At 41.5% G+C, this 288,358-nt stretch overlaps 5 protein-coding genes, 1 long non-coding RNA gene and 1 pseudogene across 16 annotated transcripts; 3 read left to right on the forward strand and 4 right to left on the reverse strand.

Annotated features, from left to right (window-relative positions):
• Positions 1–13,416: 13,416 nt before the first annotated feature.
• On the reverse strand, positions 13,417–165,276 carry PLP1 (proteolipid protein 1). Of its 5 annotated transcripts, none has more exons than XM_084870504.1 (7): positions 164,967–165,276; positions 21,146–21,332; positions 19,889–20,045; positions 18,544–18,712; positions 18,003–18,076; positions 16,904–16,969; positions 13,417–15,544 (listed from the first exon to the last, which is right to left on the reverse strand). In XM_084870504.1, exons 1-7 carry the CDS (start codon positions 165,085–165,087, stop codon positions 15,473–15,475), a joined length of 846 nt encoding a protein of 281 aa, XP_084726630.1. In that variant the 5' UTR covers positions 165,088–165,276; the 3' UTR covers positions 13,417–15,472. The 5 variants fall into 5 exon arrangements, with proteins under 5 accessions (XP_084726630.1, XP_084726628.1, XP_084726631.1 ...); XM_084870502.1 differs by having other exon boundaries at positions 19,784–20,045; XM_084870505.1 differs by lacking the exon at positions 164,967–165,276 and adding an exon at positions 28,510–28,666 and having other exon boundaries at positions 19,784–20,045.
• Positions 49,891–51,383, forward strand: LOC311614986 (Y-box-binding protein 1-like; annotated as a pseudogene). Its single transcript has one exon. The product of its transcript is annotated as a Y-box-binding protein 1-like (transcript).
• Positions 119,642–138,838, forward strand: LOC311615436 (glycine receptor subunit alpha-4-like; the record flags this gene model as incomplete). Its single annotated transcript, XM_084870841.1, is given in 5 exon segments — positions 119,642–119,828; positions 123,721–123,935; positions 131,838–131,860; positions 131,862–131,979; positions 138,389–138,838. Coding segments are annotated over 5 exon segments (993 nt in total).
• Positions 165,277–165,350: 74 nt separating the features above from the next.
• MORF4L2 (mortality factor 4 like 2) lies at positions 165,351–177,541 on the forward strand. Of its 2 annotated transcripts, none has more exons than XM_084870517.1 (4): positions 165,351–165,659; positions 167,044–167,115; positions 174,242–174,342; positions 175,989–177,541. In XM_084870517.1, exon 4 carries the CDS (start codon positions 176,013–176,015, stop codon positions 176,877–176,879), a length of 867 nt encoding a protein of 288 aa, XP_084726643.1. In that variant the 5' UTR covers positions 165,351–165,659; positions 167,044–167,115; positions 174,242–174,342; positions 175,989–176,012; the 3' UTR covers positions 176,880–177,541. The 2 variants fall into 2 exon arrangements, with proteins under 2 accessions (XP_084726643.1, XP_084726644.1); XM_084870518.1 differs by having other exon boundaries at positions 165,569–165,667.
• LOC311615237 lies at positions 177,401–183,450 on the reverse strand. 2 transcript variants are annotated; one of them, XR_014793746.1, is made up of 3 exons: positions 183,381–183,450; positions 180,737–182,359; positions 177,401–179,536 (listed from the first exon to the last, which is right to left on the reverse strand). It is a non-coding gene; the product is annotated as an uncharacterized lncRNA (long non-coding RNA). The 2 variants fall into 2 exon arrangements; XR_014793747.1 differs by having other exon boundaries at positions 180,737–183,399.
• Positions 183,451–191,269: 7,819 nt separating this feature from the next.
• On the reverse strand, positions 191,270–196,555 carry LOC311615202 (endogenous retrovirus group K member 7 Env polyprotein-like). The gene is made up of 2 exons (XM_084870498.1): positions 196,496–196,555; positions 191,270–192,924 (listed from the first exon to the last, which is right to left on the reverse strand). The coding sequence occupies exon 2, from the start codon at positions 192,815–192,817 to the stop codon at positions 191,744–191,746; it is 1,074 nt and encodes a 357-aa protein (XP_084726624.1). The 5' UTR covers positions 192,818–192,924; positions 196,496–196,555; the 3' UTR covers positions 191,270–191,743.
• Positions 196,556–252,301: 55,746 nt separating this feature from the next.
• Positions 252,302–254,398, reverse strand: TCEAL1 (transcription elongation factor A like 1). Of its 4 annotated transcripts, none has more exons than XM_084870544.1 (3): positions 254,214–254,398; positions 253,710–253,759; positions 252,311–253,376 (listed from the first exon to the last, which is right to left on the reverse strand). In XM_084870544.1, exon 3 carries the CDS (start codon positions 253,362–253,364, stop codon positions 252,840–252,842), a length of 525 nt encoding a protein of 174 aa, XP_084726670.1. In that variant the 5' UTR covers positions 253,365–253,376; positions 253,710–253,759; positions 254,214–254,398; the 3' UTR covers positions 252,311–252,839. The 4 variants fall into 4 exon arrangements, with proteins under 4 accessions (XP_084726671.1, XP_084726668.1, XP_084726670.1 ...); XM_084870543.1 differs by having other exon boundaries at positions 254,187–254,398; XM_084870545.1 differs by lacking the exon at positions 253,710–253,759 and having other exon boundaries at positions 252,302–253,376.
• Positions 254,399–288,358: the final 33,960 nt, after the last annotated feature.

Below are 288,358 nucleotides of genomic sequence, written 5' to 3' on the forward strand. Positions count from 1 at the left end.
GTTAAGATAGCAAAGAGAGTGGTATGTATGCACTTGGAGCAGGGGGTTGGAAATTGGGTATATAAGTAGGGTGAAAATTTTAGCAGGGGGTATACAGAAAGAATAGGGAAAATCTAAAGCAGGAAAGGGTTAAGATAAGCAGGACACCAAAAGGGGAAAGGTTAGGAAGAGAGTGATGGCGTAAAGGTCGAGTTGAGATAGGGTTGAAAGATGCTATAGTAGAGATGAAAATAGAATGAAGAACACTAATCCCAATGTAAAATAAAGAGAAAATAAAATGGTACTTTAAAAAAAGAAGAAAAAAGAAAAGAAAAAGGAAACAAAAAATGCAAAATAGCAGTAGTAATAATGATGATTGAAACTAAAAAATGTAATAAATGAAAAGGTAAAATCAAGTGAGGAAAAAAGAAAAAATTCATTTCTTAAGCAAAAGATGTAAAAAATGAAAATAAAATAAAAGATGTAAAAAATGAAAATAAAATACAAAATAAAAAAATTAGCATAAAAAATGTGCAGTAGTGAAGGTCATTCACTTCCTCTGTTACCCTATTTGGCACGCCTGTTTCTCAGTCCAGACAGTATTGCAGTTCCCTGCGTTGCACTGCACCTCAATTTTGTAAGCTAGTCCTTAATTTTAAGAAGGCTATTTCTTAGTTACTTGTGTTCCTTTATTTTTGATTAATTAAAAGTAATAATAAAAAAGTCAGTTTGCAATTCAGCCCCTATGTGGCAGTGTTTCTGGATTGACTTCCCCTTCTTTTTGGCTGCTCTAGCCTTCTTTCTCTATGGCACTCTCTATAGTTTATGGAGGTGGGCTGCCTAGGTGCTGGCTCCCAGATGGTCTCTTCCCGCTCTAATCCCGTTTCCAGAAAGGCAATTTCCCCCTGCAGTCTCCCAGGATATGCCAAACTGGGTAGTCTTTGCTTAGTACTCAGAAGCAAGGGGATGAAGGGGAACAGGTGCAGGATGGGTTTGTGCTAAGGTGACCAGATGTTCTGCTTTTGGCGGGACAGTCCCAATTTTTAACAATTTGTCCCGCTCCCCTTGGCGTTTTAAAAAAAGTCCCGATTTTTGGAAAGATCAAGCCAGACCCAACAGTGGGTCTTGCAGCACGCAATTCTCTCTGCAGCTGCTGCCACCGCACAGCCGCCGCAGCCGCCACTCCTGCTGCCGGGACCCAGATCCCTCACATTATCCCTGGCAAACTCTGACCTTTCCGTGGGTGATTGAAGAACTCCCTTGAATCCATGTGTTTGTGCCAATTGGGGCATCACAGCTCTTTGGTGGTCTCCACTATTGTGGGTTTTTCAGGCCTCAGATAAGATCCTCTTTTCTTTGCAAGATGGAGTAGTTTTCCCTCTGAGCCCATAACTCTGTGAGAGGTCTGCACTGCAGTGTGGGCTGCTTGGTCAGGAAATCCTGTGCAGCAATACTCCACCTTCTCTTAGAGTTCTGCTACCCCTTAGCTTGCCAACTAACACTCCCCAAGCAACTCTCAGGCGCTCCTTCTATCTGCTCTGGGACTAGGCTCAGAACAGGTACAATACATCTGTTCGGCCGCCATTTTCCTAAAATAATTCTTGAACTCATTTGTAAAGATACTTTAATTTGCAAGAGCCACTGATTGACGTCAGGGAAAGTGCAATTGAATAACTGAATTTTAACAAAAACCTTTGTGTAACTGCAGAGTGAGAATGAAAAATTAGTGACATGATTTATACAGCACAACTAATGCCGTGCAGTAGCCATTTAGATATGTAATCTTGGCAAGGTATTGTTTTCAGCTATGATATCCATTGGAGCCAAGTGTTAGCTGCAACTGAATTCAGTAGTATTCCAAAATGTTAAATCATTTTAAAATTAATGAGGCATATTTAATTACATTGTTCTCCCTAACATATTAATAATATGTATAAGATAAAAATAAATCTATATATAAATCAAAATTTAAAATTTATTTAAAAACATGATTTCAGTTATCTCATACTTTTAAATGTTCTATTGTGCATGCTTTATAATGTATATAATATCTTAGTATAGTAGTACATGAATATAACATTAATATTTTAAACACAAGCTTATTATATATTTTAATACATTTTTACATAATTACATACAACAAATCTACTCAAATTTTAGTGTGTGCACACATCAACCTGCGATCTTGTTAAAATGCAGTGTCTGATTCAGTAGTTCTAGAACTAGGCCTGAGATTCTGCATTTCTAACTAGCTTTCCTGGGGAATCCTGATGCTGCTTGTTCTTAGACCACATGTTGAGCAGCAAGGTCATGGGGTAGGGAGGCAGGGCTCCAACATGGTATTTAACTGATAGGGCTGCACAGTGAAAATGTTTGGCTATGACTAGTGAATGAAAGGACTACACTCCATTCAGTTATCCTCCATATCCACTGCTTCTCTCAGGGAAGTTTCTGGTAAGGAGTGAGCTACAATGGCTGATGTTTTGCCCACCCTCCCTAACAAACATCTGGATTTAGCTCCTCTCTGCCACCTTAGCAGTCAGCTGAACTGAAACAGAATTGACATCTTTAAATTCAAACTGATGTAATCAACAATGGCATGTGTTCCAGCCTGGAACTGAAGGATAATAGTTGCTTCTACCTCAAAGAACTGACATGAGGGTTAAATGAAAAAATACATCTAAAGTACTTTGTAGAGGGCTCGATACGGTGTATCTATTATTGTTGGAGGTATGGCTGCCTGTGGACTGGGCCAAAATTTTATTTTTCTGACAGTTATTTTAGATCTTCTTTAACATTGAGACAAACAGATGATCAAAACCCCACATCCTAAACCATGGCTACTGGAAACCAAGATCAACAGTAATTAATATAAATGTGAGAAGTCTGTCAGAAGGATGACCTGAACTCCTTTAATATTCACAGAGTAAATTTGCATTTTATTACCTGCTGCTGACTTAATGGCCTAAAGCAAACTGCCCCCTAACCTGATAATCTTAGTTTACTAAACAATCACTTTTGATATGTCTGTCTGCATTCCTAAAAGGCAATTGTATATTCTAGTAAATAAAAGCAGAGGGGAACTGAGACTCAGTGGAACTTGACTACTACAGTTAAGTTTCCCCTGGATTCTCCCCATAATTTCTAAATTATTATTTCTTGCCTTGTGTTTTAATTTGCACGTCAGCTCTTTCTCCAAGCCTTTGAACCTGAAAGCCATGCTGGCTGTGGCTTTTCACACATGGCATTAAAATATTTTTAATCTGGAAATATTTCAAAGTAGCTATTACCATCTTAGCTACTAAAACAAACAAGATAAACAGATAATAATAGCAAAAACACATACACACACAAATTCAGTAAGCCCCATAAAAACCTGGCTTTGAGAGATGGAACTTACTTGTGTCTTCCTAGATACACTAGCTGCAGAATATATCTTGTTGTATGTGCCCTACAAAATAATTTCTGCTACTTACCAATAAGAAGCTGGGGACAGCTACTGAAAATTACAAATTTGTTTTTAGAAAATTTGACATGTAGGCATTTTTTCTAGCAATAATTAGTTGAGACATTGTTTACTAAGACCACTCCTACTTTGTTATAATATCATATACATAAGGAACAATGATTATGTTTCTGTTAACATTTTTTTTATTAATTGGGTTGATTTCAGCTTTTAAATCAAGTGACAGCCCATACAATTGATGTCTGGCACATTCGAGCACATGAAAGAGAGCTTTGATTGCAAGGGCCACATTTCCCTTCTGTATTTTAAGTATCTCTACATGCGAGCTCAAGTCATCACATAGAATTAGACCATCTACACATTTTCAAATATCAGCTGGCTTGTTTGGCTTTAACTTGTAACCCTCACAAAATGGATTAATTCCTGGAAATATACAATATTCCAAAACTGAATCAGGAAGAATCAGAAAACCTGAATAGACCTATAACAACTAATGAAATTGAAGCAATAATAATAATTTTTAAAACTCCCAGCAGCCCTGACAAGATGGCTCAGATAGTTAGAACATCATCCTGTACGCCAAAATGGTTGTAGGTTCAATTTCAGATCAGAGCACATACCTCGGCTTTGGGTTCAATGTACACGAGACAACTGATCCTTGTTTCTTTCTCACATTGATGTTTCTCCCTCTTTCCTCTCCCCTCTCTCTAAAATCAATAAGCATGTCCATGAGTGATAGTTAAAACAACAACAACAACAAAAAAACCTCCCAGCAAGCAAAAGCCCTGAACCAAATGGTTTCACAGGCAACTTTTACCAAACATTCAAAGAACTAACACCTATATTTCTAAAAGGATCCCAAAAAATTCAAGAGGAGGGAAGACTTCTAAGCTCTTTTTATGAGGCCAACATTATCCTAATTTCAAAACCAGATAGACACTAAAAAAGAAAGAGAAAATAATAGGCCAATATCCCCAAATGAACAAAGATGCTAAAATCTTCAACAAAATATTAGCATACTCAATCCAGCAATACATTAAAAAGATCATATTCCATTATCAAATTGGATTTATTCCAGGGATGCAAGGTTAGTACAATATTAACAAACCAATAAACATGATATATCACATAAAAATAAGGATAAAAATAGCATGATCATATAAATAGATGCTGGAAAGTATTTGATAAAATTCAGCACCTATTTATGCTGAAAACTCTCAGCAAAGTGGTAATAGAGGGATCATACCTCAACATAATAAAGGCCATATATGACAAACCCACAGTCAACATCATACTCAATGGGAAGACAGGGATGTCTGTTTCCACCACTCTTATTCAACATAGTGCTGTAAGACCTAGCCACAGCAATCAGATAAGAAGAAATAAAAGGCATCAAATCAGAAAAGAGAAAGTAAAACTGTCATTATTTACATGATGATGATATTGTACATAGAAACCCTAAAGACTCTACCAAAAAACTACTAGATCTAATAAATGAATTCAACAAAGGAGAAGTATACAAAATTAATATTCAAAAATTGGTGGGGAGAAACCAAGATGGCAGCCTAGGTAAGCAGCTAAGCTGTCACCTTGCACAACAATTTCAAAACAACAACTAAAAGAAAGAACAGACATCATCCAAAACCACAGGAAAGCTGTCTAAGTGGGAAATTTACAACTAAAAAGGAGAGAGACTCACGGATTAGAGGAGTTGCAAAGCGCTGACATAGGGAGATGTACATGCAGAGAGGAAAGGCAGCCAAGTGCCTGGCTGGAGGGAGGGGAAAGGAAGCCCCTGACAGCACTGAACCCCAATTCTGGCCGAAACCCCGTGGACCCAGGCTCATATGGGTGGAGTCTGGACTGTTGAGAAAGGCATCCGGAGACTCAGAGACTGGGATACTCGGGGGAGCTGGGAGCCACAGTGAGCAGGGTGCGAGTGAGTGCATGCAGAGAGGTCTGACTGTGGAGCTTGCCGAGGCCTCTCCATAGCTGAAGGAGTTGGAAGCTCCAGACTGTACTGAATAATAGTCCCAACTGCACTGGGATTAAAAATATTATACAGATACCCAACCCAGTTCCAGGCGAGCCCCTGGGGCACCCATGCTCTTACAAGGGGAATCTGGACTGTCAGGCAGAAACTAAGGGGATCCCTGGAAGGCAGAGATCTGAGGTGCATGCACAAGGGCAGGACTGACAGGAAGCCAAAACTGTCAGCTCAGCCCTGAGACTCCACCCCATTCAAGCTGAGCATAGAGGCTTTTGCAATTTTGCAAGTCTGATCCCTGTCTCCAATACAGAAGGTATCCTGGTATAGACACAGCTGATACTCACATCCAATTGGCCTGGAGGTCAATTCCTCCCAGTGATACCAACAACAATCAAGACAACTACAACAAGGCTGTACACACAGTCCACAAAGGGGAACACCAAGAGTGTCTACCTCAGGTAACTGGGGATGCTGACCCACTGGGCCATATAAGACACCAAGCACACAAAGCCACCCTACCAACTCAGGAAAGCAGTGAAAATGCTGAGACAAGGGATCAGATCTCAAACAAAAGTAATGGAGGAGAACAAAAGACTGGATATGAGTTCAAAACCACGGTAATAAGGTTTTTCAAGAATTTCCTAGAAAAGGCCAATAAATTTAACAAGACCTTCAAAGATATGAAAAAGGACCAACTACAAATTAAACATACACTGACTGAAATAAAAAATATTATACAGTGATCCAACAGCAGACTAGAGGAACACAAGAATCAAGTCAAAGATCTGGAATGCAAAGAGGCAAAGGACACTCCTCTGGAGAAGCAAGAAGAAAAGAGAATTCAGAAAGTTGAAGATAGTGTAAGGAGCCTCTGGGACAACTTCAAGTGTACCAACATCAGAATTATGGGGGTGCCAGAAGAAGAGAGAGAGCAAGAGACTGAAAACCTATTTGAAGAAATAATGTCAGGAAACTTCCCCCACCTGGTGAAAGAAATAGACTTACAAGTACAGGAAGCACACAGAACCCCAAACAAAAGGAATCCAAAGAGGACCACACCAAGACACATCATAATTAAAATGCCAAGGGCAAAAGACAAAGAGAGAATCTTACAAGCAGCAAGAGAAAAACAGTTACCTATAAGGGAGCAACCATACGATTATCAGCTGGTTTCTCAACAGAAACTATGCAGGCCAGACAGGAGTGGCAAGAAATATTCAAAGTGATGAACAGCAAGAACCTACAACCAAGATTACTCTACCCAGCAAAGTTATTATTCAGAATTGAAGGTCAGCTAAAGAGCTTCACATGTAAGAAAAAGCAGGAGTTCATCACCACCAAACCAGTATTATAAGAAATGCTGAAAGGTATTCTTTAAGAAGAGGAAGAAGAAGGAAAAAGTAAAGATAAAAATTATGATCAACAAACACATATATATCAACAAGTGAATCTAAAAATCAAGTGAATTTGAAATCTGAGGAACAGAATAAACTGATGAATATAATAGAATCAGGGGCAAAGAAAGAAAGTGGATTGATAATTATCAGGAGGAAAGGGCTGTGGGGGTGCAGGAAGAGATGGGATTAAAATCGTACACCTATGGATGAGAACAATGGGGGAGAGGTAAGGGCAGAAGGTGAGGTGGGAAGCAGGTGGAAGGGAGCTATGGGGGGGGGGGAGAGATAATTGTAATAATCTGAGCAATAAGATTTATTAAATTTTCAAAAAAGAAAAAAATGTTCTTAACTTTTCCTAAAAAAAAAAAAAAGTGACATTTTTATATACAATAATAAACTCTCAGAAAGAGAAACTGAAAAACACTCAATTCCGTTTACATTGCAACAACAACAAAAATAAGATACCTAAGGATAAACTTAGCCAAAGTGGTAAAAGACCTGTATTTGGAAAACTACATGACATTGAACAAAGAAAGAGTGGACAATACAAACAAGTAGAAGAATATACTGTGTTCATGGATTGGAAGAATTAACATAATTAAAATGTCCATATTACCTAATGCAATCTATAGAATCAACACAATTCACATTAAAATATCAATGGCATATTTCACAGATCTAGAACAAATACTCCAAAAATGTATATGGAACCACAAAAGACCCTAAATAGTCAAAGTAACCTTGAGAAAGAACAAAGTAGAAGCAAATTATATTATAGTTATTGTAATCAAAACAACTTGGTACTGGCACAAGAACAGGCATATAGATCAATTGAACAGAACAGAGAACCCCAGAAATTGGCCCAAGCCATTATGCTCAATTAATATTTGCCAAAGGAGGCAAGGGCATACAATGGAGTAAAGACAGTCTCTTCAATAAATGGTATTGGGGAAATTAGGTACATGCAAAAAAAATGAAACTAGACAAAAAAATAAAATTATACCATACATAAGAATAAATTCAAAATCAATAAAAGACTTGAATGCAAGTCATGAAACCATAAAAATTCTAGAAGAAACCATAGGCAGCAAAATCTCAAACATAACTTGTAGCAATATTTTTGCCAACATATCACCTCAAGCAAGGGAAACAAAGGAAAATATAAACAAATTGGACTACATCAAACTAAAAAAAAACATCAACAAAATGAGAAGAAAACCTACTGAATGCGAGAACATATTTGCCAATGATACATCTCATAAGGGTTAATTTTGAAAAAATATAAACAATATATATAACTCAATACCAGGAAGACAAACAACCCAATTAAAAAATAGGCAAAGGAGATGAATAGATATATCTTCAAAGAGGACATACAGATGGCCAATAGACATATGAAAACATGCTCAATGTCACTAGTCATCAGAGAGATGCAAATTAAAACCACAATGAGGTATCACCTTACAACTGCTAAAATGGCTATCATCAATAAATCAACAAACAAGTACTGGAGAGGATGCGGAGAAAAGGGAACCCTCATGCCCTGTTGATAGGAATGCAGACTGTGCAGCCACTGTGAAAAGCAGTATGAAGTTTTCTCAAAAATAAAAAATAGAGCTGCCTTTTGACTCAGCAATTCCACTTCTGGGAATATATTTTAAGAAACACAAAACACTAATTTGAAAGAATATTTGCACCCCTAAGTTTATAAGAGCATTATTTACACTAGCCAAGATCTAAAAACAGTTCAAATACCCATCAGTAGATGAGTGAATAAAAAGCTGTGGTACATTTACACAATGGCTGGGGAAAAAGAAGGGGAGAGGGTTTTGAGACTGGATGAAAAAAGGTGAAGGGATTATAGATATAGATATAGATATATATATAGATATAGATATATATAGAGATAGATATAGATATACAGTAGATACACACACACACACACACATACATAATGATAAGGGCAGAAATAGCATGTTGGGGAACCAGCTAAAATTGTAAAAAAAATATATATATATATATATTAATCATGCCCTGTTAACTATGATTGATTTATTCTGATTAAGAAGGCACATTCCAACCTGGCTGACAGCTGCACTGGGGACTTGGGAGCTGACCTGGAAATGTAGCCCATCCTCCTCATCAGGGAGCTATTATCACGGAAATATTAACAACTTGGTTGCAAAAATCAGATTTGCCAGCCCTTTGAAGATCCTCAGCCCTTGCATATCACTAGCCCTGTGAAGATCCCCAGCCCTCTGCCTACCTTTTAACTGCCCATTTGGCATACTCTTTGGCTACTTCCCATGTAATCTTTGTAATTACGGTGGGGTGCAGAGCAAATTTTTGTGGATGACCTGCTTCTCTCCCATATTGCTGGCAGTATTGGAATAAATACTCATATATGAGTCAATGCTGTCTCTGCTTAATTGGCTCAAGTAATGACAGGCAGCACGGACCCATTGATTGTCCATTTACAATAATACATAGATATAGACAACAGTGTGGTGATACCCAGAGGGAAAGGGGTAGAGGGGGAAGAAGGGGGACAGAAAGGTTTTGGGTGGGACACATGATGCAGTGTGCAGATGATATTTTATTGCGTTGTATACTTAAAACCTGAATGGTTTTGCAAACCAAAGTCACCCCAATAAATTCAATTTTTTTTAAAGTAAAACAAAAATTAAAATAAATTGTAGCCCTCTGATTCAGCTTTGTGGTTTTCCCTTTTCATGTTTGAAAGGTAGAGTTTCACATAGTACATGGACTATCAATAAAGCTCATTCTTTGAAGCCCAGAGTTGGCTTACTGTCCACACTGGTGAGCAAAAGAGTAAGAGGCCATTTTTAACATCTTTTGACCCTAAATACCATAGCATGTCAGACATCTTTCTCTGGATATAGAATTGCATCTTCTTTTACTTTACCCTTTGTTTTTCATGGAACTGTACAAGTTTCTCCCCAATTCTATCTTTTCTAACTTTTCAGTCAAAGGATGTTAGTCTCATTCTTCACCACACTTCCTATCTCCCTCCATGTCATAGTAATAGTAATAAGGATAAAATACAATATAGAATAAGTATTACAGTGTGGAATTGAAGTGTAATATCTGAAAGTATGGAATATATTGTAACCAAATTGATAAGCACCCTTGAGTGGCCTGTATGTAAAAAAATAGATAAAGTGATTTGTACCCTATATGTAAGATCAGATAGCAAGGCTCCTGGGACCCGCTTGATAACACATCTGAGCACTGAAGACACAGCTGAGCATATAAAAAGAGCAAGCCCCAGAGAAAATTAGAGACTTTTGTTCTGCTCCTCCACAGACGGTCGCTCTCCACTTTCCCTGCCTGCACCTGTCAAGCTCTGCCGGAGCCACGAGCCCCGAACCGTGAGCCGCAGACCGTGAGCCATCGCGAGAGGCCTCAACTGAAGCCGAGCCACAGCTGCAACGTCCTCCGTGAACCGTGTGCGTGTGCGTGTGTGTGTGCGTGCGTGTGTGTGTGTGTGTGTGTGTGTGTGAGAGTGCAGATGCCCGGGTGGCCTGCCGAGGTCTGGAATCCATCAGGACTCTGGTAAATAAACCATGTGTGATTCGTGAATTGCATGTTTGTCTCCTGTGTAATTTATGCTTGGTGGATTATTAAGTACCTTGGGTCATAGGTGTCAGATTACTGGCTGAGGCATCCTAGGTCACCTGCGCATAAGTCCCTTATGGAATAATTGGGACACTCCCTAACCTTTTTTTTGTGTGCGTCTAGTTGAGTTCTATGAGAACAGAGACTGTGTTTTGTTTTATTCACTGTTGTATTACTAGCACCTAACATTATACTTGACACAGAAAATTTATTAAATAAATATTTGTTGGAGGTTTGAATAAAATGTTACAGTTGGATTTCCTTTGGTTATCTCATAATCTGGAAAATATTTATTCCTTTATCTAATTTTTTTTTCCTTTGGAATAAAGTAAATCAGTTCAAGGAGTCTCAGAACAGGAACGCATACAACAAACTTTGCAGGACAACAAAAATTGTGAAAAGCATGGTTGCTTATTTCAATGCAAGTGAGTGAACAAGGAAAATCTTTCCCAATTTGTAGTTTTCATTTGATTTTGTTTATATAAGAATCAATTCTTGTTCCATTTGTTACTTAATATTCAAAAGTTAATGTCAAAATAGACACACTCTGTGTGCTCACAGTAAGGAAATTCAGAGAGAAGTACCTTGTATCATTATCACATACCTTTCCACAGCTTCTATATTAGCCTTGATGGAGAGAAAAAGCAATGATAAATAGCCCATGTTTGTGTAAGTCCTGATCCATGTGCCCTCTGACTCCACAAATGACTGAGTGGGTGGAAGCATGCGCATGGATTGTGACAGTGTGTGCATAAATACTGTCACGTGTAAGGCCAGAAGCAGGTTACATAGAGAAGGCAAGTTACAAGTTGTCAGGACTCTGAATTGAAGTTTTGTTTTTATCAGGTCCCAAGAGAACCAAACCCACGTGAAGTCATGGCCCTTAACCACCCCTCTCCCACATACTGAGAAGAGAATTCAGAAGCCCATTTTAGTCTGCTGGTCAGATTGTTTCTTGCCTCCACTTCGCTCTACCCTAGTAGACCTCTCTGTTCTTGTTAAGGCTGAATGAAATCCTTGAATGTAAGATCATATCTTTATCGTCTTTCTACCCACACCACCCCAAAACTTGAGACTCCCAGGATTTAGTACAAAATTTAGTACATGCTCCATAAATGTTTGTAGACTGAATTAATGAATGAACCAATGTTGCTCTGGCCAAACCTGCAGCTTCCACACCCTGCATAATTGCATGCAGTGCTGACCATGAAGATAGGAAAAGCAACATAACCAATGCTGTAAGAAAATGTTTCTTGTTTATAGGGCTGCATCTCGATCTTTGGCTGATCTAAGCACAAAGAAAGCTCTTTCAATTTAGAGAAAGGACGTTTATGATGTGTGGGAGAGCTAAGAACAATGGGCTCAATTGATACACTGGAGATGCTCTCAGCTTCTGAGAGCCTGTAAACTTCATCTATAGATCAGTCCCAGAGGGCAGAGCCAAATAAGGATAGACAAACACAGCTTTCTTGGGAACTGGCTTTCTGCTGTTCTGAGGCAAAAATATATTCACTCTATAACATTCTGAATCAATTCTTTAAAATACAGTGCTGTGTCTTTGCTAGTGTATAAAAATAAGTCCTTGTCATATTTTTATTCTTTTAGTCTTAAAGTCATCCAACCAGACTTGCTTGCAGAATATTAATTGTAGTGAAGCAGAAATCAGGAGATTAAATTGAAACTATTTTTGAACAGAGCTCCTTAGGTGATGATTGACTTGTTTCCCCCAGCTGAAGTCTCCTTGATCTCTAGTCATGTTCCGTGCCAGCTGCAACTATGAGACAATGAATCTATAATTAATTTTAAGCGAGTTTTCTTTTGGCTGGTCATTAGAGTACTACCCAAAAGTACCAAATGCTAGCTGGGCATTTAATGCTATGTCCCAATGACTAGTGGGTTGGCCAATCATAGTAGTATATGTCACTAATCATTTTAATTTTTAAGATATATTTTATTGATTTTTTATTGAGAGGAAGGCAGGATAGAGAATTAGAAACATCGATGAGAGAGAAACATCAATCAGCTGCACCCTGCACACCCCCTATTGGGGATGTACCTGCAACTAATGTACATGCCCTTGACCAGAATTGAACCTGGGACCCTTCAGTCCACAGGCCGACGCTCTATCCACTGAGCCAAACTGGTTAGGGCAGATGTTACTAATCATTTTAATACTGTCCTGCCGTGAACTAAATTTATATTGCTCTTACCATATTTACTCTGCTTTGACATTAAGCCTTTCATTCAGTACTTTCCAGATACATGAGAATTACTCATGTATGAAACATTAAGGGCTCATTATTGAAAAATTCAAAGAGCTAACAATAACATAATTCTAAAGACACTGGAGATGGGCACCATTATTCTATTAAAGAAACCAAGTTTGAGTTCAAATTATCAGACCACTCTAAAACCCAACTTAGGAGAAAAGAAATCCTATAATAGGCAATGAATTGGTATCAAGATCTGAATTCTAGTCCAAGCTCAGAAATGTATTTTTGAGGTTAATTTATTTTTCCTCTATTTCTTAGTGTCACCAGCTATAAAAACAGAAGTAATTTATCAACTCCATTTTATTTTTTAATATATTTTATTGATTTTTTTACAGACAGGAAGAGAGAGGGATAGAGAGTTAGAAACATCGATGAGAGAGAATCATTGATCAGCTGCCTCTTGCACAACCCCTACTGGGGATGTGCCCACAACCAAGATACATGCCGTTGACTGGAATCGAACCTGGGACCTTTCAGTCCGCAGGTCAATGCTCTATCCACTGAGCCAAACCGGTTTTTGGCTATCAACTTTATTTTAGAGAATTGTGAGAATGACTTGGCTGAACTGGAAAAAAAAAAATGAATGAAGTCCTTGAACACAGCACAATAATGATACAATTATTCAAATCAAATCATGGGTTAAACAGAACAATTCACTCAGAGGACACAATGTTTGATTGAGAATATTCTTAATTTTATTTTCTTTAATTTTATAAAATACATTTTGTAAGATAAGTTTCTAAAAGTTTATCCTTTATGTGTGTTAAAATTGAAATTCTATATCAGAAATGAAGGAAACTCTTGCAGTTGATTAACCCTCTTTGTGTGTGTGTATGTATGTATATATGCCTGGGAGGTTTTCAGGGAAGAGTTGGTTATTTGTTATGCTATTAAATCAAAACAAAACACAAGGTATGGATTATTTCACTTTCCTTGATCTTGATTGGTTTCTTACAGAACTTTTCCCATCTCCTCCCTCTATGCAGCCTAGAAGCTTATCTGGTATACTGGTCTAAAAACAAATATCAAGTGTCTTTTTTTAAAGACCTTACACCTCCTTAAACATTGCTGAAACCACTTTGGGAGAAAAATATGCAACTCTTTACAACAAAAGAGCTGTCTACTGTCATACCCATAAAACCTTTCCTTCAACAATGACCAATCAGCCTTTTATATTTTAACCCAAAGTTAATAAACAAGAAAGAGAAGACTGAAGCCTGGGAGATATTCAGGTTTCAAAATCTTTCCACCTTTCCTTTTCTGTGGAAGCTTGCCAGCTGAATAGCTAACAGCTGGTGTATTCCGTTTAGTGATCTATACCAGGAGAGAATAACCTGTATGTTAAATCTGACTCTTTAACACACCAAGGTAACATCATTAAATTAAATCATCCCTCACTAGCTAGAAAGAACAATCAATTAATTATTAAAATAAAAAGGTTATTCAAATTGAGATTAAAATTCACCAAATCTGTTTCTGCAAAAGGCAGAATAATTTACAGAAAATTCCAGTAGATGTATGGAACTAGCCAATTTTACATATCATTTGTGATGTTTAATGTCCAATTTTCATTAAAGAATCATATTCAAAGGGTCATTCTCCAGACCTTTCTGATACAGCCCTGACCAAGTGATAAAACTGGAAAATGTGAAATATACATCAATCTGAAACAAATCAAGATCTTCAAATCATCTACAATGACTGAATAGATAATACCATATGAGAAGAGCACCATTGTGAAGATATGACAGCGGCCAGAGTACACAAGTAATTAACAGAAAAGAAAAAACAAAAACGCATGCTATCCAAAGAGTTATCTATCTTGTGTATACCAGAGGGCTGGCTCCATTTACACCATTAGCCACTAACAACTGCTGTTACTTAAGCCAGTCTTTTTTCATCTGAGCTAGTTTTCCTCTATTCTCAGCTCCTTGGAAGTCACAGGGTTGTCATTGGTAGTTGTTCTCAAGTAGAAAGGAATGAGACAATGCTGACAACACCCTGTTTCTCTTCTTTAATGAGGTGTAAGGCAAGGTGCCCCCTCTGTCTACACAGAGACTATGCTCCCTTATGCTGTAAGTAAGGTTGGCTGAGTTAGGGCTTAAATAGTCCTTTGCCATTGGGGTCAGTGCTCTCTTTCTATGGGTGAAAGATCCTTGCTTTGACCCCCTTCTCCCAGCTGCAATAGGTAGATTTGGGCAAATGCTCTTATTGTTTTACTGGCATTCTTTTTCCCCCCTTCTATTTTCAGCGGTAATAGGGAGACAGGTCTGAGCTCTCTGTTTTGCACACCAAAAAGATATTTGGTCCCTATAGATGATAATGGGGCTAGGTACATTCCTTCTCTCTACTTGAGCATCTTTCTTTCCACTTTGTTTCCATCAGTGGAAGTGCCCATTGAGAAGAAAACACTCCTTGGTCCTCAGGAGATGCTTGTAAGTTGAAGTAGAGCCTCTGTTTCTTTGTGACTTTCAGTGGTGGACATCTTAAGCATTTCCCATTTCTAGCAGGAAACAGCTGTGAAGCAAAATGACTAAAAGAGGAATATAAGAGGGGAGAGTCCACAGAGAGACATCAATCACCACAAGATTCTCCTTTCTTGTTACACTCATCAAGTAAGAAGAGGGCCAGTCAGTGGTAAAGGCAAAGAGTTAACATGGGAGATGCAGCACTGTAGGCTGTGTGGTTAGAGCCTTGCTGTTAGAAAAAGGGAAGTTCCTACAGACGATCAGAACTTGGTGCCTCGGCCCATGAGTTTAAGGACAGCAAAGTTGTAAGTGGCAGCAATCATGAAGGTGAGCTGTAAGAAACAGAGAGAGAATATGAGTAAGAGTAGAAAAGGAAGCTTTCTCTCTCCTCCAGTCCTTTTGGGAATGAAGAAGTGATGAAATAGCACAGCCATAGTGGCTCAATGGTTGACTGTCAACATATAAACACACTGTCATGTGTTCAATTCCCGGTCAGGGCACATGTCCCGGTTGTGGGTTAGATCCCCAGTGGGAAGAGTACAGGAGGCAGCTGATCAGTGATTCTCTCTCATTATTGATGTTTCTATCTTTCTCTCCCTCTCCCTTCCTCTCTAAAATCAATTGAAATACATTTTAAAAAAAGAAGTGATGAAATAAAATCATAGCTATTTAAATAAAGGAAAAATCCCTGTTCTATAAAATGCAGCATGTCCCAGGTTTTTGTCCTATATACTTGACTAGAAGTACTTTCTGAAACATTTTCTTCCAATGTCGCAGGTCCAGAGAACAACTCAGCCTGATTTATTCCATACTACACTTGGCCTAGCACTGACTTTTCCTGAGGGAAATGTAAATAATACATAGGTTTGCCATCATCTTACTTTCATGTCTGAGTGGCCTGGAATCATAGAGTGCTTGCTGCAGACACACAGCCACACTGTGCAACACAGCCCTCCAGTGCATCAATTTATTTTACAAAACGAGAAACAATTAGACTTTATAAAAACCTCAGCAGTAAGGGCCCAGAATTCTGTGAGTTTATCCTTGCACATCCACCACTTATTCAATGACTTCAGATAAATTGTCTCACCCTTCATTGCACTAGGTTTTTAATGTGAACTGTGAATGTACTACATTGACACTGTGTTGTAGTAACACCAACAACGAACTTGGGACATAGAATCACATTATAGCAATAACAGTTCTCATACTGTTAGGGAGTCTTTCCCATCTTTTCAGGAGAGTAACTAAATCCCTTGGAAAGTGTACAAGATAGAGTCATATTTACAGTATATAGAATTTCAAGCTTTGGAATATTATGTTTAGTAATATTTCAATATTCTTGAAACTGATCTGACCAGGATGCGTTAGGAATTAACTGTAATGTAGATTGCAAAGCATTTGGCAATATTACATGCTCTATAAATGCCAAATATTTTCATTCTTGTCTGTGAATCTCTTACCTCCTCTTTCTTCATACCACTTTTCTTGTCCCTGCCTAATTTCTGAAGTTTTTATGCCCTGGCAACCAAAATAGAGGTATACAGTCTCTACACTTTGCTGTCTCTTCCCAGTAGCTTCTCTCCAGCATTTCAAGGTTAGAAGGAGTCTACCTTTTTGCCTTGCAGCATAGCTGAACACCAGCTATCCCAAGACCATTTATTGCCCGAGATAATTCAAAGGCAACTTACCAGTGAAACCAATGTGGCTGCAGCCCCCACAAATGCAGCAATAAACAGGTGGAAGGTCATTTGGAACTACAAGAAAATGCAAAAGGAAGAACTATTTCTTGCAACAGTAAAAATATGTTCTGCTGAATACACAAACACAGCTTTCTGAATAAATGCTGATATCTTTCTGCGTGCTAATTATGCATCTCTAAGTTGTCATTCCCTTAAGTGTAGGCCTTCCATTCCTAAGTGTACATCACAATACTCAGAACACAGAATAATCATAAAATACATATAAAATATTTTAATCAACTGGTTTTTTATAATTGTGCCCAGGGTCCCAAAATTTAAATTCAGCATCTTGTTTTCAAAGAAATTATTCACCGCCTTCTTCCTCAGGATTACTTTTAATCCTTTGATTCATTTGTGTACAAGATCCTGTCTCAATACAATGTTCTCATTCTTCAAATGTACTGTTTTTACTTCACATTGGAGATTGAGAAATTCCAAACTGAAAGTGTTTTTGTAAAAACCCATAAATATTTCTGTGCACAACCCATTTTCTTCATAAAGTTTTTAACTAAAAGAATAAAAATTTCCATTTGGGCCGAAGCTGGTTTGGCTCAGTGGTAGAGCGTCGGTCTGTGGACTGAAAGGTCCCAGGTTCGACTACGGTCGAGGGCATGTACGTTGGTTGCGGGCACATCCCCAGTAGGGGGTGTGCAAGAGGCAGCTGGTCGATGTTTCTCTCTCATCGATGTTTCTAGCTCTCTATCTCTCTCCCTTTCTCTCTGTTAAAAATCAATAAAATATATTTTTTTAAAAATTCCATTTGTGGGATTTTACCATTAAGCTCTGTCTATACTTAATGCTACAAATTTCTTTTTTAAGGCACAAAGTCTTAAAATGGAAAGCATTCTATGCAGCTCTAGGGAACATACATATTTTAATACCTATGCTCATTGGATCAGGCACACTGAATCAATATTTTTGTAGAAAACAATCTGCCAACTCAAAATCGAGCAAAGAGAAACTGTGGTCCTTAAAATTAAAGGCCATGGGGAGGAACTTGTATGGTACTAGCCATTCCACTGTAAAGTAACCCAAATGGCTCACTCACCTCAGCTGTTTTGCAGATGGACAGAAGGTTAGAGCCACACACCTTGCCAGGAAAAGCATTCCATGGGAGAACACCTAAGTAAAATGCCCAAATAAACTAAGGTGAGCTTCATGGACTTGTAGGGCTACATGGCTACTTTCCTTCAGAGTCTTTCTTCCAACTTTAATCATCCTGGCTGAAAATTTGATCCTACTAACAATCAGGATTCTCTTTTCTAAGGATTTACCAAAAAATAGAAAGTGGTATTGAACAGTTGTGAAATCTTATATTTGTTATTGAAATTTACTGCTTGGAACAGCAGTCAAATAGGGTAGAGCAGTGTAAACAGTCAAGAAATACCCCCCACACACACACACAAGAAGTTTCTTTCAAAGGGAAGAAATCTCTCCAGTTTGAGTGGCGAGGGTTTAATAAACGAAGGTCCCAAGCATCCCTCTTCTTTCCCCCCATAATTATCACCCCCCTTACCCCAAATAAATAACTAAATTAATATACTTCCATAAAAGGATTGAGAAGCCAAGACACCCATGCACTAACTCACCATACATTCTGGCATCAGCACAGAGACTGCCTATACTGGCAGAGGTCTTGCTGGGGAAGGCAATAGACTGGCAGGTGGTCCAAGTGTTGAAGTAAATGTACACAGGCACAGCAGAACAGGCAAACACCAGTAGCCACACAATGGTCAGGGCATAGGTGATGCCAACAAACTAAAACAATTGACATGGTGTGATTAGAAATGAGCATTAGCCTGTAGACATGGAAACACAAACCGGGAGATCCTGGAATGGTATGTGTCAGAAATTGAACCAAATTCCAGAGATCTCCACCACATGAAATTAGTAAGCAGGGCATCTCTGCCAAATGTCATTGGCAGTTTCTACTAGAGAGCTGGCCCTGGGTGTGACAGCGGGTGGCAGGAATGGGTGGGGATTGGAGTGAGAAGGATCCCTGGATTAGAGAGGTTTCAGGAGATTTGTTGGGCAGATAAAGTGTGAAAAAATCAAAACAGATCTTGAAAGAAAGTCGTGCCATTTCTTGCCTTAGGCTGAGCTTAGAAAATGTTTCTTGTCACAGAACTTTTGATCCCTAGTCATTAAACAAAGCCAATAGGAAATTTAAATTTCAGATTAAAAAACCAACACTTTTCTAAGCCAACTGCTGACCACAAAAGACATCACCACAACCCACAGATGTTTAGCCCCCAAAGGAACCTTTAACTCTAGAGGCTGAAAACCAATGTGTGCCTCAGTAGAAACATAAATAGCCCCAGTCAAAGATGAAGCATTAAATATGTAGATTTATCCTAGTTCCCCTGGGACCTTCAACAGTATAGAATCCCAGAATATTGTGAATTCCACCTTGGAGTCAATTATTTAATTTCCATGATCCATCTTCCCTCTAAGATTAGCTACCTACATTTCAGTCCTATGGGTAGCATTTTAGATTCTTGGGTAGTCATATCTCTTGTTTTGGTCCCTCCTAGAAGGGGAGTAAAGGGATCAACAGATGGCTTAGAAATGGTCTGATTGTACAAAGTATCCCACAAAACTCATGCTTTTCATTTTGAGATGAAATTTTCTAGGGAACTTTTCAAGGGTGAGGCTAAGCCTGCTGGGCACCACGTTCTTCCTGACCTCGTTCGGCTGTAGCCATCACTTCCTCACTAAAAGGCCAGGCACCTAGAAAGGGCCTAGTCTTGGGTGAGGGTGAGGCCACAGACTCACGCCCAATTGTCCCCCACCCCCTTGTTATTGCCACAAAATCCTGAGGATGATCACCTTGTCGGGATGTCCTAGCCATTTTCCCAAACAATGACACACCCGCTCCAAAGAATGAGCTTGATGTTGGCCTCTGGAACCCCTCCCCTTCTGGCCCCCTGTTACCGTTGCACTGAGGCCCTTGCCGCAGATGGTGGTCTTGTAGTCGCCAAAGATCTGCCTGACTGCGCCGGTGGTGTAGAAGCCCTCAGCCAGCAGGAGGGCCCCATAAAGGAAGAAGAAAGAGGCAGTTCCATAGATGACATACTGGAAGGCATGGATCCTGCATTAACAGATAAACAAATGAGACCAGAAAAATCTTATTAATTGAGGAACCAGTTCCCTTCCTGCGTAAGTGAGATGGACATTTAAGTGAGCACTTAAACAAGATTAGGAAGTCTTTAGAGGGATCACAAATCTCTATCTCCATGCTTCCACCTTGTCTGGATTGAAGTAAAAGAAGATAGGGAATGTGCAGCCAGAAACACATGCTCCTCAATCCACACCTTACTCACCCTATGACCTGAACAACCAGAGCCCTAGTCTCCTTCGCCTGACCTTTCAAAGATGCTCCTTCAGAGGAGAGAGGAGTTGGACAAGAAAAGTGATGAGGACTCTGGCTGGTTTGGCTCAGTGGACAGAGCATTAGCTTGAGGACTGAAGGGTCCCTGGTTCGGTTCCGGTCAGGGGTACATGCCCAGGTTGTGGGTCCCCAGTGGAGGGCATGCAGGAGGCAGCCAATCAAAGATTCTCTCTCATCACTGATGTTTTTATCTCTCTCTTTCTCTCTCTCTCTCTCTCTCTCTCTCTCTCTCTCTCTCTCTCTCTCTCTCTCTCTCTCCCATTCCCTTCCTCTCTGAAATTAATAAACAAACATATATATATATATATATATATATATATATATATATATATATATATATATATATATAAAGTGATGAGGAAACAGGAATCTAACTAGCACTACGAATAAGAGAAGCTAGGACTGGGTATGTGCAGACTCAAGTGGGGTATCAAACCAAGAACAGTGGCCCTACTTTGTCCAGGCATTTTACCTCCCCCAGAGTTCTCTAAATCTATCACTTTGGAGTCTCCAACTCAGTCAATATTAACCCTACTGAGCAAAATTTATAATGCATAGAAGAAAACAAAGGGTAAGAGATTGGCTAGCAGGTAGACCTCTACTTTCTGAACTTGGCACATTTCTCTTATTTGGGGGCTCAGATGTGGAGGTGTGGCATAGGTGGAATCTGCACACAGAGGAAAGACTCAGGAATCCTTTCCAGTGCCACATCAATCCCCTACTTGTCACTAAGTATGAGTTCTGTATCTCCAAGATGGAAAGAAAAAGAGAGGGATTTTTATGGGATGACAGGTACTTACACATTAATGAGATACTCATAGTCCTGGTAGTTTTTGGAGAAATAGGTTTCAATTAGTTTCTCTGTACCAGTGAGGGCTTCATGTCCACAGCCACAGAACAGTGCCACCCCAAAGAAACACAATCCAGTGGCCACCAGGGAGGCAAAGGGGGCCCCTACGAGACATCTTGCACAGCACTCTAACAAACCTGGGGAAGAAGAAGGGGAAACAATCAGGAATGCACAAAAGGAAGGTAATGCCACTCTTACCTCTCTGCCAGACTTGTGCTAGCATGCATGAATGAAGTCTCACCCCAGAGCCCAAAATCAGGAGAGTCTAGAACTTTAGGCTACTGCAATATGAGACTGACCCCAGAACCATACTTTGTTCTATTCTTGAAAATTAGTCCTTTCTTTTAATTCCCAGAATTTGTGTGTGTATGGGAGGGGGGGGGGATATTAATAATCAATAATTCAAGTAGCAAGCCAAAGAGAGTATGCAATCATTCCCTCATGTCTTATCATTCTTATTTGTTTATTTTAGTCATCCATCAACTCTTGTGGAGTACCTACTATGTGCCTAGCATTGTGCTAGGTGTTATATGAGATGTGAAGACATAAACAACAGATTCAGTCATATGGGAATCTTGTTTACTGAGAAGAATGAGTTTGGTAGAGGATAGCTCCCTCTGGTCTCTTGGCCTGATCCCCAAAAGGTACAAGAAATAAAAAGGTTAATCTCTTTAGAAGAGTTATTTGTATATATACATACACAATATACAAATATATACACAGATTATATATATATTCATATATCATATATGTGTATATGATATATGAATTATTTGTACATATATACTAGTACATACACACAAATAATCAGCAAGTGTGTTGAAAAGTGCTATTTTAGAAGAACATGTTGGGACTTCTTACAAAAGAAAGTAAATTGTGTTAATTTTTAGGTTTGGATTTTCATCCAAAGCTCACTTGTCTATACCAGGGTAGCGGGGACTAGAGGACTCCTTTGCCCAACCCTATTCATATCAGTACAGCTTCCTTTTATCTCTGAGTGCTTAACCTCTGGTGATTTTCATGTCAGAATTACATCAATGTGAACATTTTCTGAAGGACCAAATTATCTCTATCATGGAAAATTGAGACAGATGCATTTATTTGTTCTCAAAATGAGTGAGTCCTACACCCACCATCCCCTAAAATGACAGCCCTTCCTTAGTCCTCAAAGAGTCTCTTCCTCAAAGATTCTTATATATCACAGCAGAGATTAAGCATGGAAGCTCAAGCCAAGAAAAGTAAGTAGTTGACATTTGTAGCAGAACTGAATTTTTCCCCAAGAATTGTTGTCAGAAAACTTGGCCTCTATTGGAAGCAATATGTAGCTGTGATACAATAAGTGAATGCAGAGTTTGCTTAGCATGAATTTTACAACAGTTCCCAGTAAGAGTGTCTCATCAAAGTGAGATTGTGGCGCACACACATACACGCACACGCGCGTGCGCGCATACATGCAAATATGAATACATATGCATGTGTATACCAAAAGAAAACACATTTGAAATTGATCATTATTCTTAAGAAACATACTAAATACATATTGTAAGTCAAGAAAAGGAGCTTTGAAATAAATAGTGCTGCCATCTTCCTTCTCTGTCTCTCCAAGTCTTCCCCACCCCCAAACTCTTATACTCTCCTAGTAAAGAAGTTCTCTGAAGCCTGGGTTTAGGGGAGGGGAAGGTCAGTGACCCCACTGTTCCCTCTCTCCCTAGCACAGGGTCAGGGCTTGGACAGAGCCCTCCATAGCTCCCCCAAACAAAGAAGCCTTGTTTCTCCCAGAGATCTCAGGAGCCTCATTGGTATTCTGTAGGGGCCCACAGGCCTGGGGGTGGGGTGGGGTCATGCCCAGAGAACAATGGCAGAACTGTTTGTTTAGAGTAAGGAGAGCCATTCACCCTAGCAAGTGACTATCCTGTGCCCACTCACTCACCCCAGCTTTTTCACCCTGCGAATGGCTAAATGGTGGTGCAGGTGTAATCAGGGATGGAATAACTTGAACTCTTGCTAACCAGAGAATTCCACTCTAAGTTTTAGCTAATGCCCACTCCAGTGTTGTAAAGATGAAGGAAAATTCTCTTTAGTGTATCTGATCCCTTGATCATCTCCACCTAACCAGAGAGTATCATATGTATTGTTCTTACTGGGTTATAAAAGGCTAAATCTTGGGAGCAACTCTGAATCACCAACTGATACTCTTCCTTTTCATGTCCATTTTTCATCTATTTTCTTAGAGCTCAAATAATTTAGTAAGTTCCTTTCTGATCTACTGGCACTCAAAGCAAGGGACAAGAAGGACATAGGTTTTAATGATTCTCTAACATGAAGTCAAAAATATAAAATGACCCTGGATAAATCTATCATTGTTGAGCTATGAACAGTTCAACAATATTGGCATAAGCATCAGATGTTCATCTCTTCACAATTGAAATGAAGTGTTTGTTCTGGGGGCAGGTAAATTAATCAGAAGTGAAGAATTTGTCAATCCAATTGAAATAAAATCAAATTTGGGGTTCCAACTTGGAAAAACTCAGAACATGCAAGAAATTGTGTCTTAATCAAAGTAGTTGACAATCAAAATATTCTGAGAAGGTCCATTGGTACACTTTCATTTTTCCCAGCCCAAGAAATGTCCATGGGAATGTGGGAACAAGAGCCTAAAGCCATAGGCTCTCCATTTCAGAATCCTTCATGGCTGGAAGGGTACTAGTGTGATTCAGGAAGGCTATTTTGGAGGAATTTTGGAGAAGTTCCTTATCTCTCTCAAGAGACAGTCTTACATTTTCAAGGCTAAGTACAGTCTGCAACATAGTAGAGTTAGCATAAAAAAATATATAGTAATAATATTATCCAATGTAACTCAGTTCAATTAAACCAACCAAGTTTGACTAGAGGTCATAGAGAAAAATAATGACCCACATCCAGTGTTTTCCTTTCATTTCTGTTTATGTAGATTCAGTACAGTCATTAAAAGCACATTAGCAGTTACCTAGATCCTATAAGACACAAAAGGGAATTAATTATAAGGCCCAGTCATTTTCTTCAATTTTCTTTCAGTCTTGTTAGAGAAAACAAATTATGTCTGTGATTCAAAGACCAAAGCTACTTATCATCTTATGTTAAAATGTATATAACCAAACCCTGTGGGCAAAATGCAAGCAAAGGGGAAATATTCATTGTTGGCTAGATTTATCTGCAAACTCCCAAAACTAGTATAGTCGATCTGTGATAGGACTTTAAGCCCTTCTCACCAATGTTCTTCACAGGAGTCTGAAAAAGGTTGACAGCATTATTGTGACTCTTACTCAGGTCCATGTCCATCCAAGAGACTGTGTTGACCCTGATGCTGTCTCTTTAATCAGACAAGCCCTCTTTTCTTTCCCATGCACTGGGCATGTCTCAAGGACCAGCTCCATGATGGTAATTCTGTGTGAATCTGGGAACTCATCAAAGGGAGGAGAGGAAGGGCCTCATTGAAAGGGATGGTATAAAGAGACCAATTGTGCTTTGCACAGGCCCAGCCTGTCCCTTTAATCCAGCTGACAAAGGGAGAGATAGAACCCTATACAATTGAACTAAACAACAGGCAGACTTATTGAGTAAAAACTGGCCCTATCTCCCTAGGTCTCTAATCTGCACTTACCCTCCTCCCAGAACCCACCCCTTAACCTCACCCCATGAACAGAGGCCTCCTTGATCAGGGTCTATAACCAGTTGACAGGGCCAAGATGCTAGAGCAGCCGTGACTGGTACTGGGGATGGATGGGGATGGGGGGTGGGTACTAGGAATAAAGCAACAATCAACAGGAGGTACTAGTGGCAAAGACTTTTGCTTCTGGCCTTATCCTGGTCAGACAAGGCTCTGCCTATAATCTTGTCTTTCCTACGTGAAATCAGCACTTATACAACATTTAAAGGCTGGAAAAGGGCCCTACAGTCACGGGACATGACAATACAAGCCTGCTAAATAAACAAGTAATATTGATAGAGTTAAATCAAAAGGAATCTCAGCCTCCTCTTTGAACGGGTATTACTATTACCATGGCAACAGCAACTGGAGCACCTTGTTTCCTATACTCCCTGCTCCTTCCCAACACACACACACACACACACACACACACACACACACACACACACACACCATTTATATCCAAACTTTGGGAGGCTGGAGTAGAAGCTTTATTGTTAAACTCTATCCATGCACTCTCTTCAACTTGCCCACATATGGAAAGGTGAAAAGGAAGCAACTGACACTAAGCTAAGAGACTATAGTTTCCACACCTTATTCCTTAGGTCAGTCTCATACTAATTTCTCCTCTCTTATTGGTTGTATTGCAAATCTGATCTGGGGAACTCTGTTGTCTTCCTTGGGATATCACTGACTCTTTTTCAGTGTCAATCCTGGAAGAGAGCTCAGAGGCCAGCACAGAGTAAGAGATAACTTTTAGGACCATTTAAAATAGCCAAGGAGGAATTAATCCAGCAGTACTTGCTGAGCTTTTGATGTAAGTTTAGCACTGGTTAGGCCCTGACAGTGAAAAGGAAGGAAAAGCTGCTATGTTTGCCTGCCATTACTGATGTGACCTTTCCTGATCATGTCACTACCCTGACTAGATCTTCCCTGGACCTGAATATCTATGGGCAAGGACGGTGTTTTTACTGTTGCTTTCTGTCAAGATTAGAACTATACCCTGATGATAGTTTTCAGGGCTTCAGGATATTACACAAAAATGCAACAAGAGAAAAAAGATGCCTCTGTCTTGGGGGTCTGCCTTGATGGTTTTGAAGACTTTATTTCCCCTCCAATCCATCTCCCAGGGGTTTCTTGAGCTTTGTTACTAGTTAGATAGCTTTGAAAGAATAGGTCTAATTGTCAGACTGTTGAGTAAACTGGCTTTCATAGTGCAGAGCCAGGATGAAAGCCCCTTGAAGCAGAGCAGATTTTTACATCTGTCTGGCTCTCTAAGAGTTCCTCTGGGTCTGTAGGACCAAGATGAGGAGTGGGGTGTGTAAGGCTATCCGCGATCATTTCAGTAAGTGTCTCTAAGAAGAGTAAGTGAATATGCTGGTTTGGATCTGGTTTCTTTTTAGCTCCTGGCATTCTTGTAGCATTCTTGGAATCAGGGTGGGATTCAGTTAGTCTTCAGGCATTTTGTAAAACTGGACCACTGCTCTGCCTCCACTCTTTTTGCTTGAGCTACACCCACTCACTCTGAGCCAGCCAAAACTACACTGCTCAGCAAACAGCCACCTTTGGAGGGAAACATCACAGGCTGGTTACCAGGGTAACAGCCACTGTTCTCAGACAACAGATGTACAGTAGCCAATGTTTTGCTGTTCAGTAATGGCATTGTATTACTGAGCAGAGAATAATCAGCTACTGCTCTTCGACTCTTTTCTGGTTCCATTGTCATCCCAAAGATTCATTTGGAATATCCTCCTCCAAAATTGGGACAAGGTTTAAAGAACTACCATTTCCCCCATAAACCTTTTGTGCAGACACTACTGAATTCAGTGTTCCTCTTAAATCTTGAAAGAAAGCTTCCAATCCTACAGGATTCTATATGGTTGAGGTATTGAGGTCACTATTTTTGGAGGTAATTAAGTCAAAAGGCTGTGGGAATATTTAATCAGCTGTTGTAAAAGGGACTATTGCATTAAGATTTGGCTCAGACAGCTTCTAAAGTTCCTTCTAACCACAGATTTCATATAATTCATCTAATGGCACTGACAAAGTAAATTTAACAATTTACTTTCAAAATTGTTAAATAGCCACACACTTTCATCCCCAGAGGAAGTAATATTCAGTACCCTTCTTTGTTCCCTCTCCATTTTTAAATCACAACCTACCCAAACAGCTTCCATGATATCAGGTAGGTTTTCCAATATTACCTTGGGCAAGAATTGAGTTTCTTCAACATTCACCTTTTACCTGGCCACATTCAATTGATCAAATAATTCTTACTCAACTGCACTAAATACAGAAAAAGAAAAACCAACCACTTTAGAAAATACAAGTCATCCTGTATAATAATGGGTATCATCATGATTTATAATGGATATACAGCTTGACCATTTTCAAAGGACTTTCACATCAGTATTACATGATTTTCACAACCTTGAAAGTATACAAAAACAGTTATTGTGATCCCCATTTTCCAGATGAAAAAGTGATAATTCACAATGACCCACCCAAGGTCATGAAGTTTATACATGACAGATCTGGGATTTAAACTTGATTGTATTGTCTCTAACTCAGTGCTCTGCCCTCTTAATAATCTTACCTGAATACATGCTGAAAAGAGCATGTTTCAGGATAAAATAACCTAAAAGCTGACACAGCTTAATAGAGTTGAAAACCTATCTTCCTGGATGTTGCTGGAATCTTCTGGATACTACTACATTAGATGGTGAATACACAGAGAAATTGATTCTCATTTTATGTAGGCTGCATTCAAGCTTTTGCCACATATAAGCAATGTCTACATGTATCTGTGGCACCCTGTGTCACAACTTGCTCAGAGTGGACACTACTAGAGACAAGACCTCCTAGCTTATCTCTTTATTTATGAAACCTGTAGAAGCCCTTGGTACTTAACCAAGTCAATGAGAGTCCTAAGAACCCAGAAGCCTCCTTGTCATAGAGGAATTTAGAGTTTGGACTATGCCTTCAGGAAGGCTAACGCTGTTATATTTGCAAAACATGGGCAACCATACATGTTCATACATTCATACACACATACATACACACTTACTCATATCCATTCCCCATGGTAAAGCCATTGAAGACTTTATTTTCATTTTCTGAACTTAAGATTTACCTCCTTGGCCATGGCCAATCCTGAATCCATCTTGCCTTGTTCTCCAATTTCCCACTATAGCCAAATGTGGTTCAAATTTTGTATGAAGCAAGCAGTTATTTAGTACATCTGAGGGGTACCCAACAATCAGTTGCCTCCAGAAGAGCCAGGATGTCAGCTGACCTGGCCATTACCAGAGCCCAGAAACCAGGGGAAAAGAGAAGGTAGAAGGAAGTGGGAGGGTAAGAATACACATGATCACATCCAGCCCACTGGGCACTCTCTCTATGGATCTGTGGAACTGTCCACGTGCTGCTGGAATTATTTGGCAATAAAGCATCGATCTCAATACAGTAGAAACAGAGTTTATCAAATTGGGTACTAAGGAATTTTAGAAAAAAGTGCCAAAGCATAACTCATTTAAACCATTGAAAAACCCCAAAACCCAAACTCATAAATACTATTGCATATTCCTGTGCCTGCTTAAATCTTCCATGCTAAAGTTTTTTAAACTCACCCATGACTTTTGGACTCTGACTCCAACTGCAGCCGGCTGGCTAGTCTGCTTTGCGTCTTTGTTCAGTTGGAAGAATCCTGGTCTCTCCAGTCTCCTTCTTCGTTCCTTTACTTTTTCTCTCTGAGTATCTTTGTCCTCTTCTCCAGCAATGAAAAGGGCTTTCTGATTGACAGCCAACCCCCTTAAAGGGACAGGCCCACTTTCCTCCTCCTCTCCTCCTCCCCTTTTCCTCTTCTTGTCCCCACCTCCTCATGGATACTCCCTTCTTTAAGGATTCCATCTTCTCTTTTCTGCCTTTCACTTCCAATTTTTTCTTTCTCTTTTCTTTTTATTTTTCTAAGACTTGCCTATGTGGAATTTTACTTTGCTTCAGAGACATCTGGAAATGTGGCTTGGGGCTAGAAATTAAAAAAATAAAATAAAGAGGTCCTGGAAGCCTACAACTGATACTTGGATCTATTTACTATAGGATGTGGCAGCACCAGTGTCAGAAGTCATGAAAGTGGTAGCTTTGGTGAGGGGTCAAGGTAAAAAACTTAGATGCTATCTTCTAGAGTCCTTCCAACTCTAATCCCAACCGCAACCCTCACTCATAGCTTCCCTTGACCCTATCCACATTTCCCCTCTCCCCACTCCTTGGCAAATAAGCACCCTCTCCCCTCCACTCAGCTTTAGAAACACAATAGAGAAAAAAAAATTTTGTCTTTTAAATAATATCCTCCAAATCCTCCAGCTGAATGAGGACAAAATACAAGCTATTGATTCCATAAACAGACTGTGACCAAGCAGGGGGAGGCTAGGATTGTATAATTTTATTGAAGGGATAACGGAGACCCAGAGAGGGGACAAGACCAGTTCAGATTCACAGAATAGACTAAAAAAAAAAAGGTCAGAGTTAGATATGTGGGTGATTTCCAAGGAGGATAATTGATTTTGAAAAAAGTTAGGAATATGATCTGAGAACCAGATAGTCAATATCCCATCCTGAGAATATAGTATCATCAGAGAGCTGAGACTAGCCTGGTGAGAGACAGGGAGGGTGTGGGTTGGGTCGAAGCAGCGGATGCCAATGAGAATGAAGAGAAGGAGAAAGAAAATATCATGCTTGCCTCAGGGAAAGAAATACTAAGAAAAAATGGCAAAGCAGCAAAAATATGGGACTAATATATTAAATATGCCTTATAAAAATAGTTTTTAAAAAAAAGACTATCAGGATATTTGAGTGCCAAGTTAGATTAGCATAGGAAGGTTTTCTAAACAAGATGAATCTTAATCAGTGTCTATATAGGCTCTTTGTTATTGTTCTTTATCCTTTCAGGAGCCTCAGAAAGGCATAGTTCTCTTGTATTTGAGGCCTACATCCTCCCGTTGATGGCCTGTAAAGAAGATGGTTGACATATAACTGGAGGAGTACCTGTTGGAAGACTCCATGGAAAGAAGGTACAGGCTACCAGAATGTTTCCTATGGCTTTGCCTTGTAGTCAGAGAGGAGAGGAAGGAGGTGCAGAGCAGAGCCTAGACTCTTTTTCTGGAGAGAGCAAGGCAAGATTGTGTCTCACAGTTCTCTCTCTGAGCTGTGACCTTGGACTTGTTTCTGGCTTGGGCTTTGCTGTTAGGAGAAGGATGAGTCTTCTACAGATGCCCTTGTGGGTTCACCTGTGTCCTGTGTCCTGTAGTGTTTGAGGCTTGTTCAGAATTTTAGAACCATAGATCCTTTACTCTTATACCAGCCCCAATGAGAAAGGATCCCTTGTAAGTGCTGCTCCTACTATAGAACAGTATAAAAGTAGCTTTCCAAAACAGATGAGACTAAGGTAGAAGGTCCCAGGACCCCTGACCTTACACCAGCCCTGCTTTCCAGCCATAGACTCTGCCTGCTGAGGAAGCTGAGTCATACATAGCATTGTGACAAAGGTTACTTTCTGAATGGTTTTTGTCAAAATGACCCTGGAGGAGAGGGAGGACCAAGAGCAAGAAGTCCCCAAATGTGTGCCCTCAGCTCCTCAGATGACAGAAAGAAAGGAGTTCAAACTTTGGGGCTTCTGATTTAGGGATGAGAGAGATGGATTTTCACAGCTTGGATAGATGAGATAGCCCTGCATGCAAGAGAGATTGCTCAGGCTGAGCCTTCTCATAAATCTGCCCATGACTCTCAGCAGCAGCTCTTGGAACTACTCAGAAGAAAAAAATGTGTTCCAAATAAACCCAAAGATACCAAATTTTCAACCACATTCACCTAACACACATACTGTATCTCTTCCTTTCCTCCATCTCTATTGCCTTATTACACATTTTGTCTTCTTCCCAAGGATCAATCTCTTCATGTCTCTGTTTCTCCATCTCTGTCTATGTTTCTCTCTATGTATTTGTTTCTCTTTCTTTTTTTTTTTTTTTACTTTTTTTTTCTCTCTCTGCACTTCTTTACAGAGCATGTCTTCCTGTTCTTAAGCCCAGGGATGAGAAAGGGGCTCGGCCAGGTGATTGTGTCATGCTCACTTCCCCAATGCCTTAAGATTCCCAGCTCCCCAGAATGTAGTGTGTTGCAGTCACTCTGTAGTCCTAACACTCTGCCTCAGCACCACTAATAACCCCTTTCCTGATCCTTTCCCACAACCCTCATAGGGTTTCTTTCCAGGCCCACAAGGGTGTTTTAATCCACCCACCCCTACAATTTCTGTGATTCTGTTTCCAATGGTTTTGCTGGGTGTTGTTAGCAAAATGTTCTTGAGTCCAGCTGGGTCCCTGGCAGTGCCCAAGGATTCCTCAAGAGGGCACTACCAGCTTTCTTGGTGGCAGCCTCCTGCCTGCACTTTGTGCCTTTGGGAACAATGCAGGATTGTATGAAACCAGTAAACAGATTGATGTATGCAATTCTCAGGGTTCTCAGAGGATCTGGGCCCCCTTGATCATAACTTGCTTTAATTGTACAGTTTTCTTGCAAACAACTACAAAACACTTGGATATTACTTCCATTCTCTGCTCTGTTATCCCATAGTACCTGATTCGTAAAAGGCCCTAGGCAAGGAGACTCTCTTTGCTCCATATATACACTAAATTCTGAAACTCAAGGAATTCCAGTGAATTTCTCCTAGAAAACTAAATAAGGTCTCAAGTGACCAATTTGAGCACTTGAGGGCATAATCTATTTCTCTATGTCCACATAGATCATAAAGGTGAATGGAGAAGACATGGTATCAATAAAAGCCAGGGGTCACCTGCTAGCATTTGGGTTTCTAGAGCTGAGGCTTTGCTTCTCCTCCATAAGATAATGTCCTCTCAGAACAAACTTAAAACTTTTTGAGCCTGGGCACAGAAGGCTGGTTGGCTGGTAAGCAGGCAATATATTATGCCCTATGTACTTGCCGATAAAACTTTTCACACCCAACTTCATGCCAATAGGCTTGACCATGTCTTTCTGGACAAGAAAAGGGCTGAGGGCCAGAGATGTCACATACTTTAAGCTGGTACTAGCAGGGAAAGTGGAGGCTGCTCTTCTCCTCTACTGAAGATTCAGGGAGAAGTGCAAGGATAGATGGAGGCTAGTTATGAGTTGACTATTTATTTGAGATGGGGAGAAGCCCATGGCTTGTGGTAGAGTGAAGGGTAGAGAAGAAAGCAAAATAATCAGATTAATATACTCAGAAAAGAAGTGCCCGGGGGGCGGGGGGGGGGTAACCAAACAGCTATTAGCAATGTGAAGAAAACAGATGTCCACATAATCTACCTTCACTGACATGAAAGCATGGCTAGGTATGGCACAGTAGCCCATGAAGAAAGGTGACAAGTTTGATACAATCTCTGAGCACAGCAGAAATACTACTTAATAGATCCTCCCTTCCTCCAGTTGATGGACAGACATAAACCTCACCTGTGGCCAGACATTCCTGAGCTCTGAACCACCAATCAGCACCTGCCAAATATCCTAAGCCCCCGATTCCTAAATCCCTAGGTCCCTAATCACCAATCAGCGTGTGCTGAGTGCCCTAAGCCCAGTCCCCTTTCCTTAAAGGTGCTTGTACCCTGGCCCTCTCTCTCTTCCGCCCCTCTTTCTGGAAACAGCCAACAGGGGTACTCTTCCCTCCAATAAAGCCTGTGTCCTGCCATCCCGGTCTCCGGTCCCCTTCTTTATTTAATCCAGGGGTCCTCAAACTTTTTAAAGTGGGGGCCAGATCACGGTCCCTCAGAGAGCTGGAGGGCCGGACTATATGAACTACTAATTCCTACCCACACTGCACATATCTTATTTCGCAAAAAGGTAACAAATACAATATAAATAAAATGAAGAACATTTATAAATAAACAGATCACTTACCAGTATTTCAATGGGAACTGTGGGCCTGCTTTTGGCTAATGAGATGGTCAATGTCCGGTTCCCTATTTGTCACTGCTAGTCGTAACAAGTGATGCAAGTGGGCATCAGTTAATCTTGATCTGGTTGGAGATTTCAGATGTTTCATTCTTGAAAAAGTCTGTTCACAGACATAAGTGTTACCAAAGATGGTTACCATTTTGAGTGCATGATTCCTGATATTTGGATATGTCTCAGAGGGGAGAGATGCATAGAAATTCAGAAGGCTACTTGACTTGAATGCGTCTTTCAGAGAGTCACAATTCTGCAGTTCAGCCAGTTCCATTTGGTAAATTGTAAGGACATTTTCAATCTCAACAGAAAATGGGTTACGAAAAAGCTGTATGTCCTGTTCATGGAGATGAAGCTCTTTGAATCTAAATTGACACTCCTTTTGCAACAATTCCAGTGAATCCACACATGTTTTCTTTGGGAATGCAACCAATGGTTTGTCCGCTGACAGGTTTTGAATTGTTGGGAGATGGCTGAAGTTTTCCTCCTTTACTTGTTTGATGAGAAGGCCTAATTTTACTTCAAATGCTTTCACATGCGATGCCATATCACAGATGAGCTTCCCCTTTCCTTGAAGTTGCAGATTGAAACTGTTGAGTAGTTCTGTTATATCTGTCAGAAAGGCAAGGTGCCATTTCCATTCTGCATCATTGAGCTCTGGTACTTCTTTGTTTTTTGAAAGTAGAAAAGCTGTAATCTGCAGAAGTAAGTCATAGAAACATTTCAAAACTCTCCCTCTACTCAGCCAACGGACTTCTGTGTGGTACAGAACATCCTCATGGGCAACATTTAGCTCAGACAGAAATTCCTGAAATTGTCTGTGGTTTAGTGCATGAACTCTAATGAAATTAACACAAGATACCACAATTTTCATAACAGAGTCCCACTTCAGTGATTTAAAACACAGCGCTTGTTGGTGGATGAGGCAGTGTATGGCAATTGGATGAGGATGGTTATGTTTGTCCATCTCTTGTTTAATGTGAGCAATTACTCCTCTCTTAGACCCCACCATGCTAGGAGCACCATCAGTTGTCACACTGGCTAGTTTAGCCCAGTCCAGCTCCAAACCATTCACAGTTTGGCAAACCTTTTCATATATATCCACTCCTGTGGTTGTACCTTTGATACTTTGCAGTGCAGCAAGCTCTTCTGTGACTTCAAAATACTCATTTGTCCCATGCATAAAAATGAGAAGTTGGGCAGAATCACGAACATCATTGCTTTCGTCGAGTGCCAAGGGAAAATAGCAAAGTTTTTTTGCAGAGTTTTGCAAATGGTGCTGCAAATTGTCTCCCATTTCTTCAATCCTTCGTGTCATTGTAGCTCCTGAAAGACTCACTGTACTAAATAAATCGGCCTTCTCTGGACACATCTCTTTGGCAACAGAAAGAAGGCATTCTTTAACAAATTCTCCCTCCACAAATGGTCTGCCATTGTGCGCTATTAGCTTGGCAACTTGAAAACTTGCCCGCAGTGATGAAATATTTAGCTGCTTCTGCTCCACAAAAGTATTTTGCTGAGTTGTCAGTGTATGTTTCAGTTTTAATATTTTATCTTTTCTCACTTCTCCGACCAAACAATCATATTTATCTTTATGTTGAGTTTGATAGTGGCGTCACAAATTGTATTCTTTGAACACAGCAACTATATTCTGGCATATCAGACACACAGCTTTTTCTTTGTACCGCGTGAAAAAGTAATCATAAGTCCACTGTTCTTTGAATATCCTACACTCGGAGTCAATTATTCTTTTTCTTGACATCATTGTTTCCTAGGGATTCCAAATTGCTATTAGTAAAATACTAATGTGTGTGTGTGTGTATATATATATATATATATATATATATATATATACACACACACACACACACACACACACACACACACACAGTGTATGAACTCCCATTAGTAGGTCTCTGCCCCCGATGTGGACACTTACCTCTTGCAGGCTTTTCTAAGCAGACCAGCTCAGTCCCTGATGGGGTTCGGTTATATCTCCCTATATAACGGCCAAATTGATATGTTCGGAATCAGCATGTGAACACTGAAAAGGAAATGCAAAATGCATATAAAATTTTTAATGTAAACCCCTTTAAAAGGCTTTAATCGTCTTTTTACACTGGAGTTGACTTTCTGGTTTGGAATGGGCCTGGCTATATTAGTAGGAAGATGCGATCAGGGTTGCCTCATGGAAAAAAAAAAGGCTGTTGGCTAGGGCGGCATGCTGTCAGTCTCAATTCTTCCACAAAGAGACTTGGTCCAAGTCCCACCACCCCCCCACCCCCCACCTGGCAGAATTTTGATTTCTCATATCAGCACCGAACACCTTCCCCCCAGAACTGGCAGAATTTTCCATATGGGCAATTCAGCACCGAAGCCCTGACCTCCCAACCACCCCCCACCGCCCACCCCCCAACTGGCAGAATTTTGATTTCAGCACCGAATGCCCCACCCCCCCCAAAGGGGAATTTTCGTATGAGTCACCAACCCCCCACCCCCCAATCGGGCAGAAACCCCCCATCTGGCAAAAATTTCTTTCTATGGCACTTTCGACCGACCTTTGGTGAAGGCAGTGGAGGGAGAGGAGGAGAACCTCACTGACAGGCAGGCACAGCACACAGACACCACGTTGCCTGGGGGTGAAGCGGGCGCCTTTTTACATCATTGCCGCGCAGCACAGCACAGACGTGCCTGTGCGGCGGCACGTCGCACGCTCTGAGCCCCAGCAGGCACTGTGCTCTTAAAGAGGTAGAGGGGTCAGAGCGGCCGTGCAGTGACAGTGTATATGCAGGTCCTGGCGGCAGAACTGTAACACCTCGGCTGCGCTCATTGCCCAAAAAACCTGGCGGGCTGGATCAGACTCCTCTGCGGGCCGCATGTGGCCTGCGGGCCGTAGTTTGAAGACCCCTGATTTAATCTATCATGATGGTGCCGAAACCTGGGTGAACATGGAAAATCCTCTGGCCCTGCTCGGTGGCATGGACCTGAGTTGATTGGTCCGTTCAGAAGACCTCTGGAACCCTGCCGTACCAGGACAAGTGGGAATCTCGTTGCTTTCTTACCGGTAGGCCTCAGAGACCTCCCCCCTCCCCACCCTGGTTCCCTTGACCTGGAAGGGCCTCAGAGTTTTCTTGTCTACTCGGCTACACATTCTCCATTCACATTCTACGTTTTACATTCTACAAAAGCCCAGGTGCCTGGCTGGGAAAACTCTGCTCTACTCCACGGGAAAGGTTTCAGGGTGACGACTTTGGGACCTTTTCTCGTCACTTCTTATTCCCTCCCCAACTTCTCCGTGGCCCTTTCCCCTCCAGTCATGGGAACCTCTCAATTCAGACGCCCCTAAGGTGTCTTCTCGCCAATCTCTCGACCCTTGGTCTTTCTGTCTACATCGAACCAAAAAAGCTCATTTAAAACTGCACTTTCGATTCCTTGTAAATCGGCATTCTAATATCCTGATCTAGATAATTTTGCCACCGGACAAGGAAGCCTCAGAGATTCCTACGAACATGCTTCCCCTCCCCCTCTCACTCCTGCTCTCCCCACCTCGCTTTACTCCTCATGTTCCTCTATCAGCTGGAAATCCTCTCTGCACTCTCAAACCCCTTTCTCTGTCTTCTGACTGCTCTTTCTCTCCACGTGGCTCACTCCTGCCACCTCCTTACAACCTTAAACCTGTCCCTCTCTAACTAAGCACTTTTTCCCAGGTTGGTGCAGCGCCGGAGTGTGGGAGTCCTTGGCAGACTCCGGGAGTAGTTTTCATTTTTTTCCCCTTCAGCTTCGGTGGCCACGGAGCCAGAAAGTAGCAGCTGGCGTTTGCAGGCCTCTCCCTGGGCAGCTCCTCCTAGTCCCGCCCTTGTAGGGTGGGGCATTCCTACCTGAGAACTCTAACTGCGTCCACCTTCCCCGTGCTCTCCGCCTACCTCTGTGCTCTCCAGCCTAATCTCTGCTCTTGTGGCCTCCAGCAAAGGAATTCACAGGTGGTTGAATTCCCTTCTCACTCTCTGATCTTTCTCAAATTTAACCAGCAGCTGCCTTCTCTCCAGTCCTTGAGAGCTCAAATCCTGAGAACCTGAGCTCCAAACAGCTAAATGTGATTTCCATGTGGCCGCTGCCATCTTGGCACGACAAGCCCCGCCCCTCTCTAACCACCTGGTCTCAGGTAGATGGCCGCCATTTTAAACCAGTAAGTCCTGCCTACACAGGCTCTGCTTGGTGTGGCCACCCACCTCCACCCTCCCCCTCCTCCTCCTCTTCCTCCTCCTGAGTCTACATTCCATTCTCTATGTCCAGCCTCACAGACTGAGAGGCATCTCAGGTTTCTTTTTCCACTGACTGACCACCTTTAGTCCCCGACATAGGCCACAACTTCAGGTCCCCAAACCCCTCAAAAAGACCTCATTAACCTGACCTGTAAGGTCTTTAATAATAGAGACAAGAAGACCCAAATCCAATAACAAGGTGAGATCAGGCCAAGGCTGAGGCCCATTAGGAGGCCTTCCAGCTCCTAGCCACCACTCTCATGAACCCCAAATGAAGTGCCAGTCCTCCCTCGGGTAAGTCAGGGACTAAGCCTCCTCCAGGCCATGCTTCAAATGCAGCAAGGAAGGCCACTGAGCCAAGTCCTGCTCAAACCCAAGATCCCTGCCTGGGCCCTGTCCAAGGTACGGAAGGGAAGGCCACTGGAAATCAGACTGTCATCTGGCCCTCCGGTCTGGCCTCAGGCAGTCCAGCATGGTCACCCTCTGGATCCAGTTTGGAGCTCCAGACCGAAGAAACTGCCCAGGCCCTGACAGGGCCACACAGACTTACATCACCAGGACAGAGCCTCAGGTAATGACTGTGGTGGCAGGTATGCCATCTCCTTTTTAATTGACATTAAGGCCACTCATTCTGCCCTCTGAATTCGCTGGGACCCTTGCTTGTCCCCTTCTCAGTCTCTATTATGGGGATTAACAGATCAGTCTCACAGCCATTAGCCACCTCAAATTCCCCCATTCACTCTTTTCTCATTCTACCTCGGTACCCTGGTACCCCGCCACGGCTACTGTGCATCCCCTCATAAAACCCAGTTGTTTCAAATCACAGTCATCTACCTCAGTTTCACTCTCCACCCACAAGGCTGAGCCATTCATGGGGCAGTAAATTATAAACACCGTATCTCTTATCTGTAGGAAGAATGTGCCCTTTGGAACTTAAGCGGCTAGAGGCCTGGCTAGCCTGGGAAGAGCTGCCAAGCCTGTTCCCTCCTCCGCCCCCTGCCCCTTTTCTAAGCAAGAAAGTGAGGCTTCAGTCTCCTAGCCTGACAGGACAAGGTTGCTGGATACTTCTTAAGCTCTCTCACCTCTTATCCAACTATCCAGGTCCCTGGCTTTCACTACTCCTTTCCTTCCCTTTTCCCTCCCACTTTCACTGCAACACAGTCTCAGTCACTCATCTGTCACCTCTTATTGGTAGCGCCATGTGACTACTCTCTCAGCTTGGAGTACGAACTAGAAAAAGGAATATCATACCCTCTAGTCCGCCTCTTCTCCTTACACCTATCAGCTTGTCTCCATCATCAGGGATTTTTCTCCCTCTGTAGGGAAAACTCATATATCTGTCTCCCCATCAGCTGGACAGGAACCTGTACTCTCATCTATCTCTCACCCAATGTAGATGCAGCCTCAATAATCAGTATTTACCTGTCGCCGTAACCCATAATATCTGACAAAAGGGGAGTCCAGATCATCCCTCTCCTTCTAACCCTTGACATCACAGCAGGAGTTGGAACTGCCATAGGGAGTTTAACCACTGCTCGCCTAGCGTGCGGTCAAAACTGCCCTTGGAAAAGTGACGGGCCCTCTGCCTCTCAGCGTTCCCTCTTCCCCCTGCCTTTTCTAAATATTTTCAATAGCATACAATAATGGAAGAAGAAAGAAAGAAGTTCTAAAGTTAACTGTTCACAAGAATTTTTAAAGGACCCACTCACCTGGACAATTTTGCCCCAGGGGTTCAGAGACAGTCATCTGTTTGGCCAGTCCTTAACCAGAGAATGCTTGTTAGAACCCAGCACTACACGTCTCAGAGGCATACAGCTGGCCTCCACTGGTAGGAATTCTCCATCATTGGGTCCCAAATTTTTCTCTCCTAGCTAAGCCCTTATACCAGGTCTCCTCACCTTCCCTCATTCGCCAAGCTTTTTCTAACTCCGGGACACACCTCTGGTGTCTGTCTCTCTCTGTCCATGGGGGTTCTCACCCGGCCCTTAGGGCCAGCCTTCACCCCCATAGCCTACCTGTCCTGACAGCTTGATCCCACAGTTTGGGACTGCAGCCCTTCCTCTGGGCTCTGGCTGCAGCTGCTGTTCTCATCAAGGAGGCCAAGAAGATCTACCTCCAGCAACCCTTACAGGTCTTCTCCACCCATAGACCACAGGATCTTCTGTCACAGAAGATACTTATCACTCCTTGCCCCCTCTCGCATGCAGGAACTCCATCTCCTGTTCCTCAAGAGTCCTGATGTCTCCTTAACCCAGTCCCCAGCCCTGAACCCAGCCACTCTCCTTCCTGCTGCCTCCACCCAAACTGCAGCAAACCACTCTTGCCCCGAGGTTTTCAGAGGGCCTCACTCAACCTCAGGTGGGATTCTCAGATCTTCCTCTCTCTAATCCTGATTTAACTCTGTTTGTGGATGAAAGCTTGTGTCTAGACCCCCAGGAACGTCGGAAAGCCTCCTACGCGATTGTAACACTCCTGGAGATGGCCTTCATCCCTCTTCACCTCTCCCACACTGCGAGAGGCAGTCATGAGTTCCTGCTCCTCCTGTCCACATGTGCAGTTGCCTCACCCCAGGGAGGAATGCACCCCAATTTTCCTACCCATCAAATGAAGGGGACACCTCCGAGGGCAGGACTGGCAGATAGACTTCACCCATGTGCCTCCCCACAAGAAGACCAAATATCTACTCACCATGGTAGACACCCTGACAGGGTGGACAGAGGCCTTCCCTACCTGCAAGGAAACTGCTGAGGTTGTGGCTGAGATCTTTATAACACACATAATTTCTGGCATCTCCTGGAAACTGCATATACCCTAAACCCACATTCATTGGGTAAGATCCAGAAGAGCAATGGCTTCCTTAAAGACCATCTAACTAAACTCTTTCTCTCTAGAAATTCGCAGCTCCTAGCCAGACCTTCTGCCCATGGTCCTGACTGGAATCCAGGCTACACCAAGGAGCCCCACCTTTTTACCTACCCAGGAATCTTACCCCCCAGGTTGTATTTCAGCTCCAGGCCCAGAAAAGCAGCAAAACCAGACAAATGATGCCGTGGCAGCCTCATGACCAGGTTTTACCTCCCAAGTGACTCAATAGGATCGCTCTCAAGATGTCACCAACCAGTCTCTTGGGGAAATCATGCTGCTGCACAACCCTCGACCAGCACAGAAAAACGCTGCCTGTTTTTTGCTCACGTACCCCATGGCTCCTCCCACTATTAGGCCCACTGGTATTTATACTCTTAATTTTGCTCTTTGGCACCTGTTTCATACACTGTTTTACTAGTCTCTTGCAGAACAGAATGCAAGCGTTCACAACCAGAAGGTGGGAGAGATCTACACCAGAATCTTTGAGACCCCGGGTAGATGCCCCTAAAAAGACAACGCCCCCTCACAGCTGGAAGTAGCTATAGAAGACTGACCTTCTCCCACTGACCTTGCCCAGACTCTCAATTTAAAAAAAAAAATAAAAAAAAAATATTATCAGTAGCTTGGAATGATAGATCCTCCCTTCCTCCAGATGATGGACAGACATAAACCTCACCTGCGGCCAGACATTTCTGAGCTCTGAACCACCAATCAGCACCTGCCAAATAAGGGTGCCCGATTCCTAAGTCCCTAGGTCCCTAATTATCAATCAGCATGTGATGAGTGCCCTAAGCCTTAAAGGTGATTGTACCCTGGCCCTCTCTCTCTTCCGCCCCTCTTTCTGGAAGCAGCCGACAGCGGTGCTCTTCCCTCCAATAAAGCCTGTGTCCTGCCATCCCGATCTCCGATTCCCTTCTCTATTTAATCTATCATTACTACTATCCTTGGCTGTCAAATACTTAACTCCTGAGGACCAAAGTTATATATTCCATTTTCCTGATGGGGTACAAAGGCAGCTTTCCCAGTGCCAATCCAGCAGGCAAGGAACAGAGCCACCTCCAAAGAATACCTCTTTCCAGATTCGCATTGCTTGGAAGTTGCTTGGAAGCTTGTTCTGCTCCAAAAGAACATTGAACAGAGGATCTCTGCCCTGAGCCTGAAGAGTCAGAGGGAGGATAGACAAGCTTCAGACTACTATGGCCTGACTTTCCAACTCCCTGCACTTCTCAAACTAAGCAGGAGGCCCAGATTAGAAACATGAACATATAGGTTTCAGTTGTGAGTTTCTATGTTACAAGATCTATATTGTACCATGTTCCCACCACCCAAAGTCAAATCTCCTGTCACTATATATTAGGACCCATTTCCACCCCCTTCCCTCTGGAAACCACCACACTACAGTTTGTGTTAATGCATTTTATATCTCATAGATGATTGAAATCATATAGTTCTTAGCTTTTTATGACTGACTTTTTTCACTTAGCGTAATGTTCTCAAGATCCATCCATGTTGTTGCAAATGGCAGTATTTCATCCTTTCTTGTGGCTGAATAGTATCCTGTTGTGTATATGTACCACATCTTCTTTATCCAGATCTCTACTGCAGGACCCTTAGGTTATTTCCATGTCTTGGCCACTGTGAATAATGCTGCAATGAACATAGGGGTGCATATGTCTTTGTGAATACGTGATTTTGAGGTTTTCAGGCATACACACAGGAGAGAAATTGCTGGGTTGTATGGTAGACCTATTTTAAATTTTTTGAGGAATTTCCAGACTGCTTTCCATAGTGATTATACCAATCTATATTCCCACCAGCAGTGGATGAAGGTTCCCTTTTTTCTACAACCTCTCCAACATTTGTTATTACTTGTCTTGTTGATAATGGCCACTCTAACAGGTGAGAGGTGGTATCTCATTTTAGTTTTTACTTGCATTTCCCTAATTGCCAGTGAGGTATAACATTCTTTCATATATCTATTGACTGTTTGCATGTCTTCTGAGGAGAGGTATATTTTCAGATTCTCTGCCCACTTTTTTTTTTAATGTTTTTTTTTAATAAATTTTTATTGTTCATATTATTACAAATGTTCCTTCCCCCCCCCTTCTCACCCCACCCTCTGTCCTTTCCCCACCCCCCATTGTCCTCATCCATAGGTGCACAATTTATGTTCAGTCTCTTCCCACATCTCCCTCTCCCCTTTTCCCCAAGAATCATCAGTTCACTCCCCTTCCATACCTCTGATTCTATTATATTCAACAGTTAATATTGTTCCTCAGATTTTTTTTTAGTTTCCTTGGTTTTTAGATTCACTTGTTGATAGTTACGTATTTGTTGTTCATAATTTTTATCTTTATTTACTTTCTCTTCTGAAAGAACCCCCTTCAGCAATTCATATAATTCTGGTTTGGTGGTGATGAACTCCTTTAGCTTTTTTTTATTAGTGAAGCTCTTTATCTGACCTTCGAATCTGAGTGATAGCTTTGCTGGATAGATTATCTTTGGCTGTAGGTTCTTGCTATTCATCACCTTGAATATTTCTTGCCATTCCCGTCTGGCATGCATGGTTTCTGTTGAGAAATCAGCTGACAATCGTATAGGTGTCCCTTTATAGGTAACCACCTGCTTAGCTCTTGCTGCTTTTAATATTCTCTCTTTGTCTTTTGCTCTTGGAATCTTAATTATGATTTGTCTTGGTGTGGTCCTCTTTGGATTCCTTTTATTTGGAGTTCTGTGTGCTTCCTGGACTTGTAAGTCCAATTCTTTCACCAGGTGGGGGAAGTTTTCTGTCACTATTTCTTTCAGTATGTTTTCGATATCTTGCTCTCTTTCATCTTCTGGGACCCCCATAATTCTGATGTTGGATCGTTTGAAGTTGTCCCAGAGGTTTCTTACATCATCTTCAATTTTCTGGATTCTCTTGCCTTGTAGCTTCTGCAGAGGAGTGTCTTCTGGCTCTTTATGTTCCAAATCTTTGACTTGATTCTTGCAATCTTCTATTCTGTTTTTAGGACTCTGTATAATATTTATTATTTCAGAAAATGTATTCTGTATTTCTTGTTGATCCCTTATCATTTCTTGTTGATCCCTTTTCATATCCTCATAGGTCTCATTTATTTTATCGGCCTTTTCTAGGAGACTCTTGAAAAACCTTATAAGTGTGGTTTTGAACTCTATATCCAGTCGCTTTTTGTCCTCCATTTCTTTCGTTTGTGATCTATTTGGTTTAGGCATTTTCGCAGGCAGCTTTCCTGATGGGGCGGGGTGTCAGGGTGGAGCCTACAGCCTTGGCTTCTGTCAGCCCCGCCCTATGCGACTCCTGAGACTCAGGGTCCTTCAGTACTTGTTGCAAGCGCCTCTGAGAGAAAGGTGCCCTCGATTTTCGCCTGCTGCCAAACTGTCTATGCTCTCCCCCAACGAGTCCGGTATTGGGGTTCAGTTCAGTTGGAAGTGGAGTTGGAGGTGGCGTTCAGAGCAGTCTGGAGCCCCTGTCTCCTTCCCGTCAGGGCAATCCCGCGGCACAGCCGGCCGGCCCTTCTTTGTGCGCACTGTGCACGCCTCCCGGACCTCCTCTCGCCGTTCCCGTTCCCTGGGGTTCCGCCTTACAGCCCAGCTCCCTATGGGTGAGCCTGGGTCCCAGGGTCTGGCCTAGAATTGGGGTTCAGAGCAGTTGGAGCTGGGCCAAGCACAATCGGAGCTTTTCTCTGCTTCCCGCTTGGGAACACCAGCCAGGCACTCGGCCTCCCTCCTCTCCGGCTCCGTCCTCTCCGCGCGCCGCGTGTCTCCGTACCTTAGGCTTTTACAGCTCCTCCGCGCTTCCTTCTGGTTTTCTCCTTGCTTCTTGTTGTAGGATTTCCAGTCAGTCGACTTTCCTGTAGTTCTGGGTAATGTCCATTTTATATTTTAGTTGTATTTTATTGAAATTGTTGTGTGCGGCTGCGGCCTACCCGAGCAGCCATCTTGGATTCTCTCTCTGCCCACTTTTTGATTGGGTTGTTTGTTTGAAGTTGAGTTTTATGAATTCTTTATATATTTTAGAAATTAAAACTTTGTCAAGAGTGTCCTGCCGGTTCTCAGCTTCACCCTCAGGCTAGCTCTAGGGCCAGCAGAACAGTGCTCTCTGTCTACAGCAAAATCACAGACATGAAGTTTCACTAGGCCACTGGATTCCTGAGTTGTTCAGTGTAGGAGCCACTTTAGACATGATCTAACTATCACACGTTTGTTTTGCTTTTAAAACAAATTTTACTTCCATGTTTTACAGCAGCCCAAGGAAGTGAATACTGTTACTATGTCCAATCTACAGACAAGCAAACTTAGTATCAGGAAACTCAAGTGACTTGTCCAAAGTCACAAGCTAATAAGTGGCAGAAGCCAAAATGCAGGTTCTCTGACTTCAGGTACTGTCAATACCTTCAGCGAAAGACTATCATAAATAAATATGACATTGATCAAATTGGGTTTATTGCTCATGACAGCAAAGGGAGACACCCCAACACTCTACTGTCCCCAAAGGTGCTTGGTCTCTCTTGCAGCAATGAGCAATAAGCCCAACTTGCTCAATCCCAGGTGTGCTCCTGATGGTCTTTGGCTGAAGGGCATTGACAGAAATGGAGGTTCACTGAGATTCAGCTGAAGCTTCCAGTGCCTTCAACCCAGATTGGCCACTTAGTAATAGTAACCACATGTGAGACTCCTTATGTCTACCTGTTTGAGGTGCCAACTTGCCCATATACGGGAGGTAAGTTCATACTGAAGTGAGTTCTGATATTTCACTGTAGTCCTTTGGCTTAGGATTTAGCTTTCCTAGGAATGAGATCCTTTAAGCTAATTTTGGTTATCTGTTCGAATTTGTGCTATTCTTTGATGAAATTGTTTTCTAGCCTTTTGACACATGCCCCTATAGTCTGTCTGCTTGTCTAGTGTTTTTAATGTTATTTGTTTATAAGAGGAAAAGTCTTTAGGGAGAAGATGGCATAAATTCAATAAACTTGTTCTTGAGCTGGCTGAAGTTCAGACAGTTTTCTCAGACAAAATTTATTTCAGGTTATCATTTCAAAATCTTATAAAGACTTCTCAATCTTTTTTTTCTCCCTGAGACTTGTTTGGCTCCTAATTGTTGACGATTGTCCTTTAGCCAAATTCTGGAGACACAAAGTTTGTCATAATCATCTTCACAGACCATTGAGTTCTGATGATGTTTTCTCCATCTAAAAAATGCACCTATTTCAGACTAAACACCTGCTTCTTTCATGTCTTATCCCCATTATGCTAACCTGTATGTTTATCTCTCTGATTAGAACAGTTCAGCAGAGACTATTTAAAAATGCAGTGGCATTTTTTGTCATCATCCATGTAGGTCTTTGTTAACCATACTAAAAACCTTGTATAGTATGAGCTTACCTATGTAAAGAAGAAAATTAGTAGAAAAAGACTAAGAGCCGAAACCGGTTGCAGGGGTCTTCAAACTACGGCCCACGGGCCACATGCGGCCTGCAGAGGAGTCTGATCCGGCCTGCCAGGTTTTTTGGGCAGTGAGCGCAGCCGAGGTGTTACAGTAGGAATTAGTAGTTCATATAGTCCGGCCCTCCAGCTCTCTGAGGGACCGTGATCTGGCCCCCACTTTAAAAAGTTTGAGGACCCCTGGCTCAATGGATAGAGCGTCGGCTTGGGGACTAAAGGGTCCGGGTTCGATTCCAGTCAAGGGCATGTACCTTGGTTGTGGGCATATCCCCAGTAGGGGGTGTGCAAGAGGCAGCTGATTGATGACTCTCATCGATGTTTCTAACTCTCTATCTCTCTCCCTTCCTCTCTGCACAAAATCAATAAAATATATTTTAAAAAATAAGAGTATGTTTAAAAAAAAAAAGACCAAGAGAATATATGAAAATATTAACTATGATTATTTTGGCTAATAGAATTCTAGGTGATATAATTTCCTTTATACATTTCAGTATTTTCCAAGTTTTCTATAATGTGTATGCTTTCCTTTTAAAATAAGATGTTAATTTTTAAAATATTGATATTTCCATTTTGATATTCCATGTGTTCACAGCTACATTAAAATATATACAGCACTGACTGGTATGGCTCATTTGGTTTGAGTGTCATCCTGTGCACCAAAGGGTCACAGATTCAATACCAAGTCAAGATACAAACTTAGGTTTCAGGTTGGATCCCTGGTTGGGGTGAGTTCAGGAGGCAACTGATTGATATTTCTCTCTCTTCCTCTCCCTTTCTCTCTCTCTAAAAAACTCAATTAAAAAAATATCTTTGGGTAAAGATTAAAATTTTTTTTAATAAATATATATTTATACACAACAAAAATTAAAATAAAATCACAATGACCCCTTTGGGACTAAACAAGAGGAATACTTAACAAAAAGCAAAAGAAGCCTTATGAGATTGTCTTGTTTGTCTAAAAGAGAGATCAGTTTGTTAAACTTAGGAAATATCATTTCCTGGTTTCCATATTTGTGGGATTAATTAATGCTGGCTTTTTAATTATACAGCTTGAAAGATTTGTCAAAGGTCCATATTTTATCAAAACCAGTTATATGCTACTGTCTTTGGTGTGTACAGCTTAAAATCTGTATTTTTGCATGTTTACTTTCTTCTTTCTCCTTGCAGAAAAAAAATATAGCCCTTTACAGTGATAATTACATATTTGACTATAAGTAACTCTCTCTTTAATTTTCATTATTCCTGTTCCATTTTCTCTTTTGTCCCCTCTTTTGTGAAATTTTAAATATCAACTTATTAAAATATAATTTAGTTATTTTGTATACACTTTAGACAAGATGTCAAATTTGTCTAAAATATTTTATTAAACTGTGTTAATTTTTATATGCACTGAAAGTATATTTACAAAATAGCATTTTACTATAGCTGTAAGAAAATAAGAGGCTTGCCCAGCTGATGTGCCTCAGTGGTTGAGCATCAACCCCATGAACCAAGAGGTCACAGTTCAATTCCCTGTCAGGGCACATGCCAGGGTTTCAGGCTCGATCCCCAGTAGGGAGCGTGCAGGAAGCAACTGATCAATGTTTCTCTCTCATCATTGATGTTTCTATCTCCTCCCTCTCCCTTCCTCTCTCTTGAAAGTAAATAAAACATATATATTTTTTAAAGAATTTGGGTGTGATTCAGGGTCTTTAGCACACTACTTTGTTTAGTTTCAAGACCAGATTTAAATTTCTCATAATTCAAACTTCCTAAATTTCCTACACTTGCTTTATGAGTTAAATAAGTTGCCACTTGCCAGAAGCCAATTCCAGCATGTCAGCAGAGCTGAATTATCTGGAGATGGCTGGGTGTATTTTCCCAAACCTGAAAAGGATGCATAAAATGATCACTTGCTGCCAGGTGTCTAAGGGCATCTTAATCTACATGTTATTGTCTCCTACTGGCCAAATACCTGAACAGCATAAGGTAATTTTCCCCAATCTGACAATGGATTGTGTATACGAAACCCTACCCCTTGATGTGTATATCTACCGTGCCTTAGGACAAATTGTGTTAATAAAAAGCAAGGGGTCCTGAGACAAGGAGAACTTAGTTCCTTTAGCTAAGTCTTCTCTGACTCCCCATGATGCCTTTCAAAATTATGTTTCATCTCTGGACTCTTATTTAATTTATGCATAGCCCCTTCTTCAGATTGCTGAACCCTTCTAGATGTGGAATTAAGATCACCGGCAGCCACTGTGCTAAGTGCTTTACATGTATTAATCATCAGATAATCCTCATTACATAAAGCAAATACTACTGGTCTCTTCCATCTATACATGAAGAAATGGAGGCACAGAGGCTAAGTCAAAGTCACAAGCTAGTACTCAACAGAGCTGATACTTTGGTGGATTGCACTACAGAGTATGGGATCAGAGCGGCAGAAACTGTGCAGATGCTCACTGAACCCATTCCCTCTTCTTACTTCTGTTGGGGAATTTTTCATATTAGAGACATTTCAGCCTACTTTGTAAAAATTGTTTAACATGACTCAAAAACTCTGTTAACTTAGAAGTACACAAAATGGGCTCACTGGTATTGTTACAAATGACACTTTTGCTCATATGTGCCCCACTAGGGTACTACTTCATGTCTATATATCACACATCAATGTCACACACTAACTTATCTATCACTACAGGTCTGGTAAATGAAAATTCATACACTGGAAGAGGGGGGCGTCCCTCACCCCGGCCTGCCCCCTCTTGCAGTACGGAAACCCTCAGGTCTGGGAGACAACCCGGCAATCAGGGGACAGCAACGACCCATTACACCTCTGCTGCTGCCACTGCCAGCAGCACAAGCCTCGGCTGGCCCTGGTTACCTGAGCCTTGGGTGGCTCTGGGCAGCTGGGAAGCCACCATCTGAGGCTTGCCTGTACCTCAGGCCAGCACTGGGTGGCTGGGCAACCACCATCCAAGGCTTGCCTGTGCCTCAGGCCTGCCCTAGGTGGCTGGGGGGAGGGGAGGGGCTGAGGGGACTGGGGGACTCTGGAGGCAGGTGCACAGAGTGGCCAGGCCCACCTATGGGCAGGTGTGGCCTTGCTGTGAACCTGTTGCCACGGCGAGGCTGAGGGGACTGGGTGCTGCCATCTTGTGGTTATGGGCACTGCCATATTTGAGGGCATGGCAATAAATTAGCATATTCCCTCCTTATTGGCTGTGGGTGCCACCATCTTTGAAAGTGGGGCAGTCAATTAGCATATTCCCTTCTTATTGGCTGTGGGTGTTGCCATCTTTGCAATGGCATGAGGGTCAATTAGCATATTCCCTCCTTATTGCCTGTGGGTGCCACCATCTTTGCAATGGCATGAGGGTCAATTAGCATATTCTCTCTTTATTAGATAGGATGTGTGTTCAGGATAATTTTTAGATGTTTAGAATTACCACTTTATACTAGAGGATCGTGTTTCTCTGAAAATAATCTTTAAATTACCCCCAAATTACTCAATTACCTCCAAAATGAGGCATACAGTCCTAACCAGTTTGTCTCAGTGGATAGAGAGTTGGCCTGTGGACTCAAGGGTCCCAGGTTCGATTCCAGTCTAGGGCATGTATCTTGGTTGCAGGCACATACCCAGTAGTGAGTATGCAGGAGGCAGCTGATCAATATTTCTCTCTCATTGATGTTTCTAACTCTCTCTCCCTTCCTCTCTGTAAAAAAAAGAACAACAATAAAATATATATTTTAAAACAAGGCATACACAAGATACTTTGGAGAACTCCCAGGGGAGTTCTGATTGCCTCTTCATGTACCTATACCATCCAACTGTGATTCCCATGATTAGGAATAATACAGCTGGCAAATATGGTCTAAATCTTGTCTCTGGCCCTACAAAAAGTAATAAATAACATAACCTCTATTCTTAAAGTCTGACAAACTAGTCTAAATTCAGTAACCAGGGCTGTTACAGATAATCACATTACCCCTCTCAATTAATCAAGGGGAATTTATACTGTAACAAATACTTCTTGCTATGTCTGTATACTACAAGATAAGTAAAATAGTTGGGGTGGGGAGAAGTCCCTTGTTTCCTGGACTAATCATTTATTTTGTTTCTGATAATTGTTAGTATTATAGTATCCTATTTTGTGTTTCAAATGCTGCTGCCCAGCCATTATTACATCAGAGGACTCAACAACTCATCCTGCAATATAATGATCAGAACAAAGTAAACCCTAGTCCTACTATAGACTACAACTTCCTAATCAGCAGAATCTTGGCAATGGTGAAAATCTGGACATCATTGATTAATGTCCTACAGCCTGACTTTGTATACCTTTGGCCGTAGGGAAACACTAAGAAAGAAACTAGGAATCAGTGCCTGATAGCTGAAACATGGCCTGGTACTAAAGTTTCAGAAAATATAACATTAGAGTTCGATCGGTAGCGGGAGCGGAGAGCCGACCCCAGAGAGCCCTGAGCAGTCCCACCGCCACCGCAGGCCTAGTTACCATCACACCCCGGGAGGAGCCGCAGCTGCCACAGCCGGCCCCAGTCACCATCACTGCAACCATGAGCAGCGAGGCCGAACCCCCCCCCCCCCCCCCCGCAGCACCCCCACCCTCAGCGCAACCGACATCAAGCCCTGCAGGGGCAGCGGTGCAGGGAACAGCGGCCCGGGGGGCCTCACATCGGCAGCGCCCGCCGCCCGGCGGGGACAAGAAGGTCATCGCAACGAAGGTTTTGGGAACAGTAAAATAGTTCAATGTAAGGAACGGATATGGTTTCATCAACAGGAATGACACCAAGGAAGATGTATTTGTACACCAGACTGCCATAAAGAAGAATAACCCCAGGAAGTACCTTCGCAGTGTATGAGATGGAGAGACTGTGGAGTTTGATGTTGTTGAAGGAGAAAAGGGTGCGGAGGCAGCAAATGTTACAGGTCCTGGTGGAGTTCCAGTACATACGCAGAAGACCTTAACCACTATAGACACTCTCCACATCGCAGGGGTCCTCCACGCAATTACCAGCAGAATTACCAGAATAGTGAGAGTGGGGAAAAGAATGAGGGATCAGAGAGTGCTCCTGAAGGCCAGGGCCAACAGAGCCGGCCCTATCGCAGGCGACGGTTCCCACCTTACTACATGCGGAGACCCTATGGGCATCGACCACAGTATTCCAACCCTCCTGTACAGGGAGAAGTGATGGAGGGTGCTGACAACCAGGGTGCAGGAGAACAAGGCAGACCAGTGAGACAGAATATGTATCGAGGCTATAGGCCACAATTCCGCAGGGGCTCTCCTCGCCAAAGACAGCCTAGAGAAGACAGCAACAAAGAAGATAAGGAAAATCAAGAAGATGAGACCCAAGGTCAGCAGCCACCTCAACGTCGGTACCGCCGCAGCTTCAATTACCGAAGCAGATGCCCAGAAAACCCTAAACCACAAGATGGCAAAGAGACAAAAGCAGCCGATCCACCAGCTGAGAATTCTTCCGCTCCCGAGGCTGAGCAGGGCGGGGCTGAGTAAAAAGTGCCGGCTTACCATCTTTAAGAAGAAATAAGAAATTCCAGCAATAAGAAATGAACAAAAGATTGGAGCTGAAGACCTTAAGTGCTTGCTTTTTGCCCATTGACCAGATAACTAGAACTATCTGCATTATCTATGAAGCATGGGGTTTTTATTATTGTATTTTTATCTAAAGATATCTCTTTTTGGTAATGACAAACGTGTTTTTTAAGGGAAAAAAAAAAAGCCTAGTTTTTCTCAATACACCTTTAAAGGTTTTTAAATTGTTTCATATCTGGTCAAGTTGAGATTTTTAAGAACCTCATTTTTAATTTGTAATAAAAGTTTACAGCTTGATTTTTTCAAAAAAGTCAACAAACTGCAAGCACCTGTTAATAAAAGTCTTAAATAATAAAAAAAAAGAAAAAAGAAGAAAATATAACATTAGACAAGGCCACTCTTTGACTGTAATGGATCAATACCAAAAATGACCACTCTTTGGGCTGAAATAGCTCAGCTGGGAGAGTGTCAGGCTGAAAAAATCACTATGTAATCAGATCTGAACACAAACAAAACATGAACATTATCTAAACCATAGAAATGACCAAACTTCCTCTATTCTGCCTAATATGAGTGACCGTTTCTTTAATTACATCTTTATCTTTGGTCTAATATTTCCTTTTTAGATAAGATGTATTGAGGTACCCAATTATAGAATTATTCCTGGTTTCTGACAACATCCAATTCAATGCAAAACTCCATTTCATTAAACTCCAAAATCCCTTAAGTCGCCATCCAGAAGTGCTCCATGAACCCACATAATGTACATTACTTCACTTGTATCCCACAAGGAAGAAATCATAATCGTCACCCTTTTGCAAATAATAAAATTGAGACTACCCAGCTAGTAAGCAGAGAAACCCACAAGAACCCAGGACTTATTCTTTGGGGTATGTCATGCTGTTTTCAAAAGAGTGCCTTTTAAAGGGAGATTCTATTGGATTTTTGGCAATTCTCCAAAAAATTCTATTTTCCAATATGTTGCAACTTAGTTGATATATTGGCATATCATCTCCACCTTGATTATTCTCTCATTAACCTTGCATAGAACCCTTACTCATAAAAATTTATCTGTGTGTGTCTGTGAGTATGGAGGTGGTTTGGTTGGGAAGCACTCTAAGTAGTCCCCCCCTTATCTGCAGTTTCTTTTCCCATAGTTTCAGTTACCCAAGGCCCAAAATATTAAATGGAAAATTCCAGAAATAAACAATTCATAAGTTTTAAATTGCATGCTGTTCTGAGTACATGATGAAATCTCATGCCAACCCACTCTGTCCCACCGGGATGTAAATAATCCCTTTGTCTGGCATCTCCATGCTGTAGATCAGGGGTCTTCAAACTAGGGCCCGAGGGCCACATGCAGCCCTCAGGGGAGTCTGATCCTGCCCGCCAGGTTTTTTGGGCAGTGAGCGCAGCCAAGGTGTTACAGCAGGAATTAGTAGTTCATATAGTCCAGCCCTCCAGCTCTCTGAGGGACCGTGATCTGGCCCCCACTTTAAAAAGTTTGAGGACCCCTGCTAGATGTTCTCAGCCCCTTAGTCACTTAGTAGCTGCCTGGGTTGTCAGATCAACTGTTAGAGCTTGTTTTCAAGTAACCCTTAATTTTACTTAATAATGTTCCCAAAGTACAGGAATAGTCATGCTGGCAATTCAGATTTGGCAAAAGTGCTTCCTTTAAGAAAAAAAAAAAAAAAGTATGTATGTATAGGGAAAAACAGTTTTTATAGATAGATAGATGATAGATAGATAAATAGATAGATAGATAGGTAGATAGATAGATAGGTGGATAGATAGATAGATAGATATCCACAATTTCAGTATGGATATCTTGGACATATTCCCCACAGATAATGCAGAACAGTAGTATGTTGATGTGTTTTGTGATTTTTTGGGGGGTCTGCACATAGTTAATAGAATCATCCAACCATATCTGCAGGCCCTTTCCAGGATGAGGAGCTGAGGAGAAGTAGTGAGGCTACTAGTTCAGTGCAGGGATTGCTAAGGAGCATGAAGGGAGGAGCTAGGGTTGCCAACTGCATAGCTTCTGACTATTTAGTGCTGACAGCAAAGAACTGGCCATCAGTCAGACAGCAAGAATGAAGTGAATTCTTACTGCTGTGAGCCTCCTGCCCACCTTGTGTTGGGCACGGGGTGGAGGAGAGGTTCAGAATGAGTATAAAATATGGCTTCTGCCCTAAGAAACTTATCTTAGCCTCCTCTGGTGAGCCTGTCTCCTGCCTCCTCTTCTCTCCCTCCCATTTGGTGCCTTGTGTTGAGATACTAAAGGAAGCACTTTTATGGGGAGGGGATGAATGTCCTGGGTAATGTGGGCAAGAGACACAATCCTGAGAACCCTATGATGAATAAGTGGGAGTATTCATTGACCTAAACATGTCTGTTTTCAGATAATTACCAGTTCAGAAAGTCTCAAGGGATAATGAGGGAGAATAGGGAGGGAGACAAAGTTCCAGACATTTTTATACAGCAGGGGTTTAGGGACAGTGATCTGAAATGTGTGTTAAAGGAGAAGGGAAGTTTGCCTGAAGGCTGCATCTGCTTAAGGGTACTTTATTTAGATTATTCTTTTATTTAGGGTAGCTTGGTGAGCAAGTGGCAGTTTACAGCAGTAAGGGTAGAGCTAAAGCTGCTTGCAGCCACCTTTGCTTTCAGGTGTGATGAGTGGGGCTCCTTCCTTGGGCCAAGCAAGCAAGAGAGATGGGACAAAGGAGGAGAGTCTGGAATCTTGAGAAAGGACTAGAAGAGGGCAAACTATTTCAGATGCCGGTCTATGAACTGCCCAAGATCATATATAGGACCTTCCCACAAGGTCACTGTGGCTGGTAGGGCCAGAAGGTGTGCTGCATATAGTCCACATTTAAAGGCTATAAGGACCAGATATCCTCTCCCGACAAAGCCCTAGCCAGGTGCAGTGCTTTGTTCATGGCTAGGCTTTATTAAATAATCAGAGAACATTTTCCCATCTCTACTCAGAGACTTAAGAAGGGAATTAAATCATTGGAATGATCCATGGTATTCTTGAGATTTCATCCTCCCAGCTTTGATCTGGAAAGCTGGAGTGGAGCTACCTGGACTTCCATTTTTTGTTTATCTCATAGTCACCAGAGCCACCATCCAAGTTTCTACTACTCCTCTTAGAAAGCCTCACCCCAACTAAGACACAATTACTCTTTTCCCATTCTCAACAGTCAGCTGACACAGGCTGGCATTAAAAAAACAAAAAAACAAAACAAAACAAAAAAACCCGCCCCGGTTTGGTTGTGCATAGAGCAAGCATGTCAAACTCGCAGCTCAGGGCTGCATGAAGCCCACAATGATTATTTTTGCGACCCAGCCAATATAATGGTATGTAAAAAACGTTTTAATAAAAATTTGTAACTTAATTTTTACAATATCCTGTTATACATAATTATTAATAACAAACTACAGCATTTGCTAAATGACTGATTACTATAAAAGTGTTGCATTCATTTTCCTTACTTGCCTTATGTGCAGGCACACCATTTCTCTCCACTAATACTAGCAGCAAATATTTTAGCAGCTAGTTTTGGACAGACTTGTTTGGTGTGCGCAACAGGAAGTATTTTGCTTTTGGAGAACAAGAAAAATAGGTTTATTTGCATTACTCTTATTTATTTATTCAGCGTCTGGTAAATCAATGTTTAAGAAAAATATTAATTTTTATTAAAATGTTCTATTATTTTATGTTAACAATTACTCATTTATTTCAGCCCTTTGTATTCAGCATGTCTTTATCAAAATAAATCTACATTTCTATGAAAATTGAAGTTTTTGTTTTTTTGCGGTCCACATAAACTTAAACCTTGTTTATTTGGCCAGTGTTAGCCTTTGAGTTTGACATGCTTGGGATAGAGCATTGACCAGAAGACTAAAGGGCCCTAGGTTCAATTCTGGTCAAGGGCACATGCCCAGGTTGCAGGCTCAACCCCCAGTGTGGGGCATGCAGGAGGCAACTGATCAATGATTCTCATCATTGATGTTTCAATCTCTCTCTTTCTCATGCTTCCTCTCTGAAATCAATATATATATATATATATATATATATATATATATATATATATATATATGACGCCCAGCTGGTGTGGCTCAGTGATTGAGCATCAATATATGAACCAGGAGGTGCTGGGTTCAATTCCTGGTCAGGGCATATGCCCAGTTGAGGGCTTGATCCCCAGTGTGGGGTGTGCAAGAGGCAGCTGATCAATGATTCCCTCTCATTGACATTTCTATCTGTCCCTCTCCCTTCCTTTCTGAAATCAGTAAAAATATACTTAAAAGAAAAAATATAAATAAAATAAACAACTCTCCATTCCTCCAAAATATCAGATAATTAATAGGAAAGAAAGTATTCATAACATCAATGAAAAAAATCTCCAGATACAGACTCATTATATTGGAGTCACTCAATGGAAGGAGAGGGGAGTTTCCCAAAGCATGTTTCAGAGGGTTCCAGTTCCACTGGATGTTGAAAGGATAATATAAAAGAGAGGGCTCTATGGAAAACAGTATGGAGTTTCCTCAAAAAAAAAATAAAAATGGAATTGCTGTTTGACCCAGAAATCCCACTCCTGGGAATATATCCTAAGAATCCCAAAACACCACTTAGAAAAATATATAAATCAACAAATGACAAGTGCTGGCAAGGATGCAGAGAAAAAGGAACCCTCATGCACTGCTGCTTGGAATGCAGACTGGTGCAGCCACTGTGGAGAACAGTATGGAGTTTCCTCAAAAAACTACAAATGGAATTCCCACTTCTAGGAATATATCCCAAGAAACTAGAAACACCATCAGAAAGGATATATGCATATGTTCATAGCAGCACAAATCACCATAGCTAAGATTTGGAAACAGCCTAAGTGCCCATCAGCAGATGAGTGATTTAAAAAATTGTGGTACAATGGAATACTATGCTGCAGTAAAAAAAGAAGGAATTCTTACCATTTGCAACAGCATGGATGGAACTGGAGATTATTATGCTAAGCAAAATAAGAGAGTCAGAGAAAAATAAGTATCATATGATTTCACTCATAGGTGGAATCTAATGAACAAAATAAACTTATGGACAAAATAGGCATGAAGCCATGGAATAGACTGACAGATCTCAGAGGGAAAGGGAAAGGGAGGGTGGGAAGAGATTAACCAAAAAATGTATATGCATAACTCATGGACAGAGACAATAGTGAGGTGAAGGACTGGAATAGGGCTGCAGCTGGGTGGAGTGGGGCAAAGGAGGGAAAATGGGGACATCTGTAATACTCTTGTATTTCTACTTTGAGACCTCTCAGAACTTCCAATATGCTTGTGTAGTCTCATCTCTAAAAGACAAAGAGAATACCGTTTGTGGCTAGATGCCATTTATCAAACACCACTATCCTAGGCTATGTGCTACGTGCTTCACCTGTATTAATCTTCATGTAATCCTCATTACATAAGGTAGATGCTACTATTCTCTTTAATCTATACATGAAGAAATGGAAGCACAGAGAGGTTAAGTAACTTATCCAACATCACAAGCTAGTACTTAGCAGAGCTGATACTTTGGAAAATTGCACTACAGAGTATGGGATCAGAGTGGCAGAGACTGTACACATGGTCACTGAATGCATTTACTCTTCTTACAGGGCCCACCACCAAATTACATTTTCCAGACTCCCTTGCAATGTGATGATGAGTTCTTACTTTTGGAATGTGAATAGAAGTAATGTTGGTCCTTTTCAGGCTGAGGCAGTTAAAAATGGGTGTGCCCCTCTATATTCTCTCTTTTTCTCCTTGCCTATTAGCAGAGGATCCAATAAATTACTTCAACAACATAAAGGTGGCTAAGCAACACTATGCAATAAGCTTGGGTTCCTGGGTGACTATAGATCAGAGCCCACCAGTCCAGCCCACCTAACTTTCTAAGCTGCACTGGAATACAAAGTGGAAAAAATAATGATTGCATTAAACCACTGAGTGGTGGAAGCTATTTGTTACAAATAGTTATCTTGCCCTATCCTGATTAATATGATGAACAATTATCTTTTCCTAGACCATTTCTTGGGACAAAGATTCTGAGGAGTTTACAATGAGCAATGGCTATGTGGTATGAGCACCAACTTCAAAGTCAGTCAGACTAGATTAAAATCTCAGTTCTGTACCAGCTGTGCAAGTTTGGCCTAGTCACTTAACTTTTCTGATTTTCTGTTGCCAAAGTTAAAAGTGGAAATAATAATGCCAAACTCAGAGAGTAGCTGTGAAGATTAAGTAAAATTGTGTACAGAAAGTACCTGACACATAGTAGATACTCATTAAAAAGTAGCTATTTTCATTACAGGAAATCCTGGAACTCTGCCTGACACATAATCATAAGAACCTCATAAATAGTAGTTCTCTTTAATTCCATCCCACATCCCCAGAGCTAAAGGGCTGGCTGGATTTGGCAAGTACCTTGTATGGATTTTTTTTTAAATCAATCTTTATTGTTCATATTATTACAAAGGTTCCTCATTTCTTCCCCCCTCCACCAGGTTCCCACCCCACCCTCCGCATCCTCCCAACCCCCCATTGTCCTCATCCATAGGTGCACAGTTTATGTTCAGTCTCTTCCCGCATCCACCACTCCCCCTTTCCCCGAGAACTGTCAGTCCACTCCCCTCCAGTATCTCCGACTCTACTACAATCAACAGCTAATATTGTTCATCAGGTTTTTCAATCTCCTTTTTTGTTGTTGTTGTTGTTTTTTTAATTAATAAACTTTTACACTTCTAAGAATAAATTTTAAAATCTAATAATTTTAAACCTTGTTTTTTTCTGCCCTGGGAACTGAGAAGCAAACTTGTATATTGTAAACTTGCCCTTAGGCTATCAAAAGGTGTAGCCATTCAAACGTAAATGAACACATTGTTTAAAGATAGCTGCTGGCTGGAATTGGAGATTACCTGTTCTGGGTGGAAAGGGCATGTCCTCCCCTTTCTCCATTAAAATTAAGGTGTTAGCTTTAAAACCTCTTTTTGGCAAGAGACCTTAAACTTTCAGAACTTTAAATTTTTCAGGTAGTAAATCAGTTACTTAGCATTTTCTCAAATCAATAATACCTCCACATGCCCAAGGATACACTTCACACAAAAGACACTTCCAAATAGATCAACCAACCTCATCCAGACCCCACACAAGGGACTCAACAGATCAACACCCCAGCGCTATAATAACTCAACACATCCAGATCTAAGCCTTCATCACTTGATTCAGCAGACCCTCAAGTTCCCCCAAAAGTTTCCAGCCATGTCTGAGAGGCAGCCCTGGGGCATGGGCAGGCGAGGAGCGAGCTGTTCCGGGCCTGGCTGCTTGGGGCCTGGCCTCTGTTGCTCTGGTCCGCTCCACAACCAGCTGCTCTGGGTCTGGCCACTGCCGCTCCCGGCCTGGCTGCTGCTGCTCCTGACCCGGCTGCTCCGGGCCCGGCCGCTCCGGGCCTCCTTGTCTGGATTTTTACCCTCCCAGTTCCGTCCCAGCCAGTGACCTATTAGCAGCACCTTCCTTTACCTCACCTTCAGGAGCTGGTCCATGATCCATCCTTATCCTAACCCAGATAAATGCTAAAGCCCCAAGTGAAATGATTCTCTACTGAGGACCTGCCTCTTTACAGGGCTTGTTGAGGTGAAAAATGTCCCTCTTCCAGACTCAAGTGCTCAGCTCCAACCTCCTCTGGAGTCCTCTGAGCTGACTTCATGGCTGGGATGGGCCAGGGCTATGCTGCTGCCCTTCACTCCTAGTGTCTCATCTAATACTAACTTCAGTGTGTAGGGACCAAATGTGTATTCTTCAAGTACTGGCCAATATGATGCTATTGAATTCCACGCCTAGGCCTTCAGAAGACTGAAAATTGCAACATCTGTGGGAAGAGGCTTGATGGGGGAAAGGGGTCGTCCAGAGGGGTGTGCCCACTGCAAAGATAATTCTGGTGGCAAGGGGGATCCTTGATCTGTGGTGTTAGGTGACCACTCCTGGCAGCGATCCAGAAAAGAATTAACATGCACTCACTGGCAGAGCAAATGTTTCTTGCATTCCAGTTCTAGAGTCTCCTCAATCCCCCCTCAACAGAAGAACAAAAAGCTCAGCTATTTTTAAAATATATTTGTACTAGAGGCCCGGTGCACAAAATTCGTGCACAGGGTGGGGGGGTGTCCCCCAACCCAGCCTGCACCCTCTCCAACTGGGACCCCTCAAGGGCAGTCGGACATCCCTCTCACATTCCAGGACTGCTAGCTCCCAACTGCTTGCCTGCCTGCCTGCCTTTCTAATTGCCCCTAACCACTTCTGCCTGCCAGCCTGATTGATGCCTAACTGCTCCCCTGCCAGCCTGTTTGCCCTAAACTGCCCTCCTCTGCAGACCTGGCCACCCCTAACTGCCCTCCCTTACAGGGTTGATCACCTCCAACTGCCCTCCCTTGCACACCTGGTGCCTCCCAACTGTCCCCCCCTTGTGGTGGCCATCTTATGTCCACATAGAGGCAGGATCTTTGACCACATGGGGGCAGCCATCTTGTGTGTTGGAATGATGGTCAATCTGCATATTACTCTTTTATTACATAGGATAGAGGCCTGGTGCACAGGTGGGGGCCAACTGGTTTGCCCTGCAGGGTGTTCTGGATCAGGGTGGGGGTTCCCTTGGGGCATGGGGTGGCCTGAGCAAGGGGCTTGTGGTGGTTTGTAGGCCAGCCACGCCCCCTGGTGACCCAAGTGGAGGCCCTGGTATCTGGAATTTATTTACCTTCTACAATTGAAACTTTGTAGCCTGGAGCGGAGCCAAGGCCCCTGCTCACTCCTGCTGCCACCATTTCTGTTTGAATTTGTTTACCTTCTATAATTGAAACTTTGTATCCTTGAGTGGAGGCCTAGGCCAGCCAGAGCAGGTGGAAAGCTTTGCTTCCTCCGTGGCTGGGGGCAACCCTATCCGGCTCTCTCCAGCTCCGAGGCTGCTACCATTTTTCTTGGGATTTATCTTCTATAATTGAAACTTTGTATCCTTGAGTGGAGGCCTAGGCCTGCTAGGGCAGGCGGAAAGCTTGGCTTCCGTTGCCGGGGAAACCCAAGCCTCTCAACTGTTTTCTGTGGCTGTAGCCATCTTGGTTGGGGTTAATTTGCATACTTGCTCTGATTGGCTGGTGGGCATGACTGGTGGGTGTGGCTTGAGCAGAGTGATGGTTAATTTGCATATTACTCTTTTATTAGATAGGATTGATTTCAGGGAGGACGGGAGAGGGAGAGAGGGAGAGAGAGAGAGAGAGAGAGAGAGAGAGAGAGAGAGAGAGAGAGAGAGAGAGAGAGACATCAATGATGAGAATCATTCATAGGCTGCCTCATGCACACCCCCTACTGGGGATTGAGCTTGTAACCCATCATGTGCCCTTGACCCGAATTGAACCTCAGACTCTTCAGTCTGCAGGATGATGCTTTATCCACTGAGCCAGACCAGCAAGGACGTCAGCTATTTTTAATTCTCTGCTTCTTCAAAGTTGGCCTGGATCTCTCAACTATTTTTTCCTCTTTCTTCTGTGCTAGAGTTTTCATTGATTTGAGACTTGATTATCCCATTTGCCTGATAAACCTCCTAAGGAAACCTCTGTGGAGTATTGCATTAATGGATATCAGTGGGGAGAATGCTCTTGTTGGGGACATGGAAGACCTTCCCTCATCGCATGCAGGCCATGACCTCCTCCACAGCTCCCTCTGGCATTTCTTGCTCTTCTTGACTAGGATGCTCAGGAGTACCTACCACCAGAATCTAGACAATTTTCACATATGTGTGAAGTAGACATGTAGGTCTTAAGCTTGCAAGGGATGACAATGTTAGAGCTAACCCAAGCAGAACTTCTAGAGATCTTCAAGGCTTCAGGACTGGTTTCCCTTAGCTGAAGCTGAGCTAAGGATCACTGGAAAGAAACTGTCATGGCCACTCATCAGGGCATGCATCTAATAGAGCACATTGGTAGATATGAACAAACTAGAGGCCCAGTGAACAGATTCATGCACCAGTGGGGTCCCTCAGCCTGGCCTGTGTCTTCTCATAATCTGAGACCCCTCAGGAGATGTCAGACTGCTGGTTTCGGCCCAATACCTGGTCCCTCAAGGGATGTAGTAGTGCTCAAAGCGGCAGGAGGCCAGGGAGGAGTCCAAGTCTGGGCCTAATGCTGTGCCGCTCCCGCTCATCCTGGCCCTGCTGCACCTGCCACAGCCACTGGGTAGCACTGCCGCAAATGTGGGAGAGGTTTGGGCTGCTGCAGCTGTGCTCACCAGCTGTGAGCCTGGCATCTGGGGCCTGTTAGTCAGCTGAGCAGTGTTCTTGCTGTGGGAGCACACTGACCACCAGGGGACAGCTCCTGTGTTGAGCGTCTTCCCCTGGTAGTCAGTGCACATAATAATGACTGGTCAAATGGTTGACCAGTCAAACAGTTGACTAGTCACTTAGGATTTTATATATATACTAGAGGCATGAAATTCATGCATGGGGGTGGGAGGGGGGGGGGTGTCCTTCAGCCCAGCCTGCACCCTCTCCAATCTGGGACCCCTCCAGGAATGTCTGACTGCCCGTTTAGGCCCAATCCTGGACATCCCTCTCACAATCCAGGACTGCTGGCTCCCAAATGCTCACCTGCTTGCCTTCCTGATTTCCCCTAACCACTTCTGCCTGCCAGCCTGATCACCCCCTGACCACTCCCATGCCAGCCTGATTGATGTCTAACTGCTACCCTGCCAGCCCATTTTCCCCCAACTCTGCGGGCCTGGTCACCCCTAACTGCTCTCCCTGCAGGGTTGATTGCCTTCAACTGCCCTCCCTTGCAGGCCTGGTCCCTCTCAACTGCCCTCCCTTGCAGGACTGGTCCCTTTCAACTGCCCTCCCCTGCTGGCCATCTTCTGGTGGTCATCTTGTATCCACATAGGGGCAGGATCTTTGACCACATGGGGGCAGCCATTTTGTGTGTTGGAATGATGGTCAATCTGCATATTACTCTTTTATTACATAGGATAGAGGCCTGGTGCACAGGTGGGGGCCAGCTGGTTTGCCCTGAAGGGTGTCTCGGATCAGGGTGGGAGTTCCCTTAGGGCACATGTGTCAAACACAAGGCCCGCGGGCCAAATCCAGCCCGCCAGGCCTTGCAATGTGGCCCGCACCGCGCTGTCATCACTGCACTCCGCTGTCAGTTTATGACATTGTCAGTTTATGACTGTTCAGTAAACCATTCGGCCTGCGATTTAGGCTGGATTTTAGATTTTGGCCCCTTCTCTGATTGAGTTCGACACCCCTACCTTAGGGCATGGGGTGGCCTGAGCAAGAGGCCTGTGGTGGTTAGCAGGCTGGCCATACCCCCTGGTGACCCAAGTGGAGGCCCTGGTATCTGGGATATATTTACCTTCTATAGTTGAAACTTTGTAGCCTGGAGTGGAACCAAGCCTCCTATTCACTCCTGGCTGCAGCCGTTTCTATTTGGATTTGTTTACCTTCTATAATTGAGACTTTGTAGCCTGGAGTGGAGGCTTAGGCCTGCTAGGGCAGACAGAAAGCTTGGCTTCTTCCGTTGCCAGAGAAAACCAAGCCTCTGTGGCTGCAGCCATCTTGGTTGGGGTTAATTTGCATACTTGCTCTGATTGACTAGTGGGCATGGTTTGTGGAGTGGAGAGATGGTTAATTTGCATATTACTCTTTTATTAGGTAGGATATAGACTAGAGGCCCAGTGCACAAAATTTGTGCATGGGGAGTGTCCCTCAGCCCAGCCTGCACCCTCTCCATTCTGGGATCCCTCTCAAAATCTGGGACTGCTGGCTCCTAACCACTCACCTGCCTGCCTGCCTGCCTGATTGCCCCTAATCACTTCTGCCTACCAGTCTGATCATCCCCTAAGCACTCCCCTGCTGACCAGATTGATGCCTAACTGCTCCCGTGCCGCCTGATCACCCCCAACTGCCTTCCCCTGCTGGCCCAATGGCCCCCAACTGCCCTCCCCTGCAGGCCTGGTTGCCCCCAACTGCCCTCCCCTGCCAGCCATCTTGTGGCGGCCTTATTGTGACAACGTGGGGGCAGCCATCTTGTGACAACATGGGGGCAGACATCTTGTGATGATGTGAGGGCATCATGCAGGGGCAGGAGGGCCACCTAGGCTTTTATTAGTAGAGTGCTCCTGTCTGTTCCCTAGGAAACAGACTAAAATTACATCAATAGCAATTGGATGTGGGTGAAGTGGATAACACATTCCCAAAGGGCAGACAAACTCCAGCCCTGAAAGAACATGGCTATCTAAGGGATAGTTTATGATTTTCATCTTGCCTTGGCTGTTGGTGTAGGATGGAGAAAGGAAAATAGTAAACACAGCTCATAGTTTTTGAGTGCTCTGCACTGATCTAATTCTATCTAATAAAATAGTAATATGCAAATTGACTGTACCTCTGCTATACCCACAAGCCACGCCCCAGGCCAATCAGGAAAAAAATATGCAAATAAATCCAACCAAGATGCCTGAGGCCACAGAGAGCAGAAGGGAGGCTTGAGTTTCCCCAATGATGGAGGAAGCCAAGCTTTCAGCCTGCCCTTGCTGACCCAGACCTCCACTTAAGGCTACAAAGTTTCAATTATAGAAGGTAAATAAATCCCAACAGAAATGGCTGTGGCCACAGAGCAAGCAGAAGACTTGGCTCCACTCGAAGCTACAAAGTTTCAATTGTAGAAGATAAATAAATCCCAGATACCAGGGCCTCCACTTGGGTCACTGTGGGGCATAGCTGGCCTGAAAACCACCACAGGCCCCTCGCCCAGGCTGCCAAATGCCCCAAGGGAATCCCCACCCTGATCTGGGACACCCTTCAGGGCAAACCAGCTGGCCCCCACCTGTGCACCAGGCCTCTATCCTATGTAATAAAAGAGTAATATGCAGAGTGACCATCACTCCAACATACAAGATGGCTGCCCCCATGTGGTTAAAGGTTCTGCCCCCATGTGGACATAAGATGGCCACCACAAGATGGCTAGCAGGGGAGGGCACTTGGGAGGCACCAGGCCTCCAAGGGAGGGCATTTGGGGGGGACTCAGGCCTGCAGAGGAGAGCAGTTGGGGGTGAACAGACCTGAAGGGGAAGGCAGTTAGGAACAAATAGGCTGGCAGGGGAGCAGTTAGGCATCAATCAGGCTAGCAGTGGTGTTATTAGGAGGTGAACAGGCTGGCAAGCAGAAGCGGTTAAGGGTAATCAGGAAGGCAGGCAGGTGAGCATTGGGAGCCAGCAGTCCTGGATCGTGAGAGGGATGTCTGACTACCCGGTGGAATCGAGCCTAAACAGGCAGTCAGACATCCCTCAAGGGGTCCCATATTGGAGAGGGTGCAGGCTGAGGGACATCCCCCCCCCATGCATGAATTTCATGCACGGGGCCTTTAGTTTATAGGTAAGAATGTATTGACTTCATAACATACCCTTATAAGGAAGATATTCTTCTTTTTCTCACTTTAAATGCAAGGCCTTTGATGAACAGAAAGGTTACATAGTAAGTAAGATACAAACCAAGGTTTGAACCTGGACAATCTGCCTCCAAATGCCATGCTCCTAACCACTATGCACAAAGTCTGGGTAGTGTGCCCATTTGTAGATGAGCCCCCTCCCCTGCCCTCTACCTTCTGATTTAGCCCTCTCCACTCAGGACCTACTTCCCTATGCCTGGGGCCTTCATCTACTTCAGAGAAAATTCTAGTGTTTTGCCATAGTAAGGTCCTGGGCCAGGGTGGCCTTAGGATACAGAGCAGGGAGTCCTTTCTAGGAGTCCTAGGAGCACCAGGAAAAGAAAGAGTGGAATGTAGCTAAATCAGATGTATGGAGGAGAAGGCAGCTATTAATATAGCTTGAAGATGGAAGAGAATCACCTTCCCTCCTCAATGTAACTTTTCCCCCAGTGCTTCCCCACACCCAGAGAGATGCACAAACACACTTCTCTGCTCAATCATTCCATTGCTAGGGCAAAGCAGGGCTGCTAGAGAAGATATTGCTTGTTAGTGAGGGAGATTGGCAACTTTTGAAAGAGGCCAGAGTACTGGGGGCTACCTGCTGAGCTCTTGGGCCTTACTGAGCACCCCTAGCAAGGGCAGATGATGAGAAGACACTGTCTGCTCTGCAGGACTGGCTTATTCAAGACTGTGAACAAAGCTTTGTGGTTAGGCCCTTGAACTCCCAATCAAATACTAAGGTTTCATTTTAGAAACTTCCTAAGGCAGACTCAATGGAGATATCCAGAGACAGCTTCATTTCCTTTTGACTCTACTTACCCTGCAGGACCCCATCTACCATCTTAACCAGGTGGCTACCTGAAGAGAGCACTCAGGCTCTGTCAGTCCCCTAGGCTTTGACACCTCTGCATAAAAGTATAGTCCTGATGATTGACCCCTTCATTCCCCAAGAATAAATTTGCTTGCTAAACACCAAGCAAAGCCTTCTCACAGTGCTTCTCTCCAAATGGTTCAACCATCCTGTCCTTAGAACCTGTAAACTTCACATCATCATACAAATTTGCAGTTGCCACCTACACTTCCCCTACTTTTATAGGCACATAGTCTCACATGTACTTATATGACTCAGTTTACTCATCTGTAGAATGAATCTGATACTGCCCTGTGTATATCCTATAAGTTTTGAGAATCTGATGAGATAAAGTTCTGGATGCTCTTGTAGAGTACACAAAATGCTGCATATGCCACAAGACACATATTTCTCACCCACCAGCCTGATTGCTCCCCTCCTAGTATCCAGGAGAGTATTTTATGTATAATAATACTCAGTTAGCCGAGACAGGTTTAGCTCAATGGATAGAGCGTCAGCCTGCGGACTCAAAGGTCCCAGGTTCAATTCCGGTCAAGGGCATGTACCTTGGTTGCGGGCACATCCCCAGTAGGGAGTGTGCAGGAGGCAGCTGATCGATATTTCTAACTCTCTCTTTCCCTTCCTCTCTGTAATAATACTTACCGGTAGTTAAATTATGCTTCATAATTCAATATCTGAGTGGGAGCATAGCATTTTAGGACTGCAAATGACAGTCAAATCTCTGTTACTGTGAGCTGCTTCACAGCTTAAACCTGGGTCCAGGACCTTCTTTGTATCCCCACTAGCAGAACCAAGAAAAGCCAGTGTCATTCTTCAGAGAAGTCCAGAGTGTGTAGGGCTGTGGTAGGCTATAAGGAGATTGAGTCAAGGCACAGTCTTTCTCCCCATTAATGACAAGGAGGTGCGGAGGAGAGGGTGATACCTGGGACCAGTACTGTGGTGGTATATGGTGAAAGGGGGACAGTGAGAGACATGGAGACTGGGTTCCATCTCTGTATTAATTCTAAACCATTTCAGATCCAGTCAGTGTGAGCACATTGAAGGAAAAGGACTGAGTAGGACTATTTCACTCTAATAGCAGGCAGGTGGCCAAAGACTTGAGAGAGTGGAAATGATCACAGACCTATAGACCTAGATGGGACATTCAAGGGCACCTCCTTTGTTCTACAGTTGAGGCCCAGAAACCTGAAGTAATTTAACCAAGATGATAAAACCAGAAAAGATCACAACCTTTATTGGAACCCAAGCAGCCTGACTCACAGTCTAGTTTCATTCTATTCTCCATCCTCCCATCATGGGGGAAATGGTTTTTTTTGTTTTGTTTTGTTTTGTTTTAATATATTTTATTGATTTTTTACAGAGAGGAGGAGAGAGGGATAGAGAGATAGAAACGTCGATGAGAGAGAAACATCGACCAGCTGCCTCTTGCACACCCCCTACCGGGGATGTGCCCACAACCAATGTACATGCCCTTGACCGGAATCGAACCTGGGACCTTTCAGTCCACAGACCGACGCTCTACCACTGAGCCAAACCGGTTTTGGCGGGAAATGGTTTTTTATTCTTTCATATCCCCAAAGCCATTTGATCTTCATGGCAATCCCAGGATTTGGGCAGGACAAGGACTGTTATTTCCATTTGTACCAGAGGATACTAAGGCACAGAGAGGTTTTTGCTTTAATAGCCACATATATTGGTGGCACAGCCAGGAGCATAACCTAGTGCTTTTGACAAGGCAAGTGAGTGGTTAAGGGCACTACATCTGGAGTCAAACAAACATGCTTCACAGGTTATTGTCCATGAGACCATAGAGGGGCTATCTATCTTCTTTGGGCTTCAGTTTTCTTAACTATAAACTGGGAAATGGTAATAGTACTGACCTCAAAGGCCCATAGTAAGTATTACATAACTCTTAGTAAATCTTCCTTTTTCTCTGAACCCTCCCCACAAATCAGTGCCTCTCTCTTTAGAAACAGTCCAGTAGTAGGTAGAGGGAAGGGAAGATGGTAACAAAAGCTAAGAAATGAGGTTTGGAACATATGACCATCAGTGTTCCCCTATCACCTGGCCCCAGCCTTTACTCCCTCCCTCATCCCCAAGGACAGTGCACAAAGAGTTTTCAAAGCTGACTGGCACTCCCCATGCCATTTGTGTTCCTGGGCAGGCAGCCAGCAAAATCTTTAAATGTAAAGTTAAAAAAAAAAAACAAAAACCACAAACTAATAAATCAGCAAATCCCAATTGCCTGACCTTGGAAGCAAAGAGACAGACAGAGAGACAACAGATGTAGAGGGATGAGCCAGGATGACCAAGATCCCCACAGCTTGGGGGTGGGGGAGGTAGTGGAGCTGAAGACAAAATGAAGGCAAGGCATAAATATGTATGCATAAATACAAATGCTCACCTCGTGCCTGAGTGCCTTTTCCCCCAGACAGACAGCCAAGCAGCTTTGTGGCTTGGTAGGACTAGACCTGCATATCCCTTAGCACCACAAAAACCAAGGTCAATGTCAAGTCCTGAAACTGGCCCAGTGAAAATCCCAGCAAGCAGGAGCTTGGTTTAGAAGAGAGTAAATAAGACACAATTGCTCTTTCCAGAAGCCCTTCCCCCTTATGCACAGGGCCAGATGCGGCGGGGATCTCCCTTTTCCACATCCAGCACGGAAAGAGAGATGAAACAGGTTCTGATTGGAGGTGGCCAGGGATTGAGAAATAAAAGAAAGGAGAAAGAAAGAAAGAAAGAAAGAAAGAAAGGAAGGAAGGAAGGAAGGAAGGAAGGAAGGAAGGAAGGAAGGAAGGAAGGAAGGAAGGAAGGAAGGAAGGAAGGGAAAGAAAGAGAAAGAAAGAAAGAAAGAAAGAAAGAAAGAAAGAAAGAAAGAAAGAAAGAAAGAAAGAAAGAAAGAGAGAGAGAGAGAAAGAAGGGAAGGAAGGAAGGAAGGAAGGAAGGAAGGAAGAAAGAAAGAAAGAAAGAAAGAAAGACAGAAAGAAAGAGGAAGAGAGAGAGAAAGAAGGGAAAGAGAGAGAGAGAGATGCAGAGATAGATTTATAAAGCAGGGAGCTAGGTGGGACGCTGCCCTCTTCTGATGAAGAGACAGGGACCCCAAGCCCACACAGCGCATTTATTTATATACCCCCAAATACCAGGAAGTATCACCAAAACTTAGGATCAAAGGAGCTTATTTGCATTCTTGAGTAGGCCTGAGCATTCCTGGTACTTGACTGGATTTACATATCGAAGTGACACCTAGGCAAAGGTGAGTCAATGCTGATAACACTCTTGCCTTCTTGGAGAAGCAAGTTCCAGAGAGAGGCTCTACCTGTTGCCCTGAGTTCAGCTGACAATAATTAAAGAAATGTCCATGTGCCTTTCCAGGGAGCCCTCTACACCCTTCTATACCATTCACCTGGTTCTTAGAACACTGGCCTGATTCTGTCTTGGGACCTCTATGAGGGAATGTCATACCACAACTACAAAAATAGGTCAGAGCCAGACTGAGACTTCAGGTGTTCCTCTCTGGCTGCCTCCATTGTCATGACTCAAGTCTCACAAATTGCTCTTCCTTAACCATGCCCTTGAGAGCAAGGCTTTTCCCATTCTTTCGCACTTCTCTTCTTTGGCAGCAGATCCATGAATGTATTATCTCCATAATTAGTCCTGTTCAGGCTGAGCCAGACTATAAGGCTAAACTGATTGGCCTTCAGCAAAAACCAAGACTGAGGCAAGTAAAAAGCAGGCTTTCTGAGCACCTCCCTGCTAGGGAGCCTTCAGTTCAGTGTGTGAGCTGTCTAATTAACAGTGTCACTGCCTTGGGGTTCATTCTCTGTGTCCCTTTAGAGGGGTAGCAGTTTCCTTAAACCAGCTGTCAGGTGTCTTGGTCCTTGGGTTTGAGCTATGAAGCCTGTTTCTCAGAGCAGCCAGGCAGGTATAGTGTTGGCTCATACAGGAGTAGAGGTAAAACTTCTCCACAGCCTTGAGCAGACAGGGAAGCTAGTTTCATTGGATCTAGGACTGCCAGGCTGGCAACTCTACTGATTGGGGTCCTCGGATTAAATTTTCAGTATAAAGATGTGGGACTGGGGACATGAGGAGCAAAGGAAGCTCACATTCCAATGAGATGCATTAAGGATGTTGAGGCCTCTTGCATGTCTCTAACCATGTATTCCCATTTCACTTTTGGTATCTTCCAGCAGAGACACATCCTCCAGGTGGGATGATTGGCATCCATGGACACATCCAAATGCTTATGTTTTTAGCTTCTGGGCTTTTTGTCCTCCCATCGCTTCCCTCACAAAGAAGAAAAAATATGAAACAGGACAAAGGAAATTCACATTTGTTGAGTAAGGATGGGTTGCCAGGAACTGTCTTGGGCACTACCTTCTCTTCTTTCTTTCTTTCTTTCTTTCTTTCTTTCTTTCTTTCTTTCTTTCTTTCTTTCTTTCTTTCATTCTTTTATTTTTTTTGGAAGGTGGGGAAGTTGTAGCTCAGATACAAAGAATGGCATTGATTGGAATTCTGTTAAAGTTACACTATCATTTGTTTATGCATGATCTACTTTCTTTTATTTCTATTTTTTATTCATATTATTTTTTTTGCTTTCCCTCTTTAACACAGTTCCCAATCCCATCTCCTTTCCTGGTGGATACCCACTCCTGTGTAATTAATGTACATAAATGATGTTATTCTGTACATCTTTTTCTGTAGCATCACAATTATAGAGAGCTAATTATGTTAATGTCAATGGATCTAGTGTGTTCACTTTGACTACTGCATAGTATTCCATGATTTGCATAATTTTCATTTTATTCATTCCCCTGTTGATAGACATTTATTTTATTTTTTAATCCTCACCTGAGGATATTTTTCCATTGATTTTTTAGAAAGAATGGAAGAGAGAGGGAAAGAGAGAGAAAAACATTAATGTGTAGGAAACATTTTGATTGGTTGCCTAATGCACGAGCCCCCACCAGGACCCAAGCCCGAGAGGAGTCTGAAACCAAGATATGTGCCCTTGACCAGAATTGAGCCTAGGACCCACTGGTCCACAAGCTGACACTCTATCCACTGAGCCAAACCAGCTAGGGCTGTTGATAGACAATTAGATTGTTTCCAATTCCTTTCTTTTGCAATAGAGCAATAAGCATTTCCATATAAGCCACTTTGTGGAACAGTTCTTGGAGGATATATACCCAGAAATGGAATTGTTAAATCATAGGAATATGTACTAACTTAATTTCTAAATATTTCCAAGTTCCTCTCTCCAAAATGCCTGTATCCATTTACATAATTTCTAGTGATGTGTGAGGATCCCTGTCTCCCTACATTGTTACCAACACTTGTTATTGCTCTTTTTTAATATTTCACTAGTCTGATTGGTATAAAAGAGTATCTTCCTGCTATTTTAATTTGCCTTGTCCCAATTATAAGGAGGTTGAACATTTCTTCAGATAATTGAGTTGCTTATTCAAATATCCCCTTCTATATGTTGCTTATCTGTACACTTGCTGTTTTTTCTATCAGATTTTTAGGCTTTTTCTTGCCAAACATCTGCATATTAATCTTTTCGCTCATATACAGTACAAATATTTTCTCCAAGTCTTTTCTACTTTTCTTTTTTATTTTCCCATGGTGTCCTCTGTAAAAAATAAATTTTCACTCTTAATAGACTTCAATAAAATCTAACCACTTTTACCCATACGGGGTATGAGTTGTGCTTTTCACATCTTAAGGAAACCTTCCTACCCCTGTGCTGCAAAGATAGTCTCCTATATTTTCTACATGTATAGTTTTTCCTTTTATGTCATTTTTTAATAATTTGTTATGAATATGGTATGAGAAAAGCATTAGTTTTTCTATATAAGAGCCAATTTTCTCACTATCGCTATATTATGCTTGTTTTACATCACATGGACCTTTTTTTGATCCTCAAGATCTATTTTCTGCCCTAGCTGGTTTGGCTCAGTGGATAGAGTATCAGCCTGCAGACTGAAGGGTCCCAGGTTTGATTCCGATCAGGAGCACATGCTTGGGTTGTGGGCTTGATCCCCAGTAGGGGGCGTGCAGTAGGCAGCCAATAATGATTCCCTCTCATTATTGATGTTTCTATCTCTCTCTCCCTTCCTATCTGATGAAATCAATAAAAGTATACATATATTTTTTAATCTATTTACCAAGTTCCTATTGTGATCCAAAGCCCGGAAGAGGGAGTCTAGTGGAGTTTGTGACATAGAACCTGCCTTCAGGAAATATGCCATATAGCTGGGAAAATAAAACATGGATACAAGAACTTGAGAGTATACACAAAGCAGCACCTAAGTGAGAATAAATAAAGACCTTGGAAGCTGAGAATTCTGAAGTATTAAAAAGGAAACAAAGTCTCTATCCCCAGGTTAGAATGAAAATGGTGGCCCTGTACTCATTTGACAAGGAGTACAGGGCCACCATTTGATACCTTCACTCTGAGATGTTCATCCAATCAAACTAGCTTTATGCCATTTCCACAGAATGAAAGAGGAAATAGGAGCCACTGAAACATCATCATTTGCCATGATCTGGCCTTGCCGGTACACTCAGGGTTTTCTTCCCCTGCACTTCTCCCTTCTTATGGCTTCTTAGACCCAGGGTGCCAATTAAAAAAAGAAGCAAAGTCATTTTTGACAGGAGTCCAAGCACTCAGTCCACAAAATCTCCTTTAATCAGCTGTCTCCCTTTTCAGAGCAATGGATTTAATTGAAGGGAACTATTTATAAAATAATAATGATAACATAATACCCTTTCTGCCCTCCTAGAACCCACATTTTCTCCACAAATATGCTCTACCTTGGTCACCAGTGAGAAGAGAGGCAGATGATGGAGGGAGATTTGTGGACCGGGTGCCTGGACTCCAGTCAAAAAGGACCTTGTGCCCAGCTGGCATGGCTCAGTGATTGAGTGTTGACCTATGAACCAGGAGGTCATGGTTCAATTCCTGGTCAGGGCACATTCCCGGGTTGAGGGACAATTCTTAATCTGGGGTGTGCAGGAGGCAGCAGATCAATGATTCTCTCTCATCTTTGATGTTTATATATCTCTCTCCCTCTTCCTTCCTCTCTGAAATCAATACATTTTTTTAAAGGACCTTGGCATGTGGGAGACACAGGACAAGAGTTCCTTGACTGCCAGAAAGGAAAAACTATGGAGGCTTCAGAGAGCTTCAGTGAACCCTCCTCTACCATCAGTTCCCTTTGCCTCAAGATGCTGTGTCACACCACAAAGTTGTAATAGTTTATGTTCCAAACTTGACCCTCCCGGGAGTCTGCATTGCAAATTACATGCATCCTCAGCAGGACAGCCTATATTTAGTATATCCCACATCAGGAACTGATTTTGCTCCTAGTAATCACCTTCTGCTTAAGTGATGAGAGACTATGGAGAGGTGGGTGGGAAGGGAACAGAGAGGAAGCTGGATAAAGGAAGAAAAGCAAACAAAACTCATCAAAACCAACAAACAAATAAAACTCAAGCTGTCAGCTCCTTAATCTTCTCAGGACCTACTCCTCACCATGGCAACCAGTAAGCCTCCAAGCTTCCTCAATCCTCAATCCAGTTGTTAGTGAAGAGTGAAGGTTGACTGCTTTGCTGAGATGATTTCAATACTGGGCAAATTAAACTGGTTTTAGGGAGATATGAATGTTGAAGGAGGGGGAAGTGTCAGGAAAGGGAAAGCTGAGGTGAGAAATGGCAGGTTACCATTAGGCAGCATCTCTCAGAAACACTCCTGGGAAAGTGGGGAGGATGCCCAGTGCCAACTGGCATTAACTCTCAAAGGTCCTAGTGAAGGCAAGCCCTCCCACTCTCTTCCCCATTCCCCTCAGGCAAACTTCTGCAGTCTTTCAGTGTGAGGGAACTACCCGTGTTTCCCCGAAAATAAGACATCCTCCGAAAATAAGACCTAGCGCATGGAAAGATAAGACATCCCCTGAAAATAAGACCTAGCGCAACTTTGGGAGAAAAATTAATATAAGACACTGTCTTATTTTCGGGGAAACAGGGTAGTTAGTTCTTTGCAGTCCAAAGTGATATGCTCTTTCTTTGGCACAGGCAGAAAGAAGAGACATAGTAAAAGTCAGTAGGCTATCCATGTTCACCTCACCCAGGAACCAGCTGGTCATTGGTGAGAGTGCAACTCTCTGAAGAAACAGGAGTCATGCTCCTCAGGAAAGGTTCCTCTGACCTCCAACTCTGCCTTGCCAGGCCTCCCAAAGGTACCACTGCCACAGCCCACATTTCCTTCAGTCTATCTAGTAAAGAGCACTGATCCCTATACATGGACAGCCAACTTGCAAGGTAGGCATTCCTTCAAGTCATATGAAAGGCTCTATAACTCCCACTGGTAACTTCTTTGGCCACTATCTTACTTAAGATACTGAGGCTGGAGCTGGATATGGACCTAGAACAAATTCACTGACCCACATAATGAGCTGGGTCTTGACTTAGAAATCACACCCAAGGCTGATCCTCAGGCAGCTCACACTGGCTCTGCATCACAATGGTGTGGATTAGTTCTTAGGCATGCTTTAACAAGAAAACAGTAGGCAGCACACTGGGGAGAAAGGTCTCAGGGGAGACCTTTGGGAGTTTTGCTCATGTACATGGCTAGTAAAGAGTTACTTGCTTAATTTGTTCTTAGTGAGTTTGGTTTCCCCTGTTGAAAAAGTAACTAGATACTCCTTCCTCCTTAAAAACATTACCTTCTGTCCTCTGTATGTTTCCCTGTGCCTGATACCATCTGAACACCCTTTCCATTCCTTTAGTAAGCAAATGAGTTCCAGCATTTAGAAAAAGAATAATATCCCCTTCAGCCTCAACTTCCAAGACCTTAATAACTTAGAGTTGTTGATTTCTGAGCCAACATGGAGTCTTGCCTTCACTTATCACTCAACATTTATTGAAAGTTAGTAGACTAAAGTCCACGATGGAAAGTGCATGGGAATGACACAGCTTCTAATTAATAGCCCTGAGTAAGAGTGACCTACCCAGTCCCAGCACCCACAGCTAGCCAGAGAGAAAGCCAAGGGAAGAAAGAGATATAGCAGCAGGGGTTAGTAGTCTTCCTGAAGGGCCTATGGGAGGGAATCCCTGAGATCCAGGTGGCAGGAGAGTGAAGAGCATGTGGAGGCTCTTCACTGCAGGGTGGCCACAGTGCTGGTCAGCTGTGTCAACCTGCTCAAAAGCTTTGGACAAACAAAAAAGGCCTGATCCTACCATGCAAAATCATTTAGCCTGACAAAGCCACATGTTTCTCCTTTGTAAACTAGGGACAGCAGCAGTGTCCACCTCAAAAGATTGCTGCAAACACTTGTACAGCAGTCAGCATGAAACCTTAGGAAACACTCCATAAACTCTAGCTATTTGCATCTCATCACAGATCCTCATTCTGCAGAGTTTGAGTTGTTTAACAGTGTGACCTATCAGGTCTAGCATTGGTCCCAGTGTTCAAGTCACTGAAACCTGGCTTTTCATTCCAGAGGACGCATGACATTCTGAGGATGAGAAGATGTGGTTTGCAGGTTGCCTGAGAGAGCTCTTCAGAATACATGCAGATAAATGCACGTCATGTGTGATTCTTTGCAAATGCCCTCTTCATTTTCAAGCACCCTTGAGAACATTGCCATAGAGACCAATACTCCCTGGCTCCTGAAGCTTCCTGCCCCCAATTCTGCATACAGCAGAGTAAGAACTATGGGAGCGGGGAGAGAAAAATAATTTCTCTCTATCTTTCTAGGTTCTTGATGATATTCTCTGTAATAAAAGACAAATTAACAGGAGAAAAGCAAACAAAAGTTTCATAACATGTATTATCTCCTGTATACTTGGAAAAGACCCAGAAAAACTGAGTAACTCACCCAAATTACCCAAGACACCACCTTAAATATCTCTCCAGTTAGAAACAAAAGAAGATGCTGGTAGCGGAAGGGGGAGGGGGAAATTAAGGAAGGTTACCAGGCAAAGCACCTTGAACAGGGTAAGACTGTTATACAGATTTAAGTCCCTGCCTTTTCCATTGATAAGTTTCTAGAGATTTAGTCAATCTCCTCTTCCTGCTATGGAGGGAGACACCCTTACAAATGGAGACGTCTTTTATTAATATAAAAGTCTCTAACAAAAGGGTATCATACTCAGTTTTCAGAATTTATCCTATGTCTACTGTTTTGTTTTGTTTTAAATAATCAGTCTAAAATAATCCTTATGCTTATGAGGCATATTTTGGGTGGCAAATTCTGCTCCCTTTCTATGCCCACCCATGAGCCAGAAACAGGGCAGGGCAAGAGGGCAGCAAGTCCCAGTGCCTTCCCACCCACAATCTCCTGGTGTCCAGCCAACAAACAGGAAATGTAGCACACCCACTGGCTCTTACCACAACCTGGCTGCCTTGGCTCCTCTGCTGGCTTTATATGGGAACCTGTGAAAAGAGGGCCCTGGCTTGTCACCTTTCAAGGCCACTGATGGTGTTGCAAGCAACTTTGCCAACAGAGCAACTAGGACTGGCCCCATGGAGGATTGCCACTCAGTATTATTTGCCAATCTGGGGCTGCCACCAATGCTTCCCAATGATTCTTTAATTTATTAATCCATGCATGAATTCCAAAATATTTAGCTACCACTTATCCTGTGCCTGGCCATGCACTAGGAGCTATAGGATGCTCAGCAAAGAAAAAACAGGCAAGGGCCTTGACCTAAGCAGCTTACAGTATAGTGGGGAGGCGGGCAAGTGGCATTTGTGAAGAATCACACACATGAATGTGAGATCTCAAATTGTACTAAACAAAAGCAAATAAAAAGCAAGATGGTATGAACCCCTCTACTAGTAAGATCAAGTAAGAGGCTAGGAAAGAACTCTGAGAGTCCAGAGCGGTGGGTGCAGAAGGTAGAGGTGTGACCTCCACCCTGGGCCAAGGTATTTCCAAGCCCCTTTTCCTTGGCAGAGTCAGGTTCTCTGGGCCTGAATGACTGTTGGCTTTTACTTGTCAAATAAACTTTCTGACTGCTGCCACCCAGGTTTTCCATGTCCAGCCCTCAGACTTCATGCATCAGAGTTGGCTAGAAAGCTAGATAAAATGTAGATGCCTGGGCCGCACTGTTCCCTGGTAACTTGGATTAAGCAGGTTTGTGTAGGGCCCAAGAATTTGCATTTTAACAAGATCCCCAAATGGTTCTGATGTTACTGGAACTTGAAGAACCTCTTTATATTCTCTAGCACAAGGAAGATGATTTGGTGGCAAAAACCAAGCTATGAAATTATGACCTGTGATCCTGGGTTAAATAGTGACTCTCTCTCAAGAGCTTTCTTGGCCCCTAAATACAATTATTTTAATTTCAGGCTCTAAAGAGTGTGGGCTCCGCTCGTCTTGGACTTTCTGAGTAGGTTTTTTTTTTTCTTAAGGTTACCAAGCATCCTGTTTGTCTAGGATTCTGTTCATTGTATTCCATGTCCCAGGAAAGCCCTCATGAGAATTGGTCACCTTAGTTTCTTTTTTCTTTTTTTTTTCTTTTTCTTTTCTTTTTTTTTTTTTTTTTTTTGGTATAGCAAAGGTGGAGATTTATTGAAGAACAAGTATAGCTTCCCACGGGGGGGGGGGGGGGGGAAGAGGGAAGAATCCTACAAAATGGAATCCCAAGTAGGGAGGGGGAAAAGTCCCCTCACATTAGTTTCTTAAAGTGCCCACCTAGATTCATTCTGAAAAGGGAGGAGTCACTAAAAGATCCCCTGGCATCCAAATCCCTCTGGCTAAAGTGCTTCCTACCTGCTAAACTTGCCTTCTCATCTATCTGGAAAGAGCTGCACAAAGTGCTTCTCCCTCCAGCAACCCAGCATGCACCCTCTCTCCATTTTCTTTCATATCATAAAGGAGCCCTGACAATCAGCCAGCAGGCTCTGCAGCATAACTAAAATGCTCAACATGGAAACACCAAAGCTTCACCAAGGAATAAGCCCTGGATTTAGAAACCAGAGCAGAAAGAAACTATCAGTTGTCAGATTCACAGAGTAATGGGAAAATAGACATATAGCATCACCATGGCAACCAGCGTCAAAGGCCACCAGCACCTGTTCCTTTCTCCATAAGATTTTCCCAAACAGGGATATTTCTTACTTCCTTGATCTTCTTTTCAATAAAAACATTGATTTTATTTCCCCTTATTTGTGCTTAATGTTCTAGTCGCAATTTAGCTTCTCCTCAGCTCTCCAACCTCTACCTTTCTCTCCCAAACCTTTCCTTCCCATGTCTCCCCATCCTTTCCCTCCCTGCTGCCTATCTCCTGTTTATTCTGTCTGTCCCCTAAATTTTCTTCTCCCCACCCCAGAGAAATATTTTAACCATATCCCTTCTCCAAGAGCTAAACCCTCATCCAAGATGTTTCATCAGCTGCAGTTTTATCAGTCTAGTAAGCATTGGTCTTTGCACTGAGTGAGCTTTATGTGGTATTCTCTCCAAAGCCCACATCCTCCATTCTGGTACCCCAGCTGAGGGACACACTGCAGTAAAACCACTTTTGGCCACAGAGCAGATGAAAGAAAAGAAGGTACTCCAGAGCTAAGAATAATGATAGTTTGTCAAGTACTGACTATGTATCTGGCTCTACATTAAAACTTTGCCTATTATCCCATTTAATCTTCATAACCACCCTGATGGCACATGTATTATTTATTATCTCACTAAACAGAGGAAACAGAAGCTTAGACTGATAAAATGTCACACAGCTAATAAGTGGTAGAGCAAGGATTTAAACCCAGGTAGTCTAGTGCCAAAGCCTTCCCCTTCCACACTACTTTCAGAAGAGGTTTTAAAAGGAAGATCTTGTCCTAACTCAATTAATGGGAACAGGGTCCAGGCAAGTCCTTTAATCAGCATTATTTGGAGGGAGTCTGGTCAATAAATAAAAAGGTCTTGAGAACTAAGATGGTGGCATAGGTAAACATTGGTACTCACTGCCTCTCACAACTGCATCAAAATTACAACTAAAATACAGAACAATCATAATTCAGAACCACTTAAAATCCGGTGGAGTAGAAGATCTAAAGCTAGAGAAGTAAAGAAGAAAGCACATTTAGGCTAATAGGAGGGGCAGAGGCATAGAATGGGCTGAACCAACACCCACGTGTGCCACTTTTTAAAAAAATATATTTTATTGAGTTTTTACAGAGAGGAAGAGAGAGGGATAGAGAGTTAGAAACATCCATCAGCTGCCTCTTGCACACCCCCTACTGGGGATGTGCCTGAAATCAAGGTACATACCCTTGACCTGAATCGAACCTGGGACCTTTCAGTCTGCAGGCTGACGCTCTATCCACTGAGCCAAACCGGTTTCGGCATGTGCCACTTTTTTTTTTTTTTTTTTTTTTTTTTTATCAGGAGGAATAGCTCAGCTGAAGAAGCCCTCGTGAGGATAAAGGGGTCCCAGGTCCACACCAGACCCACGGCCCAGAGTTCCAGAACTGGGAAGAGAAGCCTCTGTAACTTCAAGCTGCAAATACCAGAGGCTGCTGGAGACCCAGGTGTTCCTTGTAAAGGGCCAGTGCATGAACTTACTCGCACTCAATCCATCTGAACTCCAGCACTAAGCGGTTTTGGGGGACCCAGGGACATACAGGGAGGAACTGGATTGTCTGGCATTGGGACAGGAACTCAGGGGCAGCTTTTCCCAGATGGGGATGCTTGCAGGGGTCATTTTTCCTGTGAAGGGACCTCCCGCATCACAGGGATGACTAGCAGCCATATCTGAGTCTCTATCAGCCTGGCTAACACTGTCCCCTCCACCATGGTGATTCCCTGAGACCCCACCCCATCCAATTTACCATGCCACCCAAACTGTTTACAGTTTGAATGGCCTGTCCTAGGTCAGACTTCAGATTTTGCTAAAATCTTTCAAACAAGCAGCAGCTGGCATCATGTGCCACAAATCTATCAATAAAATGTCCAAGGTCTGGCACTAGCTCCAGCTGCCTTGCTTCACAGCTGGGCCTCGTCTGGTCACTTCTAAGTCCAATACAAATCTTTGGCATCTCTATAGCTCCTGCCTGGTGGCCCCAGGTGGAATTGCTGACTTTGCAATTCCAAGAAGCCTCAGAGGCAGTGCACTCAGTGGACAGCTTCAGACCGTACCAGATTACAACTATACACATCCACAAGCAACACATTCAAGGGACAGAGTCAGTAAGCACCAAAGAGCCACTGAAGCAAGTCCTGCTCTATAGGGATGTCTCCTACACAGCAGCTCTTCCACTGTAGTCGCAGCTGGTCCTCACAGCCAATTGGCCTGGAGGTAAATTCCTTCAAGTTATGCCAAAAGCAATCAAGGCTCAACTATAACAAGAAAGTGCAGACAGCCCACACAGGGAGCACCTAGAATGTCCAGCTCAGGTCACTGGGAAGGCTGAGTCACTGGGCCCTACAAAATAACTACTACACTCTACCAATTACACAGACAGAGCAGCTCTACCTACCTGTGTTTCCCCGAAAATAAGACCTAGCACATGGAAAGATAAGACATCCTCTGAAAATAAGACCTAGTGCAACTTTGGGAGAAAAAATTAATATAAGACACTGTCTTATTTTCGGGAAAACAGGGTAATACAAAGAAACAGACACAGGGTAAAAATGGAACTCCCATTTGACCCAGTAATTCCACTCCTAGGACTATCTTGCAAGAAAACAGAAATACCAATCAGAAAGGATATATGCAACCCTATGTTCATAGCAGCACAATTTACTATAGCTAAGATTTGGAAACAGCCTAGGTGCCCATCAGCAGATGACTGGATTTTAAAAACTGTGGTATATCTACACAATGGAATACTATGCCACTATAAAAAAGAAGGAACTTTTAACATTTGCAACAACATGCATGGAACTGGAGAACATTATGCTAAGTGAAATAAGCCAGTCAGAGAAAGATAAATATCACATTATCTCACTCATATGTGGGATATAATAATCAACATAATTTGATGAACAAGAATAGACTGATCTAGAAACAAATGGTAGGGGATAGGGGGTTAGATATCAACCAAAGGACTTGTATGCATGCATATTAGCATAACCAATGGACACAGACACTGGGATGGTGGGGGCTTGCCCGGTGGTGGGAATGGACGGGGGAGTCAATTGGGGGAAAAGAAGACATATGTAAAACTTTAGACAATAAAAAAATAAAATTAAATTAAAAAACACAGGAAAGCAGCCAAAATGTGAGACAAAGGAACATGTCACAAATAAAAGAAATGGAAGCAAGCAAACTAGTAGATACAGAGTTCAAAATCATGGTTATAAGGTTACTCAAGGATCTTAATGAGAGCTTCAAAGTACTCAATGAGAGCTTCAAGGGACTTAGTGAGACTTTCAAGGATCTTAGTGAGAATGTCAAAGTCATGAAAAGGGACGAGTCAGAAATTAAGCATATACTTATTAGAAATAAAGAATACTTTACAGGGATTCAATAGTTTAGTAGAGGATTCTGAGAATCAAATCAATTATTTAGAATATGAGAAGGCAAAAAACACCCAACCAGAAAAACAAAAAGATAAACAAGTCCAAAAATATGAAGATAATGTAAGGAGCCTCTGGGACAACTTCAAACATATCAACATTCACATTATATGGGTGCCAGAAGAAGAGACAGAGCAAGATATTGAAAACCTATTTGAAGAAATAATGACTGAAAACTTCCCTCACCTGGCGAAAGAAATAGACTTACAAGTCCAGGAAGTGCAGAATCCCAAACAAGAGGAACCCAAAGAGGCCAACACCAAGACATATCATAATTAAAATGCCAAGGGCAAAAGACAAAGAGAGAATATTAAAAACAGCAAGAGAAAAGCAGTTAGTAACTACAAGGGAGTGCCCATAAGACTGTCAGCTTATTTTTCAACAGAAATTTTGCAGGCCAGAAGGGAGTGGCAAGAAATATTCAAAGTGGTGAATACCAAGGACCTACAACCAAGATTACTCTACCCAGCAAATCTATTATTTAGAATTGTGACAGGACTAACTGGCAGACCCTGAGCAATGATGAATGGATTACTCTGACATATTTCTGTTAAAGAAAGGGCTAAGGGACTGCTTGGCTACATGGACAAAACAGCCCCCCCTCACCTGTCTGCTTAGGCTTTTATTGTAACAATAGCTTGAACTAAAATTAACTATTAGATACTATCAATATGGTAAGCATCCTTGAGAAAACATATGCGTCCTTTAATCAAGGATGTTTTGAAGTCTAAACATAAAGATTCCAGCAAAACACACAGGGGCTCAGACTTGTTTTGAAAAGTCAAGGCAGAGTCTGCCTTTTTTTGGCAAGTTCCCCCTGGAGGCCCTCGATGTTTTAAAAATTCCTCCTTACAGACTTTCCAACCAAGTCCTATGCTTCCCCACAGAATTGTAGGTCAGACAAAAAACTTCACAGAGAAAAAAAAAAAGCTAAAGGAGTTCATCACCACCAAACCAGTATTATATGAAATGTTGAAGGGTATTCGAAGGAGGAGAATGAGGGTGGAGGAGGAGGAGAAGGAAGAGGAGGAGGAGGAGGAGGAATTAATAATTGAATCTAAAAATAAACGATCTAGGGGAGATAATAGATCAACCGAAGGACTTGTATACATGCATATAAGTACAACCAATGGACATAAAACTCTGGGGAGGGAGGGTATGTATGGGAGGGAGGGAGGGGGGCAAAAAAATCAATAAAATATATTTTAAAAAATAATAAAAAATAAAAAATAAAAATAAAAAATAAAATGCTTCCCCCAGCAAAATAAATAAATAAATAAATAAATAAATAAATAAATAAATAAAATAAATGAACAAGAAATCTAATGAACAAAATAAACTGGCAAATAAAATAGAATGAGAGGCATGGAAACATGGAAAAGACTGATGAATCTCAGAGAAAAGTGGGGGAGAGGTGGTGGGAAGAGATTAACCAAAGATCTTATATGCATATATGCATTATCTGTGGACATAGACAATAGGATATGAAGGCATGGGATGGGGTAGGGCTGAAATCTGGTGGAGGGAAGCAGGCAAAACTCAAGGGTGGCTTACTCTTAGAGGTGCTTGCAGTGATTACCGAGGGACACTGAGACCCAGGGGCATCATAGGGCAGGGCTGATGGGAAGCTAAGACTCTCTACTCAGCCCTGAGAATACGCCCCATCCAAGCTGAGCACAGAGGCTTTTGCAATTTTGCAAGACTTGTCTCATAAGGCTGTCTCCATCACAGAAGTTCTCCTTGCATAGACACAGCTGATCCTCATAACCAATTGGCTTTGAGGTCAATTCCTCCCAGTGATACCAACAACAATCAAGACTTAACTATAACAAGGCTGTACACACAGTCCACAAAGGGGTGCACCAAAAATGTCCACCTTAGCCAAAACCGGTTTGGCTCAGTGGATAGAGTGTCAGCCTGCGGACTAAAGAGTTCCAGGTTCAATTCCAGTCAAAGGCATGTACCTTGGTTGTGGGCACATCCCCAGTGGGGGTGTGCAGGAGGCAGATAATCGATGTTTCTCTCTCATCGATTTTCTAGCTCTCTGTCCCTCTCCCTTCCTCTCTGTAAAAAAATCAATAATATATATATTAAGTGTCCACTTCAGTTAACCGGGGAGGCCAAGCCACTGGGCCATATAGGACACCTAGCACACAAAGCTATCCTACCAACTCAGGGAAGCAGCAAAAATGCAGAGACAAAGAAACAGATCACAAATGAAATAAATGGAGGAAAATAAATGACTGGATATAGAGTTCAAAACCATGGTTATAAGGTTTTTCAAGAATTTCCTAGAAAAAAACCTATAAATTTAGCAAGACCCTCAAGGATATGAAAAAGGACCAACTAGAAATTAAATCTACACTGACTGAAATAAAAAATATTATACACAGACCCAACATCAGACTAGAGGAACACAAGAATCAAGTCAACGATTTGAAATACAAAGAAGCAAAAAACACTCAACCGAAAAAGCAAAAAGCAAAAAGAATCCAAAATTTTGAAGATAATGTAAGAAGCCTCTGGGACAACTTCAAGGTTACCAACATCAGAATAATGGGGGTGCCAGAAAAAGAGAGAGAGCAAGATACTGAAAACCTATTTGAAGAAATAATGACTGGTGAAAGAAATAGACTTAAAAGTTCAGAAAGTGCACAGAACCCCAAACAAAAGGAATCCAAAGAGGACCACACCAAGATGCATCATAATTAAAATGCCAAGAGCAAAGAAAAAGAGAGAATCTTAAAAGCAGCAAGAGAAAAGCAGTTAATTATCTACAAGAGAGCACCCATAAGACTGTCAGCTGATTTCTCAACAGAAACTACACAGGCCAGATGGAGAGTGGCAAGAAATATTCAAAGTGATGAATAGCAAGAACCTACAACCAAGATTACTCTACCCAGCAAAGCTATCATTTAGACTTGAAGATCAGATAAAGAGCTTCACAGATAATAAAAAGCTAAAGGAGTTCATCAGCACCAAACCGGTATTATATGAAATGCTGAAAGGTATTCTTTAAGAAGAGGAAGAAGAAAAATGTAAAGATAAAAATTATGAACAACAAGTACATATCTACAACAACTGAATCTAAAAATCAAGTGAATAAAAAAATCTGATGAACAGAATAAACTGGTGAATTTAATATAATCAGGGGCATAGAAAGGGAGTGTACTGATAATTCTCAGGGGGAAAGGGAGATGGGTTGTGTGGGAAAAGACTGGAGAAAATTCATACACCTATGAATGAGGACAGTTGCGGGGAGTTAAGGGCAGAGGGTTGGGTGGGAACTGGGTGGAAGGGAGCTATGGGGCTGGGGGAGGGGGGGAGAAAGAGGAACAATTGTAATAATCTAAATAATAAAGACTTATTAAATTTAAACAAAGAAAGAAAAACTTAATCCCCTGTTCACATATGAGAAACTTAACCCCCTATTCACATAAGTATACCAGGTATGTGTTCTAAGATTTTAAATTATATTATTATTTTTCAGATTAATTCAGGCACCCTATAAGTTATTAGCCCCCCTACCAGAAAGGCAATGTGAAGGTTACAGAAATAAATTGACAATGAATGGGCAGGAAAGAGAATTCAGAGTTCTCAAAGTAGCACTCTCTTGGTGTTGAAAGATGATGTGCAGGAGTGGGGGCAACAAAAGCTGGTATGAGTGGTCTGCTAAGGTTTGGAGTAGCCTGTTGCCTAATTGGCATCTCTTGTGACTCTGGGAGCACCTGTCATTGATTAGAATATATTGCTTTGGGCCAAATACAGCATAACTTTCACAAAATGAATTAGCCCACTCTGTGCAAAGAGAAGTGATTCAATTTGGCATCTTACCTAGAGATTCCAATTTTGCTATGTAAGTGACTGTGGCCTAAAATGGCTTTATTTGTCCAGTATATGTAGAAGCCACAGCCACAAATCAAAGAACAAGATTTACCTGGACTCAGGATGAAAAGGACTACTCATCACATCCCAACTTCATCACACCCCACAGTCATACTCTTGGACAATAATTACTGGCAGCAGGGGCATCATCTTTAGATCATCAGAAAGAACTCTGTGTTTGTGGGTTTGTCTGCAAGAACACATATGAGTATACTCAGATGGTGAACACTACAAAATTGCAATATTAAACTAGTACAAGTAATGTTAAACTTCTAATTCTTGCCATATAAAATGTGCTGATTTAACTATAACTACAATATATGATTGCTATCGTTAATGTAAATTCAGCTTTCTGTGTAATTATATGTAGTCACCAACTAAACTTTTCCTTATTTCAGTGTCTAATGTCCTATTGCAACAGACATTGAATTCATTTATAGCAAAACCAAAAAATAAATACAGAAGAGAAGAAGGAAGATAAAGAGGAAAGAAGGGAGAGGGAGAGGGGGAGAGAGAGAGAATCTTAAATAACTGGAGATCACTTAGAGAAGCAGCATAGCAAGAGGGCTAAGAGTGCCATTAATCTCCCTAACTCTACTAGTGATAAAGGTGCTTATTAGCAGTCACAAACATGTATGCAACACCAGAGATACCCATGGGACTTGACCATGTGTATTCAGTTTTGGATTGGATTATTGGAGGATAAGCTTCTTGGGAGGGTATCTAGCAGGTGATGACCTCTGTGTTGTGACTAGCAAGCAGGTTCTGAAATGAACGGAAATGAAATTCATTCCTGCCTGCTATAAAGTAGTCTTTTTTATAAGCCATGTAATAAATGCCTAACTTAAATGCTGTAAGAGGTACTGAGACCCTGCAGCACTGCTGATGACCCATGTAGAACCTTCTTTGGGGAGTAATTACAGTTGATCCTTGAACAACATAGTTTGAACTCTGCAGTTCCACTTGTACATATATATGTACAGTACTATAAATGTATTTTATTTTCCTTATTGTTTTCTTAATAATATTTCATTCCTCTATCTTACTTTATTGTAATAATATAGTATGCAGCATATATACCAGTAGTATACAAAATATGTGTTAAGCTATTCTTCATATTATCAGTAAGATTTCCAGTCAACAGTAGGCTATTAGCAGTTAAGTTTTTAGGGTGTCAAAATTATATGCCAGTTACAGCTAGTAAAATTGATGCAGTAATAAAAATTGCTCTGGACAAACAAAAGTTCTGGACCAGATGGCTTCACAAGTGAATTTTGCTAAACATCAAAGAAAAACTAACACTTATCCTCAAATTATTTCCAAAATTTTAAGAGGAAGGAAAACTCCCGAGCTTCATTTTACGAGATCAGCATTATTCTAATTTCAAAACCAGATAAAAACATGACAAAGAAAGAAAAATTATAGGCCAATATCCCTGATGAACATTGATGCTAAAATCTCCAGCAAAGGCCTGGGCAGGGGGGCAGGGGAGAGGGGATTGATAGGAGGGGGGTATTGAATGGGACATCTGTAATACTTTCAACAATAAAGATAAAATAAAATAAAAACTTTAAAGACACTTATGAATTGCCAGAACTATATCATCCAAGATCATGTCAGGCCTAGGCTTATATAATTTTTTTAAATTTATAATTAAAAAATATATATGTTATCAAACTGAATACAACAATACATTAAAAAGATTATATACCATGATCAAGTGGGATTTATTCTGGGGATGCAAGGTTAGTACAATATCTTAAATCAATAAGTTTGATACACCATATAAACAAAGTAAAGAATAAAAACCACATGATCATATCAGTAGATGCAAAAAAATACATTTTATAAAATCCAGCACCCATTTATGGTAAAAAAAAATTTTAGCAAAGTGGGAATAGAGGGAGCATACCTCAACAGAATAAAGGCCATATATGACAAACCCCCAGCCAACATCTTATTCAATGACCAAAAACTAAAACCATTTCCCCTAAAAACAGGAATAAGACAGGGATGTCTGCTTCCACCATTCTTATTCAATATTAGAGGTCTGATGCATGAATTCGTGCACAGGTGGGGTCCCTCAGCATGGCCTGTGGGGATTGGGCCGAAACTGGCAGTCCAAGGCCGCCTGCCGCTCCCACTCATCCCGGTCCCACTGCACCTGCCATGGGCTCTCACCTGGTCAGTCCTGATCGAAAGGCTTGCACCACTGTAGCTGTGGTCAACAACTGTAAGCTGTGTGTCTATTCCAATGGAAAAATACCCTCAAGTGAGGATTTACAAAACAACAACAACAATAGATATATAGATCAATGGAACAGAATAGGGAGCTCAGAAATAAACCTACTCCTTTATAGTCCTTTAATATTTGACAAAGGAGGGTAAAGACAGTCGCTTCAAAAAATGGTGTTGGGAAAATTGGACAGATATATGCAAAAAAAATGAAATTAGGAAACCTTCATATACAATAAACAAGAATAAACTCAAAATGGATTAGAGACTTAAATTTGAAACTATAAAAAGCCCTAGAAAAAAATAGGCAGGAAAATATCAAACATTTAGCATAGCAATATTTTTCTGATATATCACCTCAGGCAAGGAAATAAAAGAAAAATAAACAGAGGGAGCAAAAAAAAAAAAAAAAAATGGCAGCAAAATAGACAGCCGTGTTCCGAGCCTTGTCCCAGAGCAGAAAGAACAGCTGAGACAGCTGAGGGTCACACAGGAGTGTTTGTTGACAAGAGACAGCTAAACTCCAGGAGAAGGTGGGGGACTGCTGGACGGGGTTCCCCTGATCAGGCAGCCCGCACTACTGCTGGGTCTGCTCCCAGAGCTATGGCTCGGAAGCAGAGACTGCACCATCTTGAAGGGGAAAGTGGATCTTATCAGAAGCCTGAAAATCTACAACTGTGGCAACCACTGAACAGCTGTGAGCCCCAGAACACCCGTTCCCAATCAGCGCAAACACTCAGATTCAAAGGAGCTCTTCACTCCACCACAGAAAGATCAGATTTCGCCTGGGAAAAGATGAGGTCTCTGGTTCCTGTGGGAGAGAAACATTTGCTTTGCAGGAGCTGGAGTACTGGGAAAGTCTGTGCCTAAAAAAATCTGTGTCTGTTGGGGCTGGTGTGATCCATGAATGTGGTAGCGGGTCCTCAGAGCTGCTAACAGAAGGGATCTCTAAAAAGCAACCCATTTTGATCTGACGTGGAGGGACAGCCTAAGAATTTCAAAGGTGTGTCAGCTGCTTAGACTTGCATGAAGACCCATTGTTTGCACACTTGGTCTATTTCCTCTTCAAATCCTTGCTTCTGATTACTAAGCCTAATACATAGGATCACCCAGTTGGGGACACCCTGGTAGACTCCAAGGGAAAGTTCTTTTTCTGGAAGCTGGGGATCAGAGTGGGGAGTGACCATCGGAGAGCCAGCTCTGAAGCAGCCCACTCACACAAACCAGTATTGAGTGCCACAGGGAAAGAAGGATGCCAAATAGATCCGGAAGTCAATCCAGAAACTGCCACCCAGGGGCTAAATCACAAATTGACTCTTGTAATAAAAAATAAGGGGATACAAAAAATTAAGACACCACCTGCTTAAAAATCAGGACTGGCATACAATGTTGAGGAGCAGAGGAATGCAGGCAACTGCAATGCTGTCCATACTGGAAAACAGGAATGCCAAAGAGAACAATAGAGGAAGTGAATGACCTTCACTACTGCACATTTTATTATTATTTTTTTTGCATCTTTTATTTGAGAAAATATTTTTTTTCTTTTTTTCCTCACTTGATTTTACTTTTTCAATTATTAAATTTTATTTTCAATCAGTATTATTACTATTTTACCTTTTTTAAAAAGTGACATTTTATTTTCTTTTTTATTTTACTTTGGAATTAGTGTTCTCCATTTTATTATCAACTTTCCTTTAGCATCGTTCTACTCTATCTCAACTCTACCTTTATGCCACCACTCTCTTCCTAACCTTTCTGCTTTGGGTGTCCTGTTTCTCTTACCCCTCTCCTGCTTTAGATTTTCCCTATTCTTTCTGTTTACCCCCTGCTAAAATTTCACCCTACTTATATATCTAATTTCCAATCCCCTGATCCAAGTCCATACACACCTCTATCTTTGCTATCTTTACTATACAAAAAATTGTTTTCCTCTCTGTCCTTTTGTTGTTGTATGCTAGAATGTTGACTATATCGAATTTTTATGCTTTTTTGTGAGATTGTTTTGCTTATTCTTTTTTTGTTTTGTTTTCTTTTTATCTTTTGCTTTTGTTTTCCCTTGCCTCGCTTGTTATTAGTTGGTGTTGTAGCTTGTATTAATTTCCAGGTACTTGTTGCTGGCATTTGCTGGGATTGGAGTGGCTGTCCTATTGGATTTTCCTCCCCATATATATAGTTTGTTCCACTTTTCTTTCTTAGTCTATTTCTTGTCTCTCTTTTTTTCCCCTCTTGTCAAAATTTCATTTTGGCACTTCTTTTTTTTCTTTCTTTTTCATCTTCTTGTTTCTCTCCTATCCCCTAATTTGCCTTTCTCTGGTGGTCACCTTTATTGGAAGTTATGAATATCATGAATACATTTCTGTTCAGTGCCTTGCGTGTTGTACCTGGTTGTGTTGTATTCTGTGCCTTTAAATCAATGCATGAGAGAGAGAACTACATAACTAAACATTCTTAAAAGAGAGTCCATGGGGAGACAAAGAAACAGCCCAGGAGAGAACCAAGATGGCGGCCTAGGTAAGCACCTAACTGCCGTCTTCCACAACAATTTCAAAAAAACAACTAAAATCAGAACGGACAGCATCCAAAAACTAAGGAAAGCTGGCAGAGTGGGAAATCTACAACCAGAAAGAAGGAGAGAGGCTCACAGATTGGATTGGGAGCCTCAAAGCACTGAGGTAGGGTGACGCGTGTGCAGAGAGGAAGTGCAGCCAAATGCCTGGCTGGCTGGAGGGGAAAGGAAGTCCCCGATTGCACTGAATCCTTTCCAACTGCACTGAACTCCAAACCCGGATGAAACACCATGGACCCAGGCTCATACAGTTGGAGTCTGGACTGTAGAGAAAGGCACCTGGAGACTCAGAGACTGGGAGACTGGGAGAGCCGGGAGCTGCAGCAGGCAGGGGCTACAGTTGCGCAAGAGTGAGTGCATGCAGAGAGGTCTGACCTCAGAGATTCCCGCGGCCTCTCCATAGTGGAAGGAGTCAGAAGCTCCAGACTATAGAGACCCAACCTAATTCTGGGCAAGCCCCTGGGGCACCCATGCTCTTGCAAAGGGAATCAGGATGGTCGGGCAGAAATTCAGGGGAGCCATGGAAGGCAGAGGTCAGGCAGTAACTCAGGTGAGCAGACAAGGCCAGGGCTGAAGGGAAGCCAAGACTGTCAGCTCAGCCCTGAGATTCTGCCCCATCCAAGCTGAGCACAGAGGCTTTTGCAATTTTGCAAGTCTGATCCTATAAGACTGTCTCCAATACAGAAGGTATCCCAGAGTAGACACAGCTGATACCCATATCCAATTGGCCTGAAGGTCAATTCCTCCCAGAGATACCAACAAAAATCAAGACTTAACTACAAGGCTGTACACACAGTCCACAAAGGGGAACACCAAGAGTATCTACCTCAGGTAACTGGGGAGGCTGATCCACAGATCCATATAGGACACCAAACACACAAAGCCATCCTACCAACTCTGGGAAGCAGTGAAAATGCCGAGACAAGGAAATAGATCTCAAATGAAAGAGATGGAGAACAAAAGACTGGATATAGAGTTCAAAACCATTATAAGGTTTTTCAAGAATTTCCTAGAAAAAGGCCGATAAAATAAATGAGACCTTTGAATATATGAAAAGGTATCAACTAGAAATAAAGAATACATTGTCTGAAATAAAATTATATATATATTATACAGAGTCCTAAAAACAGAACAGAAGATCGCAAGAATCAAGTCAAATATTTGGAACACAAAGAGCCAGAGGACACTCCTCCACAGAAGCAAGAAGAGAAGAGAATCCAGAAAGTTGAAGATAGTGTAAGAAACCTCTGGGACAACTTCAAGCAAACCAAGATCAGAATTATGGGGATCCCAGAAGAAGAGAGAGAGCAAGATACTGAAAACCTATTGAAAGAAATAGCGACAGAAAATTTCCCCCACCTGGTGAAAGAAATAGACTTTACAAGTTCAGGAAGCGCACAAAACCCCAAACAAAAGGTATCCAAAGAGGACCACACCAAGACACATCATAATTAAAATTCTAAGAGCAAAACACAAAGAGAGAATATTAAAAGCAGCAAGAGAAAAACAGGTAGTTACCTATAAAGGACCACCCATATGATTGTCAGCTGATTTCTCAACAGAAACCATGCAGGCCAGATGGGAATGGCAAGAGATATTCAAGGTGATGAATAGCAAGAACCTACAACCAAAATTACTCTACCCAGCAAAGCTATCACTCAAAATCGAAGGCCAGATAAAGAGCTTCACAAATTAAAAAAAACTAAAGTAGTTCATCACCACCAAACCAGAATTATATGAATTGCTGAAGGGGGTTCTTTAGGAAGAGGAAGAAGATAAAGATAAAAATTATGAACAACAAATACGTAATTATCAACAAGTGAATCTAAAAACCAAAGGAATTAAAAAAAAATCTGATGAACAATATTAACTGGTGAATATAATAGAATCAGAGGTATGGAAGGGGAGTGGACTGACGATTCTCGGGGAAAAGGGGAGTGGGGATGCGGGAAGAGACTGAACAAAAAATGTGCACCTATGGATGAGGACAATGGGGGGTGGGGAAATGGCAGAGGGTGGGGTGGGAACTTGGTGGAGGGGAGCAATGGAGGGGAAAAAAGAGGAACATTCATAATAATCTGAACAATAATTTGTTTTAAAAAAAAAAATAGAAAGAAAGAAACGGCCCACATAAGAAAGAAAAGCAGGCTTCACCAAAAAAGGAATTAAACAAAATAGAGGGAAGAAACCCATCAGAGAAATAATTCAGAGAAATATTCATAAGGTGGCTGAAAAGAATGGGAGACAAATTTGACAATATGAGTAAAAACCAAGAGGAAATGAAGAAGAACCAAGAAGAAATGAAAAATGACATTGCTTCTGTAAAGAACTCAATAGAAAGCATCAAGAGTAGACTAGAAGAAGCAGAGGACCACATCAGTGAGATAAAAGACAAGTTGGGGAAAAATACCCAAGTAGAACAGCTTCTAGAAAAAAAGAAAAAACTGTTTTTTAAAGCAGGAGAGCCTACGGGAACTTTGGGACAACACAAAACAAAACAACATTGGCATAATAGAGTTTCCAGAAGGATAGGAAACTGAGCAATAAATAGAAACACTGTTTGAAGAAATCATGACAAAAAACTTCTCTGATATAGGGGAGAAAAAACCCACACAAATCCAAAAAGCTCACAGAGCCCCAAGCAAAATGAACCCCAAAAGACTGACGCCAAGGCACATTATAATTGAATTGGCAAACACCAATGACAAATAAGAATCTTAAAAGCAGGGACAGGGAAACCTCGCCATCTTAAGAGGAAGATAGGATCGTGTCAGAGGCCTGAATTTCCACAGCGGCAGCGACCACCAAGCAGCTGAGATCTGCAGAACGCGGATCCCAGGCGGCGCGAACACCTGGCTGCACTGGAGTGCCCCAATGCTCGGCGAGAAGGTCAGATTTCGCAGGGAGAGGGTGGAGAGTGCTCACGGCAAAGACAAAAAGCCTGTGCGCATAGAGCGCTCGGAAGCTGGAGGACAAGGGTGGTGATTACAAGTAGAAGCCCCCGCTGTTGGGCGGGTGTCACCCGTGAAAGTGGACGGGGCTCCTAACAGGGGAGATATCTAAAGAGCAACACTTTTGGTTCGGGCACGGAGGGAAATCGGAGAGTTTCGGGAGATTGCAGTTGCTCGGACCTGCCCCCTCCCTAGTTCCTGCTTCAGAGAGGACGAAAAAAAAAAAAAAAAAAAAAAGCTGGAGATGCTCTGGAGTCTGGGAAGTCAACCCAGAAACACTGCCCCCAGAGGCTAATTCACAAATTGACTCTAGTGTAATAAAAATAAAGCAAAACCTGCCTAAAAATCAGGACTGGATCATAACAATAGAGGAAGCGAATGACCTTCATTACTGCAAATTTTATTTAAATTTTTAAAATTTTATTATTTTTTTAATTTTTTAATTTCTGTTTTTTATTTTTGTTTTCATTATTTGCAAGGTTCACTCAAGAAACTATTTTTTTCCCTCACTTGATTTTAGCTTTATAATTATTACATTGTATATGTAATCAACATTATTACTACTATTAATTTACCTTTTTCATCTTATTTTCTTTTGTTTATTTTTATTACTTTTATTTCATTTGATTACATAGGTATTTTTTTTATTTCAGGATTACTGTTCTACAGTCTTTATCTATCTTTCCTTCACCAACACTTTATTCTATCTCAACCCTACCTTTATGCCTTCACCCTCTTTCCGATCTTTTCCTTTGGTACCCCGTTTATCTTAACCCTTTCCTGCTCTAGATTTTCCCCATTCCTTCTGTCTACGCCCTCCTAAAATTTCACCATACTTACATATATCTAATTTCCAACTACCTGCTCCAAGCCCATTCACACCTCTCTCGCAGTTGTCCTAAAAACAAAACAAAACAAAACAAAAAAACAGTCTTTCTCTCTAACTCTTTGAAGTTGTATGTTGAATGTTAACTATACTGAAGTTGTATGCTTTTTTTATAAGATTGATTTGCCTATGCTTTTTGTTTGATTGTATGTTTTTGTTAGCTGGGTTCTAGTCACCTTTATTGGTGGTTATTAATATCGCAAACACATTTCTATTCAGTGCCTTGTGTGTTGTACCTGGTTGTGTTGTATTTTGTGCCTTTAAATCAAAGCAGGAGAGAGAGAACTACACAACCAGACATCCTAGATCATGGGGAGACCAAAAAACAGTACACAAATGAAAGAAAAGCAGACTTCACCAGAAAAGGAAGTAAAGGAGATAGAGTCAAGCAACCTACCAGAGCAAGAATTCAGAGTAATGATCATAAGATGGCTAAAAAGAATGGAAGACAAATTTGACAATATGAGTAAGACCCAAGAGGAAATGAAGAAGAACCAAAAAGAAATGAAAAATGACATTGCTACTGCAAAGAACTCAATAGAAAGCATCAAGAGTAGATTAGAAGAAGCAGAGGATCGTATCAGTGAGCTAGAAGACAAGATGGAAAAAAATACCCAATTAGAACAGCTTCTGGGGAAAAAAAATTAAAAAACAGGAGGAAAGTCTAAGGGAACTTTGGGACAATACAAAACAAAACAATATTAGAATAATAGGGGTTCCAGAAGTAAAGGGAATTGAGGAAGACATGGAAAACGTATTTCAAGAAATAATGACAGAAAACTTTCCTGAGATAGAGAAGAAAAAACCCACACAAATCCAAGATGCTCGCAGAGTCCAAGCAAAATGAACCCCAGAAAACCGACCCCTAGGCACATTATAATTAAGCTGGCAAATACCAACGACAAAAAAAGAATTTTAAAAGCACCCAGAGAGAGACAGAAAGTTACATATAAAGGAACCCCCATCAGACTAGCAACTGATTTCTCCACAGAAACTTATCAGGCCAGAAGGGAATTGGGATGAAATATACAAAGTCATGCAAAGGAAGGGTCTGAATCCAAGAATACTGTACCCAGCAAGGCTATCAATCAAAAGTGAAGGTGAAATCAGGAGCTTCACAGACAAAAACAGACTAAGGGAATTTATCTCCACCAAACCAGCAATGCAAGAAATGCTAAAGGGTCTACTGTAAAATTAAAGAAATAGAAAGCAAATAAGGAACACAGGGGTATAGAATAAAAATGGCATCAAATAAGTATCTATCAATAATAACTTTAAATGTAAATGGACTAAATGCTCCAATCAAAAGACATAGGGTAACGGATTGGATAAGAAAACAAGACCCATATATCTGTTGTCTACAAGAAAGCCACCTCAGAAAAAAAGATGCACACAGACTGAGGGTTAAGGGATGGAAAAAGGTTTTCCAGGCAAATGGAAGTGAAAAAAAAGCTGGGGTAGCAATACTTATATCTGACAAATTAGATCTCAGAGTGAAGGACATAACAAGAGATAATGAAGGCCACTTCATAATACTAAAGGGAGCAATCCAACAAGAAGAAATAACCCTGGTAAATATAATATATATGCACCCAATACGGGAGCACCCCAATATATAAAAAAACTGCTGGAGGACATTAAGGGAGAGATTAATAGCAATACAATCATAGTAGGAGATTTTAATACCCCACTGTCACCCTTTGACAAATCATCTAAACAAAAAATCAGCAAAGAAATATCAATCCTAAAAGACTCGCTAGACCAGATGGAATTAATCAACATCTTCAGAACATTCCACCCCAAAGCCACAGAATATACATTCTTCTCAAGCGCACATGGGACATTCTCAAAGATAGACCACATTTTGGAACATAGGCAAAGTCTCTTCAAATTCAAGAAGATAGAAATCATATCAAGCATCTTCTCAGATCATAGTGGCATAAAACTGGAAATTAACTACAATGAAAAAAATCCAAAGAAATCAAACACATGGAGACTAAACAGCATGCTATTAAACAAGGACTGGGTTACCAAAGAAATCAAGGAAGAAATTAAAAACATCCTGGAAACAAATGACAATGAAAACACAACTATCCAAAATCTATGGGACACAGCAAAAACAGTTTTGAGAGGGAAGTTCATATCCCTACAAGCCTATTGAAAAAAAACTAGAAAAAATGGTAACAAATTATCTAACTCTACAACTCAAAGAGTTAGAAAAAGAGCAACAAGAAAAGCCCAGTGTAAGCAGAAGGAAGGAAATAACAAAAATCAGAGCGGAGATAAACGACATAGAGACCAAAGAAACAATACATAAGATCAACAAAACCAAGACCTGGTTCTTTGAAAGAATGAACAAGATAGATGAACCTCTAGCCAGGCTTACCAAGAAACAAAGAGAGAGGACTCAAATAAACAAAATCAGAAACGAAAGAGATGAAATAACAACAGACCCTGCCGAAATACAAAGGATTGTTACAAAATACTATGAACAACTCTATTCCAACAAACTGAACAACCTGGAGAAAATGGACATATTCCTAGAAAAATACAACCTTCCAAAACTCAATCAGGAAGAATCTAAAAATCTCAATAGAGCAGTGACTTGGGAAGAAATTGAAACAGTCATCAAAAAGCTTCCAGAAAACAAAAGCCCAGGGCCAGATGGCTTCACAGGAGAGTTTTACCAAACATTCAAGGAAGAACTAAAACCTTTCCTCCTCAAACTATTTCAAAAAATTCAAGAGGAAGGAACACTTCCAAACTCCTTCTATGAAGCCAGCAGCACCCTAATACCAAAACCAGATAAAGACAACTCAATGAAAGATAATTACAGGCCAATATCCCTCATGAACATAGATGCCAAAATCCTCAACAAAATTCTAGCAAATCGGCTCCAGCAGAGCATCACAAAGATCATACACCATGACCAAGTAGGATTTATTCCAGGAATGCAAGGATGGTACAATATCCGCAAATCAATAAACGTGATACATCACATAAACAAGTTGAAAGGTAAAAATCATATAGCCATATCAATTGATGCAGAAAAAGCATTTGATAAAATCCAACACCCTTTCCTGATAAAAACTCTCAACAAGGTGGGAGTACAAGGATCATACCTCAACGTAATAAAAGCTATATATGATAAACCCACAGCCAACATCATACTTAATGGGCAAAAACTAAAACCATTCCCTCTAAGAACAGGAATAAGACAGGGATGCCCACTATCGCCACTCCTCTTTGACATAGTACTGGAAGTACTAGCCATTGCAATTAGACAAGAGGAGGAAATAAAAGGCATCCAAATTGGAAAAGAAGAAGTAAAGTTATCCTTATTTGCAGACGACAGGATATTGTATATAAAAAACCCAAAAGACTCCATTAAAAACTAATTGGCTTAATAAATGAATTTGGCAATGTAGCAGGATATAAAATTAACGCCAAGAAATCTATGGCATTTATATACACCAACAGCGAATTTATAGAAACAGAAACTAAAAAAGCAATTCCATTTACCATCACACCAAAAAAATTAAGATACCTAGGAATAAACTTAACTAAGGAAGTAATGGATCTATACCCGGAAAACTACACGACACTGAAAAAAGAGATAGAGGAAGATGTAAACAGATGGAAGAACATACCATGTTCATGGACTGGTAGAATCAACATCATCAAAATGTCCATACTTCCTAAAGCAATCTAAAGGTTCAATGCACTCCCCATTAAAATACCAACGGCATATTTCACTGACCTAGAAAGAACTTTCCAAAAGTTCATTTGGAACAATAAAAGACCCCGAATAGCCACAGCAATCCTGAGAAAGAAGAGTAAAGTAGGAGGGTTCTCAATACCAGATTTCAAACTGTATGACAAAGCCACTGTTCTCAAAACAGCCTGGTACTGGCACAAAAACAGACATATAGATCAATGGAATCGAATCGAGAACCCAGATATCAACCCAAATCACTATGCTCAATTAATATTTGACAAAGGAGGCACGAATATACAATGGAGTCAAGACAGTCTCTTCAATAAATGGTGTTGGTAAAATTGGACAGATACATGCAAAAGAATGAAACTAGATCACCAACTTACACCATACACAAAAATAAACTCAAAATGGATACAGGACTTAAACATCAGACGGGAAACCATAAAAATACTAGAAGCATCCACAGGCAACAAAATCTCAGACATATCCCAAAAGAACTTCTTCACTGATACTGCCCCTAGGGCAATGGAAGCTAAAGAGAAAATAAACAAATGGGACTACATCAAAATAAAAAGCTTTTTTACAGCAAAAGAAACCATCAACAAAACAACAAGAAAGCCCACTGTGTGGGAGAACATTTTTGCAAATGTTACCACTGATAAAGGTTTAATCTCCAACATCTACAAACAGCTTATACAACTAAATAAAAGGAAGATGAATGATCCAATTAAAAAATGGGCAATGGACCTAAATAGAATATTTTCAAAAGAAGACAGAAGAAAGGCCAAAAGGTACATGAAAACATGCTCAAAGTCACTAATTATCCGAGAGATGCAAATCAAAACAACAATGCGGTACCATCTCACACCTGTCAGAATGGCCAACATCAACAAATCAACAAACGACAAGTGTTGGCGAGGTTGTGGAGAAAAAGGAACCCTCGTGCATTACTGGTGGGAATGCAGACTGGTGCAACCACTGTGGAGAACAGTGTGGAGTTTCCTCAAAAAACTGAAAATGGAACTTCCATTTGACCCAGTAATCCCACTGCTAGGAATATATCCCAAGAAACTAGAAACACCAATCAGAAAGGATATATGCACCCCTATGTTCATAGCAGCACAATCTATAATAGCTAGAATCTGGAAACAGCCTAGGTGCCCGTCAGCAGATGATTGGATAAAAAAAATGTGGTACATCTACACAATGGAATACTATGCTGCCATAAAAAAGAAGGAATTCTCATCATTTGCAGCAACCTGGATAGAACTAGAGAACATCATGCTGAGTGAAATAAGCCAGTCAATGAAAGAGAAATACCACATGGCCTCACTCATTTATGGATATTAAAAAACATTATAATCTGACAAACCAAAAGATAGATATAAAGACAGTAAAGCAACAAGCAGACTGTAAAATTACAGCGGCGAGTTTTGGGGAGATAAGAGATCAACCGAAGGACTTGTATACATGCATATAAGTACAACCAATGGACACAAAACTCTGGGGAGGGAGGGTATGTATGGGAGGGCGGGGGGCAATGTTAAAATATGTACACAGATAATAATTTAATAAAAAAAAAAATCTTAAAAGCAGCCAGAGAGAGACAGAAGGTTACTACAAATGAACCCTCATCAGACTAGCACCTGATTTCTCAACAGAAACTCATCAGGCCAGAAGGGATTAAAATGAAATATACAAAGTCATGCACAGGAAGGGTCTGAATCCAAGAATACTGTACCCAGAAAGGCTATCAATCAAAATTGAAGATGAAATCAGGAGTTTCACAGATAAAAAGGACTAAGGGAATTTATCACCACAGAACCAGCAATGCAAGAAATGCTAAAGGGTCTGCTGTAAAAAAAAGAAATAGGAAGTGAAGAAGGAACACAGGGGTAAAGAATATAAATGGCGACAATAAGTACCTATCAATAATAACTTAAAATGTAAATGGATTAAATGCCCCAATCAAAAGACTTAGGGTAACGGATTGGATAAAAAAAAATAAGACCCATATATATGCTGTCTACAAGAAACCCACCTCAGAAAAAAAGATACATACAGACTGAGGGTGCAGGGATGGAAAAAGGTTTTCCAGGCAAATGGAAATGGAAAAGAAAAAAAAATCTGGGGTTGCAATATTTATATCTGACAAATTAGATCTCAAAGTGAAAGACATAACAAGAGATAAGGATGGCCACTTAAAAATACTAAAGAGAGAAATCCAACAAGAAGAAATAGCTCTGGTAAACATATACCCACCCAATACACAAGCACCAAAATACAGAAAAATAAACAAATGGGACTATTTCAAGTTAAAAAGTATTAGCACACCAAAAGAAAACATCAACAAAATGACAAGACACCCCAGTGAATGGGAGAACATATTGGCCAATGATACATCTGATAAGGAGTTAATATCCAAAATTTATAAAGAACTTATAGAGAGAAAGCAAGATAGTGGCATAAGGTAAACACCTGTACTTGCTGCCTCTCATAACCACACCAAACCTACAATTAAAAGACAAAATAACTATCACCCAGAACCATGGGAAAGCTGGCTGAGTATAAGTTCTACAACTAGAAGGAAAGAAAAAAGCTCATTGAGACTTTGTAGGAGGTGCAGAGCCCCCAAAAAACAGAGGTATGGAGACGCATGAATCAGGCTGGTGACTGGGTGTGTTACTTTTTTCAATTGGGAAGGAGATACAAGCTCCTGATTGCTCTGAACTCCAGCTTCCAGCAAGATTCTGGGGACCCAGACTCCTACAGGGAGAAACTGGACTGTCTGGCATCGGGTCATAAAGTGAGAGGTGCTTTCTCGCAGAGGTGCGCACAGGAATCATTGTTTACTGTGCTGGGGCACGGGATGCAGAAACATGGAAACGCGGATATGAGGAGACTCAGAGACAGCTGACTGGCAGCCATCACTGGTTGCCACACCCTAGTGATTCCCTGAGGCTCCACCCCACCCAATTTATAAACCCAGCCAAGCTATGCGCAGTGGCTTTTGCATATGAATAGCCGGCCCTATCGCAGTTTAACCTAACAAACTGCAGCTGGGTTCAAACAGCTCCAAAACTTCCAAACCCTAAACAAAGAGGAGAAATCAGCAGATTTAACTGTAGTTCCTTCTGGTGGCCTGACAGTAGCTGACCTATACCCCACTGAAGATCCAGGAACCAGTGTACCTAATGGTCATTGTGAGTAAACACCAGATTTCAACTTCATACATGCATAAGTGACACACTCAAGAGGCAGATTCAGTGAGCACCAAAGCCCCACTGAAGCAAGTCCTGCCCCATAAGGGTGTCTCCAGCACAGCAGTTCTTCCATTATAGACACAGCTGATCCTCACAGCCAATTGTCCTAGAGGTCAAGTCCTCCCAGTGTACCAACAGCAATCAAGGCTTATCTACAACAAGACTGTGCACACAGCCCACAAAGGGGTGCACGAAGGTTGTCTACCTCAGGTGATTGGGGAGGCTGAGCCACTGGGCCCTATAGGTCACCTACCACACAAAGCGACTCCATCAACATAGGAAAGCAGCCAAAATGTGGAGACAAAGGAACATGTCACGAATGAAAGAAATGGAAGAAAGCAAACTACTGGATATAGAGTTCAAAACCACAGTTACCAGTATTTTCCGGCGTATAATACGACTTTTGAAACGGAAAAAAGTCAACCGAAAATCGGGGGCAAAAGACCAAAATTGCACAAAAATTACCTGCAGATCTTGACGGCAAAGTAAGTCTTTTCTTTGAAGTGGGGGGTAGTCTTATACAGCGAATATAGGCCTAAACCTATGTTTTAACTGTAAAATTAGGGGGTCGTCTTATACGCCAGAAAATACGGTATAAGGTTACTCAAAAATCTCCTAGAAACTGGAGAGAAACTTAATGAGACCTCTGAGGAAGTTAGTGAGACTTTCAAGGATCTTAATGAAAATGCAAAAAAAAAAAAAAAAAGGAAAAGGACCAGTCAGAAATTAATCATACATTGTCTGAAATAAAGAATAATAGAATAGAATAATATACCAAAATCCAACAGTAGACTAGAGAACCCCAAGAATCAAACCAAAGATCTGAAATAGGAGGAAGCAATAAACACCCAAACAGAAAAAGAAAAAGAAAAATTAATCTAAAAATATGAAGATAGTGTAAGAAGCCTCTGGGACAACTTCAAGAGTACCAACATCACATCAGAATTATGGGGGTGACAGAAAAAGAGAGAGAAAGATATTGAAAACATATTTGAAGAAATAATGACTGAAAATTTTCCCACCTGGTGAAAGAAGTAGATTTACAAGTCCAGGAAGCACAGAGAACCTCAAACAAGAGGAATCCAAAGAGGATTACACCAAGACACATCATAATTAAAATGCCAAGAGCAAAAGACAAAGAGAGAATATTAGAAGCAGCAAAAGAAAAACAGTTAGTTACCTACAAGGGTGTGCCCTTACAACTGTCAGCTGATTTCTCAACAGAAACTATGCAGGACAAACAGGAGTGGCAAGAAATATTCAAAGTGATGAATAGCAAGAACCTACAACCAAGATTACTCTACCCAGAAAAGTTATCATTTAGAATTGAAGATCAGATAAAGAACCTCACAGACAAGAAAAAGCTAAAGGAGTTCATCACCACCAAACCAGTATTATATGAAATGCTGAATGGTATTCTTTAAGAAGAGGAAGAAGAAAAAAGTAAAGATAAAAATTATGAACAACAAATACATATCTACCAACAAGTGAATCTAAAAATCAAGTGAATAAAAAAATCTGGTGAACAGAAGAAACTGGTGAATATAATATAATCAGGGGCATAGAAAAAGAGTGAACTGACAATTCTCAGGGGGAATGGGGAGTAAGGGGTGCAGGAAGAGATTGGACAAAAATTGTACACCTATAGATGAGGACAGTGGTTGGGGATAAGGGCTTGGGGTGAGGGGGAATCAGGTTGAGAGGAGCTATGGGGGGAAAAAGAGGAACATCTGTAATAATCTGAACAATAAAGATTTATTTTTAAAAAGGAACTTATAAAGCTCAACACCAAAAATCCAAATAATCCTATTAAATAAATGAGCAAAGGACCTAAATAATCACTTCTCTAAGGAGGATGTACAGATGGCCAATAGACATATGAATAGATGCTCAATGTCACTAATCTTCAGAGATGAAAATTAAAACCACAATGAGACATCACGTCACACCTGTCAGAATGGCTATCATCAGTAAATCAACAAACAAGTGCTGATGAGGATGTAGAGAAAATCAAACCCTCATGCACTAATTAGTGGGAATGCAGGTTGATGCAGCCATTGTGTAAACCATTATGGAGTTACCTTAATAAATTAAGAAAATGGAACTGCCTTATAACCCAGGATAGAGGCCTCGTGCATGGGTGGGGGCCAGCTGGTTTGCCCTGAAGGGTGTCCCAGATCAGGGTGGGGTTCCCTTGGGGCATGGGGCAGCCTGGGCAAGGGGCCTGTGGTGGTTTGCAGGCTGACTATGCCCCCTGGTGACCCAAACAGAGGCCCTGGTATCTGGGATTTATTTATCTTCTATAATTGAAACTTTGTAGCCTTCAGCAGAGCCAAGCCTCCTGCTTGCTCGATGGCCCCAGCCATTTTTGTTGGAATTTATTTATCTTCTATAATTGAAACTTTATAGCCTTAAGTGGAGGCCAAGGCAGGCCAGGGCTGCAGAAACTTGGCTTCCTGCTGGGGGCAACTCAAGCCTCCTGCTTCTCTGTGGCTGCAGCCATCTTGGTTGGGTTAATTTGCATACTTGCTCCTGATTGGCTGGTGGGCATGGCTTGTGGGTGTAGTGGAGGTATGGTCAATTTGCATATTACTCTTTTATTAGATAGGCTATTGGAGAAATAGAAATGATAATGGGAATAGAAATGATAACATCTATTGACTGTCCACTTTATTTTAGTAATTCCTAATGCATTTTATATATATATATATTTACCCATTATAGCCCTTCAGATAATGAAAACAATAGATCTAGAAACTTTAAAACTTTCCCCAAGTTGTCCAGTTAGTAAGAAGCTAAACAAGATGAGTCCAGGTCTGTCTGGCTCCCAGAGTGCCAGAATTTTAAATTAATCCAATGTATAACATCATAACATTTAAATGACATACTAGCTTTACATGGCAATCACCCAGTCACAGTATCTTACAGGATGTCAGGAAGGAAGCATGATGGTTATTGTGGGAACAGAGTCAATCCAAACACCAAATCTATACTCATACATTTATAAACTCAGATATAATATTTGTATCAATCTAAAGTTTATGTATTTTCATTTTAAGGGTTAATTTTATATTGTTAGCTAAACAGATATAGAAGTATTTATATACTTTAGGATGATTATAAATAATTTTTAAAATTATATGCCAATTTTTTACTCCACTGGGAATGTGGCACCCTTCCCCCATGTTGTTTAAGGGTCAAGTGTACATTACTACCCCACTAGAGTGTAAGCTACATGAAGGCATGAACTTTATCTGCTTTGTTCACTATTGTATCACCAGCACCAAGAACTTATTTCATATGATTTGCACTCAATAAATATTTGTTGAGTGCATCCATTAATTACTGGAAAGCAATCTATTCCACACAGTAAATGTTTATTTATCTTTCCAAGTTCTGTCGCTTTTATGTTATGTAAAGACTTCATGCCTCTAGGTAGCATGAACAATCACAACAACCAGATGAGTGAAATAAGATATTCATGAGCATGATCACAAGCAAAAACCAATTTACATTTGAGAAGAGGCGTGATATGGTCCTATCATCTCCAAAAAACAATGTTTCAGAGTTACGAGAGCCAAGAGACAAGGAGAGTCAATGCAAACTGTGGAAACCTTAATTAAACTTCTACATATCTAATGAATTAATTACTCTCAAGTGGCTTATGGGGTAAATGATGATTCTGAGGTTCCAGCAGGGGAGAAATGGTACACACATGGGTACTAGTCAATACACCTTCCCTGGCTGGAGCCCCACTTCTCTCTTGTGCCCTGACACTAAACAGAGAGCCTAGCAACAGAGGTCTCAGGACCAATCAATGCTCACTGGTACTATCCTGGTGCTGATACCTGGTTTGTCTTTGAGAACTGGAAGGAGTTCAATTAACCTCTCCACAGGCTCCCCCCTAAGTTTAGATTGCCCCAGGCTTTATCTGCAAAACCCAACTGAAATATTCCATAAAAAGAAGGCTAATATTTGAAACATCAGACTTAATTGCTGGAGGCAAATTCCAACAGGTCATAATTATGCAAGAAGTTAGTCAGAAGGCTGATGGACCTTGGGGCTTCAGCAGGCTGATAATCTGCATATTATTACCTGCTGGTGAGCAGCTGTAGGCATTTCCCCTAACCTGATAATCTTTCCCTGTTTACCAAACCTTACCTTTGATATGTATATCTGCTTTTCTAAAAAGTCAATGTGTTTTCCAGCAAATAAAAAGCCGCAGGTCCAGAGATTTGGGGGAATTTAGTCACTAGAGCTAAGTTTCCATCTGGCTCCCCCAAATGCCTTCCAAATTTATATTTCTTGTCTAGTCTCCCTTTATGTGCATCCCTTCTCCAGATTCCTGAACCCTTGCTACAGAAAGACTGCAGCATTTAATCAAACTAATCACTCTCCAAAAATCTTAGAAGAGCACTGAACATGTCTAACTCATCTGCCATTTTGTTCTTTCTTCCTCCAGCTGAGTCAAGGACTGTGAAACTCCCACTGTCACTACCACCAACACACAATAAATATGTCTCCTTGAGTCTGAAGGGCAAAAAGGACTTCCTGTCTCAGCCAGCATTATCCACTCAGCACCAGGGGTTGAGCCCTCACATTCGAGTAAACTGTAACAAATGTGGTCATTGACCCTGAAAAGAAAAATACACACAGCAAAAAGATGCAGCGTTGCTCCTTGGAGATCCTACTGAAACTCCTGGGTCCTCCACCCTTACAGATATTTTAAAAAGTCATCTGCTTTATCTTTAAAACACACACACACACACACACACACACACACACACACACACATACACACACACACACACCCTCTTACCCAAACATTTCTAAAAAGTAGCTAATGCTTTGGGAATTTCCTCAAATTGAGGACACAATCTGCCTCTTTGAGGTACCCCTCAGACCACACCTCCTACTTCAATAGTGGTATAGACAATATGGAGGAGTTCAGGAAGGTATGCCAAATGATTCTCCAACTTTGCCTCCAAAATTAGGCCCTAGAAGTCACTGAATAATACCATCCCAATATAGACATACTGCTCTTCAGACTGAGATTTCAGGAAGCTTGCCTGTCAGGAAAGCACAATTGCAATTTGCCTTACATAGGGCTGAAATATGACAGACTCTTTCCTAAAATGAAACATTTATGAAAATATGTTTAATCCATTTTTAGCAGCTCGATAGTTTTTTCATTATGAAATAGTATCTTTCATACTGAAAAACAAAACAAAACACTTTGCTTATTATAGCTTCTATACAATCTCAGCATCACAATTCAGCCAGTCTTTGGACCAATGTGACAGCCAATTGCAAAACAGGAAAGGGGTGCAATACATGTTGGAACACAGAGATTCATATACACCATAGTTTGATAATAAAATGATAAAAAGTTCTCAACTGGTGTTGCTCAGTGGTTGAGTGTCGACCCATGAACCAAAAAGTCACCTGGTCAGGGCATATGCCCAGGTTTTGGGTTCAATCCCCAGTGGGGTGGGGGTGGTGGTGCAGGAGGCAGCTAATCAATGATTCTCTGTCATCATTGATGTTTCTATTTCTCCTTCTCCCTTTCTCTCTCTGAAGTCAATAAAAACATATATTTTCTTTAAAAAAGACAAAAGGGTATGAGGAAAGGCTGAACACAATTTTGTACTTTTCCCAGACCAGAATGCTGAGGTCATCTTGAGAGAGTATGGTTTCCTGTTGGTACAGGGAACTCTTGAATGGGCATCTTCCCTGATGCTTGTCAACTCCTAGGAGTAGTCTACCCAGTTCTTTGCCTCTTTTTTTCTCCCTTCTTCCCTCAAGTGTCTTCTTCCAGCATCCTAGGAAAACTGTATCCCTTCTTCATGAAAGACAGACATTTGGTCATTGCTACAGCCTCTCATAAAAATGGATCTTTCCTTCCAGCAAGCTGACTATGCTCTGCTCTCAGCACTCAGGGATCCCATGGGCACACAGGAGGTGACACCAAGACAATGGACCTGCCTTCCATTAGCCAAGAATTCCACATGAGCCGAGACCGGTTTGGCTCAATGGATAGAGCATTGGCTTGGGGACTAAAGGGACCCGGGTTCGATTCCAGTCAAGGGCATGTACCTTGGTTGTGGGCATATCCCCAGTAGGGGGTGTGCAAGAGGCAGCTGATCGATGACTCTCTCTCATCGATGTTTCTAACTCTCTATCTCTCTCCCTTCCTCTCTGTACAAAATCAATAAAATGTATTTAAAAAAAAAAAAAGAATTCTACATGATTGAATGTGATGCTATAGGCCTAAGAGACAATGGAAAGAAAACTGCTTCCTCCTTTCTCCTTATCACTATTACTCCATGCTGACCTCTCTCTGCACATCAAACTTCTCATTCTTGTTTGACAGAGAAAGATAGAGGCACTGTGCTTGAGGAAGTATTTCTGGGTGCCCAGGACACATATTTTAACAAGTGTTCCCTAATTGCCAATAAGTACCATGCTCTGACCTGGGCCCTGGGGATTTAGTGGGTAATTCATCTCTGCCCTTAAGAAGTTTATTGTATAGTCTTGTGGTACAGTGAGGGAAAACTGTAAGCAAGTTGGCAACTATAATGGCGTGTGAGGGATGTTGGGAAGGGAGAAGGTGAGGATCCTGTGGGAACACCTTGGAAGGTCTCCTAATCCAGACCTGGGAAGGAGGGGGAGTTCAAGAAGTTCTCCTAGAGAAAGTGTCAGCAAAACATAATCTAGAAGAATGAATAAGAGTGGAGGAAAGAGGCCGAAACCAGTTTGACTCAGTGGATAGATCATTGGCCTGCGGACTGAAAGGTCCCAGGTTCGATTCCGGTCAAGGGCATGTACCTTGGTTGCGGGCACATCCCCCCGTAGGGGGTGTGCAAGAGGCAGCTGATCAATGATTCTCTCTGATCGATGTTTCTAAGTCTCTATCCCTCTCTCTTTGTTTCTGTAAAAAAATCAATAAAAATATATTAAAAAGAAAAAAAAGAGTGGAGGAAAGAGTACTGAGTACTTTGGTAGAGGGGAACAACATGTGAAAGTACCTAGAAGCTGAAAAGACAGGCAAGTCTAGATACATTAGTGGGATAAGCAGAGTGGCTAAATCATGCAGCTCCTTGAACTTTAGCCCTAGTACAATAGGGAACAGTTGAGGCAGCAGAAGGGGCATGATTAAGCTTGTTGGATGGAGGGAGTTCAACGGAGAAGAAAAGTGCCTCCCCACACCTACCACCACCACCACCACCTGCCCTTAGCTCCCTAGCCTGGAGCCTTGTCCTGAGAGGTTCTGTAAGGCTTGGTTCCTACCTTTGGAGAGAGGATTATTGTGATAACAGAAAGCAAGGAGGGAGGAAGAGCAGGTAAAAAGGCTGCTAAAAATGTTTATAGAAAAATTAATACTGTACTTGGTACTTATTGGCCATATAGGCACTATTTGAGGTTTATAATCCTACCAGTACCAATTCCAAAAGCCCAACTTCCCCATCAACATTTCAGTGTGTATTATTTAAAAGTGTCCTCTTTCCCTTTCATTTGTGGTTTTAAAATTCCTTCTCTTTAATAATCACACAGCCACAAGTCCCACCCATTATTGTCTTGTCATCATTAACTCTTCTAAGAGCTTAGAATTCCCACAAATCCCTCTATGGCAAGGCTGGAAGCTGCATTAGCTCTGTGATTGACGCCTATAAAGTGGCACCAACCTGCCCCCCACTTCCCTTACAGCACACACTCAGGACTCAGCAGAACAGGTATGAGTTTCTAGTAAAGAAATCAAAACTCTTGGCTTGTCACTGCTATAATTTAGGAGGAGAATGTGAGAGAATGGAAATGACAGAGAGAATGAGAAAGAAATAGGGATGGAAAGAATGTGAGAGCAAAAGAGGGGCAGGCAGACACAAGTAAGACAGAGAAGAAACAGGGAGGCAAATGGAAATGGAGAAAGGATAGATAAAGGAGAGCTAAGAGCGAGAGGAATGACGAGAATGGAGGAGAAAAAAAGAGAGGGAGGGCAAGGTACTTGAATAAGTGCCAGAGCAGTTTAGATTATGTCTGAGGGAATTTTGGAAAGGATCCAGCAGAGGACATGGAGCTGTTGAACCACCTGGATGTTTATAAGCAAATAGGCAGAGGCGAGGGTGGGGAAGGTCTTTCTCCTCTGAGCAACTGCTAAGTCATTGCTCTTGACCTCTCGACTCCTCTGAAGCTTACAAAACCTGCTGTGTCGGTTCTGCCCTGGCCCTGCCAGGGACACTTACCTATCCCTTCCCACAGTGGAGCCAGGTTAGAGAAAGGGTGTCAGGGAAATGAGGATTCTGAGAACTTCAGAGGCCCCACCAAGCTTGCAATAGATGACCCGAGGGATGAAAGCAGGAAAAGGATGTGCATCTGCAAGAATGAAGGATACGAGGCCACCAGACAGACAAATGGACAGACTGACAAGCAAGCAGACCAAATTTGTGAATGACTCCAAAGTTCTGTACCCTCCATCCCTTGTGCCTCCACCCAGGGCATTGAGGAAAAAGACACCCCTGCCTCCTCCTATCCTTCTCTCAGACATGAAGTTGTCAGCTTGAGAATACCAAGTGACTCCTCCACCTAAACACTCTCAGATCTTTTCCTCCTTTATAAAAGTCATTAAGACTGTACAGTATGGGCCCCAGCATAGCTCCAGGGTAAAAGGGAAGCTGCTGAGGAGCAAAAAGCAGGGCAGCCTGCATACACTCCTCCAGTTGGAGAGTTAGAAGCTGGACAGAACCCCTCGGGCCCTCTCCAAGGGGTATTGTAGCCCCAGCCCCTCCCTAGCACACTGATGAGCTCCAAAACCTACTCCGACTACCAGCAACTGAATCTTTAAATTGCTGCTTTCAGAGGGTGCATCTGGGGGAAGGTAGGAGGAAGGGAAACATTTTTCTCCCAGTTTCCCTCCTTTCTCCCTTCCAAGACTCTCTAGGGTTTAGAGACTGGAGAAAATCTCAGCTCCCGCCACCAGCTGCCCTCACGGAGTCCAGAGTCCAGGCTCTAGGTGAGCCAGAGGAGGAGCTGATAGGGTTATGTATGTCAAGATCATTTCTAGGGAAATTGTTCCGGCCTCTGACTGTTAATAGCAGGGCAGAGGAAAGGAAAGGAGAGCAGAAGAGAGAGAGAGAGAGAGAGAGAGAGAGAGAGAGAGAGAGAGAGAGAGAGAGAGAGAGAGAGAGAGAACGACTAGCCTGGCCCTGCAGGCTCCTTGTGAGCTGACTAAGCTGGAGGAAAGCTCTGTGCTTTCGGCAGTCCCCTCAGGATATCCCCTTTCACCTTGGCAACCAGGCCTAGAAAGGGTTCTCCAGGGTCCCTGCAGAATGACAACTCATGTTCCTGCAACCCTCTCCTTCCTTTTCCTCTGGATCCTGCCAGGACAGGTCCTCCTCAGGTGAGCTGAGTGGGGGTAAGAAGGAGGTGCATGCAAACTCTGGCTGGGAGCAGCAGGGGCATTTGTCACAGTTTTTTAAAAGTTTGCAAAAACCCCACATTCTGGAGGGCTTCATGGGAGGACACACACACCCCCAATCAGGACCCAGGAGCCTTTCATGAAGTGGGTAAAGGCTCTGGAGCTAAGAAGGTTTCTGCATGGGTGGGAGTTTTCTGGGCCTGGGGAGGGGCTAGGTAGCTAAGCCACAGAACAGAGGCCATCTGTCCTATCCCCCTACACTGCTCAGATCCCTAAAAATGACACCAACATCTGCTAGCTGCCCACCCAAGAGACTTCGAGTAGCAGGGGTTTGTCCCAAATAACATCGTAATGAATCTAGACTGACCAAACCTTGACTTTCTGCAGTCACCCTGCCTGTGTGCACATGGCTGCTCACTGTCACTGGGTGGGCACTAAGTGTAAGTCATTCCCTGGCTTTGGAGCGGGACATGTTTTAGGTTCCCTATAAATGTCCCCCAACCCATTCCCACTTCTCATTAGACCAGGAGACAGTCTAAGTGAACAGGGTGTGCTTAAGAAGATGGTTATGGCTTGGGCTGAATTGGTCATAAGAACAGTCCCTCCCAAAGTGTGTGTGTGGGGGGGGGGGGGCAGTGAGGGCCACTGCAGTACTATCTTCCTTCTCTTAATTCAAGAAACATACCAGGACTGCTTGCCTCTGAGGAGCCTCCTGCCTTACTGCTTGCAGACATGTTGGCTGGCTGGAAGACAGGGATGCAATATGGCGGGGGGGAGGGGGGGGAGAAGAGGGTAAATTTCTTTCTTCTTTTTTTTTAAATATATTTTATTGATTTTTTTACAGAGAGGAAGAGAGAGAGAGAGAGAGCTAGAATCATCAATGAGAGAGAAACATCAATCATCTGCCTCTTGCACATCTCCCACTGGGGATGTGCCCGCAACCAAGGTACATGCCCTTGCCCGGAATCAAACCTGGGACCTTTCAGTCCGCAGGACAATGCTCTATCCACTGAACCAAATCGGTTTCGGCGAGGGTAAATTTCTTAAGAGTGAAAAACAGCCCAATTTGGAATGGCAACTAAGTTGGAGTTGATAGGAGGATGAGGTAGAAGTGGGCACCCATCTGGGCATTGCTGAACCTTCTGGAGGGGAGGGGAGGCTACCTCAAGGCCCAAGCTTCAGTGGCAGCATTCCTACTTGAGTAATTGAAGCAAGGCAGACCCTTAGGAAGTCTTGAGTCCAACTCCTTTGTTGTACATATGGAAACCAAGGCTTAGAGAGGGGATATGACCTGTCCAAGGTCACTCAGATACCCAGGAGCAGATCAGAGTTCTCTTCTTACTCCACTGCAGGGCATTGCGTGAGCAAGATTTTCAGCTCTGAACCTTCCCCATCTGCCATTTGGATCTTCCCAGGGATGAAAGGGAGGAAGGAATGGCTACACATAGTGACTCTGCTCTCAGGTCCACAGACAAGGTAACCCCAGAATAAAGGGCAAAAACAATGATTGGAGCACAAGACAGTGAATACCAAGGCTTGTGCCAGGGTCTTGGTGCTGGAGCTGGTAGGAAAGGTGACCTGAGAATGGGGCTGAGGAGGGTGGCAAGGGTCTGGCTGCTCCATTTGCAGGGCCCTGAAGCCTGCCAGCAGGCAGGTGGCTGGTGACCAAAAGCAGCACCTGGCTTGTGTAAACAACCTGGTGTGAAGCCAAGGACTTCTGCTTACTCCTGCATCACCACCAGCCGTCTCGGATGTTCAGTCTCCTTAGGCCACCTTCTCTCACAGCCTCTGCTTGGGACAAAGGTGGCCTCTGTTTCAGGGTAAGGGCTTCCTCCCACTCAGGGGATTCAAGGAGGCAGGATTTTAGGTGGTCAGGGTATAGCTGCCACTGGTATTCTCCCACTCTGGTTCCTGGGCAGCCCACCCTGACCTGCTTGCATCACAGTACTTAGTTTTGAAGTCAATAGCTCTGGGTTTGAGTTTTAACTTTACCATTTACTAGCTCTCTGATTGTGAACAAGTGGCTTCACCTTGCTGGTATTCAGTTTCATTATCTATATAATGGGGGTAACAATAGTACTTATTGAGAGGACTGATGTGAGAACTAAACTAGATAAGGTCAGCAAAAACATTTAGTATGGTACCTTAGCTATTTTTATTGTTGTATCCATCACTAGCGCGTGTATAGATTTATTGGGAAAGAAGAGCCCGCTGGCTCAAAGGAGACTGGGACCCAGAAGAACCACACGGTGCAGCAAAGGAGGAGCTAGCACTAGGTCTGGCGCAGTGGTGATGGCAGGAACAGCTTTTTGTATAGTACAGTGGTGCCTCGCATAACGAACGCCTCGCACAGCGAACTTTGGACAGGTTTTTCATGAAACCATCGGCCAAAAAGCAGAAAATGGATGAAGATGTGCAAGATTCGGTAGACTCTACTTAGTCTGTCTTAAAATTAAAAAAATGTGTGTGTTTTTTTTAAAAAAAAATTATGTTTTTAGATGTATCTAAATAAAAATATGTCATCTTAGCATATTTTTTTTATGTCATCTTAGCATATTTTATGCTACAGAACGAATTATTTTTTTTAACATGTATTGTTATGGGAAAACGATTTTCACATAACGAACTTTTCGCATAACAAACTTGCTCCTGGAACGAATTAAGTTCGTTGTGTGAGGCACCACTGTACAATCAATTTTTCTAGAGTATTCATTTATTTCCATTAGCCACATTAATTTCCTCTGAGAAATTGGCTATTATTCAACTGTCAAACTCAACACTACCAACAATCTTATTTACCATGTGTGTATCAGTGGAATTGATTATTTGCCTTCTTGAGAAGGACCTGAGCATTCCTGCTACTAGGCTGGATTTAGATATTAAAAATCCTCTTGCCCACACCATGGGTACAAGCCCTCTCAAACAAGTCTTGTTGCAGTGAGAGGGCAGCTGCTGTCAGCCAAGTCTCTGTCTGTTACCTGGGTGCCAATTTGAGCTGTGCATGGGAAGCGAAGCAGCCATGGGGGCAGGAGACCTCCCTCAGAAAGGGAGGTTCAGGCGCCTGCCACGTTGCGGGGTGTGTGTGTGTGTGTGTGTGTGTGTGTGTGTGTGTGTGTGGTAAGTATCTGTGCCCCACCTCTGTTGACCCCCAAGTTCTCTCCTGATGGCCTTTCTGCGACTGTGCCTGTCTTAGGTTGTTTCTTCCCTGAGGAATCTTACCCGTCTCTGGCTAACCAGCCATCCTCCAGGGCCAAGCAGGGTGATGTGAGGTTTAGTTCTGTCTCCTTGGTAGCCTATGCCCCATGGGCTCCACGACCAGCATCTGCCTCGGAAACCCCTCACCTGCTGGCGATGCCAGGGCACTAATCTCATATTTTGGGGAACCATGTTTCTTCTCCAGAGAGGGCCCAGCTCACCCCACTGGGCAGGAGAGAAATGCATGGTACCAGCCACCATGGTGCTTCAGCCTCAGCATGAACTGAAAGACCAGGCAACAGTTGTGGGCACCTGGACCATGAAGAGGGTAATTTTTGGCCAAAAGGGCAAGACCAGCCAATATAGAATGCTCAGGTGCCTTCTCAGGGGGCCCTCTGAACAATGGTAGGGATAAAGTCCTTTCATGTCATTTTTAAATTGCTGCCAGACATTCAAAGGATTGGTTTGTAAGTATGTTTGGGATAATTGCACAATATGCTGTTGTAACTCTAAAATATCTAGAGATGTGTTATCTTTGTCTCCAAGCACCACCACCAAATATATATATATATATATATATATATATATATATATATATATATATATATATATATACATACATATATATAAAATAAAATGAATGATTTTTTTATTGATATCCTGTGGTGCGAGGTACTATTATAGGTAATGGGGATAATCCAAGTCTGGGAAAAATTATAATGATCTTGTAGAATAATATCATGTAAGGATAATCTTTGCTCTAGGCCAGTGTTTCCCAAACTTCTCTCATGATGAGAATCACCTGGTGGAGTTGTTAAAACACAGATTCCTGAATCCCAACTAAGAAGTGCTAAACTAGAATTTTTGGGAACATATAGGTAAAATTGTATACTTAACTAGTGCTCTAAGACAGATTTTATATACAGAGCACTAAGTTAGGTATGCAATTTTACCTATATGTTCTCAAAAATTCTAGTTTAGCACTTCTTAGTTGGGATTCAGGAATCTGTGTTTTAACAACTCCACCAGGTGATTCTCATCATGAGAGAAGGTTGGGAAACACTGCTCTAGGCCATGGAAATTCCATTTAAACTGTCTGTCAATTTCTTTTTGCATAGAAAAGGTCTTTGTTACATTTTCTACACCTCTCCCAAGAGGAAGTAGTGATAGTCTCTTCCTTTGGTGTCCTCACAAGCCAGAAACCTCTCTTTAATTTTACACACAAAGGAGCAGTAGTTTAATTTTGTGTCATACAGAAGGGCAGCTGGGTGGCGACCCCTATGTAATTATACTTCCTTGTCCCACCCGTGGTTCTCCTGGATGACCAAGGTGTTTGGTATCATCAGTGACTACTTTGGGCAGGAGGCCAGCCCAGGTAAGGGCTCGCACCCATGAAGGATTAGGAACATAAGTCCAGAAATACTTACCCAATAGCCCCAGGTTATATTACCATACAGCTGATGACTGCTAGCATGGCAGTAAAGGCGTTCTCAGGTGTTCATGAGTCTATGCCCTTCATTATATTCCATAAATGAGTGAGATCATGTGATGTTTATCTTTCTCTGCCTGGCTTATTTCACTTAGCATAATGCTCTCCATCTCCATCCATGTTGCTGCAAATGGTAGGAACTCTTTATTTTTTACTGCAGCATAGTATTCCATTGAGTAGATGTACCACAGTTTTTTAATCCATTCATCTGCTGACAGGTATTTAGGCTGTTTCCAGATCTTAGCTATGGTGAATTGAGCTGCTATAAACATAGGGGTGCATATATCCTTTCTGATTCATGTTTCTAGTTTCTTAGGATATATTCCTAGAAGTGGGATCATTGGGTCAAATGGGAGTTCCATTTTTAGTTTTTTAAGGAAACTCCATACTGTTCACCACAGTGGCTGCACCAGTCTGCATTCCCACCAGCAGTGTAAAAGAGTTCCTTTTTCTTCATATCCTCACCAACACTTGTCGTTTGCTGATTGGTTGATAATAGCCATTCTGACTGGTGTAAGATGGTACCACATTGTTGTTTTGATTTGCATCTCTCTGATGATTAATGACTTTGAGCATGTTTTCATATGTCTCTTGGCCTTCTGTCTTCTTTCTAAAAGTGTCTATTTAGCTCAGTTGCCCATTTTTTCATTGGGTTGTTTATCTTCTTTTTGTTAAGTTGTATGAGTTCTCTGTAAATTTTGGAGATTAAACCCTTATCATTGATATCTTTGGCAAATATGTTCTCCCATGTAGTGGGGTTTCTTGTTTTTATTGATGGTTTCCTTTGCTGTGAAAAAGCTTTTTATTTTTATGTAGTCCCATTTGTTTATTTTCTTTTCAGCTTCCATTGCCCTAGGAGCAGTATCAGTGAAGAAGTTCTTTCAGCATGTGTCTGAGATTTTCCTGCCTGTGGATTCCTCTAGTATTTTTATGGTTTCCCATCTTATGTTTAAGTCCTTTATCCACTTTGAGTTTATTTTTGTGTATGGTGTAAGTTGAAGGTCTAGTTTCATTTTTTTGCATGTATCTGTCCAATTTTCCCAGCACCATTTGTTGAAGAGACTGTCTTGACTCCATTGTATGTTCATGCCTCCTTTTTGAAATATTAATTGAGCATAGTGGTTTGGGTTGATTTCTGGATTCTCTTTTCTATTCCATTGGTCTGTCTGTTCTTGTGCCAGTACCAGGCTGTTTTGAGAACAGTGGCTTTGTAATACAGCTTGAAATCTGATATTGAGATCCCTCCTACTTTATTCTTCTTTCTCAGGATTGCTGTGGCTATTCGGGGTCTTTTTTTTATTCCAGATGAACTTTTGGCATGTTCTTTCTAGGTCTGTGAAATATGCTGTTGATATTTTAATGAGGAGTGCATTAAATCTATAGATTGCTTTCAGTAGTATGGACATTTTGATGATGTTGATTCTACTAATCCATGAACATGGTATGTTCTTCCATCTGTTTACATCTTCCTCTATATCTTTTTTCAGTGTCATGTAGTTTTCTATGTATAGGTCTTTTACCTCCTTAGTTAAGTTTATTCCTAAGTATCTTTTTTTTTTTTTTTTTTGGTGCAATGGTAAATGGGATTGCTTTTATAGTCTTCCTTTCTGTAAGTTCATTATTGATGTATAGAAATGCCATAGATTTCATGGCGTTAATTTTGTATCCTGCTACATTGTCAAATTCATTTATAAAGTCTATTAGTTTTTTTTATGCAGTCTTTTGGGTTTTTAATGTACAATATTATGTCATCTGCAAATAAGGATAGCTTTACTTCTTCTTTTACAATTTGGATGCCTTTTATTTCTTCTTCTTGTCTGATCGCTATGGCTAGTACTTCCAGCACTATGTTGAACAGGAGTGTTGAGAGTGGGCATCGCTGTCTTGTTCCTGTTCTTAGAGGAAATGGTTTTAGTTTTTGCCCATTGTGTATGATGTTGGCTGTGGGTTTGTCATATTTGGCTTTTATTATGTTGAGGTATGATCCTTCTATTCCTACCTTGCTGAGAGTTTTTATCAAGAAACGATGTTGGATTTTGTCAAATGTTTTTTCTGCATCAATAGATATGACTATGTGATTTTTATCTCTCAATTTGTTTAAGTGATGTATCACATTTATTGATTTGCAAATATTGTACCAGCCTTGCATCCCCAGGATAAATCCTACTTGGTCATGGTGTATGATCTTTCTTATGTACTGCTGGATCCGATTTGCTAGAATTTAGTTGAGGATTTTGGCATCTATGTTCATGAGGGATATTGACTTTTAATTCTCTTTCATTGTGCCATCTTTATCTGGTTTTGGTATTAGGGTGATGCTGGCTTCATAGAAGGAGCTTGGAAGTGTTCCTTCCTCTTGAATTTCCTGGAATAGTCAGAGGATAGGTTTTAATTCTTCCTTGAATGTTTGGTAAAACTCCCCTGTGAAGCCATCTGGCCCTAGGCTTTTGTCTGCTGGAAGCTTTTTGATGACTGCTTCAATTTCATCCATAGTTATCTGCCTATTGAGATTTTTAGTATCTTCTTGAGTATGTTTTGGAAGGTTGTATTTTTCTAGGAATCTGTCCATTTTTTCCAGGTTGTCTAGTTTATTAGAATAGAGTTGTTCATAGTATTTTATAACAATCCTTTGTATTTCTGTGGGGTCTGTTATTTCACCTCTTTCATTTTTGATTTTGTTTATTTGGGTCCTCTCTCTTTGCTTTTTGGTGAGCCTGGCTAGAGGTTTATCAATCTTGTTTATTCTTTCAAAGAACCAACTCTTGGTTTTATTGATCTTTTGTATTGTTTCTTTGGTCTCTATGTCATTCATTTCTGCTCTGATCTTTATTATTTCCTTCCTTCTGTTCACCGTGGGCTTTTCTTGTTGCTCTCCTAATTCTTTGATTCTAATTGTTGAGTTAGATTATTTATTAACCCTTTTTGTTGGTTTTTGAGGTAGGCTTGTAGAGCTATATACTTTTCTCTCAGGACTGCTTTCATTGTGTCCCATAGGATTTGCAATGTTGTGTTTTTATTGTCATTAGTCTCCAGGATGTTTTCAATTTCTTCTTTGATCTCATTGATAACCCAATCATTGTTTAGTAGCATGCTATTCAGTTTCCAGGTGTTTGAATTTTTTGGAATATTTTTTATTGTAGTTTATTTCTAATATGCCATTGTGATCTGAGAAAATGCTTGATATGATTTCGATCTTTTTGAATTTGGGGAGACTTTGCTTGTTACCCAATATGTGATCTATTTTTGAGAACGTCCCATGAACACTTGAGAAGAAGGTATATTCCATGGCTTTGGGGTGAAATTCTCTGAAGATGTCAATTAAGTCCATCTGGTCTAGTATGTCCTTTAGGATTGCTGTTTCTTTGCTGATTTTTTGTCCAGAGGATTTATCCATTGATGTCAGTGGTGTATTAAAGTCCCCTACTATGATTGTATTGATGTCAATCTCTCCCTTGATATCTTCCAGGACATTTTTTATGTATTTCAGTGCTCCTGCATTGGGTGCATATATGTTTACCAGAGTTATATCTTCTTGCTGAATTGCTCCCTTTAGTATTATGTAGTGGCCTGCCTTATCTCTTGTTACGGCCTTTACTTTGAGGTCTATTTTATCTGATATAAGTATCGCATCCCCAGGTTTTTCTCATTTCCGTTTGCCCGAAAAATGTTTTTCCATCGCTTCACTCTCAGTCTGTGTGAATCCTTTGCTCTAAGGTGGGTTTCTTGTAGATAGCAGATATATGGGTCATGTTTTCTTATCCATTCAGCTATCCTATGTCTTTTAACTGGTGCATTTAATCCATTTACGTTTAATGTTACTATTGTTAAGTACCTGTTTGTTGTCATATTTACCCTTAGTGTTTGTTTTTCTCCTTGTCTTTCTCTATCTTCTTTTTACAGCAGTCCCTTAACATTTCTTGCATTGCTGGCTTGGTAGTGATAAACTCTCTTAGAGCTTTTTTGTCTGTGAAGCTTCTGATTCCACCTTCAATTTTGAATGATAGCCTTGCTGGGTATAGTTATTCTTGGGTTCAGTCCCTTGTTTTGCATCACTTTGTATATTTCATTCCATTCCCTCCTGGCCTGGTGTGTTTCTGTTGAGAAATCAGTTGATATTCTAATAGGAGATCCCTTGTACGTAACTTTCTGTCTCTCTCTTGCAGCCTTTAGAATTCTTGCTTTATCATTGGTGTTCGCCAATTTAATTATGATATGTCTTGGTGTCGGTCTTTTGGGGTTCAACCTGTTTGGGACTCTATGTACTTCTTGGACTTGGATAGGTTTTTTCTTGCCAATATCAGGGAAGTTTTCTGTCATTGTTTCTTCCAGGAGGTTCTCTATTCCTTCCTTCTCTTCTTCTCCTTCTTGTATCCCTATTATTTTAATATTTCATTTTGTGTTGTCCCACAGCTCCCTTAGGCTCTCCTCTTGCTTTTAAAGTCTTCTTTCCAGTTGCTGCTGTGTTTGTGTGTTTTTTACTACCTTGTCTTCTACTTCGCTGATGTGGTCCTCAGCCTCTTCTAGTCTACTTTTTAAGCCTTCCGTTGTGTTTTTTATTGCAGCTATGTTGTTCTTCATCTCCTTTTGGTTTCTTTTCATGTTGGTAACATTCTCATTCAGCTCCTTGTAATTCTCATTGAGTTGTGTGCATTTGTCCTCTAGCTGTGTAAACATCCTTATAACCATTACCCTGAATTCTGTCTCTAATAAGCTGCTAGCCTCAAATTCATTTAACTCCCTTTCTGGTGATTCCCTTTCTTTCCTTTGGGGATTACATTTTTGTCTTCCCATATTTTCCTGTAATGCTTTAATTATAGATACAATTGCTTTGCTGCCCAGGTTTTTTTGGGGGGGATGGTGCTACTCGTGTAATCTCTGTTTTCCTGTGTTTATTAATCTAATGTAGCTCCCTACTTGAGCTATTTGGGTTCCTTTGGTGTAGGCCTGCGAGCTTGAGAGGCACAACTGTGGTGTCTAGGGGTCAGCCACTGTTTAGGGGGAGTGTCCAATTTTTGCTTTCCTGCACCCTTAATTGTAATCACACTTGCCCTGCAGGGACTCACAGTGGGCCCCAGGAACCGTCTGTTTGGGGTGTTGAGGTGCAGGTGACCTGCTTTTTAGAAAGGCGTGACTATGTCGCCCAGGGTTCTGCAGTTGTGGGATGGGAAGACCCAGCTTATGCTGTTTCACCTGTGGTGGATAGGCGCATACTCCCATCAGCAGTTCACAGGAGCACCCTCAGTGCGTTTGTCAGTGGGCACACTAAAGGACTCTGAAGGGCTCTGGCAGTGTAGCCGTGCAATTGAGGTGCCTGTGGACGGTATCCAGACTAAGTGAATACAAAGCCTCTACTGCTGGAGAGGAGTGTGCTCCCTGCTTGTTCAAGATCACCCCAAAGAGGAGCTCATAGTGGCTCCCACTAGCACCCTGTGGTTAGTTGTGCTTGGTGTGCCAGGCTGTCAGGATGTCGAGCTCTCAGGGTGCAGAACTTTAGTATACTCCGAGCTCTCAGGGTGCAGAACTTCGATATACTTGCCACATTCACCCTAGCTGCCAATGAGCAGCTAGGGTGAATGTGGCAACCCTCCAGGAAGAGGGAATTCAGAATTTCCACTGTGGGGCCGCACGACACAGTCTGCACAGAAACACACCTTCGGGTGCTTTCAGCAACTCCCTACTGCGACCCAAGGAGATGCCCACAAGCGGGAATAAAGTGTTCAGGCTTGCCTATGGGACGGGGAACGTGTATGCACCTGTCTGCACTGAAACACACCCTGGGGTGTTTTCGGCTTCTCCCCATTACCGCCCAAGGAGACACCCACTAGCAGGAGTAAGGTGTTCAGGCCTGTCTTTGTGATGATGAATGCATGCGCCCCAGCCTGCACAGAAACACACCCTCGGGTGCTTTCTCCCTCTCCCAAGCACTGTCTAAGGAGATACCCGCTAGCAGGAGTAGATTTTTCAGGCCTGCCTATGGAACGGGGAACGCGCGCGCGCCCGTCTGCCCAGAAACACACCCTTGGGTGTTTTTGGCTTCTCCCCTGTGCCGCTCAAGGAGACACCCCACAAGTAAAGTTTCGGGCTTGCGCGCTAGTGCGCGGACTTGGAGATGCCTGGCGAGCCCAGTAAAGTGTTTCAGGTTCACGTACAAAGGCGCACTGCCTTCAGATGCCCGGCTAGCTAGCAAAGTAAAGAGTTCTGGGTTTGTGCGCAAACACGCACTGCCTGGAGACGGCTCAGCTAACCAAATAAAGAGTTCCGGGCTCACGTGCAAACACGCACTGCCTGGAGACGGCCCTGGATTGCCACGTAAAGAGTTCTGGGGTCATGCGCAAGTATGCCCTGCCTGGAGATGTCTGGCTAGTGAAGAGTTCCGGGATCGCATGAATCTGAGGTTCGGCTGTTGAGGAGGGGTAGTTTTACTTACAGCTGCGGAATGGTGTGTCCTTGGAGGTCACGATCCCAGTGCCTGCAGGTCTGCAGCTGGGGTAGTAGAATATTGGCTAGAGTATGTGCTGAGTTGCGGGGCAGTTCCAAAGCCTATCTTGTTGGTGATGCTGGTTTCTAAAAAGAGGCCATTCAAGAGAATCCAAGATGGCTGCTCGGGTAGGCAACTAGCCGCAGCCGCACACAACAATTTTAATAAAATACAACTAAAATATAAAATGGACATTACCCAGAACTACAGGAAAGTCGACTGACTGGAAATCCTACAACAAGAAGCAAGGAGAAAACCAGAAGGAAGCACGGAGGAGCTGTAAAAGCCTAAGGTACGGAGACACGCGGCGCACGCGAAGAGGACGGAGCCAGAGAGGAGGGAGGCCGAGTGCCTGGTGGGCGTTCCCTAGCGGAAAGGAGATAAAACTCCGACTGTGCTGGGCCCCCAACTGCTCTGAACCCCAGTTCTGGGCCAGACCCCGGGGACTCAGGCTCAGCCACAGGGAGCTGGGAAGTCGGAACCCCGGGGTAGCGGAGAAAGGAGGTCCCGGAGGCGCGCACACTGCCCCCAGAGAAGGGACGGTCGGCTGTGCCGCGGGATTGCCCTGACGGGAAGGAGACTGGGGCTCCAGACTGCTGTGAACGCCACCTCCAACTCCACTTCCAACTGAACTGAACCCCAATACCGGGCTCATTGTGGGAGAGCATAGACTGTTTGGTAGCAGGCGAAAATCGAGGGCACCTTTCTCTCAGAGGCGCCGGCAGCGAGCACTGAAGGACCTGCATAGGGCGGGGCTGACGGAAGCCAAAGCTGCAGGCTCCACCCTGAAACCCCGTCCCATCTGTAACTGCGAAATGCGACAACAAAATAGATCACAAACGAAAGAAATGGAGGACAAAAAGCGTCTGGATATAGAGTTCAAATCTACGCTTATAAGGTTTTTCAAGAATTTCCTAGAAAAGATGGATAAGGCCTATGAGGATATGAAAAGAGATCAACTAGAATTAATAAGGAGTCAACAAGAAATGATAAGGGATCAACAAGAAATAAAGAATACATTGTCTGAAATAAAAAATATTCTACAGAGTCCTAAAAACAGAAGGGAAGATCGCAAGAATCAAGTCAAAGATTTGGAACATAAAGAGCCAGAAGACACTCCTCCACAGAAGCTAGAAGGCAAGAGAATCCAGAAAATTGAAGATAATGTAAGAAACCTATGGGACAACTTCAAGCGAACCAACATCAGAATTATGGGGGTCCCAGAAGATGAGAGAGAGCAAGATATCGAAAACATACTGAAAGAAATAGTGACAGAAAACTTCCCCCACCTGGTGAAAGAATTAGACTTACAAGTCCAGGAAGCGCACAGAACTCCAAACAAAAGGAATCCAAAGAGGACCACACCGAGACACATCATTATTAAAATTCCAAGAGCAAAAGATAAAGAGAGAATATTAAAAGAAGCAAGAGCAAAGAAGGTAGTAACTTATAAAGGAGCACCTATACGATTGTCAGCTGATTTCTCAACAGAAACCATGCAGGCCAGAAGGGAATGGCAAGAAATATTCAAGATGATGAATAGCAAGAACCTACAGCCAAAAATAATCTATCCAGCAAAGCTATCACTCAGAATCGAAGGCCAGATAAAGAGCTTCACTAATAAAAAAAAGCTAAAGGAGTTCATCACCACCAAACCAGAATTATATGAATTGCTGAAGGGGGTTCTTTCAGAAGAGAAAGTAAACAAAGATAAAAATTATGAACAATAAATACGTAATTATCAACAAGTGAATCTAAAAACCAAGGAAATTTAAAAAATCTGATGAACAATATTAACTGTTGAATATAATAGAATCAGAGGTATGGAAGGGGAGTGAACTGACGATTCTTGGGGAAAAGGGGAGAGGGGGGCGTGGGAAGAGACTGAACATAAACTGTGCACCTATGGATGAGGACAATGGGGAGAGGGGAAAGGGCAGAGGGTGGGGTGGGAACCTGGTGGAGGAGAGCAATGGTGGGGGTGGGGGGGAAAGGAACATTTGTAATAATATGAAAAATAAAAACTTATTAAAAAAAAAAAAAAAAAAAAAAAAGAATGTAGAGAATTTTTGTAAAAAAAAAAAAATTGAGCCCAGCCCAGCCAGCGTAGCTCAGTGGTTGAGAAAAAAATAAATAAATAAAAAATAAAAAAAAATAAAAAGAGGCCATTCAAGATGGTGTGGGCTCAGTGTTGAAGTCCCACGGTCCAGGGAATGACAGCAGCTGTGATAGTCTCTCCTTGTCCAGGGGAGGCTGTCATCCAGCTCCTGCTGCTCCTGCGTGATTTAACTTTCCCTCACTCACTCATACACACCCCATGCACTTGCACACACACTCCTTTCATACCCTTACTCACTTCCTCTCTCTCAGCTCTATCCTGCTAGTCGCCATCTTTTTCCAGAACACCAGGCATAGTGGTTTTGATCGATTTCTGGGTTCTCTATTCAAGTCCATTGATCTGAGCCCTTCTGCTCTTAATCCTCTTATAGTGATATCATGTGGAAGGCCTTCTGCTGAAAACTAAAATGCTGGGAGCAGGATGTCAAGTCCTTGATGACTGCTCTGAGAGCTTCCTCAGAACACATTTGGCACTCCCTGGGACCATTTTGAAGACTCATTTATTGGTCCAGCTGAGGAAGTGACTAGCCCTCAGAGATAAGACTGCCATAGTCTTGCCTCTCAGGCTCAGCTGAGGCTGGGGACCAGAGCCTCATACCTCACCTCTTTCTTGCAGGGAAATTCACCTGCATAGAGGTAAAGTTTCACCTGGAATGGCAGATGGGTTACTATCTGATTCAGATGTACATCCCCAGCCTACTCAACGTCATCCTGTCCTGGGTTTCCTTCTGGATCAACATGGATGCTGCACCTGCCCATGTGGGCCTAGGCATCACCACCGTGCGCACCATGACCACTCAGAGCTCTGGCTCCCGAGCCTCTTTGCCAAAGGTGAAGAGACATGCAATAAAACTTGCTTGCCATAGAACTCCCTGTTTCTCATTCATCTCAAATCCCACCTGCTCACTATTTTCCTTGGATTTAAGGTAGAGAAGAGCCATTGAGCAAGAGTAAGTGGCTGCATTCTCTTCCCCTATAACATATGGCTATCAGTGTGGAAGCTGGGGTCATGGATGCTGTTTGGCTAGGGAACAGGTAGAGACAGTGCCTGATTGACTTTGACTTTCACCAGGAAATACTACCATGTCTAAGATGAAAAGACCTTAGCAAGTAGAAAATTTCACTCCCCCATGATACAGATGAGGATAATACAGCCCATAAAGAATGACCTTCTCAAGGTCATGGCCCACAAGAAACAAAGAAATATAAGCATTTTAAACCATCAGCTGTCTCTTACTGTGTCAGAAACAAGACACTATTACAAAGAGCTCTAGAGACAATGTCTGTTCCTTTGGGGTGAGAAAAAGTTGAGGTAGAAAATAGTGATTCAAGTCAGTGGACTTTTCTCATCTGGGGCCTGGTGATGTTTTGATTATGCTAAAATATTTGTGCTGATGGGACTAGGCTAGGTTCTCCCTGCCTGGTGTCTTCATGTATGGAATTTAGAGGTCACCTCAAGGTGCTATGGTCAACAAGTCTCTGGAAGAAAAGAAAAAAAACAGGGAGAAAAACCACCCATTCTATAAATATTTACTGAACATATACTATGTACCAGGCACTGTACTAGGCCACAGAGAAATTCTGGGAAGCAAAAACAACAAAGTTCCTTGTGGATTTTACAATGAACATATTCCCTCTTGTTCTGATTTGATGGGAACCAGGACCTGTGATTTCTCATCTCCTAGTGCTCATTCCTAAGAAGTTTATTGAGACTTAAACAGGGGTAATCTGGACATCCCTAGTAAATTTACCAATTTGCTAAATGAGGGCGAGTAGTGGTTAAGAGAAAGAGATTAGAGTCAGGCATATTTAGGCTTAAGTTCCAGTCTTATCATTTACTAATTGTAACCTTAGGAAAATTTATAAACCTTTCAATCTCCTCTCCTGTAATGTGGGAATAAAAATATTACCTCTTACAAAAACAAGGGTGAAAAAAGAATATTACCTCTTCTAGAGTGTTATTACAAAAAAATAAGTAAGACAATGTATTAACACAGAAGAGTGTTTGGCAAATAGTAACCATTCAATAAATGCTAGCTACCGTGTTTCCCCAAAAATAAGATAGCCTCTGAAAATAAGACCTAGTGCATGGAAAGATAAGACATCCCCTGATAATAAGACCTAGTGCAACTTTGGGAGAAAAAATTAATATAAGACACTGTCTTATTTTCGGGAACAGGTAGAGACAGTGCCTGATTGACTTTGGCTAGGGAACAGGTAGAGACAGTGCCTGATTGACTTTGACTTTCACCAGGAAATACTACCATGTCTAAGATGAAAAGACCTTAGCAAGTAGAAAATTTCACTCCCCCATGATACAGATGAGGATAATACAGCCCATAAAGAATGACCTTCTCAAGGTCATGGCCCACAAGAAACAAAGAAATGACCCCAGCTTCCACACTGATAGCCATATGTTATAGGGGAAGAGAATGCAGCCACTTACTCTTGCTCAATGGCTCTTCTCTACCTTAAATCCAAGGAAAATAGTGAGCAGGTGGGATTTGAGATGAATGAGAAACAGGGAGTTTTATGGCAAGCAAGTTTTATTGTAATTTAAGGGTATTATTGTAATTATTAGGTGTCAGGGTAGAAATAACTGAGTGGTAGACCTAGAGCTAAAGCAGCTGGTCATGATCCCAATTATTTATTTATTTATTTATTTAAATAAATCTTTATTGTTCAGATTATTACAGGTGTTCCTCTCCCCTCCCACGCCCCCCCTTGTAGGTCTATTTCTTGTAGGTCTATTTCTTTCACCAGATAGAGAAAGTTTTCTGTAATTATTTCTTCCATTAAGCCCCGCTCTTAGCTCCCCTCCACCTGATTCCCAACCCCACCCAACCCTTACCCCCACCACTGTCTTCATCCACAGAAGTCAGATTTTCGTCCAATCTCTTCCTGCACCCCTCAAACCCCTTTTCCCCTGTGAATTGTTAGTCCAATCCCTTTCTTTGTTCCTGATTCTATTATATTCACCAGTCCATTTTGTTCTTCAGATTTTTTTATTCTCTTGATTTTTAGATTTGCTTATTGGTAGGTATGTATTTGATGCCTTTTTGTTGTTCATAATTTTTTACCTTTACCTTTTTCTTCTTCCTCCTCTTCTTAAAGAATACCCTTCAACATTTCATGTAATCCTGGTTTGGTGTTGATGAACTCCTTTAACTTTTTCTTGTCTGTGAAGCTCTTTATGTGATCTTCAATTCTGAATGATAGCTTTGCTGGGTAGAGTAATCTTGGTTGTAGGTTCTTGTTGTTCATAATTTTGAATATTTCTTGCCACTCCCTTCTGGGCTGCATAATTTCTGTTGAGAAATCAGCTGACAGTCGTATGGGTGCTCTCTTGTAGGTAACTAGTTGTTTTTCTCTTGCTGCTTATAAGATTTTCTATTTGTCTTTTGCTCTTGGCATCTTAATTATGATGTGTCTTGGTGTATTCCTCTGTGGATTCCTCCTATTTGGGGTCCTGTGTGCTTCCTGAACTTGTAGGTCTATTTCTTTCACCAGATAGGGAAAGTTTTCTGTCATTATTTCTTCCATTAAGCCTTCAATATTCTGCTCGCTCTCTTCTTCTGGCACCCCAAAAATCCAGATGTTGGTATGTTTTAAGCCGTCCCGGAGGCTCCTTACACTATCCTCACACTTTTGGATTCTTCTTTCTTTCTGCCTCTCTGGTTGGATTTTTGCTTTCTTATATTCCAGTTCTTTGGTTTGATTCTTAGGGCATGTTTATCTAAGTTGAGTTTCTGTATATTCTTTATTTCAGACTGTATATGCTTAATTTCTGGCTGGTCCTTTTCCATTTTTTTGGTATTCTCATTAAGGTCCTTGAAGGTCTCACCAAGCTTCTTGGAGGTCTCATCAAGTTTCTCAAAGGTTTTTAGAAGATTCTTGAGTAATCTTATAAATGTGATTCTGAACTGTGTGTCACCCATTAGTTTACTCTCCTCCATCTCTCCCATTCGTGTCATGCTTCTGTGTTTTCTCATTTTGGCTGTCTCCCTATGTTGATAGAGTGGCTTTGTGTGGTCTGTGACCTATAGGGGTCAGTAGCTCAGCTTCCCTAATCACTTAAGGTGGTTGCTTTTGCTATATCCCTTTGTGGGCCTTGGTTGCTGTTGGTACACTGGGAGGAATTGACCTCCAGGTCAATTGTCCGTCAATTGTCCGTGCGGATCCGCTGTGACTATAAAGGAAGAACTGCTGTGCTGGAGACACACCTTGTTTCAGTGGGGCTTTGGTGCTGAGACCGTCTCCCTAATGTGTTACTTATGGGTATGAGGGATTGAAACTGAGCACTAGAACTCTGGTTTCTGGGTCTCAATGAGGTACCGTTCAGCTACTGTCTGAGGCCAGTACTGTTGCAGAAGCTACAGTGTGAACTACAGTCCTGTCCTCCTTGGATCTGTTTGCAATTTTGCTAAACTGCAACAGAGAGGGCCGTTCATATGCAAAGTCCACTGCTTGTAGCTTGGATGTGTTGTGAGGGGCGGAGTCTCAGGATATCACTAGGCTGGGGCGTGGCCCACAGCGATGGCTGCCGTCCGTCTGCCACCTTTCCGATGGCGTCCCTGCGTCTCCCCACAGCACAGTAAACAATCTCAGCTCTGCAAGCAAACCAGCCTCACTTTCTGACCTGATGGCAGACAGTCTAGCCTCTCCCCAGAAACTGGATTTCAGAGAGATCGGGCGCTTGCCTCTCTTCAGGTTGAAGAAAGCACTGCCCTCTGCCAGCCTGGATGCACAGCCAGCCCTTATCGCGTCCTCGCCCCCCCCCCCCCCCACCTCAGTTTTTCAGCTCTTGTGCCCTGAATTCTCCTCTTTCTCTTTCAGTCTAGATGTAGGGCTTCCTCTCAGCCAGCTTTTGTTTGTTTTTTGAACATAGACGTTTGTTTTATAGTTTGTTTGTTTGTTGGACTTGTGCCCGGTGGCCGTTTAGGAATGTTTACCTAACGCCGCCATCTTCATTCCTCCGATCCCAATTATTTTTAAGATACCAGGAAATATTTGAGGTGGTCCAACACCTTTAGGGATAATTGGTGACAAAGTTCAAATTAGTATCAAGTGTCCCAGGGGATATTGTCAGAGATATTTTCCTATGATTATGTTTTCTAAATGGTCAGGGGTATTAAGAAGGGGCTATTATGGCCATTTTGTGCTAATGGCCTTGCATGAAGATCAGAGGCAGAAAAGTAGTACAGACCTAAAAACCCTGTCCTAGTTTATTGCCACTGCCATACAAAGAGACTCTTCTCTAACTTATTCTGTCTTGCCCTCTCAGTAGGTTTTGATGACCTTTTTGTTGACCTATTATCCAGTAAGCGAAATATGAAGGCATGTACCCCAAACAAAATAGTTTCACTGACCAGCCCCACAGAACAAGGGACTGAGTAAATCAGAGAGCTTCTGCTCATTCTTGAGTGTATGCAACATTAAATTTGGTAGAAGCCCCAAGGAAAGAGGTGGGGCCAGGTCAGGGGCTTCTGAAAACCACACCAATCCCACCCCAGTACAACTCTAGTGTGGAGGATGAGAGAAGCAGAGGCTCACATTGTGAAGGAACTCAGCTGGAACAGTCATTCCTCATGTCCCCAGGAAACCACTTCTTCATTGCCATATGGGAGTCCCAACAGCATTGATCTCTGTCTCCTTGCCATTCTTAACATATACAATGCCAGGTGGCTCAGTGTAGAATGGAAAGGCTAAATGGAATATTCTACTAGGGACTGAAAGATTAGACCTAAAGCCACAGCAGTTGGAGATCTTTAATTCTCTCAAGATCCTACAATCTAAATGGCCCATAGTTCTTGGAGAGGGCAAAAACAGGAAACAGAAGCCAGTACAGAAAAATACATTGCTAAACCATCCACTCATTCATCCATCCATCCATTCTTTCAAAAAATATTTACTATGTGCCAGGCACTCAGCTAGGCACTGAGATTGAACAGTGGATATGATAGAAATAGTCCCTGCCATCCAAGAGTTCAGTCTAGTGAAGGAAATTGGCCAGTTGTATTTGACGGATGCTAAGAAATTGTAAGTATCCTGGGCACATAGAGCAGAGGCAACCAATCCTGACAGGAATGTTTAGGAAAGGCTTCCCAAAGGATATGGTAAGCCTTTCCTAAGTAAAAGTTATTAAGGTAAGAGAGACAGGAAGATACTGTATCTTGGGGGAAACTACTGAAATAGTTCACCATGGCAGAATCATAGATTGCAAGGGGCAAGATGGAACTGAAGAAGTAGGCAGAGGTAACTAAGATGTTACAGTATGGGAAGGTATAGACTGTATTGTAAGGGTACTGAAGAGCTAATGAATGGTTGGTAGCAGGGGAGTGATATAATCACATATTCATTTTGAAAACAAAACTCCAGCTACTGTTTTGGGAACAGATTGGAGATGGCAAGCATAGATGCAGGGAGACCATTTAGAAAATTGTTGCAGTCCTTCGAGATGAGCTAGGATAGTGAGTGGATGTATTCCAGAGATATTTAGGATATACTATGACAAACTCATCCTTAACAAGACTCTTCCTGCTGCTTAAAGTGTCCTTTCCTTTTGACGATCCATCGCCCTTTACAGACCTCGCTTATCATTACCTCATTGTTAATCTTTGCAGCAGTTATGAGACATCCCTGGGGGCACAATGGGGCTTGGAGATAGAGAATTAAAGAGGATGCCCTCTTAATAGTAGGTGGCAAAATGGAAATAAAAGAATGCTTAATTAGCCACTATCACCTGCCTCAGTGGAATGCCCCTAAAAGAGGCAACAGGGTTTCTCAACCTTAGCAACCTTGCCATTTTCGACCAGATAATTCCTTGGTGTGTGTGTGTGTGTGTGTGTGTGTGTGTGTGTGTGTGTGTGTGTGTGTGTGAAGGGGATGCAGGGTAGAGAAACCCTTGCATTGTATGATGTTTATCAGTGTCCCTGGCCTCTACCCACTAGATGCCAGTAGCCACCACCAACCCCAAAATTGTACAACCAAAACTGTTTCCAAATATTGCCAAATGCCCATCTTAAAAACCACGACGATGAAAGGTTTATCCGGTGAGACCTATTCCTTACCTGGAGTCTGCAGTACTTTCACTGTCCAACAGAGCAGAAGCTGGTAAAAGAAGTTGTCTGTCATCAATTCTGTTCTTGCTAGGGACCCCTCTAGGCCGAGCTCAGCTGCTCAAAACTATGTAGGGAGTCATCTAGTTGAGGAGGTAAACCTTTACAAGTCTGACTTCATAAACTTGAGTTCTGAACCTTCTCTTGGTCCCACTCAGCCATAACTCTGTTCCAGAAGTGACTATTCAATATTCACAAGGGAAACGACAGAGAAAAGTACTTAAGGGTTTCCAAGGCAAGTAGTGAGAAGATAGCACTAAGGACTGGTTAGGGTATGGAAACTCAGAGACATTTCCATAGCCACGAGTGGGTAGCACTCTCTTAGGATTCCTTCCCTGTTCTGCTCTCCCGTGTGGGATATGAGGCCCCAACTTGCCACTGAGCTCAATTCCTTAGCAGGGGACTCTCACAAAGAGCTGGAGAAAAAAACCACAGGATCAAGGGAAGAACAGGGGTGGAGAAGGAAAAGGGAGGAACTCCTAATATTATATTGAGACTTCGGCCTAGGTAAATGGCACCGAATCAAAAGCTCAGAACCCCTAACCCCAAGATTATGCCTTCTCACTGGGTGATCTTGGCTAAGACTTTTTCTCTTAGGCCTCAAGTGTCCTCACATGTCTCATAGGGGAATAACCAACCTTGACCAATTACCACCATGGCTGTGAGAACTCTGGCACATAAAAGGGGGAGGAAGAAAAGGTCCAACAAATGCAACACTCATGTTAGTTGCTACTTATTGAAAGAAAAGACTCAGAAGATGCCTTTGTCAGTGTTCAGTGGTTAGAGCATCAGCCTACACAACAAAAGGTCACAAGTTCGATTCCCAGAAACCTGAGTTGTAGATTTGATCCAAAGCCCCATTCAGGGTGCATGCAGGAGGCAACCAATATATGTGTCTCTCACATTGATGTTTCTTCCTCTCTCTCCCTCTCTCCCCTCCCTCCCTTCTACTCTCTCTAAAAATCAATGGGGGAAAATATTATTGGGTAAGGTTTAAACTAACAACAATGCCGAAACCGGTTTGGCTCAGTGGTAGAGCGTCAGTCTGCGGACTGAAAGGTCCCAGTTCGATTCCAGTCGGGGGCATGTAGGTTGGTTGTGGGCACATCCCCGGTAGTGGGTGTGCAAGAGGCAGCTGGTCGATGTTTCTCTCTCATTGACATTTCTAGCTCTCTAGCTCTCTCCCTTCCTCTCTGTAAAAGAAATCAATGAAAATATATTTTAAAAAAATAAACTAACAACAACAACAACAAAAGAATCGGAAGATAAGAATAAAAAGAATAATCAGAATCAGAAGTAGAAGTATAATACAAAAGGAAGGAAGGAGGGAAGGAACGAAAAAAAGAATGAATGAAGGGAGGGAGAGAGGTATAGGGAGGAAAGGCAGATGGAAGTGAAGGTTGGACAGTGAAGGTTGGACAGTGTAGAGAGGTGAAGGATAATCTGACATAGGACTTCAGACAATGGAACATATGGTAGAAAGCTTCTTTAAAAACCAGAAGAAATTCAAGATAAAACTGAAGAACAGCAGGTAGTTGGTATGGGCTGACAACCCACTAGCTAGGCCATGGAAGAACTCTAGAAAGGTTGACTGCTCTGTTGATGGATGTTACAGGTGTCCTATGTGAAGGCAGTCAACAGCCGTGTGCCTGCTCTTTGTGTTCGCTGCCCTGCTGGACTACGCTGCTGTGAATTTTGTCTCCTGTCAGCATAAAGAATGTATAAGTCTTCGAAGAAGGCAGAGGTGCCGGCACATGATGTGTATAATTAGGGAGGGGCCAACTTTCTCTCCAGGACTCCTTTCTCCCTACCACTCTTCCCACAAACTAGACCAAACCTAGGGCTGCAAGAACTAGACAGGCAATCAGAAACCCTGGATTCTAGTCCCCGGGTGGTCACAGATAAATTAAGTACTTTAACCCATTTAATTCCATTTCCTTATCTGTCCATTGGAACACAAAGCCTATAAGGCAATCTGCTAGAGTGATTAAGAGCACGGGCACAGAGCTGGGCACATAAACACTGAAAAAAAATGTTAGCAAGTATTAGTACCTTATCAAGTTAATTCATATGAGAGTGCTTTGAGAATTAGTAATGGTTGTTCCTGGCTCTCCTTCCACCCAAGACACAGGTACTCCAGGTTGTCATATACTGATTAAGAATTCAATAGTTCTAGTTGGTTTGGCTCAGTGGATCAAGTGTTGGCCCATGGACTGAAGAGAGCCAGATTCAATTCTGGTCAAGGGTACGTATCTCGGTTGCAGGCTTGATCCCAGGCCTGGTCAGTTGTTCCATGTGGGAGGCAACCAATTGATGTGTCTCTCTCACATCAATGTTTTTCTCTTTCTGTCTTTCCCCCTTCTCAATCCCCTCCACTCTCTTTAAAAATCAATGGAAGCCCTAGCTGGTTTGGCTCAGTGGATAGAACGTCAGCCTGCAGACTGAAGGGTCCAGAGTTTGATTCTGGTCAGGGGCATGTGCCTGGGTTGTTTGCTCGATCCCCAATAGGGAGCATGCAAGAGGCAGCCAATTGGTGATTCTCATCATTGATGTTTCTGTCTCTCTCTACCTCTCCCTTTCTCTCTGAAAACAATAATAAAATAAAATAAAATAAAATAATAAAATAAATGGAAAAATATCTTCGGGTGAGGATTCACAAACAAAAGAATTCAAGAGTCCAGCCTTAGTGCCTTTTAGGGGAGGATTTTAAAAGGGCCCTTATAGCTATGCTGGAATTGAGAAGCCATCACTTGCCTCTTCTAGCTGTTGGATTTCTTTGTCTTAATCTTCATTGGATGCATCAGAGTTGTTGGATATGAATTGTTCTCTCTTACTCTTGTTTGCTAACCCCATATCTTCTACAATAGAGTGATCACCTGGGGAAATGGAGTAAGGATCTTGTCCTCATGACAATGGAGGCAGTTTACCCCCATTGCCCAGACTATAGGTATTAGGTACATTATCATGGCAACAGAGGTACCTTACCCACTCTCACAGAAACAAGTGCCAATGTGTGAGCAAAGCTAAAAGCTTTGCTGATCTACATACAGTTCATTTGATCATCACACACAGAGTTCCTGTCTGTCTAAAGCTCTGACTCATTGCTTTCTGCCTAGGATAGGCCTCAAAAGCCAGAGGGGCAAGCACATATCTCTGGGGAGGAAGAGGGAAGGGAGGAGAAAAATGATGTTCTGAGCCCCCTGCTGGAGACACTCTAGCACTAAAGCTCCTCTCCTCTTAACACCCAGCCTCCCACTCCAGCTGCTCTTGAGGTACCCTTACCATATGTCATGATGAAGGCAGGGCTCCTGTCTCATCTATTGGTTTTTAGGAATTTATCAATTCTTGCCCTGCTTTAAACCTTTAATTGGGCCTTGGGAATTTCGCCCTCTAGTGAAATGATTCATAACTGCATCTCCTTGAGTAAGACCCATTCTTCAACAGACCTATAAGCCCTTCCTATCCCATGCTGAAGGATAGAAAAAATATACAGACTTGGCATAAGGGCAAGAGGATGCACTATTTTCTAATATAACTGCCCCTGCCTCCTCTTTAGCTAAGTCAAACCTTCCTGCAGTTACCAAAATCCTATTGTTATAGGAATTTTTATCTTGATGGTTTCTCAATGCCTACCTTGGAAAAGAAGAGTAGGCTTCCAAACAGTTCCAGATTCCTTTGCCAGCTAAATTGCCTGTGTGGATGTCCCAGCAACAGAAGACTGCTGCAGTTAATGTAGAGCTACTGTTTGACAATAGCCCCACCACCTTCCCTTTACCTCTCCTTCCCTGAACTGCCCACAGGCTATCCCCTCCTGGTTGTATATAGGTGGATCCTGATTTCATAATAGAGTCTGTCATAACCAGTGCTCAATTATGAGTTACAACAGTAGCTTGGGCCCTACTTAGGCTCATGGATCGTGCCTGAAAATTGTGCTTACTATTAATGTAAATAAAACTTGAAAATCTAAACCATCAGTCCATGGCCCACTTTGAGTTTCCTAAAGCCACTGCTATCCCAGAGGAATGGTAGCAGGGATCCTGGAAGTCTCTGAGATGGCTGGAAAAATTGATGCAGAGTTTATCCATTTTTAGAACCTCTCTCTGGGCTCTGCTGGAGAAGCAGCAGACTTTAGTCTGAGAGAAGCCCTTTTAAGGGAAGGAAGATAATCCATATGCTTTTCAGGGAACCCATAGCCAAGAGAGTTTTAGGTGTGTTCTAGAAGCCAGCCAGCTGTTCACATGACTCCAGGCTTAATATTGTTCTTTTCTAATCTCTCCTCAACCACCGAATTCCATTGCATGATGGTCTTCTTCCATGTCACTGTCTAAAGTAGGTTACCCTTTTCCCATACATTTCTGATTTGTCTTCTCAACTAGTCTAAGTGTCACAGGGAAGGGTCTGTCTCTCTTGTTTTTATAACCTCACTGAGGCCTAGCACCAGGATCTGGACACAGTACCATTTAATCCAGTTCACCAACCTTTGTAGGCTGATTGGTGAAGGCTATTTTTAAGCTGGAGAGAGAGGAAGCCTTGCTATCATCAATAGGATACCTTGAGAAATGGAAGGAATTTCAAAATATTGCCAAGTCCTCTCAGGGGTTTGGCCTCAGAATTCTGCTTGCCTCTGTCCCTTGCCCAGAACCCTCCTCCATTCTCCAGTCTCTTCTCTTCACTTCAATACTGTCATTCAATACCTATCACTCTTTCCACAACTCACCTCCCACACTGTGCATTCCCTTACCAGGTCGGTTTTGGAATATCTTCCCTCTCTAGTTCCCTAGCCCTCCTACAACACAAATGTTCTATTTCAATAACTGTGGAAGCAATAATGTGGTGTTTAAGTCTCTATTATCCCTCCCAACACACACCTCAGAACTGGGCCTAAATAGATAATACCCAAATCCAGGACTCCCACCCTTGGATTTCAGGTCACTTATCTTTGCTCCCCCAACTACAAATGGTGTAATACATTTTTTAAAATTTCTTAAAGCCAAGAAACACTTACTCTATATTAGTCACATTTTTTTCCTCCTGTGTAAAATAGCATTTTTTAGCTTTGGAAATATTTCCCTTTAAATTTACTGTGATTGGAGAAAGGGGAAAATAAATAGATTTATAAAAACAGGAACAGCCATTGGATTCAATTCTCTTTCAGATTTTTTTGCAAACAAATATAGTGCATGCTTTGTATCTTCTTTCTGGGGGGCTGAGAGGATCAAGATGAGCAGTGAGGAATGGGGGACATGAGGGACTTGAACTGGAAAGCAAAATAAAAAAATCATTTTATTTATCCCCTTATTTTTCAATTATTTGGAAGTTATTTTGTTTACCTCTGGTTCTTCAATTCTAAAATGGGTCCAGCACAATCTCTCATGTAGGAATAACATGGAAATGAATTTGAGAATACAGGTTAGGTGAGCCAGGGACTTTGGTGACTGAGATTATATAAATAACTGAGCAGAGAGCTAAGGTTGCCCCACCTCACCAACTCAGGGCCAAAGCAAAACCACAGTTGTGAATTGTCTCTGGCCTTCTACTCATTCAACTATCTCCACAAAACCTGACAAAATCAATGACTGGGTAGCACAGCTCTCTTGTGGACAGACTTAAGAGAGATTCTCCCCTATGCTAAAGGTACTACTCTTTCTAGAGGCTGAGAGCATGAGGACATTGTGCAGAGGTGGGGCAAGGAGTAAATTTTTTTTTCTGGCAAGGACTTCATAACTGAGTAAGATCTGGCTCCAGGTGAACAAATCCATTCCCTGTCCTATATTCTGAAGCATGTGGCTTATCAGATCATTCATTTATTCAACTGCTATCCACTGGATGCCTATTAGATGCCAGATACTGTGCTAGGCATGGGGGGACACAGCAGTGAACAGGACTAATGCTTTTTCCCAAGTTAGTACCATGAGCCCATAGGAAGCAGGAAAAACATGGGATCTGTTGTCGAATCTCTGCTTTGAACTTGCCTTTCCCTGATGCCTGATGATAGGCTAGGCCTTCGAGTGATAAAATTAAAGGTCACTGGGACCCAACAGACCAACATTTCATCTATGAAACTAGTTTAAATATGTTATCACAACTTCAGAGGTCCCATTATAAGAACCCTATGATGTCCTTCTAATTGCACAGTATGTGTAAAAATCTACTTTATTCACATTTTATGTATATCTATGTCATATCCATTCAACAAGCATATTTCTTATTCCGTTTTTAGCACGGAAAGTCTCCAGTCTCAGGAAGCCTTCAGTCCTGGGCAAACCAAGAAAGTAGTTGGCATCATCCCAACTACAAGAGGGCATTTCACTTCAGGTGTTTTCTTAGCTGAAGCTTTTACTCTTGTAAACATCAATACTCTTAAAAATTATAACCCATCTTTGAGTGAAGTATTTCTAGGTTCTGGTATATATTTACTTGTCTTCTATCTAATTTCCAAGCTGTCAACTATCATTTCGAATGGTTATGTGTCCTTTAGAAGTAGACAAAATTAGACATGTTTGAGTTGTATATAAACAAAGAGTAAATAGGATCTGAGTGGGGGGCCTGAAAGGCTCTTATATGAGTAAAGCTCTATTGATCAAGCAGGGGTTTTAGCACTCTCTCACATTCTCTCTCTCTCTCTCTCCCTCCTCCCCTCTCTCCTCTATCTCTCCCATTCTCTATCTCTCTATTTCTCTCTAGCTCTACTTCTAACTCTATTCTGTCCTTACTTCCTGGTTCTCAGCTGTGTTATAGCCATGCAAAGTTGTCAGCTGAAGATTAGATAAATGAACTTTGCATAGTCTGCTACATTACCTAGTACTCATATAAAATTTACTTCCTCAATGTTAATGTCATAATGCATGCAGCATAGATGAAAGGAATGTGTACTGGGTAAGAAATGTTACCCTAGATGTACTGATTACATGTATCTGCAATATAGTAATCAGCTTTACCCTTATTTGGATAACTCACTAGGTTATTTAAAATTTTTTGAATTTTCATCTTTGAGTGGAGATAAACAATTTTTAAAAGATAACCATGTAAATGGAGAATTAATTCTGTAGCTCTTTTTAAAAAAAATATATTTTTATTGATTTTTTACAGAGAAGAAAGGAGAGGGATAGAGAGCTAGAAACATCAATGAGAGAGAAACATTGACCAGCTGCCTCTTGCACACCCCCTATTGGGGATGTGCCCGCAACCACTGTACATGCCCTTGACCAGAATCGAACTTGGGACCCTTCAGTCCGCAGGCCGATTCTCTATCCACTGAGCCAAACCGGTTTCGGCAATTCTGTAGCTCTTTAAAGTCATTGAATTCAAGTTCACCAAGTCTAAAATCTCAACTGTGCTTTCTAAAGATATCATTTTTTGTTTACTCTGTTTATTATCAGTCAGAGATAACATTGAAATGTTCCTCCCACAGTGGGTTGGTACTTTATTAGCTTTTAGATAGCGCTAAATGATGTTATGCATTTTTTTTTAAAAGCAGCTTGGGGCTTATCTGCAAATGAAATCATAACATACCATTTGATACTTAGCATATATGTATCTCATGAGTAGTTTTGTGGCCATTAAAAAAAACATGCAAAAGGGTCTATGGATGGGAAAGGCTATTATTTGAGCCTGTCATAGGAGGAGGGGCAGAGAGCACAGTAAAGACAGGCTCTGGGTGGGATGTGGCAGAGCAGAGTGGTGCAGATTAAGATGATAAATGTTGGGATCTAGTAGCAGTGGGGATCTAGTAGCAGTGGTCTAGACCAGTGTTTTTCAACCTTTTTTGGGCAAAGGCACACTTGTTTCATGAAAAAAATCACGAGGCACACCACCATTAGAAAATGTTAAAAAATTTAACTCTGTGCCTATATTGACTATATATAAAGTAATTCTCTTGAATAGGAATCAAATAAACACAAAGAAAGTATTTTATAATTACTTTATTATGAAATATTAAGTAAACAAAATAGTGAAAAATTATAAAATTCTTGTCTTGTCTGCACCTACGGCACACCAGGCAACATCTCGAGGCACACTAGTGTGCCGCGGAACAGCGGTTGAAAAACGCTGGTCTAGACACCTTGTCTGCATAGCCTCACCCGTGAGATATTTGTATGGATGGCTCTCTATCCTTCTGCCTTAGCTGTGTCCTCACATTATGCCTTTTCTTCTATGTAATTCTAGGAGAAAGATATTATCCGAGAAAGTTGCTTCCATTTCCATGGCTATGGCCTGGGGCACTTCCTGCAGGCAAGGGATGGAGACCCGATGGAAGGTTCTAGCATTTATAGCCCCCAGCCTCCAGTCCCTCTTCCAAGGGAGAGAGAAACCATGCGGAAACTCCATGTGGACCGAGCCAAGAGGATTGACACCATCTCTCGGGCTGTCTTCCCTTTCACTTTCTTCATCTTCAACATCTTCTACTGGGTTGTCTATAAAGTGCTATGGTCAGAAGATAACCACCAGGCACTGGGAATAGGATCAGGACTAGAGAGTCTAAATGTTGGCCGCCTTCTTCCTCGTGGATGGACTTTCCCCATTAGATTCCATCAGGAGGTTAAACAGTTTCTTCATGATCTGCCACTCAGAACTTCATTGGCCAATCCCAAAACTATGTGGGTCTATACTATATAATGCCAACGGTGGCTGCACAAGATGGTTTGTCTACTCTAATCCAGATTTTCTCCATGCTATCCTGTTTCTCATGAAAGTGAATTTGGACATACTCTAGGATGACCTTCCCTTGCTGAAGCCTCTCTGTTTTCCATTTCTCTAGTGGAGACTATTCAGACCACTGCTACTAGATACCAACATTTATCATCTTAATCTGCACCACTCTTTGCTCTGCCACCTCCCACCCAGAGCCTGGCCTTTACTGTGCCCTCTGCCCCTCCTCCTGCTACAGGCTCAAGTAATTAGCATTTCCCATCCACAGGTGCTGCCCCGTGTGACCCAGTCAGGTTTTCTTGACTGTGGGAGGAAGGCAAGGTGACAGGTTCTCCACCGCTCAGCAAGGTTGGAACAGTCATGGGCTGCACTGGGGTAGGGCGTTGCTATATAATCCAATGAGATCTTCAGATCTCCTAAGATGCTCAACACTGTCAGAATGGGATCAGGAATTTTGGACTTTCAGAAACACCATCCTTCCAGACCTACATGAACTTCCTGGTCTCCGAAATATGTTTTCCCCTAACTAGCAAGCTGTTAGAGAGTATAAAAAAATGTTTACTATTCAAGGAACTTACCCACTGATGTTAGAAAACTTTTAAGAAAAGTGAAATCCAAGGTAGTAGAAACCAGGAGAAACTGTCCTCAGAGAGTCTTTCATTGGCTAGTTTTTCATTTGTTGTTTTCTCCAAAGTCTCTATTTCCCAGAGCCCCTCATTTCCAACTTTCCCCATTACCTCCTTCATGCAACCTTTTCGAGAATAAAGTGGGCTTTGAGGTACCTGGGAGGACCCCTATCCTTGGACAAACACTGACTTAGCCAACCTTAGGGAAGTAGCTATGGAAGTTAGAGAGCCATAAATTGGAATTATTTCTTAACCCTTCTCTTGCTTTCTTTTTCCTTCTACAATGAGGAAGGTTAGCAGTCATTTGAAGATACCAGAAATGTCAGAATAGAGAGGGTGTAGAAGAGTCCATGTTGAGCCTGATATACCACATGACATGGACCTGGTATACTGAGTCCTTTGAAATGACCCAATTGTGGTGAGAATGAAAAAGGCAATATTAAAGTGCAGGGCTAACAGTTGGAAGGCACATGTAATCAAATGATCTCTTAAACATCTTGACCTTTCCCTGGACCTAGAATAAATAACTATGTAAATCCAATCTCTCTCTCTCTCTCTCTCTCTCTCTCTCTCGCTCTCTCTCGCTCTCTCTCTCTCGCTCTCGCTCTCCCCCTCCCTCCCTCCTTTCCTCTCCCTTCCTTTCTTCCCTCTCCCTTCCCTTCCCCTTCCTCCCTTCTCCCCTCTCTCCATCCTTCTCTTTCCTTCCTCTCTTCCTCAAAATAGTGTTCGGAATTAAGTCAATAAATCTAGTAACCAAAGTAAATCCTATATTCAAACCAAGAACTCAGCTTCCCACTCCCTCTCCCTTTTTTCTATTGATCTTGCCTACTCTTTCCTGTTTATTGAGATACATCTCTTGCCCATCTTTTGATTTTGAAGAGACCATTCTGAGCTGACCAGGAGAGCTGGACCAGAAGTTAATCTTATTGATATTATGACTGGTGCCAAGGAGATTTAAAACTAAAGGATCAGATTAAGGGAAGAATTGAATTCAGGGGCAGAGAGTCCCTGTTTTCCCATTTCTGCCCAGGTAGTGCCAATCAATGAGACGCCACAAGCAATACCCTTTTGAAAGAAGCAGAAGAGTGTCTCTTTGATACTCTCTGTGCAGGGTTGGGGTGTCAGGCTGCTGCAGCCCGAAAGCGGGGGTGGTGGGGGGTGGACTATGGAGATGAGCTTATTGCACAGAGCTCTGCTTGTTACAGATCTTGTCCAGATGGGCCAACTGCACAAATCTGCCCTGTTGAAAATCTCAAGAACAATGCCCTGGAGATAGCTATAACACTGAGCAAAAGAGCCTGCCCAACTGGGACTCAGCTCAGGCCATCAGCTGGTGCTGGGAGCCAAAGAAGCCAAAGTACAAACCAACATAATAGTCCAAAGGAGTTCACAAAGCTACTCAGAGGATATGCCAGGTGGAAGGTACTCTCCCGCCCCATCAGTGCTCCCAAGTGGAGAAGGGAGACACATGATATCAGAATCAGGTACAAATGGCTTTCCTTTTCCTCACTTTTCCTACATGTGTATTGGGGAAGGGAGGAATATTGGGTTCCACTGGGAACATCTGATACCTATAAATCTATCTGATCATGAATTTCTTAAACTTGGACCCTTCTCACCACGGTGAGTTGGCAGGAAGTAATATAAGAGACTCAGTTGGAGGTCACATCCATTATTCCTCATTCTTATAGTACTCACCCATCCAGAGACTCAGGCTACTTTCTGCTTGGATTACCTATGAAGTGATTTTGAGTTTTAAAACAGCATATTTTCTAAAACAAAAAAAACTTCATACATAAATAAAGTGTTTTGGTGTTTTCATTGGTTTACTGTTAATATATAATGCCAGTTAAATACTTCAGACATATATTTTTCCAGAGAAAATGCTTTATTCATTGTTGAGGCTATCAGTACCTCCAACTTTCCTTCAACGTGCCCTGCTCTTTGAAAAACTAGTGATTTGTCTTCCTCTTGCCCTTCAATACATTAGCAGGACCTCTTCCTCTCCCAGAATTCACAATCAAATCAAACAGAGCTTTCTGTATGGAAGAAAGGTAAGGAATACAATTTATTCCTTTTATTTTTCTCCCATAAGTCTTTCCCCCACCTATCACCAAAGAACCGACACTCTTCTAGTTGAAATGTTGGCTCTTGAAGCTCTTTTCCATTTTCACTGAGCCATGAAAATATCCCAACTTTTTCTAGAACATATCACCTTTTGGGAATCTTTATATGTGTCTCCACTTACCTCTCTCTCCAGTTTTTATTTACTATTATTAGTGTTGTGTTCATTATTATTATCATTTCTGGCTGTCAAAACCTTAAATTCAAATTCACTGTGTTGGGATTAAAGATCTTCCCAGGCTGCTCTGCTGATGAAAGACAAATGAGCCAAGCATTGGATCCACCAAGGAATTAGAAACCCAGGTAGTATGACCATTTGCTGAATGGAAGAAGTGTAGAATCAACTCATTGAGAGTAGAGATTACATCTTATATCACTTTTTTCGTTAATCCTCACCTAAGGATACTTTTTCCATTGATTTTGAGAAAGAGTGGAATGGAGGGAGGGAGGGGCAAGGGGGAAGAGAGGGAAGAGAAGAGAGAGGGAGAGAGAGAGAGAAAGAAAAAAAACATCGATGTGAGAGAGACACATCAATTGGTTGACTCCCACAGGCACCCCAACTGGAGGCAGGGACCAAACCTGTAACTCAGGTATGTGCACTTCACTGGGAATTGAACCTGTAACAATTAGGTGCATGGGCTGATGCTCTAACCACTGTGCCATATCAGACAGGGATCTTATATAACTGTTTAGTCCACACAGTTCTTGACATAGAGCATATATATATATATATATATATATATATATATATAATAAAAATATACTTCTTGCATAGTTCATTATATGTACAATATTTCTATTCATTCTTTTTCCATTCAGCTATTCACCACAGAAAAACATAACTGGAAAGAAACATAAAATCAGATAGCATGTACACACGCTCATACACATATATAGGTTGGTCCTTGGGTATAACAGAACTAAAGTTAAAAAGACATCAAAACCCAGTAAATTACATTTTTGAATGAAGAATGATAATGATCTGATTAAACATTAATCATATTCTAAATATGAAGACTAGTGTCAAGTTATATTTCAAAAATCAATTATTAATGAAAATTCTGGCAGTGACAAGGGAGTACAGGTGAGGGGTTTTTGTCAATACAACCACCTGCCTCTCCCTGCTCCACATGCTGTTCCCACTGGAGAGCCAGTCAGCCCTGAAGGGGTGGCAATTAGGCTATTCTTCCTGGCCTCACACTCCTTGCTCCATTGTACTTCACACCTAGGAAAACATTTACAAGTCTACAAACTTGGACTAGTGATATCAGAACAGCATTTTAGAAAATCTTAGGCCAAGGGGAAGAAGGACAGCTGATTTAGGGGCTTTCTCACTTGGAAAAATTTTTCCATGGAAGAATGAAATATGGCTGCTGTCATGAAGTCATGTGAAAAACTCACATGAGAATTCAGCTATTGCCATCCTGCCTGAGTAGCTGTTTGTCTCAGTTGCTGCTTTCACCATGTGGCTTTCTACAAATGTTCTGGCTGCATTATACTGGGTGGTGCATTACCAAGGAAGTACATGCTCACTGTCAACATCACTTAAGTCCAGGGAATGCTTTGTCTTACAGAGCTGAATCTAGAAAAATATGCACATATTCTCTATTTTAATAGCTCTCATTCATAACAATGTAGTGATGATTATGAGTGTGGCTTCGGTACCAGGCAGAGCCTGGGTTTGCATTACAAGACCAACACTCACTGGATATAGGTTCTTGGACAAATGACTTCACCTCCCTCAGCATCAGTTTCCTTCACTAAAGAGTCATTTGAAGGCTTCAAAAATCTAGCACAGAATAACTATGTGGCCTTGAACAATGTTAAATGAAAGTGATACAGTACCTACCTCATAAGGTTGTTGTGCGAATTAAATGAGAGTATGTAGGTAAAATGCTTAACTCGGTGCTTGGCACAAAGTGTTCAATAAAAAATAGCTATTACATGACCAGACCACATCATCATAATCTCTTTTCTACACCTGTCAAATTTCTAGCACATAGGCCTGATTGGAACTTCTGATTTCCATTTTGTAGGTCTCATCTTGCTGAGTTCACACTCACAAAAGCACAAAAGGGGTCAAGTTAAAATTACTTTTATATTTTCAGTGTCTCCTGCTGGCATATAGCAAACTATGTAACCATGACATATCTTAATCTTTCTGAGCCTCAGCTTTTTCAGGGGTGGGGGGAGAAGGAGGAGGGGAAAGAAGAGTGAGGACTAGTAAGGAGAGAAAGGGCAGGGAAAGTCTCCTATTTAAAATGAAAAATAAAAACTACCCTCCTTTTTACTGTAAATTTCTCCCTAGCTATTGATTTATTGCCCTCCTTCATCACCAAGTTTCTTTTTTAAATTTAAACTTATATATGTTTTTATTGATTTTTGAGAGAGCAGAAAACATCAAGATGAGAGAGAAACATAGATGTTAGAGCAAAACATCAATCAGCTGCCTCCTGCATATCACATACCTCGACTGGGGACCAGGAAATGGATCAAACTGATGACCTTTTGGTGCATGGGGTGATGCTCAACCCAATGAGAAACACAGGCCAGGGCATCACAGCAGGAATACTCCACCTAATTTGAAGAAAGAGGAGAAAGTCCAGACATCGAAGATGCTGAAGATGCCTTGCCATGCCAGCAGTCAGCAGCTATGCGACGCTGCAGATTGCCCAAGACCAAAAAAGAGACGGTTGGGCCGAAACCGGTTTGGCTCAGTGGATAGAGCGTCAGCCTGCGGACTGAAGGGTCCCAGGTTTGATTCTGGTCAAGGGCATGTACCTTGGTTGTGGGCACATCTCCAGTGGGGGGTGTGCAAGAAGCAGCTGATCGATGACTCTCTCGTCGATGTTTCTAACTCTCTATCCTTCTCCCTTCCTCTCTGTAAAAAAAATCAATAAAAATATATTTTTAAAAAAGAAAAAAAAAAAGATGGTGGGACCTGCATTGCCACCATCCAGATATCATTGCAGACATGCACATATGAAAAACTTTTGGACTCAGAACTTTTGGACATTGAAACTTGGACTTAGAACTCTTAGACTTTGAAATTTGGACTCATTTTATTGTTCTGATATGTTTATTTCTGGTCTGAAGATGCAAGATTTTTTAAAAGAAAGAAATGGGGGAGATGCCGGAAACCAATCATTGTCTCACTAATAGAAAGAGGCTGGTCAACCTTCAAGCTCTGAAATGTCAGAGCCAACCACACCCTATCTAATTGAGACAATAGTAACTGAGGCAACTTCCCCATCTTGTAATCATGTAAATCCTTACTGATATGATAATCCTCTTATTACATGCCTAAGGGCTATGGGTGTTTCCCAAAGCTGCTTAAGGGTAATGGGTGTATCCCATAGCAGCCTCAATAAAAGGGAGAGCAAGGCCAGAGCCTAGAGAGTCTTCCCACTAGAGGTTGACTCCTGCCTGGCCCCCCATTTGTCCCAAATTAACTTTTCTAGTCTCTCTCTTTATTTTAGTGTGTGGCCTCCTCCAGAAACCGGACCCTGAGTGGGCCCTAATCACGCAGGTCGTGTTAAGAGTTCCCACATCACCAAGTTTCTTAAAAGAGATATCCTAATTACATGTTTCTACATCCTCATGACTACCCTTAAGAGGGAGTTCAGGAGAAGGCAGAAGATATATTACAATTTGTTGAGGAGTTAAAAGGTAGTCATGTTCCTTACACTGCCTTATTAATTGCTATGTCAACTCAACACTTTTCTGTCCTAATTTTTCATGATTTCCTATAACATTTGTTGAATCTGCCACACCTTCTTTGAAATTCTCTTCTCCCTTGGTTTTCACTCCTCTGGCCATTGATTTCAGAGAGGAAGGGAGAGGGGAGAGAGAGATAGAAACATCAATGATGATAGAGAATCATTAATCAGCTGCCTCCTGCATGCCCCCTACAGGGGATCAAGCCCTCAACCTGGGCATGTGCTCTTTTTGAAAAAGTTTTATTTTGTTTTAAGTATTACAAATACAGAAGGTCCTTAGGTTACGTCAGAGATCCATTCCTAGATGTAATGCGACTTTTACCATAAGTCAGAACCCACCTACACAAGCACCTACGTCATTCACATGGAGCACATACACAGCAGTAATGAAGTGAAACAATTAAAAAAAATTTTAAAAGAAAGATAACAGGGAGGGCATGTATGGGAGTGGGGTATGGGAAATGGTAAGATATGTACACATATAATACCTTAATTAAAAAAATGGGAGGAAAAAAAGAAAGATAACAATTCCTGACCTTTACTTGTGGTAAATAAATAATCACTAAGAAAAGAGAAATATGCAAATTGACCATACCTCTGCGATGCTCATCAGCCAATCAGGAGTGATATGCAAATTATACCAACAAAGATGGCAGGTTAATTTGCATATGCAGACACAGAGCGAAGACTGAAGACTGAAGAATAAAGACGACTAAAGACTGAACACTGAAGAGGGTGGCTTCTCTGCTGCAGCCAGAACAAAAGCCTGGGTCCCGGGTGCCAGAGGAAACTGGTGCTGGCAGCCAGGGGAAGGAAGGCCTATTGCACAAATCTTCATGCAATGGGCCTCTAGTAAAAAACATAAAGCACATATGTACATATGTCAAAATGATGGAACTTTGTTTTATATAAATAAATGGGAGATGGTGATGTAACCACTAAACAACATACGTCGAGTCCAACGTAACCCAAGGACTACTTGTAGTAGTACATATGTCTCCTTTTTATTCCCATTGATCTCCCCACAGCCTCCCCTACCCCCAGGCACATGCCCTCACCCCCCTCCCTGATGAACAAAAATAGATACAGAGGCAAAGAAGCATTGAACAGACTGTCAAACTACAGTGGGAAGGCAAGGGAGGGTTGGGAGTAGTAAGAGATCAACTGAAGGACTTGTATGCAAGTATATAAGCATAACCAATGGACGTAAGGCACTTGGCATATCCTCTTGACTGGAATTGAGCCCAGGACGCTTTAGTCTGCAGGCCGATGCTATATTCACTGAGCCAAACCAGCTAGGGCCTCCCTTGGTTTTAATTCTCCAGTTTCTTTTTTCACTCCTCTGGCCATTGCTTCTTGATGTTCTTATTCTCCAGGATTTCATCTTTGGCTTTCACCTCTCCTCATTATATACTTACCGCTTGGCTGTTCTCAACTGTTTCTATGGAAGTGATATGGCAATTCTCAAATTTCTACCTTCAGTTCAGATTCTCCACAGCTCTAGTCCTATTTTCCAATTATCTGTTGAATAATTCCACCTGAATATCCCACAAGTACCTCAAACTCAACATGTCTAGAACCAAACAATTCAGTCATCTCCTTCAAACCTCCTCTTCCACCACCCCATCCTCCAATCTTGATGAGTAACACTTCCACCTACCCAGTCACCTGAGACAGAAAACTGGGAGTCAGGCTTGATAATTTCTTTTTCCACAGCCCTCAAATCAAATCAAGCACCAAGTCCTATTGAGTCTACATTTCAGAATTATGCCTCTTCTTCTCTATCTTCCCTGACCTCATCTTGGTTCAGATTTTGAGTCTATCCTCATTTCCTATCCTCCACAATATTGTCAATTTGGCCTCTGTAAAACATAAATCTATTTATGACACTTCCTTGCTTTAAATCCTTCAATAGCTCCCTATTGTCTTCAGGAAAAAGACCACATTGCTTAAATTGACCTCCAAGATATTTTTTGCTCTGGCTCCTGCCAGTGCCTCCATCTTCTTCTCTCATCACTCCCTTCTCTCCCCTAAATTCACCCTGCATTTGATGCTGATCCACCTACATAACCCTGAACCCAATAACTCATCCTGTCTAATGCTCTGTGACCTTGCACATGCTTTTCTCTGGCTTCTTCCACTCTACTTCCACTTACATTTCCTGTAAGGCTTTATCAAACCCCTTTCACCTAGGTGTCCAGATAGATTTGGGTTCTCTAATAATGTCCTGTACATAACTCTACATCTGTATTTGTGATATTATATAGTGTTCTTTTGTCTCTCCCTCACACATAAACATGAGTTGAAGGTAAAGGATTATAATGTATTTACCTGTGAATTACCCATACCAAGCTCAGAGCATGAAATGAATTAGTGTATGCTAGATAATTTTTTAAAGTAGTGAGTACTGTAGTTCTTTTAAAAATATATATTTTATTGATATTTTACAGAGGAAGGGAGAGGGATAGAGACATCGATGAGAGAGGAACATCAATCAGCTGCCTCCTGCACACTCCCTACTGGGTACGTGCCCGCAACCAAGGTACATGCCCTTGACCGGAATCAAATCCGGGACCCTTTGAGTCTGCAGGTCGACACTCTTATTCACTGAGCCAAACCGGTTAGGGCAGTACTGTAGTTCTTTTAAAAAAAAAATTTAACCACCCAATTGCAGCATCAGTCCTCACCAACTATACTTATTTTGTAAGGTTTGTGTCATGAAAGACTATAATATGAAGGTAACAAGCATCCGTATTCTTTTCCTTTTCAAAGCACTTAAGTATGTCATCCTCAAAGCAAACCTTAGGAGTAAAATAACCATGTATCCATGAAGAAGAAGAGGCAATGAAGCTCAAAGAAGCCAAGTGACATACCCAAATCTCACAACAAGTTAGTGACAGTGGCAAAACCAAAATCCAGTTTTCCTATTTTTCAGTTCAATCCTTATCTACTGGTCAAGGGATTTTCAAAGTCAGCTTCAAGGAGTCCTAGAAGAGACAGCCACCAACCCCCCCCCCACTCCCCCCCCAACACACACACTACACACTTTTCAGGCAGAGTCACTCTAAGCTGATATATTTCCTTCACCATAATATTTTGTTTGTGGTGGGAAGGGGGGCAAAGGGAGAGTTTATTGCTGCTTTTACATTTTTGAAAAAAAATATTGCATCATCTACAACTTTCAGAAATAATCCATTTATTGGATTGATGACTATTATAACTTTATTATTTGGAAAATAGTATAGAAAGATTTTGTTTTTTGAGAATAGGCCAAAATGAAGGGCTATCATAACAAAGGAATCTAAAAGTTGAACATTTATATGAAGTTCCTCTTCAAGTTATCAACCTACATAAGTCCTGAATCCTATCAGCGTCTCTTCCCTTCCACTTACTACCATTGCCTTCCTGATTTATCATCCTCAATTTAACACTAATCCTTTACTACTTCAAGCCGTGATAATCATTGTTATGAAGAAATTCCTGACCATCACAAGGGCAGGACTGCTTGGGACCATTGGTCATTTCCTCTCCCTCACACATAAACATGAGTTGAAGGTAAAGGATTATAATGTATTTACCTTTACCTTCAACTCATGTTTATGTGTGAGGGATAGAACATTTGCTATCTTGACTGCATTTACCAATATTCTCACACAAAGAAACAAACAGCTGGCTTTTTTAGAAAACTAATCTCTGATGGGATTCCCATAAGGCAACTGAGTCAATGGATCGCAATGTCTTAGAATTCTGAAACCTGGCTCACCAGAGCTGGAAGGGCCTTCCCAGATCCTTTAGTCTGGTCTGCTCATCACACAATATGGGGAATCCGATTGGGCAAAGCCTATGCCTTAAGTGTAACTCCTTTATTTTTGCAACTTAGTTGAACCTGGGAAAGGAAAGAATTAAATAGAAAGTGAAAAACCAAAGTGTCTCATATTTTATTAGCTCCAAAGGCTCACTTCTGAGACTGGTCTGACACATAGATTGTGACAGATTCAAGGTTTTAGCTGAGGAAACTTTTCCTGTGATGATCATTCAGTCCCCAATCTCTGCCATGTTAACCTGCTGACTGACACCCATATTAGATGTCCACAGTCCCCATAGAAAGAGGATATCACAAATCTTGCAAGTTATTATGTTACAGGTACCAATCTCCAAATTCTATAAACTCAGGCTATCTTTCTTGAGTTCCTTTGGGAATTTATTTATGAATCCCTTAGACTTAGACTTCTAGCCTTTCCTTAATAGAAACACAACTTGTTGTCACAGTTTGATTGGCTTAAGCTTCAGGTTATTCCTTTAAGGGAGGACACAATGTGGTTTCTCATTAAAACATTGTTATCCTTCTATGAAATATACTCCTTGATTTGGGAGTCAACCCTTCCTGTCCCATCTCTCAAGATTTCAAATTCCAGGTGTATGAACCCTCTTCACCCAAAGATGCCTAACAGAGTAGAGCAATGAATCATGAAAATTAATCTCATTCTTGTCTATTTACTACTTATGTAACCTCTCTCCCTGGTATCCTGGTGGTGGATTTGAGTTCAGGGTAAAGGATTCAGGAGAGAAAGGGTCAAGACTAATGAATATATCTTCAAAGTATAACTGATACCATGTTTGATGTTATCTCTCAACTAAGAGATAACCAGTTAGGAGTGCAGCTACAAAATATTGATAGTACACATTTCTTCCCTTTACCCTTCCTTGGGGAGGGAGTAGGGTGTACTGCCTCTCTGATATCCTCAACTGAAATCTTCCTAACCATATGGGATCTGGATCTGAAATGAAAAGAAACCCTCCCCTGGCATTAATGTCTACCCAAGGGTGAGGTTGGGTGTTTTCTGACTATCTTGGAAAGTTTTCTTGGAGCCACATTTTGTTTCAGGACAGGTGCTCAATTTCTATTGGTAAATCTAATTCCTTTTCCTGTCATTCCTTGAGTTTCTGCACTATGCCTCACTCAAGCGGTGCATCACCTTATTAGGCCCAGACTCACAAGATTAAGAAATGGCTACTGCCTGAACACCCTTCCAAACAATCTCTACCCTGCCATCTAGCCTCCTAATGAAAGTAGAAAAGTCTAGTGAATTGGCATAAGCATCCATCCTTTGAGTCTCACCAAATGCTTAGTTTTACAGAGGACCTACCATTGACATTTAGATCCTTTTAGGCACTTAGTGCCCTCCTAAGTCTCCCTAACTGAGTCCAGATAAGGCAAAGCTTTTCACCAGAAATGTGAAGTCATCAAGTGAGTAATCAGTAAGAGGGGTCCCCTCAATTCTGAACTCCATTAAGGCAGGAAAAAAGGTCTTCTTAATGTGTGGATAAGATCAAAGTGCTTGAAACAATGGGGGTGGGCAATAAATGACTACTGAATGAACAACTGCACATGTAGAAGTGCATTTGGCCTTACTGTCAAATCTGTCTGGTTACAAAAACCAACATTTTCTTGTGTTTCTGGAGAAGGGAGTGGTGGTGAGAGTAGATAAAGAAAGAAACTGAGTCCATAGGATAATTGGGAGGCTAGGGTTTGGGGTAAGCTGAGGATGGAGTTCTCTGTTTTGTTTTAGTTGAGGTGTTTTCTTTTGTTTGCTTTTTCAAAAGTCAGTGTTGTCTAATGATTTCTTCATCTCATAATCAAAAACTTATAAAGGTTTCCTTTTGCCCACAAATGTAAAAACAATCTTTTCAGGCTGGCTTTTACCAACCAATATTGCCTCATCTCCCTTCCATTAATTCACCTATTTTTGTGGCACACCTACCAAAGTATGCCAGGCACTATACTTAATACAAGGGCAGCACAGTGAAGAAGAAATATAGCCACTGTCTCAGGGGGCTTATATCCTGGTGAGGAAGATAAATTTGGACTAAGTTATTCGAGAATAGTAAAATGGAGAAAATGTGGAAGTATTATGGAAACATATGAGGGGGACTTGACCTAGTTGTGGTAGAAGTTGGGGGAGGAATATCATGGCTTCTCTAAGACAGAGACATTTAAGATATAACCTCAAGGAGCCCGGCTGGTGTGACCCAGTGGTTGAGCTGGCAATCCATGAAGCAGGAGGTCACGGTTTGATTCCTGGTCATGGCACATGCCTGGGTTATGGGATCAATCCCCAGTGGGGGGTGTGAAGGAGGCAGTCAATTGATTAATTATTCTCATCATCAGTGTTTCTCTCTCTCCTTCTCCCTCTCCCTCTCTCTTTCCCTCTCCCTTCCTCTCTCTAAAATCAATTTTAAAATATTTAAAAATTTTTAAACAGAATTCTTAAAATAAGAGGAAAGGAAGCACAAAGAACATAAAAGGAAGCAGAAAAAGAATGGAGAGATTAGGGATAGGAGAATTTTAAAGAGGGAAGTGATGTAACAGATTTGCATTTGGCAAAGAACATTCTTAGTCCAGTGTGGAGAACAAATTGTAGGGAGATAAGAGTAGGTCATAGGTGAAAATGGTCATGGCTTAAAAGGATAAAGGTAGCAGATGCTAGGGGAACATAGTAGTAAGCAAGGGTACTTTCCCCAAAGTAGGGACATTTCAATTGAGACTCGATGGCTGGGTCAGTCATGGTAAGAAGTTTGAGGTGTGTGTGTGTGTGTGGGAGGGGCGGTGATGAAGAGGGTCTCCAGCACAGTAATCTTCTGCTTTAGCCAAAGCAGTCCTCATTTTTGCTAATGTTTTAGTGCCAACCTGAAATGTCATGTGCCTTTTACTCCTAACCAAATGATGTCTATCTTTCTAAAGCCCTGTCAAATCCCACCTTTTCTGATCACACCAAATGTGGTTTCTCTTGTTTCTAGACTCCTACTCCATATCTGTCACTTAACTTTTTAAAAATATACTATTTAATGTTATTACTTAACTTGATGCATTTCCCAAACTCTTTGTGGGCTCCCTGAATTTATGAACTGTCTTCAGTTATTTTGGCATTGCCAGGGTACCTGGCACAGTGATTGGGCATTGATCAGTAAGGTGCTCATTGAAAAAATGAATGAATGAGGCCCTAGAGCCCCTACAGGCCTCCTTTAGCGATTCGCTATTATCTGTGAAACTGACAAAGAAAAGGGAGCATGCTTTCCCTAAAAGATTCTACTAATTGCATCCAAAGTCCTAAGATTTGAAGTCAATAGCCCCTTCTCACTGGTCACTGCTTCTCACCCCCTTACAATCCTGCCCCCTCCCACCACCACCACCACCACCTTCTATTGTTTCTTCTGTCTTCTGGTTGTCAGCCAGGATGAGAAAATGGTCTAGCTGTCCTCAGAGACTTACACCAGCCAGGACTGCTCCACAGTGCCATGAAGGGCCAGGACTTTTGTTTACAGCTGGGGCCATGATGAGGCGGTAAGCACAGCTGACAGCCCCATTCTGGAGCAAATATCAATCTTCCTCTGTCCTCTCAGCCAAGTTTCACAGACCAGCTCTATTGAAAGCTGGCTACACCGCCTGGGCCTCACTGATGTCCCATCCACAACTCTGGCCTGGGAACAGCTGGGTGAATCTCAGCTTTGTACCTTTTAGGAACTGCCCTGACTCTCTTCTCTGTCCCCAGTTTCTAATCATGTTACCTCAACCTCAGAGGCTCACATGAATATGTCCTCCTAGGTCCCCTTACCCTAAACAATACCCCATGTCTCCAACCAGATCTTCTCACTCTCGGCAGTGTACAAACACTCTCATTTGCTCAGTCACACAGTAAAACAGCACATAAAAGGATCAAACCAGTTTTCAATGTGTACTTTATGGAGCCTGCCTTTCCAAGCTGAGTAGACTGGATTCAGGTACTTGAGTGCACATGCATGTGTAATTTTTGCCTTCAGATAGCTTTTCCACTGTTTTTAAACCTACAAATCATACCTGTTGCTGGTGTTGCTCAGTTAGTTGAGGGTGGTCCCGTGCACCAAAAGGTAGCTGGTTCGATTCTGATGGGGGCTCGATTTCTGGTTGCAGGCTCAATCCCCAGTGGGGAGCACAGAGGTGACAGCCCACTGATGTTTCTCTCAGATGGATTTTTCTCACTCTCTCCTTTCCCCTTCCTCAATAAAAACATATAAAAAATAAAATCAAACCTACAAATCAAATGGGTCTTGAGACCTTCAAAGAATATCCTTTGAGATCCCAAGTGAGAGCATCTTTGCCACATTCTGTTCCCTGGTCTACTCCTTCCTTAGTAACTTTGCACCTCTGGTACTCACCACTCACCTGAGGTGAGAATTAAGGCCTGATACATTACTAACTGCCTCTTGTCCCAAGGTTCCCTTTGCCTGTATTTCTCTGCCTGCTGTCTAACAGAGTTTTTACCAATTCAATTGGGCTTGTTTCCATGGTTTTCAACCTCTCCCAATTCCCAAACACCCAAGGAATATGATTCACCTCTTTCACTCTCAGCAGCTCATTATATCAAGGCTTCTCCAGGGATCTGGTGGAAGGGGACTACAGGCTGGAGATGATTCCCCTTCTAGGAGATCTTAGAATTTCTGGCTAGAGGCTTTTTCAATCTAAAACACCTCTCTCCCTGGAGAAACCAAGATGGCGGCCTAGGTAAGCACCTAAGCTGCCGCCTCACACAACAATTTCAAAACAACAACTAAAAGACAGAACGAACATCATCCAAAACCAAAGGAAAGCTGGCTGAGTGGAAAAATCTACAACTAGAAAGGAGAGGCTCACGGATCAGGGGAGCCACAAAGCGCTGAGGTAGGGAGATGCTCGTGTGCAGAGAGGAAGGGCAGCTACGGGAAAGGAAGCCCCTGATTGCATTGAACACCAGTTCTGAATGCACTGAACCCCAACCCCGGCTGAAATCCCATGGACCCAGGCTCACACGGGTGGAGTCTGGACTGTAGAGAAAGGCACCCGGAGACTCAGAGACTGGGAGACTTGGTGGAACCGGGAGCCGCAGTGGGCAGGGGCAACAGTTGCGCGCGAGTGAATGCCTGCAGAGAGGTCTGACTGTGGAGGTTGCCTTGCCCTCTCCATAGCGGAAGGAATCAGAAGCTCCAGACTACAGAGACCCAAACCAATTCCGGGCGAGCCCTTGGGACACCCACACTCTTGCAGGGGGAATCTTGATTGTGAGGTGGAAACTCAGGGGAGCCGCGGAAGGCAGAGGTCTGAGGCTCACGCACGAGGGCAGGGCTGACAGGAAGCCAAGACTGTCACCTCAGCCCTGAGACTCTGCCCCATCCAAGCTGAGCACAGAGGCTTTTGCAATTTTGCAAGTCTGATCCTATAAGACTGTCTCCAATACAGAAGGTATCCCTGCGTAGACACAGCTGATACTCACATCTAATTGGTCTGGAGGTCAATTCCTCCCAGTGATACCAACAACAATCAAGACTTAACTACAACAAGGCTGTACACTCAGTCCACAAAGGGGAGCACCAAGAGTGTCTACCTCAGATAACTGGGGAGGCTGACCCACCGGGCCATATATACGACACCAAACACACAAAGCCATCCTACCAACTCAGGGCAGCAGCAAAAATGCCGAGACAAGGAAATAGATCTCAAACAAAAGAAATGGAGGAGAACAAAAGACTGGATATAGAGTTCAAAACCACGGTAATAAGGTTTTTCAAGAATTTCCTAGAAAACACTGATAAATTTAACAAGACCCTCAAGGATATGAAAAAGGACCAACTAGAAATTAAACATACACTGACTGAAATAAAAAAATATTATACAGAGACCCAACAGCAGACTAGAGGAACACAAGAATCAAGTCAAAGATCTGGAATACACAGAGGCAAAGGACACTCCTCTGGAGAAGCAAGAAGCGAAGAGAATCCAGAAAGTTGAAGATAGTGTAAGGAGCCTCTGGGACAACTTCAAGTGTACCAACATCAGAATTATGGGGGTTCCAGAAGAAGAGAGAGTACAAGATACTGAAAACCTATTTGAAGAAACAATGTCAGAAAACTTCCCCCACCTGGTGAAATAAATAGACTTAAAAGTACAGGAAGCGCACAGAACCCCAAACAAAAGGAATCCAAAGAGGACAATACCAAGACACATCATAATTAAAATGCCAAAGGCAAAAGACAAAGAGAGAATCTTACAAGCAGCAAGAGAAAAAAATTAGTTACCTATAAGGGAGCACCCATATGACTATCAGCTGATTTCTCAACAGAAACTATGCAGGCCAGACAGGAGTGGCAAGAAATATTCAAAGTGATGAATACCAAGAACCTACAACCAAGATTACTCTATCCAGCAAAGTTATCGTTCAGAATTGAAGGGCAGATAAAGAGCTTCACAGATAAAAAGCTAAAGGAGTTCATCACCACCAAACAAGTATTATATGAAATGCTGAAAGGTATGCTTGAAGAAGAAGAAGAAGAAGAAAAAGAAGAAGAAGAAGAAGAAGAAGAAGAAGAAGAAGAAGAAGAAGAAGAAGAAGAAGAAGAAGAAGAAAGATAAAAATTATGATCAACAAATACATACCTACCAACAAGTGAATCTAAAAACCAAGTGAATTAAAAATCTGAGCAACAGAATAAACTGGTGAATATAATAGAATCAGGGGCAAAGAAAGGGAGTGGATTGATAATTATCAGGGGGAAAGGGGTGTAAGGGGTGCAGGAAGAGACTGGATTAAAATCGTACACCTATGCCGAAACCGGTTTGGCTCAGCAGTAGAGTGTCGGTCTGCAGACTGAAAGGTCCCAGGTTCAATTTCAGTCAAGGGCATGTACATTGGTTGCGGGCACATCCCCGGTAGGGGGTGTGCAAGAGGCAGCTGGTCGATGTTTCTCTCTCATTGACATTTCTAGCTCTCTATTCCTCTCTCCTCCTCTCTGTAAAACAATCAATAAAATATATTTTAAAGAAATAATAATAAAATGGTACACCTATGGATGAGGACAATGCGGGGGAATGTAAGGGAAGAAGGTGGGGTGGGAACTGGGTGGAAGGGAGCTGGGGTAAAAGGGGGAGAGGAGAAACAATTGTAATAACCTGAGCAATAAAGATTAAATTTGAAAAAAATAAAAATAAAAATAAAATCCCTATTAAAAAATAAAAAATAAAACTGCGAGGGAAGAAAATTAATAACATTAAAAAAAAAAAAAACATAAAACACCTCCCTCCCCAGCTTTTTACATGGCACATTGCTACTAAAGAGGTGTGCATCCCACCCAACCCCTTGGTTAATAAGTAGTTTTCTAAAGAGAAACCCACATGTGTTTTCCTCCCCAGGACTGATTAATCACTTCTAATTTTTTGTCTTTATAAAATATTTTATTATGGAAACCTTCAAAAATATACAAAATTAGGAAGAATAGTATAATGAACTCTCCATGTAACCATCATTAAGCTTCAACAATTGGTTTCTTTAAACCAGCAGTCGCCAACCTTACAGACCTCACAGACCACTTGTTGGTGACTGCTGATTTAGACTAAATATGCAATATTTTAAGTACTCCTGGTTTGTCCTCTTTAATAATATGACAACTGAATCACTGAAAAGCATAGCTTTCAACATTTTCAGTAAAATGGGGATTTTGAGTGCATAGGTATAAGCATGAACCAAGTCATCTCTGAAGAACTAGCTTAAGGCATCCTCTTAGGCAATGCTTGTATTGTAGGAGTCAGCTTAGACTGGCAGAAATCAGCATTCATCTCTGTTTTTTTATGTGTAACACAGATGATTTAACATGATAATTCCAAGTGAAGTCTGTGGTTAGTAAAGCCACAAATTCTGTAAGTTGCTTATTAAACTATTGACTGAGGAAGGGAAAAACAGGGATTATGTGTAAGTCTGGCATCCCAAGGTCACTCAAGGACTACATTCAATAAATTAAAATTCTCAGTGATTTGAAGTAACCTATTTCTGCCAAATGGATGAGTCAGTTGGAGCAGGAATGTAAGGGGTTGATTAAAGGAGGAAAAAAGAGCTAGAAGAGAATAGATACCCCTAACAGGATATAAAACTTTCCTATGACTATTTCCATCATTTTCCCTGTCTGTCATGGGCTAGCTAACTAGACTGATCCAGACTAATTTGCTGAATTGGTTTTAGGAAATCCCTATGGAATGAAGCAGGTACAAATAGATAGGAAAACACTTATTAAAGAAATATCATTAGCTAATATTTGGAAACAGCCTAAGTGCCCATCAGCAGATGAGTGGATTAAAAAACTGGTACATCTACACAATGGAATACTATGCTTCGGTAAAAAAAAAAAAAAAGAAGAAGGATGAATTCTTACCATTTGCAACAGTATGGATGGAACTGGAGAGCATTATGCCAAGTGAAATAAGCCAGTCAGAGAAAGATAAATATCACATGATCTCACTCATTTATGGAATATAATGAACATTAACTGATGAACAAAAACAGATCCAGAGAAGCATCGACTAGACCATGAAACCTCAGAGGGAAGGTAGGGGAGGGTGGGAATAAGGGGGATATATCAACCAAAGAACTTGTATGCATGCATATAAGCCTAACCAATGGACATAGACAACAGGTGGGGTGAGGGCATGAGTAGGGAGGGGCAATGGGGGGGATAAGGACACATATGTAATACCTTAATCCAGTGGTTGGCAAACTCATTATTAGTCAACAGAGCCAAATATCAACAGTATAATGAATGAAATTTCTTTTAGAGCCAAATTTTTTAAACTTAAACTATATAGTTAGGTACATTGTTATTAACTTAATTAGGGTACTCCTAACCTGGCCTTTGCTAAAAACTCAAGGGGCCAAAGAGCCACATGTGGCTCACAAACCACAGTTTGCAGACCACTGCCTTAATCAATAAAAAAGAATTAAAAAGAGAAAAAAATTAATAAAAGAAAATGTATTTGTGCCAAAAGTAAAAATAAAAAAAGAAATATTTTGCTTAGCCTTGAAATATTAGGGTATTTTTTTTTAAACTTTTAAACTAACCAAACGTTCTTTTAAACATTATCCAATAAATTAGTCAGAAAAAAATGAAAAAAAATACGAAACTGAGAGACCCAAGGCTTAGATAAACACACCTAAACTGCTGCAGTGCATAACAATTTCAAAATTACAACTAAAAGACAAAACGTCTATCACCCAGAACCACAGGAAAGCTGGCTGAAAGGAAGCTAGACTGAAAGATAAAGGAGCATTCAGGGCACAAGTGCTGAAAACCTGAGGTATGGGGGCAAGCATGCAATACGGGCTGGCGGTGGATCCGGCTGGCAGAGAGCGTTGCTTTCTTCAACCCGAAGAGAGACAAGCTCCCACCCTTTCTGAAATCCAGTTTCTGGAAAAAAGCTCAACTGTTTGCCATCAGGTCAAAAAGTGAGGGTGGCTTTCTTGCAGAGCTGTGTGCAAGAAGAATTGTTTGCTGTGCTGGAGAGTGAGACACGAGGACTCGGTCAGAGAGGCAGAGACTGCTGACTGGCAACCATAGCTGTTTACCATGCCCTAGCCTAGAGAAGCACTGAGATTCCGCCCTGCACAATCTACAAACACACCCAAGCTCCAAGCAATGGCTTTTGCATATGAATGGCCTTCTCTAGTGCAGTTTAACCTAGCAAACTTGCAACCTGCTGCAGACAGCTCCAAAACCTCCAAACTCCAAGCAGGAAAGAGAGGACTGTGGTTTTCGTTATAGCTCCTGCAGGGTGGCCTCAGACAGTAGCTGAACTGCACCCCATTGGAGATCCAGAAGCCAGTGTATCTAATGGTCAGTGTGAGACACCAGATTGCAACTCCTCAAATCCATAAGTGACACATTTGGGAGGCGGACTCAGTGAGCACAAAAGCCCCACTGAAACAAGGCCTGGACCATAAGTGTGTCTCCAGCACAGCAGTTCTTCCATTATAGACACAGCGGGTCCTCACAGACAATTGGCCTGGAGGTCAATTCCTCCCAGTGTACCAACAGCAATCAAGGCTTAACTACACCAAGACTTTGCACTCAGCCCACAAAGGGATGTACCAAGAGCAACCACCTCAGGTGATAGGGGAAGCTGAGCTACTGGCCCCTTATAGGTCACCTACCACACAAAGCCACTCCATCAACACAGGGAGGCAACCAAAATGTGGAGACACAGAAGCATGTCACGAATGGGAGAGACAGAGGAAAGTAAACTACTGGGCGACACAGAGTTCAGAATCACATTTATAAGATCACTCAAGAATCTTCTAAAAACCATTGAGAAACTTGAAGAGACCTTCAAGGACCTTAGTGAGAATGCCAAAAAAAAAAAAAAAAATGGAAAAGGGCCAGTCAGAAATTAAGCATACACTGTCTGAAATAAAGAATATACAGAAACTCAACTGTAGATCAACATACCCCAAGAGTCAAACCAAAGTTCTGGAATATGAGGAAACAAAAAAACACCCAACCAGAGAGGCAGAAAGAAAGAAGAATCCAAAAGTGTGAGGATAGTGTAAGGAGCCTCTGGGATAGCTTTAAGCGTAATAACATCCGGATTTTGGGGGTGCCAGAAGAAGAGAGAGAGCAAGATATTGAAAACCTATTTGAAGAAATAATGACTGAAAATTTTCCCACCTGGTGAAAGAAATAGACTTACAAGTCCAGGAAGCGCACAGTGCCAGATAGCATTGTGCTCAGCTCTTTACCATATCTATTATCTTAGCCCAAACTAGAGGAATCAAAGAGGATCACACCAAGACACATAATTAAAATGCCAAGGGCAAAGGACAAAGAGAGAATCTTGAAAGCAGCAAGAGAAAAAGTTAGTTACCTACAAGGGAGTACCCATACGACTGTCAGCTGATTTCTCAATAGAAACTATGCAGGCCAGAAGGGAGTGGCAAGAAATATTCAAAGTGATGAATAGCAAGAACCTACAACCAAGATTACTCTACCCAGCAAAGCTATCGTTCAGAATTGAAGGGCAGATAAAGAGTTTTACAGATACGAAAAAGCTACAGGAGTTCATCACCACCAAACCAGGATTACATGAAATGCTGAAGGGTATTCTTTAAGAAGAGAAAGAAGAAGAAAAAGGTAAAGGTAAAAACAATGAACAACAAAAAGGCATCAAATACATACCTACCAACAAGTGAATCTAAAAATCAAGTGAATAAGAAATATGAAGAACAGAATGGACTGGTGAATATAATAGAATCAGGGATATAGAAAAGGAGTAGACTGATAATTCTCAGGGGGAAGGGGGTTTGAGGGGTTCGGGAAGAGATTGGATAAAAATCTTACTTCTATGGATGAAGACAGTGGCAGGGGGTAAGGGCATGGGGTGGGGTAGGGAATTAGGTGGAGGGGAGCTATGGGGGGGAGGAAGAGGAACACCTGTAATAATCTGAACAATAAAGATTTATTATAAAAAATGTGTATCAAATTGACTTTAGAATGGAGCAATTTTATCTACTACCCAGAAGTCACGGGAAGACACTAACGTCCCTATCCATCATCCAGAACAGACCGACCACTACTTTCCAGGAAGGCTCTTTAGCCACAAGATAGGCAAGGCCAGCAGAGACTGTTGGACAGGACATGCTGCCCCCTGTAAAAGGTTACCTAACTGAAAGGGGACAAGTGGAGGCTGAAATTCATTCAATTGTCCTGATTAAGTTCCAACATTGCCGAGAAAGAAGAGTATTTTTCTCCTTGTTCCACTGGAGTGGACACTTTATTGCAAATTGTCTGCCCCCAGGTGGCACATGTTTCTAATCAGCACAAAGACATTGTATAAGCAAATGGTAGCCTTGAAAATTAACACAGAGATCTTGTAGCCACTGGGCATTCTGTGAAGGCTGGGGCCATAACTAGTCTTTGGCTTTGGGTCTTTACAGTGAAACACTTACTGTAAAGACAGTTGTTCTTAACTCCCATTTTCTGAATATCCATTAAGACTCAGGAATCTGCTGAAACTTGATCACACTAATAAGTGGAAGGGACAGGAGAGTACTCACATATATGAGGATACCATGACATAATGGGAGAAAAACATGGACTTTGGATTCAGAGAGAAGTTGGAATCTTTATTCTGACATTTACAACTAGCCTGCAACTTGGGAGTATTTAACTTCTCTGGGGGTTTCAGAAGACTAAGATAATAGATATGGTAAAGAGCTGAGCACAGTGCTATCTGGCACATAGAAGGCATTCCGTGTTTATGCCCTTTTCTGCTACTACTTTGACTACAAAGTTAATGCACATTAACACCCTTGGCCCTGAAACCTTACTCAGTAGAGCCTAAGGATGAGTCTACTAGACAGAATATGGGAACGAGAGTCAAGAGATGTCAGTCCCAATGACAGACACATCACCTTGGGAAAATTGCTCCCAACTCCTGACCCCATCAATAAAACAAGAGAACATGCTTAGCTCTGATGCTGAAAGGAAAGAGCAGGAAATCACTTTTCTTGGGTACTTGCCATGAATATGCACTATGCTTGGCCCTTTCACAAAACTTATATATTCTAAATTAGCACTGTCCCATAGAACTTTCTGTAATAGAATATTCTCTATCTATTGGTACCGAATACAATACTATTGGGGAGAAGAATTCCCCACTGCTATCCTTCTTTAATTCTTACAGATACCAATAATAAAATAATAAAATCGACACAAGACTACATTAACAGGAGAAAAAAACGATTTAATACTTGCATATTGGATAATCACATTATGATGCTCAGATCATAAAATGAGGCTCAAAAAAATAATCAAACTAGGCACCTTTTAAACTTAAGTTACTGCTCATTCGAAAGGAATCTAAGCAAGGTTTGGCCGTAGGTAGTACATTACTAAAAGCTTTACAAGGTCTGTTTATATAGACTTTTTTTTTTACTCTGAATTTTATAACTCTTGTGATATGGTTATCTCTTAGTCCTTGGGAGAAGAGAGGGCAGTTATCACATGGATAGATTCCTGCTTTTAGAGAGACAGAGAAGAATCAGAGAGCTCCTCCTGCTTCTGTTGCTTCTCAAATTTTACTTCTAAATAATCATTACGCCATTGTGGGATGTCTTGGGGAGGCCTGCTTTGGCCCCTGACAGTACTTAACACTAGCTATAAGTAGTAATCACATGTCCAGTTGTTATTGTATTGAACACTGCAGCTATAAGATTATGAAGGTGGAATAATTATTCCCACTTTATAGTGAAACTAAGACTCAGGAAAGTAAAAAAAAAAAAACAACTTGCTGAAAGTCACATAAATACATAGTATGTAGCTAACCCAGATTCAAAACCAAGCAATAGAAAATTTAGCAGGGAAAGATAGCTTAGGTCAGTGTTTGTTTGGCATCAAGACCCAAAGCCAGACTATTTATGGCCCCAGCCTGGCTCTATTACTTACAAGCTATATGACCAAAGAAAAATAATTATAGTCTCTAGAACTCACTTTCATAATCTATAAAATGATTATAATTGTCACCTAATTTGCAGTCCCATTGTTGGGATTAATGGGTATAGAGCCATATAGAGTGTAACTTGTTTTCTCACCATCCTGAACCCACACACACACATAGAAGAGGTTCAGACATAAACTAAAAAAATAACTGCAGGGTAGAGAGAGCACTTGGGAAATATTAAAGCAAGAAGAGAAACACTTATGATCTTTTATGTGATATCTTATTATAGAATAGATATGAAGAAGGGTATGAAATCATCAAAATATTTCCATTTATTTAGTTTGCTTTCCTACCCTATTACTGACCTCTAGGCAACATTAGCCAAAGCAGAGAACAAGGGTATCATAATGTATTTTGACACCCAGAATGACCATTTATTATCGTTGAACAACAGAATACTGTCTAGGCCCTAGGGCTTGGGCTCTAGAAGCAGGTAAAATTCATATCCTGGTTCTCATTCTGCACTGAGAAAATAATTTGACACCTCTACTCATTAATTCTTAACCTGTGTAACAGGACTGATAATATGCAAGGTGTCTTAATAAGACATGTAGATAATTTACTATTTTGCTTTACATTCTATAGCACCCTCTAGTGGAGTATGCAAAATAAGCATTGCATCTCTGTCCTCCAAAGCAGTGGTTCTTACTTCAGTGTGCATTAGAATCACCAAAAATTCATTAGAACACAGCCACACTCTCTGCCTAGAATTTGCTTTGAGATGGAGCCTAAGAATCTGAATCTGAAAACTTCCTGAAAGGTGATAATGATACTACTGAGGTGTCTGGAAAACACTTCTGAACCACTATTCTAAATCCAGCTCCCCTCCCCAGTGTGTGTGTGTGTGTGTGTGTGTGTGTGTGTGTGTGTGTGTGTGTGTACACGTGCACACACACATATATATGACTGATAACTAAGAAATATAAATTTTTCAGTTTGATTTTGATGTATTAGTATCCATCTAATAAGATTTTGGTGAGTAATAAAAAGAATATCCATATGAAGGATATGACACAGCACCTAAAGCATGCAACAAACTAAGGATCACAGAACAGAAATAATTTTCCCATGGCCTCAAAGCTAGTAAGTGGTGTGATGGGGTTTAAAATTAGGCTCTGACTCCGAAGATATAATAAAGTTTAGCAGTACCACTACAGAAGATAGGGTATAAACTCATGTCTAATATAAATTTTCAAAAGAAAAGATCAGTTTTCAATATCAAGGTCCAAGTTCTTATATGTCTTTACTGACCAATTTGGTAGGGAGAGGAGTGTGGATGGGGGTTGAGTATTTGAAAAGGTGCAGAGAAAGGGTTAGAAATCTTCATCAGCATCAGTCCCTGGAGTGATTAATGAAATCTGACCCCTCCCCACCCGCCCCCCCCCAAAAAAAAAAAAAGGCAAGGAAAAAAGACAGGGATGGAGGGGGAACGGTGTTCCTTTTTTTAAGAAGTTAAGAAAATAAATGACACCCCCCCACACACACACACACACACAGTACAGCAAATTAGAAAGGAGAAGAAAAAAAATCCCATCATTTCATGTACCAAACAACCAATCCTTTGCTGGGGTTTGGCGACATCTGGCGGCAGACTGAAGAGGAACAAACCTCTCAGAACTTGCTTGAAAATTAACTGAGTGGGTAGTTGCCTGAAATACACTGTGCTTGAAAATCAGGGCAAAAAGGTAAGAGCTTCAGCCCCCATAGCAATCGGGAGTCCATAGTGGTGTGGAAGGCTGTCTATATAGATATCCCCAGCGGAAAATTTTGTACCAGAATTGCACGAAGCTTTGAGGGAAGGGGAGGCTAGGGAGCAGGGAGGGAGAAAGATACCATAGAACTGGAAAGAGGCTACTCCTTGGGCTTGCTAAGATATGAATGCGAGAGTTTGACTCTTACCCATAGGAAGGCTACGGTTTAGAACAGGATTGTGGCACAAAAGAAGAATGTAGGAATAAAGTGTATTTTTAGGCTTTAAACTTAAATTATAGAGGGGATGGAAATAGTTCTACCAAAAGCCCGTTATTACTGGTATGATCGCCTTGGCTTGTTTTGTTTTTCATTAAAACAATTTTCAAAACTAAAAGTACAGAACGCTCCCTATTAACTGCCCATACGCGCCTCCGCACGCGCGCGCGCACCCGCGCTTCCGGACACAAACCGACGTTAGCGGCCGCGCCTGCGCACACCCGCCGCCTCCGGCGCCGAGAGCAGCGGCGCGCACAGCCCAGCCCCAAAGCCGGGCGGGCCCGCCTGCACACATCCGCACTCCCCCACCACCGCACGTCCGCAGCACCCACCGTCCTGGCTCGCACACACATCGAAACCGTTACTCTGCCTTTTTTTCTCCAAGAGTTGCACAAGCGGTTCGGGGGTGTGGCCCCAGATATGACCTCGCGCTTCCCCACTCGCGGGAAGCATAGCTCATTTCCGCCCATCCTGTTTCCGTAGGCCACGTAGACACTTCCTTTCCCAGTGGGGAAAAAAGCCCCCATAATGCCTCCCTGCAGGAAAAAAAAAAAAAAAAAAAAAAAAAAAAAAAGCCTGTTCTGGGGAACTCTGGGTCGTGAAAATAGGCCACGTGAACGCCCTGCCCTATAGACTTCTAACCCACCAACTGTCGCGCTTTGGGAAGGCGGGCTAAGAACCTAAGAGGACGAATGTCATTGGCCCGGGCCCACACTGAAGAAGGATGGCTACTGGTTTGCTTCAATCCTTAACCGTGAAGAAGCAGGTTGCTAGCACCCCCCGCCCCCTTACTGCGGCGAAGTATCATTGTGACGTGATGGGCCTTGTCCAATCATTTGGTTATGGAACATTCTAAAACTTAGACAAGACGATTGTGATTGGCTGAGGGGCATAAGCCCGCCTCCTGGATGACGTGTCTGCCTATGGATATCAGTTGCCAGAGAAACCTGGCTTTACTATGGCTGTTGGAGGGACGGCGGAGATCACACGTCCGCTGCTGGGAAGAAGTGGATTTCCCATTTCAGGTTTCAGGGTGGGGATGGGGAGAAAGGGTTGACTATTTCCGCTTCTCGCCCTGTATACAGAAACGATTAACTAATGGTTCCAGGGTAGGGCAAAGCTGAATTCAGGTTCCGACGCCAACGCCCAGCTCGGGCTGACTCCTGTTCTTTCTGTGTCTCGGTTTCCATGTTTGTGAAATGGTGATAATAAGTCTTTACCTCAAGAGACGTGTGCCTCAGAAGCGTGTACATCAGAAGCGTGTACTGTATGTAAGGGAGTATAAGGTATTTAATAGGAAGCCTAGCTATAAAAAATAGTAACTATTATTGTGGAGAGAAAAATCCGCGTAACAGAATGAGAAAAAAACATAAATTATGTAAATTCGTTCATTACAGTGCTTTTCTTGCCCATTGATTTCTTTCCTAGAAGAAATTAGAGCCATAGAGAGATATATCAATCTTCACTGATGAAATAATGTACTATTTGGAAATTAGCTCAGAATAGCGGGGGTTGGAATTTTCCATATTGAAAAGTTTAAAAAAAATGGGGGAGGGGGAGAAAGATGGAAAAGGAGAGCGAGCTGGAGATGAACCACATGCGATGAGTAGGCCTTGTTTGGATCCTGATTCGAACACACCATTAAAATAAAAAGCTGTTTCAAATGCATCGGGAAAATTTGAAGATGGATTTGATATTTGATGTGTTTTTAAGGAATTGATGACGATTTTTTTAGAGGTTATAATGGTATGGTGGTTGTTTTCAAATTGTCTTTTTTCTTACAGAGATATAAATGAAAATAAGATTAAATTTTTTAAATGTCAGGGATTGGCTTCAAAATACATTGATGACTAAGATTTGTTTCAAAATAATCAGCAGTGGGGAGGGGTATAGTAAAACAAAATTGGCCCTAAGTTAATAATCGTTTAAGCTGAGTGATGGGCATATAGGGTTCCTTATACTATTGTCTTCCTTGATATATGTATGAAATTTTCCATAATAAAATACAGAAGGTCAGCTGTTTTGTGAGCTTTAAAAAAATCGGACTTGTGGAGAGCAGTGGGTGGGGTTAGGGATGAAACAAGATGGCCTTCAGTTGGTAATTGTTGAAGCTGGATGATAGATTTGAAAGGGTTTATAATATTCCCTCTACATTTTTAACCATTTGAAATTTTCCTTAATAAAAAGTAAAACAAAAAAAAAAAACAAATTACTTTCTCAAAAATCAGGATAAATGTACACTAAATTTGAAAATGTAACCACAATGAAGGAAAAAGAAACACTTGTACATTATTTATCAGCTTTGCTGTCCTTTGTGTGTGATAAAATGCAATGCTTGGTGGAGGAGAAGAAAACCATCTTTTCATATCTTTTTTGTGTCCTTTCTTGTCCCCTTGTTTGACCTTCTAGGCCATTATCAGAAAAGCTAAGTTTGCTGCATAGTAAGGATCAGAAGGCCTGATCCTGATTACAGAATCTTGGGTAAGTGCCTCCCTTTTCCTGGCCTCTGTTCTCAAACAAGATAATTCCCATATAACCTTCTTTACTGTCCAGGAATATTTTAAATATTAGTAAGCATCAGGGAATGCACTCCAGTCTAAGAAGGGAAAGATGGAGCTGAGTCCATTGGTGCTTCCAGTACATAAAGTACCTAAAAAACAGAGGGCTGTGCAATCTTATATTCATTAACAAAAGATACTACAGTTGATCCCTAATAGTTCCATACATTTATGTATTGTTTTTCTTTGTGACATCCAGTATGCAGCATAATTTAGTGGTTAAGAACAAATACTGACTTCCTGAATTTAAAACCTGGCTCTATCACTTAATTGTATGATCTTAGGCAAGATACTGATTCACTTTATTCCTAAATTTCCTCAAAAGTAAAATAAAGGTAATAATAGTTCCTACTTCATGGGATTGTTAAGAGGATTACATATAAAGTATCAGGACAATGCTTGACACTAGTTAAGTGTTAGATTTATTAATAATTATGGTTCTATTAGTTCTTTGGGTACACTTCTAAAAGCAATCGGTACCTCTTTTTAGAATTGTAAAAAAATAAATAAATTACAATACTGTTGGTTTCTCTCCTGATTTTCCCAGAAGCGGTAAGAACTGAATTCTGAAATTATAAATTTTGATTCATCCTAACAATCCAGAAAGATATTGAGTCTATTGATAAGGGAATTTCCGGAAACTATAATTTTATCCAGCAAATTATAACCATATTCAGTCTACTAGCAGTTTTTATATTATTCCTCCTTTGTCTCAAATTCAAAAAAATCTGTGATACAAGATCCAGGAGAGATTTGATATCAATGCAAGTGACACATATAGGTGAATTAAAAGGTTTATTCCAACAAACTTTAGGAGATGTTGTTAATACTCATTTTTTTACACACCCATACATAAAAATGTTAGTATTTGAAGTCTGCATTTCTGAATGACCCATCACTTACATGAAGAGAGATGAAGGAAGGTTATCTGTCTCAACAGTTTCATTTACTTCTGGAATCACTATATATTCCTTTTATATTTTTATTTTCTGAACTCGAAGTTGCAGAGGAGGGCACTACCTGGTGGAAAACATTCAATAGATGGGTAGACACAAAACCCCTTTTCAAGACACTGTTTTAGAATGATTAAGGGATAAAGAGAGGAAGGTAGACTGTTAGGCCAATAGGGGCTCCGAGAAGGCAAGAGCCAGAGTAGCTGGAAATGGAGAAAGACTCCAGGAGAAAAAGAAACTTGATCTGGCCTTTGAGGATGGGCAAGACTTTATAAGGAGGGATGGAATCAGTCTGAATGCTATGCCTACAAAATATATGGTACACTGTGATAATTAAAAGCCTAACTATATGTGAAATCCATGGTAAGAATAGATCAGAAAAACATTGTGGATTAAATATGTATATTTCAATATAAATTTTTAGTCACACAATTGATAATGTGAATACATTCTCCTTATAAAAATTTTAAATATTGCAGGGTAGATTTAGGTTTTCTTTCTCTCTACCCCAATTCTCTTACTCTTCCCAGAATTAACAGTTATTATCAGTTCTATTTCCTTCTAGATCTCTAAGTTATATACCTGTTTTAAAATGTGCATGGAAATTATATATATATATATATATATATATATATATATATATATATATATATATATATATATATATATATATATAGTTTTGTTTTACTTAAATATGGTATCACACTATAGGTACTGTTTTGCAACTTGCTATTTTGTTGTTAATCCTCACCTGAGGATGTTTTCCCATTCATTTTTTAGAGAAAGTGGAAAAGAGAGGGAGAGACAGAAACATCATGTGAGAGACTCGTTGATTGGTTGTCTCCCTGGCACACCCCAACCAGGGCTGGGGATCCAGCTTGCCCTTGATGGAAATCGAACCAGGACCCTTCAGTCCACAGGCCAGCACTCTATCCATTGAGCCAAACAGGCTAGGATGCAACTTGCTATTTTTAACCAAATTGTTTGGGATGTCTTCATATCCATTCATAGAATTCTATTCCTTTCATAGTGGCGTTCCTTTAACTAGCATGATAGTCCATATTATGGATAAACCTTTTATTTTGCCAAATCGCTATTGATAGTCCTCTAGCTAAAGTCCAGCGTTTTTATACTTCAAATAATATTGTGTGGAACATCCTTGGATTTACAAATGTTACCCTAGGGCAGAGGTGGGGAATGTCTGGCTGTGTAAGGCCTGCAAAATCATTTGATTTGGCCCTGCCAAAGTAACCACAGGACACACTTGAAATTCAATAAATCTAGGAGCTTTTTTAAAAAATATATATATTTTATTGATTTTTTTTTTTACAGGGAGGAAAGGAGAGGAATAGAGAGCTAGAAACATTGATGAGAGAGAGACATCCATCAGCTACCTCCTGCACACCCCCTACCGGAGATGTGCCCACAATGTACATGTCCTTGACCGGAATAGAACCTGGGACCTTTCAGTCCGCAGACCAACGCTCTATCCACTGAGCCAAACCGGTTTCGGCTAGGAGCTTTTTTTTCATAGCAACAGAAGTCTATATTAAGTGAATGGTGTTATAAATATTCCAATGGCCCTTAGCAGAAACAAGGGCCATTGGAATATCCCACGCCCCTGCTCCAGGGCAACATTTATGGCTTTAAACTGTGATAATTAAACCAATGTGATAACTGGTGTGCGAACAGACATATTGTTGTGACAGAATAGATAACCTAGAAACAGTGATAACTTTAAAAATTTAATAATCAGCCCAGCTGGTGTGGCTCAGTGGTTGAGTGTCAATCTATAAACCAGGAGGTTACGGTTCAATTCCTTGTCAGGGCACATGCCCTGGTCTTGGGCTCGATCGCCACTGTGGGGCATGTAGGAGGCAGCCAGTCAATGTTTTTCTCTCATCATTGATGTTTCTATCCCTTTTCCCCTCTCCCTTCCTCTCTGAAATCAATAAAAATATTTTAATTGAATAATAAAAAATTACTAGGAAGAGAGTACCTTAAAAAAAAGACCCATATACCTATAGGAATTTAGAATGTTATAATAGCATATCAGATCAGTGGGGAAAGGATGGACTCCAATATTGGGAAAATTTGTTATATATAAGGAAGAAGCTGTAAAAAATAATAATAATGATAATATAGGAAATTATTTTTAAACCACTTTGGGAGCATTTTTTCTAGGCATGACATAAATGCCAAAGTTCACAAATGAAAAGGTTGACACATTGACAGTTTGGATAAAATATTTCCAACATACCAAAGAAACTTAGTTTTTAATCATTAGGAATCAATAAAAGAAACAACCCAGTAGAAAAGGGGCCAAAAATGTATACATAAGAAAAAAATGTTTACATATATGAAAAAAATGCTCAATATCACACAAATTCAAATAAAATACCTTTTTATATTGCACCCCCCCCCCCCAAAAAAAAAAACAACAAATTTTTCTTTAAGATGTTTATCCAGTGTTGCTGAAGGTGTGGGTGAACGAACTTTTACACTTTTGCTGGAAGTACAAATTAAAGCAGTTCTTTACAAAGCAATTTGCCTCTATCTCATCAAAGAAATTAGCAAATCCTTGGAACAGTTTCCACTTCCTAATGCTCTTAATATATCTGTATACTGATGACTATTACCGCATTTCTGTAATAATGAAGTATTGATTGAGGACTGGTTAAAATGTGTTGTATATGTTAATATGGAACTGGTAAAATTATGCTCTGTAGAAATTATAGAATGATGTGGTATTTGGTATTTGTAGGTATGTAAAGGAAAGATTACTCAATAAATGGTGCCACAAAATAAGTTAGGGCAAAGTATATAGATTTTCAGTCCATAATTTATGTAATAAATTCTGGGTAGATTAAGGAATTAAAATATAAAATCCATAAAAGGATGCCATCTTAATTTTTAAACTTGAAAGGAAAAACTACATATTTACATCATATAAAACTTAATCTTAACATCAGACGTAAAATGTCTGAGCTATAAGTGTTGGAATCACTAATAACGGGGTCAATGGGGAAAGGGGGACATATGTAATACTTTCAATAAGTATTTTTTAAAGAAAGAATGGCCAAGAGCAAGAGCTAAAATATAAATGGCCAATTGACATTTTTTAAATGTTTAGAACATCATTAATAAAGAAATGCAAACCCATTTTTTTTGTTTTGTTTTTTTTACCAAATTTACAAATTAAATGAGATAGCCAAATAGCTAGCCAGTGCTATTTGACCAAAGTGTGAGATGGGAAATTGGTAAAACTTTTGGGGAAAGTAATTTGGCAACATATTACCTCTTGACCCACTAAATTTGCATCTGGGAAACTTACAGGAATAATATGAAATGCCTTAATTATAGGATAAATTGAGGGGGGTGGAAATAGCAAATTTTTTTTAAAGGGAAGATCTGAGATTTGATATCCAGTAGGAGCTCACCTCTATTTAAATGAATATTTACACAAAAAATTAAGATAGAAAATTCAGGTAAACACACAGATATGTTTTCATAATGCCTGAGCTTGACCTATAGAAGACAAGTAAAAAAATATTTGACAATTTATCCCTAAATTGTGTCTCCATTTCCCTCCATTAGTTGAATCATTTCACTTTGATTCACTATAATATACCCACTGGGGACATAAGTATTGCTTCAAAATAAAGCGCTGTAAAGTGCCAACTTTTTAAACGAAGGATGTGCCCAGCACATCTGTTACCAGTCCATAGAGGTAGAGTGCAGTGCCTTGAGTAAGGCTATCCATAAACTTCTGTGGCAAGTAGGAACCAGTCAATCAAAAGGATGGTATTCCTTACCTTTGATGCCTGGCTTCTGGCTCACAGGTAATAATAATTGCTTCATCTGTAGGATACTCAGGTGAAAATAAAGGTACTGAGACAATTCTTTAGAGAGGCTGCTTCTCTGGCTTTATTCACTGGGCACAAACCTTGACTAGTGGTACAGGTATTTTCTGTACAGTATCAGATATTTCATTTAACTTGGGACTTTATATAAATGATAGAAGCATTTGTAGAGAATGACGGAACTCACCCACTTAGAGAGCCAGGTAGAATTCTTTTTGTAGTTTTATGCATACACACATAATGCCAATATGTTCAGCTATCATTCTTAAGTTCATCCTCACTAAGGAATTGCAGATGACCAATGTGGCTTCCAAAATAGTTTACTGTCCAATCTGGCTTTACTGTGTTTTAGTCTGGTTGGCACTGGCCCACTTATTTTCTCTAATTTATAGGTCAACTATTCCCTTGTTTATGGAAGCTCTATACTATATTAGCCCCAGGTGGGGTTTTTTAATTTCACCTACATTACTTAACCATGTCTCGGTCACAATTTTTTTTTTTTTTAGAAAAATTATTTTGTAAGCATGATAGTTTACAATATAATGTCATGCCACACTGGTCACTGATACTTCACAGATTCCCAGAGGGTCATCTTCTGTATTCACAGATTTTGATGCTCTCTGAGGCCCATTCACAGTTGCCATTTAATTTCTGCTCAGAACTTTGTGCCCTTTCAGTTAGAGCAGTGGTGGGCAAACTCATTAGTCAACAGAGCCAAATACCAACAGTACAATGACTGAAATTTCTTTTGAGAGCCAAATTTTTTAAACTTCTTCTAACACCGCTTCTTCAAAATAGACTTGCCCAGGCTGTGGTATTTTGTGGAAGAGCCACACTCAAGGGGCCAAAGAGCAAAATGTGGCTCTCGAGCCACAGTTTGCCGATCATGGAGTTACAGGATATCATTTGTTTAATGAAAGCACTAGCACCAAGCCTTTATTCTCAATAACTGGCTTCCCTGATTCAGGGCTGTAGTTTTCTAGCATTTCTTGCTTCTTTATTTTCCACTCAGGATTTCCCTGATACCTGCCCATGTTGTCTTAAGAACTAGAGGTTGGCTAGAGGACTTTTTTCTGTGGGTGAAAGTTGTACTTATCAGAGAAACCTGGTCTACCATCCCCCATTCTTTCCTAGAGGTTACCCTGACCTTAATAGTCTGGTATTTCTCCATCAAGATATTTTTTCTATGCACTTAAACACATTGACTTAAAACAGAAATTGGATCACACTATATTAGAATTGAGACTGATGCTTATTTCTCTCCATGTACTGTCTCTTTGGGATCCTTTTGTACCTATTATGCAATCTGCCTATTTACCTAATCTACCCTGTTTCCCAAAAAATAAGACAGTGTCTTATATTAATTTTTTCTCCCAAAGTTGCACTAGGTCTTATTTTCAGGGGATGTCTTATCTTTCCATGCGCTAGGTCTTATTTTCGGAGGATATCTTATTTTTGGGGAAACACGGTATAATAATAAAAGCATAATATGCTAATTAGACCAGATGTCCTTCTGGATGAAGCTGGGGCTGCAAGGGCTGAGGTGGCTACTGGGGTGGGCAGAAGCCTAGCCCCTTGCATGAATTTCATGCATCGGGCATCTAGTAATATGTAATTGAACATCTTTCCATGTCAGTACATGAATCTCTGCTTAATTCATTTGAATGTTCTTCCATAGTGTGCATACTTAACTTAAATTGCCATTTCCCACCCTAGCCTGTTTGGCTCTGGTCAGGGCTCATGCAGGAGGCAATCAATGTGTTTCTCTCACACTGATTTTTCTTTGTTTTTTTCCTCTCCCACTCTCTCCAAAAGTCAATGAAAAAATATCCTCGGGTGAGGATTAAAAATAAAAATAAATTGCCATTTCCCTATTGAAGAATAATTAGGTATTTCGGCAATGAACATCTTTGTGTACTTGTTTGCATGTGCAGGTATTCCTGCAAGGTACTGTGCTAGCTGTTTAATCACATATTTATGAAATTCTTAACATGAACCTATGAAGGCTATAAGTAATTTGCCACATTCCATAGATGAGAAAAAGCTTACATATCTTGCCTAAGGCCTGACAACTCCTATATAGTGGAGCCTAATTAAAATAGAAGTATGTCTAACAGCAGAACTTATATTTTTCTCTGATACCACAATTGTAAACTACGTGTTTATAATTAAATTTTTTTTCTGTGTTTCACAAAAATTCATCTTCATTGCAGAAACTTGCTTTCCTTTCTAGGTTGTCTCCCACCTCATCCTTCCATACCTTCTCAGAAGCTCTGTAAAATTCCACCTGGGAAAGCACCTGAGGTTCTTAGAAGACTAAGAAGAAAGGATTATGTAAGTCAACACAATTGTTATTTGTCACACCATAAGAATCTTAGAATACTATTTTTCATCTTACTAGCCCTTGCTTCTGCATTTTATACTATAGATTGTCCCTTTTCCTTATTAAAACTCAACTTCTTTGGCTTCCAAAACAACATTCTCCTAATTCCCAATGGCTACTTTGACCATTTTGTTTCACCTGTGGTATCTCTCTGCTCACCCCTTAAATATTCTTTCCTAGTTGTGTTTGGTTTTTCCCCAAGAATCCCATACTTGGCTCAGTTTTTCTTCCTCTCTCCAATGAATGATTTTGTTGATTCTCCTAATTTCTGCTACCATATGTGTAGTGATTAGGCTCAGATCTTCATTTCTGGCTCTGGCCTCTCACCTGAGCTTTAAAGTAATATGTTTACTGCACACCTCACATTTAATAGATCCAATACTGAACTTCTTCTCTAATCCATTTTTTCCTCTGGATGCAGTCTCATTTAGGGATAATACTAATGACCTAATTACCCATTCTCAGTACCTGGAGTCATCACTGACTTCCCCTTCACCAATTTATCTTCTCCTCCAACAGGCTATGATGAAAGTGTATCATGTACCATTTATTGTTTGCTTCCAAAATAGTCTATGTATAGCTATTATTGTGCTAACCTTGTTATTTTTTTTTTAATTATAGTGATTAGACATGTATATATACCTCACGATGTGATCACCATAAGTCTACTACCCATCTGACACCATACATAGTCATTGACTATATTCCCTATTAACTGGTAGTTTGTACTTCCTTGATCCACTTCACCTTTCTCACCCATTTTCCCACCCCCTCCCATCTGACAGTCATCAGTTTGTCCTCTGCATCTATGAGTTTCTTCCTGTTTCATTCGTGGATTTTGTTTTTTAGATTCCACATATGAGTGAAATCATATGATATTTGTCTTTTATTTTACTTAGCATAATAACCTCTAGGTCCATCCATGCTGTTGCAAATGGTAAGATTTCATTCCTTTTTATGGCTGAATAATAAAGATGTGGGGTATATATATTCCCTATTTTATTGCTGATTCCAAAGTAACCATTAAAAGTCAGTGCTTTTATTAATTCATTAATTACCCAGGTTTTAAATTGCAGAGCCATTTTTGACTCCTCCCTCTCCTTCATTTACCAAATTCTGTATTCAGTTTCTCTTGACTCATCATTTTAGTTCAGGCCTACCTGGACATCTACAGAAACCTATATGGTTACTCATTTTGCCTCCAGTTAAGTACATCTTTCTTATTTCTTTCATGGTGTCATTCTTCCTGTTGAAAAGTCTTGAATTTCAATTCCACTGCCTTTTGTAGTTTCTTTCCCACTTAATTTATTTTCTTCTTCAAAATTATTTTCCTGTCTTTTGGGTAATATTAAATATATATATATATATATATATATATATATATATATATATATATATAGAGGCAGGTCTAATGAGGTAGTGGGCAGTAATGAGGATAAAGGGGAGGGGGGTAGTAAAGTCACTTAGAAATGGTTCTGAAATAGTACTTGAAATTCAGATTCCCAGCATGTACTGGGCCTTAATGGGCCTTTATGAAGCATAGTGTGTTAAAGGTCACTATCGAAAACAACCATGTAAAATACTTTATATATTACAGTGGTTGAAATAAAAACAGGGTTGAATGAGTTCCAGAAAGCAGGGTTCTCAAACTCGTGGACAACAATCTGCAGAAGAAGACAACTTCAAAAAACCAACGAGAAGCAATATGCAGAGAAGTAAGATGAGAGGGGCCTCATCAGGAAAGAAGACAGCTGGTCCACAGCAGAAGAATCTGGAACCAGCCCTCCCAGGCAGATGGGGGGGTCGCTCTGCAGAGAATCCCCCTTCTGGATCCGTGAGGAAGACCAGAAAGAACAAGCAGAAGACTCCTGGAAACGGGGATGGTGGCAGTACCAGCGAAGCCCCTCAGCCACCTCGGAAGAAAAGAGCTCGGGCTGACCCCACTGTTGAAAGTGAGGATGCATTTAAGAATAGAATGGAAGTTAAAGTGAAGATTCCTGAAGAATTAAAACCATGGCTTGTTGAGGACTGGGACTTAGTTACCAGGCAGAAGCAGCTGTTTCAACTCCCTGCTAAGAAAAATGTCGATGCCATTCTAGAAGAGTATGCAAGCTGCAAGAAATCACAGGGAAATGTCGACAATAAGGAGTACGCAGTGAATGAAGTGGTTGCAGGAATAAAAGAATACTTCAATGTGATGTTGGGCACTCAGCTGCTCTACAAATTTGAGAGGCCCCAGTATGCTGAAATCCTCTTGGCTCACCCTGATGCGCCCATGTCCCAGGTTTATGGAGCACCACACCTACTGAGATTATTCGTAAGAATCGGAGCAATGCTGGCATATACACCCCTTGATGAGAAGAGCCTCGCATTATTGTTGGGCTATTTGCATGATTTCCTAAAATATCTGGCAAAGAATGCTGCATCTCTGTTTACTGCCAGTGATTACAAAGTAGCTTCGGCTGAGTACCACCGCAAAGCCCTGTGAGGGTCTACTGACCGCTCAGTATCATGTCTGGTATCTGTAAACACTCTTTTTGTTCTTAGTCTTTTTCTTGTATAATTGATGTCCTTTAAAATTGTTAATGTATAACAGGGCTTATATTTCAGTTTTCTGTTTTGTTTTAAACAGAAAATAAAAGGAGGAGTACAAGCTCCTTTTCTCATTTCAAAGTTGCTACCAGTGTATGCAGTAATTAGACACAAAAAAAGAAACATTCAGTAGAACATTTTCTTGCATAGTTGACAACATTGCTTGAATGCTGGTGGTTCTATCCCTTTGACACTACACAATTTTCTAATTATGTGTTAATGCTATGTGATAAAAATGCCCTGATTCCTAGTGCCAAAGGTTCAACTTAATGTATATACCTGAAAACCCATGCATTTGTGCTCTTTTTTTAATGGTGCTTGAAGTAAAACAGCCCATCCTCTGCAAATCCATCTATGTTGTTCCTTAGGCATTCTATCTTTGCTCAAATTGTTGAAGGATGGTGGTTTGTCTCATGGTTTTTGTATTTGAGTCTAATGCACGTTCTAACATGATAGAGGCAATGCATTATTGTGTAGCCACGGTTTTCTGGAGAAGTTGATATTTTAGGAACTGTATTTCAGATCTTAAATAAAATTTGTTTCTAAATTTCAAAGCAAGTAACTTTGCATTGTGCCTTTAATATTACTAAAGCTGACGCAGGCCCAGGAAAAACCTGGGTGGTGTCAATGTTCTGACTCCTGGTGAATTCCTTCTTGCCCCTATAAGTTGGGCTGGGTTTAGTAGGATATTTTGTGGGTATTATAACAGTCCTTAAACTTATGCTTTGCTCTTTCCCTCAGTATTACCTCTATCAGAAATACTTGAAGATTTTGGGGCAAGGATAGCAAGCAGCTTTCCCTTGTTTCAGCATTAATGTCATATTTCCTGTTTTTATAATCTCTTGGACACAGCATTGGGAATCCTAGAGTAGGGGATCTGTGGAGGAGAGGGGTGAATGTTGGATGCCTATGTTTATGAGTCTACCTTATATGGAAATTTATAGTAAGAACAAATATGCAAGTATCACATACACTCCTACTGGATCACTTCAAGGTCCAAGCAGGAAATAAGTGAGACTCAAAATGGATGGTATAAGGGGCTTAATAATGAATTTTTCCCAAGCTGTGAGCAGAAGAGTAGGAGGATCATGGTCTGTTAGGACTGCCACATTAAAGTCCCTGGTGGCTTAAACAACGGAATTTATTTTCTCACAATCAAGGTGTCATCAGCGTGGTTTCTTCTGAGGCCTCTCTCCTTGGCTTATAGAAGGCCACCTCCCTGTGACTCCACATGGTCTTTCCTCTGTGCCTTTCTGTCCTAATCTTTTCTTATATGGAACCCAGTCATTGGATTAGGGCCCACCCTGAGGACCTCGTTTGACCTTGATTCCCTCTGTAAAGACTAACTTCAAATACAGTCACATTCTGAGGTACTGGGAAGGTTAGGACTTGTACGTATGGATTTAGAGGTGACACAATTCAGCTTGTAATATGGTGTTACTACCTCTAGGAAAAGAAGAGGAGGCGGGGAGGAGTAGGAGTAGAGGTGAGAGTAAGGAGCAGGGTAAAGAAAGTGAGAGCAGTGAGAGCTTACTGGAATGGTCGACAGCTGTACGGTATGGGCCACTTAACAGCAGCTGTGATCATAGGGATGTAGTCAGCTTACAGAGGCCTTAAAGAGAATCAGGGAGAATCCAGGATGGGGGGTATACATGACCTCACTCTTCCCTCCTTTCTATCTCCTACTGGGTATTTCCCTTTGGCCAAACTAAAAGCCAAAGGGCCAGGAAGACCTTTGATGTAGTTTACATAGACACCAAGCAGGGAGGAAAAGTAGATCAGGGAAACAAATAAGAGGTTTCTAGCACACATATTCCTGAAATATATTCTTAGAATTGTCCTCTGTGGGACCTAGGGCTTGCAACTACTTGAGTTCTTAAGAACTCATCAATTCAGAGGACAGTTGTAAAATAGCTTGTGATATTCATGAAACACTCTATAAGGGTTTGTTTCCTTTGTTACTTAAACTTTGAATAGGAGGTCTAGCAAACAATTGGATCTTAGCTCGCATATTAGAAATGCTGCATTTTAAAACTACCTTTAAGTGAACATAAAATGACCTTGAGATATAACTATGGCATGTTGGTGGGATACCCACTTAAATTATTATTGGGGATCCTCATCTCCAATAGCTGTACAAACATCCTATGGTGTTAGCTAGCACCTGATCGCAAGTAGATTTCCACTGTCATTAGATGTCTCCACACTGATTAGGGACAAGACACTCATTTAAAGTATCTAGCTCCCTTGTCCCTCCTGCCTCTATTAAATTCTGAGTAGGGGAATATTTGGCAAGACTAGGTGCCCAGCTTACCTGAGCATACCACAGAGTCTCCCTTGGGTCCTGAATGGAAGAAATAATCATCTCTCTGCTCAGGAAGGACCTGCAAACCCTGAGCTCTCCTCTTAATGCTCTCAAATGCCCTCCACTCCCAGCCAGGGACATCTGTCTTGATTTCATCACAGAATATAATCCTTTCCAAAATGTAAAAGCCACTGGCTTCCAGCAGCTTCTACTTCCAGTTCTGCTACAAACTTCCCTCTCCTGGATCTCTGTAAGACATGGAAGAGAGAGAAAATATAAGAATACAATACACATGTTATCATTTCAATGACTGATAATTCAGTATTTTCCAGGTAAGTTCATAAGTGGTTTCTTTTTATTTTAGCTGATTTATTCTTTTAGTTCCATTTAAAAAAAAAATGCCTGAGAATATTCAAGAGAAACCTAAAGTACTTTATTAGGATCTAAATCAGATCATCCTATTGATAAAAGAAAGCAATTATAATGTGTTCCCAACTATTACCTAAATATCTGTTGATTTAGCCCTAGCTGGTTTGGCTCACTGGATATAGCGTCTGCCTGCAGACATGGGTCCCAAGTTCAATTATGATCAAGGGTACATGCCTGTGTTGCAAGCTCGATCCCCAGTAGGGGGCATACAGGAGGCAGCCAGACAATGATTCTCTCTCATCACTGATGTTTCTATTTCTCTCCCTCTCCCTTCCTCTCTAAAATCAATAAAATACATATTTTTTTAGAAAGAAAGAAAAGCTGGAGACAGTCACAATTTTGTTTAAAATATAAAAAAAGATAACTTTAATAAATTCTTATGATAAACACTAAAAGATTAAAAATAGGATATATAAATCCCTAAATACCAACGAAAACGCCATTGGCCAAACAAAAGCAGGAAAGGCGAGGAGGAAAAGGACACAAAGAAAAAACACATGGTAAATAGAAAACACAAAGGAGGAATGTAGAAATATGTCCACAGTATGTACATGCATTAAAATCATATTAAAAGGATGCCGAAACCGGTTTGGCTCGGTGGTAGAGCATCGGTCTGCGGACTGAAAGGTCCCAGGTTCCATTCCGGTCAAGGGCATGTACATTGGTTGCGGGCACATCCCGGTAGTGGGTGTACAAGAGGCAGCTGGTCGATGTTTCTCTCTCATCGACGTTTCTAACTCTCTCTCCCTCTCCCTTTCTCTCTGTAAAAAATTAATAAAATATATATATTTTTTAAAAATCATATTAAAAGGAAAACCTCAGATGGGATTTTTTTCAAAGCACAGAATCCAGTTTCATGCTTTTTCTCAGGCTCTAAAATTATCCATAAAAGTTCAAAATAATGGAATGGAAAAATATATAATGTATATTTAATATTTAATATACTGTATAGGCAAATAGTAGTAAGCAAACAAAAGTTGGAGTAGCAAAATTAAAGCAAAAACATTAGTAGTCTTTACCCTCAGGACATGGCATATCTCCTGGTGCCTCTGGGCTGATGCAGACATCATGGGCACTATGCCAGGCACACACACAGGTCGTCACCAGAGAACCATCCAAACAGGCTGGGACACATCCGAGGCCCTTCTGGGAGTCTGGGTAAGGTGGGTAAGGGAGCGATGTGTGTGGTCTTGTCGGAGGTGGGGGCACTTCACTGTACTCTGAGGGTCAGCCCCTTCTGCTTCAGCCCCAAGTTACCAGTTCAAGCCCAGGTCAGACATCTTCTTGCTCAAAGATGATCCCAAGCAAAGTTAGCAGTTAGAAATGGGGGCTTTATCTCCTCCCCTACAAAGTTCTCCAAAAGAGAAACAGAGGAGGGAAAGGCAAAGTGCTCTGCCTTCAGATGGGGCCAGTCACCGTCCTCCAGGTTAGTACTAGTATGTCCAGGACTGCCTGGCCATCAGCCTAGGAGGGTCTGGTGCCTGCTGCAGGCTGGAGCAGAGAAGCCAAAGCCAGACACTCTGGAGATGAGTGTGGTTGGGGTGAGTCCTTCTAAACCTCAGAGCACCAGGGGATGGATTCAGCTGTCTGTAAAACTGCCACAGTGAGCCCCTGCACCCTCATCTCACTCCAGCCGGAATCCAGCCCCACCAGCATTCACCAGGCTGCCATAACCTTGAAGACTGCTCTGGAGACACAAAGATCCTCAAGATGGTTTCACAGAGAAAACAAGCAAAGGGCACACATTCAATCTTGCTTTGCTTCATAGATACCTAATTTTCTGGTATCTACACTTGTCACTTCTAATTTTAGGTTTTAGTACTTTAGAAAGGCATTCCCCTTGAATTTTTATGAATATTTTTCTTATAGCTTCTTTTGTCCCACTCTATAATATACACTCCCTCTGAGCACACAGAAAACTATACTTACTTCCTAGACTCATAGCCACCCCCAATCCTTGCTGTTAGGTGAGGCCATGTAATCAGCTTAGGCCAATCAGCTGTGCACAGCAGTGATTTATATGTTACTTCTAAAGTTACTTTACAAGAGTGAGTGAGATTTCCAGGACACCCTCCCCTTGCCAGTGACCAACGATGTTCTGGTTGTGAAACCTCTGTCAGCCAGTATCCCTGACGGACTATGGGAAACAGGGCCTTCTCACCCCTGACCTTCTCAACACATGTTGGCCAATTATTGTGATAGAAATACACCTCCTCTGTGTTAATCCACTGAGGTTTAGAAGTTGTTACCTCAGCATAGGATTAGCCTAACATGACAAACTCAGTGGTGGCTCTCAACGTTTAGACTCTAAACTTTAGAGTGTAATAGAGTCACCTGAGAAACTTGTTAAAATGTATATTGTATGATGAAAATATATTGGGAGACAGGCATGGATTAGTGATGATGTGAGAGAACTATTCAATTATCAGCTCATTGACATATCCTTTAGAATATTTTATTTTTTCACTATTAACTTTATAATAATATTTGTTACACAGATACAGATAATCTATTTGGAAAAATGAGATGGCACAAGCAAAGAGGAAAAATAAAAATTCAGAACTCTGACATACATGGATATCTTGTTAACCTTCTGGTGTGTTATGTCAGAAATTTTCTTGTGGAAAAAGGCCTTCTTTTTCCTACAGGAGAGGAAATGGAAAAAAGAATCCAGAGTACTTTTGTGAACTTCCTGTACACACACACACAAATGGCAGGACGAGAGTGCAGGAAATGCGCACACACAGGGAAGGGTGGCGATAGGGAATGCACACAGCAGGGCGAGAGTAGAAAATGTATAACTATGGCAGGATGCGTGTGGAAAATGCACACAACCATGGCAGGGTGATAGTGCAGGAATGCACACACACAAATGGCAAGAGAAGGAGAGTGTGGGGAATGAACAAAGACAAGGCAGGAATAAACATATGGCAGGGTGAAAGTGTAGGAAATGCACACACAGCAGAGTGAGAGTCTGGGGAAGGCACAAAAACACGCACAAAAGGGGTAAAATGTGAGGAATGAACACACAGCAGGATTAGTGCGCACACACAGCTTGGTGAGAGTTTAATACTCACACAGAAGGAGGAAATTCACACTCTTTGTAGGGTGAGAGTGTGGGGAATGCACCCACTCCCACAAGGTAGGACAAGAGTGGAGAATACATACACACATGATGAAAGTGTATGTAATACACATAGGATGAGAGAGTGACGAATACACACACATGGAAAAGCAAGAGTGTAAGGAATACATACAAGCTGCAGGATGAGAGTGTTGGGCATGCACACTTACGGCAGGGAAAATTGTTTAGAAAGTACACTAAGGCACGCGGCAGTTGTAAGGAATGTGCGCGCGCGCGCGGGCACACACACACACAGCATGGCGAGATTATGGGGAACTCATACACACACCCAAACGGCAGGGCAAAAGAGTGGGGAATGCACACATCCGCGCGCACAGCAAGGCAGAATTGATAAATGCACACGCAGCAAGGTGAGTGTGGGAAATGTACACACGTACACATGTCAATAGCGTGGCGCCGTACACACAACACACTCATCAGGGCGAGAGTAGGGGGGATGCACTCCCGGGAAGGATTCCCATCCACTCCCACCGCTGGGAGCTACACCCGCCACCGTAGGCGGAATCCCTGGTGCTTACCTCTCTGCCGCCATCTTCTTCCCTCGGACACGCCCACAACCTCCGCAACTGGAAGCCAGCGCGCGTGCGCGCGCAGGCCCCAGCATTCCCCATTGGTCACCATTTTGTGAATCAAAATGGTAGAGGGCGTGGCTGTGCTGCGAGTCGCTTGCCGCCCCCCTTTTCCACTCGGGTGCTCTCCTAGCCATAGTGAGCTCTTCCCGCTGGGCCCTCTGGACCCCTCCCCGAAATGGGCCAGAGCAGAGCAGGAAAGGGAGGTAGTCAGTGTTAGTGCTGGGTCCGCTTAAGTGTTGGCTTTCGCATTGAGATATCCTCTGCTCCTTCATGTTGTGGGGTTGAATCCTGGGTTCAGAATAAGACCACCAGAGGCTGATGATTAATTTAAAAAAAGCAGGCAAAGAATTTATTGAAATAACTGGCTAGGGCAGCCGCAAGAGCATCACACGCAGGCGGACTCCAAACGACTGTGCGGCTTTAGGGGCAGGTAGTTATTTTTAAAGGTTCTGAAAAGGAAAACCCCCATTCTACAATAGACTGTTGTTTGGAATTCTCTGCTGTTCTTCCTAAATAAAATGTTGCTTTCTAGTTTGCTTTAGCCTGCTCAAAGAACGATGAAGACAAACCTAGCTGTCTGACCTTGCAGGCCAGAGACCAGATATGCCCACAATCTCAATACCATGCCAGGTGCACTTTATTTAATTGGATAGAATAGCATTGTTTTTCAAGGCCAGCATCGAGATAACCACTAAGTGCACATAGGGCTGGCTCTTTAATAAAAAAAGTTCTGCCTGTAACCTTACTTAGAATTTGAATTCAACCTTCCTAAGCCCATCACGTGATGAACAAAGCAAGTCTCTCCAAATTCTCCCCCTGCACCATCCAACCGCTCGGGAACTCAGGAATTTTCCTTTGTTTTAAATTCTAAATCCTAAAGACTATATTCTAAAAACTGGGGTCAGCCTGCAGGGTCGTTCCCATTGACATCCTGCTGGACACTGGAATGTGGCCCTATCTTGCAGAAGAAGAGCTCAGTAGTTAATCTCCTAAGGTTATGGTCCCAGGCACAGGAAAATTGCCTTAGCAGGGTTTAAAATTCAAACAGCAGTTTTTACATGAGTTGTATATTCTTAATTTCTTATTTCACTTCAAACCTCCTCAGATCCTGGGCAAGCAGTAATCCTCCTCTTAGTCTGGTGTCCAGAAGTGTGCCCGCCTGCTTCCAAGGTGTAATAAGATGATGCTGAAATAGGATGAATTCAAATTCTAAGCAAGGTTACAGGCAGAACTTCCTTTTTTTTTTTTTTTTTAATTAAAGAGCCAGCCCTATGTACACTTAGTGGTTATCTCGATGCTGGCCTTAAAAACAATACAGTGCTATCTAATTAAAAAAAAAAAAAGTGCACCTGGCATGCTATTGAGATTGTGGGCATATCTGGTCTCTGGCCTGCAAGGTCATACAGCTAAGTTTATCTTCATCATTCTTCAAACAGGCTAAAGCAAACTAGAAAGCAACATTTTATCTAGGAAGAACAGCAGAAAATTCCAAACAACAGTCTGTTGTAGAATGGGGGTTTTCCTTTTCAGAACCTTTAAAAATAACTACCTGCCCCTAAAGCCGCACAGTCGTTTGGAGTCCACCTGCGTGTGGTGCTCTTACAGCTGACCTGGCCAGATATTTCAATAAATTCTTTGCCTGCTTTTTTTAATCATCAGCCTCCAGTGGTCTTATTTTGAACCCAGGGTTCGACCCCACAACAATGCTCCAGTGGGAAAGGACTCAAGCTATACAGGGACTTTAATTCACATCAGCCCTTTGTCCAGCGAGGCCCATGTTAACAGTGAGCTTGCGTCCCAAATTAACCCAACAGCGCTACCACAGGAGCGGGTGATCTCTCCTGGCCCAGCCTCCGCCCTATCTTTTCATTCTTTGCCAGAAACATGAAAACTGTATCGTCTCCCTGGAATTTATATTTGCCTTGATCAGATTATCAGAGAGGATCAGCCCCCTCCTCCCCCCCCCCCCCCCCTCCGCCAACACCACCACCGCCACCTTGGGATCAATCTACATGTCTCCTTTTTTTTTTTTTTTTTTTTTTTTAATATATTTTATTGTTTTTTTTACAGAGAGGAAGGGAGAGGAATAGTGAGCCAGAAACATCGATGAGAGAAAAACATTGACCAGCTGCCCGCAACCAATGTACATGCCCTTGACCAGAATCAAACCCAGGATCTTTCAGTCCGCAGACAGACGCTCTATCCACCTAGACAAACCGGTTTTGGCATGTCTCCTTTTTTTTTTTTTTTTAACTCCTGCTCCCTAAACTCTCCATCTGCCTCCCTGCCCGCAAGACCCAAAGGTCTATTTTTTTTTTTTTTTTTTTTTTTTTTGCAGTCCTGTCCAAACACTGAAATAGGGCTCAGGAAATGAGGATCAGAGTGAGAGTGAAAGTTTTTTTAAAATATATTTTATAGAATTTTTTACAGAGAGTAAGGGAGAAGGAGAGAGAGTTTGAAACATGATGAGAGAGGGAGAGGATCCAAGATGGCTGCACAGGTAAACACCTAACCGCAGCCTCACACAACAAATTCAATAAAATACAACTAAAATATAAAATGAACATTGCCCAGAACTACAGGAAAGTCGACTGACTGGAAATTCTACAACAAGAGGAAAGAGAAAACCAGAAGGAAAATCAGAGGAGCTGTAAAAGCCTAAGGTACGGAGACATGCTGTGCGTGTGGAGAGGATGGAGCCGGAGAGAAGGGGGAGTCTGAGTGCCTGGCTGGCATTCCCTAGCGGGAAGGAGATAAAAGCTCCGGGCTATGCTGAACCCCAGACCCAACAGCGCTGAACCCCAGTTCTAGGCCAGACCCTGGGGACCCAGGCTCAAACAGAGGGAGCCTGGGCTATGATGCGGAATCCCAAGGGAGCAGCGAAAGGCAGAGCCCCTGGAGGCACGCACATTGCACGCAGAGGACGGACTGTTGATTCTGATGCTAGATCGCCCTAGCGGGAAGGAGACAAAAGCTCCGGACTGTGCTGAGCCCCAGTTCCGACTGCTCTGAACCCCATTTCTAGGCCAGACCCCAGGGACCCAGGCTTATGCAGAAACCCAGGGGAGCGGCGAAAGGTAGAGCCCCTGGAGGCACGCACATTGCGCGCAGAGAAGGGACGGTTGGCTGTGCCACGGGATTGCCCTGGCGGAAAGGAGACAAAAGCTCCAGACTGGGAAGAGCACCATGAGGAGCGGGAGCCACTGCTGTGGCTGCCGCCGCCGGCCGCCAACAAGGAGCTGGGCGACAGGGCCCCTGGGGGGGGGGGAGGTGCCACTGGGCCCTCTACTGCTGATTTCGGGCCACGGAGCCGAGGCCGGGGGCTGCTTCCTGGGGGGCGCTGACCCTGGCAACAGGCTGAAGCCGTGCAGGAGGCCACGGAGAACAAAGGGGCGCCATGGGCCAGCCTGCTAAGCTTCCAGGACAAGGAGGAAGAAACTGAAGAAGTTTTCAATGGGAAGAAGTCAAGTTATAGCAAAAAGATAGTAAAATTACTTAAGAAAGAATACAAAGAAGATCTTGAAAAATCGAAGATTAATACAGAGCTCAAACCATCAGCCAACATTGCAACATAAATGCGTTTAAAAAAAAAAAAAAAAAGACAGAATGTTGGAGAGGCTGTGGCCAGGCCCAGAGTGGCCAAGCCCAGGGCATTGGCAGCCGGGCCCGGAGCAGCAGAAGCCAGGCCCCAGAGCAGCAGCAGCCCAGACCCAGAGCAGCAGCAGCCAGGCCTGGAGCATCCAGGCCTGGGGCGGCGGCGGCCAGGCCCAGGGCAGCCAGACACGGAGCAGCAGGGCCCAGAGCAGCAGCAGCCAGGCCCATAGCAGCAGCGGCTGGGCCCAGAACAGCCAAGCCCGGAGCAGCTGGGCCTGGAGCAGCCGGGCCGGGAGCAGCAGCAGCCAGGCTCGGAGTAGCCAGACCTGGAGCAGTGGAAGCCAGGCTAAGAGCAGCAGCAGCCAGGCCCTGGGGCAGCCAGGCCTGGGGCAGCGGCAGCCAGGCTCAGAGCATCCAGGTTGGGAGCAGCCAGGCCCGGAGCATCAGCAGCCAGGCCCAGAGCATCCAGGCCTGGAGCATCCAGGCCCAGAGCAGCCGGGTTGGGAGCAGCCAGATTGGGAGCAGCCAGGCCCGGAGCAGCAGCAGCCAGGCCCGGAGCATCCAGGCCTGGAGCATCCAGGCCCAGAGCAGCCGGGTTGGGAGCAGCCAGATTGGGAGCAGCCAGGCTCGGAGCAGCAGCAGCCAGGCCCAGAGTAGCCAGACCTGGAGCAGCAGAAGCCAGGCTCAGAGCAAGCAGCAGCCAGGCCCAGAGCAGCTGGGCTTGGAGTGGCAGCAGCCTGGCCTGGAGCAGCCAGGCTGGGAGCGGCCAGGCCCAGAGAGGCCAGGCCTGGAGCAGCTGGGCCCAGAACATCCAGATCGGGAGCAGCCAGGCCCGGAGCAGCAGCATCCAGGCCCGGAGTGGCAGCAGCTGGGCAAGGAACAGCTTGCTCCTCGCCTGCCCATGCCCCAGGGCAGCCTCTCAGACATGGCTGGAAACTTTTGGGGGAACTTGAGGGTCTGCTGAATCAAGTGATGAAGGCTTAGATCTGGATGTGTTGAGTTGTTGTAGTGCTGGGGTGAGTGCCTAGTGTGGGGTATGGATGAGGTTGGTTGATCTATTTGGAAGTGTCTTTTGTGTGAAGTGTATCCTTGGGCATGTGGAGGTATTATTGATTTGAGAAAATGCTAAGTAATTGATTTGATACCTGAAAAATTTAAAGTTCTGAAAGTTTAAGGTCTCTTGCCAAAAAGAGGTTTTAAAGCTAACACCTTAATTTTAATGGAGAAAGGGGAGAACATGCCCTTCCCACCCAGAACAGGTAATCCAATTCCAGCCAGCAGCTATCTTTAAACAATGTGTTCATTTACATTTGAATGGCTACGCCTTTTGATAGCCCAAGGGCAAGTTTACATGTAAACAAGTTTGCTTCTCAGTTCCCAGGGCAGAAAAAACAAGGTTTAAAATTATTAGATTTTAAAATTTATCCTTAAAAATATATAAGTTTATTAATTTAAAAAAATCCAAGGAAATTAGAAAACCTGATGAACCATATTAACTGTTGATTATAATAGAATCAGAGATACAGGAGGGGAGTGGATTGACAATTCTCGGGGAAAAGGGGAGTGGTGGATGCGGGAAGAGACTGAACATAAACTGTGCACCTATGGATGAGGACAATGAGGGGTGGGGAAAGGGCAAAGGGTGGGGTGGAAACCTGGTGGAGGGGGGAAAAAATGGGGAACTTTTGTAATAATATGAACAATAAAGATTGATTAAATAAATAAATAAATAAATAAAGGTCTCATTTTCACCATGAAAAAATAATAATAAAATAAAATAAAATAAAATTTGAAAAAAAAAGAAAGAAAAGCAACATGATGAGAGAGAAACAGAAACATCAATCAGCTGCCTCCTGTACACCCCTGTGAAAGAAAAGAGCCACATGCTAACCTGACAAGCTCAGGGAAGGCCTGTGTGGCAGTCTTACAAACCCAGAGAAGTAAGATAACCACAAAAGATGGTTTGAAAATTAAATATCTAACAGGTTATAATAGGTAGACATGTCCCAGATATTTTTCCAGACAAAGATCAACTTTGATCTTTTTACTGAGCCCATTTGCCTTTTGCCTCTAAGATAACACATCTATGAGATGACTGGGTAACTTGTAACTTCCCTTTTTCTGGAGCCCCTGGGGCACAACCTAATGTGGTGAGCACCAGGACAGATGCCTCAAATTCCTTCGTTATCAGGTTAATTGTTCCTGCACTCACCTGAGTACACATCCATCATTTTACTTTTTATCCAATCCCAGGAGTTTCCCACCATTTTGCTTTCTCCTGCCTCCTTATTCCATCACCAATGAATTTCATGTAACCCACCTATGTCCCTCCTTTGATTTCAGTGTATAAATAGAGAAATGTAACCCGCCATTCTTCGGAGCATTATCTCAATCTGTTGAGGTTCTGCTTCCCGGCATATGTCGACAGTAAGGCTCAAATAAACTCACAAAAAAAAAATTCTTTACAGGTTTAAATGTTTTGTTTTTTTCATTAACACCCCCTACTTGGGGATGTGCGGGCAACCAAGGTACATGCCCTTTACTGGAATCGAACCTGGGACCCTTGAGTCCACAGGTCAATGCTCTATCCACTGAGCCAAACCAGTTAGGGTGAGAGTGAAAGATTTTTACTAGTTCTTTTTAATATTTGTCAGTTCTGTTCATTATGGTTATTATATTATCATTAGTTATTACTATCAGCCTGTTAGGCTTGATCGAGCAATTGAATTGATACCCCTCAACCAGGAACTAGTTTTCCAGGTCATTTCACTATGGACATTTCCTTTGCTGAGACCACATTTTACTTGCAGTGACCACATTCCATTATCTTCCCTCTAGGTATGCATAAAGAAGTCTCTGCCCAGATAAAAAGGCCACCAAAAGTCCTTAAAAAGCCAATGACTCCCTTTGTTGTAATGTACCCCACGAGTAAATACTCAGGACTCAAGACCAAATTAATGAGTCATTTCATCAATAAAGCCAGCAACTGAGAGGGAGTTATGGCTCCAAATCTCACAGTCCCAAAATGGTGGCAACATCAGGCTTATATAAACAAATATCACAAAGGTATCAATTACATCTTTAGGTTTGGAATGAGGAACCTGGTTTGCAAAAAGCAGTTACAGAAGCTAAATTGAGCAAGTTAGTTATCTACAAAGATTAATTATAGTTTCGAGTGTTGGGACCACTGAGTCAACGGAAACACATTATCTGGAGCCACTGAGGCAATTTAGAGTAATTGTGCTGTCCTGGTCTCCAGATGCAGAGGAATGTGTTTCAAAAGACCAGTAAGATCACAATCAATGGGATATTCAAACCACAATTAATGGAGTATTGAATCAAATGGGATGACTTATATAAGTTCAGAAAATCAAAATAACTTTTCTATTATTTTAGCAAGCAAATAAGCACAGAAGCCAGTACCACAGGGTTAAAAATTAAACAGCAGTTTTTACCCAATATGATTGCTACCAGGCAATTGATTGTTCCTCACTGGGTGCTGGAGCCATCCAGGCTCAGCCATTTGGTGTGCGGTGTGTGAATGATTGGATAAATTCATAATCCCTCCCTACTGTGGCATTCTTCCTTTGGCAACAAAGGATGGGGAGCCATTGTCCGGGCTTCGGTCACCCCGAGTAGACAGTGGCAGCTGGTCCTGATTGCCAGCCTTGATCAGGCCTTCCTCCCTTATGGAGTCCCTCCCAGCCAGCCAAGGAGGACGCCTGACTAGCAATTTCTCCTTCTCCATTGCTGACCTTCACCTAGAGAAGATTGGCCAGTGTGACCCTCCATCCCACATTGGCCAATCTTCTCTAGGTGAGTGACTTTCCACAAATCCCTCATCTGCAGTCTTATGCCCCCTCTATCTCACTGACTTTTAGAAAGTCTCTTCCTAGCCTTAAGCCAGAAGACTCCTCAGCCATTTGGCTTTGGATCCTTCTGGATTGGGGCCATCCAATCCAGAGAGTTACCCATTACTTCTCATGGTGACTTATTTAGCAGTAGGGACGCCTGCCCTAAATAGTCACCTTTGGATTTGTAATATATCACTCATTCTTCCTCTTTTGTGGGCCACGCTACACTCATGGAGGAGGTCATGCCAAACCACTTCACTTTATTTTGTAATACTGTTTGGCCACAACCTAAACTAGATAATTACCGGATCCAGCCGGTATCACAGGTCCTAAAGGTAGGGCTAGGAGGTTTAAGAGAAATAAAGACAAGAGAAAGCGGGGCTTCAGGAGGACTGCTAGTACACGGTGAGACTGCAGCAGCTTTATTAGTTGCAGGCGTACATTTATGCGGTCTTTCTTGGCGTTTCTCCAAGTGCCCCTTTCCCAGGACAAGGCCACCCGTCAGCTCCTTAAGGCGTTCTTGGAAAAAGATACATAGAGCAGGCATCTGGCTAGATATCATTGAGAACATCCAGATAAGTCATGCATCACACGCACTCCCTAACAATGGAGCTATGGTCTGCCCTGTCCCTAGTTGACCCTGAAGGCTTAGGGGAGAGCAGGTAGGAGTCCCTACCCTATGCTCCATCCTTGCCCTTGGGCCCCACCGAACAGGGCTTCCCACAGCTCCCCCTTTTTAATTTATTACAACTTAAGCGGAATGCTGTCCTTCTCTTGATGAAGCTGAAGCAGGCGGATGTCCATAGCTAACTTGTACATTTGCTTACAGATTAATCTTATACAGAAAGGCAACAACATGCATTAAAGTACCAGGAAACTTGCTACTGCAATTAGGCCTATTACTCCATGAAGGAAAGCACTTATAGTTGGGAAGTTGTCCCGTAGCTGGGATACAAACTCCGAGGCTTCTTTGGCTATCTCAATATCAAGCTTTGGTGCGTTCAGCAAATTTTGGATTTCTCCATGCAACATTCGCAAATCAAGGGAGGTGTTTGCATCATGCCATATACCCTGAAGATGCCTTTTGACATTTTCCCATGGAAACCTAGAATCATTATATTCTTTTGGGGTTATGCAAATCCATGAGAATGTGGCGTGGCATCTTAGAGAGCTTTTCACCTCCAAGCTTACAATCTCATCGCCTAGGATTTGTACAACATCATAGAGAGCGTTCACCCTTTGCTCTATTTTCCTGTCCCAGTTCTCTTGGGCTTGTAGTGCTTGCGTTACATTGTAAGCCAGGTTGTTTACATAGTCTGCTGTCTGAATGGAAGTCGTTAACGATATGGCAGATGCAGTGGCAGAAGCAATTAAAGTGATTAAGGCAGTGATACCCGCTATTAACAATCCTACAAATCTTTTCGTTCGGCTTAAGGCCCTTTCCACTGTCTGAAGCACAGCAAGCCCTGTGTCAGAGTACCACTCTTGGGTGGTGTTAACTGGCAGGAGGACAAATACAGGTTGATATAAGATTAACAAGGAAGGGGTAGTGCCATTAATGCAATTGGTTAGACTGCAATTATTACAGGCGAGGCTGGTTATTCCAGTTTCATTATCTAGGCTAATATTAAATTTACCCAGTAACAAGGCATAAGGTCCAGGTACACATGCGGACACGCTCACATTCCAGCTGTTCCCCGAGCCACTAATGACTCCCCTTTGTGGCTTCACCGTCACATTCTCCTTCCCAACAGTGATATAGTCCATGGCGGCCACCATTTTCCACAAATCTCTTTGGTAAGTAATATTGTCCATTGTCCAAAGTCCAGTCACTAGGTTCTTGGGGCGAAAGTCGTTATCAGTGTCCGCCCAGTCGCACAGCTTTCCCTGGTACACTGTAACATTACTGTGGCAGGTCCTCCACATTAGTCCCATTTCATTTCTAGATGGCCCCAGCCGCAGGCGGTCCAGTCAGCTTTGCCCACCTGACCTCGAGGCATGGTGCACACACCGCTCTGGTAGCCACCGAGGATTCTCTTCTCCTGTTGGGAAAACACAAACATAGCCTCTCCCCCACATTAGTACGGGGTCAGGACCATGCATTTCATTAGTCAATGGGTCTCTCCAATACACCTCAGGGAATGTCCTTGCCTGTGGATTCCAGAACCTTTGGGCTGCCGACCGGCCCTCATTATCCACTTGCAGAAAATTTAAAATGAATATAGTATGATTAAATATATTTTGAGGAGTTAGGGGGTATTACTCCCCCTTCTTAACTTTAAAAATTTGGTTTGTAAGAGTCTGATGGGCACGCTCGACAATCCACTGTCCTTGGGGATTATAGGCGATGCCGTGCTTGAGTTGGATACGGTATTGATGACAAAAATGAGAAAAGGCTTTGCTACAATAGGCGGGGGCATTGTCGGTCTTCAGTTGTTGGGGGGCCCCTAAAATAGAAAAACAGTAAAGCAGATGGGCGATGCAATGTTTAGCTCCTTTACCCGCCCTGGCAGTGGCCAGGATGAAGTGGGAAAATGTGTCAATAGTTACATGTACATAGTGAGAACGACCAAATTCAGGAATATGAGTGACATCCATTTGCCATAGTTGATTGGGTTTTAGTCCTCGAGGATTAACCCCGTAATGCGGTACGGGAAGTATTTGGGGGTATCGCATGCACGTCTTTACTATTTGTCGTGCAGTTTCTCAGGGAATCTTAAATTGCCATCGGAGGGCTCTAGCTGATTGATGATGGATAGAGTGGGATCGTTTGGCTTGCTCGATATTATCTAGAGCCTGAAGAACACAAACCTGGGTATGTAAGTCAGCTGCTTGATTACCAGTAGCTAGGGGCTCTGAAAGATTAGAGTGGGCCCGTACATGTCTAATAAAGCAGGGGCTAGACCGGGAATGTAGGATCCCTTGTATATCTTGAAATAGCTGTTGAATGGTGTCAGTACAAGCTGAATTAATGTGCTTTATAGTAGCTGTTTTAATAATTTTTGCTATAGTTACCATATAAGTACTATTATTATAGATTGATGGGCTCTGTAGTAAAATCTGTTAAGGTATAAATAAGAGCTTGTATTTCTACTAAAATATGAGGTTTGAAGGATCTTTGCTCCTTTGCTGTAGTATATCTAGCCTTTTTTAGAATTGGATCTATCTGTAAAAATGGTTAATACTTGAGATAAAAAATTTCTTTTAATGTGGTAGTTAATACTATTCCTTGTGTTAGAAATAAATCAAGTCCCTAAGCCAGGGTTCCAGGTAGAATATAAAATATTAAGTATTTTGACTTCTATGTAGAAGGGTGTGTACACCGACCTTCCTCTTGGGCAACTTGTAGTAATGTACAGGTGCTGACTGCTATCATGGTAAGGTATCTTTACTTTAAAAATAAAGCAAATTTACTTTTGAATTCATAAGCTATAAATGTTGCCTTGCCTTTAGCTTAATTAAAATGTAGGCGGCCATATACAGTTAGGATTCAATTATTTATAAAATATTGGCTTCTCATGTAACTTAATTTATATGATATTGATTATATTGTAAAAGCTAATTTGTAAAGTAACTTAAGTAGGTATCTTTAATTTAAAAAAAATGGCAAAGAAACTTATTCAGTAAAACTTATAGGTTTGATACTTTATTGGTCTGATCTAAAAGCATGGCTTTTGTCTTTCTTGAAATTCTACTGCTGTTGAAAAATTTGGCTATATTTAAGAAATATATTGTTTTTGCCTTTCTTACAGGTGAAAACTTTTATAATATTTAATATATATCTATTAATTTTTATTTGATAAGGCTTTCCATGCAATTTTAAGTATATTAGATCTGTTTTAAAATGTTTTCCTTTAAGAAGAGAGAATAAATTTCTTGTATTACTCCGGGCCCTTGGAGCTTTCCAAGAATCATCTCTGTTAATGCCTTGAAATTTTAACATGGAAAAAACCATCAAATAAATATCTATATATGATTTAAATATTTTAATATTTGTTATTATTATCTATTATTATCTTAAGATATCAATTAGATTTAGACTAGTTTTTGTATAGAAAATTTTTGGCTCAGATCATAGAATTAATCCTCTTTTTAATTAGATCAATAATAAGCAACTTATTTTGAATTCCTAATTATTAGAGGAAATATAACATTTTATTTTCTTAAAAATAAGTTTTTATGCTTTAAGTATTTAATCACTACAACTCTATAATTTTTTCTAATTTAATTTTTACTTTGAAGTTTTAAAGCTGGCAAGTTAAATATATTTAGTAGTTCTTAGATTAATAACACTTTATATTTCTAAGAAAAATACAAGACATAATCAATTAATAGATTCAATTTTGTCCTCTAGGTTTTTTATGAGGCAAATTTAAACTTTAATTTTTATTTGCCAGTGGCTCTGGGAACTAGGTTTTGTTTATTCGACTATAAATTATCACATTCTTTAAGATGGCTGCTGGCAGGACACTATATTAACTGTCTGCTGGGGGAAGGGCCTCTACCCTTTCCTCCCTCAACAAAGGATGTAGCCAGTTACCTGGACTACTTAGATCTTTACAATTAATATATTATTTATTTATATTTTAATAATCTCTTTGAGATTCTAGAATCAATTATATTTTAAAGTATTTACTTAGGATAAATTCTATGACAGAGACAAATTTATTTATTTTCTTGAAGGCCTTAAAAGTTAATTTTTCAATAAGGTTCACTAGCATTTTGAAAACTACTCTTTATTATGGAAATGCAAATCTTGTTGCTGGAATTAGCTTGAATTTCTTTCAAGAAGATTTTTTCGCTGTTTTTCTCAGGAAAAAGAATCAGTTCTGGGTTTTTCATTTCTATAGGTCTTGTAAAGAGTTAAGGCTAGTTCAAGACTTATCTAATATCCGAAATCGGACATGCGCGCATTCTGTCTTATACTAGCTTTCTCTTTACACGTGTACAGATATCCCAGACACATTTCTAAATTTTCAAAACTTTTTTATGGCGAGAAAGGAAACTTTTAATTTATTATACTAGGAGAGCGGCTTCTATATTGGATCGCCTCATGTCTCTCCCTTCCCCCACATCATGCTTACTTCAGGGGAAGCATCAGTAATAAATCTGGCTGAATTTCTTTTCATGCTTAAAAGATAGACAGATCTCAATTTTTTTTTCTTCTTCCTTTTTGGCTTTCTGAAATAATAACTAATACCTAATTTGGCCAAGATTTGCATTTCCCTGCGAGTTCTCTTATAATTTTTAAACAAGGCATTAAGCAGTCTTATTGCAAGTAATCTTAATGTGGGAGAGCAGATAGTCCTGCTCTCTCCAGCTGCCTTTGAATTTATCTGCATCAGAGGCAGTTTCAGCAGTGGCCAGTTATTACAGATTTTAAATTCCATACATATACTAAGATTCTAATTTCAACAATAAACAACATTATTTTGTGATCACATAGACTTCAACATACACTCTAAAGAGCACTTTTACTTTGTCCCATGCTTTACACAGGCACCGCGAGACACAAGCATGTTGTGCAGGACCTGTATAAAAAGATCCCTGCCCTGTACTTGCCCCATTTTGTTACTCCTGAATTTAAAAAAAACCCAATCCGCCGTTACTCACTGTTCCATCGCGACCTTTACCCACGGCGACCTTTCTACTCGGCCCAGTGTCTTCAGGTCCCTGTTCGCGGGCGCCACCTACCGGATCCAGCCGGTATCACAGGTCCTGAAGGTAGGGCTAGGAGGTTTAAGAGAAATAAAGACAAGAGAAAGCAGGGCTTCAAGAGGACTGCTAGTCCATGGTGAGACTGCAGCAGCTTTATTAGTTGCAGGCGTACATTTATGCGGTCTTTCTTGGCGTTTCTCCAAGTGCCCCTTTCCCAGGACAAGGCCACCCGTCAGCTCCTTAAGGCGTTCTTGGAAAAAGATACATAGAGCAGGCATCTGGCTAGATATCATTGAGAACAGCTTAGCTGAGAACATCCAGATAAGTCATGCATCACATGCACTCCCTAACAATGGGGCTATGGTCTGCCCTGTCCCTAGTTGACCCTGAAGGCTTAGGGGAGAGCAGGTAGGCGTCCCTACCCTGTGCTCAATCCCCTGTAGGAGAGCAGGTAGGCGTCCCTACCCTATGCTCCATCCTTGCCCTCGGGCCCCACGGAACACGGCTTCCCACAGATAATAAGTCTCAATGGCCTGAAAATGGCACTTTCAATTTTAACACACTGAACAATTTAGGTAATGGAAAATGGTCAGAGATTCCCTATACCCAGGCCTTTTTCACCCTTCAGTCCCAATCCTCTCTCTTAGTCCTGCTCTAGCCATCAGATCTTTCTCCTTCACATAAAACATCATACCCCTAACAATTCTGATTCTGAATCTACTATTGACCTAGCAGACCACCAACCTATACCCCCCTTAGACATCCCCTCCCTCACCTGTAGTAGATTCCCAAAACTCAGACCCTCTTAACCAGCAACCACCTTCCTCCCTCAGAGCCCAAATCCTGAGAACAAGAGCTCAAAACAGCTAACATTCATTCTCAAGCTACCCAAAGAATGCCTTCCTCAACAGCCACTTCTGTTCCCTCCCCATTCTATCCCTGAGGCAGCAGGAACTGAGGGCATAATCCAAGTCCACGTCCCATTCTCTACGTCCAGCCTTACACAGATTGAGAGACATCTCAGGTCTTTTTCCATGACCCAACCACCTTTACTAAGGAATTTGAGTGCCTGACCCAGTCCTATGTCCTGACTTGGCATGACATCTATGTCCTCCTGTCCTCCTCTACAGAAATTTATAACCTTAGAACCCACCTCCCCAGAGGAAATCCTTCTTCTGAACATACATTTTATATCCCAATCAGCCCCCAACACACACCATAAACTCTGAAAAATAGACCCAGGTCCAAAAATCCCTCAAGAAGACCTCGTTAACCTGAAATTTAAGGTTTTTAATAATAGAGACGAGGAGACCCAAATCAAAAAACAAAGGCAAGATCAGGCCAAGGCTGATGCCCAGAAGGTCTTCTAGCTCCTAGCCACCTCTCTCATGAACCCCAAAAGAAGTGCTCGTCCTCCAACCAAGAGTAAGTCGGGGGCTAAGCCTCCTCTGGACCCATGCTTCAAATGCAGCAAGTAAAGACACTGAGCCAAGTCCTGCTCAAACCCGAGACCCCCTGTCTGGGCCCTGCCTAAAGTGTGGAAGGTAATCAGACTGTAGTCTGGCCCCTCTGGTTCAGGCCTCAGCCAGTCCAGTAAGACCACCCTCTGGATCCAGTTTGGAGCTCTCAGACCTCCTGGGACTGGCCACCCAAGAAGCTGCCCAGGCCCTGACAGGGCCCCACAGACTTACATCACCAGGACAGAGCCTCGGGTAATGACTGTGGTGTCAGGTTAGCCAATCTCCTTTTTAATTGACATTGGGGCCACTTATTCTGCCCTCTCTGAATTCGCTGGGACCCTTGTCCACTCCTCAGTCTCTATTATGGGGGTTGACAGATTAGTCTCACAGCCATTAGCCACCTCACCTTTACACTGCATCTTACTAAATTCCTACATTCACTCTTCTCTCATTCTACCTCGGTGCCCAGCCAGGGCTATCATGCATTCCCTCAATAAAACCCAGTTGTCCCAAACCACAGTCACCTACCTCAGTTTCACTCTCTCACCCCACAAGGCCAAGCCATTCCTTGGACTGTAGACACCTTATCTCCTTATCTCCTCTATGGCTGTCCCCTCTGAACAAGAAATTTTCTTCTTTCTCAGGCTCATTGGGTACTCTCACCTCCAGTTTCACAACTTTAGTCTTCTTGCTAAGCTCCTCTATGACATAATATGGTGAAGGAACCCCTCACTGAGACTTTAGATCTGAAGGCCAACATTCTCACCCCGCTTAATGCTCTGAAAACTGCTCTGACCTCAGCGCCTTCTCACACCCCACCCCACCCCACTTTTCCCAAAGAACAACTTTCTTTACTGTACATGCTTGCTTAACAGTCCACTATTATAAAAAACTGAGTTCATTATCTCTCAAACTTTAGCATGTTATCTCTAAGGAAAAATCCAGCGGGTTTTTTTTTTTTAATATATTAAATTGATTTTTTACAGAAAGGAAGTGAGAGGGATAGAGAGTTAGAAACATCGATCAGCTGCCTCCTGCATACCTCCCACCAGGGATGTGCCTGCATCCCTGACCGGGATCGAACCCAGGACCTGTCAGTCCACAAGCCAATGCTCCATCCACTGAGCCAAACCGGTCAGGGCAATCCAGCAGTTTTGAATCCAAGTGGCTAGAGGTCTAAGAGCAGTCTGCAGGGCCTGTTCCCTCCTCCCCCTGCCTTTTCTTCAGCCTCATGTGCCTATACATAATTTTCCAAAGTCTTTATTAACTTAAAGATTGGAGCATTGCTGGGTTAAGTGATAAACATTTAAATAATTTATAATATTGGGTCAGCAACTAGGTAATTGCGGGTTTCACACATATATGGCTTCAGTTGAATTTTTAGGTTTGCAGACGTAGTACAAATGTAAAACACATTTTGTATTTGATAGTTGGCTATTCAGCTGTTAATCAGTAAAAAAAGTTTTTTGATCTGTTTTGTAGTTTTTGTTTGGCGTTCGTTGAAAAATGGAAAATCAAAAGGAACATTTTCGTCATATTTTGCTTTTTTATTTCCGCAAGGGAAAAACGCATCACAAGCTCATAAAAAGTTATGTGCTGTTTATGGTGACGAAGCCTTAAAAGAACGGCAGTGTCAAAATTGGTTTGCCAAATTTCGTTCTGGTGATTTTTCACTCAAAGATGAAAGACGCTCTGGTCGTCCAGTTGAAGTTGATGACGCCCTAATCAAAGCAATAATCAATTCGGACTGTCACAGTACAACACGTGAGATTGCAGAGAAGCTTCATGTATCACATACATGCATTGAAAATCACTTAAAACAACTTGGCTATGTTCAAAAACTCGATACATGGGTTCCTCACGAACTGAAAGAATCACAGTTAACGCAACGCATTAGCAGCTGCGATTTGCTAAAGAAACGTAATGAAAATGATCCATTTTTAAAACGACTGATAACTGGCGATGAAAAATGGGTTGTTTACAACAATATCAAGCGGAAAAGATCGTGGAGCAGGCCAGGTGAACCAACTCAAACAACATCAAAAGCTGAGATTCATCAAAAGAAGGTTTTGTTATCAGTTTGGTGGGATTACAAAGGAATTGTCTACTTTGAACTCTTACCACCCAACCGAACGATCAATTCTGATGTCTACATTGAACAACTAATGAAATTAAACAATGCAGTTGAAGAAAAGTGGCCCGAATTGACAAATAGAAAAGGTGTTGTATTCCATCATGACAATGCAAGGCCACACACATCTTTGGTCACTCGGCAAAAATTAATGGAGCTTGGTTGGGATGTTTTGCCACATCCACCATATAGTCCTGACCTTGCACCATCTGATTACTTTTTGTTTCGATCTTTACAAAACTCCTTGAATGGTAAAAATTTCAATAATGATGATGATGTCAAATCGTACCTGATTCAGATTTTTGCTAATAAAAAACAGAAGTTTTTTGAACGTGGGATTATGATGCTGCCTGAAAGATGGCAAAAGGTCATTGATCAAAATGGGCAATACATTAAAGAATAAAGTTATTTAGTTCCATGAAAAAATTGTCTTTGATTTTCTTTAAAAAATCCGCAATTACTTAGCTGCCGACCCAATAGCATACTATACTGAAACATGGATTGCTAGACACATTTTAATTCACCTGCTCTTACTTTTTATCATAGAAGGTCTCTTGTACTTTGTTGAATGTGTATTTTCTTGAAACTAAGAGTGTGCGTAAAGTGTGTCAATCTAAGAAATTCTGGGGGAGGGTAGGGAGATATGGGGGAGATAAGAGATCAACAGAAGGACTTGTATGCATGCATATAATCATAACCAATGGACACAAAACTCTGCGGAGGGAGGGCATGTATGGGAGTGGGGGGGCAATGGTAAGATATGTACACATATAATACCTTAATAAAAATGAAAATAAAATAAAAATAAAAATAAAAAAATTCTGGCTGTTTACTTTTTTGTTATCATTGAAAATTTAAGGTTTCTAAGAGTGAAGAATTCTAATACATTTAAAAAAAAAGAAATGAAAGGTCTGTACAAGTTGCTGAAGGTGTGACAGAAAGAAAGAATATTAGAGTAGAAATACTTAATGGAAGGTCTGAGGCACAGTTATGCATTTTTGAAGGACATAGAAAGAAGATTTGAAGGCTAATTTGAAAGTGTGAAATTTATGAAGGCTGTGTATGTGATGAGAAGGAAAAGAGAAATGTTGAAATAAAGAAAGAAGTTCTAAAGTTAACTATTTACAAGAATTGTAAAAGGGCCATTTTACTCTGAACAAGAAAATGAGGTTTCAGTTGCCAAGCCTGGCAGGACAAAGTTGCTCAATACTTAAGCTAAACCAGAATATTCAGCAGCAGAATTTTAAGACAGGAGTGTACATAATGCCTCAGCCTACTCTTCAGGTTAGCTGGGGGAGGGGAGGACATCTGTATTTCATGAGTCAAATGTATGTTTGTTTACTTTGCTTTTCAATAAAGGAGCATACTTTAATTACTTAATAAGTTAGCTTTTCACAATATAATCAAGGTCTCATATAAACTCATTCATATGAGAAGCCAATATTTTATGAGCAGTGGTTCTAGTAAAGTCCAAAGTAAAGTTTGCATATATATGCCAATGAGCACTAGCCAAAAAGAATGCTGTTTAGAAATAAATTTAATCTTAAAAAGAAGAAATTTAAAAATCTCTTCCACTACTGTTTATTGAGTAAACTAAAAGTTATTATTCAAGCATTAAATCTCACCATTAATAAAACACCATAAATAAAAAGAAAGTTACTTTTACTTGAGATGTATGCATTGCAGCATTAGTCATGATATCTCTCTCTTACCTGTTTTTCTGGAAGATAACCAAGTTGGTTGCTCTGTTTGAAAGAATGTAAAAGTAAGTTAAGGTCTAAAAGTAAAAACAGTAAGGATTAAGGTTCAGTAAAAATAAGAAGTTAAGCTTATAACCTTATATAATGGGAGATTATAACCTCAGGAAATTTAAAGTACTACCTTGTTTCCCGGAAAATAAGACATCCTCCGAAAATAAGACCTACTTACAGGTTTCCTTCTGAGTGAAATATAAGACATCCCCCCCCAAAAATAAGGCCCCCCCTAGGCTAAACATGAGATATTTGGTCCACTGATTCTGAAATAAATGGAGTCACAAGAAATTCACCAGGAAATTCAGGAATTGGATTGTTATGATGATGTTCCAGAAGATGATGACATGATTGTCATTGAATAAATGAGTAAATTCTTGCCGAAACCAGTTTGACTCAATGGATAGAGCGTCGGCCTGTGGACTGAAAGGTCCCAGGTTAGATTCCGGTCAAAGGCATGTATCTTGGTTGCGGGCCCATACCCAATAGGGGGTGTGCAAGAGGCAGCTGATCGATGCTTCTCTCTCATCGATGTTTCTAACTCTATCCCTCTCTCTTCCTTTCAGTAAAAAAAAAAAAAAATCAATAAAAATATATTTAAAAATATAAAATAAATGAGTAAATTCTTGATACTGTAGGATTCACTGTTTGTCTGGTTTGTGTTGACAACTACCATACTACCGTACCATATACAGGTAATAAATTTCCTTTATTTTCATTTAACAATAAATGTGTACTGTATTCTTCTTCATGGAAAAATAAGACATCCCCTGAAAATAAGACCTAGCGAATCTTTGGGAGCAAAAATTAATATAAGACACTGTCTTATTTTCGGGGAAACATGGTAAATCTGACTGGACTGAGTGCGGTGGTTTCTTACAACTAATTGATCACACCCAGTCTAGTCTGTCTTACTTCTTATCCAACCAGACAGGTGCCTGGCCTCAACTGCTCTTTTCCTTCCCTTTGCTTTCCCCTTGGATAGCAGCCCATTCTAGCATTGCACTGCAATAAAATCCCAGCCACTCATCTGTCACCTCTTATTGGTAGCGCCATGGTGACTACCCTCTTAGCTTGGAGCCTGGAACCAGGAAAGGGAATTTCATTACCTTTAGTCCACCTCTTAACCTTACATCTTTCAGCTTGTCTCCATGATCAGAAATTTTTCTTCCTCTGAGGGAAAAACACATACATTTGTCTCCCCATCAGCTGGACAGGAACTTTTACTCTCCTCTCTAACCCAATGTAGATGTAGCCCCCAATAATCAGTCTTTACCTGTCCCCGTAACCCATATCTGACACAAAAGAAAAGTCCTTTTTCCTAATAACCCTGGGCATCACAGCAGGGGTTGGAACAGCCATGGGGAGCTTAACCACTGCTCTACCTATTTTGAAATCCTGTCTCAGGACCTACAAGAAAGCTCTGGATACCCAGCAAAGGGCAAAACTGGGCAAATAAGAACCTCACCCCCAGAGTAACCTATTCTCCCCTTTCATATCACTAGTCTCAGGCAACTGTGACCCCTAATCTTTCCCACCCTAAAAATAACATCTAGCCGAAACCAGTTTGGCTCAGTGGATAGAGCGTCGGCCTGTGGACTGAAGGGTCCCGGGTTTGATTCTGGTCAAGGGCATGTATCTTGGTTGCGGGCACATCCCCGGTGGGGGGTGTGCAAGAGGCAGCTGATTGATTATTCTCTCTCATTGATGTTTCTAACTCTCTATTCCTCTCTCTTCCTCTCTGTAAAAAAATCAATAAAATATATTTTTAAAAATAATAATAAAAAATAAAAAAATAAAATTATATCTAGGCCTCAGTTATATTTTAGCTCCAGGCCCAGAAAAGCAGCAAAACTAGACAAGTGATGCTGTGGCAGTCTCAGAACAAGCTTTTTCATCCCAAGTCACTCAGCAGGACCCTTTTTGAGCTTTCACCAACCAGTCTCTTGGGGAAATCTTGATGCTGCACCCCTCATTCAGCACACTACTATCAAAGACCATTGCCCTGTGATCTCCACATCCCCCCTCAGCAGGAATCAATTACAGAAGATATGACCTTTGTCACTATTCCATAAAACAAAAAGGCTGGAATGTTAGGTTTGATCAAGCAATTGAACTGATACCCCTTCCTTGGGAACTGGTTTTTCATGTCATTTCGCTATGGACATTCCCTTTGCTGAGACCACATTTCACTTGTGCTGACCACATTCCATTCTCTCCCCTCCTGGTATGCATAAAGAAGTCTCCACCCAGAAAAAAAAGCCCGCCAAAAGTCCTTTAAAAGCTGCTGACTCCTGTCACTGGGTTCTGGAGCCATCCAGGCTCAGCCACCTGGTGTGCGGATGATCAAATAAATTCATAATCCCTCATCACTCTGTCCTCATGCATTCCTCCTTTGGCGACCTAACACAGCCTACATACTGTCAGTTATTAGAGAATAGAAAAGAGCTCTCTATAGCCATTTGGGACGCAGGAGGTAGATTCAAGTGTTCAGGTGGCTAAATAACCCAGCCACCTGTTTTTCCTGCCCAGTGATAATACAAACACAGATCCTTTAGGCAGTCCCTTTTTTTGGAAGTTTGAAATATACAGAGCATCTGGAGGTGTCCCGTGTGTGTGTGTGTGTGTGTGTGTGTGTGTGTGTGTGTGTGTGAGAGAGAGAGAGAGAGAGAGAGAGAGAGAGAGAGAGAGAGTTGGAGGTGGAGGCCTTTCCATGAAGTCAGCCTCTGAGGTCACATAACCTCACAGTACTCAGAATTTTGAATTTTAAAAGCTGGTCACAATGTTCTGGTTTTCAAAAGTATTATTTTTTTTCTCATTTTTTTAATTAAGGTATTAATTGTGTACATACCTTACCAATCCCCACCCCACCCCCACTCCCATACATACCTTCCCTCCCCAGAGTTTTTCATCCATTGGTTTTGCTTATATGCATGCATATAAGACCTTTGGTTGATCTCTTATCTTCCCCATATCTCCCTACCCTCCCCACTGTAATTTGACAGTCTGTTTCTTTTACTGTCTCTGTATCTATCCTTTTGTTCATCAGTTTATAATGTTCTTTATTATCCATAAATGAGTGAGATCATGTGCTGTTTTTCTTTCATTGACTGGCTTATTTCACTCAGAGTAATGTTCTCCAATTCCATCCAGGTTATTGCAAATGATAAGAATTCCTTCTTTTTTATGTCAGCATAGTATTCCATTGTGTAGATGTACCATAGTTTTTTTTATCCAATCATCTGCTGATGGGCATCTAGGCTGATTCCAAATCCTAGCTATTGTAAATTGTGCTGCTATGAACATAGGGGTGCATATATCCTTTTTGATTGGTGTTTCTAGTTTCTTAGGATATATTCCTAGGAGTGGGATTACCGGGTCAAATGGGAGTTCCATTTTCAGTTTTTTTAGGAAACTTCATACTGTTCTCCATAGTGGTTGCACCACTCTGCATTTCCACCAGCAGTGCACGAGGGTTCCTTTTTCTCTGCATCCTCGCCAGCACTAGTCGTTTGCTGATTTGTTGATGTTGGCCATTCTGACAGGTACCGCATTGTTGTTTTATTTGCATCTCTTGGATAATTAGTGACTTTGAGCATGTTTTCATGTGCCTTTTGGCCTTCCTTCTGTCTTCTTTTGAAAATATTCTATTTAGGTTCATTGTCCATTTTTTAATTGGATCATTTATCTTCCTTTTATTAAGTTGTATAAGCTGTCTGTAGACGTTGGGATGTTGGAGATTAAGCCTTTATCAGTGATAACATTTGCAAATATGTTCTCCCATACAGTGTGCTTTCTTGTTTTGTTGATGGTTTCTTTTGCTGTAAAAAAGCTGTTTATTTTGATGTAATCCCATTTGTTTATTTTCTCTTTAGCTTCCATTGCCCTAGGGGCACTATCAGTGAAGAAGTTCTTTTGGTATATGTCTGAGATTTTGCTGCCTGTGGATGTCTCTAGTATTTTTATGGTTTCCCGTCTTATGTTTAAGTCCTGTATCCATTTTGAGTTTATTTTTTTGTATGGTGTAAGTCGGTGATCTACCATGTTTCCCCGAAAATAAGACATCCTCCAAAAATAAGAGCTACTTACAGGTTTCCTTCTGAGTGAAATATAAGGCATCCCCCCGAAAATAACGCCCCCCTAGGCTAAACATGAGAGATTTGGTCCACTGATTCTGAAAGAAATGGAGTTACAAGAAATTCACCAGGAAATTCAGGAATTGGATTGTTATGATGATGTTCCAGAAGATGATGACATGATTGTCATTGAATAATTAGTAAATTCTTGATACTGTAGGATTCACAGTTTGTCTGGTTTGTGTTGACAAATACCATACTACCGTACCGTACACAGATAATAAATTTCCTTTATTTTCATTTAACAATAAATGTGTATCATATTCTTCTTCATGGAAAAATAAGACATCCCCTGAAAATAAGATCTAGCGCATCTTTGGGAGCAAAAATTAATATAAGACACTGTCTCATTTTCGGGGAAACAGGGTAGTTTCATTCTTTTGCATGTATCTGTCCAATTTTCCCAACACCATTTATTGAAGAGATTGTTTTTGACTCCATTGTATGTTCATGCCTCCTTTGACAAATATTAATTGAGCATAGTGATTTGGGTTGATATCTGGATTCTCTATTCTATTCCACTGATCTGTATGTCTGTTCTTGTGCCAGTATCAGGCTGTTTTGAGAACAGTGGCTTTGTAATACAGCTTGAAATCTGGTATTGAGATACCTCCTACTTTATTCTTCTTTCTCAGGATTGCTGTGGCTATTCAGGGTCTTTTTTTGTTCAAGATGAATTTTTGGAAAGTTCTTTCTAGGTCTGTGAAATATGCCGTTAGTATTTTAATGGCGAGTGCATTGAATCTATAAATTGCTTTGGGGAGTATGGACATTTTGATGATGTTGATTCTACCAATCCATGAACATGGTATGTTCTTCCATCTGTTTACATCTTCCTCTATCTCTTTATTTCAGTGTCGTGTAGTTTTCCGTGTATAGGTCTTTTACCTCGTTAGATAAGTTTATTCATAGGTATCTTAATTTTTTGGGTTCAATGGTAAATGGGATTGCCTTTTTAGTACCTTTTTCTATAAGTTCATTATTGGTGTATAGAAGTGCCATAGATTGTATGGCATTAATTTTGTACCCTGCTACATAGCCAAATTTATTTATTAAATCTATCAGTTTTTTAATGGAGTCTTTTTGGTTTTTTTTTATGTACAATATCATGTCATCTGCAAATAAGGACATTTTTACTTCTTCTTTTCCAGTTTGGATGCCTTTTGTTTCTTCTTGTCTAATTGCAATTGTTAGTACTTCCAGTACTATGTCAAACAGAAGTGGTGAGAGTGGGCATCCCTGTCTTGTTCCTGCTCTTAGAGGGAATGGTTTTAGTTTTTGCCCATTGAGTATGATGTTTGCTGTGGGTTTATCATATATAGCTTTTATTATGTTGAGGTATGATCCTTCTATTCCCACCTTGTTTAGAGTTTTTATCAGAAAAGGGTGTTGGATTTTATCAAATGCTTTTTCAGGGTCGATTGATATGAGCATATGATTTTTATCTTTCAATTTGTTTATGTGATGTATCACGTTTATTGATTTGCAGCTATTGTACCATCCTCACATTCCCCAAATAAATCCTATTTGGTCATGGTCTATGATCATTCTTATGTACTATTGGAGGCGATTTGCTAGAATTTTGTTGAGTATTTTGGCATCTATGTTCATGAGGGATATTGGCCTGTAATTCTCTTTCATTGAGTTGTCTTTATCTGGTTTTGGTATTAGGGTGATGCTGGCTTCATAGAAGGAGTTTGGAAGTGTTCCTTCCTCTTGAATTTTTTGAAATAGTCTGAGGAGGATCGGTTTTAGTTCTCCCTTGAATATTTGGTAAAACTCTCCTGTGAAGCCATCTGGCCCTGGGCTTTTGTTTGCTGGAAGCTTTTTGATGACTGTTTCAATTTCTTACCAAGTCACTGGTCTATTGAGATTTTTAGATTCTTCCTGATTGAGTTTTGGAAGTTTATATTTTTCTAGGAATATGTCCATTTCCTCCAGGTTGTTCAGTTTGTTGGAATAGAGTTGTTCATAGTATTTTGTAACAATCCCTTGTATTTCGGTGGGGTCTGTTGTTATTTCTCCTCTTTCGTTTCTGCTTTTGTTTATTTGAGTCCTCTCTCTTTGTTTCTTGGTTAGCATGGCTAGAGGTTCATCAATCTTGTTTATCCTTTCAAAGAACCAGATCTTGGTTTTGTTGATCTTATGTATTGTTTCTTTGGTCTCTATGTCGTTTATCTCCACTCTGATTTTTATTATTTCCTTCCTTCTGCTTACACTGGGCTTTTCTTGTTGCTCTTTTTCTAACTCTTTGAGTTGTAGAGTTAGATAATTTGTTACCATTTTTTCTTGTTTTTGCAATAGGCTTGTAGGGATATGAACTTCCCTCTCAAAACTGCTTTTGCTGTGTCCCATAGATTTTGGATTGTTGTGTTTTCATTGCCATTTGTTGCCAGGATGTTTTTAATTTCTTCCTTGATTTCTCTGGTAACCCAGTCCTTGTTTAATAGCATGCTGTTTAGTCTCCAGGTGTTTGATTTCTTTGGATTATTTTTATTGTAGTTGATTTCCAATTTTATGCCACTATGATCTGAGAAGATGCTTGATATAATTTCTATCTTCTTGAATTTGAAGACACTTTGCCTATGTCCCAACATGTGGTCTAAATTTGAAAATGACCCCTGTGCACTTGAGAAGAATGTATATTCTGTGGCTTTGGGGTGGAATGTTCTGAAGATATAGATTAATTCCATCTGGTCTAGTGAGTCATTTAGGATTGATATTTCTTTGCTGATTTTTTGTTTAGATGATTTGTCCAAAGGTGACAGTGGGGTATTAAAATCTCCTACTATGATTGTATTGCGATTAATCTCTCCCTTAATGTCCTCCAGCAGTTTTGTTTTTTTTAATGTATTTTGCTGCTCCCGTATTGGGTGCATATATGTATGTTTACCAGGTTTATTTCTTCTTGTTGGATTGCTCCCTTTAGTATTATGAAGTGGCCTTCATTATCTATTGTTATGTCCTTCACTTTTATATCCAATTTGTCAGAAATAAGTATTGCTATCCCAGCTTTTTTTTTTTTTTATTTCCATTCCCCTGAAAAACCTTTTTCCTTCCCTTCACCCTCAGTCTGTGTGCATCTTTTTTTCTGAAGTGGGTTTCTAATAGACAAAATATTGTTTTCTTATCCAATCTGTTACCCTATGTCTTTTGATTGGAGCATTTAATCCATTTACATTTAAAGTTATTACTGATAGGTACACATTTAACGCCATTTTTATTCTATATCCCTGTGTTCCTTCTTCACTTCCTATTTCTTTTTTATTTTTACAGTAGACCCTTTAGCATTTCTTGCATTGCTGATTTCGTGGTGATAAATTCCTATAGTCTTTTTTTGTCTGTGAAGCTCCTGATTTCACTTTCAATTTTGATTAATAGCCTTGCTGGGTACAGTATTCTTGGATTCAGACCAATCCTTTGCATAACTTTGTATATTTCATCCCATTCCCTTCTGGCCTGATGAGTTTCTGTTGAGAAATCAGTTGCTAGTCTGATGGGGGTTCCTTTATATGTAACTTTCTGTCTCTCTCTGGCTGCTTTTTAGATTCTTACTTTGTTGTTGTTGTTTGCCAATTTATTTATAATGTGCCTTGGCGTCGGTCTTCCGGGATTCATTTTTCTTCGGTCTCTGCGAGCATCTTGGGTTTATGTGGGTTTTTTCTTCTATATCTTAGGAAAGTTTTCTGTCATTATTTCTTGAAACAGGTTTTCTATGCCTTCCTCAGTTTCCTTTCCTTCTGGATCCCCTATTATTCAAATATTGTTTTATTTTGTATTGTCCTAAAGTTCCTGTATGCTCTTCTGCTTTTCAATTTTTTTTTTTTCTCTAGAAGCTGCTCTAATTGGGTATTTTTTTCCATCTTGTCTTCTAGCTCACTGATTCGGTCCTCTGCTTTTTCTAGTCTACTTTTTATGCTTTGTATTGAGTTCTTTAGAGTATTGATGTCATTTTTCATTTCTTCTTGGTTCATCTTCATTTCCTCTTGGTTCTTCTTCATTTCCTCTTGGTTCTTACTCATATTGTCAAATTTGTCTTCCATTCTTTTTCGCCATTTTATGATCATTACTCTGAATTCTTGCTCTGGTAGTTTGCTTGCTTCTAACTCGTTTACTTCCTTTTCTAGTGATGCCTGCTTTTCTTTCATATGTGGGCTATTTCTTTGTCTCCCTATGATCTCTCTTTTCAGGATGTCTGGTTATGTAGTTTTCTCTCTCCTGCGTTGATTTAAAGGCACAACACACAAGGCACTGAAAAAAATGTGTTTGCGACATTAATAACCTCCAATAAAGGCATTAGAGAAAGGCAAATTGGGGGGTAGAGAAAAAAGAAGAAAAAAAAGAGTGGCAAAATGAAATTGGGAGAAAGAGAAAGAAAAAAAAAAGAGAAACTAGAAGGATACTAAAAGAGAAACGAGGAACTATATATATGGGAAGGAAACTCCAATTGAACAACCCTTAATCATAGAAAATGCTATCAACAAGTATCTGGAGATTGATACAACTTCATACACCAGCTAATATCAAGCAAGGAAAGGGAAAGCAGAAGTAAAAACTAACTAAAACAGCTAACAAAAACATACAATCAAACAAAAAGAATAAGCAAAACAATCTCACAAAAAAGCATAAAACTTCTATATAGTTAACATTCAACATACAACTACAAAAGGATAGAGAGAAAGACTTTTTTGTTGTTGTTGTTTTGTTTTGTTTTTTGTGTTTTGTTTTTTTTTTAGGACAGGGAAAAGGGAGGTGTGTATGGGCTTGGAGCAGGAGGTTGGAAATTAGATATACACAAGTAGTGTGAAATTTTAGCAGGGAGTAAACAAAAAGAATAGGGAAAATCTAAGCAGGAAAGCATTAAGACAAACAGAACACCAAAGCGGGAAAGGTTAGGAAGAGAGTGATAGCATAAAGGTAGGGTTGAGATAGAATAAAGCGTTGGTGAAGGAAAGGTAAAAATAGACTGTAGAACACTATCCTGAAGTAAAATAAAGAGCAAATAATATGACACTTAAAAAATAATAAAAATAAACAAAAGTAAATAATATAAAAAAGGTAAAATAGTAGTAGTAATAATGCTAATTACAAATAAAAATGTATTAATTAAAAAGGTAAAATCAAGTGAGGACAAAAGAAAAAAGTAGTTTCTTGAATAGATGTTGCAAATAATGAAAATAAAAAATTAAAAATTAAAAATTAAAATTAAAAAATTAAAAAAAATGTGCAGTAGTAAAGGTCATTCACTTCCTCTATCATTCTGTTTGGCACACCTGTTTCCCAGTCTGGACAGTATTGCAGTTCCCTGCGTTCCACTGCTCCTCAGTGTTGTAATCTGGTCCTGATTTTTAAGCGGGCCTTGCTTTGATTTTTTTTATTACTTTGGGGTCAATTTGGGATTTAGCCTCTGGGTGGCAGTGTTTCTGGGTTGACTTCCAGGGCTCTAAAGCCTCTCTAGCATTTTTTTTTTTCTCTCTGTGACACTGATCTGTGGAGGCTGGGGGACAAGTCCAAGCCAACTGCACTCCCCTGTAATTCTCTGGATATTCCTCTATGTCAGATCAAAACATGTTTTTCTTTACCCTGTTTCCCCGAAAATAAGACAGTGTCCTATATTAATTTTTGCTCCCAAAGATGCGCTAGGTCTTACGTTCAGGGGATGTCTTATTTTTCCACGAAGAAGAATACAGTACACATTTATTGTTAAATGAAAATAAAGGAAATTTATTACATGTATATGGTACGGTATTATGGTAGTTGTCAACACAAACCAGACAAACAGTGAATCCTACAGTATCAAGAATTTACTCATTTATTCAATGACAATCATGGCATCATCTTCTGGAACATCATCATAACAATCCAATCTTTGAATTTCCTGATGAATTTCTTGTGACTCCATTTCTTTCAGAATCAGTGGACCAAATTTCTCATGTTTAGCAATAGCACTGTCTTTAAATGAGTACTTCTTGTCAAGGTAGCCTGCTCGTAGTGCATTTGCAATGCAACTGTCAGTGATTTTCTCCCATGAATTCTTCACTCAAGTCACAACTTCTTGCAGTTTAGGTTTCACAAAGTTTCCACGCTGATTTCTCTCCATTCTATTTTCAATGTAGTCATTAATTTCCATGAGCAAATTGTCTTTGAATGGCTTGTTTATTGCAATATCAAGAGTCTGAAGATAGGCTGTCATTCCTGCGGGAATCATTATCTGATCTATTTTTCTTTCGTGAAGAAATGTCTTCATGTCTTTAGCGCGGTGCGTGCTGGCTGCATCCCAGACCAGCAGACCTCTTTGGCTCCCTCGCATAACAAGCGGCAGCATTAAATTGACCCACTTCCTTATAACTGCTTGTGTGGCCCAGGCTTTTTCAGTTTCAAGAATAAAAACGCCCATAATTGTGATAGAAATGTTTTAGCCTCAGAAGCTACTGAGGTGGTTCATTCTATCCTAGTACAGTGGGGGTAAAAAAAGAATAAAAACGCCCAAAACATGTTCAATCTTTTCCTTCTTGCCCTTAGAAATGATTAAAGGTGGGATTTTAGTGCCATTCAGATGAATTGCCAAAATACAGGAAACACGTGCACTTTTGTAAGCAGTGGAGGGAATGTACACTAAGGAGGCACCCCGATGTTCAATTGTTGTTTGAGATGATTGGCCCATAAACACTGCAGTTTCATCCACAGCAATCATGTTGGAAAGACTGTATTTAGAGAAGTCAGCATCATCAATAAAGGACTTGAATGCAAGTGCTCGCTTAATAACTTGAGTATCTTCCAACCTAAACAATGTTGTACCGGTAGATCTTCTTAAAGACAGTTCACTTTGCTGAAGGAAATTATCCAGCCAGTGTTGTGATGCTTTGAAGTCTTGGGGGGCTATATCAAACTGTGGTGCCATTGCAAGGGCAAATTCTTGAATCTGAGCCCTATTCACAACCAAAGCCTTTGCTCTCCTGTCAACAACCCATTCACAGATCAGGTCTTCCAGCTTGGAAAATAATGGTTGCCGACCTGATCCACACTTGTGCTTTTTAGCATTTCCCTTGCCCACTTGTTCAATGAGGTTACCATACTCTGTTCACCATTTTCGGACCAATCGGATACTCAACATCTTCTCTTTGCAGAAAGCAGTAAGATTTTGGCCCAAGAGTCTTCCACGATTCCTTTCTTGTACTCCACAGAGTAGCCTTTTCCTTTTGCGCTCATTTCTAGGGGTAAAAAAAAGGAATTGGGGTATCAAGGTGGGGGGAGGGGGATCACTTAAAATGACACAGGGGGGATCAGAGGGAAGAATCAAAATGGCATAGGAGAATCAGAGGGGGGATTACCATTTTAGTAACCCCTTTTGATCCTCCTGTGTCATTTTGATTGCCCCCTCTGATTCTCCTGTGTCATTTTAAGTGATTCCCCTCCCCCCTCCCCTGTGCCACTGAACACCTTCACCAGACATCCCCCCCTACCCCTTTATCAGACATTTACCCCCTGGGGCCTGCCTGGGGACTGTCACTGGGCTTGCTGGGGCCTTTATCTGGGCTGGAGCAGGGTCTGCCACTGACTGAGAACCTTCAGTCATCATGAGGGCGGCCAGGAGCATCAGGTAGTGTCACCAGAGACAGACCAGCACTCCCACCTTCGCTGCTTCTCATCTACTCTAATCCTTCTGTTCTTCTACACGCATCTGCGAAAGTCTCCTCCTCTCTCCTACCCTGCACTCACTGCTCACCCCGACCTCTGCTCTGCCTCCACAAAGCAGTGACGTCAGGACTCTGCTTAACGTCACTGGTTGCTAGAAGCCAGTCGGGGCGGCCCTAGTGACCAGTTTACAGTAAATTAATTTTCATTATGAGACAGAGATGAGGGGGGCCTTATTTTCGGGGGGATGCCTTCTATTTCACTCAGAAGGAAACCTGTAAGTAGGTCTTATTTTCGAAGGATGTTTTATTTTTGGGGAAACACGGTAGATATCTTCCCTATTAGGAGCCTGTTCCACAATAAGGGGATACACCAGCCCAACAGCCCAGGGCTTCTTCTTGTAAACACCTCCCAAGTCCTCCAGCTTCCGCAGGTTTCTGTCTTCACAGACTCCCTATCCCCGAGTAATCTGACCTTTTTTGCCATGCGGTGGTGCGCTCCTTTGAGTCCAAGTGTTCGCGCCTCCTGGGAAGGGCTTTCTGGGGCTCACAGCTGCTTGGTGGTCGCTGTAGCTGTGGATATTCAGGCCTCTGACAAGATCCACTTTTCCGTTAAAGATGGCGAGATTTCCCCATCCAAGCCTGTAGATAGCTCCGGGAGGGGACCCAGCCCTGCCGTGAGTGCTTCCCTGTCAGGGGCACCCTGATCAGCAGCCCCCCACCTTCTCCAGGAGTTCACCTGTCTCTTAGCTTGCTAACAAACACTCCCAGGACAACCCTCAGCTGCTCTTTCTTTCTGCTTCGGGACAAGGCTCAGAACCCATCCATCTAGTCTTCCACCATTTTGTCTCCTTCTCAAAAGTATTATTAATTAAACTTCCTCAACTGCTCTATTTGCCAGTTCTCTACCACATCCACCCTTTTTAATTGTAACCAAAATTTCCTGCTACACTTATCTTCTCAGGAACAGATCTATGTGAGAATAAGTAAATCATCTTTTCTGTCAAAGAACAGTTTAGACAGCTGCCATTTTGCACTGTGTGACTTGGCAAGCACCATGTTGGCCATATAGCTTGCAGCTCCCCTGGTGGCTGCCATCTTGAAACAGCAAAGGCCAACCCCTCCCTTTGAATTATCCAATCATGAAAGACTGTGCACCTGAGCTCCAATCAAGAGTGAGGGACAGCTCATGTGTGTAAGGTGTTATATAGCCAAGCAGACTGCCTGCTTAGTGTGGGCATGCTTCCAGACCATGTGTGCACACCCTTCTATGTAGAACTAAAGATATTTGCCTTGCTGCCTGGCTCCTGAGTATGTTTTATGTTGTACCAGGACCCCTAAATTGGGGGGGAGAGACTCTCTTTATTTCTTACAATCTAGGTTGTGGAGCCTGACACTTAAAATATGGGGGACCCTAGTTAAGAAAAAATGATTTTTTAGCCCTAGCCAGTTTGGCTCAGTGGATAGAGCATTGGCCTGTGGACTGAAGAGTCCTGAGTTCGATTCAGGTCAAGGGCACATGCCTAGGTTTCGGGCTCAGTCCCTAGTGGAGGGCATGCAGGAGACAGCTGACCAATGATTCTTTCTCATCATTGATTGTATATATCTCTCTCCCTCTCCCTTTCTCTCTGAAATCAATAAAAAAATATGTATTTTTTAAAAGAACAAAAAGAATGATTTTTTAAAAGGTAAGGTCAATGTAGGCAATTGCATACCAAAGTTAATATATATTTTTAATGGGAAATCATGGCAAATTACAAAATTTGAACAGCTGATATGTATATAAAACATTTCTATTTCCCATACAAATAACAGTTTAGTTAATTAACTGCCTGGTACACCTCTGACTTTTTTCCCTACAATTTGTGACTACAAACCTCTCTTCATCTTTGTAATGTCACTTTTCCTAGGGAATATGTAAACATAATTCAATCCTTTTGCTTGATGAATCTATTATTATTATGTATAAAGATTTTGGCTTTACAACTCATTGTTGGTACTGGAAAAATTTTAGTATTGTTAAATTTGAGTAAACTGCTGCCAACCTCTGTCTAGATTCTTAAATATTATTTAAAATATTTTTAAATAATCATCACATGAGAAACATCAATGTGAAAGTGAAACATCCATCAGTTGCTTCCTGAAGGCCCACCCACCAGGGATCAAATCCACAACCCAAGCATGTGCCCTCACTGGGAGTCAAACTGGCAACCTTTCAGTGCATGGGATCGCACCCAACCCACTGAACCACATTGGCTAGAGCCATAAATATTCTTAATAACAACACTCACAGTCCAGTTTGATGTCCGTATCCTAAAGAGGAGTAGAATTTGCCACCCCAAAATATGCCTCTTAGGTATAATTATTTTAGGCTTATTATTAAAATAAACCAACAACAACAACACAAAAAAAACAGCGTAAGTAGGAAAAGCTCTGAAAACTGAGTAGAAGTTACCCTTTTGTACAATACATTTATGTTTATAGGGAAAACATTTGTAAGGTTATCACCTCTGTATCATGAAGAAAAGGATAACTAAAACTTTAGAAACTAATGAAGGGAGAAGGCAAGAACTGAAATCTGTATAGCAAAATTACCCTTGGTTACTGACACTTTGCCTGGTAACCTCCCATACCCGGCCTCCCCCACCCCATCTTCTTTTGTCTCTAGCTGGAGATGGTATTTAAAGTGCTGGCTTGGTCCATTTTGGGGAGTTACTCAATTTTCCTGGTCTCTCCTAAGTATACAGGAGGTATACATGTTATTACACTTCTATTTGTTTTTCTCTTGTTAATCTGTCTTTCTTATGAGGGTAGATTTAAGGGGACTCTCTGCCAAGAACCTAGAAAGGTAGAAGAAACATTTTTTTTCTCCCCCACAGTCCATTGTAGATTTTGATTATTATAGTATCTTTGTCAATGCCAGTATCTCCTGCGAAGTCACCAAGAAACTAATATGAACCTATGTAGATGTCATTGGGCAAAGCCAAAGGCATGATTGGTTTTACAAACATTTGGAGTCCATTTTTGATTAATCATATTATATTTATAGAGTAGCAATGGGTGCTAAAACTACAAAAATTTCTTGAAATCAGGTAATGAAGTTGGAGTTAGTATGAAATTCTGGTAAGTGGCTGATGTTAAACTATCATGCTCTTAATTTGAGGCATGAGATATGTTCATGGTTCATTAAACACATGAAAGACAATAGAGTGTAGCCTTAGACTCATTAGCATTAGAGGCAGACAGCCCTAGTTTGAGTCCTGGAGCTACTCACTACCCTGTGAAAATCTTAGTAATTACTTAATTACACATGCAAGGGACTGAGAAACCCATGAATAAACTATCCAATTAAACCCAAACTAAAGGTAATTCCAAGTCAACTTCCCCTTAGCTGGATCCCAAACATGCCACATCCATTGTACCAACAACAAGAGAAGTCAGAGTAGAAAAAGATAGTTGTCTCAAATTGTGGTTTTAGCTAACTTTACAAAAATATGAGACGTAGTGTAGCTATATTTGCTTTATATTGCCATGTAACAAAATATCAAACTTAGCTTAAGTTTATTTAGCTCACAGTTGGGTAAGTCAGTCCAGATATGTTGATTGGGTTCTCTGCTCAGGATCTCATATGACTGAAGTCAAGGTATCAGTTAGGTTATACTCTCATCTGGAGCTTAGAGTCTTTTCCCAAGCTTACATGGTTGTGGGTAGAATTCAGTTCCATGTGGTTGTAGGATTGAGGTGCTATTTTCACCATATCCATCAACTGAGGACCGCTCTAAGCTCAGATATCACCTATGTTCCTTGCCACACAGCCCCTCTATCTTCAAAGCCAAAAGTGGAAAATCTCCCTTACATTCAATCCCTTTTATGCTTCAAATTTCATTGACTTAAGGAAAGGCAATCTCTTTAAGGGTTCTTCTGATTAGACTATTGGCCTTTTGATTAACTCAATGATTTGGGCACTTGATTGCATCTGAAAAATCCCTTTTGCCATATAACATAACATAATCATGGAAATTATATCATATTTACAGGTTCCACCTATAATCAAGAGGAAGGAATTACGCAAGTGCAAAGGCCATTGGGGATCACCTTAGAACTTTGTCTACCATAACCCTTCCTAGAGACCTTAGATTAGGGGTGTCGAACTCAATCAGAGAAGGGGCCAAAATCTAAAATCCAGCCTAAATCGCGGGCCGAATGGTTTACTGAACAGTCATAAATTGACAATGTTAACCAGAAATGTGAATTTAAAATGAGTGGAACAATCTTTTCCTTAACAGTGCTGTTAACCAACTCACATGCTATCAAGCAAAACAGTAATATTAGTATCAAGCAAAACAGTAATATTGGAATGTACCTAAAATGCTCATTGTTTTGTTTTCTGGCTAGATGTCTGACACCGTTTTCCCCGGATCAATGCGTCAATGTTCGGTTTTATTTCTTGGGCTGTAGCAACCCGCAAAACAGCATGGAGGTTGTCATCGGTAATGCGTGATCTGTGCTTGTTTTTGTTCAGATTCATTATTGAAAACATCTGTTCACAAAGACAGGTGCTCCCGAACATGGATAGAATACGGGCAGCATGAAGTCGGAGCTCTGGCATTGAGTCAGGGGGCAGTAGAGGGTAGAAGTCCTCAATTTCAACATCCTGAAACCTTTATTTCAGGCCACTGTTAGACTGAAGCTCGATTATCTCCATCTGAAGGTGATAGGGGCACATTGTTGACATCAACTGTAAAAGGATTGGCAAAGATGTCAAAGCCTGAGTGCTGTGTTCTAAAGTCAGAGAAGCGCCGCTCAAATTCACTTAGTAAACGGCTAACTTTGGTAGCCAGCCGACTGCAAGGAAAAGTACCAGAAATAGTGGTTGAGATACTCAAACAAACGGGAAAGTGGGCAAGATTGTCCTGTTCCAGTTGGGACTTCCATAGTTGAAGTTTACGCTGGAATGCTGTGATCATGTCAGACATCTTCGTGATGACTTGTTTGCGTCCCTGCAGCTTCAGATTCAGTTGGGCGAGATGCTCGCATATGTCACACATCATAGCAAAATCACATAGCCAGGCGGGATCCAACAGTTCAGGCAAGGGCTTTCCTTTACTTTCCATGAAAAGAGCAATTTGTTCTTTGAGCTCAAAAAATCTTTTGAGGACTGCGCTCTTGCTCAGCCATCTTACTTCTGTGTGGTATGGCACGTCTCCATGCTCTGCACCCACCTCCTGTAAAAACTGCTGGAACTGGTGATGATTCAGGCCACGTGCCCGTATAAAGTTAATAGTTTTAATGACTGTGGTCATTATGTCATTCATGTCCAGAACTTTTCCACACATAGCCTCTTGGTGGATAATGCAATGATAAGTAATCAAGGGTGTGTGGCAGTGACTTTTTTGCATTCTTTCCTTCATTAGTCCAACCAAGCCTTTCTTTTCTCCGCACATTGAAGGTGCGCCATCGGTAGTTAGCCCCACCAACTTTTCCCAGGGTAATTTAAAATTATTTATAGATTTCTCCACAGCCTCAAATATATCTCTACCAGTCGTCGTCCCATGCATGGCAGCTACATCCAAAAGTTCCTCAGTGACAGAGAGGTCGGTCTTCGTAGCACGTATAAAGATGGACAGCTGCGCTGTATCAGTATTGTCTGTGCTTTCATCGATAGCAAGTGAAAAAGCGAGATAACTGCATGCCTGTTCGGCCAGCTGTGATGATAGATTTCCTGAGAGTTCTTGAACTCTATCTGCAATGGTGTTTCTTGACAAACTGACATTTTGAAAACTCTGTATCTGGTCTGGGCATACTTGCTCACACACTTTTAGCATGCATTGCTTCAAAAAGGCACCCTCTGAAAAACACCTTGAAGTACGGGCAATTTCTTCAGCCACTATAAAGCTTGCTTTCACTGCAGCATCATTTTTCGCTGTAGCCTTTGTAAACATTTGCTGCTGTGATTGTAGTTTCCCTTTTAGTTCTTTAACAATTTTATGCTTTTCTTCCAAAGTATATTTGCCATACTTAACATTATGTTTGGTGTCAAAATGACGACGTATATTGTACTCTTTCATCACCGACACTGTCTCATAACACAATATACACACTGGTTTGCCCTCTCTAAGCACAAACATGTATTCATTTTCCCATTTGTCATTAAATTGTCTGCCTTCACCGTCAACTTTTCTTTTCCTGGACATTTTGGGATCAATATTGGCAGTAAAAGATGTAGTTTATTGGAAATCTGCGTTAGAAGGAAAAAGTTGAAAACTGCACAGGGATAGCTTGATTTGGCAGATGGAGTGGAGAAAAAAAAAGTCAGTCAATAAATGCCTGGCTGGGTACAGATAGCAGATTCTGTTGCGATTTTTATGCCTGCACTTTATGCCAGGAACTGGCAGCTTCTGCTGTGTATTTTTTATGCCCGCACACTCACTCTCTCCTCTGCTCTGCCACCCGCACAACCACATCGGATGCCAGACTATAGGTCACGCCTCCTGAATCTCTTGTGACTTGTTATCTATGCGCATGCGTAATAGATAGCAAGTACGCTGGCGAGGCGGCCGGCGAGGCGGCCGGCGAGATCACAAGCCTCCTATGTCACCTTGCGTCATTGTGATGGAACGCAGCAGAGTGCAGTGATGACAGCACAGTGCAGGCCACATTGCAAGGCCTGGCGGGCCGGATTTGGCCCACGGGCCTTGTGTTTGACATGTGTGCCTTAGATGGTGCCCATACAAATGAAAAGGCAATAAAGCTTAAGCTTCATTAGCTTCAAGGTGAATTCAACTCTGCATTTCTGTACCCACTCAGAGTTTTTCACTTCACCTAAACAACTGTATTCTGCTAGTGAATCCCCAAACCTCACTGATACATGATCATGGATTAGTTACTGCTTACAATTTAACAGAAATCAACAGATAAAATAGCATAAAACAAAATAAAATAAAACAAAATAACATAAAATTGCTGAAGGAGGAATGCACAAGGCCAGAGTGGTGAGGGATAACGAATTTATTTGACCATCAGAATGCCAGATGGCTGAGCCTGGATGGCTCCAGCAACCAGTGACAGGAATCAGTGGCTTTTAAAGGACTTTTGGTGGGCTTTCTTCTGGGCGGAGACTTCTTTTTACAAATCCAGAGGGGAGAGAATGGAATGTGGTCACTGCAAGTAAAATGTAGTCTTCAGCAAAGGGAATGTCCATAGTGAAATGACCTGAAAAGCCAGTTCCTGGGGGACGGGTATCAACTCAATTGCTCCATCAAACTTAACACCTACTCTAAAATTAAACTGAATGACTATATGGGACACATATCTAGATTTGAAAATTAGAAGCTTTTAAGGAGAAGCATAGAAAAAAAAAAGTCCTTCAAAGAAAAAAAAATAAGAAGAAATTTTAGAGACTGTCTCAGAACTATTCTGAAGCTAATAAGTGTCTACACCCCTCCTTCCCCCCCCCCCCCCCCCACTTCCTGAGGTTCCTTCTCTGGACTTGCCCTTTCCTCTACCCTTTTTTTCCCCCTCCTATCTCCTCTACTACCAGTGTCTTGAAGGAAAATGAGAATAGTAATCTAACAAACCCCTTGGCAAAAAAGCTGGTCTCAGCTAGAGAGGAACCAGCAATTGCTCCTGACTTTATCCAGGACCCTGATGGATTACAAAATTTAAACTGTTGGAATATGTAATCCTGGCTAATCTGACCACTTTCAATTCATACACCTACTGGTTTCTGAGAGCAAGGCAACAGAATTATTAAATAAAGTCTGCTGTGAAACTGTAGAGGAATCTTTTTGCTGTTGTTGTTTTGTTTGTTAGTTTTTGTGTTTTTTGTTTTTGTTTTTGTTTTTAAAGCCAGGTCACCATAAAAAGATTGTAGGAAAAACAAAACAAAACACTGAAGTGTGGCTGAAGCCGGTTTGGCTCAGTGGTAGAGCGTCGGTCTGCGGACTGAAAGGTCCCAGGTTTGATTCTGGTTAAGGGCATGTACCTTGGTTGCGGGCACATCCCCGGTACGGGATGTGCAAGAGGCAGCTGGTCAATGTTTCTCTCTCATCGACGTTTCTAGCTCTCTATCTCTCTCCCTTTCTCTCTGTTAAAAATCAATAAAAAAAAATTAAATTAAATTAAAAACAAAACAAAACAAAAAAACATTGAAGTGTGATTTATAAAGAGAAAACAGAAGCAAACATAGGGCTGCTCCAGGACTATAAGAGGGTATTTTTCCCTTCTCCTTACTAATATTTTAGGAGAAATTGAAATCATAAAAGAGGAAGTTACTAAGAGTCTTCTAGATACTGGGGCTACTTTATCTGTTCGTAACCCTACCCATCCAAGTTTGCCTCTCCCTTGAAGTAAAGCTTCTTTCTGTACAATGGTAGGGGCAGAAATAGAATATTGGGGAACAGATGTAATTATAAGAAATATTAACCATGCTCTGTTAACTGACTGTTTTGTTCTGATTAAAGATGGCTCATTCTAACCTGGCTAGGAGTCAGGGCTCTCATGCATTGTCTTCTAAGAGCCAGAGCATCCTGGTCAGCACAGGGCTCTCTCTCCAAAGTCCTAGACCCTAGATGCTTTCTGCTCTGGATTTGGCTGGGCAAGTGGGACCTAGGACCTCACCTGGAAATGAAGATTAACATGGAAAGATTTACAGCTTTGTTGCAGAAAACAGAATCAAAAGCTTTTGAAGACCCCCAACTCTCCGCATATTACTAAATCCTTTGAAGGTCCCCAGCCCTTTGCATATCAGTAGCCCTTGAAGACCTCCAGCCATTGCATGCCTGCAGGCCTTTGCAAATCTCCAGCCCAGCCCTTAATACCTGTAAACTGCCCATTTGGCATACCCTTTAGCCTAATTCCCCTTATAATCTTTGTCCTTCTCTCCCATATAAACAGCTGGCTTGTAGAGAGAGGTAGAGCAGACTTTTGTGGATGAAATGCTGCTCTCCCATACTGCTGGCAGTATTGGAATAAACATTCATATATGATTTTTTAAGAAAGAAAGAAAAGAAAAACCTTTCACAATCTCTTATCAAGAACAGACCAGAAAATATTGTCCTTTTAACGGAGAAAAAGAAAGTTAAGTTTTAGTTTTATATGAGTATACTATCGACATTAAAGCTTATGTTTAAAACCCTTATAATTAATTTGTTCAATTTTAGCTGGTTTGACTGGGTAAGATTGTCTCTCAAATCAAGGGGTGTGGTTGTTATAATACCCATATGGATGAATGTCATGTGCATAGAAAACAGACAAGAATAAATAAAATATATACTATATAAGATATAATTACAGCCTTGGCCAATGTGGCTCAGTTGGTTGAGCATCATCTCATGCACCTAAAGGTCACTGGTTTGATTCTTAGGCCACATACCCAGGCTTCAGGCTTGATCCCGGTTTGGGGTGCATATGGGAGGCAACCTATTGATGTTTCTGCCACTCTCTTCCTCTCTCTCTAAAAATAAATAAAAGTATATATATAAAAAAAGACATAGCTACAAATATACAGGGTGTCCCAAAAAATGTATATGCACTTTGTTATTATTATTATTTTAAAAAATATTTTTTATTGATTTTTCACAGAGAGGAAGAGAGAGGGGTAGAGAGTTAGAAACATCGATGAGAGAGAATCATGAATCAGCTGCCTCTTGCGCACCCCCCACTGGGGATGTGCCCGCAACCAAGGTACATGCCCTTGCTCGGAATCGAACCGGGGACCTTTCAGTCTGCAGGCCGATGCTCTATCCACTGAGCCAAACCGGTCCCGACTGTATATGCACTTTGAATAATTATAAAGGCATTGTTTATTAAAATACATTTAATTTTCAAAATTTATAGATATTGTATATACATTTTTGGGACACCCTATATATATGAATACATAAAGATATTTGAATATTGTTAATGAAAAAAGAAACCTATAAAGAATTTTTGTGAGTTTATTTGAGCCAAACTATTGACATATGCCAGGAAGCAGAACCTCAATGAATTGAGATAATGCTAGAGAGAATGAAGGGTTACGTATACATTTATACGTTGCAATCAAAGGAAAGGGATGTAGGTGAGTTACATGAAATTTATTGGTGATAGATGTGAATGAAAAGAGTCACATGCTAACCTGACAAGCTCAAGGGAGGCCTACGTGGCAGTCTTGCAAACTCAGAGACCTAAAATAACCACAAAAGATGGTTTGAAAATTAAATATCTAACTACAAACAGGTTATAGTGGGTAGTCATGTCCTAGGCCGATATTTCACTTGACAAAGATCAACTTAGATCTTCTTTACTGAGCCCATTGCCTTTTTGCCTCTAAGATAACATATCTGTGAGATGTCTGGGTAACTTGTAACTTCCTTTTTATCCCGACCCCTCAGGGCACAACAAATGGCACCGGGGACATTCCGTCATTGTTATTGTTATCAAGTTAATTGTCAACTGTTAATTACGTTAAAGTATCCTGTATCCATCTCTGTAAAAGAAGCACATGTCCATCATTTCACCTTTTACCCTATCCCACAGGTTTCCCCCGCTTTACTCTGTCCCACCTCCCTAATCTATCACCAATGAATTTCATGTAACTCACCTACGTCCCTTTCCTTTGGTTGCAATGTATAAATATAGATGTAACCCTGCATTCTCCAGAGCATTATTCAATCCATTGAGGTTCTGCTTCCTGGCATATATCGACAGTTTGGCTCAAATAAACTCACAGAAATTCTTCACAGCTTTCAATGGTCTCCAACCCCCCCCCCCCCCTTAATATTACTTGGCATAGTAGTCGGCAGGATTCCAAAGAAGCTCACCCAGAACCACCTTGCGGACTAGGATTCAGTGCTAGGATCCAGCAAGGGGTCCATTGAGCCCTGCCGGCTCCCAGTTGGGTGAGTTGTCTCTTGGATCTAGGACCTTCCCTTGTTTTGGTAGAGGGTCTGACTTTATTTGAGCTGTGTTTTAAAATCCTCGAGGTGGAACTAAGATTAAGGGTTAATAGAAAACATGTTAAGGCAAGACTGGAGGAAAAAACAGGTGGCTGGTTTTGATTTCAGCTCTTCAATTGGAATTGCTTTCTGAGAGTCTGAGCAAAAACCTTCGCTAAACTTATGAGAGTTGAACTCATTCAGCTCCAAATATAAAGGGGCACATCCTCCCTCCTGCCCAAATCTTGGGTGTTCTTAGGAGACTAAGAACCTTGTGGAGGTGTCAGAGGTCATCCCTCACCACGTGAAGGAGCCCCATAGGGAAATTCCAACTCAACTGTAATTAACTGACTGGCTCGTCCCAGGGAGAGCCCATAAGGTCTGGTAAGCCAGCGCCCCGAGCCCTTCTGGCTGTTTTAGACAGCCAGGAGAGAAACCAAGGCACATAAGAGGGTTGAATTGTGACATGAGGAGTGAGAGCCTCATGGAGCTCAACCCATAAGCAGTACACTTTGCAACCCACTACATAACACCCCTAGAAAAATTTGCTCAGACTCTGCAGATATTCAATAATAAAAATAAAATTTAAAAGATGGGAAATTGCACCTCTGAGGTTGCTAAACCCCAAGAATCCCAGCCCCCTGTTAACACTCCAGCAAGGTACATGTACAAGTCATATGGAAGTTCAACTTGCAAGTATCTACAAAAATGGGAAAATTTAACTAAAAATGATACCAACTTGAAATGGCCAAAGTAAGGAACTTTTGACACCCCCAAATTGATTTTTCTGTGCACTCAATTAGAAAAAGCCGGCTCTAAAATTAAATTAAATGAATGGGAAGCTTATCTTGATTAGAAATTAGAGGCTTCTAGAAGAGGATTGGATAAAATATCTTCCCTATAAGAAGTTAATAAGAGAATTTTGGAGACTGTCTCTGAACTGAAGAAGGCCACTGAAACAAGTAAGTGCCTAGACCCCACTCTTCCCCCTCTCACTGCTCCTCCGCTATACCCTTTGCTGTCTGAGCTTCCTTGTGCAGACTTGCCCTCCATCTCTCTTCCTCCTCCTCCTATATCTCCTCAACCACCATTCCCTGCTGATATAGGGGAAATTGAGAATACAAACTCAGAGAAAGATGATTCAAGAGTTCTAACAGCTCCTTTCCAGGAAAAGCCTGTCTCAGATAGAGGGGATCCAGCAATTGTATATGTTCCTTGGACTAGAACAGAATTAAGAAACCTAGCTAAAGATTTTCCTGACCCTCTGCAGGACCCTGATGGGTTTGCAAAGGAATTTGATTTAGCTGTTAGAACATATGATCCTGGCTATTCTGACCTGTTCCAATTAATACAACTACTGGTTTCTGAGAGCAAGGCAACAGAATGGCTGAATAAGTTTCGCTGGAATACTCCTGTAGATGATTTTTTAAAACAGAAAGAGACAGTCAGAGAAAAATGCAGATAATTGGCCCACCGGCTTTATCAAGCTATACCTGAAATTTTTCCTCAGAGAATGGACTGGACCAAGATCCAGCAATGTAAAGGAAAGCCTGATGAACCAGTGCTTGATTTCTTTGAACATTTTGAAAAGACTTTTAAACGATATTCAGGTCTGTCGCCAGACAGTTTCAAGGATCATCAAAATGATCCCTTACTAAATTCGGCATTTTGGAAGGACTAGATGAAGAACTTGTAACTCTGATCAAATAACATAAATTGAACTGGCAGACTACCCATGCTGATGAACTGGGTCTTCTGGCTGATCAGCTATCTAAAACTATCCAAAAGAAGGAAAAAAATAAAGTTACCCAAATTAGGAACTTACAGCTTCAACAATTAAACAATCAAGCAGTTCTACTCCGAAGTCTCTAAGAAAAGGAGAGAAAGGAGTCTGTTTTTACTGCAAAAAGCCAGGCCACCATTAGAAAGACTGTAGAAAACTGAAATAGGATTTTAAAAGAGAAAACAGACAGAAGCAAACATAGGGCTACACCGAGGACTATGAGAGGGTACTTCCCCTTTTCCTTACTAATACTTTAGGAGAAATTGAAATTATCATAAAAGGAGAAGTTACTAAAGCCTTTGTGGATACTGGGGCCACTTTATCTGTTCTCAACCCTACCTATCTAAGTTTCCCTCTCCCTCTGAGCAAAGCTTCTGTACAAATGGTAGGGGTGTCTAACCAACCAATGACTGTTTTTAAGTCAGAACCAGTCCCCTTTCAACTGGGGGATGTTATGGGGCAACATATATTCTTACTGGTCAAATCGACCCCAATTCACCTGATAAGGAGAGATTTTCTTGAAACCCATGATGCTTATATATCTTTTTCCTGAAAAGGTGAAATGTATTTAGAACTAAATGAATCAGATACTGAACCAATTGGGAAAATAATGATTTTCAAGGAACTTTCATCAGAGGAAAATAATCTTGAAACTGAACGTTTGTTGCAAAAAGTTCCAATGCAACTTTGGGCCCTTTTCAGTACAGATATTGGCAAGATTGAGTCAGCCACTCCTATTAAAATAACTATTGGTAGTACTTTGCCTTTACCTAATATTCACCTATATTCTCTAAGACCTGATACACTAACTGGAATTAAGCTCATTATACAAGATTACTTAAGAAGAGGACATGTACAAGTCCCTGTAATTCTCCTATCTTTCCAGTAAAGAAACCAAATGGGAAAGGGTGGAGATTTGTGCAGGATCTCAGAGCTATAAATAGGATAGTTATTCTCTGACATCCTGTGGTTCCAAATCCACATACTTTATTATCAACTATTCCTGAGGACTGCCAATATTTTTCAGTAAAAGATTTATGTAGTGCTTTTTTCAGCATTCCAGTAGAAAAGGACAGCCAATATCTCTTTGCTTTCACTTGGACTGTGAAATTTACTTGGACTGTGACGCCCCAAGAATATACAGAAAGTCACACCTATTTCTCCCGATATTAAAAGCTGATCTAAGTGATGTTAAATTTCCTAGAGATTCCACTCTAATTCAATATGTGGGTGATTTACTTGTATGCTCTAGGGACATTACTAGACTCTCAAAAGGACACAATTTACTTACTGCAACAGCTAGCTATAAAGGGACATAAGGTCTCAAAGGATAAGCTTAAATTTTGCTTACCTCAAGTAAAATACCTTGACCACCTCATATCAAAGGATGGGCTTCTGTTTAACCCGGAAAGACTTAGAGGAATCCTATCTTTCCCTCTTCCAAAAACAAAAAGCAGCTTAGAGGATTCCTGGACTTGACCAGATATTGTAGAAATTGGGTTCCAAGCTTTTCATTGGTAGCCCAGACTCTCTATGCCCTGTTAAAGTCAGATACACCTGATCCAATTCAGTGGAACCCTGAAGGGAAACAAGCTGTTGAGACTCTAAAAGAAGTACTGTCTAAAGCTCCTGCTCTGAGGCATCCAAACTATAAACTTCCCTTCTTCCTTTTCACATTTGAAAGTAAGGGCAATGCTTTAGGAGTTCTAACTCAGAAACATGGAGACCACCATAGATCTATAGGGTACCATAGTCAGCAACTAGATTTAGTGGCAAAAGGGCTCCCTCTTTCAGGAGGGCCATCTCAGCTACAGCCTTGTTGTGTAAACAGACAGAAGAGATAGTCCTGGGCTCCCCTTTAACTATATATGTTCCTCATTCTGTTGAATCCTTGCTGAACTCTCATCACACTCAACACTTCTCTGTCAGCCGACTGGCTTCTTCTTTTTTTTTTTTTCCTTTTTTTTATTTATTAAATTATTATCTGTGTTTATGAAGTACTCCTGCTCTCTGCACCCAATATTACTTTAACTCGGTGTAATCGCCTTAACCCTGTCACGCTGTTACCCTCTTTACAGGATGGAGACACCCACAATTGTGTTTTACTTACTGACCACCTTCTTGCTCCTAGGAACGATTTACAGAAAACTCCTATTGATAATGCTGACTTAATTTGGTTCACAGATGGATCCTATCTAAAGGATGAACAAGGACATTTCTGAGCTGGATATGCCATAACTTCCATGGTGGATATAATTGAAAGTTCTTATCTGCCTGGAATCAAATCTGCCCAGCAAGCTGAACTCATTGCTTTGACTAAGGCTTGTCAATTGGCCAAAGGTCAGGTAGCCAATCTCTACACTGATAGTCGCTATGCATTTGGTATGCATTAGTAGCTCATGACTTTGGAATGTTATGGAAGCAGTGAGGTTTCTTTACTTCTCTGGGCAGCCCATGAAAAATTGAAAACTGGTTGCAGAACTTTTAGATGCCGTACAGCAACCAAAACAATTGGCAATTATAAAAATCCCAGGGCATTCTAAAGCCACCACCATGGAAGTGAAAGGAAATCATTTTCCTGATGCTGCAGCTAAGCAGGCAGCATTGAACAGTCAAGTTATCCAGACTCGAGAATGTTCTTTACTTCCTATTAAATCAATAAAAGATTATCTTTTGCAGTTTCAACACACAGCCATGGAAAATGAAAAGGGGGAACTTTTGACCTAGACAGACAGATATGGCTTGGACCCAATCAGAAACCTATTTTACCTATAGGGGTCCAACTACTTGTACTTCAGCATGTACATGAGCTAATACATTGGGGTCCTGAAAAGATTATTTCATGGAGTAAACAATATTACTGGAAACCTTCTCCTACAGTAGCTCATAAAGTGTATAGCAAATGCTCTATCTGTCCAAAATATAACCCAGGAAAACCACTCCATGGATCCCAAGGACATTTCCCACTTCCTTTGGGCCCATTTGAAATACAGCAATTGGATTTTATCCAAATGCCATCATTTCAAGGTTACAAATATATAATGATCATAATTTGCATGTTTTCTCACTGGGTTGAGGCATTCCCTTGCAGGAGAGCAAAAGCCTTAACAGTTGGTAAATTGTTACTAGAAAAAATAATTCCTAATTGGGGAATTCCCTCTGAGTTGCATAGTGACTGAGGGACTCATTTCACTGGGCAAATAATAAAATCCATCTGTAATATTTGGCCTATACTACAGCATTTCCATTGTCCCTATCACCCCCAATCTTCTGGACTGGTGGAACATACCAACGGTATAATCAAAACTCAACTAGCCAAAATTTCAGAAGCCTTTAATCTCCCCTGGACAAAAGCTCTCCCTATAGTACTACTCAACCTAAGATCTACTCCTTTTGGTAAACATAAGCTTTCTCATTATGAAATAGTCACTGGTTGCCCTGTGCATCTGGATGAAGGGGCATATGAACCAACTTTACTAAAAGGAGACATTTTACATTATTGCCAAGGGATTATTAACCAACTTAAAGAAATTGATAAATTGGTAACAGATTCATTTCACATTGTGCTCCCAGGAGATGAAGATTTCAAAGGTCATGTCTTACAACCAGGAGATTTGGTGTATTGGAAAAGACACCAAATAAAAGGCTCTCCCCAACTTAGTTGGAATGGACCCATGTGCAGCTAAACTTAAAGGAGTTAGCTCATGGATTCACATTTCTCATTTAAAAAAAGGCACTTGGAGGCAACATAATGTAGAAGATTTGAAAGATTTCTGAAGATGTAAAATAGATTCTAAAACAGTTTTGTTTTGTTTTTTAAATTAATAGGAAAGAGAGTTATCTGGGTTAGGCCTGACTTAATGAGTTAAAAATTCTTAAAAGAATAACCGGGGCCTAGCTAAATGGAAGGGCATTTTTCCCTTTTTCTGGCTCAAAGGGGGATCTTAGAAGATGATTTTTCCCCAACGTACCATCCATTTTAGAGTGCAATCTGACCAACATCTACAGACTGGTGAGGTCCCAGGAGAGAGAGGGTGCAGATAACATTTCCATTCATTAGAAATCACCGACCTTGTTTGGACCTGAGGGTGAAAAAGAAGAGCATTGGACAAAAGTTGGATGGTTTCAACTGGACTTCTTCAATTTTATTAACTCTTTTCTGTCATGTTCAATCTGAAGAGGGAGTTAAATTACTCTTTGTTCAGATCAGCATCTGGAGCGGCCATTGAAGAGGATTAGGAGAAAGAAAACCACATAATCAGACATCCTGAAAAGAGAGACCATGGGGAGACAAAGAAATAGCCTGCACATGAAAGAAAAGCGGGTATCACCAGAAAAGGAAGTAAACGAGTTAGAGACAAGCAACCTACCAAACCAAGAATTCAGAGTAATGATCATAGGATGGTTAAAAAGAATGGAAAAGAAATTTGACGATATGAATAAGAACCAAGAGGAAATGAAGAAGAACCAAAAGGATATGAAAAAGAACCAAGAGGATTTGAAGAAGAACCAAGGGGAAATAAAGATGATCCAAGAAAAAATAAAAAATGACATCGCTACCATGAAGAAGTCAAGAGAAAGCATCAAGAGTAGACTAGAAGAAGCAGAGGACTGCATCAGTGAGAAGACAAGATGGAAAAAAATAGCCAATTAGAGCAGCTTCTAGAAAAAAAAAAATTAAAAAGCAGGAGGAGAGGCTACGGGAGCTTTAGGACAATACAAAACAAAACAATATTAGAATAATAGGGGTTCCAGATGGAAAGGAAACTGAGGAAGACATGGAAAACGTATTTCAAGAAATAATGACAGAAAACTTTCCTGAGATAGAGAAGGAAAAAACCACATAAAACCAAGGTGCTCGCAGAGTCCCAAGCAAAATGAATCCCAGAAGACCGACACCAAGGCACATTATAATTAAATTGGCAAACAACAACGACAAAGTAAGAATCTTAAAAGCAGCCAGAGAGAGACAGAAAGTTACATACAAAGGAACCCCCATCAGACTAGCAACTGATTTCTCAACAGAAACTCATCAGGCCAGAAGGGAATGGGATGAAATATACAAAGTCATGCAAAGGAAGGGTCTGAATCCAAGAATACTGTACCCAGCAAGCTTATCAATCAAAATTGAAGGTGAAATCAGGAGCTTCACAGACAAAAAGATTAAAGGAATTTATCTAACCCAAACCAGCAATGCAAGAAATGCTAAAGGGTCTATTGAAAAAATAAAAAAGAAATAGGAAGTAAAGAAGGAACACAGGGGTATAGAATAAAAATGGCATTAAATGTGTACCTATAAGTAATAACTTTAAATGTAAATGGATTAAATGCTCTAATCAAAAGACATAGGGTAACAGATTGGATGAGAAAACAAGACCCATATATCTGTTGTTTACAAGAAACCCACTTCAGAAAAAAAAGATGCACACAGACTGAGGGTGAAGGGATGGAAAAAGGTTTTCCAGGTGAATGGAAAGGAAAAAAATGCTGGGGTAGCAATACTTATATCTGACAAATTAGATCTCAGAGTGAAGGACATAACAAGAGATAATGAAGGCCACTTCATAATACTAAAGGGAGCAATCCAACAAGAAGAAATAACCCTGGTAAATATATATGCACCCAATATGGGAGCACCCAAATACATTAAAAAAAAAAAAAAACCTGCTGGAGGACATTAAGGGAGAGATTAATTGCAATACAATCATAGTAGGAGATTTTAATACCCCACCGTCACCTTTGGACAAATCATCTAAACAAAAAATCAGCAAAGAAATATCAATCCTAAATGACTCACTAGACCAGATGGAATTAATTGATATCTTCAGAACATTCCACCCCAAAGCCACAGAATATACATTCTTCTCAAGTGCACATGGGTCATTTTCAAAGATAGACAACATGTTGGGACATAGGCAAAGTGTTTTCAAATTGAAGAAGATAGAAATCATATCAAGCATCTTCTCAGATCATAGTGGCATAATTGGAAATCAACTACAATAAAAATAATCCAAAGAAATCAAACACCTGGAGACTAAACAGCATGCTATTAAACAAGGACTGGGTTACCAGAGAAATCAAGGAAGTAATTAAAAACATCCTGGCAACAAATGGCAATGAAAACACAACAATCCAAAATCTATGGAACACAGCAAAAGCAGTTTTGAGAGGGAAGTTTATATCCCTACAAGCCTATTGCAAAAACAAGAAAAAATGGTAACAAATTATCTAACTCTACAACTCAAAGAGTTAGAAAAAGAGCAACAAGAAAAGCCCAGTGTAAGCAGAAGGAAGGAAATAATAAAAATCAGAGTGGAGATAAACGACATAGAGACCAAAAAAACAATACATAAGATCAACAAAACCAAGAGCTGGTTCTTTGAAAGGATAAACAAGATTGATGAACCTCTAGCCATGCTAACCAAGAAACAAAGAGAGAGGACTCAAATAAACAAAAGCAGAAACGAAAGAGGAGAAATAACAACAGACCCCACCGAAATACAAGGGATTGTTACAAAATACTATGAACAACTCTATTCCAACAAACTGAACAACCTGGAGGAAATGGACATATTCCTAGAAAAATATAAACTTCCAAAACTCAATCAGGAAGAATCTAAAAATCTCAATAGACCAGTGACTTGGTAAGAAATTGAAACAGTCATCAAAAAGCTTCCAGCAAACAAAAGCCCAGGGCCAGATGGCTTCACAGGAGAGTTTTACCAAATATTCAAGGGAGAACTAAAACCGATCCTCCTCAGACTATTTCAAAAAATTCAAGAGGAAGGAACACTTCCAAACTCCTTCTATGAAGCCAGCATCACCCTAATACCAAAACCAGATAAAGACAACTCAATGAAAGAGAATTACAGGCCAATATCCCTCATGAACATAGATGCCAAAATACTCAACAAAATTCTATCAAATCGGCTCCAGCAGAACACCACCATGACCAAGTAGGATTTATTCCAAGAATGCAAGGATGGTACAATATCCGCAAATCAATAAATGCGATACATCACATAAACAAATTGAAAGATAAAAATCATATAGTCATATCAATTGATGCAAAAAAAGCATTTGATAAAATCCAACACCGTTTCCTGATAAAAACTCTCAAGATGGTGGGAGTACAAGAATCATACCTCAACATAATAAAAGCTATATATGATAAACCCACAGCCAACATCATACTGAATGGGCAAAAAATAAAACCATTCCCTCTAAGAACAGGAACAAGACAGGGATGCCCACTCTCACCACTTCTGTTTGACATAGTACTGGAAGTACTAGCCATTGCAATTAGACAAGAAGAGGAAATAAAAGGCATCCAAATTGGAAAAGAAGAAGTAAAGTTATCCTTATTTGCAGATGACATGATATTGTACATAAAAAAAAACCAAAAAGACTCATTTAAAAAACTAATTGACTTAATAAGTGAATTTGGCAATGTAGCAGGATACAAAATTAATGCCAAGAAATCTATGGCATTTCTATACACCAACAGTGAACTTACAGAAACAGAGACTTAAAAAGAAATTCCATTTATCATCGCACCAAAAAAATGAAGATAACTAGGAATAAACTTAACTAAGGAAGTAAAGGACCTATATGCGGAAAAGTACACGACACTGAAATAAAGAGATAGAGGAAGATATAAACAGATGGAAGAACATACCATGTTCATGGATTGGTAGAATCAACATCATCAAAATGTCCATACTTCCCAAAGCAATCTATAGGTTCAATGCACTCCCCATTAAAATACCAATGGCATATTTCACTGTCCTAGAAAAAACTCTCCAAAAGTTCATTTGGAACATCAAAAGACCCAAAATAGCCACAGTAATACTGAGAAAGAAGAGTAAAGTAGGAGGTATCTCAATACCAGATTTCAAGCTGTATTACAAAGCCACTGTTCTCAAAACAGCCTGGTACTGGCACAAGAACAGACATATAGATCAATGGAATAGAATCAAGAACCCAGATATCAACCCAAATCACTATGCTCAATTAATATTTGTCAAAGGAGGCACAAATATACAATGGAGTCAAGACAGTCTCTTCAATAAATGGTGTTGGGAAAATTGGACAGATACATGCAAAAGAATGAAACTTGATCATCAACTTACACCATACACAAAAATAAACTCAAAATGGATACAGGACTTAAACATCAGACGGGAAACCATAAAAATACTAGAAGCATCCACAGGCAGCAAAATCTCAGACATATGCCAATAGAACTTCTTCACTGATAGTGCCCCTAGGGCAATGGAAACTTAAGAGAAAATAAACAAATGGGACTACATCAAAATAAAAAGGTTTTTTACAGCAAAAGAAACCATCAACAAAACAACAGGAAAGCCTACTGTATGGGAGAACCTATTTGCAAATGTTACCACTGATAAAGGTTTAATCTCCAACATCTACAGACACCTTATACAACTAAATAAAAGGAAGATAAATGATCCAGTTATAAAATGGGCAATGGACCTAAATAGAATTTTTTTTTTTTTTTTTTTTTTTTTTTTTTTTTTTTTTACATGGGCAGATTTTATCTAAATTACTGAAATGTAACCATTTTTTCCTGAGTATGAAAGAAAATCCTCTCAGGACATGTCCATGTCCTCCAACAAGCAGCAGACTGGCCAGCACCTCAACCGTGTGCTCGTGCTTTTGTTTTGTAGTGCTTGCCCCAGGTCCTGGGCAGTGTTTCTGGGCCTCGAAAACCCGGGAAGCCCAGCGTGGCCCCCCTGGCTGTGAGCACCCAGCACTCATCCATCCTGCAACTCAACGACACTCTGGATGAGAGGGAAGTTTGCAGGTTTGTACCCCCTTCGCTGTGATCTCCTGAAGTCTGTTTTCTCCCTGCTTTCTTCTTACTTGGCTTTTAGCTTTTTCTTCTTTCAAAATATTTTCCTTTGTCTTTCCTGGTCTGCACCCAGAAATGCCTGTCATTCTGCTTTCATTACTCCAAATCCAGCTCTTTTTCTCCTGATCTAATCATTTTTCTTAATTTTACCTAATCTTTATAGGCTGACGTACAAATTTGGTGAATTTGGAAACTATTCTCTCTTGGTCAAGCCTGTGCATAATGGAGTCAATGAAACTGCTTGTGAACTAGTCGTTAATAAGAATCTAGTCGACAGCAACCTTCGTATGTATACACTCTGTTGATTTTTTAAAAATTTGTATTTTCAAGCATTTTAGTTTGTTTTTTTTGTTTGTTTTTTTTTAAATATATTTCATTGATTTTTTTTTGACCCCCTCCCTCCCTCCCACACATCCCCTCCCTCCCCAGAGTTTTGTGTCCATTGGTTGCACTTATATGCATGTATACAAGTCCTTCGGTTGATCTATTATCTCCCCCAGATCTTCCTCCCGTCCCCGCTGTAACTTGACAGTCTACTTGTTGATATACTGTCTCTATATCTATCTTACGGTTCATCAGTTTATAATGTTCTTTATTATCCATAAATGAGTGAGGTCATGTGGTGTTTCTCTTTCATTGATTGGCTTATTTCACTCAGCATGATGTTCTCCAATTCCATCCAGGATGCTGCAAATGATGAGAAATCCTTTTTTATGGCAGCATAGTATTCCATTGTGTAGATGTACCATAGTTTTTGCATCCAATCATCTGCTGACGGACACTTAGGCTGTTTCCAAATTCTGGCTATTGTAGATTGTGCTGCTATGAACATAGGGGTGCATATATCCTTTCTGATTGGTGTTTCTAGTTTCTTGGGATATATTCCTAGAAGTGGGATTACTGGGTCAAATGGGAGTTCCATTTTCAGTTTTTTGAGGAAACTCCACACTGTTCTCCACAGTGGTTGCACCAGTCTACATTCCCACCAGCAGTGCACGAGGGTTCCTTTTTCTCCGCAACCTCGCCAACACTTGTCGATTGTTGATTTGTTGATGTTGGCCATTCTGACAGGTGTGAGATGGTACCGCATTGTTGTTTTGATTTGCATCTCTCGGATAATTAGAGACTTTGAGCATGTTTTCATGTGCTTTTTGGCCTTCCTTCTGTCTTCTTTTGAAAATATTCTATTTAGGTCCATTGCCCATTTTTTAATTGGATCATTCATCTTCCTTTTATTTAGTTGTATAAGCTGTTTGTAGATGTTGGAGATTAAACCTTTATCAGTGGTAACATTTGCAAATATGTTCTCCCACACAGTGGGCTTTCTTGTTGTTTTGTGGATGGTTTCTTTTGCTGTAAAAAAAGCTTTTTATTTTGATGTAGTCCTATTTGTTTATTTTCTCTTTAGCTTCCACTGCCCTAGTGGCAGTATCAGTGGAGAAGTTCTTTTGGCATATGTCTGAGATTTTGCTGCCTGTGGATGCCTCTAGTATTTTTATGGTTTCCTGACTTATGTTTAAGTCCTGTATCCATTTTGAGTTTATTTTTGTGTATGGTGGAAGTTGGTGATCTAGTTTCATTCTTTTGCATGTATCTGTCCAATTTTCCCAACACCATTTATTGAAGAGACTGTCTTGACTCCATTGTATATTAGTGCCTCCTTTGTCAAATATTAATTGAGCATAGTGATTTGGGTTGATATCTGGGTTCTCGACTCGATTCCATTGATCTATATGTCTGTTTTTGTGCCAGTACCAGGCTGTTTTGAGAACAGTGGCTTTGTAATACAGTTTGAAGTCTGGTATTGAGATACCTCCTACTTTACTCTTCTTTCTCAGGATTGCTGTGGCTATTCGGGGTCTTTTATTGTTCCAAATGAACTTTTGGAGAGTTCTTTCTAGGTCAGTGAAATATGCCGTTGGTATTTTAATGGGGAGTGCATTGAACTTATAGATTGCTTTAGGAAGTATGGACATTTTGATGATGTTGATTCTACCAATCCATGAACATGGTATGTTCTTCCATCTGTTTACATCTTCCTCTATTTCTTTTTTCAGTGTCGTGTAGTTTTCCGCGTATAGGTCCTTTACTTCCTTAGTTAAGTTTATTCCTAGGTATCTTAATTTTTTTGGTGCGATCGTAAATGGAATTGCTTTTTTAGTCTCTGTTTCTATAAACTCACTGTTGGTGTATAGAAATGCCATAGATTTCTTGGTGTTAATTTTGTATCCTGCTACATTGCCAAATTCATTTATTAAGCCAATTAGTTTTTTAATGGAGTCTTTTGGGTTTTTTATATACAATATCATGTCGTCTGCAAATAAGGATAACTTTACTTCTTCTTTTCCAATTTGGATGCCTTTTATTTCCTCCTCTTGTCTAATTGCAATGGCTAGTACTTCCAGTACTATGTCAAAGAGGAGTGGCGATAGTGGGCATCCCTGTCTTGTTCCTGTTCTTAGAGGGAATGGTTTTAGTTTTTGCCCATTGAGTATGATGTTGGCTGTGGGTTTATCATAAATAGCTTTTATTACGTTGAGGTATGATCCTTGTACTCCCACGTTGTTAAGAGTTTTTATCAGGAAAGGGTGTTGGATTTTATCAAATGCTTTTTCTGCATCAATTGATATGACTATATGATTTTTATCTTTCAACTTGTTTATGTGATGTATCACGTTTATTGATTTGCGGATATTGTACCAACCTTGCATTCCTGGAATAAATCCTACTTGATCATGGTGTATGATCTTTGTGATGCTCTGCTGGAGCCGATTTGCTAGAATTTTGTTGAGGATTTTGGCATCTCTAAATAGAATATTTTCAAAAGAAGACAGAAGGAAGGCCAAAAGGCACATGAAAACATGCTCAAAGTCGCTAATTATCCGAGAGATGCAAATCAATACAACAATGCGGTACCATCTCACACCTGTCAGAATGGCCAACATCAACAAATCAACAATCGACAAGTGCTGGCGAGGATGCGGAGAAAAAGAAACCCTCGTGCACTGCTGGTGGGAATGCAGACTGGTGCAATCACTGTGGAGAACAGTATGGAGTTTCCTCAAAAAACTGAAAATGGAACTCCCATTTGACCTAATAATCCCACTCCTAGGAATATATCCCAAGAAACTAGAAACACCAACCAGAAAGGATATATGTTCATAGCAGCACAATCTACAATAGCCAGAATTTGGAAACAGCCTAGGTGCCCGTCAGCAGATGATTGGATCAAAAAACGATGGCACATCTACACAATGGAATACTATGCTGCCATAAAAAAGAAATAATTCTCATCATTTGCAGCAACCTGGATTGAATTGGAGAACATCATGCTGAGTGAAATAAGCCAGTCAATGAAAGAGAAACACCACATGACCTCACTCATTTATGGATAATAAAGAACATTATAAACTGATGAACCAAAAGATACATATAGAGACAGTAAAGCAACAAGCAGACTGTCAAATTACAGGGGGGAGGGTAAGGACATATGGGGTAGATAATAGATCAACCGCAGGACTTGTATACTTGCATATAAGTACAGCCAATGGACACAAAACTCTGAGGAGGGAGGTTATGTACGGGAGGGGGGTATGGTAAGATATGTACACAGATAATAATTTAATAATGAATAAATAAATAAATAAATAAATAAATAAATAAGTAAGTAAATAAATAAGGCACCTGTCTGTGAATGGACGTCTACTCCCATCTCTGATACCCATCTCCGTCTGCAGTGGAGATCAAAGACTTTTCAAGGACAAGAAACAGCTGAGAACTTTCGAGAATGAGAAGTCGCTGACCACAGAGGTAGACAGCTATCCCAAGACAACGTCAACAAGGCCTGTATGCTCACAAACTGATACTGCTTGAACCTTGTTTTTATATCATCTAATTTTTATTGATAAAATGTATATAAAATGATTTTCATATTATTATTATTATTATTATCCTTATGGTTCCCTAATGGAAACAATATCTGCCTCCCCAGACCTCCTCCCTTATTAGATATGAAAAATTTAACTTGGTTACCTGCTAATCTTTCCCACCTAGTACACAATGATGTTATGATTATCAGGTATGATCATGAAATTAATGCTTTATTGGCCACACATTGGTCTTATCCTACTATCAATATAAGCTTTGGTACATTTTTTCTGGCTATATCTACTATAAAGGACTCACCGTAAGCAAATACCTCCAAGAACATCTCCCTGATAATTCCACTGGTATAATTATATTTGGATCTAACCTGGATGAATATTGTATAGCTATAGAGATGGATGATGAAAAGTGAAGAAAAACACCTGGATATGATGGCAAAAGGCTTGCAGCAGCCTGTCTTATCTGTCTTAGAATATTTTGTCCTTGGACTCACCAGCCATATTCTTGTGGCTAGATGTCTGTGAAGCAAGAAAGAAATCAATAGGTCCCCATTTCAGAAATTAATGGCATTGCTTGGTGGGTAGAGATGTCTGTAATTACCCCACCGTCCTTGCGACCTGGATGCTTGTGGGAAGCCCTATGGAATACTCAAACACTAACTCATTTGGGGGTCACCTCCACCCATTTAACTACGGCATGGGAAATTCAACATTTTTGGGTCCACTCAGTATACCCCAACTGCCCCTAAGCCATAGCTACCCAATGGCAACAACATTCCTGGTGGATCCAACAACATTGGCCCCCTAAAAGAAGAAAAAGGGGAATACTTGGAGGAGTAGGGGCTGGCCTTGGTATTCTGGGACAAGTTGAACTTGCAGCTAATGAAGAATGTCATTCATTAGAAAAAGATTATTTATCTCAAATAGGTCATATAGAGGGAATGCTGTTTCAGGAAGAAGGAAAAGGGTGGGAAGCAGCATGGAAAGACAATTAAGGCTTAGTTTCATGGATAGAACAGACTCCACAGACTATAAAAACTCATTCACAAACCCAACGATGAGAACCTGCCTGTGCCCTAACTCAACAGGGTCTATTGTTTATGCTAATGCAAATGGAATCTGACGTGGCTATGAAACAATGGCCAACTATAATGTCTGCAGAAGCCCAGGACAGACACTTATGGGACCCATATGGTTCCCCAGGAACTTGGAAAATTTTGGATGGGAAATGTGTCTTAAAAGCCCAGGTCCGGCAAAACCAGTTTGGCTCAGTGGATAGAGCATCGGCCTGCGGACTGAAAGGTCCCAGGTTCGATTCCTGTCAAGGGCATGTACATTGGTTGCGGGCACATCCCTGGTAGGGGGTGTGCAGGAGGCAGATGGTCGATGTTTCTCTCTCATCGACGTTTCTAGCTCTCTATCCCTCTCTCTTTCTCTCTGTGGAAAATCAATAAAATATATTAAAAAAAAAAAAAAAGCCCAGGTGCCTAGGTTAAATCCTAGGCTTAAATTCCCAGTAGTTCAATTGGCCAGCATAGGAACCATCCTTAATAATACTAGAATACTTCCAATGGGGAGTAGATGGGCCATATTTAAAAATAATAAACAATGGGAACCCATCTCACTGTCTGATTGTGAAAGTCGGAAAGGTGAATGGTTATGCCCCCAATCCATATGGAATACTGAATTCACCCAATCGTGGCCTATTGTATCTCCCCCTATGAATAACAACATATGGTATATGGAAAAGGGGCGTTTTTTCTGGGAAGGGTTAAATAAACTCTTCTGTTATAGTAAGCCATTTTTACTGTAATAACACTAAGTTTACTTTAAATAATACTGGAATATGGTGTAATACTGAAATTATAGGCAAAACAACTTTGCCTGAGGTTCATAAAACTATGATAATATTGATACTGAAAAAACATTGTATTGGGAAATTGAACTTAATCCTCCCCATGAAGTCATTGCTATGGAAACTAATTGGCCAGAAGAAAAATTAGAACTTCTAGATAATGAAATATTAGAGAGTCTCAATTCATCTGGCCAAACATATCATAAAGTACAAATGACAGTGGATGAAGGAGGAAAACATATAATTAGCTTAATAAAAAATGTGATAATACATGTGAAGGGTTTTTCGGTTGGCTGGTATGCTTGTTCCCCTTAGACTTTTCCTTGTATAGTATTAGATATTTTCTGTTCCTAATCACTGTTACTGGTTTACTATTGTTACTTTTGTCCATGATATGTAAATGTTATATTACCCTGTTTCCCTGAAAATAAAACAGTGTCTTATATTAATTTTTTCTCCCAAAGTTGTGCTAGGTCTTATTTTCAGGGGATGTCTTATCTTTCCATGTGCTAGGTTTTATTTTCTGAGGATGTCTTATTTTCTGGGAACACGGTAGATGCAGAAAAGCAAAACGTAAGACAAACATCAAAAAGACTCAGATCATGGTGGCTCAAAAATTAGAAATGATCCAGAATACTTTTTAACAAGGACATATAGGATCTGACTGCCTCCCATTTACCTGCCTTTTAAAAAATATATATACCGTATTTTTCGGACCATAAGACGCACTTTTCCCCCCCAGAAGTGGGGGGGGGGGGGAAAGTCCCTGCGTCTTATGGTCCAAATATAGCCTACACATATACTTTAAAAAAAAATTTTTTTTACTTGCCCGGCTCTGTGTGGTCTCTGTGTGCTTGCCCGGCTCTGTGTGCTTGCTGCAGCCACTGTCCATTCCTCCATGCCCAGAGTGTCTGCCCTGCTCTGTAAACCCCGAGTGGTAGAGGAGTTCCCATGTATGGTAGTCAGCCTCCATGCCCTCGCTGCAGCCATATCTCCATGTCAGCCCAGGTGCGGTGTACGGTAACTGCGTAATCCAAACCGTAATCATCGCCTGTACCCCTTGCTGGCCCGTACTCCGTGCCCGGAAGAATGCCGCGTCTATTCCCCCAATCATTCCTCTCCACCCTCTGTTGCCGTGCTTGACTACTGGGTAGGCGTACTGTAGATCTCAGCAGAACCTTTACCATAAATCTTCAACTTTATTCTAATTTATTACTGAAGTCTCTCGTTATTGTGTTTTACAGTACATTTTGTCTTTTGCTGACTGTATTTGTTAATAATGGTTCTAAATGGTTCTAAATGCTGCTGTTTACTTTACAGGGTTGATTACATGTGTTTATGACTGTGATGTTGGGTTTTAATGCACATAAAATATTTTAGGACACTATTTGTTTCAGAATCTTTTTTTCTTCATTTCCCTTCTCTAAAAACTGGTGCGCCTTATGGTCCGGTGCGTCTTATGGTCCGAAAAATACGGTAATTCGACCTTAAAATGCCATCTAAGGTTATGGTCTTGCCCCCATCCCCAGTGGTCCGCCAGTTCAGCAAGACATGCTGACACTGAGACATCTTGGAATGAGCCTTCCTAGCACAGTGGGACTCCATTATCGGACCAAAAGTTTGGTCATCAGTGCATCCTTTGGATTGATTTATGACCAAAAGGGGAATGTGTGAACAAAAAGAACCACATGCTAACCTGACAAGCTCAGGGGAGGCCTGCATGGCAGTCTTGCAAACTCAGAGACCTAAAATAACACAAAAGATGGTTTGAAAATTAAATATCTAACTATAAACAGGTTATAGTGGGTAGTCATGTCCTAGGCCGATATTTAACTTGACAAAGGTCAACTTTAATCTTCTTTACTGAGCCCATTTGCTTTTTTGCCACCTCCCTAATCTATCACCAATGAATTTCATGTAACTCACCTACGTCCCTTTCCTTTGGTTGCAATGTATAAATATAGATGTAACCCTGCATTCTCCAGAGCATTATTCAATCCATTGAGGTTCTGCTTCCTGTCATATATCGACAGTTTGGCTCAAATAAACTCACAAAAATTATTTACAGGTTTAAATGTGTTTTTTTTTTTTTTTTTTTTTTTTTTTTTTTTTTTGTGTGTGTGTGTGTGTGTGTGTGTGTGTGTGTGTTTTCTTCTTTCTTTTTTTTTTCGTTAACATAGATTAAGGAGGTGGGATAAAGCAAAGCAGGGAAACCTTTGGGATAGGGCAAAAGTGAAATGATGGACATGTGCTTCTTTTACAGAGATGGATACAGGATACTTTAACGTAATTAACAGTTGACAATTAACTTGATAACAATAACAATGATGGAATGTCCCCGGTGCCATTTGTTGTGCCTTGAGGGGTCTGGATAAAAAGGAAGTTACAAGTTACCCAGACATCTCACAGATATGTTATCTTAGAGGCAAAAAGGCAATGGGCTCAGTAAAGAAGATCTAAGTTGATCTTTGTCAAGTGAAATATCGGCCTAGGACATGACTACCCACTATAACCTGTTTGTAGTTAGATATTTAATTTTCAAACCATTTTGTGTGGTTATTTTAGGTCTCTGAGTTTGCAAGACTGCCACGTAGGCCTCCCTTGAGCTTGTCAGGTTAGCATGTGGCTCCTTTCGTCCACTATGTATAATTAATATACATATATACTATATAAAAGTACATTAATAAAGTATATAAAAGAAGATATTTATACATACAATATCACTATATGTATGTTAATATTAACAATTATTTTCTTCAGGTAAAGAAACTATAAGTAATTTATATTTTCTTTTATACTTTTCTACATTTGATATTTTCAAGTAGAAACATATAATTTCCACAATCAGAGAAAAAGTAAAAATAAGACCATCCAATTTAAACACCTATGCACACACACACTTATTTTGACTTGAGATAAGAAAAAAGTATCTAACAACTATATGTTGTTTCTTTTTTTAATATAATAAATCTTTATTTTATTATTTTTTAAAAATATATTTTATTGATTTTGTACAGAGAGGAAGGGAGAGAGATAGAGAGCCAGAAACATCGATGAGAGAGAGTCATCGATCAGCTGCCTCTTGCACACCCCCTACTGGGGATATGCCCGCAACCAAGGTACATGCCCTTGACCAGAATCGAACCCGGGACCCTTCAGTCCCCAAGCCGACGCTCTATCCATTGAGCCAAACCTGTCCCGGCAATAAATCTTTATTGTTCAGATTATTACAGGTGTTCCTCTCCCCCCTCCCATAGCTCCCCTCCACCTGATTCCCCAACCCACCCTATGCCCTTACCCCTGCCACTGTCTTCATCCATAGGTGTAAGATTTTTGTTCAATCTCTTCCCACACCCCTCAGACCACTTCCCCCCTGAGAATTGTTACTCCACTCCCTTTCTATGTCCCTGATTCTATTATATTCACCAGTCCATTTTGTTCTTCAGATTTTTTATTCACTTGATTTTTAGATTCACTTGTTGGTAGGCATGTATTTGATGTCTTTTTGTTGTTCATTGTTTTTACCTTTACCTTTTTCTTCTTTCTATTCTTAGAGAATACCCTTCAGCATTTCATGTAATCCTGGTTTGGTGGTGATGAACTCCTTTAGCTTTTTCTTGTCTGTGAAGCTCTTTATCTGCCCTTCAATTCTGAATGATAACTTTGCTGGGTAGAGTAATCTTGGTTGTAGGTTCTTGCTGTTCATCACTTTGAATATTTCTTGCCACTCCCTTCTGGCCTGCATAGTTTCTGTTGAAAAATCAGCTGACAGTCGTATGGGTACTCCCTTGTAGGTAACTAACTTTTTCTCTTGCTGCTTGTAAGATTCTCTCTTTGTCTTTTGCCCTTGGCATTTTAATTATGATGTATCTTGGTGTGGTCCTCTTTGGATTCATCTAGTTTGGGGTTCTATGCGTTTCCTGGACTTGTAAGTCTATTTCTTTGACCAGGTAGGGAAAGTTTTCTGTCATTATTTCTTCCATTAAGCCTTCAATATCCTGCTCGCTCTCTTCTTCTGGCACCCCCAAAATCCGGATGTTGGTATGCTTAAAGCCATCCTAGAGGCTCCTTACACTATCCTCACACTTTTGGATTCTTCTTTCTTTCTGCCTCTCTGGTTGGGTGTTTTTTGCTTCCTTATATTTTAGATCTTTGGTTTGACTCTTGGGGTACGTTGACCTATAGTTGAGTTTCTGTATATTCTTTATTTTAGACAGTGTATGCTTAATTTATGACTGGTCCTTTTCCATTTTTTTGGCATTCTCATAAAGGTCCTTGAAGGTCTCACTAAGCTTCTTAGAGGTCTCATCAAGTTTCAAAGGTTTTTAGAAGATTCTTGAGTAACCTTATAAATGTAGTTCTGAACTCTGTCATCCAGTAGTTTACTTTCCTCCATTTCTCCCATTTGTGACATGCTTCTGTGTCTCCTCATTTTGGCTTCCTTCCTGTGTTGATGGAGTGGCTTTGTGTGGTCGGTGACTTATAGGGACCAGTAACTCAGCTTCTCTAATCACCTGAGGTGGTCGCTCTTGGTACACCCCTTTGTGGGCTGAATGCAAAGTCTTGGTGTAATTAAGCCTTGATTGCTGTTGGTACACTGGGAGGAATTGACCTCCAGGCCAATTGGCTGTGAGGACCCACTGTGTCTATAAAGGAAGAACTGCTGCACTGGAGACGTGCCTTGTTTCAGTGGGACTTTGGTGCTCACTGAGTCTGTCTCCTGAATGTGTCACTTATAAGTGTGAGGAGTTGAAACTGACCACTAGGAACACTGGCTTCTGGATCTCCAATGGGGTGTAGTTCAGCTACTGTCTGAGGCCACCCTGCAGGAGCTACAGAGAGAACCACAGTCTTCTCCCTGCTTGGAGGTTGGAGGCTTTGGAGCTGTCTGCACCAGGTTTGCTAAGTTATACTGCACTAGAGAAGGCCATTCATATGCAAAAGCCACTGCTTAGAGCTTGGGTGTGTTTGTAGATTGTGCGGGGCGGAGTCTCGGTGTGTCTGTATGCAAGGGCATGGCAAACAGCGATGGCTGCCAGTCAGCCATCTCTGCCTCTCAGACCGGGTCCCAGTGTCTCCTCGTGTCTCCCGCTCCCCCCCCCCCCCCAGCAAACAATTATTCTTGCGCACAGCTCTGCAAGCAAGCCACCCTCACTTTCTGGCCAGATGGCAGACAGTCTAGCTTCTCTCCAGAAACTGGATTTCAGAGAGATTGGGAGCTTGTCTCTCTTTGGGTTGAAGCAAGCAAACAAAGTCCTCTGCCAGCCAGGATCCACCGCCAGCCCATATCGCGTGTGCCCATACCTCAGTTTTCAGTTTTTCAGAACTTGTGCCCTGAATGCTCCTTTATCTTTCAATCTAGTTGTAGAGCTTCCTTTCAGCCAGCTTTCCTGTGGTTCTGGGTGATAGATGTTTTGTCTTTTTTTTTAAAAAAATAAATCTTTATTGCTCAGATTATTACAATTGTTTCTCCTTTTTCCTCCCATAGCTCCCTTCCACCTGGTTCCCGCCCCACCCTCTGCCCTTACCTCCCCCCCCCCACCATTGTCCTCATCTATAGGTTTACTATTTTAATCCAGTCTCTCCCTGCACCCCCACACTCCTTTCCCCCTGATAATTATCAATCCATTCCCTTTCTTTGCCCCTGATTCTATTATACTCACTAATTTATTCTGGTCCTCAGATTTTTTATTCACTTGATTTTTAGATTCACTTGTTTATATATATGTATTTGTTAATCATAATTTTTATCTTTTTTCTTCTTCTTCCTCTTCTTAAAGCAGCAAGAGAGTTGGTTACCTATAATGGAGCACCCATATGACCATCAGCCAACAGAAACTATGCAGACCAGAAGGGAGTGGCAAGAAATATTCAAAGTGATGAACAGCAAGAACCTACAAACAAGATTACTGTATCCAGCAAAGTTATTCAGAATCGAAGGGCAGATAAAGAGCATCACAGATAAGAAAAAGCTAAAGGAGTTCATCACCACCAAACCAGTATTATATGTAATGCTGAAAGGTATTCTTTAAGACCTTTTGTCTTTTAGTTGTAGTTTTGAAATTGTGCGTGGCAGCAGTTTAGGTGTGTTTACCTACAGCGCCATTTTGGATCCTCCTATACGTTGTTTCTTATATCATTTCACCCCTCACCCCAGGAAGAGGCAAGTGTGGGTCAGAGTGGAGGCATTACCCTCCATAATAACAAGTATTCTCCCCACATCCACTTTCTTCTGTCCCTTCCTTCTCTGTCCTTTGTTAGCTGCGTTCAGCTCGCAGTTCTTGCTCTGGTCACCAGATGGCGCGCTGACCTCTATTTTCTAAATATTCTTCAAAGCCAGGCTGCTGGCTCAATTCTCAGTAGGGGGCGTGCAGCAGGCAGCTGATCAATGTTTCATGGATGTTTCTCTTTCCCTTCCTTTCTCTCTCTAAAAAATACATATTTTTACAGGGCATTGTCTTGGTAAAAGGAAAGTTTAATGAAAAAGTTGATTTTTATACATAGGTTTTGAATCAGTCCATTCAATACAATCTCACTTTACTTTGAAAAATATATATTCATGTTAAAGGCTGGAAGAAAATACAATTAAATTCATCCATTCATTTATTTCAAAAAAAATACTCATTCATAGGGTGCTTACTATGTGCCAGGTACCCATAGCTTCAATCCATATTTCCAGGCTGATTTCTTTTCCAAACTTGATAATTATATCTACCTATCTGGACAATAACTATCTGCTGACTGGACAATCCTATGTGGGTAAATATAAAGTGAAAAATCACCCAAATGCATAAACCAACAAGGATATAATACTTAGCAAGTCTAAGTTAACTATGTACTCCCTAAACCCTGAAGAACTACAATCAAAATTTAAGGCAGTATGATAGAGTGGGAAGAAGACAGAGTTTTATTCAGACAAATCTGAGTTAGAACACAGGATTGGCCACTTGTTAATCTATATAAGCTTATTCCTCCTCTGTAAAGGTAATTGAATTCCTATTAGTATTTCTGAATTGGAGAGAGAGGAATCTTTGGGTATTTTGCAAGGACCAGAAATCTGATTCCTCTCCACTGCCTCACCACAGGGCTCTCATGCACTGTTTTCTAAGAGCCAGGGCATCCTGGTCAGCATAGGGCTCTCTCTCTAAGGCACATGTGTCAAACACAAGGCCCGTGGGCCAAATCCAGCCCGCCAGGCCTTGCAATGTGGCCCGCACCGCGCTGTCATCACTGCACTCCGCTGTCAGTTTATGACATTGTCAGTTTATGACTGTTCAGTAAACCATTCGGCCCGCGATTTAGGCTGGATTTTAGATTTTGGCCCCTTCTCTGATTGAGTTCGACACCCCTACAAGGTCTTAGACCCTCAATGCTTTCTGCTCTGGATTTGTCCAGGCAAGTCACCTCTTGGACATGTGATGGAGATACCACATTCTACATGGGCAGGGATGGCGAGGGAACCGAGATCCAGGCTCTGGATGCTGCTGATCCTCCACCATTAATTGCCGAACAGAAACCTAACATTGTCACTGGTAATAAAATGTAAAGGGAGCTGGCCAACCTTGATGGCTCTGAATGGTCAGAGCTATTAACTCATTGACTAAGTTGAGTCACTAGTGGTAAAATGTAAATAGAGCTGGCTAAACCAAACATTGTTCCCTGGTAGTAAAATATAAAAAGAGCTGGCCAACCTTAATGGTTCTGAATGGTCAGAGCTATTAACTAATCATCTAGTTGAGGCAACTTGAATTTGTTGATCATATGTAAATTCTTGTTGATTTTTTGTTGTTGGAATTTTCCGCCTAAGAGATGTCTTTGTCTCCAAATTTCAATAAAAGAAATGGTAAAAGGCCAGAGAAGGGGTAGTCCTCCCACTAGAGGTGGACTTCCCTTTTGGCCCCCATTTTTCCAAAATTAACTCTTTTCTAGTCTCAGTCTCTCTTCATTTTAGGGACTCTGAGGGGGCCCTGAACCATGTGGGTCATGTTAAGGGATCCCACAATCAATGTCTTCAGAAGCATCTTCACACCAATTCACAGCTTGACCTCCTTGGCCCTAAGTCATGAGCTGGACTTGCAGTGCATAAGGGTGTTCACACAGGTAGTGACACGCTTTCCCCCTTGAAATATAGTGGCAACCATACTTTGGTAAAAACTGCTGTTTGAATTTTAACCCTGCTAAGTCAGTCTCCTGCCTGATTAAACACGGAATACTTACCTCAGTTTCCAGTTGGAGACCTGGAGGCTAAGGCAATTTTCCCTTGCCTGGGACCAGGACCACAGGAGATTGATTCCCACTGACTCAGTAGCTTCAGGGATAGAAACTGTAGATAACCTTTAGAGACTAACCGCTGAGCTCTGCTTCTGTGTTATCGCTATTGCAAGATAGGGCCACATTCCAATGTCCAGCAGGATGTGACTGGAAACCAACCCTGCGGGCTGTCCCCAGTCTTTAGAATTTAGTCTTTAGGATTTAGGAACAAAAGGAAAATTCTTGTGGTTTAAACCTTTAAAAGGAATTGCCTACCCCTGAAACGGTGCAGTCGTGTGGAGACCACCTGCGTGTAGTGCTCTCGCGGCTGTCCTGGCCAGTTCAATAAATCCTTGCCTGCTTTTTAAAAATTAATCATCAGCCTCTGGTGGTCTTATTTTGAACCCAGGGTTCGACCCTACAACACCCTGAGTTGAAAGACCACATGGTTTTGCAAGCTCCCTGGACTGATGCAAACATCACAAGCACTGCGCCAGGCACACACACAGCTCAAGTCACCACAGAACTATCCAAGGCCCTAATGGGAGTCTGAGCAAAGTGGATAGGGAGCAATGAGAGAGGTCTACTTCAGCCCCAAGTTACCAGTGCAAGCCCAGGTCAGACATCTTCTTGCTCAAAGATGATCCCAAGCAAAGTTAGCAGTTAGAAATGGGGGCTTTATCTCCTCCCCTACAAAGTTCTCCAAAAGAGAAACAGAGGAGGGAAAGGCAAAGTGATCTGCCTTCAGATGGGGCCAGTCACCGTCCTCCAGGTTAGTACTAGTATGTCCAGGACTGCCTGGCCATCAGCCTAGGAGGGTCTGGTGCCTGCTGCAGGCTGGAGCAGAGAAGCCAAAGCCAGACACTCTGGAGATGAGTGTGGTTGGGGTGAGTCCTTCTAAACCTCAGAGCACCAGGGGATGGATTCAGCTGTCTGTAAAACTGCCACAGTGAGCCCCTGCACCCTCATCTCACTCCAGCCGAAATCCAGCCCCACCAGCATTCACCAGGCTGCCATAACCTTGAAGACTGCTCTGGAGACATGAAGACACCCCTCCCCCCCGCCACCACCACCAAATGGCATCACACAGTGAAAAAAAAAAAAAAAAAAAGTCAAATCCAGCCAGGGCTCAGTTGGTTGAGAGTTGACCTATGAACCAGGAAATCTTGTTTTGATTAGGGTTTTGGGCTTGATCCCCAGTGTGGGGCATATAGGAGGCGACCAATCAATGATACTCTCTCATCATTGATGGTTCTCTCTCTCTCACTCTCCTCCTTCCTCTCTGAAATCAATAAAATATATTAAATAATAAAAATTAAAATGTGCTTGAACAAAATCACTCTTTTGATTTTGATATAATCATCTGTATTTTTCTTCTGTGTCATAGTTTATTAGTACTAAAGTCAGGAGTATATTGCCCAGCTGGTGTTGCTCAGTGGTTGAGCATCAACCCATGAACCAAGAGGTCATCAATTCAATTCCTGGTCAGGGAATATGCATGAGTTTTGGGCTCCATCCCTAGGAGGGGGCATTCAGGAGGCAGCCAATTGATGTTTCTCTCTTATTGATGTTTCTATCTTTCCCTCTCCCTTCCCCTTCTCTCTATAGAATCAATAAAGACATTTAAAAAAAATTAGGAGTATATTGTATAGAGCAGTGGCTCTGTGGTTTGTGTGCTAATTTATAGAAAAGCAGATTTTGTGGGTCTGGGGTAGAGCCCAGGTCTCTGCATTTTTAATAAGGGAAATACTAATATATAAAATATATAACCAATTTTAATGTTAAATCTTGGAAAATAATCCCTCTACCCCACCGTGATCCTTTTGGAAATGCAAAGTATACCTTCTGGAGAAGTTAACACTCACTGAAGCTTATTAGTCAAACAGAAATTAGGTTTCATGACTGAGTCATACTTTTTTTAAAAAAACATTTTTGATTTCAGAGAGGGAGGGAGAGAGACAGAAACATCAATGATGAGAGAGGATCATTGATTGGCTGCCTCCTGCATGCCCCACACCAGGGATCGAGCCCACAACCTGGGCATGTGCTCTGACCGGGAATCAAACCCTGACCTTCCAGTTGATAGGCCCAGTGGATGCTCTACCACTGAGCCATGCTAGCCGGGCCCCAGTCATTCTTTTAAAAAATTATTAACCACCATCTGTGTGTCAAGAATTATCATGATTAATAGAACAAAATTATAGGTTTTATAAAGGTAGATTAACAGAGGAATCATAATATCTGATACACACACACACACACACAGTACTTTGTAAGTGGGGTAGGAAGTTAAAGTCCAAGCTTGAGCCTTACTTTCCTCTTTAGTGTAAACAAGTTGAGCAAGTCAGCTGAATTGATCAGACAAGCCTGCCAGAAGAGAACTCATCCTAAAGCAAGTATTAAGCAATTAAAACCAAAACCATTGGAGATTATTTGGGAGGGAGGTTCCAATTCCAAGTACACATCATTGTATCTGGCTCACAAATTTGCTTCCTAGCCAGGACCCAATGAACTCATGGTTGAGTCCAATTGAGAAAAGGGAAGCTTTCAGAAAAAAATAAAATAGGAAGGACTATTTTGCTAAGAGCTCTTTAAGACATTGACATTTAAGCAGCCCTGGGATGGTATCCACCTGGGTAAGTATAATATTAAATCTGGAGGAGGTGCATTCACTGAATATTTGTAGGAAACACAGTTCAGCTTTGGCTCAGCAGGGACTCCAGAGCTATCAGTGAGACTTCATCCAGTGATGGGCGATGTGGAAGGAGCAGGACCCAAGAGAAGGGCAGCTGTGCCTAACAGACACAGTATCCAAGGGGAGTGGAAAGCAGGGCAGGAATAAAATGTGGCGCTCACCCGGAATCTCACAGGAATGGAGTTAGCCCTCCTTCCTGGCTCAAGCTTGCTAGGGGTTGGGGTCCTGAATGTTTTAGGTGGGGAAAAACACACAGCTCACATGATTTTTACCTCATTTTGTCCACAGCAGCCCTGTAAGTCAAGTATTACTCCTATTTAAGTGGGAAAAGATTAATCCTTAAACAAATACATATTTCTGCCTGAGATTCAGAAGAAATATGGGATTTTTTAATAGTTCTGACAAGTATTTATTAAGTGCTACATTGTCTTTATAAGGTGATAAGTGTGTAAACTGCTTGACATTTCCCCCATTATATTGGGGTGTGGAATTTTTGCAACACAAGTAAAATCTGTTTGTCCTGAAAAAATGAGACGTTCCAACAAAGCAAAAATAAAAAACAAACACCTATTTTCTTACCACAAAGACAGCCATTGTTAAGCCTTTGAAGCATATACTTTGTTTTACTTTGCATATTAATATATAAATATACATTTTTTACAAAAATGGGATACTACATATACTTTTTGAAAATTGCCTTTTTCACTTCACAATATATAATGTTCATCTGTCCATGCAAATGGATGAGACATATGATTGATAGGGAGACTTGCAGATGGGAGGGGAAGGAAGCCCAATTTTACACCAGTTACAAGCGAAACACCTTAAATAAAGCCATGCAAAAAAAAAAGTTAAAATTCGGAAGATGGCGAGAGGGATTAGAGTGGCAATACTGAAATTAGGCAAACCAGCATTAAAGGCCGGGCACATTAAATAGGATAAGGACGGTTCCGTCTCGCCTTCCAGTGCATGATCATCAATTTGTTTCGTACTCTTTTCATCTCTTCCATCTCCTCTGCTACCTGTATCATCTCCTCGTTGCTCAAATTTCTGCCATGTATGTCCCCTTTAAACTGCGGGCGAGAGCGTGCCAGCCTCTCCTTAAAGCTCCCTTCTTCCAGCTTGTGTTTCCCCACTCCGCAGGGAGGCTGCTCCATGGGCGGGCGCGCCTCGAACAGTTCGGGCCCGGGAAGGCGCTCCTCTGGGGGGCGCCCCTCGGGCCCCAGCAGCTCGGGAAGGAGCTCGGGAAGGAGCTCCTCGGGAAAGAACTCCTCCTCCGAGGAGGACTGGTCTTCCGAAGATGGCTCCTCGGTAGAAAGCTCCTCCGGACAAGGCTCTTCCGGGCGATGCTCCTCCGGGCTAGGCTCTTGGGGCGAGGGTTTCACCTGAGGCTGCTCCTCGTCCATCTCGGGCACGCCCTGTGGCTGGTCCTTCGCTTGGCAGGATGTGTCCATGCTGGGAACAGCCTTCATCAGCACGGTTATTCGGAAGAGACGAGAAAGACAGTCGAGTCAGCATATTTGGTGGCTGGACCAAAAGCCCGGCCCTGGGTTCCAAAAGCCGCCTGTTCCTCATTCGGGGACCAGGTCCTCCCACACACCCAGGCCGAGGAGCCCTGACCTCCGGACCCCGCCCAGGTCGCCCCCTCCTTCCCGAAGCCCACCGCTTTCCCAGCAGGCCTTGCCCGGGCCGCTCCCGCAGCGCAGGGGCGGGGCGGTACCGCCCCCGGGACTCGGTTCCCACCCGCGGCCTTCGCGCACCCCATCGCGGCCCCTGCCCAACCCTTCCGGGACCCGGACCTCTCCAGGCCGTTTGCTCCCAGGCTTTCTCTCCGCTGCGACCTGCAGACCTGCAGACGGACGCCAGACAGGGTAGGGGGAAGGGAGTGGGTAGGGAGGAAGGACTGACTGACACTCGCGTCCCTTTCTGGGCACCGGCCGCCAACCCCGCGCCAGCCGGCTCTGCTTCCCCCTCAGCCAGGCACCCCACCCCCTCCAAGTCTCCCTTCGTCTCAAGCTTTGTCCTTCGTGCCCCCCACCCCCACCCTTCGGTGCTCATCATGTCTTTTCAGGCGGGATGTGGAAGCTAAGGATTATTTAGAATCTATATCTAAGTGTCTGTGGCTCCCTCCCAGGGTTGGTCCATTCACCTCCCCACCCCCAAAACCACCATTTTCTGCACCAAAGTGGGGGCGCGGGGAAAGTGGGGGCATAGGGAAAGGCCTGGACTCTGCCATCCTGGTCCCTAGGGTTACTGGGCAGCACTGACACTCACACCGATTTCAGAGGACCGCGGGGACTTACTTCCTTCTGCTTTTCCCCTCCACCAAAGGGCAGACGGTGTCTGGACTGGCAAAAAGGACCAGGATGAGAGGGACTTGGGCAGACATAGGCTCCTGGTCACGTGAGGTCCTCGCGTCACCACCGAGCTTAGATCCCCAGTTACCACTTTGACCCAGTGCGGTGCTGCAGCAATCTGCCAGTATTTCCAGACCTCAGTGTACCGGGCATCTTCACTCACCTCTTTGTTTATATTTGCCTTTTCCTGGTTACCAGGGATGCTCAGTATCCAGCCTTGGGGGTTATTGCCTCTTCCTCTCAGCAGCTTCCCCTGATACCACCTCTCTCCCTTTCTCACGTCATCAGTCACCAAGGCCCAATATTTCCCCTTCACTCCAGATCCTGCACTGAAATTTGACTATTTCTCCTTAATGAATCAATATCATATGCCACCTCTCCCAGTTTAAATCCATATCCATAACTCTATCGTGTCCATGTAGGCTCTGTCAACATGGTTTGCATCTCATCACTTTAACGGGAGATAGCCTTTCATTTTTCCATTACTTAAGAATTTTATTTTTTTGTGAGCCATCACACCTATATCACAAATAAAAGCTCTAGAGTCTAGTCTAATTTGGTAATCATTCAGTTCTAGAACTGTAGAAAGAATTAAGTTTGTAAAGTATGTCATTCTAAAAAGACTGAATACTTTTTAATATTTTATTGATTTTTTTACAGAGAGGAAGGGAGAAGGATAGAGAGTTAGAAACATTGATGAGAGAGAAACATCAATAAGCGACCTCTTGCACACCTCCTACTGGGGATGTGCCTGCAACCAAGGTACATGCCCTTGACTGGAATCGAACCTGGGACCTTTCAGTCCTCAGGCTGACTCTCCATACACTGAGCCAAACTGGTTAGGGCAAGACTGAATACTTCGAATTTCATAAATCAAAATATATATTTGTCTAAGTACAAATAGTCTGGAAACTTAGCTGAAATGGGAGCATTTTTGGTGCAGAGTGTGACATTTTATATATATACACACATATATATATGTGTGTGTGTGTGTGTGTGTGTGTGTGTATGTGTGTGTATATATGTGTGTGTGTATATATATATATATATATATATTTTAGAGGCCTGATGCATGCAAGAGTAGGCCTTCCTTCCCCCAGCTGCCGGCACCTGCTTCCCTCCAGCATCCGGGACCCAGACTTCCCTCGCAGCCCCAGCTTCGTCCAAAAGGTCTTCCAGAAGGACATCCAGTCTAATTAGCATATTATGTTTTTATTATATATATATATATATATATATATATATATAGAGAGAGAGAGAGAGAGAGAGAGAGAGAGAGAGGTGGGGGGAGAGGGAGAGAGTAATGTAAATAGTATAAGTATTTTATACAGTATATATTATTCATAATATATATACTATTCAGTCATTATTTTTCATAATAGAAGCAAGAGATTTTGCTGGGACTCAGATCTCTTGGTGTTGCTGGTTGAGGAAGTTTTTATTAATTCACTAAATCAGCAAGTATTTGGGGCATGGGACTGATAGACCCAAAAAAATAGTTTCAGCACAGAGGACATTCAGTAATTCTGTTGACCACACACTGACTAGTGGGATTAAAATCATGCTAACATAAGATCAAATTGCGTTTTATGATCTTCACCCTCATGCCTGTATCTCACCTACTCCCATCAGCCTGGGTGCTACTTTCTCATGCGGATGCCCTTTCTTTCAGAGAGCGGACCACACCTCTCTCTCTGAATTTCATACTTTCAGGGTCGGTGGTGATTATATCTGTGAAGATCTTGGGATTGCTTCTCTCAAATCCAGTGTGACCATCTAGTACGTTTCCAAACAAATTCATACGTGAAATTATCCATTTTGTAACTTTTTGTCCAACATTTAATTTATTCTTGGCTGAGATAGCAAAAAGACAGATATTAGTTCACCTTTATATATTTTCCATAATTGTTACTTTTTAAACCCAAGTGGCACTGCACTATATTTCTTTCCTTTTTTTTCCATGAAGGCTTGGCTTCATTATTTGTATGGTTTCTTTCTAAGAGGAGCCCCATTTCATTCATTTTTTCATTTCTATCCTTTTTTCCTTACAACCTGTGATGGAGAACTCATTACCTTAAAAGACCCCCTATTGAAAGTTCAGGCAGTTCTAATCATTCAGAATGGGTTTTTGATGTTGTTGTGCTGAATCTTCTTCCCAATAGTTTACACACATCTTGGTTCTACTCTCTGGAGGGTACAAGTATAAGATATAAAAGTGCCTTTTACCCTTGCTAGCCTGACACACCAGAGTCAATGTACTGGTTCTTTCCCCTTCCCATCTGTGAAGCAATCTACTTGACCTTTCTGTGACTCAACTTCATCTTCAAACTTGGAGACATAATAGTTCCTACCTTATAGGATTGGCAAGAGGAACGATTCAGTATATGTAAAGGGCCCGGAAGAGTACCTAGCATATAGAAAGCACTCTATAAGCATTAACTATGATAATTGTAATAATAATAATAGTATGACATTATAGGAATCTCTTTCACGGCCCACATAGAAAGAGTTCCAATTCAGAGTTCAGGTTCTGGAGAAGGGCTGCACACAAATGAAGAGACTTGAGACTTGAAGAAATTCAACTTGGCGATATGGGGGGCCAGGCGGTAGTCCAACTCTAGTGGGAGAACTACTCCTGCTCTGGCCCTGCCATCCCCTTTTATTAAAGCTTTGGGGAAAACATCTTAGGCAACATAAACAGAAATTTACATGTAGCCCTTAGGCAGGAAATAACAGAAACTTTCGAGGGACAAACAAGGTGGAGGCTGCTTTAGCTAACAATATCTCAACTAAAGGTTAGAACAATTAAGGTTGTTGACCAGCCTTCCTGGCTTCCTGTCAACATCTCTTTTTTATTTTTTTTAAATTTATTTTTATTTTTTTTTTTTATTATTATTTTTTTAATATATTTTATTGATTTTTTTTGACCCCCTCCCTCCCTCCCACACATCCCCTCCCTCCCCAGAGTTTTGTGTCCATTGGTTGCACTTATATGCATGTATACAAGTCCTTCGGTTGATCTATTATCTCCCCCAGATCTTCCTCCCCTCCCCGCTGTAATTTGACAGTCTACTTGTTGATATACTGTCTCTATATCTATCTTATGGTTCATCGGTTTATAATGTTCTTTATTATCCACAAATGAGTGAGGTCATGTGGTGTTTCTCTTTCATTGACTGGCTTATTTCACTCAGCATGATGTTCTCCAATTCCATCCAGGATGCTGCAAATGATGAGAAATCCTTCTTTTTTATGGCAGCATAGTATTCCATTGTGTAGATGTACCATAGTTTTTGGATCCAATCATCTGCTGACGGACACTGAGGCTGTTTCCAAATTCTGGCTATTGTAGATTGTGCTGCTATGAACATAGGGGTGCATATATCCTTTCTGATTGGTGTTTCTAGTTTCTTGGGATATATTCCTAGAAGTGGGATTACTGGGTCAAATGGGAGTTCCATTTTCAGTTTTTTGAGGAAACTCCACACTGTTCTCCACAGTGGTTGCACCAGTCTACATTCCCACCAGCAGTGCACGAGGGTTCCTTTTTCTCCGCAACCTCGCCAACACTTGTCGTTTGTTGATTTGTTGATGTTGGCCATTCTGACAGGTGTGAGATGGTACCGCATTGTTGTTTTGATTTGCATCTCTCGGATAATTAGAGACTTTGAGCATGTTTTCATGTGCTTTTTGGCCTTCCTTCTGTCTTCTTTTAAAAATATTCTATTTAGGTCCATTGCCCATTTTTTAATTGGATCATTCATCTTCCTTTTATTTAGTTGTATAAGCTGTTTGTAGATGTTGGAGATTAAACCTTTATCAGTGGTAACATTTGCAAATATGTTCTCCCACACAGTGGGCTTTCTTGTTGTTTTGTTGATGGTTTCTTTTGCTGTAAAAAAGCTTTTTATTTTGATGTAGTCCCATTTGTTTATTTTCTCTTTAGCTTCCATTGCACTAGGGGTAGTATCAGTGAAGAAGTTCTTTTGGCATACGTCTGAGATTTTGTTGCCTGTGGATGCTTCTAGTATTTTTATGGTTTCCCGTCTGATGTTTAAGTCCTGTATCCATTTTGAGTTTATTTTTGTGTATGGTGTAAGTTGGTGATCTAGTTTCATTCTTTTGCATGTATCTGTCCAATTTTCCCAACACCATTTATTGAAGAGACTGTCTTGACTCCATTGTATATTAGTGCCTCCTTTGTCAAATATTAATTGAGCATAGTGATTTGGGTTGATATCTGGGTTCTCGATTCGATTCCATTGATCTATATGTCTGTTTTTGTGCCAGTACCAGGCTGTTTTGAGAACAATGGCTTTGTAATACAGTTTGAAGTCTGGTATTGAGATACCTCCTACTTTACTCTTCTTTCTCAGGATTGCTGTGGCTATTCGGGGTCTTTTATTGTTCCAAATGAACTTTTGGAGAGTTCTTTCTAGGTCAGTGAAATATGCCGTTGGTATTTTAATGGGGAGTGCATTGAACTTATAGATTGCTTTAGGAAGTATGGACATTTTGATGATGTTGATTCTACCAATCCATGAACATGGTATGTTCTTCCATCTGTTTACATCTTCCTCTATTTCTTTTTTCAGTGTCGTGTAGTTTTCCGCGTATAGGTCCTTTACTTCCTTAGTTAAGTTTATTCCTAGGTATCTTAATTTTTTTGGTGCGATCGTAAATGGAATTGCTTTTTTAGTCTCTGTTTCTATAAACTCACTGTTGGTGTATAGAAATGCCATAGATTTCTTGGTGTTAATTTTGTATCCTGCTACATTGCCAAATTCATTTATTAAGCCAATTAGTTTTTTAATGGAGTCTTTTGGGTTTTTTATATACAATATCATGTCGTCTGCAAATAAGGATAACTTTACTTCTTCTTTTCCAATTTGGATGCCTTTTATTTCCTCCTCTTGTCTAATTGCAATGGCTAGTACTTCCAGTACTATGTCAAAGAGGAGTGGCGATAGTGGGCATCCCTGTCTTGTTCCTGTTCTTAGAGGGAATGGTTTTAGTTTTTGCCCATTGAGTATGATGTTGGCTGAGGGTTTATCATATATAGCTTTTATTACGTTGAGGTATGATCCTTGTACTCCCACGTTGTTAAGAGTTTTTATCAGGAAAGGGTGCTGGATTTTATCAAATGCTTTTTCTGCGTCAATTGATATGACTATATGATTTTTATCTTTCAACTTGTTTATGTGATGTATCACGTTTATTGATTTGCGGATATTGTACCAACCTTGCATTCCTGGAATAAATCCTACTTGGTCATGGTGTATGATCTTTGTGATGCTCTGCTGGAGCCGATTTGCTAGAATTTTGTTGAGGATTTTGGCATCTATGTTCATGAGGGATATTGGCCTGTAATTCTCTTTCATTGAGTTGTCTTTATCAGGTTTTGGTATTAGGGTGATGCTGGCTTTATAGAAGCAGTTTGGAAGTGTTCCTTCCTCTTGAATTTTTTGGAATAGTCTGAGGAGGATAGGTTTTAGTTCTTCCTTGAATGTTTGGTAAAACTCTCCTGTGAAGCCATCTGGCCCTGGGTTTTTGTTTGCTGGAAGCTTTTTGATGACTGTTTCAATTTCTTACCAAGTCACTGGTCTATTGAGATTTTTAGATTCTTCCTGATTGAGTTTTGGAAGTTTGTATTTTTCTAGGAATATGTCCATTTCCTCCAGGTTGTTCAGTTTGTTGGAATAGAGTTGTTCGTAGTATTTTGTAACAATCCGTTGTATTTCAGTGGGGTCTGTTGTTATTTCACCTCTTTCATTTCTGATTTTGTTTATTTGGGTCCTCTCTCTTTGTTTCTTGGTTAGCCTGGCTAGAGGTCCATCTATCTTGTTTATTCTTTCAAAGAACCAGCTCTTGGTTTTGTTGATCTTATGTATTGTTTTTTTGGTCTCTATGTCGTTTATCTCTGCTCTGATTTTTGTTATTTCCTTCCTTCTGCTTACACTGGACTTTTCTTGTTGCTCCTTTTCTAACTCTTTGAGTTGTAGAGTTAGATCATCTGTTACTATTTTTTCTAGTTTTCTGCAATAGGCTTGTAAGGATATGAACTTCCCTCTCAAAACTGCTTTTGCTGTGTCCCAAAGATTTTGGATTGTTGTGCTTTCATTGTCATTTGTTTTCAGGATGTTTTTAATTTCTTCCTTGATTTCTCTGGTAACCCAGTCCTTGTTTAATAGCAAGCTGTTTAGTCTCCATGTGTTTGATTTCTTTGGATTATTTTTATTGTAGTTAACTTCCAGTTTTATGCCATTATGATCTGAGAAGATACTTGATATGATTTCTATCTTCTTGAATTTGAAGAGACTTTGCCTATGTCCCAAAATGTGGTCTATCTTTGAGAATGTCCCATGTGCACTTGAGAAGAATGTATATTCTGTGGCTTTGGGGTGGAGTGTCCTGAAGATGTCAATTAATTCCATCTGGTCTAGTGAGTCATTTAGGATTGATATTTCTTTGCTGATTTTTTGTTTAGATGATTTGTCGAAGGGTGACAGTGGGGTATTAAAATCTCCTACTATGATTGTATTGCTATTAATCTCTCCCTTAATGTCCTCCAGCAGTTTTTTAATATATTTGGTTGCTCCTGTATTGGGTGCATATATATTTACCAGGGTTATTTCTTCTTGTTGGATTGTTCCCTCTAGTATTATGAAGTGGCCTTCATTATCTCTTGTTATGTCCTTCACTCTGAGATCCAATTTGTCAGATATAAGTATTGCTACCCCAGCTTTTTTTTCATTTCCATTTGCCTGGAAAACTTTTTTCCATCCCTTCACTCTCAGTCTGTGTGCATCTCTTTTTCTAAGGTGGGTTTCTTGTAGACAACAGATGTATGGGTCTTGTTTTCTTATCCAATCTGTTACCCTATGTCTTTTGATTGTAGAATTTAATCCATTTACATTTAAGGTTATTATTGATAGGTACTCATTTGATGCCATTTTTATTCTATACCCGTGTTCCTTCTTCACTTCTTATTTCTTTATTTTTACAGTAGACCCTTTAGCATTTCTTGCATTGCTGGTTTGGTGGAGATAAATTCCTTCACTCTTTTTTTGTCTGTGAAGCTCCTGATTTCCCCTTTAATTTTGATTGATAGCCTTGCTGGGTACAGTATTCTTGGATTCAGACCCTTCCTTTGCATGACTTTGTATATTTCATCTCATTCCCTTCTGGCCTGATGAGTTTCTGTTCAGAAATCAGTTGCTAGTCTGATGGGGGTTCCTTTGTATGTAACTTTCTGTCTCTCTCTGGCTGCTTTTAAGATTCTTACTTTGTCGTTGTTGTTTGCCAATTTAATTATAATGTGCCTTGGAGTCTGTCTTCTGGGATTTATTTTGCTTGGGACTCTGCGGGCATCTTGGATTTGTGTGGGTTTTTTCTTTTCTATTTCAGGAAAGTTTTCTGTTATTATTTCTTGAAATACTTTTTCCATGTCTACCTCAGTTTCCTTTCCTTCTGGAACCCCTATTATTCGAATATTATTTTGTTTTGTTTTGTCCCAAAGCTCCCGTAGGCTCTCCTCTTGCTTTTTAATCTTTTTTTCTAGAAATTGCTCTACTTGGGTATTTTTTTCCATCTTATCTTCTAGCTCACTGATGCGGTCCTCTGCTTCATCTAGTCTACTCTTGATGCTTTCTATTGAGTTCTTCATGGTAGCGATGTCACTTTTCATTTCTTCTTGGTTCTTCTTCAGTTCCTCGTGGCTCTTCTTCAGTTCCTCATGGTTCTTTCTCCTTTCTTCTTGGCTATTGTCAAATTTCTCTTCCATTCTTTTTAGCCATGCTATGATCATTACTCTGAATTCTTGCTCTGGCAGTCTGCTTACCTCTGGCTCGTTTACTTCCTTTTCTGGTGATGGCTGCTTTTCTTTCACGTGCGGACTATGTTTTTGTCTCCCCATGGCCTCTCTTTTCAGGATGTCTGGTTATGTGGTATTCCTTCTCCTGCGTTGATTTTGAGGTACAAAATACAACACTACCAGGTACAACACAAGAGGCACTTAACAGGAATGTATTTACAATATTAATAATCTCTAATAAAGGTGACCACTAGAGAAAGGCAACTTAGGGGATAGGAGAAAAGGAATAAAGGTAAAAAAAAAAATAAAGAAAAATTAAAAAAAAATAAAATTAAAATTAAAAAAAATTAAGTAAATTAAAAAAAAAAGAGGGATAAAGAGATAGAAAAAGAAGAAGAAGAAGAAAAAAGTAATGACAAAATGAAGTTGGAAAACAGGGGAAAAAAGAAGAGGGAGAGAGAGAGAGAAGAAGCAAACTAAAAGAGAAATGGGAAACAAACTATATATATGTGGAGAAAATTGCCATAGAAAAACCTCTGGACCCAGCCAATGCCAGTAACAATACTTGGAGATTAATACAAACTACAATATCCACTATTATTAAGTAAGGCTATGATATACAGAAGTAAAAGAAACAAACAAAAACAGGATTTTAAAAAAAATACAAAGCAACAATAACAATACAGGAATAAGCATAACAATTTCACTAAAAGGCATAAAAATCCACAATAATCAACCTTCACACATACAATGCGAAAAGGATAGAGGGGAGAATGGATTTTTTTTTTTTTTTTAACTAGTTAATATAGTGCAGAGATTGGTATTTATACACTTGGATCAGGGGTTGGAACTTAGGTCTATAAGTATAGTGAGAGCTTTAGCTGAGGGTATACAGAGAGAATAGAGGAAAAACTAAAGCCGGAAAGGGATAGGATAAACTGTAGAGTAAAGGGTAAAGTTTAGTAAGAGAGTGATAGTGTAAAGGTTGAGTTGAGATAGGATTGAATGATGCTATAGTAGAGATTAAAATAGAATGAAGGTTACTCCCAATGTAAAATAAAGAAAAAATAAAATGGTACTAGAGAGAGAAAAAAAATAAATAAATAAAATTTTTTTAAAAAATTGCAAAATAGCAGTAGTAATAGTGATGATAGAGATTGAAAAATGTAATAATTGAAAAGGTAAAATCAAGTAAGGAAAAAAGAAAAAAAATTGTTTCTTAAGTAAAAGATATGAAAAATGAAAATTAAATAAAAGATGTAAAAAATGAAAATAAAATAAAGAATAGCAAAATTAGCATAAAAATGACCAGTACTGGTCACTCACTTCCTCAGTTAATGTATTTGGCACTTCTGATTCTCGGACCATACAGTCTTGCAGTTCCCAGCTTTCCACTGCACCTCAGTTTTGAAAGGTAATCCTTAATTTTTAGTAGGCTATATCTTATTTATTTGTGTCCATTTATTGTTGATTAATTAAAAGACAAAAGAAAAGAAAGAAAAAAAGAAAAAAAAAAAAAGGGCAGTTTGTAATTCAGCTCTTAGGTGTCAGTGTTTCCGGTTTGACCTCCCAGTCCTTTTGGTTGCTCTGGCCTTCTTTCTCTATGGCTCTAGCTGGTAGGGTGCCAGCTGGCTCCCAGACTATCTCTTCTGGCTCCGATCCCTTGTTTCCAGGGAGGCACTTTCTCCCTGCAAATTCCCCGGATATGCCCAACTAGGCTGATCTTCCCTAGTATTCCGAAGCTAGGGGGTGAGGGGATCAGGCGCCGAGGTGTCCAGATGTTCCGCCCTTGGCGGGACAGCCGCGATTCTTAGCACTCTGTCCCGTGTCCCCTGGCTTTTTTTTAAAATAAAAAAAAATTCCCGCTTCTGGGGAAGCTTATGCCAAACCCAGCACTAGATGTCGCTGCAGCCTCCTTAGGGCTCAGCTTTGCAGGTGCTCCATGGAGGCGGGGCCGGAACTCCCCGGTTGCCGGCGCCGCGGGACCGCGATCTCTCAGGCTTTCCCCGCAAATTCTGACCTTTCCGTGGGTGACCGAAGAACTCCTTTGAATCCACGCGCCAGCGCCAACTCGGGCGTCTCAGCTACTGGATGGACCTCTCCGCAGTGGGCTTTCCAGGCCTCAGAGAAGCCACTCCTTTCTCACAGCGCCGCCGCCGCTGCCTCTGCCGCCGCTGCCGCTGCCGCCGCTGTGGCAGTGCTGGCCACCCGGCAGGAAATCCTGTCCAGCGGATCGCTGCCTAGCTTCCTTGAAACCTCTGCTGCCCCCCAGCTGCCAATCAACCCTCCCTGAGCGACTCAGATGTTACTTTTATCTGTTCTGGGACCAGAGTCAGAACAAGTCCGACTGTTCGGTCGCCATCTTCAAGCTCCGCCTCAACATCTCTTTTTTAGTGAAACTGATTTGTTTTCCAGCATGACAGTGCTAATAGCACTAATTATCATCCTTATATTATTAACATTAATTGGTCACTTACATTGGGCATTCTAACTATGCACTTTCAACGTGTTATCTCATTTAGTCCTTAAACAGTTATGTTCTTATAAAAAAAAAAAAAAAAAAAAAACAAAAAAACCCCTCCTCTCTTATTTCATCTCTTTCTGATGTGATATATCTTTTCAAAGTCACTGACCATCCTATATATTCCCGAATTTGTAAATTTCTCTGAAAATACTAGATATTCTGACTAGTGTAGAATGGAATGATCTTATCACATCCTTCATTCTAGAATAGACACTATACGTCTATACATACATCCTAAGATCATAGCGGATATTGTGGATGCCGTATCACAGTTGAATCCAGTTGCGAGTATTTTAAAAAAACATATATTTTATTGATTTTTTTGTAGAGAGGAAGGGAGAAGGATAGAGAGTTAGAAACTTTGATGAGAGAGCAACATCAATCAGCTGCCTCTTGCACCCCCTATTGGAGATGTGTCTGCAACCAAGGTACATGCTTTTAACCGGAATCGAACCTGGGACCTTTCAGTCCACAGGCCGATGCTCTATCCACTGAGCCAAACCGGTTAGGGCTTGTGTGTATTTTTTTAAAGAACCAATTGCATCACCCAGCTGGTGTGGCTCAGTGGTTGAGTTGATGACCCATGAACCAGGAGGTCATCGTTCAATTCCCTGTCAAAGTAAATGCCCAAGTTTCAGGCTTTGATCCCTAGTAAGGGGTGTGCAGGAAGCAGTTGATCAATCATTCTCTCTAATCATCGATGTTTCTATCTCTCTCTTCCACTCTCTGAAATCAATAAAAATATATTTTTAAAAATACATTGCATAATTGATTTAGAGACTTTTTTGTTTTACTGATTTGAAAAAAGAGAGAGAGAAACATCGATTTGCCACCCATTGATGCATTCATTGGTGTATTCTTATTTGTGCCTTGACCGAGGATCGAACCAGCAACCTTGGTGTAGCCGAACAATGCTCTAACCAACTGAACTACCTTGACAGGGTTACAGTTGAATCCAGTTTAAGTTGCAGTCAACTGAGACCCTCCCCCCAGATCTGTTTCATACATCCCTGTTAACGTACTACTATAAGTCCATTTTAACCCATGTACAGAAGCTTCTGTTTTTCTAGGTTAAATGTTGTCTTATGAGATTCTCCCCCTCATTCTTTGAATCCAGGTTCTGTTATTCAGTACATTAGCTACAAAGTACTAATTTGAAGCACACCAATATCAGGAAAGTTCTAGGGAGATCTCAGCAAAGAGCTCTGACTCCAAATAGAAAATTTCTTTTCCATGTTGAGTTTGGCAGCCAGGAGTGTGTGCCCTGCTGAGCCAGTTCCCCTCATTTCCTCTCTCAGTGTGACTGCTCAGGATAGGATTACTTTCCAGTGCTGCAGACAGAAGATACAGTTGCCCCTGGAAGCTCCCAAACCAGTATAAATTAATCCTTGATGAGAACTTGGTAAACACAGGGAGCTGGCAGACAAGGGAGGTAGGAGGAATTGGAACCAGGAAAGGAGGAAAGAAGACAGTGTCTTGGTATTGGCTCTAAGTCTCTGCCTGACGAGCTGATTTGGGGTTCCCTTGAGAGGAAGGGCTCTCAACAAGGAAGGGGTGAAGGTGGTCCTACAATGGTGACAACCATTTGTTACAAAGGAATGTGATCAGCCCCTTGTCTGTGTGTGATCAGGATGGAGGCTGTGAAATAATCCTGATAGATTTGATTTGATGCTGCTGATGTAAGGTCCTGTGACGATATGTTGCTGGGCTCACTATTGCTAGTGAGAGTTGAAGTCTAAGAAGCTCCATTTTACAGGTGAGAAAACTGAGGCTCTCGGATGTTACAGATTGTTCCCACAGAAACACAGACGATAGTAAGTAAAGGTGGGATTTAAACCACAGCAGTATGATATGAGAAATTGAACCTCTAACCACTTTGTAAAATTGTTCCTGGGCAGTGGGCTCCAGACACCTTTATGTGCAGCTGGAGTGGGCAGCACAGGCCTTTTCGTGTAACTGGAGCTGAAGGCTGGCAAGGCAGCCAGGGAGCAGGGGAAAGACAGCCCTGGCAGCTGCTGCCATGACAACAGTCTCCAGGGCATGGCCGTTTTATAAGGGATCTGAGGAAGCCCACAGGTTTCTGGTTCAGGGATTCCTGTACCCTGGTCAGGCTGCACTTCTGCAGCATGATCAGAGCCCTCCTCCCTCTGAGCCCCTCCACAGCACAGACTCCTTGGAGGTCTGGTTTCACTGTTCAAGGCCAGTCAACCTGGAGTTGAGTTCTGCCCTCCAGCCCTGAAGTTCCCCCTGCTGCCACTGCTGCTGCCTCTGCATTCTTTCCTAATGACACCCATGGCAGTTCTTTGGTCTCAAGACTTGCTGCTGTGGGCTACAGCAGGCTTTGTCCAGGCTGTGGCTCTCAGACTCTCCTCCCCCACCTCCACCCCAGGGGAAATAGTCAAGTGGGAGCAATGACTAGAGCCTTCTCTTTCCTACTTCTGGCCTTATCCTATCAGGGCCTACACACACACACCCTGTACGTGCTCAGAGAAACAAGGGTCTTTGAGGAAAAGTGGGATAGCAACTCAGGCTGCTAGCAAACACTACGGGGAAGGCAGGGCCAATCTGGGCTGTCACTCACTCGCTGGAGGGCTCTGGAGGCTGGGAGTCTTCTACCCCTCATTGTGCATTTATGTTCTTCTTTCTAAAAGGTAGAGGAAAGAGTTGCGGTAGAACAATGAATGAGATCCCCTCCAGCTCTAGGTTACTACAACTCCATGCTGTCTGTCCGCCATGGTGAGGAGGGCTTCTCATAGAAACACCATTGGGGCTGAGTGGGGGCCTCTGCATTCTGTGGCCGCTGCTGCCTTTCCCAGGATCTAGAAGAGCTCGGAGCACAGAACTCATCATATGCTGGCCTTCTCTGTTGGGCTCTGATACACTCACAGCCTCATTCTTAGCCTTTCAGACACCCTCAAAAGGGCCTAGACACCAATCTGATGGCTGGAGGACAGGCAGGGACAGAGGCAAGGTAGGTGACATAATTTACATGGCCTAGTGTAAAATGACAGTGCAAGGCCTGTTGTTCAAAAGACAAAAGAATAAAAAATAAACTCTTTATTGTGAAATACTTTTTAAAATATATTTTTAATTGACGTCAGAGAGGAAGGGAGAGGGAGAGATAGAAACATCAAGATGAGAGAGAATCATTGATTTGCTGCCTTCTGTACGCATCCCAACTGGGGATTGTGCCCGCAACTCGAGTATGTACTCTGACTGGGAATTGAACCGTGAACTCTTGGTTCATAGGTCGATGCTCAACCACTGAGCCACACTGGCCAGACTGAAATACTTTTTAAAAAAACAAGAATATCATCAAAAGTACTAAAATACAAAGTATTTTATAAAGTATAAAGTTTTTCTTTCTCCTATTGTCTTTCAACTTTTCATGTTTTTTTTTTTTTTTTAAAAATAGACTTCGTTTTGTTAGTTTTAGATTTACAGAGAAATTGAGAAGATACAATAAAGAATTCACATATACTCCACACCTAGTAGCATCTTACAATAGTATGGTACATTTGTTAGAATTAATGAACCAGTATGAATATATTGTTACTAAAGTCTATACTTTATTCATATTTCCTTTGTTTTTACTTAATGCCACTTTTTTCTTCTCCTGGATCCTCTGTTGCTTTTAGTTGTCACATCTCCTTAGGGTCCTCTTGGCTGTGATAGTGTCTCAGACTTTCTCTGATTTTTTTTTTAATTCTCACCTGAGGATATGTTTTTTAATTGATTTTGAGAGAGAGAAAGGGAAAGAGAGAAACATCAATGTGAGAGAAACATTGATCAGTTGCCTCCTGCATACTTAGGCATCAAGGATCAAACCCACAACCTGGGTATGTTCCCTGACCAGGAATCAAACCCACAAACTTTTGGTGTATGGGACAATGCTCCAGCCAACTGAGCAACTCAGCTAGGGCTCAGACTTTCTCTGATTTTGATGACCTTTACAATTTTGAGTATACTAGGCAGGTATTTGTAGATCGCTCATCTATTAGGATTTGGCTGGTGTTTTTCTCTTGGTTAGACTAGGGCTCTGGGTTTTGGGGAGGAAGATCACAGAGATAAAGTGCTATTTCATTTCATCATATCAAGGCGACATGCTATCAGTATGATTTATGGTCATTGATGTTGACCTTGTCATAGTGCTTTTTATTTATCATTTAATATTGTTCTAAGTAAAGAAAAATTAAAATATTAATTTATTAACATGAATTAAACAGTTCATATTGTACAATGCTAATTTTATTTTAGTTTTTTGAGTTTCTATCACTTTATTTTGCAAAAATAGAAAACTCAGCAATATGCAGTACAGCGGGGTGGAGGGGAGATGTAAACAGAGGGTAAGGGACAGCACCCTGACCTCCCAGGAAAAAGAGGAGCCAGTGGAATCTTATTTGACAAACTGGGGATGGGGGGAAGAAGGGAAGAGTCACAGGGGTCCTGGGCTCCCCCTCCTGAGACCCCTAGAGGAAGGGGTCAATTCCAGAGTGTAAACAAAAGTTAATAAATAAATAGAGGCTTCCTCTAGGTCAGGGTAGGATCAACTAAGCAGCACCCACCCCCACCCCCTCTCCCTGGGCCAAGCTGCTCTGGGAGGAAGACACTAGGGGCAGAGGGGTTCCCTGGCCCCATAGCTGAGATGGGGGGCAGGGAGAGCCAAAGGCACATGACAGGACTGGGAGGGGCTTATAACAGAGGGCACAAAGGTAAACTCTGGGCCCAAGCAAAGAGGTGCAGAATGGGCCTGCATCTGTAGCTTTCACCCTCTGTACCCCCACAGGAATGCAGGGCCTGGCACAAGGATGGGGCATAGAGGGTAGCATGCACCCAGTGGGTGCATTTATGCAGCATTACGCACCAAGGGCAAGGGTAAGGCAAGAGGGTGGGCTCAGCCCTTCCCCCTACACCCCTCTTTTTGTCTCTAGTGTTCCTGTTTGCTCCCAGAGGCCTAAGCACCGGAAGGGACTGTGGAATAGCAGGGTCTTCCTCCCCAATTTTATTTTTTAAATATTTTATTGATTACAGAGAGGAAGGGAGAGGAAGAGAGAAAGAGAGAAACATCAATGATGAGAGAATCATTTATCGGCTGCCTCCTGCACACCCCCTACTGGGGATCGAGCCCACAACCTGGGCATGTGCCCTTGATTGGAACCAAACCCAGGACCCTTCAGTCCACAGGCTGATGCTCTGTTCACTGAGCCATACCAGCTAGGGCTATAATGCCAATTTTAAATGCAAACATAAGAGTATCTGACTCATGAAGAATCAGCAGAATTGCACAACTCATATTTCTGTAGCTCATACATGCATATTTACTTCTTACCAGAACAGTGGAAATGCTGCAGAAAATTAACTCAACTGTTTTTATTTCACTTCTTGATATGTGCCCATGGGTATACTCTACAGGACTGAAAGGAAAAGGAACTGTGGTTGCTCTATCTTTCCCGTTGTCATCATTTTCAACGTGTAAGTGGTTGGCAAATACAGGGAAGTAACACATGTGAGAAATTATATGATTTGGTTTCTTGGTCATTTTCTTAAAATAAGATTCTGTGTTAGAAGTAAGTTCTGAATGGAATCAAAAGGGTGGCCTTTCCTATCTGTTAGCAGACCTATCTAAGGAAGTGTAATATGCAAATTGACCATTATTCTAACACACAAGATGGCCACCCCCAAGTGGACACAAGATGGCTGCCACAAGATGGTCAGCAGGGGAGGGCAGTTGGGGGGACCGGGCCTGCAGTGGAAGGCAGTTGGGGGTGACCAAGGTGGCAGGGGAGGGCAATTGTGGGCAATTGGGCCAGCAGGGGAGTAGTTAGGTGTCGATCAGGCTGGCGGGGGAGTGGTTAGGGGGTAATCAAGTTGGCAGGCAGAAGTGGTTAGGTGCAATCAGATAGGCAGGCAGACAAGCAGTTGGGAGCCAGCAGTTCCGGATTGTGAGAGGGATGTCCGACAAGGGGTCCCAGGTTGGAGAGGGCACAGGCTCAGCTGAGGGACAACCCCACCCCCCCATGTATGAATTTTGTGCACTGGGTCTCTAGTCATAAAAGTCATAGGCTTACCATTTACATGTTTGAGTGTTGCCAAATTCCCCATACATCAAGAGTCTATTGGAATTTTGTGCTTATGGGACATAGGGAATCCAATATGTAAGCGAGGCAATGAGAATGGCAGACATACATACTGTGTTTCTTCTCTCCTGTCCTTTTGCAAATACCATGCTGTCTTGATTACTGCAACTTTCTAGGAAGCTCAAAGTCAGGTATTAGTCCTCTGATATTGTTATTTTTAAGGATTGTTTTAACTGTCACAATTCTCATGGATTTCCTCACAGATTTTAGAATCAGCTTGTTGATTCTCACACAAAAAGCCAGCTGGGATCTTACTTGAAATTATATTCAATATACCGATTAATCTGGGAAGAATTGCTACTTTGACACTATTGAGTCTTCTGATATGTGAACATGGTATACTTGGCCAGTTTTTTTTAGGTCTTCCATAATTATTCTCAACAATATATCATAGTCTTTATGTCATGCATAAAATTTATTCCAAATTGCTTCATGCTTTTTAATGCCATTGCAAATAGTATTTTTTTTCATTTTCTAATTTTATATACACACACACACACACACACACACACACACACACACACATACACTGAGTGGCCAGATTATTATGATCTCTGAATGCATAATAATCTGGCTACTCAGTGTATATCCTATATAATAAAAGGCTAATATGCAAATTATCCCCTGGACCAGGAGTTTGTTCAGCAGGCAGGCCAGCCAACCGCCCATGTCCCCTCCCCCTGGCCAGGTTGGCCAGATTCCCACCCATGCATGAATTCATGCACCGGCGAATTCATTCATGTACTGGGCCTCTAATATATATATATATATACACACACACACACACACACACACACACATTGAGTGGCCAGATTATTATTTTTTTAAATATATTTTATTGAAATTTTACAGAGTGGGATAGAGACTCAGAGACATTGATGAGAGAAAAACATTGACTAGCTGCCTCCTGCACACCCCCACTGGGTATGTACTGCAACCAAAGTACATGCCCTTGACCAGAATTGAACCTGGGACCTTTCAGTCTGCAGGCTGATACTCTATCCACTGGGCCAAACTGGTTTCAACTGAGAGGCCAGGTTTATTATGTGTTCAGAGATCATCATAATCCTGCCACTCAGTGTATATAATACATGTGTACATATTTGATTTTTGTGTATTGACTATTAATCCTGATAACATGCTAAATGCACTTATTGGTTCTAATAACATTTTATAAAAATATTTTTTCATTCCAGAGAGAGAGAGAGAGAGAGAGAGAGAGAGAGAGAGAGAGAGAGAGAGAGAAACATCAATGATGATAGAGAATTGTCAATCAGCTCCCTCCTGCATGCCCCCTACTGAGCATTGAGCCTGCAACCCAGCACATGCCCTGGTTGGGAATGGAACCATGATCCCCTGGTTCGTGGGTCGATGCTCAACTACTGAGAGACACTGGCCAGGCAGTTCTAATAACTTTTATAGATTATTAGGGCATTCTACACACTCATAATATTCCTGCAAATAAAAAGTTTTACTTCTTGCCCTAGGTCAGTGGTCAGCAAACTAATTAGTCAAGAGAGCCAAATATCAATAGTACAATGGAGAGAAACCAAGATGGCAGCATAGGTAAACACCTGAACTGCTGCCTTGCACAATATCAAAACTACAACTAAAAGACAAAACATCCATCACCCAAAACCTGGCTGAGTGGAAGTTCTACAACTAGAAAGAAAGAGGAAAGAACATTGAGACGTGCACAACGCTGAAAAGCTGAGGTACAGAGGCGCGATCCAGGCTGGCGGTGAATGTTGCTTTTTTCAGCCCGAGGGAGACAGGCTCTCGGTTAGTCTGAAATCCAGTTTCTGGGAAAACGCTGGGGACCCAAACTCCTACCGGGAGAAGCTGGACTGTCTGCCATTGAGTCCGAAAGTGAGGGTGGCTTGCTTGCAGAGCTGCGCTCAGGAATAATTGTTTACTGTGCTGGGATGTGGGGATGTGGTCTGAGATGCAGAGATAGCTTATGGGCAACCATTGCTGTTTGCCATGCCCTAGCCTAGTGACGCCCTGAGACTCTGCCCCGCACATCCTACAAACCTACCCAGGCTCCAAGCAGCAGCTTTTGCATATGAATGGCCTGCCCTATTGCTGTTTAACCGAGCAAACTTGCAGTCCGGGCCAGACAGCTCCAAAACCTCCAAACCCCAAGCAAAGAGGAGAAAACTGTAGTTCTCACTGTAGCTCCTGCTGGGTGGCCTCAGACAGTAGCTGACCTGCACCCCATTGGAGATCCAAAAGCCAGTGTACCTAGTGGTCAGTGTGAGACACCAGATTTCAACTCCATAAATGACACGTTCAAGAGGTAGACTCAGTGAGCACCAAAGCCCCACTGAAACAAGGCCTGTACCACAAGCGTGTCTCCAGCACAGCAGTTCTTCCATTACAGACACTGCGGGTCCTCACAGCAAATTGGCCTGGAGGTCAATTCCTCCTGGTGTATCAACAGCAATCCAGGCTTACCTTACACCAAGATCTTGCACTGAGCCCACAAAGGCATGTACCAAGAGCGTCCACCTCAGGTGATTGGGGAGGCTAAGCTACTGGCCCTTATAAGTCACCTACCACACAAAGCCACTCCATCAACACAGGGAAGCAGCCAAAATGCAGAGACAAAGAAACATGTCATGAATGAAAAAAACGGAGGAAAGCAAACTATTGAACAACATAGAATTCAAAAACACATGCATAAGGTTACTCAAGAATCTTCTAAAAACTGCTGAGAAACTTGATGAGACCTTCAAGGACCTTAATGAGAATGAAAAAAAAAAAAAAAAAAAAAAAAAAAAAGGAAAAGGACCAGTCAGAAATTAAGCATACACTGTCTGAAATAAAGAATATACAGAAACTCAACTGTAGATCAATGTACCCCAAGAATCAAACCAAAGACTTGAAATATGAGGAAACAAAGCACACCCAACCAGAAAAACAAAAAGAAAAAGAAAAAAACCAAAAATATGAAGATAGTGTAAGGAGCCTCTGGGACAACTTTAAGTGTACCAACATCCGAATTATTGGGGCTCTAGAAGAAGAGAGAGAGCAAAATATTGAAAATCTATTAGAAGAAATAATGACAGAAAACTTTCCCTACCTGGTGAAAGAAATAGACTTACAAGTTCAGGAAGCTCACAGAACCCCAAACAAGAGGAATCCAAAGAGCACCACACCAAGACACATCATAATTAAAAGGCAAAAAAACAAAGAGATAATCTTGAAAGCAGCAAGAGAAAAACAGTTAATTACAAGGGAATACCCATATAACTGTCAGCTAGTTTCTCAACAGAAACTATACAGGCCAGAAGGAATGGCAAGAAATATTCAAAGTGATGAACAGCAAGAACCTACAAACAAGATTACTCTACCCAGCAAAGCTATAATTCAGAATTGAAGATCACATAAAGAGCTTCACAGACAAGAAAAAGCTAAAGGAGTTCATCACCAAACCAGGATTATATGAAATGCTGAAGAGTATTCTTTAAGAAAATGAAGAAGAAGAAAGGAGTAAAGATGAAAATTATGAACAATAAAATGACATCAATACATACCTACCAACAAGTGAATCTAAAAATCAATTGAATAAAAAAATCTGATGAACAGAATGGACTGATGAATGTAATAGAATCGGGAACATAGAAAGGGAGTGGACTGATAATTCTCAGGGGGAAGGGAGTGTGAGGGGTGTGGGAAGAGATTGGACCTATGGATGAAGACAGTGGCGGGGGGTTAAGGGCATGGGTGGGGTGGGGAATCAGGTGGAGGAGAGCTATAGGGGAAAAAGAAGAACACCTGTGATAATCTAAACAATAAAGATTTAAAACAAACAAACAAACAAAAAATACATCGACTAAAATTTCTATTGATAACCAAGTTTCTTAAACTTAAAATTCTTCTAATGCCACTTCTTCAAAATAGACTCACCCAGGCCGTGGTATTTTGTGGAAGAGCCACACTCAATGGGCCAAAGAGCCGCATGTGGCTTGCAACCATGGCCCTAGGTGGTTTAGCTCAATGGATAGGGCATTGGCCTGCAGACTAAAGGGTTGTGGGTTCAATTCTTGTCAAGGACACCCAGTCAGGCGCATGTGTGAGACAACCAATCGATGCATCTCTCTCACACTGATGTTTCTTTCTCTCTCTGTGTGTGTCTCTCCCCCTCCATTCCACACTCTCTAAAAATCAATGGAAAAATATCCTCAGGTGAGTATTAACAACAAAAAAGTTTTACTTCTTTTCCCATCTATAGGCCTTTTCTTTCCTTGCCTATTGCACTAACTAGGATTTCTAGTACAATGTTGAATACCAGTGGTGAGCGCAGACATCCTTGCATTATTATACGAAGAAAGCATTTAGTAGTCTCACTATCTATACTGATAAAAGGGTAATATGCTGATCAGGGAAGATGTCTTCCGGATGTCCTTAGGGACGTCCATCCAGACCAAGCCACAGCAGCTGCAAAGGCAGCCGGGTGGCTGTGAGGGCCAAGTGCCAGTCCAGAGGTGCGTTCCCTTTTGCAGAGGCCTTGGGAGAAGGCCAGTATCTCAGGAGAAAGGAGAAAGGAGAAGGTGGCAGTTAGGCAGTTAGGGGAATAAGGCCAGGAGGGAGAGCAGTTAGGGGAATCAGGCCAGAGGAGAGAGCAGTTAGGAATATCAGGCCAGGAGGTGAGAGCAGTTAGGCAGTTAGGGGGATAAGGCCAGATAGAGCTGTTTGGGGGATCAATCTAGAGAGAACAGTTAGGGGTATAAGGCCAGAGAGGAGAGCAGTTAGGGGGATAAGGCCAGATAGGAGAGCTACTAGGGGATCAGGCCAGAGAGAAGAGCAGTTAGGCAGTTAGGGGATCACGCCAGGAAGGAGAGCAATTAGGAATATAAGGCCAGGAGGAGAGAGCAGTTAGGGGGATAAGACCAGATAAGAGAGCTGTTAGGGGAATTAGGCCAGAGAGAAGAGCAGTGAGGCAGTTGATGAATCAGGCCAGGAAGGGAGAGCAGTTAGAGGTATCAGGCCAAGAGGGGAGAGCAGTTTGGCATTTAGGGGATCAGGTCAGGAGGGGAGAGCAGTTAGGCCTTTAGGGAGATCAGGCCAGGAGGGGAGAGCAGTTACGGGAATCAGGCCAGGAAGGGAGAGTAGTTAGGGGGATCAGGCCAGGGCAGGAGAATAGTCAGTGGGGATCAGATCAGGAGGCGAGCACAGTTAGGGGGATCTGGTCTGGAGGAGAGAATAATTAGCAGGATAACGCCAGGAGGGGAATGCAGTTAGACAGTTAGGGGATGAGGCTGGAGTGGAGAGCAATTAGCGGGATAAGGCCAGGAGTGGAGAGCTGTTAGGGGGATCAAGCCAAGAGGGGAGAGCTATTAGGGGGATCAAGCCAAGAGGGCAGAATAATTAGGGGGATCAGACCAGGAGGAGAGAGCAATCAGGGGGATCAGGGTGCTGCTTGCATGGTGAGTGGGCCACTCACACAGCTTCTGCTCCTCAGATGGAGACCAGCCGCTCATGGGACTGCTTCTTTTCGGATGGGGGCAGGCAGCTCATGCAGCCACTGCTCCTTGGATGGGGGCAGGCTGTTTACATGGCTGCTACTTACGTGGTCGTGATGCCCTTGGCTAAAGCATTGGTCTGGTCAGATGGGAGCATGCTTCAGAACTCACAGGAGCCCGTGATCAGATTGGCTGGAATCTCAATGACAGTGGGACCAGAGCCGAGGCAGCACGTCCCTGGCGGGGGTGGCTGTAGAGTACCAGATGTTATTTGAGGGCACCCTGGAATATCAGGTGGAGATGAGGCTGGGCTCTCAGTCACAGCAACTCTCCCTTTCAAAAAGGTTAGGCCTCTGTAGAACTGGCCTCTCTAGGACTCTATGCAATGGTAGCAGAGGCTGCCTGGTTAGGCAAGCCCAGTTAATCACTCCCAAAGGTCCTGTGGAATCTAACTGCCTCAGTCACACACATTCACACACACCCCCACGTGTCCACACATTCCTCTTTTACTCCCGCATGCTCTCTCCCTCACTGCCGCCTTCTTCCTGCCTCTGTAGTTGGGTCTGTGGTGTTATTGACCTGTTTGTGGATGGAGTCTCCTCTCCGGGTGTCTGGTTATGTGGCTCCTTCTCTAGCACATTGGACAAATGGGATAAAGTTTTCCTCGACAAGCCGGGACCGGTTTTCGGTATCTTGCTCTCTCTCTTCTTCTGGGACCCCCATAATTCTGATGTTGGTTCGCTTGATGTCGCCCCAGAGGTTTCTTACACTATCTTCAACTTTCTGGATTCTCTTGTCTTCTTGCTTCTGCGGAGGAGTGTCCTCTGGCTCTTTGTGTTCCAAATCTTTGACTTGATTCTTGCGATCTTCCACTCTGTTTTTAGGACTCTGTATAATATTTTTTTATTTCAGACAATGTATTCTTTATTTCTAGTTGATCCCTTTTCATATCCTCATAGGTCTCATTTATTTTATCGGCCTTTTCTAGGAAATTCTTGAAAAACCTTATAAGTGTGGTTTTGAACTCTATATCCAGTTGCTTTTTGTCCTCCATGTCTTTGGTTTGTGATCTGTTTCCTTGTCTCGGCATTTTTGCTGCTTCCCTGAGTTTGTAGGGTGGTTTTGTGTGCTAAGGTGTCCTATATGGTTCAGTGGTTCAGCCACCCAGTTATCTGAGGTGGACACTCTTGGTGCACCCCTTTGTGGACTGTGTGTACAACCTTTTGTAGTTAAGTCTTAATTGTTGTTGGTATCACTGGGAGGAACTGACCTCCAGGCCAATTGGCTGTGAGTATCAGCTGTGTCTATGCCAGGAGATAGCCTTATTCAAAAGCCTCTGTGCTCAGCTTGGATGGGGCGGAGTTTCAGGGTGGAGCCTACAGCCTTGGCTTCCTGTCAGCCCCGCCCTATGAGGTTCCTGAGTCTCAGTGTTCCTCAGTGTCCTTTGGTACTCCCTGCTTTGGTACTCGCTGAAGCACCTCTGAGAGAAAGGTGCCCTTGAGTTTCGCCCACTACCAGACAGTCTAGTCTCTCCCCCAGTGAGCCCGGAACTGGGGTTTAGTGCAGTTGGAAGTGGGGTTCAGTGCAGTCCAGAGCTTTTGTCTCCTTCCTGCTAGGGCAATCCAGCGGCACAGTCAACAGTCCATCCTCTGCGCACAATGTGCGTGACTCCGGGGCTCTGCCTTTTGCCGCTCCCCTGAGTTTCCGCCTTCAGCCTAGAATCCCTCTGTATGAGCCCAGGACCCCAGGGTCTCACCCAGAACTGGGGATCAGTGCAGTCAGAACTGGAGTTCAGCACAGTCCGGAGCTTTTATCTCCTTCCCGCTAGGAAACGCCAACCAGGCACTCGGCCACCCCTCCTCTCTGGCTCTCTCCACGTGCACACCATGTCTCCGTACCTTAGGCTTTTACAGCTCCTCTGATTTTCCTTCTGGTTTTCTCTTTCCTTCTAGTTGTAGAATTTCCAGTCAGCCAACTTTCCTGTAGTTCTGGATAATGTCCACTTTATATTTTAGTTGTATTTTTTGAAATTGTTGTGTGAGGCTGCAGTTAGGCGTTTACCTATGCCGCCATCTTGGTTTCTTTCAATAAAATATATTTTAAAAAAATTCTCCACAACATAAAGAGAATGAAATATGAATATACTCATGACACCAATATAAGTGACCACCAGAAAAAAGAGATTTAGGGGAGAGACAAGAGAGAACAAATGATATCGAAGAGAGAAAAAAAAATGGTATGAGAGAAAAGAAAAAGGAAGAAAAAGGGGGGGATGTATATATGGGGGAAAAACACCAGAGAACAAAAAAGATAAACCAAAACATACAAACACCAAATTCTCAGTAAAGAGGGTGGGCCAGAATCTTATATACAGAAAGTAAAGTTAAGAATTGGATGAATATAGGGAGGACCTTAGGTCAGTATAGAGGAAGTAGAAAGAGGATGAGTGGATAAGAAGAAAGAGAAAGAGAAGATGATGATGATGATAATAATAATAATAATAATAATAATAATAATTTAAAATTTATTAAAAATAGGATAAAATAAATTAGAATGGTAAAAAAAAATAATGTAAAAAGAAATAGAAAATAAAGAAACAAATGGAAAAAAAGATAACAAAATAATAAAATAAAAATGAAAAAGTCAAGTATTCCTTTGGCTGGTTTAAGATCCCACTCTTCTGTACTGTCTATGGTTCCTGTTTCCTGTTGCTGGGAATGAAGGCCTCTGTTTGGGCCAGTCCCTTTGGACTCTTAGGTACTATTCAGATTTTTTTAAATCCTTTGGACCACTCCGGGTGTAGTCTGGGGTGGTATTGGTTGCTTGGAGACTGCAGGGAAGGACTATTTCTTCAGGAGAAAATGGCTGCCTAGGTCCAGCAAGTCAGGTATGACTCAGCACCAGACTCATGGCCACTTTTCCCCAACTCTCTTCTCTCCCCAGCCTCTCCCCAGACTCTACAAGTCTGCACCTTTTCCTGCACCTCAGCCATGGGTGAGTGTCTGTATCCGAAAGGTCCTATGAACCTTTAAGCAAAGAAGGGCAAAGGCCACCAAGAGGGGAAAGAGCTGTGCTACTGTGAGCCCCTCTGCCACCGGCATGGTGCAGCGTGGGCATCTGTCCAGGCTGCCCCCTCTGGGCCCAGTCTCTCATGAATGTGGACCCAGATCTAGAATCGCCTACCACCAGCAGTCCTGCGGACCTCTTCCCACAGTCAGAGGCTACGCCTGTCCCAAGAAAGACGGCCTCGGTGCCATGCGGTTTCCCTCTGACCCTTTGGACTCGGAGGTTTTGCAGTTCTCCCCAGCCCAGATCCCTGACTTTGTCATTCTCCGGGTGTCCTCTGCCCTTCCCCTTGCCTGCTTCGTTTTCCTGATATGTGTTATACTTTCCTATATATTTACACATCTCAAGATTTTGTTGGAAACTGCACATTTTAGATAATGTATTATAGCAACTCTGAATATTGGCTTTCCCTCCCCATCTGGAGCTTGTTATTGTTATTTTCTAGTGACTAGCTGGATTATTCTAGAGCAATCATGTCAAACTTGTGTCCTGCAGGCCGCATGCAGCCCACAGTGAATATTTTTCTGGCCCAGCCAATCTAACCGTATATAAGAAACGTTTTAATAAAAAATTCTGGTAACTTAATTTTTACAATATCCTGTTAAACATAATTATTAATAGTGAATTACAGTGTTCATTAATGACTGATTACTATAATCATGTTGCGTTCATTTCCTATGTGTGCCTTATGCGCAGGTGCATAATTTCTCTCCACTAATACCAGCAGCAAATATTTTAGCAGCTGATTGCCACATCATTAGTCTTGAACTGACTTGTTTGGTGTGTGCAACAGGAAATATTTCACTTTTGGAGAACAAGAAAAATAGGTTTATTTGCATTACACTTATTTGTGCAGTTAGTTATTCAGTGTCTGCTAATTTAATGTTCAAGAAAAAATAAATTTTTATTAAAATGTTTTATTATTTTATGTTAATGATTACTCATCTATTTCAGCCCTTTGTATTCAGCATATCTCTATTAAATAAACCTACATTTCTATGGAAATTGAAACTTTTGTGTGTGTTTTTTGTGGCCCACATAAACTTAAACCTTGTTTATTTGGCCTGTGTTAGCCTTTGAATTTGACATGCTCATTTTATTTATTTTTTTAATATTTCTTATTGATTTCAGAGAGGAAGGGAGAGGAAGAGAGAGATAGAAACATAATTAAGGAGAGAGAATCACTGATTGGCTGCCTCCAGCACACCCCCTACTGGGGACTGAGCCTGAAATCTGAGCATGTGCCCTTGACTTATTATATGTGTACATATCTTGCCCTCCCCCCCACTCCCATTTATGCCCTCCTTCCCCAGAGTTGTTCGTCGGTTGGTTTTGCTTATATGCATGCATACAAGTCCTTCGGTTGATCTCTTATCTCCCCCAGATCTCCCTACCCTCCCTGCTGTAATTTGACAGTCTGTTGCTTTACTGTCTCTGTATCTATCTTTTTGTTCATCAGTTTATAATGTTCTTTATTATCCATAAATGAGTGAGATCATGTTGTGTTTTTCTTTCATTAACGGGCTTATTTCACTCACCATAATGTTCTCCAATTCCATCCAGGTTGCTGCATATGATAAGAATTCCTTCTTTATGGCAGCATAGTATTCCATTGTGTAGATGTGCTGGCTCCCAGATGGTCTCTTCCCACTCTGATCCCCTGTTTCCGGGAAGGCAATTTCTCCCTGCAGTCTCCCAGGATATGCCAAACTGGGCAGTCCTTGCCTAGTACTCAGAAGCAAGGGGCTGAAGGGGAACAGGCGCAGGATGGGTCTGTGTCAAGGTGAACAGATGTTCTGCTTTTGGCGGGACAGTCCCGATTCTTAACAATTTGTCCTACGTCCCTTGGCGTTTTAAAAAGTCCCGATTTTGGAAAGATCACGCCAGACCCAGCAGTGTATCTTACAGCGTGCACGATTCTCTCTGCAGCCGCTGCCACTTTCGGAGCCTCCCTGGCTGCACAGCTGCTGCCGCAGCCGCTGTGGGGACCCAGATCCCTCACGTTATCCCCGGCAAACTCTGACTTTTCCATGGGTGATTGAAGAACTCCCTTGAATCCATGTGTTTGCGCTGATTGGTGCATCACAGCTGTTCGGTGGTCTTCTCTGTTGAGGTTTCTCAGGCCTCGGGTAAGATCCTCTTTTCTTTGCAAGATGGAGTAGTTTTCCCTCTGAGCCTATAACTCCATGAGAGGTCTCCACTGCATTGTGGGCTGCTTGGTCAGGAAATCCTGTCCAGCAATACTCCACCTTCTCTTAGAGTTGTGCTACCCCTTAGCTTGCCAACTAACACTCTCTGAGTGACTCTCAGGTGCTCCTTCTGTCTGCTCTGGGACTAGGCTCAGAACAGGTCCATCTGTTCGGCCGCCATTTCCCCCCTCTTCCTATTTAGTCTAATTTTTTTCTCTTAACAGTGCTATTTAGATATAATTTATATGCCATATTATTCACCCACATAAAGAGTACAAATAAGCCAGCTAATGTGGCTCAATGGTTCAGCATTGACCTATGAACCAGGAGGTCATGGTTCATTTTTCAATCAGGGCACATGTCCAGGTTGCGGGCTCAATCCCTAGTTAGGATGTCTGCAAGAGACACTTGATTGATGATTGTTTCTTATCATTCTATCATTACGTTTTCTCTCTCTGAAATTAATAAAACCATTAAAAAAAAAAAAGTACAAAGCAGTGGTTTTTAGTACATTCACTGGGTTGGGCAGCCATCACACAATCTAATTTTAGAACATTTTTATTACCCGCAAAAGAAACCTGGTATCCATTTCCAATAATTTTCTATCCCTTCCCTTCTGCTAGCCCCAGGCAACCCTAATCTACTTTCTGTTTCTATACATTTACCAATACAGAAATTTCTTACAAATTGAATAATAAAACATAGTCTTTTGTGACTTCTTTCACTTAGTATATTGTTTTAAAGTTTCATTCATATTATAACATGTTTCCGTACTTCTTCCTTTTAATTGCCAAATATATTTTATGATAAATAGCACATATTATTTATACCTCGGTTGATGAATATTTGGGCTTTTTTCCTTGGCTATTATAAACAATGCTGCTATGAATATTTGTGTTTAAGTTTTGTGTGACCATATATTTTCCTTTCTCTTGGGTATATACCAAGGAATGGAATTGCTTGGTTATAAGATAAATCTGTGTTTAACACCTTGAAGCACTGCCAGTCTATTTTCCAAGGCATTTTACATTCCCATCAGCAATGTTTAGAGGGCTTGTTTCTCATTACCCTCACCAAAAATTTTTCTTTTCCACCCTTTTCATTTTAGCCATCATAAATTGTTCTGGATGAGAAACTGGAAGTCATAGCAGATCTACCTAATACATGGACACAAACCCAAACAGGCAGACAAGATGGAGAGACAAAAAAAGCACAAGCTCGCCGAAACCGGTTTGGCTCAGTGGCATAGCATCTGTCTGCGGACTGAAAGGTCCCGGGTTCGATTCCAGTCAAGGGCATGTACCTTGGTTGCGGGCACATCCCCGGTGGGGGGTGTGCAGGAGGCAGCTGGTTGATGTTTCTCTCTCATCGACGTTTCTAGCTCTCTATCTCCCTCCCTTCCTCTCTGTAAAAAATAAATAAAATATATTAAAAAAAACAAGCCCGAAATGAAAGAATAAGAGAATTCTCCAGAAGAGATAAAAGAAATGGAGATAAGAAAAGTATCAGATAACTCTAACTGGTTTGGCTCAGTGGACTAAAGAGTTTTAGGTTCGATTCCGGTCAAGGGCACATGCCTGGGTTGTGGGCTCGATTCCCAGTAGGGGACGTGCAGGGACAGCAGATCAATGATCCTCTTTCATCATTGATGTTTCTATCTCTCCCTTCCTGTCTGAAATCAATATGTATATTTTAAGAAATGTATCAGATACAGAGTTCAGAATGATGATTACAAGGATGCTCAACAGCATGAGAAAAGATGTAAAAGCTATGAAAAATTACCAATTGGAAATGAAGGATGACATAATACTAATAAAGAACACATTGGAAGGAATATACAGCAGATCATGGGAAGCTAAAGATCTGGTCAGTGAGTTTAAAAGACAGGATAGAAAGAAATCAGAGAACCAAAAAGAAAAAACAATTAAAAACAAACAAACAGGAGTATAGCATAAGGGAGTTGTGGGACAACATGAAACATAACAATATTCAAATAGTAGGTGAGCTAGAGAGGCAGAAAGGGAGAAAGGGATAGAGAACGTGTTTGAAGAAATAATGGCAGAAAACTTCCTTAACATGGTGATGGAAAAAGACAATTCAGGAGGCACAGAGAGTCCTTAGCAAGAAGAACCCAAACAGGTCCATGTCCCGACACAGCATAATTAAAATGCCAAAAGTTAAAGACAAAGAGAGAATATTAAAGGCAGCAAGAGAAAAGGAATTGTCCGACAGAGGAGCTCCAATAAGGCTGTCAGCAATTTTTCATCAAAAATTCTACAGACCAGAAGGGGATGGCATGAAGTATTTAAGGTGATGAATAAAACCATGACTACTATATCCAGCAAGGTTATCATTCAAAATAGATAGTGAAATGAGCTTCCCAGACAAAAAAAAAAAGGCTAAACCAAACCAGCATTGCAAAAAATTGCTAAAGGGACTGCTGTAATAAGAGAGAGTCATAAAGAATTAAAATGGCAATAAATAGTATGTACCAATAATCTTAAATGCAAATGGATTAAATGCTCCAATCAAAATACATAGGGTTCCCTGGCTGGTGTGGCTCAGTAGTTGAGCATCAATCTATGAACTGGGAGGTCACAGTTTGATTCCCAATGAAGGCATATGCTCAGGTTACTGGCTCAACCCCCAGTGTGGATGTGCAGGTGGCAGCCCATTAAGATTTCTCTCTCACCATGGATGTTTCTATCTCTCCCTCTCCCTTTCTGAAATCAATAAATATTTTTATTTATTTTCATATATTTGTATTGATTTTTTTTAGCCCAGCTAGGGCTAAAACTTTTTTTAAAAAAGACATGGGGTATGTGAATAGGTAAGAAAACATGCCCCCCCCCCCAAAAAAAAAAAAATGCTTTCTACAAGAGACCCACCTGAGAAGAAAAGACTCACAGGATGAAAGTGAAGGGATGGGGGAAAAATTTCCATGCAATTGGAAAAATAAATAAATAAATAAAGCTGGGGTAGCAATACTCATATCTGACAAAATAGACTTCAAAATGAAGGCCATCACAAGAGACAATAATGGTCAGTACATAATACTAACAACAAGACGATATAATCCTGGTAAACATGTGTGCCCAATACAGGAGCACCTAAAAAACTTCTGGAGGACTTTAAGGGAGAGATTGACAATAATACAGTTATTGTAGAGGATTTTAACACCCCACTGACTTCATTGGGTAGTTCTTCCAGACCTGCCCCCCCCCAAAAAAATCAATAAGGAAACAATGACTAAATGATACACTAGATAAGATGGGTTTAATTGACATTTAGAGAACATTTCACCACAAAGCTGCAGAATACACCTTCTTCTCAAGTACACATGGGTCATTCTCAAAGATAGATCACAATTTACAATAGCAAAGATCTGGAAACAGCTTGGATGCCCATCAATAGATACCGTGTTTCCCCGAAAATAATACATCCTCCGAAAATAAGACCTAGTGCATGGAAAGATAAGACATCCCCTGAAAATAAGACCTAACACAACTTTGGGAGAAGAAAATTAATATAAAACACTGTCTTATTTTCGGGGAAACAGGGTAAGTGGATAAAAATGCTACGGTATTACACCATGGAATACTATGCAGCAGTAAAAAAGAAGGATCTCTTACCCTTTCAGATAGCATAGAGGGACCTGGAGAATATTATGCTAGCAAAATAAGCCAGTCAGAGAAATACACGTATCACATGATCTCATATGTGTAATCTAATGAACAAAATAAACTGATGAGCAAAATAGATCCAGACATAGAAGCATGGAACAAGCCTGTCTGTCAAATCCCAGAGGTGCAGGGGAGGGTAGGTGGGCGGTAAGAGACTAATCAAAGAACTTGTATGCATATATCCATAACCCATGCACACAGGCAATAGTGTGGTGAAGACCTGTGATGGGGGGCGAGGTGGGCTAAAAGGGGTCAGTGAGTAAAAAAGGGGGACATATGTAATACTTTCAACAATTAAGTTTTTTTTTTGTTGTTTTTTTTTACCTGTGAACAATAGTTTAAAAAAAAAAAAAACTCTGAAAATTTAATATGCTTCAGTCTACCTATCTATCTAGCTATCTAGCTATCGAGCTATCGAGCTATCATCATCTATCTAAAAGCCTAAGCAACTGGCATGATCAGTCGCTATGATGCGCACTGGCCACCAGGGGGCAGACATACAATGCAGGAGCTGTCCCTGGTGGTCACTGCACTCCCACAGCCAACCTCCCCCAGCCGGCCAACCACCCACAGCTCCTCCGCCTGGCCCCGGGGCTGGGACAGGGAACCAGAGATTGGTGGCAGCGGATATGGCCCCTCTCCCAGGGTTCCAAGGGCTGGTTCCTTCCTTGGAACCAGCGGCCAACCTGCTATGCCCTGTTCCTCCCCCTAGCCGGCAGGCCCCAATCTGTCCACCACCTGCCCACCATGGTGGTGGCAAGGGAAGGGGGGAGGCGGGGAACAACTTAGTGGTGGGGCGCCAATGATGGCAGTGTCAGTGTCTGTACGTTCCTTCCATGCCCAGCCCAGCAACTGTCACCTCCTCTCCAGCCCGGCCCTGATGGGCTTGGCCCCGATCAACCCCGATTGCTAGCCAGACCTCAGGACACCACCTGTACATGAATTTCATGCACCGGGCTCTAGTTTTTTAATAATACTTGGGAAATTTGTCAAATGTTAGTGTTTATTCTTTAAATATTGGTTGGTGGAAAGAAAAACACACTCCTATGTGTCTCCTCTGCTCTCAATACTCTACTACCACAGTACTTCACTGCTCACACCATGTGTGTGGGTTTTCCTCACATCAAGCAATTCTGTGAATCCAGCTAGGTGTTCTGTTTTAACTCAGTTCTGATTATCTCCCAGGACATAGTATCAGATCCCACAAATAGAGTGTTGAGTCCTACAACCCCGCTTCCACCCCCATTTCAGATGCCAATTGAAAGTCTAGGTTACCTGTGCTTCTGATTGAAGGTTCCCATGACTCCATCCTCAGGGTTGATTAATTTGCTAAAGCAGCTCACAGAACTCAAAAAACCATTTAATTTACCAGATTATCAGTTTATTATAATAGGATATAAATCGGGAACAGCCAGATGGAATAGTTGCATAGGGCAAGGTATGTGGGAAGGGGCATGAAGCTTCCATGCGTTCTCTGAAAGAATAAATCTTCTATCACCTCCATGTGTGTACCAACCTCACAGTTCATAGATTTTTTTATGAAGGCTTCATTACATATGCATGATTAATTAAATTGTTGGTCATTGATGATTTGGTCAACCTCCAGCCCCTCTCCCCTCCCCTCAGGTGGGATGGTGGGAGGGAAGTAGGGAGGAACTGAAAGATCCACCTCTAATTATGGTTTTTCCCCTGGCAAACAATTTCCATCCTTAGCTTACTTGGAGCTTTGCAAAGGTCACCTCATTAATATTAACTCTGATGTTGAAAAGGGCTTGTTATGTATAACAAGACAATGCCTTTATTGTTCTTGTCACTTAGGATATTCCAAGGGTTTTAGGAGTTCTGTGCTAGGAACAGGATGAATACCAAATATACATTTATTATAAAAAAACAACTAGAGGCCCAGTGCATGAAAATTCATGTACTCGGGGGGTGGAGGGTCCCTCAGCCCAGTCTGTGCCCTCTTGGGGGATGTCCGACTGACAACTTAGGCTTGCTCCCCAGGGGATTGGGCCTAAGCTGGCAGTCAGACAGCCCTCTGACAACCTGGGAACCCTTGGTCGATGTCCATCTGCTGGCTTAGGCCTGCTCCCTGTTAATTGGAAATCCTTAGCACTGCTGCAGAGACTGAAGAGGCTCTAACCACAGCCACGCACTGGCCAGCCAGGAACTGACTTCTTTCTGAGCGGTGCTCCCCCTGTGGAAGTGCACTGAGAACTAGGGGGCAGCTCCTGCGTTGAGTGGCTGCCCCCTGGTGGTCGTTCCGCCATTAGGGTCAATTTGCATATTACCCTTTTATTTTATAGGATATCACAGTAGAATTCACCAGTTCAGCTATCTGGTTCTAGGCTTTTCTCTGCAGAAAGTTTTTTAAAAGATTTTTATCGATTTAAGGGAGAGAGAGAGAGAGAGGGCGATAGGAACATGAATGATGAGAGAGAATCACTGATCGGCTGCCTCCTACACACCTCACACTGGGGATCAAGACCATAACCCAGGTATGTGCCCTGACCAGGAATCGAACTGTGACCTCCTGGTTCATAGGTCAACATTCAAGCACTGAGCCACATCAGCTGGGAAGAGTTTTTTTTGTTTTTGTTTGTTTGTTTTTAATAACTAATTTCATCTATTTATTTGTTATAGGTCTTTTCAGACTTTATATTTCTTCTTGACTCATTTTTGGTAGTTTGTGTCTTCCTATGAATGTTTATTTCTTCTAGGTTATCTAATTGTCATACCATTGCTTATAACAGCAAATTGCAACCTTTTTCATCTCATGGCACACATAAACTAATTAAAATTCTGCATCACAACAAAAAATATATTTTTTTGCCAATATGACAAAAATAGGTATGATTTTGATTAATTCACAATAGACAGATATTGTGTTGTCTGTGTCATTTTTTAAATTTGACAATCTAAGGGAATAGAGGCAAATGCCCCTAACTAAATAGTCAGGAATTGCATGTTTTAAAAATTCTTGCTGCACACCAGTTGAAAATCGCTTATTTATAGTATTGTCTTGCAATCCTTATGTCATTGATGATTTTAGTAATGTGAATCCTCTCACTTTTTTCTCTTTTTCTTGGTCAGTGTAGTTAATTATTTGCTACTTTTGTTATTTTCAAAAACCAAAATTTGGTTTCATTGACTTGTCTCTATTGTTTTCATGTTCTCTATCTCATTAGTTTCCTAATTTCTGCATTCTTCT

This window comes from Pipistrellus hanaki (genome assembly GCF_964339955.1).
Source record: "Pipistrellus hanaki genome assembly, chromosome: X".
NCBI classification, from domain to species: Eukaryota; Metazoa; Chordata; class Mammalia; order Chiroptera; family Vespertilionidae; genus Pipistrellus; species Pipistrellus hanaki.

Bases quoted from the DNA above. Each gene is read 5' to 3' on its own strand.
- PLP1 (XM_084870502.1), bottom strand. From the start codon at position 165,087: ATGCTTCCCGCGAGTGGGGAAGCGCGAGGTCATATCTGGGGCCACACC. The intron at 20,046-21,145 runs GTAAGTACCTGT...CTGTTAATGCAG, and splicing joins TATGAGTATCTCATTAATGT to GATCCATGCCTTCCAGTATG. The intron at 16,970-18,002 runs GTGAGTGAGCCA...ATTTTCTTGTAG, and splicing joins CCATCTGCAAAACAGCTGAG to TTCCAAATGACCTTCCACCT.
- MORF4L2 (XM_084870517.1), top strand. From the start codon at position 176,013: ATGAGTTCCAGAAAGCAGGGTTCTCAAACTCGTGGACAACAATCTGCA.
- LOC311615202 (XM_084870498.1), bottom strand. From the start codon at position 192,817: ATGGGACTAATGTGGAGGACCTGCCACAGTAATGTTACAGTGTACCAG.
- TCEAL1 (XM_084870545.1), bottom strand. From the start codon at position 253,364: ATGGACACATCCTGCCAAGCGAAGGACCAGCCACAGGGCGTGCCCGAG.